The sequence below is a fragment of the Typopeltis vanoorti genome, chromosome 11 (assembly GCF_054136105.1).
Source record: "Typopeltis vanoorti isolate ZY-2024b chromosome 11, IOZ_Tvanoo_1.0, whole genome shotgun sequence".
Taxonomy (NCBI): Eukaryota; Metazoa; Arthropoda; class Arachnida; order Uropygi; family Thelyphonidae; genus Typopeltis; species Typopeltis vanoorti.
In genome coordinates, this window is record NC_143559.1 from 76,853,730 (window position 1) to 77,136,273 (window position 282,544).

General features: G+C 35.2%; 1 protein-coding gene across 1 annotated transcript; it reads left to right on the forward strand.

The window, feature by feature from the left end:
• The first annotated feature begins 83,110 nt into the window (after positions 1-83,110).
• LOC150101763 (uncharacterized) lies at positions 83,111-242,828 on the forward strand. The gene is made up of 8 exons (XM_090400450.1): positions 83,111-83,236; positions 109,568-109,730; positions 140,300-140,457; positions 160,523-160,708; positions 177,719-177,835; positions 192,300-192,386; positions 214,047-214,182; positions 239,143-242,828. Exons 1-8 carry the CDS (start codon positions 83,111-83,113, stop codon positions 239,175-239,177), a joined length of 1,008 nt encoding a protein of 335 aa, XP_090256576.1. The 3' UTR covers positions 239,178-242,828.
• Positions 242,829-282,544: the final 39,716 nt, after the last annotated feature.

A 282,544-nucleotide genomic window follows, 5' to 3' on the forward strand; every position in this document is an offset into this window, starting at 1 on the left:
CAGCAGAATGTACAAAGCAGACAAGACTGCCATGCCATTAGTCCTAGTTGAGATTCATAAAATATACAAGGATATCTACAACTTAAAAACAGTTTGTGGTCTCATCGTCACACCAGAACCACTCCGGAAAAGATCATCTTCTGGGCAGTGCCACAGGTGCCAGAATATATATGTTTGAAATGTGGGGGCAGCCACCCAACCAGTACCTGCACAAAGCCGAGGATCACCTCGGCCAAATGTGCCAACTGCGGTGGCCCACATCCTGCGAACTACAAAGGATGTACTCAGCACCCAAAGAACAGACGGATGGAGGCAGTCAATCAGCCCTCCTCCTACAGTATCGGCACAACAGAGGCCCAGGCATCAAAACTGGAGACTCAGCGACCACAGTCGGAGACTTCCAAAAATAGAGACACCTAAAAGCAAACACTACTGAAACCTCCACTAAAAGATTTCTTCGTGAAACGCAGGTCATCTTCACAGCTCTCGTAAATGAATAGTAACAAACTCATTCCCGCATCTCTTCAGATAGTTGCTTGGAACGCAAATGGCCTCAAAAACAAAATTCTGGAACTCCGAGATTTCACATATAGGTATCAACCAGATGTTATTTTAATTAGTGAAACTCATTTAAGATCCTCAGACAATCCTACAATAAGGGGCTATCACCTATACAGAAATGACAGACTACTCTACAGAGGCGGCGGCACTGCCATCTTTATTAAAAACTACATTAAGCACCACTCTGTGAGCAATCCTTCAACCACTAACCTTGAGATCACACGCGTGGAAGTAGTCACCAGCTCCACTGGTAAATTGAAAATCTACTCATTTTACAACCCTCCCCAAAAATCTCTACTTCACTCTGACCTAAATGCCATCTTATGCATCAGAGAGCCCACCATTATTGCCGGGGATATGAATTCCAAGCATCCTGCATGGAATTGTACAACCACAAACAAGAATGGTTGCATCCTTTCCAATTACTTAGGATCAAGCAACACTCTTGTGGCAGGCCCCACCGAACCAACTCATCTCAGTACGTTCGGCACTGCTGACATCCTGGACATGGCTAGCCTGCAGGATATTAAACTTCAATACAGCATCATATCTATGGATGAACTGTCATCCGATCACAATCCAATTCTTCTACAGCTGGGAAATCAAGAATACCTGTATCCTCCTTCTCACTCCTACATTGCATGGGAAAGACTGTCAGCACCACTCAAGGATTATATTGGACCTGTTCCTCACATAAGCACAAAAGAAGAAGTAGAAACTGCAGTTACAAATCTCACACAACAAATTAATTCTGCTATAAAGTTAGCTACCTCCTACAAATCTTCCCACAACCCAGATCGTTTGCCTGAAGACATGATGAACTTGATCAGAGACAAAAACAGAGCTAGGAAAAGATTCCGTAACACCCGTGCACCACAAGATAAAACAGCTCTAAACAGGATAAATGTGGCAGTTAGAGATGCACTCAAAGCTCATAGAAACCAAGTTTGTGATAAAAAGTTATCCTCTATCTCTCCAATTGATCACTCTATCTGGGGGTTACTGAGAAACATCAGAAATAAAAACAGTTCCCAACCCCCAGAATATCAAACCAGGGCTTAGTTCACACAGATGTAGATAAGGCAGTAGCCATACTAAAGTCTCTTGAAGAGCAATGCAAACCCTCTTATAACAACTTAGATTTCAATCACTTGCACAAAATCCACAGACAGGTCAGACACGCATTAAATCTCTCAGATACCTGCGCTGAACATATTGCACCCACATCACCTGTTGAATTATATGATATTATTAAAAAACTTAAAAACAATAAACCTCCTGGACCAGATGGCCTCTCAAACAGGGTGATCAAGCTGCTGCCTCAGAAAGCTGTAGTGCACCTGACCAGTATAATAAATGCAATCTTAAGATTTCACTATTTTCCTTCCACCTGGAAACTGGATGATGTAATTGCTATTCATAAGCCAGGCAAAGACTCACACCTACTGCAAAATTATCGTCCAATCAGTCTTATCTCTAATCTGGGTAAGGTTGCAGAGAAGGAGGTCATCCTCTCACGACTCCAAAACCTCAGTAAATGACCTAAACATCCTCCCTAAAGAACAGTTTGGTTTTCGGCAACACCATAGTACTACTCAGCAAATCCACAGAATTGTCGAATACATCAACACCAGCTACAAATGGCGCCAGTGTACAGGAGCTGTTTTCCTAGACCTATCCAAAACATTTGAAAAAATCTGGCATTTTGGTCTCCTGCACAAACTTATCTCAGCCGGTACATCACTAAAAATGGTTCATCTAATCCATTCATATCTTCAGAATTGATCAATGCAAGTGAAAATCAACGGTTCTACATCGTCCCAGCGCCATACCTTTGCTGGAGTGCCGCAGGGATCTCTACTGGCTCCATTGCTGTTTTCTGTATACATGTTAGACATCCCGCACAATCCAATGACTTCCATTTTGGCCCTGTATGCGGACGATACGGCAAAATACTAACCAGATCTCTCAGACCACATTTCATTAACAGAAAGCTTCAAGAAAACCTTCTTAAGCTGGAGGGCTGGTTCTCCAAGTGAAGACTGGAAGTCAACCCACCCCCCCTGAAAAGCAAAAGGCCAATGTCTCCTGCAGAAGATGTGTTACTATTCAATACTAAAATTCCCTGGCAGACAGAAACAAATTACCTGGGTGTAATTGTCGACAAAAAGCTATCCTTCAACCAACACATCAAGTCTGCGTGCGCAAAGGCATGTAAAGCCATAGCTCAGATCTATCCGCTAATTAATAGAAATAGCAAGCTCAGCAACAGAATCAAATTGCAACTATACCAGATGACGATTCGTCCTATAATCACCTATGCCTCTCCGGCCTGGAGCCACACCTCTAATGCTAACATTATCAAAATACAGCGAGTGCAGAACAAGTGCTTGAGAATGATTCTGAACGCCCCGTGCTATGTTAGAAACAATCAACTCCACAGAGACACAAATATTCCCTATATTTTCTCTTTTCTACAATCCTTAGCATCAAAGTTTTTCATCAATACGTCCACACATCCCAACGATTTGGTTCAGCAAGCTGCAGCATACGATCCAACGGACATATTCAAATATAGAAGACCAAAAGCTATATTAACCTCCTATGAGCGATGCATAAACTCCATGCCCATTCAGGGCGAGCAAATTGCTCATAAATTTTACCCTCACTGTAACCACAACAGATAGTGGGGAATATGAAAAGCATCTTGCTTCACCCCTAAAGACATATATGTCAATTGTCAATATTAGGGAATAAAAGACGTTAGGTGATTTTTTTTTTTTTTTTTTTTTTGAGAACTTCTGACAACTGGCGACAGCATAAACTAGAGGTATTATTGAAAAACGAAACAGCAATAATTCTCTTGGACTTAGGAATATAAACTGATAGGCCTTTAGAACACAAATAGACCTGACATCACAATTATTGAACATCGAGAAGTTTGAATTATTGGCACTGCAGTGCCCAATAATAATATTAACAACAAAGAACTGGAAAAAATGATTAAATATCGAGATCTGGCAATTCAAGTTGAGAAATGTTCATGAGTTTTTTTCATTTGAACGTGAGTTAACGGAGTGAGCAGGGGTTTTTTCCTCCCAGAAACAGCTTTTTTTCATCCAGGATACAGTAAAATCGGCCATCAGAATACACTGTGTTTATAGACAAAACATACTCTTGGCGGTGGTGATTGGCGGTTGATGATAGTTGTGTGTAATAGGGGATAGGGTGAGATGTGTATAGCAGAGTGAAATAGAATGTACTCCCGGAATGAGTCCTTGGACTCCTCATGTCCATTATTAATAATAATAATTAATAATAAAACAATAATAATAATAATTATTATTATTATTATTATTATTATTATTATTATTATTATTATTATTATTATTATTATTATTATTATTATTATTATTATTATTATTATTATTATTATTATTATTATTATTATTATTGTGCATAGAGAGTTATTTTAGGGAGTTATAATTATAGTTATTAAAGAGAGAGTTATTATAATGGCGTACAGAGTCTGTGTAGCTCAGTGGAAGTGGCGCTTGCACTTCTTGGCGCTTCATCACCGAGGTTCAACTCTAGTCGCCTACTAAATGATCAATTTCTAAGCGTTTCTTCGACCGATTCCCGAGTTAGTTGATATCTGGCACGGGAAAGCGAGTTATTTCTCCTGGAATCTCAGGTTTATCGTCCACAAAACTCAATGAAATCGATGGAACACACTATCTCAGATAATAAATATATAGTGTTAGGATTATGCACCACGAAATAGGAGGCATTTGCCAGCCACTTCTCTTTACCGGATACTGTTACTGATAGTATTGGGCTAGCTATGTCTAACTTGCCTCCAAAGGAGATTGAACTGCCCCTCAGTCAACCGCTCCAAGTAATTTTCTAATTTATTTTAGTTCTTAACCTTATAATTACAGATCAGACCCTTCCTTACTAACGATGTCACATGCTAAGCCACCTCCCAGGTCAAAACAGAATGATTTCACTCTATCGATGGATCGCAATAGATCCATCTTAGATATACACAAATCCTGAGTTGTAATCAATAGATCAAACCCTCTCGATCTCCTTGTTCCTTCTATTACATGCTGCCTTTGTTAATTATCCATAAGAAGCGGAATAAATTCCATTCCCTTTGACCCATATGATGTGTTTTCCTTCCGATCTATATTCCCATAAATTAAAGTCAGTCATAATAATTACTCGCCCTGAATTTATTGAATTTATTTGCCGATACATATCACCCACATTAACCTTTGCATTTCCTGGCCTATAGCAACAGCAACCAACGAAATATTTGTCGCGTTAAACAGCTTCGAAAGCACCGTTTTCCATTTTACTGATTTCTTATTGGACTAACACTCTATTGGTCTGCAACTGATCTGATGACATCAGTAATACTCCCTCTTCCCCCATTCTATTTGCTCTATCCCCCCTAAAAATGCAATCCGCAATCCTATTATTTACTACCTCAAAAACTGAAGACATTTTATTTTCAATCACACATCCATTTTCTTAATTTATGCCAGCATGCGCCCTCACCTGCTTCCTCTCTAGCCTCTCGTTTTTGCATATCTAAACCTACTTCAATCAACAAGACGTTTTCCAAACATTTAATACCAAATCCGTTTAAGTGCAAACTATCTTCTTTATATAAATCTTTTCGGCCATCAAACTCACTCAAAACACTAGAAACTACACTCCATTTCTCCTACACAACCAGCGTATTTGGTCATTTGCAATTGTTGATCTTCTTTGCAACTCAGCTATATCATACCATGGCAACAGTCTTACTACCTTCACACTCTCCTTCTTCTTTTTTGCTAATGTCAGTACTTCTTTCATACCCTCCCTCTTGCTGTGCTTTTCTCCCTTTAGATCATTTGTACCTGCCAAAACAACCAACTCTTTCGCTTTACCTTTCTGCTTGCTGATAGCATCGCTAAGATCATTAATCTTTCAAGCTAGGGAACATGATTTTCCTCACAGAGAACTAGTCTTATAATAGAATCTCCATGCAAATTTCTCTTTCTACTCTCACTAGCATTCTTTGCCGAGCATTCCTTTCTCTTGGTTTGTACCTCTTTTTTCTTTCTTTTCTTAGCCTGTCAAACATACGCTCGTTCTGAGAAAGACAACACTTAAGCACGCTATATCTTTCATTACATCTAATATTTTCGTCGCCTGAGTTTCTTGAAGATGTGGACGAGGTGGAACAGATTCAGGTGCGACTAACTATTATGGTGGCAGGAATGTATGATGCTCCTTTTGAGGAGAGATTAAAGATTTGCGGGTTATATACCTAGACATATAAGTTACTTAGGGGGATTTAAGGGATTGATGTAGACGAAATATTTCAGTACACGGATAATGTGATAGAGCTTGTGTAGCTCAGTGGAAGTGGAGTTTCAGTGGCTCAGTGGAAGTGGACGATCAAGCGCCGTGGAGTTTGCACTCCACGGCACTTGATCGTCCAAAAAAAGACATAGGTTCAAATCTAGTCGCTCACTAGAGTATCATTTCCTAAGCCTTTCATCGCCCAGTTGCCGAGTTAGTCGATCTCTGGCACGGGTCAGCTGGTTTCTTTATCCTGGAATCTCGGGTTTATAGGCCCAAAAACTCAAAAAATCGACCGTAGAACCGCACACCATCTCATAAATTAAATATGTGGTATTAAGATTATTGACGACGAGATGGCAGCACTTGTCAGCCGTATCTCTTCACTAGATGCCGGATATTGTTAGTCTTGGGCTAGCTATCTGCAATTGGCCCTTGGTGGAGATTGATCTGCTCCCTCTCTCTCCAAAAGTTAGACAGGGATAAAACAGTCTCGCCTGTTCGCTATAAAGGAATCAAATGAGTTAGCGAAAACGAAAAAATATGAGGAAAACTAGAGGTCATCAATGTAAATTGTGTAAGAGTGTGGTCAACAAGTGAGTGAAGACCAGATTTCTTGCTTGGAGAATGGTGAATAAGTAGAATAGATCGCTAGTCTGTTTTCTGTGCTTTGTTGGCGAAAGATTTCAAGGCAAAACTGATAAATATTATAGAGGTATTGACAACTGTTGATTAATATTATTAAAGTGGACCTACTAGTGTGTGTGTGTGTGTGTGTGTGTGTCTTTCAATTTATAAGAGAATTGTGCTAAAAACGTGTAATTGTTATTTACCCTAAATCATATTGAACAACACTAATTATTCATTTTAACACTTGTGTGGAAATTTTCTAATGACTATATAAAAGACAGAGATCATGTTTTTACTTTTTATCTTATTATTTTCAGATGTATAACAACTTGAAACTTCCTATATAGGTGCCATGAAATTTAATAATTTGGATCAGTCTAAAACTTATCAAGCCCTTGTAATTTGTGGTAAAGAACGATTTGAATTCAGTGAATGTTTTAGTAAGAAAGCATTCGATTGATTCAAAAGAATACAAAGACATAAGCTATATATTATGAAATTACACTTAACAATAAATTATATTCGTTTTATATATCACTCACAAACGAGGAGCTACAAGTTCTATGATTAAGGCTTCGGGTTGGAATCCCGCCATGGGCATGGATATTTGTTTGTGAAAATACTAGTGGTGGTGGTCGGCGGTGATGAAGGTTGTTGCAGCTGGTGCAGTGGTGGAGGTGGAGAGTTGTAGAGTATATGCCCTACCTCGATGAGCCTTTGGACTCCCTGGAGGTGTTATATAATAATAATAATAATAATTTTTTTTAAACATTTTATTGTCTCAGATAAATTACATACATAGATACAACAATAGTTTTATATACACGTATATATATATATACATAATATTTATAATACATTACAATTGTGAATAACAAATACTGGCGAGTTACTAATATTTTAAATTATAATAATTTTTTTTAAAATAAATAATATTTTTGTTCACTGCTAAAATATTTACACATACATATATACAATAGTTATCTTGAGTATAATAGTAATAATTTATTTATTTATTTATTTATTTATTTTTTTTATTTAAAAAAAAAAAAAAATTTATGATGTCTCAGTATAAGTTACATACAATAATAATATTTACAGTAATTACTATAAGGATTATACAGAATTTTTGATTTTAGAATATACATAATAATAATAATAATAATAATAATAATAATAATAATAATAATAATAATAATAATAATAATAATAATAATTTATTTATTTTATTCATTTATTTATTATTATCATTTTTTTTTATGTCTCAGATGAATTGCATACATAGTTGCTGTAGTAATTATATATATATAATATTTATATATATAATATTTATGACGCATTACAAGTGTGTATAACAGATTCTTGCAAGTTAGTAATTTTCTTCCTCGAAGCTTAGCAGAGCTTATCTGAGGAAGATAATAGATGACAGAGGGTGGTGGTTTCATGGTTGTGTTCCTATACTGGTCACAAGCCAGGTGTTGATTTTACTGTTTGTTGGTACTGTTAAATTGTGAATGAAGCTATGTTATGTAATTTATTATTTTTCATTCACATTTAACATGGCTTATTAAATATTAATCATGGTTTATATAAAATTGTTTATTATTCCTTAATTAAGAATTACTAATTAAATATTTACTCAAAATCTGACCTGCTATTAACTTATAAAATAATAATATGTTTAGAATTTTGTATAACTAAATATATGTGGTGTAACGTAAAGTGTCAATTTATATTTAACTGTATACGTAATCAAAAAGTTAAAGAAGTAGCTTAAATATTCTGTTGTTTTTATTTGTGAAATATTTAATGTTATGTAATCACTCATGAATAATATTAGACCATACATTAGATTAGCGAAATGTTTACGTGTAGTCTGTTCTCATGGAGACGCACGCGTAAACAACCACGAGTGGAGTAGAGCGTGGCGTTCGAACGTAAGGTGGGAGTGAAGGTCAGATAGAGAGATAGAGAGAGAAGAGTGAAGGTCATAGAGATAGATAGATATATAGAGAAGAGGGAAGGTCATAGAGAAAAGTATAGAGAAGAATTATTATTAAGAGTGAGGAGAGAGTTTTGCGGAATCAAGATTATATAATCCTCAGGGCATAGATTTATGAGTATAGTGTTCGGAAGTGAACCTATAAGTAGTGAAACATAAAGTTTAATGTTATAAGCGAAAACTGCTGTTGTTATGAAGAAAGGTTGATGCCGTAATCAGATAAAAGGAAACTGGACAGTCAATGCGAAAATTCTGATTAGTTCTAGTTAATCTGGATTACGATTAAATTCTATGTTACCCTAGGAAAAGGTTATATTGGTTACTTGGAGAAGAGTGAACAGAAAAAGATATTAGTACCCAATTACTGTTGTTTGGAATAGTGAAGTGCGACTTACAGTAATACAGTTTAAACTATGGAGAATATTTGTTATGTGTGTTCCGCTAATGTTAATTAAGTTAATTCATAAGTGCTCTCTCAATAATTTGATGTATTGAAGAATTTGTCTGGTAAGAGTAGTTGTATAAGTTTCTCTATTCTAGCATTAACTGTAATATACCTCCGATGCTCAAGGTCCGGGAATATATTTGCTTGGAATATAGCTTATGTAGTTTATTGCCTGCTATGAATATAAACATTGAGCTGATAGATTTGTGAAGACTGAATAAGATGTGAAATTGTTATATTAACTTGAGATAAGAAGATTTGTGTTTTTGAGACTGTGAATAGTATATGAAAGTTAGAACATTGAATTAGCATCAGTGACCTAAGAAGAAGTGTTAAGTTAATTGTATAGTTCCATTTTAAAATAGAGTTCTTGTATTTGTTAACCATATCATATATTAAATGTTTTATTTTGTTGATTTAAATATTGTGTTTCCCTGAATTCCTTATTATTGCACCGTTCATAAATGTTCGAATCTTGCGGGAAACCCAAGTAAAAATGATAATAGATGATTCGGCCTAATGAGATGACTGTTAACTTAATTTAGAACTGATCCTACTATTTATATAGACTAATCTAAGAATAGGGTGGCGCAGTATAAATATAAATTTCCCTACTTTTGGATCGGTGATCATTTCGTAATTAGTTGTATTATTCATAAAGGTGACTTGAAACTAGATAGATTTAGAACACGACAGAAAAGAGCCGTCGCGACAGTACGTGCTTGAAAGACTTCGACTGCTATTACAGTTTAACTTTTTTTTTTCTTTTTTTTTTGTGCAAATAGGGTTGGATTTAGACGTCGTGTGTTTGTTTCTTTGTGTTCTTGTAGTGATAGTTTTTGAGAGGGGGGTTGTCATAGGTGTGTGTGTGTGTGTCTGTGTGCATGTGTGGTGGGGGAGAGAGAGACAGGAATTGCTCTAATTTTCATTCTCGCTATAATATTTATATAGTGCCTGTTTCAGCTCTCTGTATGTTCCTAGGTTTCTGTTGTCGAACGGCAGTTTGTTTATCATGTCAGGTACGTAGAAGTTTCGGGTGGCTTTGCCGTATTGATTGTTGTACCTATATGTTATGTAGTTTGTTGACTGTGGTCTTGTTATTTGATATGTTGTTCTGGTTACTCTATATGTTGGGCTGTAGAAGTGTTTTAACATGACTGTGTAGTGGCATAAGTGTTTCGCCTTAAATATTTTGTGTTTTGTCCGTGCTTCCTGCATAAGAGTGGGTTGTTCGCAGAATATCAGTTTTATCATTTTATCTTGCAACCATTGTAGCCTGTTAAGTCTGTGTCTGCGCAGAATGCGTATGATGTGATTGCATATCTTAAAATGTTTTCACATAATGCTTTATAGATTAGTATTTTTATGTGGGTTGGGGCAATGTTTTTTAATCTGTATAGTTTGCTTGCTATTATCCTAAGCTTGGTATGTAGGTAGTTTGTATGGCTATTCCAACTTTGATCAGCATCGAAGTGAAGTCCAAGATAGCGTGTTGTTTTCACCTGTGTGATGGTTGTGATTTTAGGTTCTGCACTTTGTGTATAGGAGGATGAATGTTTGATAGTGAGATATTTAGTTTCTATGGGCAGGGTTTGGGGGTTTTTGAATATCATTAGCTTTGTTTTTCCAGGGTTTATATATATGCCGTTTTCGGTTAACCAGTTAGTGATTTGATTGATGTCGTGTTGCATATTTGTGTAAGCGATATTTGCATTGTTGTGAATGGATACTATGGCCGGGTCGTCTGCATACTGGAAGATTTTACTTTTTAGAGGGAGTTGGCTTATGTCGTGTGTGTATATGTTAAATAGAATGGGAGATAGGGAGATAGGACAGCTCCTTGCGATACTCCACTGGTTACATGTACCTCTTTGCTGTATGCTGATCCTATACGTGTGATGTGATTTCTGTTTTTAATGTGTATGCTTTAAACCACTGGAGTAGACGACCTCCAATTCCGATATGGATAAGTTTCGTTAACAAGGTTTTATGTGTTAGTGTGTCAAATGCTTTTGTTAGGTCAATGAAGACCACTAATGTTATTCCATTTTTATCCAATGCAGCGTTTATTAGATCTGTGAAATCTTCCAGGAGTGTTGCTGTTCCTTTATTTTTTTGAAAGCCATATTGTGTTTTGGGTATGATTTGAAATTTTTCAACGTATGTGGAGAGTTTCTGATGTACAATGCGCTCCATGATTTGGTTGATTACAGGCAGCGTGGCGATAGGTCTGTAATTACTTATTATATTTCTTTTTCCCTGTTTGTGTATGGGTGTGATTAATGCAGTCTTCAGTGTTTCAGGTATGTGTCCCGTTTCGAAGATTTTATTTAAAAGTTTTTGTATAACTGGAAGTAGGTCGGTTGAGTGTTTCTTGATGTCTTTTGGTGTGATTCCGTCTATCCCTGGTCCTTTGTTAGGATTAATTTGTTGAATTGCCCGTGATAGTTCTTCTTTTGTTACTGTGGAGAACCACATCGACTGGGTTGCTCGTGGACCTAGTGGAGAATGTTCGTTTGTGTGAGGAAAGGTTGTTTCCTGTAGCTTTTATACAGAGTTCACGAAGTGCTGATTAAAGTTGTTTGCCAACTTTTTGAGGGATTTGGGGTCGCAGGTAAAGCTGTGTTTTATTGTTTCTGGGGCAGTGGTTCTGTGTATATTGTCCAGCATTTCATTAATCAGGTGCCAGGTTTCCTTTATGTCATTCTGAGCTGTTGTTAATTTGTTGCTGTAATAGTTTCTTTTTGCCGTTCTAATCTGGGTTGTTAGGAGATTCCGTTTTCTTTTGTATTCAGCTTTTAAAGCGATATTGTTTGGCGACTTCTTAAGTTGTTTACATAGGGCATCTTTTCTTTGTATGTCTGTTAGTATGTTGTCTGTTATCCATGGATTTTGTTTCGTTTGGGTGCGTATTTTTATTTTTGTTAAAATTTGGTGACTGAAAGCCATCTGTTTAGTTCTTCTAGGAATTTTGTGGTGCTTAAGTTGGGTGGTCTGTATATTGCGTTTAATATCAGGGAATTTTCTTGTTTGATGTTTTTAATTTCGATGCATATGTTTTCTGCGTATTCTAATTTATAGTTTATTTCTGTTACTTCTAGTTTATGTTTGGTAAATATTATTATACCACCGCCTCGTTTTGTTTGTCTGCAGTGTTTGTGTTGTTGGAAGTGTGGCATTTGGTAGGAGGTTGCCTCTTCGTTTGTCGTAGTTACTTCAGTCAGTATTAAAATGTCTATTTCGTCTATATCTTCCTTCAGATAAGCTTGCAGGGTCAGCCAGTATTTTTGAATGCTTCTGATGTTGATATGTAGAATAGATAGTCATTTTTTGGGGATTGTCAGTTGTTTCCATTCTGATATTGATTTCAGAATGTGGCAATTATCATGTTCCGGGGTGATTAGGTCTGCTTGATGGTGTGCATTCATGTTGGTTGGTGTGCTGTTCCTTCTTTACGAGTTGTCAATATTCCTTTCAATGTGACAGCCTGTTGAGGTCATCTACGGATTTTATTTCGATTGGGTTTGCGTCTTGTGTCTTTCTAAGGAATATTTTGCTGTCTCTTATCCATATAAACTGGTAATTGTTTTCTGTTTTTACTTTCCTTGCTTGGTAGAATATTTTCTGATAGTGTGGAGTAAGGTATTCAGACAAGTATATTGGGGTGTTGTCGTGGTCTCCTTTCAGATCCTTTACTACTGGATTTTTAATCCTGCTAGCTTTTATAAGTGTAGTTTTTGTTAGGCTGTTGGTGAGTCGCAGTACGACGGGAGAAGGACGGGTATTATTTTCTCTTTTCCTTTTTTGTGGTAACCGATGCACTGACTGGATGTCTCTTGATTCAATGGGATAGCCGATTTTTTGGCTTAGTTGTATTACAGTGTCTTTTAGATGTTCCGTAGCTATTTCTGGGAGACCATTTATGAGGAGGTCATTTTTGTGCTGCTGTTGGTTTGAGAGCTCGTACTGTTGCTTTAGAGAGTTTAGTTCTTGCCGTAGGTCCGTTGTCTCTTTAATTAAATTATGCTGTCTTTCAGTTAGCTCTTTGACGCAGTTTTTAATTTCTCTAACGGTCTGTAACATACCTTCTATCGAGTTATTATTAAATTTAATAAATTCTTCATATTGGTTGAATTTTTCTGTAATTTGTGCGGTATGTTTTTTAAATAGTTCTCCAACAAAATCGATTAAACAGTCTTATAGGTTTTGCAATCTATTTTCAAGTAATGCATTTAAAGATTGCTCACCTGGGTTTCCGTTGTTGTTTTCTTTGTTTTTAATTCCCTCTGTTGTTGATAGCTGTTTACTGCCTGCGGTTGTTTTCTGCATTGGCTGTTTTCCGCCTGCGGTCGAAGGCGACGTTCCTTTGTTGTCTCTGCAATGGGGACACTTCCACTCGTCACGATTCTTGTTTGATTTTCGCTGCCAAGTAGTCTCAGACAATCCTGAACATAAAAAATGCATGTTTCTTTGGCAGTTCCTACATGTTACGTAGTTTTCTTCCCCCGTTAGGTCTTCTTGGCATTTGTAGCACTTCATATTTCTTGTTTGACGATCTTGCTGTATTTTCTAATATGGCGTCTTCCTTTGTTCTCTTCTCGCGTAGTTGACCAACGTATACTTCGAACTTTGAATACTTATATTTTACTTATTACTTAACAGATGCTTACAGTTTTTACATCTATATGTTCGTCTTGAAGAACGGAGTTCACTGATGTACTTTAAATTTTAATTCATAAGAAAAGATCTACTTTGCAACTTAACATATGCGAGCATCGAAATAGCGTACTTACGACTGCTTGCTGCTAAAGCGCCCTCTTTATATATAATAATAATAATAATAATAATAATAATAATAATAATAATAATAATAATAATAATAATAATAATAATAATAATAATAATAATAATAATAATAAATGTTGTGTGCAAGCAGGAATCAAACTAATCTATCGATTAATATTCTTTTTTGAGGAGGCCATAGTCATTGGGGGATGCTTCATGGAAGAAACTGACTCAAAGAAACGAAGTAGATGGGATGAAAAATGATGAAAGATGAATGGAAGTAGTAGGCTTGGTGAATATGCAGCCAACTATGAAAGGATGTTGGACAGATGTAGTTCATGTTATTATATTTCCGCAGAAATTGATAATATGGTGGATGGCACCATATATGGAGGAAAACACATCATATGGGTCAAAGGGAATGGAATTTATTCAGCTTCTTAAGGATAATTAACAAAGGCAGCATGTAATGGAAGGAACAAGGAGATCGAGAGGGTTTGATCTGTACATACGGCATCCTCCATATTCCCATGAAACATTGCCCACGAAAATATCTACAGAAAGCTTGTAAACGCTTTCGATCGTCTGTGATAGAGTGGCAGAAGAATGCTTCTAAGAGCATCGAGGTACTATAAAGTTTGGAATTAGAGTAGAATATCAAGGTGACAAAGAAAAAAAAATGTCTTCAGCAAGAAAGGATACCAAGACTTTTTTAAAGCTGAAAATGCTATCGAAATTATGTGTTTTTATCAGGAACGTCTACAAGGAAGAAGTTGAAGAAGAGAGATTAGGGTTTGAGTTAAGTTAGGCATCATCAAAGATGAGGGGTGAAAAATGAAGAATTTTTTTCAAGAAAATGCAAAGCTGTTATTGAAGTATTGAACGAGAGTAGGTGGTTTTTGCCCTATTGAGAAATGCTTGGAGATCATCGTTTATTGTAGATTATCTTGAATCTTGAGCACAGGAAGGTTGATCATGTGAGTGGGATGAGTGAAATGGTTTTGGTGATGAGTGCAATAAACAGCATAATTGTGGATAATGTCTTATGTCATTGAGAGCGCGTTCATGCACATGAAGCAGATTGCATGTAAAACAACACAACCGTAGAAATACCTGCTTAGTAGGAAAATCTCAAGACAGAACACTTTCCACCATTACACATTGCATGAAGCACGATCCAAGAACACATTTAATCCATTTGTAAAGGGAAATAGACTATAAGATGGCAATTTTCTGAGTAAGTACCCCTAATGTCAAACCCTATCAAATGCTTTGGAAATATTGAATGCATAAGCTTAGATTTCATCAGACGTTTCCATAATGGCACATATTGGCATTAGGTCATCAAAAGAATGATCTTCATAAGTTCGTAAAGTACGAAGAAAGAGAATCGTAAGTTCAATACTGGTCGCCGACTATCCCGAGTCCTGGCACTGAGGACAAGCGAGTTTTTTCTCTCAGAAACTCAGGTTATTATTTCCGTAAATTCAAGAAAATCGACCATATAATCTACATTACTTTCAGACAGTAAACATAGTGTTAGGATAAGGAACCCCGAGATGGCAGCACTTATCAGCCGCTTCTCTTCACCGAATGCTGTGTATAATTAGTGATGGTGTTGGACCAGTTATCTATTATTGGCTAGAGGTGGAGATTGAACTATCCCCTCCGTCTCCAAAATAAATAAATAAATAAATGTGGATAAACCTTGCCTACTCCCTGTAGCGGAATAAAAGGCATTAGCTCATTGTGTGTGTGTGTGTGTGTGTGTGTGTGTGTGTGTGTGTGTGTGTGTGTGTGTGTGTGTGTGTGTGTGTGTGTGTGTGTGTGTGTGTGTGTCGGAAGCAAATCTACTTGCTTTGCCAAAAATAGAACAAAAAGTCTTGTGGCAAAGAATTATGCAATCAGAAAAGTAAAGAAAGCTCTTTTATCCTTAACTACTTTATAGAAATCGTGGGATATCTGTCTCGACAACCTTAGCCATGGCCGACAGCCAGACTCTGACCATATGATATCTGTGATTTCAGAAGCATCAGAAAAAGAAAGAAAGAGAGAGTGAGGGAGAGAGAGAGAATTATGACAGACAACTGTAGTCATATCGTCGTCCTAAATCCTAATTCTGGGACTGCTATCTGAAACAATATTAGTTCTACATTCCGTTTTTCCGAAATGCCTAGTTAAAACCAGTTTCCGGAAAACAGCTGTCAGGCAAGGGATAAGGAATACAATGGGCTCTGGGCATTTAACTTCGATTCTGAAAATTCCCCCCCTTGGCGCCTACGGCGCCAACCCCCCCACCCCACCCACCCCCCCGAGTTCCGGGCTGGTAGCCCGGTTCTTTATAGATCTCACTTTAATTATTCAAAATCACGAAATGAAAATAAAATAATTACTATATAATCAGTCATGACATGCACGTTATGCTAATTTCAGTAATGAATAGTAACACATACTGTTGGATTGTTGTAATCCTGAAACGATAAAATTGTTGTCTCACAAAGGCAAACACAGTATTGGACGTTTCAAAACAATGAAGATGTGACATAGAAACATTACAAATTTTGGCTTCTCTTTAAGCCTTCGGCTTAATAAATTGTGACATAAAAACGTTTCAAATTTCGGCTTATCTTTATATATATATATATATATATATATATATATATATATATATATATATATATATATATATATATATATATATATATATATATATATATATACTAGGGGGATACTCTCCACTGGCGCCTACAGCACCCAACCCTCTTGTTCCGGATTGGTAGGCTGGTGCTCCTTGAATTCTGATGACTCGAATTTTGAAAAATCGACACTCAGGGCAGCAGCTGAGTTTCAAAACGTTTCAAAAAACATGACATAAAAACGTTTCAAATTTCGGCTTATCTTTTTATATATAGAGTATGATATAGAGTATGATATATGTTTTTGTGTTATGATCCATCGAGTCGTTTCCGACTCCTAGCGACTCCATGAACATACACTCTCCAAAGAAGAAAGTGCTAATTAGGTCTTAAACGTAACCTAAAAAAGGTAAAAAGTCCCTGACCATGTCTTTCAGAACCTCCAAGTGCACTCCAGTTGTTTCTGTAAATCCATCCACCCATCATTCTGGGTCTTCCTCTCTTCCTGCTTCCAACAACTCTAGCAAGCATCATCATCATCTTCTCCAGACTCATTTGCTCGCATAATATGTCCGAAGTATGACAATTTTTTGCTTGATGATCATAGCTTCAATGGAGCAATCTGGCTTTATTCTGTCTATCACGGATTTATTGGTTTGCTTTGAAGTCCATGGTATTCTTAGTAAGCGTCTCCAAACCCATAATTCAAATGCATCTATCTTTCTTCTTTCACTTTTTCTTAGGGTCCAACTTTCACATCCATACAGCACCACAGGGAATACTTGCCTTCACGATTCTGATTTTGGTTGTGAGGCTAATATCTTTATCTTTAAAGGTCTTGCTTAAATTTGTCATGTCTTTTTTTGTAATAATCTTCTTCTAACTTCTTCGGTACAATAACGATCTTCATCAATTCGAGATCCTAGGAACACAAAATTGTTAACTGCTTCCATTTTCTCCCCATCTACTTCAAAATCATTAAGTTCAAATGTTGCCATAATTTTTACCTTTTTTAGGTTACGTTTAAGACCTAATTAGCACTTTCTTCTTTAACTTTCATAATATGTTCCTTCAAATCTTCTTTGCATTCTGCTAGCAAGTTAGTATCATCTGCATACCTCAAATTATTAATATTTTTTTCCACCAATTTCAATTCCAACTAAAGACTCCTCCAGCCCTGCCATTCTTAAAATGTATTCGCTATACAAGTTAAACAGGTATGGAGATAAAATATATCCTTGTCGCACCCCTTTACCTATCGTGAAATACTCAGTTTCTCCAAGATCTGTTCAGACAATAGCTTCTTGTTCATAATAAAGATTCCTCAGAGGATAATGAAATGCTCTGGGACTCCCATTGTTCTTAACACATTCCACAGTTTCACATGATCTACAGAGTCAAAAGCCTTGCTATAGTCAAGAAAACAAAGGTAGACATTCTTGTGATAGTCCTGTGCTCTTTCTATTATCCATCTCACATTGGCAATTTGATCTCTTGTTCCTCTGCCTTTTCGAAATCCTGCCTGTTCATCTGGCATTTCTCTCTTCATGAATGGTTCCAGACTTTTCTGAATGATCTTAAGTAAGACTTTACTTGCATGAGAAATGAATGCTTTGTTCTGTTAATTTTCGCACTCTCTTGTGTCGCCTTTCTTCAATAAAGGTATATAAACTGATTTTTTCCATTCTGTAGGCCATGTAGTTGTGATCCAAATTTGCTGACATAGAGCTATTAAAATTTTAACTGCCTCTTCTCCCAGGGCTTTGAGCAGATCAATGGGTATTCCATCTCATCTCCTCCTGGTGTTTTCTTACTGGATATCTATTGCAGTGCCACCTCACTTCACTCTCCACTGGTACTGGTTCCTGTGTATAATCCTGCTCTTCAAATTTCTCAGTAATTTTGGAGTCCTTTCCGTAAAGGTATTCTGTGTACTCTTTCCATCATCCTTTGATGTCTGCAGCTTCTGAAATATATCCTTTGTGCTTACTTATTGTCGCCTTGGCACTAAACTTTCCTGTTAGTTCTCTGATCTTTTTGAAAAGATCTCTTGTTTTTTTCCTTTCTTGTTTTGGTCTTCTATTTGTTAGCATTTCTGGTTAAGGTATTTTTCCTTGTTTCTTCTGTCGTTGAAACTATGCATTCAAATGTCGTACTTCCTGCAAATTTCCTGTGGCCTTCATTTTCCTCCTTTCCTGAGCAGTTTTGATGGCATCTTCTGACAGCCATTTGGACTTCTTCTTACAAACTGTTGAGATATTCTTCTTTGCTTCTGTTTTAATTATATCTCTAATCTCTTCCCATAGTTCATCTGGTTCTCTTTCACACAAATTGAGTCTGTTGAATCTGTTCTGTATGCTAATATTGTATTCAGCTGGTATGATTCCAAGATCATATCTGATAGACATTTGTGATGTTTTCAGTTTCCGTAGTTTCCCTTGTATCGTAGCCACTAATAACTCATGGTCTGTTTAACAGTCTGCACCTGGAAAAGTCTTGACAGACTGAATTGCACTTCTCCATCTTCTTTGTCCAAACATACTCAATTTGATTTCTGTGTTGTCATCAGGTGATACCCATGTGTACAATCCTCTTTTGTGCTTATTAAAGCAGGTGTTAGCAACAAACAAAGAATTCTCTGCACAAACTCAACTAGTCTCTTCTCTGCAGTGTTTCGAATACCTAAACCAAAACGACCTGTTATTCCTTGTTCCTCCGTCTCTCCCACTTTTGCATTCCAATCTCCAATAAGTAGCCATAAATCTCGCTTTAGTGCTGCATCTATCACTTCTTGTAACTTGCCATAAAAGTTTCCAATGTCTTCTTCTGATGCCTCTGTAGTAGGTGCATAAACCTGAATGATGATCATATTCATTGGATGTCCACTCACTCTAAGAGAAATGATTCTGTTACTCACTGAATTATAACCCAATACATACGTAGTCATCTTTTTCCTGAGTAAGAAAGACACCCGATTTTTTTGACTTGTCGCATCTCCTGAGTAATACACCATATAGTCCCCTGACTGAAAATGGCCCATTCCTCTCCATCTAAGTTCACTTATTCCCAATATATCCAGCTTCTTGTGCTCCATTTCCATCTTTATTATTTCCAGCTTACCTTGGTTCATACTTCTAGCATTCCATGTTCCAATCCTGTGGTTTTTTGTAAAACAGGGAGCCTCCTTTTTCCAACCAGCAACATCCGTGACCAAGCTTCCTTCCGGGTTTGACCTGGACACATAATAAAAACTAGTTCTATGTGTGGAAACTCTTTGTTCTTCCCCAGTTGCATGTTGGATGCCTTCAGGCCCGGGGGTCTTACCATCCAGCACCATATCGTACTTTCTCATTTTTGGCATATTCATGGAATGTTCTTGGCAAGGTACAGAGGTGGTTTGCCATTGCCTTCCTCGGGGATATTTTTCGACTTTCCAATCTAGATCCGCACTGTTCTGTGAAAACGGGGGCACCTCTGGAAGGATGTGACTCTTTGTCATGCAGTGCGGTCTTGGTAAAGAAGAGGCTAGGTCTCTATAATAGAGATGTATTGCGCATATCTTTACCCTGGAATAATTCCCTGCAAAGAAAATTATTCCCTATCCCCCCCTCCCTTAGGTATGAATTATCCCTTAGGTATGATATATATACCTACTCTATAATATAAAATGATAAGCCTTTTTATGAAACGTTTTTATGCAACGTTTTTGTGTCACGTTTTTTTTGTCAAGTTATTTGGAACGTTTTGAAACTCAGGGGCTACACTGAAATTCGAGTCATCAGAATTCAAGCCTACCAGTCCGGAACTGGGGGGGGGGGTGATTGGGCAGCGTAGGCGATCCCCCTAGTGTATATATATACACACACCTTTCATTCATTATCATAGGTGGCGTGGAGCAAATTGAACATCGTGTTTGCCGTTTAGATTATTTATGCCTGTGTAACATGTCATTTATATTAGAACACTACCTTTGTTTATAGTCGTTAGTTTCCGTTGGTTGTTTGAGATATTTTTGCATATTTCATTGTGCTTAATCATGACTCACTTACTGTCGCGTTCTAAATATCAAGAGATTAGGTATATTATGCTTAAATATTTATCTAGTCAAACTAGATCCTACTCCGCTCAGAAAGACACTCGTCATTTTGATGAACAGCTGCTTGGAATTATTGTATGTCCCGTCAGTAAAAAGCCTTTAAGGTATGACAAGGAAAAACAAATGCTAATAAGCGACGAAATTAATGTAGGTTATAGAATTGTAAACGGAATCCCTAATCTTGTACCTGAAAGCGCAATTATACTTGAAGATACGAAGAAAACATGACATTTATCCTGCTTTTGTTTCGTAGAATATATATATATATAAATAAATGCTCACCAGTGTTTACAATAGTCATAAATAAAGTTATAAAAACTTCCCATCAAGAAATGAAATAGTGACGAGATAAGGATGCCGCACTGGTTTTTGAGTTATTTTTTGCTAGCTCTTCCATTTTTAGGCATTAGTAATCCCAGTAACTGTTGTAATAAAAACTAGGTTGAATGCATTTTATCCTGAGGCGTGAATGTATTTCATTTGTAGTCCTTAGTTATTTTTTAATATGCTAATATTTGGAAAGTGCAGATTATACCTAGTTATGAAAGTTTGAAGTAATGAAAGTAACATGTTTAGGTCATGTACATCTTATGTGAATAGAAAAGACCCTCGTTGAAGATTTCAGCTGCTAGTAGAGGAGCTGTTTTAGATATACTGCTTTATGGCTTACACTGCTCATTTTCAGTGTTGACAGTGTAGCTTTGTCATGTACACAACTCAAGATGGATGAACTAAGTTTGATGACGCTGAAATATTTAAGAGTTTGAGAAAATTTAGCTCTTATTAATTTTGACTGAAATCAACATCCCATTATATATAAAACCAGAATATATTTTTAATGTTCCAGTGATGAAAGTAACTTAATACAGGAAGTAGCCACACAGTGGAATTGTACTTTTAATTCTTTAACCAAAATGATTTTAATCTTAGATACGGTTTTCTTCATCAGAACTATGGACCCAGCATTTATTTTTGACAAAAATTTAAGAAGGCTATCCAGTGACTCGACAATTAACAAAAACATTTGGAGATAAGAAAACAATATCAGGCTTTAAAAGTGAATACAGTTGACCCTTGAACAATGCAGGGTTAGGGGCACTGATCCCCTTGCCTAGTTGAAAACCCATATATAACTTTTGACTCCCCCAAAAAAACTTAACTACTAGTAGCCTACTGTTGACTGGAGGATTTACCTATAACATAAACAGTTGATTAACATATTTTGGATGTTTATATATATTATATACTGTATTCTTATAATAAAGAAGCTAGAGAAAAGAAAATCACGAGGAAGAGAAAATACGCTTACAGTATTGTACTGTATTTATTGATACTGTAAGTTTACGTTGTCTGTATACAGGATGAATCATCTATCTGTCAGTACCTATATCAATATTTTCTTATATGATACAAAACCCTGTAGATATTATACGCATTACTAACACTAGACATCAAAAATGAAAAGATAATGTGAAAAAGAAGTCCATATATATTTACAGGTATAACGATTCATGCATTGCTTTATAGTAGCCTAGCCTACACACTAATGAATGAATCCTTATAAAATTTTATTTTATTTAAATTAATTAAATTTAATTAATTAATAACAGGTAATTTTATGCAGTTATGATTTAATACTGCATCTTTACTTTTGTTTACATTTCTCTCGATTGCAAATGGTGTGATGTATACAGTCTCTAAGTGTTTGTGTGCATAAGTTTTGATAAATTTTAACTTTTTATAAGAGATTTGTCTATATTTTATGGTAGTAAATTATAAAATGGACTAGTATCTACATATGTTTTATGCATTCATGACATACCTAACTATTTCTTAATTTTTTCGATATTTCTAAGCTACGTGCTTTGTCTGCGAGTTTTTTTTAATTGGTGTAAATCTCCGAAAAATTTTCCAATGTATTTATTAAAACAAATTGTGTATAATTGGACCCACACAGCTCATACCCGTGTTGTTCAAGGATCAACTGTAAATAATAATAATAATATATATATATATACACACACATACATACAGGGGTTGAAAAAATAATAGAAACACATGTTATACATATTTCTTTATTAATATGGTGTTAGATGAACTTTTGCACCTTCAGTACAGTCTGAATTCTTCTAGGAATGGACTCAAATAAGTGTTAAATAGTTTCTAATGGAATTTTATGCTATCCCTCTTAAAGAACATCTTTAAGTTGTTTTAAAGATGTTGGAGGTGGGAGTCTCTTTCTTATTATAGTCTCCCAAACTGACCATAGTGGTTCAGTAATGTTCAAATCTGGTGATTGTGCTGGTTAGGAAAAATGTTGAAGTTCACCTTCATGCTCTTCGGACCATGACTGCACAGTCCAAGCTGTGTGAATAGGTGTATTGTTGTCTTGGAATACTGGATTGTTGTTTGGATCATATTTGGATGCACTTGATTACCCAAAATGTCCAGATCACTTGCAGTAATTCTGCCATAAAGTGTAATAATGGGACCAACAGAATACCACTATATTGCTGCCCAGCCCATCACAGAACTGCCCCTATGCTTTAACCACACATCTGGATTATAGGCTTCCTTGGGTTTTCTCGAAATATAAACTCATCCTGATGGAGGAAACAGTGTGAAGGTTGACTCATCTGACCATATTACACGTTTCCAGATTTCTAATGTCCAGGCCTGATTGTTACAATACCATTGTTTATGCATCTGAGCATTCTTTTCAGTAATCAGAAGTTTAACAATTGCAGCTCTACCATGAATATCAGATTTATAAAATGCTGGACAGTTTTTTTTTTTTTTTTGAGACAGGTTCTTCAAGATGAATATTCATTTCTGCTGTTACCGGTGGTGCAGTAGTTCTGTGAGTTTTTGTAGCAATCCTTTTCAATGTCCAGCAATCTTTTTCTGTTGTGTCTGATTTTTGCCCACTGTTTTGCTCTGATGTTGTCTTGCCATGATCTGCATATGCTGACATTACCTTAGAAACTGTCAATCTCAATACACCTAATAATGTGGCAATTTTTGTCATTGATGCTCCAGCTAAATGCAAACTAGCAGTTTGTGCTCTTTACAAGTCAGACAAGTCTCCCATTTTCTGATTTTTTTTTTTTTTTTACACAAATTATCACTCAGTACAATCACTGATGCACTTGCATGAGAACTACAGAGTATACACAAACAAAAGAGAACATTCATTGCTACAACCAAAAGAGAACATTCATTGCTACAACCAAAAGTTTTTTTGATGTAGCCAACACAAATTCTATTCCTAATTATCTTAGTGTTTCCATTATTTTGTCCAACTCCCTTGTATATATATACACACACACATGACAAAAAAATACTTCACAGCATATGACACAAAACACATTAATAACAGTATGACAAAATGGACAACAATAATAAACACAATATGATATATACAAAGCAAACATGTAGTAGCAGATAATTTAAAGATGCCAAGAAATTATATTCTTCGTTTAATACTTTATCCAAGTGTAAGCAAACAAAGTTTGCACATTATTATCGGATACTAAGGCAAGTGATGTGAAGTCATTGTAGCGAGTGATGTGAAATCACTATATATGAGTTGCCTGGTCGTGAAATTACTTTGCACGCAAACTTTGTTTGCTTACACTTGGAAAGGATTAATCCAAGAATATAATTTCTTGGCATCTTTAATTTATAGTATAACCAAGTGGAAATAGAGATTAAAGATTTAACATCTTTCTCTAATCCAGAGTATTTTAGTAATAAAATGTGACACCTTTTTGCTACTTGTATATAGAAATATGATTTCTGCCTTACTTCAACCTTGGTATCGCTTCTGAGTCTGGCTCCCATTGATGGGACTTCAATAAAGGTTGAAACAAGTCTGAATAATGGCCCTTCCCATAATGCATAGTAGATATGTGCTTTGTATTATCAGATACTAAGGCAAGTGATGTGATGTGAAGTCATTAGCGACTATATACAAGTTGCCCAGTCATGAAATAACTTCACTTGCAAACTTTGTTTACTTACACTTGGATAAAGGATTAAACTAAGAATATAATTTCTTGGCATCTTCAATTTATAATATAACCAAGTGGAAAAACTTTCAACATGTAGTAACAAATCTCATCCGCTCAGAGGATAACTAAACCCAACAAATGCTTTTAGTAAAACAGCAAGAGAATACAAAGTGGAAACAGACAAAGAAAAGATAAACATCCAAATAAAGCAGTACAAGCAATACCAAGACAGAAACAAGCATATAAAAAAATTATTACCGATTCCATCAATAATAGTATCAATACTGAAAGATGCAAGAATGAAAAGAATTTTCAGAATGCAACACACTGATATTGGATTATGCAGATATCAAAAAATGATAGGTAAGCTTTCTGAACTATTATTTGCACATAATTTATTAGAGGAAGTTACAACAGAAAAATAAAATTGCAAACTTCAATTAAAGTAACATATTAAACACATCCAAATAACACAGAAGCATAGATTTAAAAAATATGAACACAAACATTTGCTAAGAATCAAATATAAACTATGACTTCTGCATTACTTCAACCTTGGTATCACTTCTGGGTCTGGCTCCCACTGATGAGACTTCAATAAAGGCTGAAACCGGTCTGAGTAGTGGCCCTTCCCACTACTCAGTAATGCATAGCAGATATGTGCTTTGCATTACCAGATACTAAGGCAAGTCATTAACTTTGCCAATGATAGCACTCTCCACTCCTTTGACAAACCATGTAGTTCCCAGACATCCCTTACATCAAGACCATCTGCAACCAGTGCCTTGAACACTGATCTCCATACCATCCTTCAGTGGGACAAGGATAACCTAGTCACCTTCAGTGCTGCCAAAATCTCAGCTCACTTTCCCTCATCCTCAGCAATACATTACCAGACATGAACTCTCTCCTTGGACTGACATTTATCTTACTTCCACCCTCTCTTAGCACAAACATATCGCATTGGTGACTTTCTCAGCTTCTAAAAAAAAGCTAGGTATTTTTTTTTCACTCAAGAAGCTATTTTACACCCACCCAGCCATTAACCTTATATAAATCCCAAATCTGCCCATCCTTAGAATACTGTATACACATTTGGGGTGGTGTACTTAAAACCTTAAAAATTCTTGATACTGTCCAGAGGAGAGCAATTTGGCTCATAGATGACCCTTCCCTCGCAAACGCAATGTTTTAGCCGTCTCTTCTAGAAGTTCCTCCATGGTTACTGCTCCAGTGAATTGGCAAACATCATTCCTCACTTGCTGTTAGGCCATTAAAACAAGAGCAGATGCTGTCGAGCATCCCTTTACAACTGCAAACTCATCAAACCTGCTTCTCCTTTTCCTCTGGAACAGCCTTCCTCATGATGTGTTTCCCAACAATTTCAACCTACAGCTCTTTAAGAAGAATGTCAATAGGTTTCTTCCTTCTCAACCTTCATCTGCACCTCATACAGGGCACTGATATGCTATAGGTTCTTGTATTTCTTGTGTGTAGGATAAATATTTAAAAAAATTAATTTAATAAACCTATCTTCCAGTATTTAAAAATATTAGGTTTTTCTTAAAAGCTACCTAAACTTACTGTTTCTCTAGCAAATTGCTTGAAATCCATTTTCAGTTTTAATGAGAGCATTATTTTCTTATATTTATTTGTAATAGGTAGTTTTTGTCGTTTTCCACAACTACGTAAGATATTTGCCCATACAAGATATGCATTGTACAGATAAAAATAAAAACAATAAATACCATTAGTAGTGGTGGTGGGTGGTAGATGCCGTTGATTGTAGTAGTAGTGTCGTTGTGTACACTTGGGGGAATTAAGTAGTAGGTGAGAGATTGCAGCAGAGCAGAGTAGAATGCCGTCCTGTCGTGACTCCTTTGAGGGATCATGTAATAATAATATTGTATATAGCTGTTTGATGTGAATTGCAGTAAGGCAGCTGTTAAGATGAAATGAATTTGTATCACTTAAAACAACCATTAACATTTAATAAATTGTTTATTTTTGACTTCATATAGTTTTACTTTTTTTTTCCCCATTTATTCTTCCTTCGAATATCTGATGGGTAATGACCCATCAGATATTCGAAGTACGGATCCTTTTTGATTTTCAAATAATTATTCTGGAATGGAATGAAATAGTTTTTTTTTTTTTTTTTTTTTTTGTAAATATATTTGTGTTCTACTGAAACAGTTGGTGTTTTTGTTCCAGGATATCTGTTTTTGAGGATTTAATCCTGAAGAACGAAAAGCTTTTCTCTCTCTCTCTCTCTCACCCCTTCCCCCTCCCTTGGGTAAATCCTTCAGATTTGGAGCAAAAAAAAATTTCACTTAGAAAAAATGCCCCTTTAAAAAAAAAAAAGTCATATACAAGTAGTTTTTATTCATTTATTTTTTATAATTGTGCTGATTTGCTTTAATAATCGTCGGCATTTTCTGTTTGCTGTTCCAAGATGTTTTCATACACCTATGTAAAGCCTTGTGAACCAGGGCATCATATAAACGTCATGAATATTGTGCTTTTAAATAGTATCATATAAATATATGTCACAGCCTTTCTGACTATTCATTTGTAGCATATTACAATGACAGAAGCGTGTCTAAGCAACTAACTCGGCTTCCTTTTTTTTTTTTTTTTTTTTTTGTCTCGATCCATAAATTCTCGTGTTAGTGGTCACACCTACCTAACGGCCCATTTACCTCGAATTTAACTTATCATGTAAAAGCAAATGAATAAATGAAATGGGTACCGTGTGGAAACGAGTTAACCAACTCTATTAACAACATGGTAAGGAGATTCACAGATGAGCATCAATTCTCATAATAAAGATTGTAGACGGCATGCTCTTCGATATTGTTTTACGACTGTCCATTATCTGATGCCATTAACACACCTTTCTTATGAAGATGTAAAGGGAACCGATAAGCTTGATCTTATTTTTGTTGCCTAGCAAATCGTGCAAGAAACATTCTCTCTCTCTCTCTTTACAATAATGCAGGTAGGAAATTTAGGGATATACTAAATATGTGGATGTTTCTCCGGAAAATGCAAGGGCGTAATGTTAAATTGATTTCTCTTTTCCTTGCGAACATGAAAGAGAAGTCTCCTCTCCTTTGGTTGGGAAACATCGGGCTTCAAATTCTGTCTACAAACATGCTAAATGAAAGTGAATTAGCAGGTCTTAAGCAGAGGCAGCAATTGCACTCATAGTTAATGGATATAATATACTTATTTCATAAGTTTAGTCAATAATGCGACACTTTTTCACTGGAAAGATAAGGGTTCGAATCCCATCCCATCTAAGCCACGAAGAACCTTTGTAAGGGTTTTCAACTATTTGGCAAGGTTTCGCATTCTGCCAAATCCAGTCAAAGTGGTCAGAGGAAACGTGCGATGAAGAGACCATATGAGCCTCACAACCTTAGTTGCTTTGGCCATAATTCAAAACATCAGCAATAACAACAACTGGCTTCAAGAGCCTTTGTTGCTCTGTCTGTTATTCCAAGTGTCCCAAGCTAATAGCATGTGAGAATTTTCTGCAAGGATGCACAGTCTTGTGTTACTCACTTCTTACTCATCAGATGAGCTGGAAAGTGAATAAATTATCTGGTTCAAACATAATGAATATATTTATTTCCATTATGATATCAAATTTTCGAAGTGAGCAGACATTCCCCTCTTGATAAATCAGTGCAATACGTGTCCCAGTGTTAAGTTCTGGATTCAACATTCCGCTCCTATAAACTAGCTCCGGTAGGTTTCTATTAGCTTCTCCTTATACAAATGCCCACGGTCAGATAGTCACCTAAATTTTAATTTCATTTTCATGCATTTCATAACCTCAAAGTGTTTTTTTTTTTCTTAAATCATACATAGATCAACTGAAAAATAAGTTTTCCTTATTCAGTTTGTGATATTCACGATATGATGCTTGCTGTTGTATTCTTGATGAAGTGAGCAGTTTGTGGGAAATAAAAGTAAATAAATAAAAATACATGAAAAAACTTACATTAAAGTTTAGTCAATTAGCATAAATCATATTAGAATAATTCCTTTCAGCAGTCACATATTTCAGTGTCTGTCACGTTCAACTTCATCCATTTCTTCATGAAAATCTTGAAGTGAAACTTCAGTTTGCAGCAGTGGAAGCAATGTGCGAAAAAAAAAAATAAAACAAAAAAACCGAATACGAAGGATGTTGCATACATTTTAATTCCAGTGGACATCTAATTTTCCACACTATGGTTGGGATTTGCATATATTTTGAAAATTATATATGTATGTATGTATATTAAAGATACCAAGCAATTTTATAAGTTAGGTTTTAATCCTTTTTCCCAAGTAAGCAAACAGACAAGTAAGTCAAGTTTGTGCCTGCATGTAGTGCAAGTCTGAGGCAACTCGTGGTAAAGGTGGAGTAAGCTCTGATCACTTTCCTTAGTATTTTCCCCTAATGCAAAGCACATCCCCTTGCGGAGATGTGTGATGCTATGCATTAAAGGCTAGTTTTGACTGGTTTTGACCTTTATTGAGGTCTCATCAGTGGGAGCCAGACCTAAAAATGACAAGGTTGAAGTTATGCAGAGCTTATAAATTTTACCTAAACAAGGTGCTTTGACTTTATTAAATAAAAATCTCAGGATGAGAGTAAGATGTAGAAAGTTTTTTACCATGGGTATATACTATGTTAAAGATACCAAGCAATTTTATAAGCTAAGTTTTAATCCTTTTTTCCCTACATCTTACATACAATTTTCTACATCTTACTCTCATCCTGAGATTTTTATTTAATAAGGTCAAAGCACCTTGTGGCAACTTGTTTAGGTAAAATTTATAAGCTATGCATTACTTCAATTTTGGCATTTTTAGGTCTGGCTCCCACTGATGAGAACTCAATAAAGGTCGAAACCAGTCTGGGTAGTGACACTTGTCTTTAATACATAGCATCGTACATTTCCGCAAGGGGATGTGCTTTGCATTAGGGGAAAATACTGAAGAAACTGATCGGAGCTTACTCCACCTTTACCACGAGTTGCCTCAGACTTGCACTACGTGCAGGTGCAAACTTGACTTGCTTGTCTGTTTGTTTACTTGGGAAAAAGGATTAAAACCTAGCTTATAAAATTGCTTGGTATCTTTAACATTGTATATACCCAAGGTAAAAAACTTTCTGCACACACACACATATATATATAATTATTATACGGAGGATATAATAATTTTAATTATTGCTATGCATAAATAAATAAACAAATCCTCTGATACCTAATATTCTCAAAGGAGCAAGCAGAGTTTCTTTAGTGCCAACTAAAGTTATTGAAGATGGAAAAGCAGTCCTCCATACTTCAGCCATCACCGATACTGTAGTAGAGACTATCAATGAATGGCGTTCAGAGGTGAGATTATGGCAAACAAGTGCCACTATTTCGTGGCTGGCCCTAAACTCTAACAGGTGCAATTATGTATGTAACAGTGTTAGTGCAACAGTAACTGAAAAATAAATAACATTCAAAATTGATTACATATATAATTACATAGGTGTTTCCGTAGCATAGTTGGAAAATAAAGAGAAATATACCTTTCGATTACCAACTGTATTACAAAGCTGTAGTACAGTTGGTAAGGGCAGGACAGTTATTTAATTATATTTATTTTCCATTTTCCTTACGAGAAGAGGAATCTTTATATGATTTTTTTTTTTTTCAACTGGAGGTAAATTAACCTCCTTCAGAGAATGCACTCGTGATTAATAGAAATATGTAGGCAATGGTGTATGCAAGTGAAAGTTTCTGGAATGTGAAATATATTGCTGTGGATTGTGTAGTGAAAACAGACTCGTCACCTAAGGCGGTGACAAGTCCAGTATATTTATTATTATTATTACAATAAGAAGAAGAATAAAGTATACTGTTCACAGTATTTCAGTCATCATAGCCACTTATTCTTATCATAGATAAGGGCCAAATATTTGCACACACCCCACACACAGTTTATTTTTATATACATTAATAAAATTTTCAGGATATATTAACAGTTCGGTCAATTTCTATGGTTTCTGAGTTTGTATGACCTGAGCACAGCTCAAAATCTGGAGAGGAACAGTAAAACGTAAACTCATCAGTGACACTTCCAGGTAAGTATAAGGATGTTGTGAGGGTTTCATTAACTTCTATAGTTTATTATTGTGTTAGCTATGATCAGTTGGGAGTAGAATAGCCTTTGGTCTTTTGTATTTGCAGTAGTCTGTTTCCACGCCCGTTTCTACATTTGGGGGGGGCCCTGTGCGAAATGGAAAAGCAGGGCCCCTGAAAGTTAGTAACATTTATGGAAATTTTAAATGGAAGGATATCTTAATGAAGGGGATACAAATCCTTTGATGTTTATCTGCCAGTAAGCGAAACTCTAAGAACTAGGACTAAGATCTATGAGTTTCATACCGAAAAACTATCGGCAAATCCAAGTGTAAGTAACCACTTGGTAGTATAACACCAAGGCAACTCGTATCAAAGGTGGAGCAAGCTCCCTTTTTGGCTTTTGGCTTTCAATCAATGTTATAATATACAGGCACACATTTATGGGCATTCGTATAGTGAAGGTATGTAAGTTCTTTTCACTTAAACCTTGTTATCTTCCAGGTCTACCTACTCACTGATGAGACCTCAAAAAAAGTTGAAACCGGTCTGGGTAGTGACCTCTCCTCATAATGTAATTACAGTATTACATCCCCTAGGGGCTGTGTTTTTACATTATGAGAAAATATCAAGGACAGTGAGGGAGCTTGCTCCACCTTTGATATGAGTTGCCTTGGTGTTGTACTACCAAGTGGTTACTTACACTTGGATTTGCCGATAGTTTTTCGGTATGAAACTCAGATCTTAGTCCTAGTTCTTAGAGTTTCGCTTACTGGCAGATAAACATCAAAGGATTTGTATCCCCTTCATTATTATTATTAAGGTTGCCAGAAAAATAGCCTTTTGGCTTTCATTCTGTGTTATAATAAGGAAGGATATCTTGTTAATTAATTAATTAAATCAAATATGAAAAATATTTATGCACATAAATAAACAAGTATGCTCTTTAGCATCAATTTAAGTAAAGGGAAAAAATTAATGTCTTTATATGTACATGATATATTATTGTCTTTATATGTACATGAAAAATTAATTAAAAAATAAATGTCTTTGTATGTACATGATATATTATTTTATTATGTAAGTACACATTATCTTATAAATAAGCCAGAACAATGATTTATTTAATAATATACATAATAATATAAAAATATAAAAAAATATCCATTTTACTATAAAGAATGAAATATATGCATAACAACGTATAAGATTTAAAAGAAATCTTAATATATTAAATGTTATTTAACCTAATGCGCTTATCAATAAAATCATTTATAACGCTATCAAAATTCAAATTTTTTGCAATTCCATGCTCTATAGATATTATTGCCAGGGACGACAAACGTATTTGAGACATAGAAGATCGCAAATAGGTTTTTATTAATTTTAATTTGTAAAATGACTTTTCTGCTAATGACTGGACTGTAACTGGACTGGTCAATAATATTTTAAATGTCGTAGTAATATTTGGATAAATATCCGACAAATTATTTGCAATTATGAATTTTAAAATATTAATGGGTGTATCTTCTGGAACAATATTTCTAAAATAATTAATTCATTGTAAAATTCAGATTCATCAATATCTGTATTTAATTTTTGATATAGCTGTTGCAGCAAAATTTTAATTACTTTTCTCTCATTTGTCTTATTAATTTCATACCATAAAGAAATCCAAATGATTTTTCGTGAATTTCATACAATGCAAATATTTTTTTGACAGATTGTACAGCAGTATCTAAAATTACAAAAAATAAATTTATCCTAAAATTATCCTTCTTATCACCTATGTGTGATTCATCAGGCATTTCATAATCAAAAAATACTTTTCTACGACGTACTGGGCTTTCTTTAAATTTAATTTCTATTTGTAATAGATTTGACAGTTCTTTAGCAATCTCAAAACAGCTATCAAATCCTGATATCCTCTGCTCTTCAAAGTACTGCACTAATTCTTTATTATGCTTAGTTGCTACATCTATGGGAATTTTTGCATTTTGTAATACTTTACTTACTAAATTAACTTTTGACAAAAGCTCATACCAAATTACATGGCTTAGTATAAACTCAAATGAATCTATTTGTTCACATATTGAAACCACTTCTACTTTGATAGTATTATCTGATGCAGTTTTAGATAATTCTTTTAGTGCATTTAAAAATTCTGGAATTTGAAAACGTACAGCTCTAACTGATTCTATTCTACATTCCCATATTGTATAACATAATGGTTTTGGAGTTAATTATTTAACAAATTTCTTTAATATGTCCCAACGTGAAGTTGAGGCAGCAAATAATGTATATATTTTTTGTATAACATTAAAAAAATTTATAGCTATAACTGATGATTTTGCGACATCCCCTAAAATCAAATTTAAATAATGACAGGCGCAAGGAGTATAAAATGCCTTTTCGTTTTCATTTAAAATAGTAACTAGTAACTAGTAACATTACTGGCTTAACGGGTGAAGCAAAAGCATTTCATATTCCCGGCTATCTTAACAGAGACTGTGAGTGGAAAGAGTTTATGAGCTATATTGCTCGCCCTGATTGGGCTAGGAGATTAATCCTCAGTGAGGGGATTTAGGATGGCTTTAGGTCTTTTGTGCTTAGAATAGTCCGTTGCATCATAGTCAGCGGCCAGTTGGATCAGTCTGTTAGGATGCACACTTGCCTTTGAAAAGAATTTGGTTGCTATAGTCTGCATGAAGGTGTAAATATAGGGGACCTCCGTGTCGCGGTGCAGTTGGACAGTTCGGATGAACCATGGAGCGGCCAGGATCATTCTAAGACATTTGTTCTGAATGCGTTGTAATTTAATGATATTTGAGTTTGAAGTATGGCTCCAGGCCGGTGAGGCATAAGTGAGTATTGGACGAACCATCAGTTTGTATATGAGAAGTTTGATTCTGGTGCTCAGTTTGCTGTTTCTGTTTATTAGCGGATAGAGCTGGGCTATGGTTTTGGATGTGTTTGCACAGAGAGTCTTGATATGGGAGTTGAAAGTCAGTTTACTGTCCATTACTACACCAAGGTACTTGATCTCTGTTTTCCACTGAATTTTTGTGTTAAAGAGGAGAATATCTTCTTTGGGAAGCACTGATCTTCTAGAGAATAAGACGGCTACGCTCTTCTGAGGATTCACCTGGAGACGCCATTTGGCAAAATATTGCTCTATTTGCAGTAGGTTTTCTTGCAGTTTCTTGATGGCTAAGTGAGGCTTTAATGATCTGGCCAATATCGCTGAGTCATCAGCGTAAAGAGCTTTAATTGAAGATAATGGGTTGTGTGGTATATCATGCAGGTATAAGGAGAATAGGATTGGTGCTAGTAAGGACCCTTGTGGAACTCCAGCCAAGATGTGTTTCTGTGAGGACATCACTCCACTTAGTCTCACTTGCATGCGCCTATCGCAGAGGTACGTCTTTAAGAGTTGAATGATTCCGATTGGGATACCGGATGATATAAGCTTGTATAGTAAACCATAATGCCAAACCTTGTCAAATGCACTGGCTAAGTCTAGGAAAACAGCCCCAGTGCATTGGCGCCAGTTAAAACCTGTGATGATATGTTCCACCAATCTGTGTATTTGTTGTGTGGTACTATGCAACTGTCTGAAACCAAACTGCTCCTCAGGCAGGATGTTTAACAGGAGTACAGAATCTTGAAGCCTAGTAAGAATTACCTTTTCAGCTATTTTTCCGAGATTAGAAATGAGACTGATTGGTCTGTAATTCTGTGGCAGAGTGGGATCCTTTCCAGGTTTATGAATTGGAACAATGTACGCCAATTTACAGTAGGAAGGGAAATACTTGTAGTGAAGTATGGAGTTGATTATGTTTGCCAAATGAACAATAGCTTTGCGAGGTAGAGGTTTTATAACTTTGTTGGAGATGCCGTCGGGTCCAGGAGCCTTTTTATTTTTGAATTTCTGAATAATAGCATATATTTCAGCAGGTGAGGTGGGTGTGATTTGAGTAGAATGTGTGGGAGCAGACTTGAGTGAATATCTGACATTACGGTGTATCTTGTAGATATGACTAATGTCAAGGTGACCGTATGCGGGTTTGCATTGATTTTCAAGATGATTCGCTATTGCCTCAGCTTTATCAGCATCGGTGTGGATGAGACCTGAATCTGTTTGCAGAGGGGGAAGAGGTTTATTTTTGTTCTTGATCTTTCGGATAAGATTCCATACAGAGTGGCTGTCAGCGGAGATGGAGGTCAGTTTTTCTTCCCAGAGTTGAGTTCTATGAGCTGCGAGTGCATCTCTCACTGCAGAATTTAACCTATTTAAGATCCGTTTATCTTGTGGTGCCCTAGTGTTATGGTATCTTTTTCTAGCCTTATTTTTTTCCCTAATCAGATTCATAGTATCTTCAGGCAGGTGGTTGGACTTGTGGGTGGTTGCAGGGGTAGTAACTGCTGTACAGGCTTGTGTAATCTGTTCTGTTAGATTTTTGACAGCTATGTCAATCTCCTCTTTTGATTTAATGATGGGAACAGGTCCAATATATTTCGGGAGCATCTTGGAGAGCCTTTCCCAAGGAATAAATGAGTGAGGGGGTGGGGATGATTTTTCAAGATTTCCTAATTTTAACCTTATTGGATTATGATCTGATGATAAATCATTGATTGTTATTAGATTGTATTGGAGTCTGATGTGCTGCAGTATGGCTATGTCCAATACATCGGCCCTACCATAGGTGTTGTGATGGGTGGGATCAGCAGGGCCTATTACGTGAAGGTTGTTGAAATCAGCATAGTTCTGTAGTATCTGTCCATTTTTGTTAGTGGAGTGGCTATTCCAGGTAGAATGCTTGGCATTTAAATCACCTGCCACAATGGTAGGCTCTCCAGTGTCAAATATGGCGTTCAGATTAAAAGGTAGTAGTGCTTTTTGTGGTGGATGGTATGCTGCAAAAATTTTTAATTTTCCTACTGAGCTCGTGAGAATCTCGATGCCAGTGATCTCAAGATTGGAGGTAGTAGGAATGTTTATGGAGTGATGAGAGATAAAATTTTTGATGAAAATTGCAGTGCCTCCACCTCTGTGGGTTGATCTGTCAGTTCTATACGACTGATATCCATAGATTTTGGGATTGTCTGCTGGTCTTAGATGCGTTTCATTTATTAGTAGAAGATCTGGCCGATGTCTGTGGGCAAAATTTTGGAGTTCTAGGATCTTATTTCTTAAGCCGTTTGCATTCCAGGCTATTATCTCTAGGGCTTCTGGTTTTAATTTTTTACCGTTCATTAGTGAGCGCTGAAATGATGACTTGAGTATCTTTTAGAAATCTGTTAGTAGAACTTTGTGAAGGATTAGATCTGCTGAGATCTAATAGCATATTTGCCAGGGACGCGGTAATGATAGCTGTCATATTTGGGCATGATGTTGACTGTTCTAGGGATGTCTGTTTAGGGCGGGTTACATCCGCATATGTCCTGGGCTGCCAGCTTAGAGTCATTTTTTGAGGGACCTCAGTTTTCAACAGATGGGCTTCTGAGTTTTTATTCTGTACTTTAGGAGGCTGTGATGTAGCCGCAGATATAGGGGAGCTGATGGAAGGAGAGAATGGTCCCTCTTCAGATTTCCTGTTATGTGGATTGTACAAACATCCTCTGTAATTGGATGTGTGAGGACCACCACAATTGGCACATTTAGCCGGGGTAGATTTTGATTTAGAACAGGTGTTGGTTGGGTGACCAACCCCACACTTCAAACATTTAAATTCGGCCCTACACATTTTCTGGGCATGCCCAAACTTTCGACATCTATGGCATTGCCCAGTAGAAGCTCTCTTCCTTAACGGTTCTACCGAGATTTTTAATCCACAGATGGTTGTCAAGTCATATATGTGTTTATAGGTTTGACTGATCTCAATCAGTACTAATGGCATTGGAGTCTTGTCCCTCCTGGTCATCCTGCTGACTTTGATTGGTGGTAAATCACTTGAGTGCAGGTCTGTGATGATTTCATCGGTGGAGACATCCTCAGGCACGCCTCTAATCACAACCTTGAGATTTTTTTCCGAACCGAGTGAGTAAGTATGGTACTGAATTCCTCTGGAATTTAGTTCTGCTGTTAACCTACGATAGTCTGTGACAGTTTTAGGGTGAATTTTTACACCATCTGTGATATTCTTTGCATTGTTAAATGAGATCTTTAGGTTGTTCATTATGCTCTTTAGAGTCATTCATTTGTTCTTCTCACGCAGGATAATCGGGGGGATCTTTTCCCTTGCGGAGGTAGGTGAGTCTGGGGCAGAGCCATCTTCTTCCATGACATCTATAATCGGTGTTTCGGAGGTCACAGTTTTGCGCTTTTTGCTTGCGCGAACCTCCTGGAAATCAGTGTGGTCAGTACGGGAATGATCTTCAGCCATTGTGGTTTTTTCAGTAGCGTTGTCTTGGAGTAGTTCAAGAAGTTGAACGTCGTCCGTATCAACTTCTTGGATTTCATGAACTACTACCTTACCTGGCCATTTTGTGTGTAGCAGATTTCCAATATGCTTGAAAATAGCCAGGGGCTGTTTGAAGGTGAGTTCCTCGTACGGCAGGTCTGTGGTTGGACCCACGTTTTGTTCTGGAGAACAGGACATGCTTTCCATTTCTATCTACCGTATTGTGATAATAGGTAGTTTCTAAAATAATAACTGATGCAATGAAACAATGGCGATGCTGATGGCAGTAGGCCTAGCGTATCGCCGTTGCTTCGGAAAAAAGGTTAACTTACCTACTGAATTAGTTTTTATGAGCCTATACAAGAACCAAACCGGTTGACTATACCAGTAGGACTATTCACTGTCAGTAAAAATATTTGTTGAGTTCATTAAATCACATTTTATATCAAATATCAGAATCGCGAATCAAATGTATGAGCACTAGGCAAAACGCCATTTTTTCCTCATTTCATTTAAAATGTAAGCACGGACTCCCTTATATATTCCTTTCATATTCGCTCCGTTATCACACCCTTGCCCTCTACAATCTGACAATTTAAGATTTAATTTATTCAAAAGTGATTTTATATTGTCATATATACCTTTACATTAGTTGTTAAAAACGTCAAAAAGTGTTCACGAATTTCAATATCTGCTTTAAATATATGTAAAAATCTAAATATTAATGAAATTATTGAATAGCACTTTGCCTGTAGTATCATATTTACAATATTTTGTTGAATTTTGGTTCCCATATCAACAATTAATTCATTTTGTACAATGGGTGATAGATACGAATTGTTTCTTACCTATAATTTTTTCCCCCCCGAACGTCGCATTAAATGTTCTTTTAAAAGTGGATCAACTTGTGCAATTAATTCTATGATTCCTAAAAAATTACCATTATGGGCTGTGTACAAAGTATCAATTACCTCTAAAAGCTAAATTATGTTCGGATAAATAAAGAATTGCTGCTACTATTCATCTTAAAACATTTCTTAACCGTTCTGCTTCAAATTTTATGACATTTTGATTTACCTGATCAATTGTATTGTGATTTTTTAAATTACATTTGCGTCCATGAATCATAAAATCATAAACTAAAATAAAAAAAACTCCTTAAAATTATTAAAAACACCTGTTTTAAAATGCACTTTTCCCTATTTAACACTATGTTGTACGATATTGTTGTATATCTTTATATAGTAGTTTCAAATACTACCGCTGTAGCGCCGATCTTAAAATTTATTCCCTATACCAATTACTGTTTATCCTAATGTTATTTCATCGAATAATAGAGCCAGACCGCCGGTTTGGCTCCGGCCATGAGATACTGAGCGAGCAGTAATGCGGTGCAGTGCTAACGAAAGAACGACGCGCCGTTTTCAGTATAATTTTAATGTATTTTCATGAAAAATTCGGTGTTTATTTTACCAAGAAAATACATAAAAACTGTGCGGTGGCGCGCGGCCCTATGCCACTGCACAGTTCGCACACCCATGAATACGGCGCTGTCTGTTTCATTGTAATTGACAGCTTGTACGATCAGCGGGTTTGAATGTAAACTTGACTTCACGAAGAATTTTTCTGCGAGATCATGAAGAAGGGAGGAGATGTATGGAATGAGGTTTCTCGATGAATCTGTGAATTTCTGATAAACCATCGGGCATCTAGGATCATCCTTATGCACTTATTTTGGATTCTTTGTAGTTTTGAAATGTTTGATCGTGAAGTGTGACTCCATGCTGGTGAGGCGTAGGTAATAACTGGACGTATGACCATCCTGTAAAGTAGCAATTTATTTAGTAAGTTCAATTTCCTCTTGCGGTTGATCATTGGGTAGAGATGTGCTATTACTTTGGAAGACTTGGAACCAATGAGATTGATGTGCTTATTAAAAAAGAAGTTTCTTATCAGTAATACCCCAAGATATTTGATCTGTGATTGCCATGGGACTTTTGACCAGAGAGCAAGATGTCTTGTTTAATGCAAATCTTTTTTCTAGAGAACAGCATAGCTGAGCTTTTGAGGGGTTTTAGTTGAATCCTCCAGTTGTTGAACCAGTTTTCTAGCGCATTGATACTTCCTTGGAGTCTAGTGATTGCTAGGCGAGGACTGAGAGACCTTGCTAGAAAAGCGATGTCGTCCGCATAAAGGGCCGTAACGGTTGTTCTTGAATTAAGAGGGATGTCTGATACCTAAGTTGTGAAAAGTATTGGGGGGCCACAAGAGAACCTTGAGATACTCCAGCTAGAATTTTGCGCCTTGATGAAACAATTCTGTTAATCTTTACTTGCGTGTATCTTTTTTAAGATATGAGTATATAAGTTTCACTAGTTTCATTAGGATGTTGTTTTCGATAAGTTTGAAGATAATGCCTTGAAGCCAGACCTTATCAAATGCCTTGGCAACATCCAAGAACACGGCACCAGTGTGAAGGTGCCAGTTAAAATCATGGGTGAGATGTTCAGTTAATCGGTGAATTTGATGTACTCTGTTGTGAGCTTTGCGAAAACCAAATTGCTCATTTGGAATTATTTTGTTTTTGTCCACTGCTAATTGTAGCCTTGTTAGGATGACTTTTCTGTTACCTTGCCGAGGCAGGAAAGAAGTTTAATGTGCCTGTAGCTTTGGGGGGAGTTGTGGGTTATTACCAGGCTTTTTCAGAGGGATGATGTTCAGCAGTTTTCCAATCTGTGGGAAAGTACTGGAATCTTAATATGGCATTGGTTACATTGACTGGATGAATTATGGACTTCCTTCGGAGTAATTTTATTATTCTATTGGTGATGCCGTCGGGGCCAGAATTATGGCTTCTTTATTCTTCAATTGGGATATAATATTGATTATTTCTGTTGGAGTAGTTTTATTTATTTATTTATTTATTCGTATGGAATTTCCTCCCATTTTGTCCCCCATCTCTATTGGGGCGAGTTGAACCCCCTCATGGGGGATTAAGTATTTATGGCTGTAGATCCGTGTGTGTTCACGGAGTCGGTTTGCCTGCTTGCGGGATAAAAAACGCCAGATAAACTGGCGGGGAAAACCCTACTGCCCGCGCCCAAGACCGGCTAACTTGGCTATGGCTGAGGTAGATCCTCAAATTCCTCACGTCTTCGACAGGAATCGAACTTGGGATACTCCTTCCCCAGTCATATGGTTGCGAGGCGCTCAGCCATTAGGCTAACTGTGCGGACGTTGGAGTAGTGTGTGTGTGGGGGGGGGGGGGTGATGATTTCTGAATCATCCTTAGGCTGTTTTAAGACTTTTCTGACTTGACGATGGACGTTATAAATGAGATTAATATTAAAGTTTTCGTACGATGGGCTGCATTGATTTTCCAGATTGTCAATTAGGGCTTCTACTTTTTCTTCATCTGAGTGCGCAAATCCAAGTTTGGTCTTCATAGGGGGAAGGGGTTGTCTTTTGGTACGAAGAGATTTAAAAAATTTCCATATGGAGTTAACTCTGGGTTGATTTCCGTAAGTTTAGATTCCCATTTGGAATTCCTGTGATTCTGGACAGCTTCTAACATAACATAGTGTCGTGGTATCGCTTTCTGGCTTTGTTTTTGGCCCTAATCAGATCCATTTTCTCTTCGGAAATCCGACTGGACGCTTAAAAGACAGTAGTTTGTGTGACTGATGATATTGCTGTGCTGATATGTCTAGTTAGGTTGTTTACAGGTAAGTCTATGTCTTCTTTTTGGGCCGATGTGGTCTGGGAGAACTTTAGAGAGCTTTCCTCATGCTATAAAAGAATGTTGAGGAGAGAGAGAGAGCTGATCTTGTGTACCTAGCTTGAGCTGGATGGGATTATGATCTGAATTAAGCTGTACTAATGTCTCCAGCTGATACTGATATCTGATGTTCCTAAGGATAACTATGTCTAGTATATCAGAACTTCCTGATGGGCTATAGTGGGTGGGCTCAATAGGTCTAGCTACTATTGATGAGTTGAGTGACGTGTAGTTAAATACACGTCAAGTTGATTGACGAACTGAACCAAGCTGTATGTTTGAAGTTGAGGTCTCCTGCTATGATTATAAAATCCGTGGAGCCAAGGATGGAGTCTAAATCTGATGTCAATAGTGGAATGCTGGGAGGATTGTATGCTGCATAGATTTTAAGTTTACCTGCGTTGTTTGTGTGCATATCCCTGCCTTTCACTTCAAGGTTTAAAGTTTGAGGGTTGGTTAAAACATTGTGGCTTAAATATAATTAAATAAATTATATTTAATACTTAAATAAATAAATTAATAAAAATGAATGTGCCACCACCTCTGAAGTTAAGTCTGTCTGTCCTATATAGAATATGTCCTCTGAGTCTTGGGTTGCTTGATGGTCTGCGGTGGGATGCGCTGATGAAGATTATATTGTATCTGTTTGCGAATTCTTGCAGTTCAAGAATTTTATTTGTCAAGTCATTAGCATTCCATGCTATAATCATGAGGGAGTTTGGTTTGAATTTTTTATACACTATAGAGAGCTGTCAATATGAATTGGGTTTGGGTTTCTAGATAAAATCTCTTTCTGGAAGATGGTGAGGTGCTTGCTTTGCTGAATTCATGCAGCATTGTGGCAAGAGAAGCGGTTAGAGCTGATGTTAGTTTGGAGCTTGTTTGCTCTTGAGATGAAGGAATCTGAGTTCGTGCTGCCTCTGCATAAGATTTGGACATGGGTGAAAGTTGAGCGCCTTCTTGTACTGCTGAATGTGAGGTATTTCGATCTGGAGGGCGACCTGCTTGCATGTTTATGGCGTCATTGCATGGGGGGGGGAGCAAGGTTTACTCTTGCTGACCCACGATTTTTTTGGTGGAAGAGGTACCCCTTGTAATTAGCGGGATGTGGTCCTCTACAGTTAGCACAACAGGCAGCTGTGGATCTTGGCTTCGTACAGGTGCTGGTCTGGTGAAGCGGTTAGAACTACACATGGGAGGATTCCCTCATCTTCCCATGTGTGTAGTTCTTAAACATTGGAAAGCTCTCGGACAGCCTGGAACAACGCCCTCTTTCTTTATTTGCAGGGGAAAGAAAGCTTTGAATGGCACATTAATTCATCAAGTTATTCTAAACTTCCACAACAGAGTTATTTTGCTTTTGAATAGGTTGATTAGAAAGTTGGAACTCAAAAGTGAATGTATTTAACAGACCTGATCGAATTGAAAGAGTTTTCGAACATGAGTTCGCAATCTATTTTAATGAAAATAGGTGGTTTTTCCAGAGACAGAAAACACAAGTTCGGAACTGGCAGCATGTTTATCAATCTTTTGATGCCTGGAAATAACATCTCCGTCTTGTTTCGCTATGAAAAAGCACCAACATATATTCGAATCTCAAAAATAAAATCGCCGTATTCTTTGAGTTGTTCAGTAAGGAAAATGTAGATATGAAAGCATCGATATATTTTAAAAAATGAAGTTCTTAAGGTTAGTTCCAATGTTTCTGTCGCGCTATGTTATTCACAATACTGTATATGCTGAGTAACTCGCATCGAATAAGTAATATTTTTAACAAGATTTTTATTTGGCAAAAACATTAATTCCTTCTGCATTTCGTGGGAATTCTCCGAACATTGCGTTACACAATCGCCCTCATAAATGCAATACACTTCTGATGAAATAGTTCCTTTTTTTTTCTTTTCATTTTTTTCTTCAGGCGTTTCTTTTATATCCCGCAATGAGTCTTCGGACTCCTTGGAGGTGTCAGGAATAATAATACGAAGAAAAGGTGAAAGGTTTCGGCCCTAATCGTCAGACGTGTACTTCGATTAATTTCACTGCAAACCACCGTTCTTCCAGTACGAGTATATTATTAGACTTATTCTTATCGCATGATTGCTTCCGTGTGTAGCAGCTTCACACCAGAAAATATCATTTTCTTCTTATGTTTTTAAAACATCTTTAACAGGAGTGCAGTTTCAGCACCCCTGTCCGACACTAGTCTAGCTACGGAAACTTGATCTTCTTATTTGCTATCCACTTTTACAATTTTTTTTTTTTTCTTTAGAGTTTTCCCGCGAAATGCTTTCCTGAAATTCTAAGTATCGACATGAGCTTTGAAATCAGCAACACCTTTATTTGTCGTAGATACGAACTACGAACTTATCAGAAACACACAGTGAATACAATTGACCCTTGAACGACACGGGTCTACTTATACGTGGATTTTTTCAATAAATATATTGGAAAATTTTTTTGGAGATTTGCGATAATTTGAAAAAAATCGCAGACGAACCGCGTAGCTTAGAAATATCGAAAAAATTAAGAAAAAGTCAGGTATGTCATGAATGCATAAAATATATGTAGATACTAGTCTATTTTATTTTATTATATTTTACTACCATAAAATATACACAAATCTATTATAAAAAGTTAAAATTTATCAAATCGCACACAAACACTTACAGGCCGTACGCATGGCCCTTTGCAGTCGAGATACATGTAAACAAACATAAAGATGCAATATGAAATCATAAACTGCATAAAAGTAACTGTTATTTATTAATTAATCAGTTAAAATTAATTAGTTAAAATTAATTAATCAATTAATTAGCATAAAATTAAACTTTTATAACGATTCATTCGTTAGTGCAGCGTTTCCCAAACTTTTCCTACGACGGAACACTTCACAAATCCTGAAATTGTCACGGAACACCTTGGTCATTTTGTAATGTATTAATTAATAATTAATTGTTAACTTAGCTGATTTTTTAATATTAATTAATAATTGATCATTAATTATTAATTAATTAAACATCTATTAAACATCTATTAAACATCAATTCATTAAATTAATTTGTAATTTTCATTGACATATTCCATTCTGATTACATAAATTTATAATATTATTATAAGTACCTACGAGTGAATACAGACTTTTTCTCCTATGTGCTGGTAGTTTTTCTCCTCCTTTTGTACATCCTGGAGATCGCTTTATAGGCTGGAGGTGGATGAATCACTATCTATTGCGTCACGAACACCTTCAATAAGAGATTTCTTAACACCAAAATTAAACAAAGTCTCTTGTCTTTTTTTCATATAAAAAAAAAATTAAATCTGTAGGCCTATTACTTTTGAAAAATCACGGCACTACGGTTTCGAAATAAGCACTTTCACCCTACAATATGAACTTGGGAAGAAAGTATTCAGTATTACTTAATCTGAGAACCGGATACAGACTTCCTTGATCTTCAATTTCAGTGGAAAAATTTTCTTTATACTTCCTTGTTGATTGGTCACTAAGTGCAACACAGATGTGATTTCGTTCAGTTTTGAGAACAGAGGACACGCCGCCCATTGTTGTAATCGGCTTGCAGGCAATTTTTATGACAGAACATAAACAGCGGTATTCCCTTTCCCGAATGTTTTAGGTTTCGATGTGTGAAAATTAACGATAATTCATGAATACTTCCACGTTTAAAAATACACGCTTGGTCACTGACATTTGCTATGCAGATGTCATTTCCTTCAGTTTTGAGAACAGAGGATACGCAACCATTGTTGTAATCGGCTTGCAGGCAATTTTTATGACCGGTCATAAACAGCAGTATTCCCTTTCCCAAATGTTGAATGGTGTGAAAATTAACGGTGCACAGATGTTATTAGGCGTTCTGGGTCTGAGCTTTTCGACATATTCACGAATATTATTCTCCTCAGAATATTTCCACTATAAAATATTTATTCATGAAAAATGCTTAGAGACTAAAATGACAAATTCCAGGAGAATTTTTCGGAACACTTATTCACTTTCCGCGGAACACTAGTGTTCCGTGGAACACAATTTGTGAACCCTCGCGGTTAGTGTATAGGCTAGACCAGTGCTTCCCAAACCGTGGGGCTGTGGCCCCCTTGGGAGCCGTTGTTTTTGTTGTGGGGGCCGTGAAATAATGAAAACAAATTTAAAATGTTTTAAGACTAAGTGTTCCATGTTAAATGTGTATGTAAGATGCTAAAATGTAATATTTGCAGTTGATTTTTGCAATATTCGCTGTGTGTATGTTTTTTTTTATTGAATATAAACACAATAAATATTATAATAATATATGTCTGTATTACGATTTTTCGTTTTCCGATGGGGCCGTGAAATATTTTAATTTTTCCAAAGGGGCCTTGACATCCATAACTTTGGGAAGCACTGGGCTAGACTACCATAAAGCAATCACATTGTTGCTTCTTCGTTATCAATACATGAATTGTTATACCTGCAAATAAATATGAATTTCTTTTTCGCATTATCTTTTCATTTTTGATGTCTAGTATTAGTAATACGTATAACATCTACAGTGTTTTGTATCATATAAGACAATATTGATATAGATACTGACAGATAGACGACTCATCTTGTAAACAGACGACGTAAACTTACGGTATATATATACAGTACAGTACAGTACAGTACTCCTGTCCTTTGTATTTTCTCTTTTATAAGTAAATGTATTTTCTCTACCTTTTTATTAATAATACATGACACCTCCAAGGAGTCCAAAGACTCATCGAGGGAAGGCACCTAGTCTACAACTCTCTGTCACAATCACTAGTATTCAGTGGTGTAGCTAGAGCTTTTGCCACCCGGAGCTATCTCTGATGTTTGCCTCCCCTCTCAATACACACCAAAAATGCTACAAAAAGTCAAAACGATGTATAGGGTAAGGTTCAAAGTACCCCCCCACACACACCAGCTACGCCACTGCTAGTGTTTTCACAAACATTCATGCCCACGGCAGGATTTGAACCCGCAGCCTTTCGACAGGGGAGTGGATACGTTAACCACTCGGCCAAGCAGACCGGCAACCTTTGGCACTCCCTTCACGAACAACTAATAAGTTAAAATTATATTAAAATTTCTTATGAATTTCTTAATAACATTTTGTTTTCTGTAGCATACTTTATTGTAAGAATATAGTACAGTATATAATGCATATAACATACAAAATATGTATCAATCGACTGTTTATATTGTCGGTAAGGCTTCTGATCAATAGTAGGGTAGTACAGTAGTTGTGTTTAGGAAGTCAAAAGTTATACGCGGATTTTCGACTGCGTTGGGGATCAGAGTCCCTGAACCCCCCCCCCCCCGCATTGTTCAAGGGTCAGTTGTACTTGGGTTTTTTCCAAGTTATCGAAGTAACTAGGAAGTTGCTAATTAGTTCTTCGTAGAATTTCTACTTTCGTTTTTGGTATTGTTTATTTATGAGAATAGTAATTTAGCAATGACCTTGAAAAAAAGGAACTCATACGCGTACCACGGAACGCTAACGTGTGCGAGTGTATTACTGAAATTACTCAGGAAATCGTCCACGTGCATCATGTTTCTCTTACCTAAGAGTATAATTCCCGAAGTTGACAAACCAGGGCACATTTGCAATAAAACGGAAAGTCAAAAATCCCGGTATTTTATATATAAAAGACGTGTCCTGTTTTAATGTCTTAAAAGTGGACTTGGTAATAACAGTTTAAGGATCCTGTGAACGTCGGGTAATATAATTTTGCTAGCAGTTAAGTACAGAGCAGGAAATGTCTTTCTGGACATGGAACTATTCTCAAACTATGAAATTCCCTTTACTTGCAGGAGATTATTATTATTATTATTATTATTATTATTATTATTATTATTATTATTATTATTATTATTATTATTATTATTACATTAACTTTCCTGAAGTAAAGACTCATCGAGGGAGAGAGAGAGGTTTATATCATAGCAATTACGTATGTTGTATAACGTATGTTGTAATCGAAGCTTAAACTCATTTACACTCTTTGCATTCCTAACATACGCAGGCAACGCATTCGAATCACCCATTCTCCACATAACAAAATTAATAATAATACTTGTCACCCTCTTGTTCACCACTCCCTTGTGCAATTTCCGGGAGTAGCTACTAGTTCTTTTACCTTCCTTATTTTCCACTATATCAAAAATCACGTAGCCATCTTGTAAATACTGCATCTCTCAATAGCTTAAACATCTCAATCATATTACCCCTTTGCCTTCTATTAGCCAAACTTTACAGATTACATGGTTAACATTCCACAGTCCTAAAATTATTTTTGTCAACCGCTTCTACACCCTCTTCAAAGTATATTCATCACCTCTAAACCGTGGTGATCAGATTTGAGCACAGGTCCAGATGTGGCCTAATCTGGGCATAATATATTGGAATCACTACCATTTTGTTCATCTTAATATTGCGGCAAGTATATCTTCTGAGTTGTCTTTATTACCTTTGCAACATGCCCCTTAAATTTCAAATTTTGATCCACCATAGCCTCGCGATACCATGCTTCCTCAACTTCCTCCATTACACTTCCACACATATAGAGTATACAGTATCCTAAAGTTCAAAAACGTTACATGTAGCAACATTAAACCGGTTTTCCAATTCATCTGCCCACATTTCCAGCTTATTCAGATCCTCCTGAACAGCCACTACATCAGCGCTACTCTTGAGCCTCTGTAGCTTAGTCGGTATAGACGAAGCCGGTCGGAAAGTCCTGGATTCGATTCCCTTCCATGACGTGAGGAACTTTTATTTGGTCTTTTTTGACTAAAGGTGAGTTAGTCGGTCTCATACGGAGATAGAGGGTTTATTCACCCGAAAACTCTGGTTTTTTTGTCCCTCAAAACAGTCAAACCCGCCTTGAACACACATGGATTTACAGTCATAAATACCTAATCCCTCACTAGGAGAGTTCAACTAGTCCTAAGGGACAGTTTAGGAATGGGGGGCACCCCATACGAATAAAATAAAATAAAGCGCTACTCTCAATAACCGTCCCCAGCTTCACGTCATCTGCAAACATCCTGAATATCTCCTTGAATTCCGATGACAGTATCATTGATATAAAGATTAAAAAAGTAGTGCTCCCAGCATAGAGCCCTGCGGAACTCCACTGGTAACTTTTCTTTTTCCCTGATGTTGTCCCGCCATACACAACCCTTTGATATCTATCAGACAATCAATTGTTAATCCACTTTAATATCCAAACCATACTTTTCAGCTTAAAGATCAGTTTATCATGTGGCAACTCTAAAAAATTACAGTGTATGCTTTTCCCTCATCAATCACTCTAGTTCCTTTATCATAAAAAATAAACGAGATTACTGAAACAAGAACGCCTCTTAACAAATCTGTGCTGACCTTCACAGATAATATTACAAAATATTATTTTCATCTGCCCATTTTTTGTATGCGAGCCTCTTAACAATTTTTGCAATACCTTAACAATCATAAAAGTAATTCAAACTAGTCTATAATTTGATGCCCCCCATTCTCCCACCAACCTTATGCAGTGGCGCTATCTTACCCTCATACCGCTCCCTCAGAGGTTGACTGACAATTAGGAAAAAAACTATTTTGAATTGGTTAAAACAGTGCAGTGACATTTATGTAGATTATATTTTTTTTCAGAGGAAATGATTTACATTTCCGCTAAATATTACAGCGTACAATAAAAACAAATTGCGTAAGACTCTGTATCACTGCTAATAAATTCTCTGAAATGTGTGCTGTTCCTCTTTCACATACAGATTATTACAATCTCTCAACAGGTGGTCTCTTATGGTGTACGATTATGGCTGACGTATTGCGAATACGTTGCAACACGCACAATATGTTCATCTATCCCCCACCTGTTTTTTTTTTTTTTTTTTTTTAATCTTATTTCAAACAATGCTGAATAAATGCTTTTATGTTTAAGGTGTATCAAAGTGCGAATCCAGATTTCAGTCATTTTGTTATTATCATTATTATTGTGTTGTAGTTGTGGGGAGAAGGGAGATAATTGAAAAACATTTTTTTTAACCATTTATTTTATTGATATACTTTACTAAAATTTCTCGCTAATAACATTTATTTGAAATTTTCAATTTCTATTATTCTCTCGCCCTACTCCCTATAAGGGAATAAAAGGCATTCGCTGATTTATTTATTTATTTTACTAACGAACTATTTTGTTTTGAAAATTCGGAATTTTTTTTATTTTTATTTATTTATTTATTTTTTTCATTATGACTGAATTTCATTTCAGTTCATTTTCCCTCTTTGAAAAAAGAAGTAGGATTAATAAAAGAAAAGTGGAACTAATAAAAGAAAAGAAAAGAAAAAAATACGATGAATCATCACATTGCACGCTTTTACAAGTTTAACTAAGCGAATCGACTTCACTTGTGATATAACAGCATAAAAGATCTAATCATTATTATTATTGCGTGACTCTTCCAAGGAGTCCAAGGACATATCGCGGGAGGGCACTCCACTCTACTCCGTTATCGTAAATATCTCTCCGTCTTCCATACAACTTAGTTTACACCTACACACAACGACATCAACGCCATTGAGAGCCGCAAGAGATTGTATGCGGGATGGAAAACAAACAAACAAACCAAGTTTCTGGGGAGAAAAAAAACCCTGCTATCTTCGTATGAGATCGGTTAACTCACCTTCAATTGAAAAAGCACATATAAAGGAATTATTTCTGGGAAAATTCCCATGTTACTCATCTAAAATAAACTATTATTTTAATGGCTAATATAGCCTACTTTCGTTTAGGAGTGCCCTCTCCCTTTTTTTTAAGCAAAGGAGCACTCCTAAATGAAAGTTTTGGAGCACCCATATAAAGATTCCTGTCGTCAGGGCGATAATTGTGGGCCTCACTGTTCCGTTGTTCTTCCAATTGATAATGTCAAGTAATCTTAAAGATGAAATCAAATCCGGTGTTTTTGTTTTTATTTTTTTCTAAATGAAAGAAAAACTTTATAAAAATGGCACTGTTCGTTCGAAAAATTTCAGAAAAGCACTAAACTTCTATCAAAAGTCATTTTTAGCATCCTGTATTCTATCAAAAAGTTGTAATGCTAAATTTAATTATAAAAATTATTTTAAATTGAAATTTCGTTTACTAATTAAAACATCAATTTTAATTATAAGGTAGCTGCGTAGCCTCATGTAGCTAGATCTGGTTTGTAGATGAGATTTTGGTTAATGCCTGGAGAAAGTTTCATGTCATTTCTTTTCTTTCTTTTTTTTTTTTTCTTTTCAGATGATTCCAGAATTATTTAGCCAGCCTTTGGCGTAGGTACCCCCCCCCCTCCCGAAGATGGAGAAGATGAAAATCGCACTGATTTTTCCAGCACCGACAGTTTTCCCTTTTTTATATGAGAAAAAAAAAAGTGGAAACCATCTTCCAGCCTATTAAAAAAATTGGACTAAAGGAATCCTTTTTTTATCGTTTGGGAAATAAATTTAAATTTATAAATTTCATGATACATTTTTAATTAGCACATTTTTATCCAAGCACATGTCATTATGACAACACATTGAAAAGTTGTGTGAAGTGGGAAGACATTTAAATATGCTCTTGAAACATGTAATAAGAGATAAAAAGAGACGCTCAGCTAACAGAATAAGATAAGGATATGATAAAAAGTAACTTCACCATAAATGTGGATTTAAATACTGTTAGAATCAACATCTGAAATGAAATAATGAACGTATTAGACGGAAAGGTATGCAGCAATAATAGTATAGCAAAAGAAATGCTATGAAGACTCAATAAAATGCAAGAGATCTTTAATAAAGTTCCAGAGAGTGAAAAGATACCAAAGCACTGATAACCATAATTCTAAAGAAGGATGATCTCACTAAATATAAAAATTTCAGGTGAACTAACCTACTGTAAATAACTGAAAAACTGTTTTGTAAAATTTTATTTCGTATGGTGATTCAACGGCCGTGCCCCTATTACGGGGAGGTACGGCACTACCTCAATCCCCCTCCTTATTTTTATCCGGGCTGACAATACAGACCTATGACTGAAGGGATTGTCTTACGTATTCCTGCTGTATCCGTGTGTGTTCACGGGGCCGGTTTGCGGGGTGAAAAACTCAGCTAAACTGGGGAGAAAAACTCTGCTGCCAATGCCCAGCTAACTTGGCTATGGCTGAGGAAGATCCTTAAGCTCCTACCGTCACCAACGGGAATCGAACCTAGGACACTCCTTCCCCAGGCATATGGTTGCAAAGCGCAAAGCCATTAGGCTAACCGCGCAGACGTAAAATTTTATTAAATGAAATTAAAAATGAAAAAAAAAAATCAGGTTTTTTCGTCCTGTAAACTCAAAAAAATCGACTGTAGAACCCATACTATTTCAGACTTTAAAAATATTGTGTTAGGGTTAGGGATCACGACATGGCGACACTTGTTGAGCCGTCTTTCCACTGCAGGATGCTTAAATTAGGAATAGCCTTGGGCCAGCTATCTCTGAATGGCTACCAGTGGAGATTGAACCTCCCACTCAGTCTCCAAAAGTTAGATAGGGCTAAAACGGCCTCGCCTACTCCTTATACAGGAATAAAAGGTGTTAGGTGATTTTTTTTTTTTTTTTTGATAAAAGAAGATATTAAGATATAAGCAACATTGGTTATAAAGCACCTTAAAGTTATACAGCACTATAAAGTTATTAACCTTAAAGTTAAAGAAAATGAACAAAGTATAGAACTTAGAACCTCATTATAACTAAATTTTATATACTTTAACAGTACTGGATAGATATTATGAATAGTTATTAGTAGTTTGAGAATTCCTGATAAGCATATGAGAATAGTTGGCCGAGTGATTCGCGTATCCGCTCTCCATTTATAACCTGCGGGTTCGAATCCAGCTATGGACATGGATGTTTGCGATTGTGTTGCACTAATTCCAGCACATGAATGCTCTCCTAAGATGGACCAGGTTATTATATTAACTCTCATCGCAGGAGACTAAAACTTACATCATACACACAAATCCTATCATATGAATTGAATCCATTCACCGTCAGGGTACTCACAACCAGTGCTTTTTTTCTGGAAAAAAAGGTGCCGGTACTCACCATGAAGACGTTATTACAACAACTTTAATAACATTTTAAATTCCACACTTTTAACATATCCTCCGATATACCCTCGTCGTCTCACTTTGTTGGCATGCTTTGTGCGATGCACTCTCATTATGATCGTAAATCTTTTTTTCTTAATGAATTCACTGTTGTTTGCGAGATTCTCCAAAATGACTGATTTCACCATTTAACCACTCCGCTGAAATTTTTGTTCCCATGTGCTTATCGACGACAAGACTTCCGACATCACAACTCGCTTTGTAGCCCAACATTTTATTGTTGACATACAGCCACTCATTTTTCTGCAAAAATGTCCAGCATTCGGACCAATCATTATCAGAAGCTGCTTCCTTTTGACCACGTGAATCTTCGTCTTGGTTTCGTGATCCTCTTCACCAAGTGTATTTTCGGTGCTAGTTTTCTGTTTTACAGGATCACAAGTAGATTAAACAATTTCTGCTTCTTCAGCCTTACTTTTTTTTCTCATTGGCATAAAGAAACTACTTATTTTACTCATTTTGAACAATAATTGCACTGATTTAACTTAGATTAATTCAAAACTCACGTGAACACCTGCCTGTTGCAGAGTGAATATAGAATTGATAAACCGATATTGGAAGCAATCGAAAGTGAACACAACTTCCTGTTTCCCGTTACGTACCACCCTATGAAACAGGAAAGCGGGGTATCAACTTATGAGTAATCAAGACTGAAAATTCAATTCGTGAACACAGTACCACCTACCGAATAATTGTAATACATTTTGCTGTCAATAAATCTCAAATTTTTAAAAACTTAAGAAAAAAGGTGCCGGTACTGCGTACCTTTGCGTATTGCCAGAAAAAAAGCACTGCTCACAACCAATTCTGGCAATCCATTCCACTCACTCTCCACACAAAAAAATCTGCTCCGTACACTGCTACTGACTACACTCTTACACAACTTCTACAGATGGTCCCGTAGTTCTCTGACTATTTGTCATATATTAAAATTTTTCGCTTGCATCGATATCTGAAAAGTTTATTTCATCTCCCCTCTTTTCCGCCTATCAACTAAACTTTGTAACCCACAAACCTTCAACCTAACCTCGTAGGGAATATTCCACAGCCTACCACCATCTTGGTCACTAGTCTCTGAATCCTCTCTACCCCCCCCCCCTCCCTGATTTCCAAGAAACCTAAGTGACCAAATTAGTGCACAGTATCAACATGTGGCCAAATCACAGCCTTATAAAGAGGGATAATAATTTCCCTATCTTTACTTGTTAGTAAGGTTTTCAACATCCATGTAAATCCTTTGAGCTGTTACCAACTTTTACAACATGCCCTCTGAACTTCAACTCTTTGTCCACCATTATCCACAAATCACTAGCTTCATCAATTTCCTGCAATCCAATAGCATCAATATGATACATCATTTGCAACATTAAATTGACAATCATTATCCTTTACCCACAATGCCAATTTATTTAAATCATCCTTCAGGATATCTACATCACCTTTATCAACTATTGCTCTCTCCTTTTGCATCATCGGCAAACAACTGAATATACACTCATAACTTTCCCTATGCCACTGATATACAAATTAAATAGTGAACCTAGTACAAAACCCTGAGGTACTCCGGAAGTCACATTCATTCTCCTAGATTCCACTTCACCATATGCTACTCTCTGGTGTCTGTCCCGTCAGCCATCCCCTTATCCATGCTACTAGCCTCATATCCATTCTCATTTGCTCCAGTATTTGTAATAGTATTCCATGTGGTATGCTGTCAAATGCCTTGACAAAGTCGAGCAGTATGATGGTTTAGCCATTATCTTTATCCAATTCACTTTATTATGAAATGGAAAGAAGTTACTAACAGGACCTACCCTTTACAAAGCCATGTTACCCAAACCCACTATAGAACATCGCATCCCCAACCATCCACTGTTGTATTTTATCTTTCACCAACTTTTCCAATACTTTAACAACCACTCCCGATATATTAATTGGTCTGTAGTTTGCTACCTTTGTTTTGGAGCCGCCTTTATGCAATGGTACTATCTTACTTTCTTTCCAATCCCTTGGAACCCTGTCAGAGCTGAGAACAACTTTGTCAGGGACAATGCCAATTCTCTTGCACTTTCGTGTAGTACACTGGCTGATATGCAACCCAGTCTCATTGCGGTGTTCACGTTCACATTTTTTATTATGCTGAACACCTGTTGTCATCTACCTCGAAGGTGATATGCATCTCTGTAACTTCAACAACTGCAAAATCACCACCTGGATGAATTTTGTGTACATCTTTGAGTTGCATAATAATTTCTGAATTATAACATAACCATTGATTGTATTATTAAACTTGGTACAGGTATAAGGAGAGGAATAAAACAGGAATCTCACACCAAAGGTGGAAGATGTAAATTATGTATAGGACATCGTTTTGATATAATCAAAACGCAAGACAATTGAAAAAGCTCGACTTAAAATAAATATGAATAAAACAAAAGCTCCTAAACTGAACAATGATGTCAGAAAGAAATTAAAATTGATATAGGTGCAGTAGAATAAGTTAAGAACCTGCGAGATAATTGAAAATGAGAAAGAAATATAACACAAAGATTACCAAAAGCGAATACTGCTGCGAAAATATCAAATAATACATGGAAATCATTCAGATATAATAAAAGAGAAAAACTTCAGTAACAATATGAAGACGTTCTTGATACAGAAACTTGGAAATTGATAAAGAAACAATATTAAATACTATAGTCTCAAGGTATCTGCGTAAATTATTAAATATATTTTGGCCGCAACATATAACAGCTGATGAGTTATGTAAACAAAAAAAGGAAAAAATCATCACTAGTAAAATAAAAAGTCCAAATAAAAGTGGAAGTATCATGTTATTAATTTGTGGTTATTTTAAATATAAACCTAATAACAGATTAAATATATTTGGATGAATTCGAAAGCTGCGGTGGAAAGGGGGTAGGGGGGGAGGTGAAGCAGGAAATTAACCGAACGAGGAAGTGAAGCTTAGTTTCATTTTACAACATGCTCGTCTTAAAATAAATCGGAAACAGGTGCAGCTGATAACTTATATGTGCCTTGTACATATACGAAGATGTTGTACGAAACGAAACAAAAAATATTCATGCTTATTTCTTTCACAAGCAAGAAACGGAAGTTGGATATTGTTTCAAAATATTGTTTTTCAGTTCCACAGAAAATGAAAACAAAAACTGTAAATTTGTTTATCCGCAATATAGTTTAATTTAAGTGGAAAGAGAGTAGAATACAGTTTCAAAAAAAAAAAAAAAATCTGACGTTTTGAGAAAAGTACGCACTATTAAAATTTAAAACATGCGGTATACTATATTAACACAATTGTATTTTTGTGTTTATTGGTTTATAATTTCATCCTGTTTATCTTATTATTTTATTTGTTTTATTTTTTAATCTAATTATCGCCCACGAAAGGTTATAAACCTATAGACCATAGTACCATGAGTGGACTTAAGATATTTTACTTTTAGTTTTCCTTTATATTTTACAGAACACTGCTGTAAAGGCCAAACTTGGAACTTTTACAATCCACTTGAAGCCTCCAATAAGAGGAACGATGTAATCCGTGAAACATCCAAGTCCATGATTACTTATTAATTACTCTTTTTATAGGATTATTTTGGGTCTAAATTAATAGATGTAACGCAGTTTCGAGACAAATCGAGGGAAAATTATATTAAGGTAGATATTAAAAATATTAATAGTCAACATTAAATCGAACAACTTCGACGGATTCTTTTGTTCTAGTTTTTTATTTATTTATTTTTTTTTTTTTTTTAATTTTAGCAGCAATAACTTAATCTTTTTCTTTTTTATTACTAAGTGTAATATATCCAGTGTAATGTGTAACACGACGTTTCATCCCAATTGCACAGAATTTCTTGAGGTGTAAATATACAAACTAGTAAACAAAACAGTAAGGACTAACAAAGGTGACAACTGTTATACAGAAGACACTAAGACAACGATGCTATTTTTTAAATTATTTATAATTGTTCCGAACGTTCTGCGTATTTACGCATTCACGTGAACGTGTTTGATTAAGGAAGGCTAGGACGTGGCTCTACAGAAGTTAAAACCATTGTGGGAAGATAACAGAATAGCAATCACAACCAGACTAAGACTAATTGACACCTTGGTGAATTCTGTCCTTTTGTATGGTTGTGAGGCCTGGACTTTATTGAAGGAAGATGAAAGGAGACTCCTGTCTTTCGAAAAGAAAAATTACAGAAGACTTTTGAGAATTCCCTATACCGCTCACGAAACCAATGAAAATGTCCGAAAACTGATTGACTCAATAGATGGGAGAAAAGGGGAAAATATTCTGACAGTCATCAGAAGAAGACAGATGAAATGATTCGGACATGTGGAGAGGGCTAATGGCATTCCAAAGCAAACCCTAGAAGGAATCGTTCCGGAATCAAGGGTTAGGGGCCGACCTCGATTAAAATGGACTGATAACATCAAAAAATGGACAAATTCCTCCCTTTCTCAACGGATATCAAGAACAAGAGACCGAGACGACTGGAGGAGGCTAGCAAAGAGTATCACCTACCAGCCATGAATCACCCAACGGTTCATTTAGGACTATGGGAGAAGAAGAAGAATGTATTTAGACAAATTAATACTTTGGTTAATATTTAAATGTTTAGGATCTAATGTTATTTCCAAAGATTCCCATATTTTTCTTTCTGTTGTATCATAGCAACGGTGAAATAGTTCTGATTTTCCCAAAATTTAATGTCTCGTGTGAAGCGTCTTGAGGCACAGCTAAGAAGAGCACGTGTGATGACAAAGCTGAGGCTTCATTTCTATGATATTCAATATCTCGATTGTGATCTTCAGTGCGTTATTCAATTGATTTCCTCCAGTGACCGGCCAGTGAACACACGCTTCTACAGACAGGACACCTCCAGGAATAAGGAGTAACCAACCTGTTCCGTAGAATTTCGATTCCGAATGCCTACACGATAAAAAGTGTAGGTCTATGCGTAAGCCGTGAACGTAAATTAGGATAAGATGGGATAGGCAAGACCTCCTTATCCACAGGCTAAATGGGCTATAGTCCAGGGGCGTCATTGATCCAAGGGCACTTAAGAACGGAGTATGTTGAATTAAATAAAAATCTGCAGTGTCGATATATATATATATATATTGCAATGAAAGTTATTTAATTAATTATATTTATTATTGAATTATTGCTCAATCCAATGTGATTAAGGCGCCAAATTTTTTTTAGCCCAGGGCGCTCAAACTTGTTAAGACAGCCCTGAGGATATATATAGTGACTGTTTTTATTATTTTATTTTATTTTTTTTTTATTTTATTTAAGTCATATGACAATCAGTGTTATAATATATCAGTTGTTTTAACTCAGAGTTTTTCTTCAAGTATCTTTTCTAACACAACAGACATCAAGTGCAGAATTCTGTGAGAATAGGTTAACAATAGGTGATGTTACAGTTACATCCTTTATAGGTATGCACAGCTTCTTTGCGATATTTTACTTTTATATTCCTTCACAAATAAATGCCTGATATCCGAGATCTGATCATTTGAGTTGATTTCAAATGCGACTATTTGAAATGCTGAATTAGCTATCATTTCAGAAATAGGATCGAAAATAGTACTGAGACTGTTAAATAATTTGCATAATGAAAACCTAAGAATATTAGAATAACATGATTGTTTACGTCCGTTACATAAAGCTATGAGGAAGAGAATGTCAAATTGCTAGGACTATTAAAGAAAGTACATCTGCATGTTCTCTCTAAGTGTTTCGTTACATTTTCACATTCAATTTGTTGAGAAAGTAGCAACACGTGTGTCCATTTGACCTTTCTTATTAAGTGTCTGGTAACTCAGACAACGAACTTAACTCCTCTCTTCGATCTCTATTCGCGTCAGTCATTGCGCCCTCTCCCGGCATATTTTTGAAAATAATGAAACTTTTGTAATATAATGTATCCTGTGGCAGACGAAACACGAGAAATTTGTTTGTGGCGAAATGGGAATTTTGAAATAGGAAATTCTGCATTCTTTCCCCCCCCCCTCTCCAAAGGTGGCATAGTATTGTGTATTATTTTTAGATTGTTTATCTCTAGTAAATTACTTTAATTATGGATTTGAGCTCATCACATTCACTCTAATAATATTAGTGTATAATTCTAGCTTTCTTGATTTGACTGTGATGAGAGAGAGAGAGAGGTGCGAGCGAAGAAGAGAAATTGGAAATGCTTTAAAGTAAGTTTTCAAATATATTTTTATTACCCACAAAAATCATCAGCATACTCTACCATAGTATGGACCTTCAGGTATTGTACTCATGTAAGCTGAGGAGTTTAATAGCATTTCTTCTTGCAGACAAGATGCATAACCAAAAATGTATTTAGCCATTTGTAAACATGATAATAAAAACACCAGTTGAGTAATTAAAAACACAACTTTGATATGCGCAGTGCTCAATGAATCTTTATTCTGATAAATTAATATTGAAATCACAGATGAACATAAACAGAAAATGTAGTTTATGAAATTATAATGATTTTTTCATTCTATCCCTCCCTTCTACTATTTGCACTCGAAATCCATAACTAAGGAAATTTTTACGAGGGTGCCCAGTGTACTCTGCTTGTTAAACCAAACATTGATTTAACAAAATATATATACAAGCCTCGTTTAGAGACCATTTGATAAGTTGATTCCTTCAGAAGAAATCTCGTCATTGGTAGTGAAGCATTTCTCACGGTACGATCCTCTCTTAATCTCACTGCAAAAAACATTTCTTTGTGACTTGGGTGAATTAATTAAGAATTTTACGAATGGTACAAATTTTGTGATTTTATAAGGTACATAATGTCATTCATGATGTGATTGTATTTATAAAATTATGTATTGCTTATGTATATATGATCCAAAATTATTTTGTTATACATATAATTATATACTTTACATTTCATATGTGATTTCCTTGGTTTGTTTTGTGTAATGAAAATGTTTCCTTTTTTTTTTGCTTCATTGACTTTCAAGGGGGACGACTTTTTAAAGTTGCACAAGGGCGACTCATATGCACTCGGCAGCCCTGCCAAGGAGACAGGTCAATCTCTACCGGTAGCCAATCCGAGATGTCTAGTTCAAAGCTATCACTAATTATCAATGGCATCCAGTAAAGTGAGGCAAACAAGCGTTTTACAGTTGATTTTTTTGAGTTTACAGGACAAAAAAAAAAAAAAAAACTCCAGCGTTTCTGAAAGAAAAAAAATTGCTGCCAGAGACAAAAATCAATTAACTCGAGAGCCGGACAAAGAGAGACAGAAAAAATTTGAGGATTAGAATCGAAAACTTAGAACAGTCTTTCTTCGTAATGCATAGCTCTATAAATGCAAAGGTCATTTCCATAATAGAATATGAAATCGCAAATGATTAATTACGATGATAATATATTATCGATGAATTTGCTGAAATAAAACCAAGGAAAGTGCAGTTAACATAATTATTTAAGTGTAGCATAGTGAAAGTGGCATTATATATCCTCTGCACCAGGCCGAAAAACTTATGTTCTAGTCTAGTCGCCAAGTGGTACTTTTTCTAAGCCTTTTTCGACTGGTTTCCGAGTTACTCGATCTCTAGCACAAACAAGCGAATTTTTTCTCCCAGAAACTCGAGATTGTCGACTTGGAAACTCAAGAAAATCGGGCATAAGGACCACACCATTTCAGGCAACATATTATGTTAGGATTAGTGACCAAGAGAGATGGTGACATTTATCAGTCGCCGCTTTATTGGATGCTGCTTATAATTAGTGAGAGTTTTTGGGCAGTCATCTCTGATTGGTTATCAGTGGAGACTGAACTGGTCACTCAGTCTCCAAAAGCTAGATAGGACTAAAAACATATTCACCTACTCCCTATAAGGTAACAAAACGCGTTAGCTGATTTTATTTATATTACGTATATCTGCAATATTATCAAATATATAAAAGTATTCAGAAAATATTAGAAAAAATATATATAATGCATTAAAAATCTTTATTGGTATTCAAGAATACTTACAAATACTATCAATAAACCTGTGTAACTCAGTAGAAGTATCGCTTGCATTCTCTGCTCTTGGCTGCACGAAGTTCGAGTCTAGTCGCCGACTGGAGGAACTTTTTCTAACCCGTTTTTCGACCAGGTCCCGAGTTAGTCGATGTCTGGCACGGGCAAGCGAGTTTTTTCACCCCCAAAAACTCGGGTTTTTCATCATTTAAACTCAAGAAAATCGACTGTAGAACTCACATGATTTCAAACAGTAACATATCCTTTTAGGGTTAGGTACCTATAAACAGAAGCACTTGTTTGCTCATCTCTTCATTGGTGAGCCTATAATTAGTGATAGACAGCTATTTCTGGTTGGCTACTGGTGGAGATTGAACTGTTCACTCAATCTCCGAAAGCTAGATAAGGTTTAAAGCCTTGCCTCCTCCCTATAAGGAATAAAAAGCATTAGCTTATTGTTATTATTATTTTTCTTCTATCAATAACATAAAAAATTAAGTAATGCCATTTATTTCCATATGGTATAGGTGAGGCTGTTTAGTTTTATATAAAATCGGCCTGTGTAGCTCAACTGTTTGCACTCTACAGCGCTTGACCGCAGGACGAAAGGCATTCGAATCTAGTCGCAGACTAGAGGAACTTTTTCTAAGCCTTTTTTCGACCGGTTCCAGAGTTAGTCGATCTCTGGCACGGGCTAGCGGGTTTTTCCTCCTGGAAACTCTGGTTTTTCGTCCCGTAAACTCAAGAAAATCGGCCGTCGAAGCCACACTATTTTCAGACATTAAATATATTGTGTTAGGGTTAGGGACCACGAGAGGACGGCACTTACTAGCCGCCTTCTTCACTGCGTGCCGATTAATTAGTGATATCCTTGGGCCAGCTATCTCTGATTGGGTACCAGTGGAGATTGAACTGCCCACTCAGTCTCCAAAAGTTAAATAGGTCTTAAAAACGGCCTCACCTACTCCCTATATGGGAACAAAAAGGCATTAGCTGATTTTTTTAAACTTTTGGAAACTCAGGGGGGAAGTTCAATCTCCACTGGTTACCAATCAGAGATAACTGGCTCAAGGTTATCATTAATTATAATATGGCATCTGGAGAGGAGAGGTGGCCAACAAGTGCAGCCTTCTCGTAGTCCCTAATCCTAACACTATGTTTATTGTCTGAAAATAGTGTGGGTTCTAGAGTAGATTTTCTTGAGTTTATGGGAAGAAATCCCGAGTTTACGGGGGAAAAAACAGCTTGCCCGTGCCAGAAAGCTCGACTAACTCGAGAACCAATCGAAAAAAAGCCTAGTAAAAGTTTCTCTAGCCAATGACTCGAATTGAAGAAAGGGCTCTTAATTTGGGTGATCTAGCGCTGTGGACGGCTCATGTCACTTCTACTGAGTTACACGGCATTTTCCAATAACAATATAAAAGCATCAAGAATAACAAGAATATTATTTTATAAATGCACATATTAAGAAACGTGTAGTGAAGATATTAACATGAGTAGCAGGGCACCATCTTATGATTTACAATAACATTGGTGTTGATGTAGTTGCATTTTAGCATATATATTGCAAATAATACAAGTAATATTTACATGTATTACCACGCTACTGGCCAAGACGTCTATAGACGTCAAGGTTATTTTGGATATGAAGTGCATATTAAAACTGTCATCCCATTGCTATTACATTGAAATATATGATGGATACGAAGAGTATGAGGATGCGTATTTTATCCATAATGGCCTGTAAGATGGTTATAAGGCACTGACTGATTTTTTTGTAAAAAAAAAAAAATCAGCTAACGCCTTTTTATTCCCATATACGGGAGTACGCGAAGCCATTTAGCCCTATCTAACTCTTGGAGACTGAGTGGGCAGTTCAATCTCCACTGGTACCAATCAGAGATAGATGGCCCAAGGCTATCACTAATTAAGCGGTACGCAGTGAAGAAAGACGGCTCAAATGTGCCGCCATCTCGTGGTCCCTAACTCTAACACAATATATTTAATGTCTGAAATAACGTGGGTTCTACGGTCGATTTTCTTGAGTTTACAGGACGAAAAACCCGAGTTTCCGGGAGGAAAAACCTGCTTGCCCGTGCCAGAGATCGACTAACTCGGGAACCGGTCGAAAAAAGGCTTAGAAAAATTTCCTCTAGTCACCGACTAGACTCAAAACGAAGTCTTCATTCGTGCGGCCAAGCGCCATGGTATGCAAACGCCACATCCATTGAGCTACACAGGCTAGTGATTTTTTTTGTATTAAAAGTAAAATTGCTATTGGGAATCATAACACGATGGACTGAATTAAATATCCATTTTGATGTTTTGAGAGAAGTGAACAATTTTATACTTCAGAAATTTTAGATGTAATGTACAATGATGAGAAAAACCTATCCTTCTTCCCCTTTTTTGCAAAACATTGAGGAAGTTCAGACGGTCAATAAAATTTTTGTATTAATTATTGTCTTTCAAGTGAGACTTCTAGATGCTCTCACTCTTCTTATAAAATCAGTTGATGGTAAACTGATACTTCCAATTAACAAAATCGATCCTCTTACTTCTGATATTATTATTATTATTATTATTATTATTATTATTATTATTATTATTATTATTATTATTATTATTTTATTCACATAATTGATACACAGTCAAAACAAGATATCATATAAATAAAAATTTGACTAGTGATTCAGAACAGTTCAGATTCTACCCAAGAATCTAAGAATAGTCCGTCAGGTAGCCGGTAAAATATGCACTGTTCCAAGTAATGCTGTTTTTTGTAGGTCATATAGGGTCACTTAATAGATTTTTAATTGCTGTAAATTAAGGCTCTAAATAGAAGGTACGCTTCCTTGCCCCATTTTGGATCTAGGGTCGCCCACAGTCGCATTCGTTCGAGCCCTTGATTTTTTCGACTTTAGCGAAATGGGAGGTTGTTCTGCTCCAAATTGTATGTATGTATATATTATTATTATTATTATTATTATTATTATGTGTATATATATGTATCTATATATATAAACTTAAATAAGTTATAAATTATCATTGACCTGCTTGCTTTTTTAAAAGTTCATATTGAAATATAAGAAAAATCTTATGAACTTGCATACACAATACATATATTGGAAATACTGTTATTCTCTTACAGATTCTTACCCCCCGTACTTGCCGCCATTTTGGAGCTATCTTGGCGGTTAGAGCAGGTATCATTTATCAGCAAATAGAAGTCGCTGGATAACGTTCATAAGCATTCATTTTTCGTGAATTCGTAAAGAAAAGACTTCCCATGTCCTTTATTATGAATTAGCGATTTTGATAAAATAGTGTTATTAATTTTAGAAATTCTGCATTGTTTAAATCCGTACTTTAAAATACGTAACTGAAAGTCCTGGGATTCAATGGAGATGTAATATTAATAATATTAATAATAAAATAAAACAAAACTAGACATATGACTCGTAATTATCTTTGAAACAATGATAATTTATAAGGAATAAAAAGCGTTAGTTGATTTTTTATATATATATATATATCCAAAATGGCGGCAAGTAAGCGTACCTTCTATTTAGAGCCTTACTGTAAATAGTTGGATAGTTTCTTTGAAGTTGCACCAAGTGCACCGATAACTATTGGGATGACTTTGGTGTGTTTAAGCCACAGTCGGCTAACTTCGATTGTCAGATCTCGATAATTAGTAATTTTTTCCACTTTGTTGTTAATGTTGTTATCAATGGGTACTGCAATATCGATAATCTAAACCTGTCGATGGTCGATAATTGTGATGTCAGGTCTATTGTGTTCCAAATGCCGATCAGTTTCTATTCTAAAGTCCCAGAGAATTTTTGCTGTTTCGTTTTCCAATACAGTCTCTATTTTATGCTGCCACAAGTTATCAGAAATAGGAAAGCCATATTTTTTGCATACATGCCAATGAACTATTTTGGCCACTTGATCATGGAGGTATTTATAGTCAGTTTGAGCTATTTTGCTGCAGGCGCTGATTAGATGTTTTGTGGAAAGAATATTTGTGTGAATATTTGTGGAAAGAATATTTCCACAAATATTCTTTCCACATTATCTTCTTCTTGTGGATCTCTTGCTTAATAAGGTTGCACATCCATTTCACTCCCAACCTATTTATTCTTCGAACACTAGGGATACATGCCACACGGCTCATTTAAGCACATTTTTAAAGATTCCTAAGTAACTGATACCATTGGACCAAAGATAGTATTCTCCTAAGTTTATCATAATTTCCAGCTTTGTAGTTCAGCATGTAACCTGTTCTAATCGGAGCATTATTACAATACAAGATACTTCCCAAGAAAGCATAGCATGATCACTCTTACCAACTGGTGGTAAAATAGCTATATTCTTAACAGAGACCCCTTCTAACACTATGAGCAAATCCAACACTCTTTGACTTCGTGTTCTTTGTTTCTTTTGGGAATATTCAGGAATTTAGATCCACAGTCTTATATGGGATTTGAAAGAAAAATTGAAAAATTAAGAAGGCTTGACAGAATTAGAAAGAATGAAAAAAGATCTTTAAGGTAAATTGTCAAAATGCGCTTTTGGCTTTATTTAAGCAACTGACGCAAAGACTTCCAGAAAACTTGGTATTCTCAAAATTATTCAGTTTTTATCTGTTGAAAAAAATCTAACCAATTAAAATATCAATCATTTGTTTGATGGAACATTTGGGAGATAAAACATCAGAAAAAGTTACATCTGCTTCTGAATATCAGTACAGAAAATTCATTTAAGTGACTGGCAATGTAATAACAATACTGAGCTGCTCTGTAGTGAGGTCCTGTAGTATATAGATGCATCACGATGTAACACATTAAAAGGAATTTCATAATCTGCAATTTCGATAACAATTTTACCATATTCAAGTTAAATTTAAGCGAATATTCAGTAGAATTAACAACATAAAAATAAACTAAGAAATAGCGCTTCCATAACACAATTGAAAGAACGACAGTACGTTTCGCCCTTCGATTGCAAAAGGCATAAGTTCGAGTCTCATCGTGACGAGAGAGACCTTTATATGCTTTTTTTTCCTCCTTCAATTGAATATGAGTTAGCCAATCTCATACGGAGGTAGTAGGGTTTTTTTCTCCCAGAAACTCGGGTTTTTCATCCCGCACACAGAAAAATCGGCCTTAAGAAAACACGCAATTCACAGACAAATATATCAGTGGTGGGCAGTAGATAACATTGTTATAGGAAATTATGCAAGCGGCTGTAGTTGGTGGATTAAGTGGTGGAGACGTAGAGTTGTAGAGTAAGTTCTCTCCCTCAATGAGTCTTTGGACTATTTGGAGGTATCACGTAATAATAAATAGAATGAAGGTAAGAGCAGAAATGTTACCTGTTTTATCTGTAAAATTTGGCTTCATACGGCATAATAAATGCTGTAGTACTTATTGACTAGCAGAAAAAACGACTTTTAAATCTCATAGCTTTAAATAGTCAGCAGTAGTTGTCGGTCATACTCTCTCTCTCTCTCTCTCTCTTCCCCTCCTGATAAGCTTTCATTTTTTGATATTTTGGATGGACTGCTAGTAAACGCTTGAGGGATGGAGCCTGGCTAGTCTTGAAAAGTTAGAGCTAAAGGTGCTCTGCTTACTTGCTTTGGTTTGGGAATTAAGGAACTTTAGGAAATTAATTTATTTATTTTATCAATCCAAGACGTGAAAGTTGAAAAATCTATCCCCCATCAATCTTATGCATGTGTAACAAGAAAGGAGAAAGGAATGTCAAAATGGTAGTCATTAACATTATCATTAGAATAGCGTCTTTGAGAAAGCGAGTGGAGTGAATATGTGAGGACGGATCATCAGTTAACTTGATTGCCATCTTCTAAATAGTATCAAGCAGATCTGTTATTTATATATCGTTAGCCATTGTCCAAGTTAAATATAGCGTCTAAAAATATAGATTAAATATAGGGTAGAAAGCGATACTTTTTTTGGGGGATGCTAAAGAGACTGTGTGGGTTAGGGAATGCCAGAGATATATGACAGTCTTAGAAAAGAAATCTGACCTTGTTTGGAGATTTGGGTATAAGATAAGTGAAAATGAATTAAGAAAATGATATACGTATATTAGACCTACTGGTCCGTTACGTTCGTAATTAGGCATAGCCTATTATTATTTGAAACCGCGACCGCTTCGAGGATAAGGTGGTTAGCCCTATAATTCCAAGTGTGGGTGTGTGTCCTATGCTTGTAGATGCGTGTGTTTCCGGGTGGAAAAACCCACCTACTTCCCTATGATACCGGCTAACTCACCTTTCGTTAAAAGAGACCAGATAAATGTTCCTCACGTCTTGGAAGGGAATCAAACCCAGGTCTTTCCCACCAAAGGGCTTCGACTGAAGCTATGAAGGCTCTGCAAAAAGACATAGAAAATGTATTTTTCTGCAGTCAGTGACTAACACATACTTTTTTTGCATTCTATTCAGTGACTAGCGTCAAACCTATCTAGTGTTTTTTCTGCCAATTCAGGTTCCTGAAAATTACCACTATCTACGTAAGCGCCATGATAATATTTATTTACTTACTTACTTTGGAAATAATGTTAATCTATTTCTGGATCCTATACTAGGCATTTCTTTCATACATGGTATATTGTGGCAGGTGATTATAGTTTTGGGTCATAATTTAATTTTTGTAACTATCATTATTATCATTGTTTGCTCCATGGAGTCCTTAGGCTCATCAAGAGAGGCCCTAAACCCAACATTTATGCGGTATCTATTACAGCTCATTCAAAGTCATGGCACCCACAGCAGTCTCTGACAAACTGTTTCATTCATTTTCCATTCTCCAAGCAAAAATCCTAGTTCTGACATCCCTTCTAACTACACTCTTGTCAGTTTCCAAGTATGGCCCCTAGTTCTCTCATCATCCAACGTGTGCTGAAAAATTTCCTCTCCATTAATCTTATAAAATCCTTCAGTTATTTGTATATATCAATAATATCATCCCTTTTCGGCCTGTAAACAAATTTGAGTAATCCAAAAATCATCTTATTTTCATAAGGTTCATTTCGTAGACCTGTCACCTCTTTTCCATGCCAGAGATAGATCCAGTTGGTACTCTTTACACCCCAAAATGCATAATCTTTCACTTTGCAGCACTGAAATCTATTTCAGTTTAACGAAATCTATTCTGCTTTTCTGTGCCCGTCTCTCCAAATCATCCTGCAAAATGTATTATCATCTTTATTAACTTTGCTCTACCCAATTTTGTGTCATCAGAAACAACTGAATAGTTCCTCTCACATCCTTTCTTATATCGTTGATGTACAAATTAATGAATTATTCCCTTCTTTCCTCCCCTCTTGGGACTTAGAGCCGAGACTTATGAGTAAATTAAACAACGTTGTCAAAGACACTGCAGTTCCCTAGAATCTTCACGTAAAACTCGATCTCGTATATTATCTAATCCCATAGCTGTATTCATATCAATGTTCTGTAATATGTTATGCACCTTCAGTTCATTTACCTTAGTTTCCATATAAGCTTCTCTTATTATTGCAATATCACTAGATGATATACACTTACAAAATGTTCACTAAGTAATTCTACTATTTCGCCTGATTTAGTTACCTCCCTACCATCAGCATTCATTAAAATCGTTCTGCCATGAACATTCTCCATTTTACTTGCAATATACTGAAATAACTCATTGGGATTATCTCAGTCATGTACTATTAATTTCTTTTCGTATTCCGCTTTTGCTTTTCTTACCACACTGGTTACCCTTATGACTTGTGCTTTGTACTGCTCATGTGCCTGCTGGTCCCCTTTCTCCTTGAATTATCCCCACAAACGTTTCTTTTTTTCTATCTTCAGCTTAATGACGGTATTCATCCATTTAACCCCCATTTGATTTATTCTCCAGACTCTAGGTGTGCAGTTTGCTACTACTTCCCTCAAACACTTCTTTGCCACCTTCCATACACTATCAACATCCAGTCCTTGAAGTTTCACATGCAATGGCACTGATCCAAGCAATCTCCTAAATTTGTCAGACTTAGCAGTTCAGTAATTCCACATATACCACCTCTCAACTAAAAATGCCACAAATTTAACCACCTCTAGGTCAAGACCACATGATCAATCTCATCATTTGGTGGCAATGTGATAGAGTAAGGTTGCTCAAGTCGTACCCATAAGAAAAATCAAGTATAAATTGTAGGATTAATTAATTAAACAAGAAGTATTTGTTTTGTTCAAAACTTTTGTGAACTTTGTTGTTATTTATTATGATAATGTTCGAAATATATGTATGCTTTTAGATGAAATTAACTAAATTTTGTAATAAAAAATCGCTAAGTTGTACCACCTACAGCTTAAGTCGCACCTAAGAATAAAATCAAACAAAACATAGGCTAACTAAATGCTATATTTCTTAAGCAAAATATTTAAATAAAAATATTTTTATCCGGTCATCGTCGCATAATCAATTATTACAAATATCACAAACATATTTCTTTATTTTTTGTCAACTCCAGAAAATAGATCATGTACCCATGTTTTACATTTTAAGCACTGAATCATGTTTTCTTGACGGTCTTCTGTACAAAGATTACAAAACCAATCGCCATTACTTTTATTGACTTTTTTCTTTTTAACTTCCATTGTTTGTATCTTTCTTTTAACTGCTTCTTTCCTTTTATTTTCTGTAATCGTAATTGCTGAAGTAAGATTGTCTTGAGTAAGGGTGTCAATTGGAGGAGTTTCAGTTCCTAAAGTCTGTGCATAATGAGTTTTCAGCGACTAGAATCGAAGTAAAATAATCTTCATCTCTAAATAAATATCTGTTGCATGGCCATAAACTGGTAGTTTGAAAACCGTTTAATGCGATATCCATACGGACAGATTTGAAGTATGCAATGCCCAATAGTTCCGAAACAGTAGTCTGTTTAATTTTGTTGCCAGGATTTGTTCTTAACCAAACAGATGACTCTTCGTTATAATAGGTTTTCAATGATTTGAAAAAAGACCTATCTAAAGGCTGAAGACGGTGGGTTGTGTGAGCAGGAAAAGATAGCATTATTATGCCATACTCTCGTGCTAGGTGTATAACGCCAATATTTTTTGTGTGGATAGTATGACCATCCAAAAGAATTAGTACTTGCTTCTTTTAACTCTTCTCCAATCTGGTGCATCGGATAAAATGTTCCAACCACTGAACAAAAAGTTCTGATGTTATCCATCCATTTTTTGAGTATCCAAATACGGTGAGTGTAGCTCAGTGGATGTGGCGTTTGCACACCACCGCGTTTGGCCGCACGAAGGAAGTCTTGGTTTCGAGTCTAGTCGGCGACTAGAGGAAATTTTTCTAAGCCTTTTTTCGACCGGTTCCCGAGTTAGTCGATCTCTGGTTTTTCAGCAGGTTTTTCCTCCCGGAAACTCGGGTTTTTCGTCCTGTAAACTCAAGAAAATCGACCGTAGAACCCACATTATTTCAGACATTAAATATATATATTGTGTTAGGGTTAGGGACCACGAGATGGCGGCACATTTGAGCCGTCTCTCTTCACTGCGTACCGCTTAATTAGTGATAGCCTTGGGCCATCTCCCTCTGATTGGGTACCAGTGGAGATTGAACCGCCCACTCAGTCTCCAAAAGTTAGATAGGGCTAAATGGCCTCGCCTACTCCCGTATACGGGAATAAAAAGGCGTTAGCTGATTTTTTTTTTTTTTTTTTTAAATACGGTCCGTGGTGGTGCTCCTTTCTTTAAACTGTCGTTCAAACGGGAATCATTCAATATTAACATTGGAGGTATAAATTCACCAGCAGTATTCATACAATATACATATGTAGTTGTCAAACCTTTTCTACACTAGTAACTGCACCTACTTGATGTTTTCTTTTTTGAGCAATGATTTTAAATGGTTTGTGAACTGTTGCAGACCAGTTTCATCCAAGTTATAGATTTGATTGGCGCTGAAATTATAATCATCTAATATATTTTCGTATTTATCAAAAAATTCATAAATACGTTCTTTATTGAACCCCTTAGCTCTCGCCATTGAAGTTGCCTGTGGACTGTGTAAAGCCAAGGAGCGATTGTCCTTCATGAATTTATAGTACCGTTTCTTCCCTGCCATTTTTTTCCTTTATTAAAATGATGTGGTAATTCATATTTTTCCGCCAATTGGAACGCCAGTTTTCTTAGATCAGTTATAATAACCCCAGAGAAACAGGATTCTAAAGTAAGAACATGTTTAACTAACTCCTTCTCCATTTTTTCAGTCAGATCTTTAGGTCTTCCGAATTTGATTGGCTTATTTAACCCTCGAAGATGACGTCGCAGAGTTGATTTAGAGATTTTATATTGTCTGTGTGCTTCTTTAAATCCAATATCACCACTGCGTAATCTGCTTAACGCCTCATACATATCTTCTTGTTTCCAACTATTATAGATTCGTTTTGACATGTTATGAGGTCTATAATAAAAAAATAAAACAAACAGAATTAGGAAGAAGTTTTGAACATATGCAAATTAATGTCTTCTTTTAATATTGGCTTCAAAATGTACCACTTTCAAATAATTTCTAAATGACAATCAAAGCAGTATCTATTTCATTTTCTACTGTCTTACCTGCACCGGCACTCGGCAGTTACAATTTAATAACAGAGAGAGGAATTCCTCAAATCGTACCAGTACGACCTGAGAATCTTATGTGGATACGACTTAAGACACGGCAAGTGGTACATTTCAAATAAACATATGAAAACACTCAATAAAGCCACTGCGATTTCATTTCTAATAAACAACTACAGTGGTATCTCGCTAATCCGAACCTCTTTAGTCCGAACTCTCCAGTAATCCGAACTGCTGTTTGAAAGAAAAAAAAGTTTTATTTATTACGTATTATTATTTCGTGTACTATTATTTTTATTTAATAATTATTATTTTAACTATTATTACAGTACAGTATTTTTTTTTCATACTGTCGATTGTATGGTTATACTGGAGGCCTATTTTGATGAATTGTGTGTTCACGTTTTCCTTTTTTATAGTCTCGACTACTGTGCACAGATTTGGTCACCTCGGTTCCTTCTTGATGGGGGAGGAGGTGGAGAGGATCCAGAGGCGAGTGACTAAGATGATAGCGGGTCTATGGAATGAACCATATGAGAACAGGTTGAAGATTTGTGGGTTGCAGAAACTGGTTGATAGGCGGAAAAGGGGAGATATGATTGAGACATTCAAATTGCTAAAAGGATTCTATAAGATAAATTCAGAGGATATTTTTGAGATCAGGACTGGTGGTGGGAGAAGTAGGGGACACCTATGGAAGCTGGGCAAGAGTGTGGTTAGCAGTGGTGTTAGAGCTGGGTTCTTTACTTTTAGAGTGGTAAATGAGTGGAATAAGCAGCCAGAGTCTGTCGTGGGTGCTATGACAGTGAGCGAGTTCAAGGCAAGGTATGATAGATACTGTGAGAATGTCGTATAGTTGTGTGGACATGATGTTTAGGGCCTCCCTCGATGAGTCTAAGGACTCCCTGGAGTAGCCCGAAAATAATAATAATAATAATAATAATAATAATAATAATAATAATAATAATAATAATAATAATAATACTGTACAGTACGCACTGTATATTATCGGTATGAATTACAAATATACCCAAAAAAGAGGAAATTCAAAACATGCATAATTTGGTCATCATCATCATCATCACCATCAAATTCCTGCCATGTACCCTCAAGGGGTATACAGGATATGACAGTACTGCATGAAAAAATTACATCATTACTAACTTCCTATCTACAATTTTCCTCCAAATCAATCTGTTACTTGTCAAGACTCCAACATTATCAGATCTTATATTTCTATCGTCTAAGGCACTTTGTACCGTATCAATCCACTTATATCTTGGTCTTCCTCTGGGTCGTTTTCCTGCCAAACTGGCAGAGAACACTTGTTTTGCTAATCTTTCCTCCCCCATTCTATTTAAGTGACCATACCACCTGAGATTAGCTCTGCTAACGTATTCCTGGATGCTGACAAGGTCAAGTTCTTTCCTAATATCCTCATTTTCAATATGATATTGCCATTGATGCCATCTGTTCACGCCTCTAATCTTTTTCAGGATTCTCATATCTGCGGTCAAGTGTCTTTGGTCAAGTGTTTTACTTCTGACCCAGCTCTCAGATCCATAAGCTAAAACTGGTTTGAACACTGTCTTGTATACAGCTAATTTAGTATTCCGACTAATTTCTCTCTTATTCCATATGAATTTATTCAATTGACTTCCCACCATACCAGTGTTGCTGATTCTGTTGTCTATTTCTATATTTAATTTACCATCTTCAGTAAAATTCGTGCCTAAGTAGCTGAAATGTTTTACTTGTTCCACAGGTTTTCCATTCACAACACAGTTGACATTTTCAATGATTCTGCCTATTTTCATTGTCTTTGTCTTTTTATTGCTGACCTTCATACCATATCTATTACAACAGCAATTGAATTTAGTCAGAGAATCTTGCAGACTTGTAGCGGATTTATTTAGAAGTATAACATCATCCGCATAAAGCAAAGAGCTGACATTAACATCTCCAATTTTGATATCATGTTTAATACCACTTTCCTTCATAATGTGATCCATATAGATAATGAATAACAGAGGGAATAATGTACATCCTTGTCTCACACCAGATTTAACATTAAACCATTTTCCTGTACTTCCTTCAATTCTAACTGCTGACTTACAACTCAAATAAAGACTAAGTATTGCTTGATATAATGCCCCATTGACACCATATAACTGCAGCGTATTGAATAGCTTCTCTCTTGGCACCTTGTCATATGCCTTTTCCAGATCGACAAAACTTAAATACAGATCTTTGTTATATTCCCATGCTTTCTCGACTATTTGTCGTAAAGTGAAGATCTGATCCTGACAGCCTCTATTTGGCCTGAATCCAGCTTGTTCTTCACCAAGCTTTTCTTCCACAATTCTTCTCAACCGTTTCTCAAGTATACTTGCATAGATCTTGCCAGGAACACTCAGTAGGGAAATACCTCTGTAATTCTCACATGCAGTATTATTTCCCTTTTTATATATGGGTACTATGAGAGCTCTACTCCAATCATCGGGAATTCGGCCCTCTGTCCAGGCTTCCTGAACTATGCAGTGCAGCCACTGTAAGACTGTTATACCACCATACGTCAGCATTTCTGGTCGAATATCATCTACTCCTGCTGCCTTTCCACATTTCAAGCCTTTGATGGCTTTTTCTACTTCAAGTATGGAAATGTAGTCCTGTCTGCATGCCTGGTCAGTGTTTTTTATCACTGAGCTGTCATTACTGCTTGTTTCATTTAGCAGTTTTTCAGATTAATTACTCCATACTTCAAGGATATCTTTTTCTCCTGTTTTCATGTCACCTTTATCATCTCTAACTCCTTTCACAGCACTCTTTCCTCCATTCCTAAGCTTCTTCAACAACCTCCAGAATATTTTGCCACCTTCTTGATATTTATTTTCTATATTCTTGCCAAAGTCTTCCCATGACTTTTGTTTAGCTAGTTTTACACACTGTTTAGCTTTCTTACATTTGTCTCTGTATTCTGTAAGAGTAAAAGCTGACTTATTTGCCAGGAACTTTTGATAAGCTTTCTTCTTTTCCTTCACTGCCTCTTTAACTTCCTGTGTCCACCATGGAGTTCTGATTTTTTTATCCTTGCACACAACCTCACCACATGCCTCTCTGGCAGAATCAATCAATGTTTTCTTCAGAGTTTGCCACTGAATCTCCAAGGTTTGATTCCTGTTCTCAAACTCTTTCATTTTCTTTTCAATAATCTTTCTGTATTTTAGTCTACAGTTCACATCTTTCAGAGCTGCTCAACTTTTATTCGCTTTAAAACTTTCTTATATGTTATTCTTTTCAATATGAAATTCAATTTTATCCTGCTCAAGACTAAATAGTGATCACTTCCAATTTCAAATCCTCTGTATACTCTGGTGTCCTGCACCAGGGAGAAAACATCACTATCAACAATAACATAGTCAATGAGACTTTTTTTATTCCTAGCCTCTTCTCTCCATGTGAATTTGTGCACATTTTTATGTTGGAACATGGTGTTAGTAATAACCAGTCCATGTCCTGGGAAGAAATCCAACAGATATTTGCCATTATTATTAGCTTTGCTCTTTTCTCCAAAATTTCCCAAAATATTTTTGTGTCTCACAATCATTTCCTACTCTGCTATTTAGATCCCCAACAAGGACCAACTTTTCTTTTTTCATTGTGTCAGTTGCTTTTTCTAAAGCGTCAAAAAACTCCTCCACTTCTACCTTAGTAGAACCTTCTGTGGGACCATAGGCACAAATAAGTCTCATTGTCCAGTTCCCCATTCTCATATTTGCCCACATTACTCTACTTGAGATTGACTGCCATTCAAGAAGATTAGCCTCGTATTTTGTGTTGAATACTATGGCTACTCCTTCTTTTCCTTGATTGTCATTGCCTGAATATAACATTTTGCATTTATTGCTCAGAAAGATCTCAACAGTTTTGGTCTTTTTTGTTTCAGTCACCCCTATTATGTCGATCTGGTACTTATCTAATTCCTCAGCTAGCTCCATTTCTTTGCCATTCAGGCTTCTTACGTTGATAGTACCGATCTTTAACTCTGGTGATGTTGAGTTGGGGTTTGTTTTCAGATTTGTTCCAGTAGCTGACTTTTTGCTGTTCGCCCTGGTTCCCTGGCGAACACAACGGGGCCTTGTTTAACCTGGCGACGCCCCAGCCGGCATGAAATTTTGTCATGTTGTACCATCATTTGGTTAAAATTTGGTTAAAAATATAAATCCAAATGTTGAAATTTCACAAACAGATGTTATGAAATGGATTACAGGTAGAACGGAAAGTGAATTCGAAATCATATCAGATACTGAAATTATAAATATGATTTATAATTTCTACAAAATGAATTAGACGACGATAAAGAACTCGAAGGAAAAAAAGTGAAACATGAAGAGGCAGTTGACAGTTTTAATGTGTATAGCAGTGGTTCTCAAAGGGTGCGCCCTAGAAGATTTCCGGGTGCGCCTTGTGGTATTCCAGAGAAATATGCGTCCAGATATAAAAATAAATATAGTTACTCTATTATACCTTTTCATTACGGATATACCGCTCTTTTTGTCAACACATCATTATTATGTTAATTAACAGCGGTTTTTCTTGCAAAGAGAACAAGAATATGGTTTATTCTTGTTGTGTATATTACTTATTTTAAAAGTGTTGGAAGTGGATGTTATGTGCATATTACTTATTTTCAGATAAATACACCCAAATAAAATGGATAGATTTCTCAAAAAGAAGCGTGATATTGAAGAATCAGATTCTGGAAGGGAGCAAAAGTTAAGTGCAAGTAAGAAAGCAAAATCGCGGCGTACTCGCAAATATAATGAAAGTTATTTAAGCTTTGGTTTCACTTGGACCGGAATTGAAGATCATCCTTTGCCGTTATGTTTAGTATGTGGATGTAAAATGGCAAATGAATCATTGCTTCCTAGTAAACTGAGTAAAAATTTTAAAACTATACACTCTAATTTACAAGATAAATCTGTAAGTTTTTTCAAGATATTGTCTGAACAGCAAACAAAAGCGGCAAATTCTTTTAAAAGTATAATGACTGTTTCTGATAAAGCTCAAATCGCTTCTAATCAAGTCTCAGAACTGATAGCAAAAAATATGAAAGATCATACTTTAGGTGAGTCACTTATTTTGCCTGCATGCAAAAAAAAATGGTCATGACAATGCTAGGAAATGAAGCAGCAATGAAAATAAGCAAGATTCTTCTGTCCAACGATACAGTTCACAGGCGTATTATAGAAATGTCTTCTGATATCGATTCAGTAATAAACGTTTCTGATAGCGTTTATTGCTGCATACATTACTACAAATCTATGCAGCAATAAACTTCAGTATTCAAATTTTGCATTTCAAGTTGATGAGTCAACAGACATTACCAAAAAGGCGCAACTCTTAGCATTCATCCGTTTTATTAATGAAGATCAAATAGTAAATCAGTTTCTTTTTTGCAAAGAATTAGGTATGTCTACAAAAGGTGAGGACGTTTTTAACATTTTGAATAGTTATCTTGATAAATGGCAGTTAACATGGAAGTCGTGTGTAGGCATTTGTACAGATGGAGCCCCTTCCATGGTAGGCTGTGTTAAAGGCCTTACATCTTTTGTAAAAAAACAAAATGAGAATGTTATCGTAACTCACTGCTTTCTTCATAAGGACGCCTTGATGGCAAAAACATTGGGAGAAAAATTAAGAGAAGTTTTAGATCAAATTGTTCAGATGGTATACTTTATTAAAACAAGACCTGTCAAATCGCGTTTATTCGAAAAGCTTTGTATCGATATGGATTCACAACACAGACGGCTGCTTTTACACGCTGAGTTGAGGTGGCTGTCAAGGGGGAAAGTACTTACCCATGTACACGAGCTACGACAAGACCTTCTTGCGTTTTTTGAAGAGAAGAAACAATTACATTTTTGTAACCTCCTTCGGTGCGAATTTTGGATTGCCAGGTTACAGTATTTGGCCGATATATTTCAGCAGCTCAATATTTTGAATACTAGCATGCAAGGGAAAGAAGAAAATATTCTCACATCCACTGACAAAATGAAAGCGTTTCAGAGAAAACCACAGATTTGGAAAAGAAAAGCTGTTGAAGGTAATTTGGAAATGTTTCCATTGGTAAGTAACACTTGCATAAATGAAACACTTCCAATAACAGATTGGAAGTGTTTTTAGCAAGTTTAGAAGAAAAATTGAGTTCTTACTTTCCATTACTTAACACTGTACAATACGATTGGATTAAAAACCCATTTATGGAAACGTCAAGTGATTTTGGTTTAACATTAACAGAAGAAGAAGAAGAACTGGCAGCTATATCCACTGATCGTGGATTGATGATTAAACAAAAGGAATTGTCTCTTGAAGCCTTTTGGATTTTTATAAAAGAAGAATATGAGTCAATATCTAAAAAAGCTTTGAACATTTTACTACAATTTTCAACATCATATTTATGTGAATTAGGATTTTCTACCCTCACCACAATTAAGTGTAAAAAGAGAGGAACTCTTCAATGTATTGATGAGGAAATGAGAGTTTGCCTTTCAAATATATGCTCAAACATTGAAGCAATCGCTAGGACACATCAGGCCCATGTTTCTCATAAACACAAGAATGAATAAACTTAAGGTATGTTTCAAAAAAAAAAAAAAAAATCAGCTAACGCCTTTTTTTTATGTTATTTATTTTATCGCATTATTTTTTTCTGTAATATTTGACTTAATTATTATAACATATTTCTCAGAAATTTGTATAGTGCACCTACAATTATTTGTAGGATTTTAAATGCGCCCCAACTTCAAAAAGTTTGAGAACCACTGGTGTATAGAATGAGCTAAGCAGAATGATACTCCAATCCACAAAATTTTATTTCTAATGCAGCTCCGAGAAGAAGCATTCGAAAAAAGGTTTAGCTTCCAAGAAGCAAAAGAAAATCAGTGACTTTTTTTACAGAGAAATAAAAAACTTTTTTTTGTTACTTAAATATAAGGAGTTAATAATCTTCATTTCGGCAATGAAAACATTACTTAAATTAAGGGGATATTAAATCCCACATAGTTTTAAAACCGAATAAGAAACTCAAAGATTGGAATCAGAGAGTTTCTTGCCGAATATAGTAAACTATAAAGTATCGGCGACACTAGCGTTAGCAAATGCAAGTGATCCTAGTACGTAGTACAATACTGGGCAGCTCGTTGCAAAGGTGGAGAAGTTCAGATCGCTATTCTTAGGTATTTTCCATAATGTAAAAACACATTTCTTAGGAAATGTATGCTGTTATTACATTATGGAGGAAGGTCACTACCCAGACCGGTTTCAGCCTTTTTTGAGGCTTCATCAGTGAGTAGCTAGACCTAATAATACCAAAGTGTATAGCGAAAAGAACTTATATACTCTGCGAACGAGTTATCCAAACAGGTGCAACCATTAAGTTACTTAAATATAAAGAGCTAATAAGCTTCATTTCGGCAATGAAAACATTACTTAAATTAAGCTACTCACTGATGAAGCCTCAAAAAAGGCTGAAACCGGTCTGGGTAGTGACCTCCCTCCATAATGTAATAACAGCATACATTTCCTAAGAAATGTGTTTTTACATTATGGAAAATACCTAAGAATAGCGATCTGAACTTCTCCACCTTTGCAACGAGCTACCCAGTATTGTACTACGTACTAGGATCACTTGCATTTGCTAATGCTAGTGTCGCCGATACTTTATAGTTTACTATATTCGGCAAGAAGCTCTCTGATTCCAATCTTTGAGTTTCTTATTCGGTTTTAAAACTATGTGGGATTTAATATCCCCTTAATTTAAGTAACTTTTTTTTTGTGTTATTTTGTGAAACTTTTTTTTGTGTTGTGTACAAGAAAATGATTTGTTTTAGATAAATTAAGTTATGTATTGATCTCTGCAATTTTATTAAATCAGAATCCTCAACAATACAGTACATACAAATTAAATTTTTTACTAAAATGAACTTGTGTACTTTATTATTTTTTGTTTTACATTACAGTACAGTAGCTTTTTTTCTGTCAGTTACTTCATTTATTTACAGAATTAAATTGATGTACCATTAGAATCAGATTATTTTTGTCTTAAGCGCTAGTTATTGTTGTCTCTTGGGGGGGGGGGGATTCGCTAATCCGAACGAGCACGGTTTTTATTAGTTCAGATTAGCGAGATGCCACTGTATTTAAATATATACCTGAACAGGAAAATGAATTTATCAATAATTTGCTTGCTACAAAAACTACCAAATATATACAGAAAATTATAACAAAACAACAATAAACTTACTTATTGAAAGGATTTGTTAGTACGCTGTAGGGGAACGACATTCACTATTCGAACCAATATAGTTGACTGAGGTGTACATCTTCTTGCCACTAGAAGTGCTGTTGTCGAGGTATTAAATTCAAAATTTAAGAGGTACGATTTGGGCGGTGGTACGACTTGAGCAACCTTACCCTATATTGGTTATCGAAAATTCTCTGATGCAGTTACTAGATTCAGCACTCTCAAATCTCTAATATATTCTATCATATGCTGCCTCGGGTAATTATTCATTAGTAACTACACGAATTCTATTTTCTTCTTCCCATGTGTCATTTCTTCCTTCCTATCCATGTTCTCATAGTTGAAGTCCCGCCATAATGATTACCTACCCTCCACTCATTGAGATTATTTGCCGATACCTACTATCCCCATCATTCTTTATATCTTCTGGTCTAAGCAACCAACTGTATATTTTGTTCTGCTGGCCAGTATCTCACACCAATGAAAAATATACTATTTTCACTGGCCGTCAGTTGAACTCCTGCTCTCATTGGTTACAGTTCGTCAGCTATTCAATAATACTTCTCCCCTCATAATCAAAACATAACCATAATGACTTTTTACTGGTGTAATTTTTTTTTCTGTTAAAATTTGCAGTTTGTGTGAGATTAATTTAGAAATGTTTCGGTAACAGTTGAGATTTCCATGCCTGTGAAATTCTGCATGCCAACCCTAAGTTAAATAACAACAGCCCAAATACGTTGATTGTCTGAAAAGTTCTCGGCTTAACAGTGAAAAAACGAATTTATAATTTCAAAATTATTTTTATTTTTCAGCATAATCTCTCAAGACTACCACATGATCCAGCGCCATTATCCCGTCCCTATAGTGGTTCTTAGTAAGATCTGCAAAATATACCCCTCTACAGCTGCAATCACCTCTTGAAAGAAACACTGAACAGCGAGGAAAAGTTTTAGTTTGGGGAAGAGATAGAAGTCAGAAGGAGCCCAATCTGGGGGAATAGGGTGGATGTTCCAACAATTCATAGTGCAGATCCTTTAATTTTCCCATTGCCAAAACACCTTGGTGGGCAGGTGCATTGTTCCGATGAAAGATGATTTTTTTCTTCTGCAAACCGGATCTTTTCTCACGAATTTTTTCGTCTAGTTTGGTTAAAAGATCGGAACAATATTCCCCGGTTATTGTTTTACCCTTTTTAAGATAATAAACAAAGTGCCTTTAGCAGCCCAAAACACCGATGTCATGACCTTTCCTGCTAATGGAACCGACTTTGTCTTCTTTGGCGCTGAACAGCCGACTTCTGTCTACTTGTTTGACTGATATTTGGATTCTAGTACATAATAGTGAATCCAAGACTCATCAATAGTAATAAATCGACGCACAAAATCAGTTTTATTCTTGTTAAAACGCTCCAAACACTGTTCAGAGATTTTCATGAGAGTCCATTTTTGATCTACTGTGAGCAAGCACGGCACTCATCTTGTGCAAAGCTTTTTCATTTGCAATTCTTCATGCAAAACATATCCTACACGTTCTTTTGAAAAGCCTATAGTCTCAGCAATTTCACGTACTTTGACTCGTCGGTCATCCAATACCACATCGTGCACTTGATCAATGATTTCTGGTGTTGTTACACTTTTTTGGACGTTCTTCACGTGGAGCATCTTCAAAGCTGGTGCCGCCACGTTTTAACTCTGCAGCCCATTTCTTATTTGTCGAAAACGAAGGGAAAGAGTGCCCATAAACGTTCATGAACTTCGAATGAATTTGTTTTGACGTTAAAACTTCTTTTGCAAAGAATTTTATAACCGCACGATTCTTAATTTTATCCATTTCAAGGGATACAGACAACACTTTTGCTTCAGACAGTTGTGGGTATATATATATATATATATATATATACATATATATACATATATACATATATATATATATATATATATATATATATATATATATATATATATATATATATATATATATATATATATATATATATATATATATATATATATATACATACATACATACATATATATATATATACATACATACATACATATATATACATACATACATACATATATATATATATATATATATAACTACTTGATAGAATGACTTGCCATTTCACATGGATGCTTATGACAGATGTACCAACTTAGAAAACAATCTTGCCGATAGTGCCATCTATGGTCGAGGCCGAGAAGTTTTCAGATCATCCTCGTATAGTATCCTGTGGATATCATCCTCCTTCTCTTAAACCTAGCACCTCTCTACATTAATCTCTGATATTCGTCTTCAGCTGCTCTCCTATTCATGTAGCAAGCGTTTACATAATCATCATATATATATATATATATATATATATATATATATATCCTCTCATATATATATATATGAGATATATATATATATATATATATGAGATGTTCATATATATATATATATATATATGAGCATATATATATATATATATATATATATATATATATATATATATATATATATGCTCCTATTCATGTAGCAAGCGTTTACATAATCATCATATATATATATATATATATATATATATATATATATATATATATGATGATTATGTAAACGCTTGCTACATGAATAGGAGCAAGCGTTTACATAATCATCATATATATATATATATATATATATACAGGGTGTTCAGGATAAATTTGACATATTTGTAATTAATTATATTTTTCCGTAAGTTACATGTATTAACACACACTTCTCTTCATTTAAAAGTTTGTACCCTTCTTCATTCATATACAAGATGTCAGAAAGGCTGGATAGCTGGAACCCACCTGAATCATGGAAGAGAATAACTTGTATCATGATGATTCGTGCCCGCCATCAAAATAAGGATATTACGACTGCTGCCCAATGCTCCCTGAATACAGTAAAAACAATCAGGCATGAACTAGAGACTTGCAATGGTGACTACGAGGATGTAGCAAGAAGAAAGATCCCTAGCAGACGATCTGATTGCGTTCGTACAGCAGAATTCCTCGCAAATCTGCAGGAACAGGTGTTGAAGAACCCTGGCATTGGAATTCGGGCTTTGTTCGTGGAGTTGCTAACTGTAGTCAAGCCCTGGATAACAAGGGTAGCCAATGGTAGGCCGTATGTATGGCAGCAGGATTCGGCCCCTTGCCACACCTCTGGGAAAAGTCAAAAATGGTTGTCTGAAAATTTCTACGACTTCACCAGTCCAAATGTTTGGCCTCCAAACTCCCCAGACCTTAACCCCATGGATTATTTTGTATGGGGCGCAGTTGAAAAAGACACCAATCGCACTTCCAGTAATACAAAAGCCCAGTTAATGGATAAAATTAAAACAGTTTTTGCGGCCCTTCCCAGGGAGACTGTAGCATCAGCTTGTTCGAGGTTCCGAAGCAGAATTGAAGCTGTGATCGATGCTAATGGTGGTTATTTTGAGTAAATCTTGTTGATAGTATTGTAATTAACTCTGCCTGTAATGTTTTTTTGTCAATTCATTAAATTTAATAGATACAAAGAAGATTTTCTTTTTCCTTACGAAACTGTCAAATTTATCCCGAACACCCTGTATATATATATATAAGTTGTATAACAAACACTAATATAATTGTTTGATATATTTAGCAAAGGTTGGTCGATTGGAAGAGCCTCTGCTACTAATTGCAAGTTTGAGCGCGGTTAGTAGTTGGAAGGGGTTCAATCGTTCGATGCTGTTAGCACACTCGCCGTCGATGAGTCTTTGGACTCCCTGGAGATGTCACATAATATTAATAATAATATTAATAATAATAATAAATTATTATTATTATTATTATTATTATTATCATCATTATTAACATTTTATGCATCCTTTTTGTTGTATATATACAAAACGCGTTAAGTTCTGCGAGGGAAAATGTTTTATTTATGAAAGAATTATCCCCCCCCCCCCCATTATTCTTGCTTCAACATCATTCGTTGTTTTAAACCAATAGTGACGGCGCACCAAAGGCATATGAAATGTTAGGTGTGTTTGTCACATGGCTTGGTTTCACATAACATAACTGTTGTAAGTTTGTGTTAGATCAGTGAAAAAATGGATGAGTTACTCGGTGCTTCTTCCTCTAATGTAAAAATAAGTAATGGTGAAGAGAGTCCTCCTACCCTCGAGAAATTAGGCATTCATAGAAAACCTAAAACACAACAAACATCAATCGGCATGGTTAGTATGTACTTATCGATAATACATGTGTTAATGCAAAAACATCATGATGATGATTTCTTCTACCGGTGTAATGCATTTTTTTCTGTTAAACTGTGCAGTTGGTGTGAGGTTAATATAGAAATGTTTCGGTAACAGTTGAGATTATAACAATATGCTTTATTTATACTTTTATTAACTTAAGAATAGCGGGTTACTAATCGGCACGTAAATATGCCGAGTGCTTTAATTTCTATAACAGTAGTAAATAGGGCTAATGACATTTGACAACGTTGTGTAATTCGGAATAAAAAAAATAAAAAAAAATAAAAAATCGGATAACGCCTGTGTTGTCACCCTATGCAGGGAGTAGGCAGGGCCGTTTACCCTATCTAACTTTACCCTATCTAAATTCAGAATAACCAACTTATTTCTAATCCAATTTTTTTTTTTTTTTTGGACGTTTTATTGCTATTAGTTTGAACACGGTCAGGTATACTGCTAGTTCAGTATTTTGCCTAATTTCTTTTATTTCACATAATATATATATTCAGAGGCGGGTTACAAAGATTGTTGCAGATCTGTGGGATGTTCCCTATGAGGATAGATTGATGATCTGTGGGCTCCAAAAACTAGCTGATAGACGGAGGAGAGGAGATATAGAGATATTTAAATTGTTAAAGGGATTTTACAGGATTGATACTGATGATATTCTTAAGACCAGTGCAGGATGTGAGAGAACGAGGAGTCATCCCTGGAGATTGTGTAAGAGTGTGGTTAACAAGGGTGTTAGGACTAGATTTTTTACTTGGAGGGTTGTGAATATGTGGAATGCTTTGCCAGAGGTGGTTGTGAATGCTTCAACTGTGAATGAATTTAAGGAGAGGTATGACAGGTATTGTGTAAATAATTGTTAATGTGTCAATGTCGGGTCTCCCGCGATGAGTCTTTTGACTCCATGGACACACCGTTAAAATAATAATAATATATATTCATTCATTTGGCTCTCCACTATACCATTTGTCTAATTCCATATTTATTTTCCCATTCTCTCTCACCCACCCACACACAAAGTGCTTAATTAGCTGAAATACCATATTTACTTCTCAGTGAGAATGCAGCTTGATATTTTCCATGTTACCGCTTACCTTCATAATTTTGTCTTGTCATTGCTGATTTTCATATCAAATTTCTTACAGTATTTAAATAATCATGAAGACTTGTCATCCTCCTAAATAAATCCAATACATCTGCATAAAGTAAAGAGTTGAATACTTCTGATTTTGATAATCAGGTTTAAAGATACTTGTTAATGAACTTTCCTTCATTAATATGATTGATATAGATGATTTTAACATTTATCTCCTTTAGTTCTAATTTCTGACTTGCAACTTCAATACAATTACACTATATAATTACATTTATGCTGTATATAATTGTAATGTTTTGAAAAGTTTTCTCTTGGCACCGTATATCCCTCATGAGTCTTTGGCCTCCCAGGAGGTGTTACATAATAATAATAATATGCTTTTTTCAGATCTACAAATTCTTTTGTTATGTTCCAATGATTTCTCAACTGTTTTTGTGTGCTTTGTTAATGAATGAGTTAAGGTAAAGTGTGATAGCCACTTTGTGAATAATGGTTAGTATTGTTATCTCACAAAAAATCGTTGGACTTCTTGAAGATGACAGTAATAATAATAATCCCTCAATTTTAAGTTATTCGTTGCTGGTGCATTTAGCAACTTTCTATTCCCCCACCACTCTCCATGCCAAAAATCTGTTGCTTTCTCCACTGCCCTGTGAAATATTTCTTTAGATCTATTTGATATACTTCTTTCACAAACATCTCTTAGTTATATCATCCTTTATATTCATCATCACTCTGTCCCAATTGGAAGAATGATGGTATGTTGCACCCTTTGATTGGAAAAGGCCTGAGTTTGATTCTCGTTGTGATGGGAGGAATCTTTACATTTTTTTTTTCAATTGAAGGTGAGTTAGCCGATCTCATTCAGAGGTAGCAGGATTTTTTCTCCCAGAAACTAGAGTTTTTCATCCTGCATACAGAAAAATCAGCCTTCAGGACACATACAATTTACAGACAAAAAAATACTAGTGGTGGTGAGCAATAGATGACATTGTTGTAGATGATGGAGACGTATGGAAGTGGTGGAGATGGAAAGTTGTAGAGTTGGTGCCCTCCCTCGATGAGTCTTTGGACTCTTTGGAGGTGTCACAAAATAATAATAATAATAATTTCTGCATCCTTCTTTAGCATACAAATTAGATGTCACAAAAACCTATACCACAATTATTTTAAAATTCAAAACACTTAAATTGTCATCTTATTAAAAGAATTGAAAATAAAAGATGGAAGTCATGTTGAAAAACTTGATTATTAGTGTTAAAATGCTTGCCTAGGTGTCAAAAGCATCTTCGATACTGAAATAGTACAGCAAAATATATTAAGATTCTAATAAGCACCCCTAGATATAGTAAGGTAACAAAATGATCAATAGATTCATATATATATAACAAACAATTAATACTTTTTCAGTTCTATTTCCCCATAAAGGAGATAAATATCGACCATCAGATCTATTTAAGTTTGGACACTGAGGTAGCATCTCAAGTTTCCTTATAAAGATGTTCCAAAGAAATCTGCTTTTAGAATAGTATCTTTTGATGTTACAGTGATCAGCATTCATTCATTTTTGTAAAATTATGGATCCTACTACTGTGTTATTATTTTAATTTCTTAACATTGTGATCTTCATATTAATGTTATCATCTGGAGTAGACACACACGGATAAATAAGTTATATTACAATTCAAACAGTATGCCAAAGTATCTCTAATTTAATTAATCTTTACTCAACTGGTATGATCTCTGGTGAGGAAAAACCATTGCATTAAAGCTACAGTTCTGTTTACAATGGACAAAGATCATAGTCTTATTAGCAGTTAAGGATATAGCAATAGTGATAGCATAATCAGTATTTAAAATAAGGACTGAGATTTGTTATTAAAATCGTGGAGTACTACAGTCCTTATTAGAACTGTAGTATTCCATGATTTTTCTCTGTGACTTAGAACAAAAAGTTATTCCAAGAATATGGATGGCACACATTCAACCCACATAATATTTGTTTTAACAGTTCAGTAATTAGAAATATAGCACTCCAAGATTTTAATAACAAACCTGAGCTCTTATTTTAAATACTGATTAAGCTACAACTATTGCTGTATCATCAAAGGTTCCTTATAAAACAAGACTGTAGCTTTGTAGTGCATTTTTCATCACAGGTCAGTAGGGCAGTGGCATAGTGTGTGTGTGTGGGGGGGGGATCCGCCTCGGGGCCGGCACTTTTTTTTGGGTTTCACGTGCGACAATTTTATTTGTCGACGATTCTTTTATTTATGTTAAATTAGTAATTTTTATTACTTAATTAATAATTAGTTTTTAACAACTATACTTACAACTAAAATAAACAAAATATAAATATAACAAAACCATTACATTTCCCTATCATACTGTAATTCACATTCTTAAAAATAAAACAATAAAATGCACGATAAAGCGATTGCTTTATTGGTTATTGCTTATAGCTGCAGCAGGCACCGCACAGTCAGTACACATTTGTGAAAACGTATTTTTTTTTCCTTCTAATTTTGCGTATAACTACGACCATCGGCAGGGTTTTAGGCTCCTGGTAATAATATTTCTGCTGTTCCCTATTATATTAGTTTTTTTACTTAACACTTTTAATGCATGTATAAAAAAATAACAAGCATGATTCCAAAATGCTAAAATGCCTGATTCATCATTAGTTTTTTTTTTTTTTTTTTTACACATTTATATCATTTGGGTCATTATCAAATCCATTGAAAACATTTATTGTATTCTTTATCTATGGTTAGTCTAGTGCAGCAGTGGGCAAACCTTGGCATGCGTGGCACGCCAACGACTTTTTTCAAGCACGCAACCTAGGGCTCACCTTAATAAATAAATACATTTCAAACATCTTTGCTGATTTGTATAATTTAACTTAATATAATACAATTTTATTAATTACAGCTATACCAAATAAAAATGCAATAAAGAAGAAAACCCTACCAACTGTTTTAGTAATAAGAAAATTAGAAACAAAGATCCTATTTACAAGTCATCTATATCTCTGTGATATACTGATGTACAAGTTTCGTCCAGTTCAGTTGTTGCATCATTCGCCAGGCAGCCAGACGTGGCATGACTCCTTTACCATCATTTGATATATCTTTTCGTGTTTTGTAAAGAACGTATCCATTTTCTAAAGTGTGTATATATGGGAATTTGGATTTTATTAAATCGTAAGTCATTAAAATATGGATTGGAAGTATTTATTGTCAATTAATATGTTTAACTTATTAGATATAAAAGCAAATTTCCTTTACATTGCCATAAACATACCGTATTTACTCGAATATAACTCTCACTTTTTTCCCCAAAATTAAAGCTAAAAATAGTGGTGCGAGATATATGTGGGGATTTTCGGAAACTAAAGTTTTCAGGGTTTTTTTTTGTAAAATCCCGACATATATCTTGCACCACAATTGCTATTGCTATTTCCTGCCTATAGAGCAGTTTCCTTGTGTGCATCCTACCCAAATAGCACCATCGTCTTTCCCATTATTTCAAGCAAAATTTACCAGTAATTTACAAGACTTGAGATACTTAATGAAAAATCCTTCAAGAATGACTAATGAACAGACGCTACGGTACTAGGCCGGTAAAGATAGAGCAGCTATGTACGTATAATTGGTGCGGTATTAACAAAAGCTCTCGCGAGTCAAACAAAAGCAAGCCGACAATTTTTGAATTGAAATGCTAATTCCCTTCAACCAAATTCAATATCTGAAACTGCCATAAAAATATTCACTATATATTTTTTAGTTTTAACACGTTTACGAATTTTAACACTTTCCATTTATTTTTATTACTGCCTTGGTTTGAGCTCGGGGGACAGATTCCCACACATCTAGTTTTTAGTTAGAAATGTGTTTGCCGGTGCAACATATGCTTTTGCTTGAGTCTAAATAGCATAGTTTCTGTGGTGGGAAGGGAACATATGATTCATTAGTTAGTGTCATTTTTATCCCAGCTGTCTCTGATTGCACTATTTGTTGAGAAATATATTACACAGACTGCAAATGTTTCTGTCTGCAGTCACTATTGGCAACTGAGGAGGTCGTGTGGTTTTATCATGAGGAAGTGAGTTACCATCACCCTGAAATGTGTTTAAACTTTTTTTTTCTGTGCGAGGTCTATGTGAAACTTTTCAATTTATTTTTTCGTAAAGTAAAATCAGGAATGCGATGCGAGGGCGAGTTATGTTAGAGTAAATACGTCAAGTTATTTTTAAAGCTATGTGAAATGTATTATCGATATTCAGGATTATGAAGGTTATCTGCACGTAATTAGATTGCATGTGTACCCTTCTCTTTCATTTGCATAGGTCGGCTTATAATTGTACTAATTTTTGGTTTGCTTAAACTTGGTTGGTATATGCAGACAGTGATTATGATGAGATTTTCTGAATCCAAATTATAATTTTTGTCAGTGTCTATATGTCTCTGTCCTCATTTTTACACCCCCCCCCCATAATCTAATTTTCATTAAAGTTAAAAGCTGTATGAAGAAAACAATTATTTAATAATTATTCAATTATTAAATTATATATATTTATTTGCTACCTGCTCTTTACAGATTGAGCAGAATGTCACAACCACCAGCAAAGAAACAGACATTTAGATGAAAATGATATTAGACAACTTAAAGAATACTGAACTGAAAAATTTTGCATGATTAAGAAAGATAGTAAAGCATTATGCATTTTATGTTCTGAATCAGCTGTTTGTAAGACATCTTCTGTAAAGAGACATTTTGAAACTGTTCATAAGAAATTAAGTAATAAAAGTGAGCAAGAACAGAGAGAACTAATTTCTGGCGAACTGAGCAAGACAAATAAACAGTCCGATACGTCGATGAAATTTATTTCAGGTAGACCTAGTTCCAACTTAGTTGCTGCTAGTTTTGAGGTTTCAAAAGTTGTTGCCGAACATGGAAAACCACTCAGTGATGGGGAGTATATTAAAGAAGCATGGCTAGAATGTGCTCTTTTCCTTTTTGACAATATTTCAGAAAAGGTAAAAATTATTCAGTGCATTAAAGAATTGTCTGTGAGTAGAAAAACAATTAAGGATAGGATACTCAAGTTGGAAAGGAATACAGCAGAACAATTAACAAACGTTTGGTTTCATGTAAGTCCTTTTCTATTTGTATTGATGAGAGCACAGACATTACATCAGTTAGGCTGGCAATTTTTGTTCGATTTTGTAGAGGTGACGAAGTATGCAAAGAGAGGATTAATCTTGTAACACTACCCGAGTATCATTGGAGTTGAAATATATAAAGCAGTTATGAACGAATTATCTATTTGGCAAATTGATATTTCAAAAGTGGTATCTGTCACAACAGATGGTGCACCCAGCATGATTTGGTAAGAAAGCAGGATTTGTAAATCTATTTGCAAAATATGGTGGTCATCCACTGATAGGTTTTCGTTGCATCCTACATGAGAATTTATGTGCAAACTCTGGCCTAAAGGAACTTCAAGAAGTGAACATGCAAACAGTAACCAAGGATGTCAATTACATTTCTGCACCTGCTTTGAGTAAAAGACAATATCGGAATATATTGAATGAGGTGGATTCGGTGTACAAAGGACTAATAATGTACAACAATGTTCGTTGGCTTAGTCGAGGTCTTGTTCAGAAACGATTTGTTGAATGCCTGGATGAGATAAATCTCTTTGACTAATCAACAAATGTATTATAAAGAAATGTATGACATTGTGTGGATTTGTAAACTGATGTTTTTTGTAGATTTTTGCGAATATTTAAATAACTTGAACCTCAAACTACAGAACATGAAAATATCTTCAAATAAACTTGCAGATGTTTTCTTAGATAAATATGGATGATTTTGAAATGCAGTTGATTGAATTCTGTTAGGGGAGTAACAAGTGCAGAAAAAGAGGTATTAAGAACTTGGAATGCTATTCCCAAAACTTTTGTATGTTTAAAAACCCTTGCAACAGCATTATTATCCATTTTTGCATCTACATATTCTTGTGAATCATTGTTCTCAGTGATGAACTTAAGTCTCGTAACAGGAGTAGCCTTACAGATGAAATTAGTAGCACATGCACATCTCTACAGGTTATAAAATATAAACCTGATATAAATTATCTTTCATTAGTGATGTAGTAACAGCAGAAGTCTCATTGATGCTAAATAAATAAAATGTCCACTATTTTCTTTCACTAGTTTTGATTTGATGTTTTCTGCTAAAAATGGTAAAGATTAATTTCTTTTAATATATTATGTAGGTGAAATAATTTTTCTGTAATTTTTATGTATTACTCATAAAGGATTAAGAAGTAATAAAATTATATCTTTAATTTATTTTCTTTTATTGTGCTTTAGTCAAGTAAAACGATTATGAGATTGTGCACTGCAATATATTGGAAAAACTTGAAGAAACTTGTAGTGTCTAAAAAAAAAAATAAAAAAATCAAAAAAAAAATCAGAATTATTGTTTACTCTTGCTGATGTTAAAATTTTAACATCAGCAAGTCTTTAAATTGTGCGGCTTTATATGGTAGCTAGAATTGCACTTAAATGCAAATAAAAAAATATTCACGCTATCAACAGGGTAAAATGACTTAAGTAAAAATTCCATGACTAATTTCTACGTTCATTCAATCTTACATGACTTACAATAATCACTCTTACAATATTCTTTGATTTTACCATTCTAGTGTGATTATTTGAAAAGGTCTTTCCAATACTTAAAAGACACCAAATAATAATATGTTCCCCAAAATTTCAGTTAGCACTTGAGAAAATTTTGCAACAAAGATTTGCTGATTTTGGCATGCCCATTAAAATAAGTTGCTCACCCCTGGTCTAGAGTCCAGATTTAAACAAATCTCTCATACTGCTACGTGTTTGGGAGTTTACGGCGATCAAGGAGCTGCAGCGAAAACGCCCACCAGTCTGACCAGTGGTGACGGTGACTAAGATTGCCAGAAATGCTATATGTCTTTTTGACTTTTTTGTAGTATTTTTGGTGTGTATTGAGAAGGGTGGCAAACTCAGGGACCGCCCTAGGCAGCAAAAGCTCTAGCTACACCACTGCAGTAGAGTAAGAGTTTACCAAATTAGTTTAGCATTTTAAATTGTTATACAACTCATTTCTATATGTATACACACTGCTTAGAAAGAAGTCAACTGACAACACCATAGTGTGAGGAGCACTCAGCCATGGTGCCCACCCTAATAAGATGTAGGACCTCATTTCACTGCAATTACTGCAGCAATCCTACAGAGCAATGAATGGGAATTTTGGACCATTCTTTCTGTAGAGCATGTAATGAGGTCCTGGATTTTTTTTTTTTCCCAGTGAGGAAAGAATGTCCCTTTTTACCTCACCTGATGCTCCAGTTCATTCCACAGATGTTCAGTAGGGTTGAGATCAGGGCTCTGTGAAGGCCAGTCAAGTGTAGTGGCACTCATATCGACAGAACACACAGTTACAGAAGCAGCCTTATGAGCATTGTCTTGTTGAAAGAGACGATAGTCGTTTCTGTAGAAATGCCACAAAGTAGGAATCATTGTATTGTCCAGAATGTTCAGATACCTCTTGGAGTTCAGTAGCACCACAAACAGAGGTCAGAGGCCAAACCGGGAAAAACATGACCATACCATCGCACTGCCACATTTGAATTTCATAGTTGGGGTTACTCACTCTAGTAAGATATGTTCACCAGCATCCACCACACCCATCCATTTGCTTGATAGAGGGTGTGGTGTGATTTTCCATTCCATAACACAGCTTTCCAAGCTTCTACATCTCACCGTACATACTCTTTGTACCACTGATGATGCTGAATGTTGTTTCAAGTAATGTGGGGATTATTGCATATTGCTGTCCTGCCATGGAAACCCATGTTGTAAGGCTTTTTTCTAAATGTTTTTGTGCAGATTCATGTTCTAGTCAAAGTCTAGAACCCTGTATTCAACTTGTTGGTCAACAAGTGGTGGTTTTTACATATTATCCTTCATAGCACCCTTTGGTAATGTTCGGTAAGTGTGGTGGTTCGTTTACTACAGGTAGCACTTGCAGTTGACTTCCATCTCAGTGTGTTATAACTGACTTTTGCTACGGGTTGGCCCAATTTGCTGAACAGATGGGTCCGCAACGTAGCATCCTAGCAGTTGCACTGACTTGTGAATGCATTTCTCTAATTTATACCAGCTACAAACACATGACTTGTTACATGGCATGGCGGTGTCCATTGATTTCTTTCCAAGCAGTGTATATGTACATTCCAGATGAACTAAATATGAAGGTTAAAACATTGAGAAATTAAAATTACTACTCTTAACATGGTAATCTCTGTAATTTTACCAAAATAAAAGGATCTTTTTATTAGGATTGTAGTTTTGTTCCAGAGGACTCTGTACTTAGTAGAGATGGCATGTTCGGCAAGGCCAGATTATTGAGCTGATGATATTTGATGACTTAAGTTCTTCATGCTTGATAAAAACAGATCTTCCACATTGTCCCACAAAATTGTTGAGACTATTTAAAATTTTTTTGACTTGTTCTGATATTCCATTCACATAAGGCAGTAATATGAGTAATCTCTTCTTGAACAGAACAGCCAAGAATTCTATAGCTGTTGAAGATTTTAAAAGATTTTACTGAAACCATTTAGGAAGTTGACTTAACATGATGTATTCATATTTTCGAATTTAGGGACACGAAATACACGTGTTGAAATGATTATTTTACTTATTATTAATAAAATAACACTTGACATTTTGACCCTTGTATTAGAAGGGTCAACATTAGAAGGATACATGTGTATAGGAAACCAAGCTACATGCTCTTGCACTCTGTAAAGGTAAATTAAATCTATGCTGTTAATTAATCTTTTTCTTAGCCTGAGCTCTAGTGATAAAAAAACAATTAAAATAAAAACACTTGTCTAGACACACATGTCTTCACTCAGGCTGTCTCTCCTTCTCAGTTTACTGTAAACCTACACACACAGGCCAGTACATACACAAAAACTCCTATCACCACCAACACGAAAACTAGGAGTCATATCAGAACACATGCAATTTACAGACATAGAATACCAGTTGTGGTGGTGGCGGAAATGGGTGGTTGATGGAGACGATTTGTAGTAGAGGTTCGGTGTGTGGTTGAGACAGTTGTAGGTGTCCTCCCACGATGAGTCTTTGGACTCCTTGGAGGTGTCAGGAATAATAATAATAAGCACAGAGCTGAAACGATTTGTTCAAATGAACAGCTCTAAACCAAGAATACGAGATCATCAACCATACATTTATGAAAAATGGATACAGTAAAAAACTTTTCACATGATCCTCCACAGAAATACCACTAAAAACAAAAAAGATTTCGAGAATGCTATTGCCATACCCTATGTTAGTCATTTCCAAAAAAATAGAACACTACACAGATATAACATCAAAACCACCTTTAAACCCCCGACAAAATTAAGACACCTACTCAGTTCTTCCAAAGATCCTCTTCCACACCTAGCCTACCCAGGGGTTTACAAAATACAATGCACATGTAACCTACCATACATAAGAGAAGCAGGGCAAACCATCCCAATTAGGAAGGACGAACACAAATTACACATTAAATACCTCCATTTTGGAAAAACTGACCTTTCTGACCATGCACTCCAATATACCACAGAATTGATTGGAAAGGTACCAAGTCCCTACACCACACCAGAACTTGGTTCGAGAGGAAATTTAAAGAAGCATGTGAAATGCTCAAATATAATCCAAATCTGAATAGAAATTATGGTCTAACCATTCCAAGGATGTGGAGGACCCATTTGTAACCTTTTGTAGCAACCAGAACAAGCCAAAGAAAAATCGCAATACAAGAAGACTTGAAGTGTTTTTTTTTTCTCCTAACATTCAATAGCAACTTGAATTGTACAAGTCGAGAAGAAAATTGTAGTATAATAATCTGAACTGTACAAATCTAGAAGAATCTTAGTACAGGAGGACTTTAGTAGAGTTTATTGTAGTTTTTTAATTTATTTATTAATTATTTATTTATTAAAAAAATTTTTATTTAATTTTATTTAATTTTAATTTTTTTTTATCATTAGAGGTCAGGCTAAGAAAAATTAATTAACAGCATAGATTTAATTTACCTTTACAGAGTACAGGAGCATGTAGCTTGTTTCCTATACACATTTATCCCTCTGATGATGACCTCAGTACAGGTGTCGAAACATCAAGTGTTGTTTTATTAATAATAAGTAAAATAATCATTTCAACATGTGTTTTCTGTCTCTAAATTCGGAAATATGAATGCTGATCACAGTGTAACCTTAAAAGAAAGCGTTAACATGATGTAATTCTTTATGTAGTAGATCATCTGTAGAACATAAAGAATGGGCATGATCTATTAAGGCACATATGGGCAACCTGCGGGCTGGATCCAGCCCTAATCTATTTCAGAAGTTTGTCTGATTCATGGTGGGAGAAAACATGTGTTCTACTAACTCGCATTAAGCTGACATCATATGACTTGCGCAAAACACTGTTTTCTCCAACAAAGGTCTCTTTTTCACTTTGACTAGCGGCGTGTGCGAACGTGTTACAACGTGTCAGTTCGGTACTTGCGTTGGTGTTGTTGTGTTCTGTTCAGTGCCTGCATTGATTGTTGTGTTCTGTGTTCAGTGCCTGCAGTGTAGAAGACAGTTTTGTTTGACAGTTCTGAATATCACTTATAAATTTGAGACAATGTCAGGGGTTATTGCAAAAAAAAAAAAGTAGATGCAGAGAATCGTCAATTTCAAGACAACTGGATGGAGGATCATTATTTTATTCTGAATAAAGGTTTGTCTATATGTTTGCTGTACAACGAATCCGTATCCGTCAACAAAGAATACAACTTGAAGAGACACTTTACTTCGAGACATGCTGATCATCCAAAAATTGATGAAGGAGAATTTATCAAAGAATGTCTGCTATAATATGTATAATATTATAGCAGAGTTGTATAATATGTCCTGAAAAGAAAAAAGACTTCGAGAATATTTGTTTGTTGAGATGTACTGTTGTCTGACAGATAGAAATTATGGCTGATGATATCAAAAAAAAGTTTAAAAGAGAAGATTGCTTGATTGGAAGCATTTCAATTGCTTTGGATGACAGCACTGATGTCTCCGATACAGCACAACTAGCAATATTTATTCGAGAAGTTGATGTGGATTTCAACATCACAGAAGAATTATTCGCGCTTCGGCCATTAAAAGGAACAACTACTGGTGAAGATATATTTGAAATAGTCAACACAGTCTTCGAGAGATTTGGGCTTAAATGGAGTTTACTATCTGACATATGCACTGATGGAGCCCCTGCAATGGTTGGTGTACAGAAGGGATTTATTGGAATAGTTTATGAAAGAGCAATAGAACTACAGATCCATCCAGAAAATTTAACAAATTTTCACTGCATTATCCACCAACAAAATCTGTGTGCAAAATCGATTAAATTTTATCACAAATTTATGGAAGTTGTAGTAGCAGCCAGTATTAACTTTATTAAGTCATGTACACTTAGTCACCGCCAATTTAAGGAATATTTGGCAGACCTCTTTTTGGATTATGAAGATGTCTTATTATTGTGAAGTGAGGTGGTTGGGTAAAGGTAAAATGTTAAAATGATTTTATGATCTGAGACAAGACATTGCAGATTTTATGGACATAAAAGGAAACACAATTAACCAAGTAAAAGATGATGAGTGGGTGTGTGATTTAGCATTCCTTGTAGATGTCACCGGATACCTAAACGAACTGAATCTTAAATTGCAAAAACAAGGACAATTGGTTCATGAACTGTATGGACATGTCCAAGCTTTTTGTAATAAACTAAGATTGTTGGAAAGTCAGATAAGAGCTAAAAATTGTTATCATTTTCCTACTCTAGCAACTCATAAAAATATCCCTTATAATTGTTATGGAGATGAACTGAAGGCACTAATAGAGCAATTTGATACAAGGTTTGCCGACTTCAAAAACAAAGACTCCACATTCGCTATATTTACTTCCAATAGATGCTGATGTAAATAATGTGCCAGAAAACTTACAGGTGGAACTTATTGAGCTTCAGGTGGATTTAGTGCTAAAATCACAATTTAACAACATTGCTTTGATGGAATTTTATAAATTTTATTTGATGAAAGAAAAATATACAAATTTATGCGCCTTTTCAAGAAAAATCATTTATCTTTTCGGCAGCACATATGTCAACAGTTTTTTTTTTGAGGATGAAATACAATAAATCAAAAATTCGGACGAGAATAACGGACGAAAACCTCAAATTCTATGCGATTATCCTCAAGTAATAACGTTAATATTGATAGTCTTGTAGTCGAAGTACAAGGCCAATCTTCACATTAAATTGTTATGTCTTTCATTATATTATAAAATTTATGTAGAGTTTTATACCAAAGCATTATGTTATAAATAAATGAAATATGAAGTAGCAACTTGTTTTAATTCATTTAATATTAATTTATTTTATTTAATAATTTGGTCCGGCCTTTGACTCGGAGACAGAATGATAATTTGGCCCCCGAACTAGGAAAGGTTGCCCATGCCTGTATTAAGGTCTTAATAGTCCCAATTTTTTTTTACCAGGATGAATACTCACACAAGCCATTATAATCATGCAATTCTGCATGATTATAGTGGCTTGTGTGAGTATTAATCTGAAATACTGAGAATTATAGACCCATCAGGTTTTCAAAGAATTAGCAGATCCAGAAAGGCTATTTGGTTGTTTTTTCTTAAATGGATCTGATGATCTTGATCTCTTTCATTCTGCTAACCTTTTCTAATTATTTATGTATTTTTTTAAAATTAAATATTTATGTATGTGTTATATATTTAATTATTTATGTATGTGTTATACATTTAATTTGAAATTTGACTATTTTGTTACCTTACTGTAGTTATGGTGATGCTTTTTAGAATCATTCTGTAATTTTTATATCATGCTGTTCCATTTCAATACTGAAGATGCTTTTTAGACTTAGGCAAAAATTTTTTCATTGTGAATCTTCCATCTTTTCTTTTTAATAATAATAATAATACTATAGTAGTGCTATGTATAGGCAAGTAATTAGAGAGAAAGAAGGCATCTGTTGGTGAGTTGAAGAATCAGAGGTTGTATTCATTGGGGAAAACATTATAGGGAAGGCTGTTCCAGGAACATAAGTACATGGTATGAAAGAAGAGAATGAGAAGTGTGATGAGTTTGGTGATAAGCTGTGTACAAATGTTGACAAGCAACTTCTCATATTCTTATATCATATGATTATAGGAAAGTGGAGTGGCGGTGGCCAATTCAAATTCAGTGGAGAAGCTCTCATGAAAATATATATATAAAAAAAAAAGCTGTTCAGAAAGAGAGCATCTATGGAAAAGCATTTGAAGAAAATTTGTGAGGGGTAGGGTTATCTGTTATGCAAATTCTTCTCTTCTGGATAGTATTGAGCATCTTCACAATTTATTGTGCACTACCCAAAATTCAAGAACGATATTCTAAGGTCAGACATTTGGAATTTAAAGTGTTAAGAGTTATACAGGCCAGAAGTAGTGCTTTGAATGTAAGAAGCATTTATTCAGGGGGTGAGAAGGCTATGGCAGTTTGGTATCACAGTGCTGTCTCTACATCATTTTAGAAAGGCTAGCTGATTAATTAAGATGGAAACACATTTTTTATCTTACCGTAGTGGCTGCATTGCCTGTAGGTCAACTCTCCATGGATAATGACAGTTCTTTCTTTTAAAGTTACATAGTGGTCATCATTCATTGTGAAGAATTTATGGAGACAAAAACACATTGGAGTAATTACTTTACTTATAATTAGGAAAATAACACTCAACATTTCGACCTCTGTATTGAGGTCATTATCAGGAAAACATACATATGCACAGGACACAAGCTACATGACACTACACAAAAGTAAGCTAAATCTAAATGCTTTGTTAATCGTTTACCCCAGTCTGACATCTGTGAAAAAATATATATATATATAATAAATAAAAAAGTATATGCAAATATAAATTAACAAAATAAAATACTTGATGGAAGTTTTTTCACTTGGCTATGCTACCAATTACATATTTTGTTTAATCCTTTATCCAAGTGTAAGCAAACAAAGTTTGCACCTGAAATATTTTCAGGACTGGAGCAACTCGTGGTAAAGGTGGTATAAGTTCTGATCACTTGCCTTAGTATCCCATAATGCAAAACACGTATCCTTATGGGTATATAAAATGCTATGCATTATGGAAAGGATCATTATTAGCTGGATATAAGATGAATGAACAGGAGTTAGAAAAAGTTAATGAATACAGAGATGTGCTCTGTATTCATTAACTTTAATAAAATCATATATTACTAGAGTCCTAGAAAAGTGCTAGTTTTTTCTTAATATGACTGTCTCCCAGATCGTTGGCAAGTTAATACAGCCATATGTGTTGAGATTTGGAGTGTGTTTTAGGGCTTCTGTCGCCTCTAAGAACAATCTCTCTGATTTATACGGGTTTCTGTGTAGTACTTTTGTGTTTTTCCAGTTGATCCTGTGTGCAGGGGTATCCAGAGCATGGTCTGCTAGGTCCGACTTCCCATAATGATAATTCCGGACGTATCTTTTATGTTCGCTGATGCGGATGTTCACAGTTCTTCCTGTTTGACTGTAGTAGGCTTGATTGCAAATTTGCTACATGGTCTGAATGTAGTGCGTAGTTTATATTTATTGAGAATTCTTGAGATCTTTTCAGATGTGCCTTTAATGTAAGGGATGGTGACTGTTTTGTTGTAGTTCTCTGTGGTGGATGGTGGGAGGGGTTTCTTAGGAGTGTTTAGTATTTTGTTTATTTTATGTGGATTGTAGCTGTTGGCCAAGAAGGTAAGTGAGTCAGTTCAGTAGTAAGAGCCTTGTCATTGGAACAGATTGCTCTCGCTCTATGGGTTAGCGTTTTTAATATACCATATTGTTGAGAAGGATGATGGTGTGATTGCTTGTGTAAGTATCTACCTGTATGTGTGGGTTTTCTAAAAACTGAAAATGATAAGGAACCATCTGGGAGATGTGTGATGAGTGTATCCAGGAAGGGCAGACAGTTGTTGGCTTCCAGTTCCATAGTAAAGTGGATTTTTGGATGTTGGCTATTTAAATGTGCTAAGAATGTTTTCAATGTCTCAGGGCCATGTGGCCAAATAGCAAGCACATCATCAACATAGCGTAGCCAAAGTGTTGGTTTGAGAGTGGCTGTATTGATTACTTGTTTTTCCAGGTGTTCTATGTAAAAGTTGGCTAGGGGGGGGGAAGGGGGGAGCCCATGTCTGTCCCATCAATTTGTTTGTATATTTTCCCTTTCCATGTGAAATATCCTGCATGTATTGTGAATTTGAATAGTTCAAATATATCAGGGGGGAAGTGTGACTTCAGTAGATTGAGGGTTTCTATTAGTGGTACATTTGTGAATAGTGAAGTGATGTCAAAGCTTACTGTTAAGTCTGAGCTTTTTAGGGTAAGGTGTTGTAAGATGCTTTTTAGGTGTGCTGAATTTTTGACAAAGGAGGGAGAATTGTCTGTCCACACGCCAAATAGAGGCTGTCAGGATCAGATCTTCACTTTACAACAAATAGTTGAGAAAGCATGGGAATATAACAAAGATCTGTATTTAAGTTTTGTCGATTTGGAAAATGCATATGACAAGGTGCCAAGAGAGAAGCTATTCAATACGCTGCAGTTATATGGTGTCAATGGGGCATTATATCAAACAATACTTAGTCTTTATTTGAGTTGTAAGTCAGCAGTTAGAATTGAAGGAAGTACAGGAAGATGGTTTAATGTTAAATCTGGTGTGAGACAAGGATGTAAGTTATCCCCTCTGTTATTCATTATCTATATGGATCACATTATGAAGGAAAGCATATCTGATATCAAAATTGGAGATGTTAAAATCAGCTCTTTGCTTTATGTGGATGATGTTATACTTCTAAATAAATCCACTAAAAGTCTGCAAGATTCCATGACAAAAGTGAATAACTGTTGTAATAGATATTGTATGAAGGTCGGCAATAACATGACAAAGATAATGAAAATAGGCAGAAATATTGAAAATATCAAATGTATTGTGAATGGAGAACCTATTGAACAAGTAAAACATTTCAGCTACTTAGGCATGATTTTTAGTGAAGATGGTAAATTAAATATGGAAATAGACAGCAGATCAACAAAGGCAGCATGGTAGGAAGTCAACTGAATAAATTTATATGGAATAAGAGAGAAATTAGTCAAAACACTAAATTAGCTGTATACAAGACAGTGTTCAAGTCAATTTTAACTTATAAATCTGAGAGCTGGGTTAGAAATAAAACACTTGACCAAAGCCTAGAGACTGCAGATATGAGTCCTGAGAAAGATTAATAGTGTGAACAGATGGCATCAGTGAAAATATCATATTAAAAATGAGGCTATTAGGAACGAACTTGACATTGTTAGCATCCAGTAATGTGTTAGCAGAGTTAATCTCAGGTGGTATGGTCACTTAAACAGAATGGGAGTGGAAAGATTAGCAAAACAAGTGTTCTTTGCCAGGTTGGCAGAGGAAAGACCCAGAAGAAGACCAAGATATAGATGGATCTTAAAAGAAACGTATTTAATTTTTATTATTTCTTTTTTGTTATTTTTTATATTTTAATGGAAGAAAAATCGCACATTGGTGCGGGTTTACAAATTTTGCTTCCTGCATATTTCGGCGCTTAACGAATATTAGTAAATATATGCTTATCTATATAAGTTTCATTTCAAAGCAGAAATCTAAGAATTGCAGTTTCAAATATCATCATCAATTTCCTGACAAGTACCCTCAAGGGGTGTACAGGATATGACAGTACTACATGAAAAATTTATGTCATTACTAACTTCCTATCTACAATTTTACTCCAAATCAGTCTGTTACTTGTCAAGACTCCAACATTATCAGATCCTATATTTCTATCGTCTAAGGCACTTTGTACCGTATCAATCCACCTATATCTAGGTCTTCCTCTGGGTCATTTTGCTAATCTTTCCTCGCCCATTCTGTTCAAGTGACCATACCACCTGAGATTAGCTCTGCTAATGCATTCCTGGATGTGACAATGTCAAGTTCTTTCCTAATATCCTGATTTTTAATATGATATTACCATTGATGCCATCTGTTGACGCCTCTAATCTTTCTCAGGACTCTCATATCTGCGGTTTCTAGTCTTTGGTCAAGTGTTTTACTTCTGACCCAGCTCTCAGATCCATAAGTTAAAACTGGTTTGAACACTGTCTTGTATATAGCTAATTTAGTGTTCCGACTAATTTCTCTCTTATTCCATATGAATTTATTCAATTGACTTCCCACCATACCAGCTTTGTTGATTCTGTTGTCTATTTCCATATTTAATTTACCATCTTCACTAAAAATTGTGCCTAAGTAGCTGAAATGTTTTACTTGTTCCACAGGTTCCCCGTTCACAACGCAGTCGACTTTTCAACAATTCTGCATATTTTCATTGTCTGTCTTTTTAATGCTGACCTTCATACCATATCTATTACAACAGTTATTCAATTTAGTCAGGGAATCTTGCAGACTTGTAGCGGATTTATTTAGAAGTATAACATCGTCCGCATAAAGCAAAGAGCTTACATTAACATCTCCAATTTTGATATCAGGTTTAATACCACTTTCCTTCATATTGTGATCCATATAGATAATGAATAACAGAGGGGATAATGTACATCCTTATCTCACACCAGATTTAACATTAAACCATCTTCCTGTACTTCCTTCAATTCTAACTGCTGACTTACAACTCAAATAAAGACTAAGTATTGCTTGATATAATGCCCCATTGACACCATATAACTGCAGCGTATTGAATAGCTTCTCTCTTGGCACCTTGTCATATGCCTTTTCCAGATCGACAAAACTTAAATACAGATCTTTGTTATATTCCCATGCTTTCTCGACTATTTGTCGTAAAGTGAAGATCTGATCCTGACAGCCTCTATTTGGCCTGAATCCAGCTTGTTCTTCACCAAGCTTTTCTTCCACAATTCTTATCAACTGTTTCTCAAGTATACTTGCATAGATCTTGCCAGGAACACTCAGTAGGGAAATACCTCTGTATTTCTCAGATTCAGTTTTATTTCCCTTTTCATAGATGGGTACTATGAGAGCTCTACTCCAATCATCGGGAATTCATCCCTCTAATTGAACTATGTAGTGCAGCCACTGGAAGACTTTTATACCACCATACTTCAGCATTTCTGGTTGAATATCATCTACTCCTGCTACCTTTCCACATTTCAAGCCTTTGCTGGCTTTTTTTTTTTTACTTCTTGAAATATGGATATGTATTCCTGACTGTATGCCTGTTGAGTGTTTTTTCCACTGTGCTATCACTGCTTGTTTCATTTAGCAAATTTTCAAAGTAATTACTCCATACTTCAAGGATATCTTTTTCTCCTGTTTTCATATCACCTTTATCATCTCTAACTGCTTTTACAGCACTCTTTCTTCCATTCCTAAGCTTCTTCATCCACCTCCAGAGTATTTTGCCACCTTCTTGATATTTATTTTCTATGTTCTTGCCAAAGTCCTCCCATGAGTTTTGTTCAGCTAGTTTTACACACTGTTTAGCTTTCTTACATTTGTCTCTATTCTCTAAGAGCAAAAGCTGACTTATTTGCCAGGAACTTTTTATATGCTTTCTTCTTTTCCTTCACTGCCTCTTTACCTTCCTGTGTCCACCATGAAGTTCTGATTTTTCTATCCTTGCAGACAACTTCACCACATTCCTCTCTAGTGGAATCAATCAGGGTTGTCTTCATGGCTTGCCACTGAATCTCCAAAGTTTGGTTCCTGTTCTCAAACCCTTTCATTTTTTCTTCAATAATCTTTGTGTATTTTGGTCTACAGTTCACATCTGAGAGCTACTCAACTTTTATTCGCTTTAAAACTTTCTTACATGTTATTCTTTTCAATATGAAATTCAATTTTATCCTGCTCAAGACAAAATAGTGATCACTTCCAATTTCAAATCCTCTGTACACTCTGGTATCCTGCACCAGGGAGAAAACATCACTATCAACAGTAACAAACACATCTATCACATTAAATTGTTATTGAACTTCTTTTATGTTTTTAATTCTTTCTTTATTACTAATCGTTTTACGTTTCATGTGCTTGTACTGCAAATGTACAATAAATCTATCTACATAAAATATGAGATAATGTGCCATATCAAATGTGTATGTGAGATGCTAAAAATATAATATTTGCATTTGATTTTTGCGATATTTGCTGTGTATGTTTTGTATTAAATATAAATAAAAGAAATATTATAATAATATATGTCGATATTACGATTTTTTTTTGTGGGGGGGGGGCGTGAAGTATTTTAATTTTTTCAAAGGCTGTCCTGACATCCAGAAGTTTGGGAAGCACTCCCTTAGAAGATAGAAATATAAGATCTGACAATATTGGAGTTTACAGGTAATAGATTGATTTGGAGGAAAGTTGTAGATAGGAAGTTACTACATGAAAAATTTACATCATTACCACTATCATCCTGTGCACCAGTGCTCCCCAAACTTCTGGATATCAGGGTCCCCTTTGGAAAAATTAAAATATTTCACGCCCCCCCTCAAAAAAATCTTAATATATAGACATATATAATATTTATTGTATTTATATATTGAATACAAAACATACACAGCAAATATTGCAAAAATCAAATGCAAATATTACATTTTTAGTATCTTACATACACACTTGACATGGCACATTATCTCATATTTTGATATAGATAGATATTGTTATTGTACATTTGCAGGACAAGCACATGAAACGTAAAACGATTAGTAATTAAAAACATAAGAGAAGTTTAATAACAATTTAATGCGATGGATGTGTTTCAATACTGCTACACCAATATCAGGTGAAATATTTAAAACTGTAATTCTTAGATTTCTGCTTTGAAATGAAACTTATATGAACAAGCATACATTTACTAATATTCATTAAATGCTGAAATATGCAGAAAGCAAAATTTGTGAACCCGCACCAATGTGTGATTTTTTTTCATTAAAATATAAAAAATAAGAAAAAAGAAATAATAAAAGTTAAATACGTTTCTTTTAAGATAAAAAAATCTACTTAGTCTTAAAAGATTTTAAATTTGTTTTCATTATTTCAAGGCCCCCCCCCCTCAACAAAACCTACGGCCCCCAAGGAGGCTGCGGCCCACAGTTTGGGAAGCGCTGCTGTACACCTCTTGAGGGTAAATGTCAGGAATTTGATGATGATGTGTCTGGTTGTTCTAGTTCTTACCACTATTTTACCTTTCTTAACTGCATTACACACAATTCACTTCAAACCTTCAAAACCTTCAAACTAAAACCTTCTAATTACTACACATTTGGCTCAGTATCACTAATTAAATAAAATTTTGATGAAATTATTATTATTGCACCTTCCATGTAATCAGCAGACTTATTGTGGGAGGTTCATTTAACTGATGACATACTTTTCATACCGAAATCCTTAACTCCTTGCATTAATGACACATTCTGGTAATGTATTCCATTCGCTGGCAATTCTGCATGTAAAAAATTTACCTCTCGCATTCTTTTTCACCACATTCTTACACAACTCCCAGGGATGGCCTTCCTCTCTCACCTTCTACCCTTTTATAATCTCATCTGGATTAATTTTATAAAATCCTCTCACTAACTTAAATGTCTCTATCGCATCACCTCTTTTCCTCCTATCCACCAAACTCTGCAGTCCACATTTCTTCAACCTCTCACCATAGCCAGCATTCCAATGTTCTGATATTCTCTTAGTCACTCATGAATGTATAAAAATGCATAGAATTCTTCAAAAATATTTCAAAAAATAAAACTTATCTTTGCTGTGGCAATTCTACCAACTATCATTATACACACTTATGAATATTGATGTTACCAAGCTAGATGATCTCACTGTTTGAGTAATTGGAAAGGAAAGATTTCCTTACCTCGGAAATCTTTCCGAGGTAAGGAAATCACATCAAGGAGATTTGAGGTTAATAATCTCTGGCATGGAATGTCAAATCTGAAAAATACACCTTTCATCCTTCTCATGGAAAGAATCTTGCAGAATATAGTTCGGATAGTTAAAGGGAACTGTAGTTGTAAATGATACCAATTAAGCTTCAGTATGGAATAAGAGATCAGTACAAATTGCATATGTCATGTTTATAGTGAGGATACAATGGCAACCTTTACAATTGTTGCTGTGTATCTTCTAAATTTTATCGTTATATCCTCCACCTCATTCTTGACACTATAGTAAGTATATTCCTTTCTGGCCAGAGTGCAAAACTTTCCCTGTAGTATTTGAAGGATGATGCTATAGATAGCTTTCAAATACTCCTCACATCAGAATTCTGTCATCTTCTTCATTTTGTATCATCAGATGTATTTGCAACTCTGATTATGAAAGTAATATGCATTGCATAGCCCCATTATAGTATATTTGAATGCTGAACACAGTCTGCACTCGCATTCCACCATCAGCAAGATATTTTCGTTGTTATCACATAGTCTCTTTATAATATCCTGTTTTTATTCCTAATTTTTTATACTCTTGTGACTTTGTGTAGAAAAACTTAGGTGTTGATTATTTATAATAGCTCTTCACAGTATAAACGAGAGGAAAAATACATTTATTGAAGTTACTAATATTTTACTGCTTTTCTACTCAGCATCTTCAGAGCACAAATTCATAAAGCAGTTCAAACTGTTTATGGAACAGAACTAATCTGCTTGCATGGTGCCCCCTATGGGTCAAATAACCATGAAGTTAATTTGGAGAAGTCAGGCTATTAGGTCACAACATGACTGTCTCCTAGATCTCTGGCAAATTAATGCAACCATACTTGTTGAGGCTGGAAGAGTTTTGGCTAATGCAGATTGTAAAAATAATCTCTCTGACCTATAATGACTTCTGTGCAATGTCGATATCTTCCTTGTAATCCTATGCAAAGGAGTATCCAGAATATAATTCACCAATCTCAACATATCGTATAGATGTTAACTGATGTACCAGTCTGTCCAAATAGGCTAAACTGCAGGCACAAAGAACTTTATACACACTCAAGTATGTTCAAGAGGATGGAGTTGATCTAGAAGAACAGATAGAGGGAGCTAGCTCAATGAGAGGTTTAAAAGTGGCTTGGAGATCAAATTTGCAGAGAACTTTGGCTATTTTCTGACTTACCCTTAATATACAAGATGGAGATAGTTTTGCTGTGATCTTATGTGTTTGTTGCAGGAGGGATTGGGGTTGCATGCAGCATTTTATCTATTTTATGGAGATTGTAGCCATTGACTAATGAGGTGTTGCAAAGGTACTTGAGCTCAGTGACGTGTCACTGTTTTAGATTTGATATATTTCTACTGAAATATATCAGATAATATTCTGAATATATTTAAGTGCAAATATTGATGCTGGTGATATATCAAACTGCTAAGATAAAGAGAAACAGAAATTGGTGAGTACCACTTCTCTGCATTCTTTATTAAAGTTCTGATTATTATTTAATAAATAATAATAACATAATCCAAAATGTCATTTACTGCTGAGTCACTTGAACAACAATTCTAAGATTCCAGCACTTCTCTGGATCTTTTAGTTTTATTTTTGTTATTATGAGTTGTGTTACAGTGGAGCTTTACATTCCACATCTTACCAATGAACTCCTAATCCACTATACTCTATTAATTATTTTTTAATCTTATCATCATACCTTCAAAGAATTGCAAGAATCACTCTGAAGGCATAATAATTAATCAACAGCATCTTTCGCACCATGTCTCAAACTAATTCAGTGTTCCTCAAGCAAAAACCCATCCCACTATTCTCTTGCTCACACAAATCCTAAGTTGATTTTATGACTAAGATATAAGCATGTTATGTTTATGTATACAATTTACACTTACAAGTTCATACACCTCAAGGATTAGGTATTTGCATGTTCTAGCTTCACTGGTCTTTCCATCCTGCAGCTAGTCTCTCTCTCTCTCCCCTTTCCTTTGATCTATATTTATCCACTTTGTTCAGTAACGAATATCTTTCCATCCTAAATAAATGCTTTTTCATTTTTCTCTGTTACTTTCATTTACATTGTAAATATCTTCTGATGTCTTATTTTTTTGTATGGCCCAATTTTCTGCACCCTCTAATTGCTCTTAAAATCTCATTTCTGCAACTTGTATTTTACTTTTATCTTACTTTTTAAACAGTCCATATTTCTGAACCATATAATAGAGTGGGAATTTTGCCATTACCAGTTACATGTTACAAGTTATATATGTATTATAAATGTAGTTATATTAAGAATTCTGACTTGTAGAATTTTGTTGTCAGTTCAAAAAAACTTATTTTTCTATTTCTTCAAACTTAGAATTAACTAACTGGAAAATTTCACATATTTTCTTGATTAGCTCTGTGAATGCACTGTGCATTATGGGTATTATGTACCCAGCACCCAAGAAAAAATACACTTTGATAACAACTTGTTATCTTAAAGTAGTTGCTATTTCACTAGATTTCCAACCAGGACATTCATTAGAACAAACAACTTTTCATATTAGACAGTCACTGACAATCAGATAGTGTCAGAAGCATTTCTGATTGACAAAGAAATTTATGTGCTGTTACTGCTTCTGACTCCAAATAGTCTGTCCAACTTGTAACGACTTCTAGGTAGCACTGTAGCTTTTGTGATCTTATGTGATGGGAGTGTCCATCATGTAGGTTGTTAGTCTTGATTCGTTTGGTGAAGGGATAAGAAGTTATTAGTTTGAGTGGTTTAAATATAATGTATAGATAAGTGTTATTGTAGTTGAGTTCCTAGTTCCTTTCAGCTGTGTTCTTGAAACAAATAGTGTTTTGAAAATAACACTGTCAGATTGGATGATGGAATAATTATTTATATAACTTATACCTTTTTGTATAACTTTTTAAGGAAATTTTCTTTCTGTAGAATATTGCGCTTTGGTGGTATGAATTTCATGAGGATGTTTGCTCCATATGTACCATCACATTATACATTTAAGTTCTCATTAATATGTTTTAAAATTACTCAAAAATAATTCTCTTAGCCCAAAGAAATCATTAACAAATTTAACCCCCCACCTCCCCCCTTACTTGAAAGCATAGAAAGGCTACTTACAGACTTTCCAAGCAATTTGCAAACCCATTTTTCTCCTTCCCCACTAATTTCCTTTTCTGTATAAAAAAATATTTATTTCAAATTGTATTGAATGTGCCTGTTGGAGTTAAATAAAAAAAATAAATAAAAAAAAAGGAATTTTATTTAATTGCAATCACAATCTACATTGTCATAGTTTTGTCATTTCTTATCCTTGATTTGGTCAAACACCACTTTTCTCCAGACTTGGTTTTTTTGAATTATTCAGATTTACAGTATAAGTAGGTTATTTTACATGGAAAGTAAAAATATACAAAAAAGATGTAACTGTAATGGACATCTTTCCTCCTGACCAAATTTCGACATAGGACTCTTAGAGAATAAAAGTTGTCACTACAGCTGCACTGAAGCCTTTACTCTGACTGTTACTGGTAGTCTTAGATAATATGGTTGCAATTTTATTCCTATTGACCAAATACATTCATTTTTAGTGCATTTAAACAGCCAACACCCTAAAGCATAGTTCATAATAGAGAATAGATAACCGTTTGCCTTTTGTAGACAATCCCATGTTTTTTTACACTGGAAGATGCTTATCAGACCTCCATAGAGTCGAGAGACACATAAACAATCACCCCCCATCATCCACCTAACAATATGATATTCTCAAAACATTGACTCATAGAAACAGGCTGTTTGTTTCAGTGATGACACAGAACTTGACCACCTTCACTACACATTTTTCACCAATTACTATAATCCTTATAAAATAAATACTGCATGTCTTCCTGCCTATTTTCCTCTTTCCAAAAATCACATATTGAGTTTGTAGAATAAAATGCTTTTTTTGTTGAATTAAAAATAAATTGTTTCTATTTTTTTTTAACATCTTGTAAAATATCCAAAGGAGTGTTTTTATAAATTACAGATTCGTACATTTCAAAGCCTCTCGCCATGGGAGTGGGCTTACTTAATATTTTCCATCATTAGCCTTCTGGCAGCTATTGGATTAACAATTTGGAGATTATCAAACTCAGGAGATCTTGAAAAGAGCGATTTTACATTTGGATTATTACTTTTGCTCACCACAGGTAAGTGCCAATAATAGTTTTGATCATACAGAAACTAGAACATTTAAGCACCTGTCTGTTTTTAACATCTGACCTGATTATTTTCACTCTTGAAGAGCCTGTTATTGCTTGATCTATAAAAATGTTGTCTCCTAAATAGATCACTTGTTTAAATCTAGTTTATAATTGATAGAATTTCTTGCAGTGTTTTTCACATGTTGCTAATATGCTGTGCAAAAATTTTTCATCCTAATTCCCCTTCTCCCTTGAAAGGGACTGTTTATTCTGATTAAGCAGTGAAGATTTAGTGTGCTGCTATCACTGCTACTGCTACGATAGCAGCTTTCCTTTGTGCTTTAACGATGGTATTTATTTATTTATTAAGTACAAATAAATAAATAAAAAAAAAAGAAGTGCTGTACATGCTCATTACCAATCACTCAACTCTCCTGTCAATCTAATATTTGGTTCACACACAGTTCATACATAATTCATACATTTGGTCTTCCAGCTACTTGTCTAGAATTTTTTTTAATGCTTTGTATTTGGTTTGAGCTGTTGAATGTTTTACTTCACACAAACAGAAGCTTACATTTGCATGCCTTTTTGGCATTTCAATTTCATTATTCTCAGAACATTAGAAAGTTCTGTAGATTCACATTATAGCTAATACCACTATAATAAAATGATGTGCTATAACAAAGTATGGAAAAGATCAAGCCTAAGTTCCTGCAAGTGTTAAAATAGAACCAGTGCTATTTCAACACTTGCAGAATTGCATGTAAAAAAAAAAAAAAACACAACTTTCACGATGGCAAACTAGATTTTAAAAATGGTATCGCAATGCATGTCACAAAATATAGCTGTTGGGAGTAATGCTGTGGGAAGTACTTTATGAAATTATTCATATTTTGTATTAAAACTAGAAAATAAAAGAAAGGATGAAAGTAGATTTTTTGTTTTTACCTTAATGGAGAAATTGCATATCATTTCAATAAAAAAAAAAAATAATAAAAAAACTTTGTTTTGGCCATTTGCATTACAGAAACTAAATAAAACTTATATTGTAAATCCTGTTAAAGACATGCTTGAAAATGACAAAATTTTGTTAGCAATAGCAAAACAAAGGGGGAGGGACAAGGAACATAAATCAAGGTAAACCAACTTTCAATAGCATGAAGAATTTATTATTAAAACATTATGGAAACAACTACTGTGTTTATAGTAAAACTTTAGTTTAATATAAACCAAAATAATCACCTGACATTTCGACCGTCATATCCTCTGGTGTAAAAAAATAAAAATAACTTGCATCAAAGCTAGAATCTGGTTATTTGTTTGTTACAAATCATTAAGAGATATTAAACTAGAAAGCAACATTCTCTCACATAATTACTCACAGACAGATTAGAACAAAAACAGTATAGATAGTGGCTGAAATTATTGCTTAGAGTCCTAAAGTAAGGGTTTGCAAGAGAACTTGTAAGAACTTGTGTGCCATTCAAATTCTTGGGAATTTTATACCATCATTATTGTTTAGATTAGGATGGTTGATCAAAATTTCTCAGGCAGCTTTGAATTTGCATTCATATCAAGTTTTTTAATACTGTAAGGAACAGGTACCTTTCCAATCAGTTTGGTGTAGGATATTAAGAGTGTGATCCAAGAGGCATGCTTTATCATCATCAAATTCCTGCCATGTACCCTCAAGGGGTGTACAGGATATGACAGTACTATATGAAAAAAAATTACATCATTACTAACTTCCTATCTACAATTTTCCTCTAAATCAGTCTGTTACTTGTCAAGACTCCAACATTATCAGATCTTATATTTCTATCGTCTAAGGCACTTTGTACCGCATCAATCCACCTATATCTTGGTCTTCCTCTGGGTCGTTTTGCTGCCAACCTGGCAGAGAACACTTGTTTTGCTAATCTTTCTTCGCCCATTCTGTTTAAGTGACCATACCACCTGAGATTAGCTCTGCTAACGCATTTCTGGATGCTGACAATGTCAAGTTCTTTCCTAATATCCTCGTTTTTAATATGATATTGCCATTGATGCCATCTGTTCATGCCTATAATCTTTCTCAGGACTCTCATATTTGTGGTCTCTAGTCTTTGGTCAAGTGTTTTACTTCTGACCCAGCTCTCAGATCCATAAGTTAAAACTAGTTTGAACACTGTCTTGTATACAGCTAATTTAGTGTTCCGACTAATTTCTCTCTTATTCCATATGAATTTATTCAATTGACTTCCCACCATACCAGCTTTGCTGATTCTGTTGTCTATTTCTATATTTAATTTACCATCTTCAGTAAAAATTGTGCCTAAATAGCTGAAATGTTTTACTTGTTCCACAGGTTCTCCATTCACAACACAGTTGACATTTTCAATGATTCTGCCTATTTTCATTGTCTTTGTCTTTTTATTGCTGACCTTCATACCATATCTATTACAACAGCTATTCAATTTAGTCAGAGAATCTTGCAGACTTGTAGCAGATTTATTTAGAAGTATAACATCATCTGCATAAAGCAAAGAGCTGACATTAGCATCTCCAATTTTGATATCATGTTTAATACCACTTTCCTTCATAATGTGATCCATATAGATAATGAATAACAGAGGGGATAATGTACATCCTTGTCTCACACCAGATTTAACATTAAACCATCTTCCTGTACTTCCTTCAATTCTAACTGCTGACTTACAACTCAAATAAAGACTAAGTATTGCTTGATATAATGCCCCATTGACACCATATAACTGCAGCGTATTGAATAGCTTCTCTCTTGGCACCTTGTCATATGCCTTTTCCAGATCGACAAAACTTAAATACAGATCTTTGTTATATTCCCATGCTTTCTCGACTATTTGTCGTAAAGTGAAGATCTGATCCTGACAGCCTCTATTTGGCCTGAATCCAGCTTGTTCTTCACCAAGCTTTTCTTCCACAATTCTTCTCAACCGTTTCTCAAGTATACTTGCATAGATCTTGCCAGGAACACTCAGTAGGGAAATACCTCTGTAATTCTCACATGCAGTATTATTTCCCTTTTTATATATGGGTACTATGAGAGCTCTACTCCAATCATAGGGAATTCGTCCCTCTGTTCAGGCTTTCTGAACTATGCAGTGCAGCCACTGTAAGACTTTTATACCACCATACTTCAGCATTTCTGGTAGAATATCATCTACTCCTGCTGCCTTTCCACATTTCAAGCCTTTGATGGCTTTTTCTACTTCAAGTATGGATATGTATTCCTGACTGCATGCCTGGTCAGTGTTTTTTACCACTGTGTTGTCATCACTGCTTGTTTCATTTAGCAGTTTTTCAAAGTAATTACTCCATACTTCAAGGATATCTTTTTCTCCAGTTTTCATGTCACCTTTATCATCTCTAATTCCTTATATGCTTTATCAAAATTATTAAATTAATTTTTTTTTTTTGCTGGCCTTCTAGTTCCACATATTCTTTCCTTTACAGAATATGGTTGTCACCACCCAGGTGATAACTCCATGGTCATTATTCAGAAGAAAATTGGATATCTCTCCATTAATAATAATCTTTAATAAGATATTATAAAATTAATATCACTTTCCATTAACAGACAAAGCACTCGCAATCGATTCTGACAACCTATTCCACTCATTCCTAACTCTCCAAGCAAAAAATCTAGTTAACACACCCTCACTAACCACACATTTATTCAACTTCCAGGAATGACCTCTTGTTCTGGCCCCTCTAGCCAAGTGCAGAAACATTGTCACTGCATCAGTCTTAAGAAACCTTTTTAAACAGCTTCATCATCAAATTCCTGATATATACTCTCAAGAGGTGTACCGGATATGATAATATTACATGAAAAATTTACATCATTACTAACTTCCTATCTACAATTTTCCTCCAAATCAGTCTGTTACCTGTCAAAACTCCATTACCAGATCTTATATTTCTATCTTCTAAGGCACTTTTTACTGTATCAATCAGCCTATATCTTGGTCTTCCTCTGGGTCTTTCTCCTGGCAGACAACACTTGTAATTCTAATCTTTCCTCTCCCATTCTGTTGAAGTGACCATACCACCTGAGATTAGCTCTGCTAGCACATTCCTGTATGCTGACAATGTCAAGTTCTTTCCTAATATCCTCGTTTTTAATGATATTCCCACTGATGTCATCTGTTCATGCCCTAATCTTTCTCAGGACTTTCATTATCTGTGGTCTCTAGTTTTTGCTCAAGTGTTTTACTTCTGATCCACTCTCAGATCCATAAGTTAAAATTGGCTTGAATACTGTGTTGTATACAGCTAATTTAGTGTTCCGACTAATTTCTCTCTTATTCCATATGAATTTATTCAATTGACTTCCCACCATACCAGCTTTGTTGATTCTGTTGTCTATTTCTATATTTAATTTACCATCTTCACTAAAAATCGTGCCTAAGTAGCTGAAATGTTTCACTTGTTCTACAGGTTCTCCATTCACAACACATTTGACATTTTCAATGATTCTGCCTATTTTCATTCTTTATCTTTTTATTGCTGACCGTCATACCATATCGATTACAACAGTTATTCACTTTAGTCAGGGAATCTTGCAGACTTGTAGCAGATTTATTTAGAAGTATAACATTATTCGCATAAAGCAAACAGCTGAGATTAACATCTCCAATTTTGATATCATGTTTAATACCACTTTCCTTCATAATATGATCAATATAGATAATGAATAACAGAGGGGATAATGTACATCCTTGCCTGATATCAGATTTAACATTAAACTACCTTCTTGTACTTCTTTCAATTCTAACTGCTGACTTACAATCAAATAAAGACTAAATATATATAAGGCTACATTGACACCATATAACTGTAGCGTTTTGAATAGTTTCTCTCTTGGAACCTTGTCATATGCTTTTTCCAGATCCACAAAACTTTAATACAGATCTTTGTTATAATTCCATGATTTCTCAACTATTAGTTGAGAAATCTGATCCTGACAGCCTCTATTTGGCCTGAATTCAGCTTGTTCTTCACCAAGCTTCTCTTCAACAATCCTTCTCAACTATTTCTGAAGTATACTTGCATATATCGTACCAGGAGCACTCAGTAGGGAAAATACCTCAAAATCTCTCATTCAGTTTTATTTCCCTTTTCGTACATGGGTACTATGAGAGCTCTACTCCAAACATCTGGAATTTGTCCATCTATCCAGGCCTTCTGAACTATGCAGTGCAGCCACTGTAAGACTTTTATACCATCATACTTGAGCATTTCTGGTTGAATATCATCTACTCCTGCTGCCTTTCCATATTTCAGATTTTTGATGGCTTTTTCTAATTCAAGTATGGATATGTATTCCTGACTGCATGCCTGGTCAGTGTTTTTTTACCTATGTGCTATCATCACTGCTTGTTTCATTTAGCAATTTTTCAAAGTAATTACTGTATACATCAAGGATATCTTTTTCACTAATTTTCATGTCACCTTTCATCTCTAATTCCTTTTACAGCACTCTTTCCTCCATTTCTGAACTTTTTCAACAGACTCCAGAATATTTTGCCACCTTCTTGATATTTATTTCTATGTTCTTACCAGAGTCTTCCGATGACTTTTGTTTAGCTAGTTTTACACAGTGTTTAGCTTTCTTACATTTGTCGCTGTATTCTCTTAGAGCATAAGCTGACTTATTTGCCAGGAACTTTTGATATGCTTTCTTCTTTTCCTTCACTGCCCCTTTAACTTCCTGTGTCCACCATGGGGTTCTGATTTTTCTATTCTTACAGACAACCTCACCGCATACCTGTCTGGCTGAATCAGTCAGTGTTTTCTTCAGGGCTTGCCACTGAATCTCCAAGGTTTGGTTCCTGTTCTCATACTCTTTCATTTTTTCTTCAATCATGTTTGTGTATTTTAGTCTACTGTTCAACTGAGAGCTACTCAACTGTTATTTTCTTTTAAAACTTTCTTAAATGTTCTTCTTTTCAATATGAAATTCAATTTTATACTACTCAAGACTAAATGGTGATCACTTCCAATTTCAAATCCTCTGTACACTCTGGTGCCCAGCACCAGGGAGTGTGAGAATACATTTTTATGTTGAAACATTGTGTTAGTAATAACCAGTTCATGTCTTGTGCAGAAATCCAATAGGTATTTGTCATTATTATTAGCTTTGCTCTTTTCTCCAAATTTTTCCAATATATTTTTGTATGTCTGACTATCATTTCCTCCTCTAGTATTTAGATCCCCAACAAAGACCAACTTTTCCTTTTTCATTGTGTCAGTTGCTTTCTCTAAAGCCTCAAAAAAATTCCTCCACTTCTACCCTTAGTAGAACCGTCTGTGGGACCATAGGCCCAGATACGTCTCATTGTCCAGTTCCCCATTCTGATATTTGCCCACATCACTACTTGAGACTGCCTGCCATTCAAGAAGATTAGCCTCATATTTTGTGTTGAAAGCTATGGCTACTCCTTCTTTTTCCTTGATTGTCATTGCCTGAATATAACATTTTGTATTTATTGCTCCGAAAGATCTCACCAGTTTTTGCCTTTTTTGTTCAGTCACCCCTATTATGTCGATCTAGTACTTATTTAATTTCTCAGCTAACTGCATTCCTTTGCCATTCAGGCTTCTTATGTTGATAGTACCAATCTTGAACTCTGGTGATGTTGAGTTGGGGTGGATTTTTAAACAACTTAGATGTTTATGTCATATCAGCTCTTTTTCTCCTACTTCTGTAATCCACACACCCTCAATCTATCCTCACTGGAAACATTCTACAGACTGTCACCATCATAGTTACTCACCTCTGAATCTTCTCCACCGCTTCCTCATCCCCAGGAAAACTGACCTTAGCACAGTAATCCTGATGTGGACATATCAAGGCCTTATAAAGAAAAAAAAACAACTTCCTTAGCTCTATTTGTGAATGTGTTCTTCAATAGCCAAAGTATTCTTATGGGCTACCTTTAGTAATCTTATATCCTCTAAACTTTAACTCTGTCTACCACCACCCTAAATCTCTAGCTTCATTTATTTCCTGAAGTACAGTTCCATCAGTGTGGTACACAGCTTGTAATCTATTTTTCCCAAAATGTATAACTTTACTTTTCTCCACATTAAAGTGACACCCATTATATTTTGCCTAAAATAACAGCCTATTTAAATCCTCCTGCAAGCTGCTCTTCACATTGCCTTGATTAACTATTACTATACCTAGTTTTGCATCATTAGCAAACAAGTGAATATTTCCTTTCAGATTATTTCCTATATTATTTATGTACAAATTAAAATGCTGTTGTACTAGCACTGAACCTTGCAGTACACCACTACCTGTTTTCGCCTTGATTCTGCCCCTCCTTTGATATCTGTCCAGCAGCCGCTCTCTTATCCACATAAACAGTGTTATATCTATCACCACTGGTTCTAATTTGTGTAACAGAATTCCATGTGACATTCTGTCAAATGCCTTGCAAAATCCAACAGAATCATTATGTTGCCATTTCCTTTATCCAACTTAGCTGTTCCTCTATTATAAAAAGTTAGTAAATTACTAAAACATGGCCCACCCTTCACATAGCCATGTTGCCTCTCATACAGTATCATATTTTTATCCACATATTCTTGAATTCTATTTCTGACCAATGTTTCCAGTACGTTTTTTACCACCATGCCTAAGAGACTGATTGGTCTATAATTTGCTACTGCAGTCTTCGAATCTCCCTTATGAATTATTTTGCCCTCTTTCCAGTCATTTCCACTCCCTTGGTACTCTACCAGATGATCAAATCCAAAAACACTTGATCCATCCTAACATGTCCTCTATTACATACTAGGGTTTTTGAACCTTTTTTATCCCTTTGGAACCCAGGAAACCAAAATCTGCACACAGTAGTCAAAATGTGTGGTTGTATCAAGGCCTTGTAAAGAGGCAAAATGACTTCTCATCCTTACCTGTAAATGTTTGTTTCAATATTGCAATTTTACTGAGTTATATTTGCAATTTTTGTTGTGTGACCTTTGAACTTCAACTTTCTATCCACCTGCCTATTCTCCAGGATCTCTAGCTTCATCAGCTACTCCAAGCATAATCCCAACAATATAATATACTGTTGGTTAATGCATTACATAAAGGTGCACAACTTTACACTTATTAACATTGAATTGATAGCTATCATTGGTTGCCCATTCCAGCCTGTTCAAATTACTCTGTAAATGCTGTATATCAGTAGCATCTCTGATTGCCCTGCCTATCTGCATTACCAGTAAACAAAAGATCTCTTGTCTTTAATTTTTCCTGAGGAAAAGTTAAAGGCAGTGGAATAGATTGTGATGTCTTTAATATTTACAGAGGAAAAAGGTTTTAAAATAAGAGCCAAACTATCTAGACTTATTGTCAAACTTGGAAAAAAACATTGATTAATTCAGATTAAGTTGTTTGCATGCATAGAAAAAATTCAAATCTCATGGTAGTTTTGAAGTTAAAAAGTTCCCATAAAAGAAGAAAGCATGTTGGGTGTTCCTAGCCAGTAGTTATCTAACATCAAGAGATTAAAAATAACAATGTAAAAAAGCAAATCTGTATCAAAGTAGCTAAACAAAAGTCATGGGAAGACCTGGATAAGAATATAGAAGATAAATATCATAAAGATGACAGAATGTTTTTCAATCTTATCAAAAAGTTTAGAAATAGTGAAAAGAAAGGATTTAGAATAAAGGTGATTTAAAAAAAAAAAAAAAAAAAAAAAACTGAAGATAAGCTGGATAGCTAACCTAAATGCTTTGAAAGAATGTTAAATGAGAGTAACGATAGTTGAAGAACAGTATAATGTGGAACAGGACTATGAGACTTATTTGTGCCTATGTCCCACTAAGGAGTGGAAGAATTTTTTTAGGCTTTAGAGAAAGCAGCTGACAAGATGAAAAAGGAAAAGTTGATCCTTGTTAGGGATCTAAACAGCAGAGTAGAAAATGATTCTCAGACATACAAATATATTTCAAAAAAATGTGGAGAAAAGAGCAAAGCTAATAATAAGGCAAATATTTGTTGGATTTCAGCTCAGGACATGGCCTGGTTATTACTGACACAATCTTCCAACATAAAAATGTTCATAAATTCAGATGGAGAGAAGAGGCAATGAATAAGAAAAGTCTAATCGACTACATTATTGTTGATAGTATTGTTTTCTCACTGGTCAGGACACCAGAGTGTACAGAGAATTTGAAATTGGAAATGATCACCATTGAGCAGGATAAAATTGAATTTCATACTGAAAAGAAGAACATGTAAGAAAGTATTTAAGTTAAGTGATGTTACATCCTATATTGTTTCATAGCCGAATAAGAAACTCAGAGTTTCATGCCAAATATAGAAACTATATAAAGTTTGGCGAGTCCAAGCGTAAGCAAATACCTGGATAGTCCATAAGGTAGTGCAACATGGGACAACTCATAGTAAGGGTGGAGCAAGCTCCAATCACTGTTCTTGGTATTTACTCATAATGTGAAACCCAGCTCCTAGGAGCTGTATTACTGTTCTACATTATGAGAGAAGGTCACTACCCAGACCGTTGCACTACCATATGGACTATCCAGGTATTTGCTTGGACTCGCCAAACTTTATATAGTTTCTATATTTGGCATGAAACTCTGAGTTTCTTATTCGGCTATGAAACAATATAGGATGTAATATCCCTTAACTTAAATAATTTCACGTCGCCGAATTGAAGCGTTTGGCTCTTCATATAATTAGTAATTTATTAGGACACCTTCTTGGCAATTCTTATAGTGGGTATGTAAGTTCTCTTTGCTACAACTTGGTATTATCTAGGTCTACCTACTCACTGATGAGACCTCAAAGGTTAAAACTGGTCTGGGTAGTGACCTTCTCTCATAATGTAGAACAGTAATACAGCTCCTAGGAGCTGGGTTTCACATTATGAGTAAATACCAAGAACAGTGATCGGAGCTTGCTCCACCCTTACCATGAGTTGTCCCATGTTGCACTACCATATGGACTATCCAGGTATTTGCTTACGCTTGGACTCACCAAACTTTATATAGTTTCTATATTCGGCATGAAACTCTTTGAGTTTCTTATTCGGCTATGAAACAATATAGGATGTAATATCCCTTAACTTAAATAATTTCACGTCGCCAAATTGAAGCCTTTTGGCTCTTCATATAATTAGTAGCATGTAAGAAAGTTTTAAAGCAAATAAAATTGAGCAGCTCTCAGATATGAACTGTAGACTAAAATACACAAACATGATTGAAGAAAAAATGAAAGAGTTTGAGAACATGAACCAAACCCTGAAGAAAAAAACTTGATTGATTCAGAAAGGCATATGGTAAGGTTGTCTGCAAGAGGAAAAAAATCAGAACTCCATGGTGGACACAGGAAGTTAAAGAGGCAGTGAAGGAAAAGAAGAAAGCATATCAAAAAGTTCCTGGCAAATAAGTCAGTTTGTGATCTTAGAGAATACAGAGACAAATGTAAGAAAGCTAAAAGCACTGTAAAACTATGTAAACAAAGTCATGGGAAGACTTTGGCACATAGAAAAATAAATATCAAGAAGGTGGCAAGATATTCTGAAGATTGTTGAAAAAGCTCAGAAATGGAGGAAAGAGTGCTGAATAAGGAATTAGAGATGATAAAGGTGACATGAAATCTGGAGAAAAAGATATCCTTGAAGTATGGAGTAATTTCTCTGAAAAATTTCTAAATGAAACAGTCAGTGACAGCACAGTGGTAAATCACACTCAACAGGCATGCAATCAGGAATTCATATCCATACTTGAAGTAGAAAAAGCCATTAAAAGCCTGAAATGTGGCAAGGCAGCTGGTGTAAATGATATTCAACCAGAAATGCTTAAGTATGGAGGTATAAAAGTCTTGCAGTGGCTGCACTGTGCATAGTTCAGAAGGCCGAGATGGAGGGACGAATTTCAGATAATTGGAGTAGAACTCTCATAGTACCCATATATAAAAAGAGAAATAAAACTGAATGTGAGAATTAGCAAAATTTCCCTAATGAATGTTCCTGGTAAGATTTATGCAAATATACTTGAGAAACAGTTGAGAAGTATTGTGGAAAGGAAGATTGGTGAAGAATAAGCTACATTCATAGGCCAAATAGAAGCTGTCAGGATCAGATTTTCACTTTACAACAAATAATTAAGAAATCATGGGAATGTAACAAAGATCTGTATTTAAGTCTTGTAGGTGGGAAAAGGAAAAAAATGACAAGGTTCCAAGAGAAAAGCTGTTCAAAACACTACAGTTGGAAGGTGTCAATGGGGCATTATGTCAAGCAATACTCAGTCTTTGAGTTGTAAGTCAGCAGTTAGAATTGAAGGAAGTACAGGAAGATGGTTTAATGTTAAATTTGGTGTTAGATAAGGATGTACATTATCCCCTGTGGTATTCATTATCTATATGAATCACGTTATTCATATAGATAATGAATTATCTATTCATTATCTATATGAATCGCACTCGATCCGGGGACTTCGTGCATGCGAGGCCAACACGATACCGACTGTACTAGATAGGATTCTAAGTGTGTGTATTATTACCATCACCAAGTAAGTTGTGTGACATCAATCACGGAGCTAACATAAATATTTTATGTGTTTAATATTGATCTGATTAGAAGTAAGAAATAAAGTAAAAAAAAAAAATGATAACACTAGTGACTGATTGCCTTTAATTAAATTTTTTAACTTTGCAAATAACTCTAAACATACATAATAAAATATTCCCATTACTAATTCTCATCTTGTTTAGTTCTAGCTTCTATCTCTTTATTTTTTCTGTCTTTGGCATTCACCCACTCCTATACACACTATCTAAATTAATCGAATTTCCATATAATTGGTAACTTTTCACTCTCATTAGCATATCCAAATGATATTCTCCTAAACGGTTTCTGAGTTGGTTTTTTATTTGATTCATTAGACTAAAACCTCGCTTACAGTCTGTACTAGATGCAAGGAAGGTTCTGAAGGTTCTGTAAAATTCTCAAGTTTTCTTTATTTGATATATTGTTAAATTCCTATTACTGCGCCATTTCTTTTACAGCGTTTTTGTTATATTTACTAATGTTTCTTTAATTTGTCTATCGATGATATAATATATATCTATTTTTTTTTTTTACTTGTCTTCTATATTATCATTCGTTATCTTTATTATACTTTATCCTTATCTGTTACCTTTCTATATAGTCAGTCAATCTTAATTCCTTTTCTCTACTTTCAGTATATTATACTTATACTTGAGATTTCTAGAAATTTATTTGATTATTCCAGACTGTGCCACTAAAAATCTCTAATTGGCATAAGAAATTAATTATACCTCCAGTAAAGCACCTCTATACAGTTAATTACAGTCGTGGCTAACTCCTAACTTAAAATTCATACCAAGGCTTAATTTCTTTCCTGCTTACAGGATCGGATTTTATTTGAGAACAGTGCATTTGCTAAAAAGATCAGACGACACTTATAAACAAAACAAACATATTTATTCACACTAAGACAATAATACAATGTATACACTTAAATGATGTTACTATCATTTCCTGTCAAAGTTAAGCATCAAAATTTAAAACATCACATAGGACAAATCTTAGACATGTTATGAACATCAAAGACGTAAATCATCAAACAAATTAATTCTATATATCAAATAACTATCAGCCCATTTACAATCTATGAATTATCATGCTTTGACTAATAAAATCTCCAATTCTAACTTTCACAAAAAAAGTAATACTCACTTAGCAACTAACTTCTCACACCATTATAATTCTAAATTTTATAATTTTCTTATCAATTCTTTAAAATCATTTCAACACAATACAACGTAAGCTTAAACTTTCGTTTATATCCTTCAGATTATTCAAAAAAATTCAGATTCACTCCATGCTAATAAGTTTTCAATCTATTACATCCTTCAGTTCTAAGAATTCAGTATCCAAAACAGTCCTTTACATCATATATAAGAGAAAGTTTTTCAACAAAAAATTCAACTTACATTAATTCTTTCATAGGCACAATTGCACTTTAGTCGTATCCTCTCTTCGGGCTTATTCTGGATCTCCATCTATTGTTACGGCTTGCTCTATCTCTTCAGACACGTCATGGAATCAGTGTTCTCCTCTGGAATTTTTCGCAGGGCTGGAGCTCGATCTTTCGACATCGTAGACACTAGGATGTACAGTCTGACGGTCAAAGCCTTGTCATCCGAGTCCTGAGTCGCTACTAGCTCTATAAGGTTTCGCCTCTGGTTACCCTCCACGAATTACGCCACGATTCCATGGATTGACCTCCCCCTCTTCTCCTTGCGTCAAATCTCCATGCACACTAGTTGATTCCTGACTTTTTATCTCGCCTCTCACATGACCCTGTGCGAAGTTTTTCGACCCCAGATATTTCCACGCAAACTTTGAATTAAGGTCTGAGATCCCCGTACCTATCATGGGCTAACTCCTTTCCTTCTAGAAAGTTCCGACTTCTATCTCCCTGAAGTGTAGTTTAATCCCTTTTTCAGCATAGCATAACAGCGTCTGATGTATACTGCCCCCTTCTGCTATCAACCTTGACGGCGGTGTCGGACTGCTTTGGTTACAATGGGTTTCCATTTTACCCTATACCAAGTGATACATCAAATATATTTCTGAACTCTAAGGTAATTGCCCCTAGCATATCCAAATGACATTCTCCTAGACGGTTTCTAAATTGGTTTTTTATTTGATTCATTAGACTAAAACCTCGCTCACAGTCCGCACTAGATGCAAGGAAGGTTCCTCCAATATCCATCAACTTTGCCAAATCACAAAACTGCTCATTTTCAAGAGCAAATACAACCATTTGTGTAAAATTTGAAATCATTAAACTGACTAATTATTTCTGTAGTATCATCCAGAAAATCATGATATTTAAGAAAAAGGGCATTAACATGTTCACTACCAAATGAGAAATCACAATGTGAAATAGAGGAGATATCAAACACTGACCATTTTTGTTTCTCATTCTCAGGGAATCTGTCCTCTAAATGTGCACATAAACAGTTTATAAAATTTAACAGTGGCCTAGTATCTACTGGTTCAGTCTCTTCTTGTTTAAGTAAAGCATTTACTCTGTCACTCCAGCAAGCATCACCTTCTAAATACTGATTCCTGATTTTGTTAATCTTCCCTCTGGCAAAATGATGACTGTCTACTGGTGTTAGGTTACTCCTTTGTAAGATTTTGCACAGGGAAGCCATTTCTTCAAAAACATCAATTAAAACATTAACAGCTACTTTGAATGCCACGTTAATTTATTGTGACAATAATTAACCACGGGATCATTTGATTTGTCTTTTTCAAAATATGTGATCAATCCCTCATAGTTTCTTATTATTGCCTGTAATGCAAAATGTCTGGATAGCCACCATACTTCATTGAGCGGTGTGAAGGCAATAGCTTCATTTTCAGATGCCTCGACAATTTCTTTAAATTCATGTCTTTTCACTGTGTGAACAAGAAAAGAATGTGTACACTGTTCTCATTAATGTATCAATATCTCTGATTAGTTTAATTTCCTTCCACCTATCACAGATCCACACGGTGAGCTACACAGTGTTGCTGGACAAAATGTGAAACTTCTAATTAAGTTTTGCAGCGACATCATTAACTTTGCCCAGCATCACTGTGGCTCCATCAGAGGTAAACATCACCATTTTTTGGAGATCAAGTTTCTTTTCTTGATAAAACTGTTTAATAGCTAACACAATGGAGGAGGCATCACATGCCTGCAACTGAATTATTCCACCAAAATTTGTTTTATATTCATTATAAAATCTTTAGGTCTAAACTTAAAATAGAGAATGAGACATTTGTTAACAGTTATATCAGTGCTTTCATCAATGGTTAAGGTGTGGAAATTTGCAGATGCAATTTGCTGAAACATGTCATTTTTCAACAATTAAATTGATTGTTTCCAGAAATTCAAACGCATAATTTTTGCTTCGCCAGCTGTCTGGGAGTTGAACATACTTTTCCATATGTTCATTAATATGGTGAACTGAAAGTAAAGAGTTATTCATATTAACAACTAATAAGACACTGTCAATAAGAACTTTAATCTGCTCTGGATTTGATCGTTTTCTCTCTCGGTCATCCGAACTTTCACGTAGCATACTCAGTACTCCTTTTAGCTGGCAATGAACAAATTTGTTGCCTAAGTTTGTGTACACCATCCAGATGTATTTTACTTGTCAAATAGCGTTTCAAAAAGTCCAACTTCCAAGTGACATCAAACTTCCCATTAGCAAAATCCCCAGCAACCTTTGCATCACGACAGTAAATACAAACAACACCAATTGTAGCATCGTACATAAATATTTCACGCAGCTGAATGTTTATCAACTCACGAGCTTTTGGCGTAGCAGTTTTCACTATTTCATCCAGCCATTCACTTTTAAAGCAGCTACCAGTTCGTTTTCGCTTCACACCTTTTGCTTCCTTTGAATTTGACATGGTGCATCAGTTTTTTGCAATTTTGTTATTTGAAGAATGTTTTTATAAATTTACAAATGTACACTATTCACTGAATAACTTGGCAAGGCAAAAGCTGAACCAACACTAAACATTGCCGAGGGCAACACAAGAGCTAAAAGATATGCCTAGAGGCTAGATTTAATTAACTTGGTTGTATCTCAATGCGTGTACACGAATGTTATTTAGTCTACTATTTTAAAATTCTTTTAAAAATTAGTGAAGTTTGAAACGCTGCAATATTTTTAATTGTACTCTAATTTAACTTTTTAAAAGTATTTCATTATTTTTATTAAAATTATGAAACCATTGTTTTAATTCGTCAAAATCTTGAACTAATTTGATCAGCCAATCACGTTTGGAAATTTTCCATGAGTCAGGCCTGAGATGTAAACAAACCGCACGACATTCTATATGCTACTTAAAAATTACACATTTAAGCCACACCCCTTTCACTTTGGCATCAAATCGCTACTTCAAATAGGGTTACTGTTAATAATTTATAAGTTTTGTGCAACTTCGAGAATGTAATAAAAAATGCTTTTCCAACTAAAATCAACAGCTACATTGTATTATCTTTCCCACAGAGGTAGAGAAAGACAGAAAATAGCTGGACCTCCTTCTCTTCCCCCTCTCTTTCTTGTGACTGACTACCCTTGTTTATTGCAAACCTTCTTTCACTGACTATTATATGTATCAAGATTTCGCACATCTATCAAGTACCGAATCTTCAAAAGTGAAGATTCAGTACACTTTTGACTTACAAGCCTGCTCCCAGAAATCTGTATAAAGAGTTCCAATTCCTTATGTTGCTGGAATCTCCAAACTAAATTTTAAGACCCTCAAGCAATATGTAATACTATTTCCACATTTTTTGTCAACAAACTCGTCTTCATTGCCTTCCAACAAGAATAAACAATCTTCTCTGTCCCTTATAAGTGTCTATCAAGTTCATTGGTATAATGAGTGAGAAATGTGTGGTTTAGCACACTGTGGAACTGACACTGACTACAGAATCTTGTCTAAAACTTGTCCACGTTACCATTGGCACTTCAAATTTGAACTGCAGTTACTATTTTCCTTTACCTAAAATTTGAGAAAGTCTTATTCTCATTAGTTAGTTTTTAAAAGTAGGTTTTTAATCACATCACACTAGTGCATGGCTCATATAATTTAAAAATCCATTGTTATTGTTCTACCTTTGGAATTGTCATTTTATCACTGAAGATGATCTGTTAGATTCAGATTGAAATATCTGATTTAAAAATTTTTTATTTATTTTTTGTGTGCAAGTTTCAGTAATTTATTCAAGACAACAGAATAAGCAAAGCCAGTTTAACAAATTTATGTGGAATAAGAGAGAAATTAGCTAAACCACTAAATTATGGTATATACAAGACAGTATTGAAACCAGTTTTAGTTTATGGATGCGAGAGCTAGAAAATGAGAATATTGAATAGATAACATCAGTAGCAAAATCATATTGAAAAATTCAGATATTAAGGAAAGACCTTGACATTGTTAGCATTCAGGAATATGCAGTGGTGTGTTGGGACCGGCTCGTGCGAGCCGGTTGTTAAAATTTTTCAAATTTAGCGAGCTGTTTGTTAATGTTTTTAAGTCGGGTGAGTGTTCATAAAATTCTTTATGAAAGGATAGATGATGAATGGCGGTATATACTTTTTCTCGTAAATATTTTGAAATTGTATAATAAACACTTACATTTATTATCATCAAAAATAAATGCATAAAGGAGAATTCACAAAACACAAACTCAATTTACGAACAGGAATTTGGAAATGATTTTATTTACTAAACAATGTCTGTATTCATTAAAACACAAACACGTTATCAAAACTCCCGAACTGGGTATTTGAATGAAAAATAATGCCTTATTTTTTGGCAAATTTCCAACAACTTGCAACATTAAGTTCTTGGAAATGCAACATTGTTGCACTATCAATAAATACAAAAATTCGTCGCGACGGCTACAGTCGCTGGTCATTTGATCGACTACGAGTGGTAATATTAGTGTTACATTTTTTTTTGTTCAGGATTTCATTTGATAATAGGTAAGTTGTAGGTAATATAGGAAAATTTTCTTTAATATATGTTTTTATTTCGTTTTTTTTTTTTTTTTTTTTTTTTAATAATTAAAATTTTAATCAGGGTTAGAATTTTGCGGTCGAAAAAGTAGATAGCTGTTAGTTGAAAAAATGAAATAGAATGAAACTTCTTAAACATTAAAAGGACAAAATTTGAAGAAGCAGAAACAAAGTCATCTGAAGTTACAATAGAACTTTGTGAAGAATCAAATTTTTCATAAAGCGAGCTAGTTGTTAAAAATTTACCAACATACCACTGGGAATATGTGAGAAGAGCTAATCTAGTATAGTTTCTTAAACAAGGTAGAGGAGGAAAATTGGGGATTTGATGCTGTTTAAAGCGTGTTAAAAGACCAAAGATATAATATCTGACAGTATTGGAGTCCTGACAAGTCTAATTTGGGAAAGAATTGTGATGAGAATTTAGCATTAATATAAATAATCATGTCGTACTATCATAGCATATCCTTTACACTGTTTGAGAACACCATAGTAGAGTATTGAAAGTTTATTTTTCACTTGGTTAGAGTATAATAAATTTAGTTTAATCCTTTATCCAAGTGTGAGCAAACAAAGTTTGCGCCTGAAAGTATCTTCAGGACTGGGGTAAGGTGGTACAACACCAGGGCAACTTATTGCAAAGGTGGAGCAAGATACCAACACTCCTGTCTCAGTATCTCCTATAATGCAAAACACATCTCCTTGCGGATATGTCTAATGTTATGCATAATGTTATGCACTGTTACCTCAATAAAGGTCGAAACTAGTCTGGGCACTACCCAGACTAGTTTCGACCTTTATTGAGGTCTCTTCAGTGGGAGCCAGGCCCAAGCTGTCAGGCGCAAACTTTGTTTGCTCACACTTGGATAAAGGATTAAACTAAATTTATCATAGTAGAGTATATGTGAATATCATTATCAAAGGTCGAAACTAGTCTGGGTAGTGGCCCTTCCCTTAATGCATAACATTAGACATATCCGCAAGGAGATGTGTTTTGCATTAAGGGAGATACTGAGACAGGAGTGTTGGTAGCTTGCTACACCTTTGCAACGAGTTGACCTGGTGTTGTATCACCTTGCCCTAGTCCTGAAGATACTTTCAGGCGCAAACTTTGTTTGCTCACACTTGGATAAATGGATTAAACTAAATTTATTATACTCTAACCAAGTGAAAAATAAACTTTCAACATCTTTCTCTAAATCCAGAGTAATTTATTAAAAAAAGGGTGGCACACCATTTGGCAACTCCTATAGGTAGAGATGACCTACGAATGCTTCTGCCTAGTATCTCAGCTTGGGCCTGGCTCCCACTGAAGAGACCTCAATAAAGGTCGAAACTAGTCTGGGTAGTGGCCCTTCCCTTAATGCATAACATTAGACATATCCGCAAGGAGATGTGTTTTGCATTAAGGGAGATACTGAGACAGGAGTGTTGGTAGCTTGCTACACCTTTGCAACGAGTTGACCTGGTGTTGTATCACCTTGCCCTAGTCCTGAAGATACTTTCAGGCGCAAACTTTGTTTGCTCACACTTGGATAAATGGATTAAACTAAATTTATTATTATCATCATCATCATAGGCATTTGACTATTAATGGGAGGAACAGTTCTCTGAAATTAAAGGGAGTTAGCTAGTTTCAATGTAAATAACAGTTTTCTTTTCTGGATAACTTGTTTTTAATCCCACAAATCTCTCTCTCGCTCTCACTCTCTTTCTTATTCAAACATGAATTTACTCTAAGCTTCCTACTTCTGTTCTTTTCTTTTACTTTATAGGTTCGCCCAATATGCTCATGTCTTAAAACTCTATATATCTACATTCATGACATAAATTTTTTTTTTTTTTTCATCTATTTTGCCATGATAGGGAATATGCTGGATTCCTCAAATCCTAACATGCTGTGAAATTCTGAAGTATGACTATTTTAAGATAGTGGCTGTGGAGTTGAAGACTGAGATATGAAACAGATATTCAGCCTGCAATATTAATTTTTGGTATCACTAATATCAGATTATTATAACTGAAAATTGCATTACAAAATAATTACATGAGAGAAAATCTAATTCAGAAATACATCAATAGATAAATATGATAATCACACAAAAATATTGAACCAAATCTATTTTAGAACTTACTTGTAATGTAAAGATGAGATGGTATAATCTAAGCTTAAAATTTTTCCAGTTAGTATGGATTGCTAATGGCAAAAGCAGCTTAGTCTATAATCAGATTATAATGACTAATATGAACTAAGGTTCAGAATCAAATTCTCCTTTTTTGCTTCCTGGCAAAGCCATTTTTAACTTATTTCAGTTATAGTTTGAAACCAAGAATTATCTTTATTAATGAAGTTATCCCTAAACATTAATATCAGTGATAAAATTTTTGAAATAAGATTTTATCTTAGATGTATATTATACTTGACAAGAAATTATATTGTTTTAATCCTAAGCAAAGTTTGTGTGTAAAGTATCTTCATGACTTCTGCATCTATATAATATAGAGGCTGTTGAGTTCACATCAGTTGCATCAGTATTCCATTATGGGATACTGAGCCAACTGATGAGCATTATGGGAAGAGCCACTACTTTTTTTATTGAGATCTCATTAGTGGGAGCTAGATCCAGGAAGATACCAAATTTAAATCAATATATCAGTCATATTTTCTATATACAAATAATAAAATGATGTATCACCACATTATTAAATATTCTTGATTAGAGATAGTTGTAGAAAGTTTATCTCAGATGGCCAGCTTCATTCACCACCTTTAAACTGTTGATATATTTTAACATGTTCAGTTTTCTTTTTTTGCATTGCTGTTGTTGATGTAATTTTGAACACCAGATAACTTTCATGTTGTAAAGAGCATTGTCTGTGTTGTAAGAATTCTTTTTCTTGAATAATAAGTTTAATTTTCTTTTGTTAGTAATGTGAATAAAAGAAGATGGCTAGAATAGTATATAACAAAGTAGAATCCAAGAAAAGGCATGTGACCAGCTTAGTGCTGTAGGACCTGTATCTTGTACTGTTATTTAATTTGTATATTGATGATATAGGGACTGATTTAGGAGAAATATCTAATTGTTTGCTGATAATGCAAAACGGTGGAGAACAGTAGTTAATAACAGCAATGTAGAGATCATGCATCATTACTTAAATAGACCTAACATGTGGCCAGAGGATGATTTTTCAAGCTTTATTACAGTGATGGATCTAGAGTGCAAGAAATTGATTAGGCCAGGGATTTGGGAGTGATGATATTCAGAAAATTGAATTTCAAAGTACGTATTACAAAAGTGACCCATTTAAATTCAAAAGATTAGTTGGATGTTTAAGAACATACACACACTGACAATAAGATTATTATACTGCTAATATAGATTGTGCAGCACAGATTGCATTACCTGGATGGTTTCTTGGGGCTGGAGTAGAACCAAGCTCATCAGAGGTTTCTGGAATTCTCCTTTTGAGGATAGATATTTAGAAAAATATTTTTCTGAACTAGACTTTAAAACATTTTTAAAAGATTATTATATTATATAGTTACTTTTTTAAATGATTGTGATTATATCGTTGATTTTTTAATGATTATGGTTGTTATATGGTTACTTTTTTTAATGATTATGAGGAAGTCAGTTACTTAAGAAGATGATACTTACGTTTATTAATTATTTTGGGTTATTTTAAATTTTGGCAAGGCTTGTGTATTTCCTCTTTTTATATATCAAAAATTTCAGCAGATCATGTTTCAAATGATATTGCTCTTTTGCCTTTTATATAGTTTAGTTTTCCTTTTCCAACTTTTATCCTAAAATTCACCCATGCTGTGTGGGATGCTGGATTTTCGTTTCTGTATTGGTTGAACTCTTTTGGATAGATGGGTTTACTATGGAACTCAGTATAATGTATAGAATTTTTCCAGTCACACAGAATTTCACAAATGTATTGCATAGTTAAAAGTAATTAAGATACAGAATTACTTTTATTTCACTTATGTTAGAAATAAATTTTAGGCATTTTTTTTCAAGACTGTTTTCAGTGCATTACAGTTAAGGAGAGAAGAAAAAAAAATTAACAATTGAAAATCATGAAGCATGTCATAATACATGTTAAATGCAGAAGGAGAGCTGATCTGTAATTATTAAAATTGAAGGAAATTACAATGAAATTATTTGGCTCAATTATAAAGGACATTGAGTAGGATAACTTTCCTGTGTGTGTGTGTGTGTGTATACACACACACACACACACACACACACACACACACACACACACACACACAGTAAAACCCCGAAGTTGCACAGTAGGTGGGACCAACAAAAAGCGCGCAAGTCGAATTCGCATGACTCGGGATATAAGTTTGCATGTAATTTATATATACAAACATAAATTGGGACCAAAGGTTTACAAAAACTCCTATATTTTTTAAGAAATATAATCATAATTGTAGTTTTTCGTACATAAAAAAAAGAAAGTTATTTTGATGTCGATGGTTTCATAAAATCTAATAGATTCATCTGATGGCATAATATCTTTTTCTTGTCACGCAAAATTTCTTCATAGCAAGCTAATGATTTTTTTTATTCTTTGCCTTGTGGCTACAATTCGTTCCTCATTAGAATCTATGTCCTCCAAAATCTGTAAACCTTTCTTTTATGATTGTTCTTACTGTGGATTCCTGTAGATCGGACTTCTTTGCTAGCTCACAAATTTTCATTCCGCCTTCAAAATCCTTAATAATGATGAGTTTTGTTTCCAAAGTCAATGTTTTTCTTTTCTTGCTAGCTGTAGAAGAATCGGACTTGCTTCCTTTGGATGACATTGTTTTTTATGTGATAAAATTTTTATCAAGAACATAACATTAAACAATCGCAAAGTTTGTAGACTATAAAAATTGTGTATGAATGGAGACCGCGTGAAACATGTCAGTGCTTGTTCACAGCATGTGCAACACTGACGAATGCGGCCGGCGCCTGAAAGATAAGACTAGTGGTGAGACGTGAAGCAGGACAGGAATATGTACATATAAGAAACTGCGTAACTCCAGATTCGCGTAAGTCGGGTATGACTGTGTGTGTGTATATATATATATATATATATATATATATATATATATATATATTGGGTGGTTGCAAATGAAATTGCTCATTTTAAGGCTGATTGAAAAAGAAGACAATAAAAAGAAGAAGAATACCTGTTCAATCAAAGTAATCTCCAGCAGCATCAATGCATTGTTGCCAACGTGTGACAAGGTCATTTATACCACATTTGTAAAAATCAGTGTCTCTGGAAATGACAAAGTCCTCCACTAATAAATTGATGCGTCGTTGGCAAAGCATTTCTTGGACAAAAAATGGCTCAAGTGCTGGAAAAAAATAGTAATCTGTTGGGGAAATGTCAGGAGAGTATGGAAGATGAAGCACAATTTTGTATCCCAAATTGTTGATTTGCTGTATGGTTGACACTGCCGTATGTGGTCGGGTGTTATCCTGAAGCAATAGGACTCCATGTTTATTCACAAGTGCTGGTTGCTTAAGGCACAATTTGTCATGCATTTTCTGCATATCTATACAATATCGAGCTACATTTATCGTTTCACTTCGTGGAAGGAATGAGTAGTGAATAACATCAGCAGAAGACCACCATACAGTTGGATGCAGAGATGCCTTTGGAGTCCTTCCTGGAGTATCTTTCACTCTCAACCACTGCGACGAACGTGTACGATTGTCGTAGAATATCCACTTCTCATCCACAGTCACAATTCATTGCAGGAACCTTTCTTTACTTCTTAAGAGAGAAGAGCACACTTCCAAACACTGTGCTTTGTTTTCATCAGTGAGTTCGTGAGGCACCCACTTGTTGAGCTTCCTTACTTTTCCCATTATTGCCAAGTGCTGTGAAACAGTTGAGAAGGGTACATTTAGTGTGTGGGTGATCTCTCGTACAGTTTGTCTGGATCTGATTCCATTAAATCCTTTAATTCATTCGAATCAATGGGGGAAGGACACTGGCCATGTGGTTCGTTTTGTAGCCTCAAATCTCCTGAGTGAAATTTTGCAAACCAACGGCGAGTGGATCTCTCATTAGTCATTCCTCCACCGAATGCTTTACTCATGTTTTTTACTGCAGCCGCTGCAGAATTTCCCAATTTGAACTCGTAAGGGTATAGCAGCCTTCATTGACTGGGTTCCATGATTGACTTGATGTTGGTAGTATTCAATGTTTAATGCTCATTGAACAAAACAAATACTACAATTGCATCACCCACGTGTGATGCTGTCACATGACATAAAAAATTTGCATATACCTCAGCACTTGCTTTCTTCAGCAACCAGTAGAAACCTGATAGTCATTCGACGGACATTTCATTTGCAACAACCCAATATATATATATTGATCAGTGTATTACTACTGTTTCCATTAGGCCCTTGTTTTGTTGAAGCTTTTAACATCTCTAGTTTATATTATAATATTCAAGAAATAATCTACAGAGCTTACTCTGAATATGTACAAAGGATTTTATGTTGCTCCCCCATGAAAGGTTATTTATAAACCTATAGTACATTTTGTTACTGCAGGCGGGCTAGGGATATTTTTTCTATTTTTATCTATTTTACATCTTTAATTTTTTTTTTTTATTTTGTACATAGCCTGGAAAACCCAGCTGCAGAGACCAAACATAGAACTATTTTCAAGTTCCATGTGTGGTCTCTAGAGCAGGGTTTCCAAGTCAGTACTCCAATGAGCAGGGCAGTGGTCTTGCACTGAGTGATGATATTCATCTCCCACCTAAAGAAAACTGCAAACATCCATGTCCACAGTGGGATTTGAACCCACAGTGGTTGGAGCAGATATGCTAACCAGTCAACTAACCAGACTGGCAGTTCATTTCATATTCAGATTGATTCATATTCATAAAATTTCAATTGCTGACCAACAAAAAAGATCATTCCCCTGGCTCTCATCTTCAGACTGGTCATTAATAGATGATGAAATTTCAGTATTGTCCAAAGGTTTAGATTGTGATGTATCTGTGAAGATATTTCCCATTATGGATTTTTTGTTTAATAATTGACAAAGGTCTTCATAATGTCCATTTATCCTGTTGCAAGTAGTCCATTGTGAAGCTATATTTGTTTCATTTAAATCTGTACCTCCTTGGGCCAGTTAAGTAAAAATGAAATTCAGTTGCTCTGTCATCTCTTAAGTATAACAACAATATAGTTATAATGAGAATAATAAAGGATGCCATATTTATCCAGGATAAAAACAGTTATTTCAGGAACAGTCTACCGTGTGATCATTCTTTATATTGATGTATCTCCAGAGACTATGCACTGTCACAAATAAACTAAAACTTTTAGACAAACAATCAACACTGTTAAAGTTCACTATGCTGGAACTCCCAGTCTATATAGATCTGAAAATCCATAAAGAAAATATTCCTTTAAGACTTATTGTGAATTCTGTTGGCTTTCAAAACTTTTATCAAAATTTCTCTCAAAATAAATTATGCAGACAGATTAAAGGAACTGCAGTGGTTTGCCTGTCTTTCACATCTTAGGCCTACTATGCAAAAGAACATTTAGAACAGCATATAATTACCACCTTTTCTGCCAATCCTCAGTATGGCTTTGATATGTCAGCATCATTTTCATAGTCTGGAACTCTTCTTTATCTGAGCTCTGAATTTTTCGTCATAAAAATCAGTTTAGTCTATCCAGAATTAAATTTACTCTTGAAATAGAGAAGGCATTAAGTACCTTCCATTCCTGTATGTTCTCATCTAAACACAACTTAATGCTGGTCTTCAGTTTTCATTGTACAGAAAGAGAGTATAGGGAGATACACACTGATGCTGTCTCTCATCATCATTCATCTCAGAAATCAGGCATTGTCTCAAGTTTATTACATCATGTATACACTTTATGCTCCATTGATTCTCTCTTCTAAAAACAGACCCATGTTTTATTAGAGCTGCTTTCATCACTTATGGCTACAACCCAGCATCTTCTTCAAAATAATAGATAACTGTGGCTTTCATCCTACTTCTTCTTCAGAGGAAGTTTCTAGTCTCCATCACCAAGAAGTTTCCATTTTTTTTTTTATTGTTTCTGGTCTCATGTCAAAGGCTTGTCTGAGAAGCTTTTACCACACTTTTATGCCAGATTAACCTTTGAGTCTCTTTCTGTCTAGATGAGCAGATAGGTTGGTCTGCTCAAGTATGTTTAGAAAAGCTTCAAGAATACTTTCAGTTCTGTGATTCTAGTGGATTGGGTCTTGCTGATTCTATATCTATGGACACAAGAATTCATTAGGATGAGATTAAAAATGTCACACCAAAGCAATTTTCTATTAAAAAAAATTGTTTAAAGAAAGCTATAAAGCTCATATTCATCAACTGAATCTATACAGAAATTGCTTAACTTTCCTAATTTTGGGAAGTTATTCTACTTGAAATCCCCATGACCGTGCTAAATAATTATTTGATAATGCTGATGATTCCCTTGAATTTTAATAGTTGCAAATTGAGCTCCACTGTAATTTTCAATTGTTATTCTATTTTATTTATTTTTAACTTTCAAGACCATTTTCAATATGCATTGAAAATGGTCTTGAAACAAGACTGAAAATATTGTATGCATTTATTTCCAACACAAGAGAATTTCTTATCTTAATTATTTATAGTTATGTCTACTACTTATAGATATTTCATAATATATGTGACAGTTTTTCATAACAATCTGCAAGACTTGAGGATTTAGAGGCTGTATATAAGAGCATAAAGAAAACGAAACAAACAAACAAAGTTTGAATACACATTGGGAAATAGTAAGATACAATTTCAGATCTCACTATAGTAAACACTGTTATAACAAACTTGCTTATGGTAACAAAGTACTGAAAATCTCTAATTAAAGCTCCATAGGTCGTGCCCATGATAAAACAGAATTCAAGACTGTCTGGTATGATCAACTACTCTCGGGGTCCTTATTTTTTTTTATTTATATTTATTTTATTTTGTGTGTTTTAGTGAGTCAGCTATACACACTGAGATTTAGTAACATAACAAATGAAATGTGGATTAATGTCCTATTTCTCTGGCCTTTAAATATTCAGATCTTGCTAATCATTTTATCATCATCATCATCAAATTCCTGCCATGTACCCTCAAGGGGTGTACAGGATATGACAGTACTACATGAAAAAATTACATCATTACTAACTTCCTATCTACAATTTTCCTCCAAATCAGTCTGTTACTTGTCAAGACTCCAACATTATCAGATCTTATATTTCTATCGTCTAAGGCACTTTGTACCGTATCAATCCACCTATATCTTGGTCTTCCTCTGGGTCGTTTTCCTGCCAACCTGGCAGAGAACACTTGTTTTGCTAATCTTTCCTCTCCCATTCTATTTAAGTGACCATACCATCTGAGATTAGCTCTGCTAACACATTCCTGGATGCTGACAATGTCAAGTTCTTTCCTAATATCCTCATTTTTAATATGATATTGCCATTGATGCCATCTGTTCACGCCTCTAATCTTTCTCAGGACTCTCATATCTGCGGTCTCTAGTCTTTGGTCAAGTGTTTTACTTCTGACCCAGCTCTCAGATCCATAAGTTAAAATTGGTTTGAACACAGTCTTGTATACAGCTAATTTAGTGTTCCGACTAATTTCTTTCTTATTCCATATGAATTTATTCAATTGACTTCCCACGATACCAGCTTTGCTGATTCTGTTGTCTATTTCTATATTTAGTTTACCATCTTCAGTAAAAATTGTGCCTAAGTAGCTGAAATGTTTTACTTGTTCCACAGGTTCTCCATTCACAACACAGTTGACATTTTCAATGATTCTGCCTATTTTCATTGTCTTTGTGTTTTTATTGCTGACCTTCATACCATATCTATTACAACAGCTATTCAATTTAGTCAGAGAATCTTGCAGACTTGTAGCGGATTTATTTAGAAGTATAACATCATCCGCATAAAGCAAAGAGCTGACATTAACATCTCCAATTTTGATATCAGGTTTAATACCACATTCCTTCATAATGTGATCCATATAGATAATGAATAACAGAGGGGATAATGTACATCCTTGTCTCACACCAGATTTAACATTAAACCATCTTCCTGTACTTCCTTCAATTCTAACTGCTGACTCACAACTCAAATAAAGACTAAGTATTGCTTGATATAATGCCCCATTGACACCATATAACTGCAGCGTATTGAATAGATTCTCTCTTAGCACCTTGTCATATGCCTTTTCCAAATCGACAAAACTTAAATACAGATCTTTGTTATATTCCCATGCTTTCTCGACTATTTGTCGTAAAGTGAAGATCTGATCCTGACAGCCTCTATTTGGCCTGAATCCAGCTTGTTCTTCACCAAGCTTTTCTTCCACAATTCTTCTCAACCGTTTCTCAAGTATACTTGCATAGATCTTGCCAGGAACACTCAGTAGGGAAATACCTCTGTAATTCTCACATTCAGTTTTATTTCCCTTTTTATATATGGGTACTATGAGAGCTCTACTCCAATCATCGGGAATTCGTCCCTCTGTCCAGGCTTTCTGAACTATGCAGTGCAACCACTGTAAGACTCTTATACCACCATACTTCAGCATTTCTGGTCGAATATCATCTACTCCTGCTGCCTTTCCACATTTCAAGCCTTTGATGGCTTTTTCTACTTCAAGTATAGATATGTATTCCTGACTGCATGCCTGGTCAGTGTTTTTTATCACTGTGCTGTCATCACTGCTTGTTTCATTTAGCAGTTTTTCAAAGTAATTACTCCATACTTCAAGGATATCTTTTTCTCCTGTTTTCATTTCACCTTTATCATCTCTAATTCCTTTTACAGCACTCTTTCCTCCATTCCTAAGCTTCTTCAACAACCTCCAGAATATTTTGCCACCTTCTTGATATTTATTTTCTATATTCTTGCCAAAGTCCTCCCATGACTTTTGTTTAGCTAGTTTTACACACTGTTTAGCTTTCTTACATTTGTCTCTGTATTCTGTAAGAGTAAAAGCTGACTTATTTGCCAGGAACTTTTGATATGCTTTCTTCTTTTCCTTCACTGCCTCTTTAACTTCCTGTGTCCACCAGGGAGTTCTGATTTTTTTATCTTTGCACACAACCTCACCACATGCCTCTCTGGCAGAATCAATCAATGTTTCCTTCAGAGTTTGCCACTGAATCTCCAAGGTTTGATTCCTGTTCTCAAACTCTTTCATTTTCTTTTCAATAATATTTCTGTATTTTAGTCTACAGTTTACATCTGAGAGCTGCTCAACTTTTATTCGCTTTAAAACTTTCTTACATGTTATTCTTTTCAATATGAAATTCAATTTTATTCTGCTCAAGACTAAATAGTGATCACTTCCAATTTCAAATCCTCTGTACACTCTGGTGTCCTGCACCAGGGGGAAAACATCACTATCAACAATAACATAGTCAATGAGACTTTTCTTATTCCTAGCCTCTTCTCTCCATGTGAATTTGTGCACATTTTTATGTTGGAACATGGTGTTAGTAATAACCAGTCCATGTCCTGAGCAGAAATCCAACAGATATTTGCCATTATTATTAGCTTTGCTCTTTTCTCCAAATTTTCCCAAAATATTTTTGTATGTCTCACAATCATTTCCTACTCTACTATTTAGATCCCCAACAAGGACCAACTTTTCCTTTTTCATTGTGTCAGTTGCTTTTTCTAAAGCCTCAAAAAATTCCTCCACTTCTACCTTAGTAGAACCTTCTGTGGGACCATAGGCACAAATAAGTCTCATTGTCCAGTTCCCCATTCTCATATTTGCCCACATTACTCTACTTGAGACTGACTGCCATTCAAGAAGATTTGCCTCGTATTTTGTGTTGAATACTATGGCTACTCCTTCTTTTCCTTGATTGTTATTGCCTGAATATAACATTTTGTATTTATTGCTCAGAAAGATCTCACCAGTTTTGGTCTTTTTTGTTTCAGTCACCCCTATTATGTCGATCTGGTACTTATCTAATTCCTCAGCTAGCTTCATTTCTTTGCCATTCAGGCTTCTTACGTTGATAGTACCGATCTTTAACTCTGGTGATGTTGAGTTGGGGTTTGTTTTCAGATTTGTTCCAGTAGCTGACTTTTCGCTGTTCGCCCTGGTTCCCTGGCGAAAACAACGGGGGCCTTGTTTAACCGGGCGACGCCCCAGCCGGCATGAAATTTTGTCATGTTGTACCATCATTTTTTATTTTGGTTTAACCAATAAGAATACAATTTGGTCGGCTAAATCCCAAATTGCCAGCCCATCCTCGTTCGTTCAGTATCAAAGTAGATACCCAACAGGGTGCACCACGAGAAGGTGAGGATTGGACATTAGGTCAGAAGCCCTGGTCGGTTCTCCCCATTCCTTTAAAGGCTATGTGGAGGTCTCCTCTCAGTTATACAGCTTTGACCCTTAAGCACCCCATAATCATTTTATATATATATATATGTGTGTGTGTGTGTGTGTGTGTGTGTGTGTGTGTGTGTGTGTGTGTGTGTGTGTGTGTGTGTGTGTTATGGACTGAATTATTTCTGTGTGATTATAATGATTCTTTACATTTTAATTTTGGCAGCTGAACCATTTCTTCAAAAAAATCCGCCCTATACAAAAATAGACCCAGTGTCCCATATAACACAAATTATTGATGTAAGTTGGAATACAAAAATTTGAACCCTGTCCCAGGTAAAGAAACTATAAATAACTTCCTTTTTAAATACTTAATTTTGAAGCATCATCTGCTGAGACATTGGTTATAAAATGTGGGGGGGAAGAGATACAAATATATCACAGGCCCTGCATTAAATGCATTTGACAACATGAACCATAAGTACAGAAATAATATTAATCTATTATTAATTCTGCATTTTTCAGTATTTTGTATTTTCTACATTGTGCATGGAATCTTCACAGAACGCTCTGATGAAATCCTTGTTTTTATCTTCAGTACTGGAATTGTACTAGTGTACTGCATTGCAAACTATTTTACCAGTAAAGAATCTAAATCAGGTCATAATCACGTTATAAAATTGGTAAGTTCACTTATATGCAATAAATATAAACAAATGAGCAAAATAATATTTTACGTATGACTGTTTTTGATTAAGATCATCAGAATCCTGATATGTTGCCTCAAGATGTTGTCAGGATACTATGATAGTACTGTATTACATTTAGTTTATATCATTACAAACTTCATAAAATTCCTGTCATGTACCGTCAAGGGGTATATAGGATATGATAGTACTACATGAAAAATTTACATCATTACTAGCTTCCTATCTACAATTTTCCTCCAAATCAGTCTGTTACTTGTCAAGACTCCAACATTATCAGATCTTACATTTCTATTGTCTAAGGCACTTTTTACTGTATCAATCCACCTATATCTTGATCTTCCTCTGAGTCATTTTCCTGCCAATCTGGCGGAGAACAATTCTTTTGCTAATCTTTCCTCGCCCATTCTTCTGTTTAAATGGCCATACCACCTGAGATTACCCCTGCTAATGCATTCCTGACAATGTCAAGTTCTTTCCTAATATCCTCATTTTTAATATGATATTGCCACTGATGCCATCTGTTCATGCCCCTAGTCTTTCTCAGGACTCTCATATCTGCAGTCTCTGTTCATTGATCAAGTGTTTTACTTCTGACCCAGCTCTCAGCTCCATAAGTTAAAACTGGTTTGAACCTGTCTTGTATACAGCTAATTTAGTGTTCCGACTAATTTCTCTCTTATTCCATATGAATTTATTCAATTGACTTCCTACCATACCAGCTTTGTTGATTCTGTTGTCTATTTCCAAATTTAATTTACCATCTTCACTAAAAATCTTGCCTAAGTAGCTGAAATGGTTTACTTGTTCTATAGGTTCACAATGCAGTTGACATTTTCAGTGATTCTGCCTATTTTCATTGTCTTGTTATTGCTGACCTTCATACCATATCTATTACGGTTATTCGATGTAGTCAGTGAATCTTGCAAACTTGTAGCGGATTTATTCAGAAGTATAACATCATCTGCATAAAGCAAAGAGCTGACGTTAACATCTCCAATTTTGATATCAGGTTTAATACTACTTTCCTTCATAATGTGATCCATATAAATGATGAATAACAGAAGGGATAATGTATATCCTTGTCTGATACCAGATTTAAAATTAAACCATCTTGCTGTACTTTCTTCAATTCAGTTCTAACTGCTGACTTACAACTCAAATAAAGACTAAGTATTGTTTGCATAATGCCCCATTGACACCTTACAACTGTAGCATTTTGAATAGTTTCTCTCTTGGCACCTTGTCTTTTCCTATGCCTTTTCCAGATCTACAAAACTTAAATACAGATCTTTGTTACATTCCCATGATTTCTTAACTATTTGTCGTAAAGTGAAAATCTGATTCTGACAGCTTCTATTTGGCCTGAATGTAGCTTATTCTTCACCAATCTTCCTTCCTTAGTACTTCTCAACTGTTTCTCAAGCATACTTGCATATATCTTACTAGGGACACTCAGTAGGGAAATATTGCTAATTCTCACATTCAGTTTTATTTCTCTTTTTATATATGGGTACTATGAGTACTATACTCCAATCATCTGGAATTTGTCCATCTGTCTGGGCCTTCTGAACTATGCAGTGCAGCCACTGCAAGACTTCATCATCATCAAATTCCTGCCATGTACCCTCAAGGGGTGTACAGGATATGATAGTACTACATAAAAAAATTACATCATTATTAATTTCCTATCTATAATTTTCCTCCAAATCAGTCTGTTACTTGTCAAGACTCCAACATTATCAGATCTTATATTTCTATCGTCTAAAGCACTTTGTACAGTATCAATCCACCTATATCTTGACTGGTAATTAGTTTACGGAATTAACAACGCATATAAAGTATATTAATTAAAGGTAACTTTAATGAATAACTTCTATATTTCGGCAATGTCACATTGCCATCTTCAGGAACATAAAGATATGGTATGTGCACTCAGGAACTAACACAAAGCAAATGAGGAAGAAAGCAAGAAACTAATATTGTTCCTAAAATCCTAATGGTGCCCTCTTGTGGGCTAATTTGGTAGTCTTGGCAGTTGGGTTGAAGTTCTCATAATGAAAGTCTCCCAAATTTGGGGCAGTTTCATGCACCCAAATTTGTTGAGGTTAGGAACGTTTTTTAGAGCTGCTGAAGATTCTTTGAATAATCTTTCATATTTAAACTTGCTGCAATGAATTATTTTTGTTTTCTTCCAAAGAATTTTATGGTGGGTATCCAAGGCATGGTCTGCCAGCCCAGAGCGGCTGTACTGGTGAAACCGGATGTAGTCTTGCTGTTCTGAAATCCTGATATTTGTTGTTCTGCCTGTTTGACCAAAGTAGGACAATTTGCAGCTGCAAGGGACCTGGTATACACCAGGTAGGTCTAGGGGAAGTGGTTGGTCTTTGGTAGAGCGGTTAAGGGATGCCAACTTTTTATATGGTCTGTAACAGGAAGTAAGGTCATAGTTTTTGAGGATATTGGTTATTTTCTCAGAGGTGCCCTGGATGTAGGGGATGGTGATAGACTTGGTGTAATCTTTATTGTGGAGGGGGGTTGTGGTTTACAGGTTTTAGTATTTTTTGGGGTTATAGCCATTGGCTAAGAAAGTGTTGAGGATGTGGTTTAGTTCAATAGTCAGTGCCTTGTCATCTGAGCAGATTAATTTTGCCCTGTTATATAGTGTTTTTATCACCCCATATTGTTGTGAGGGGGGGTTGGTGGGATAGCTGGTGAATGTATCTGCCAGTATGAATGGGTTTTCTGTAAACGGAGAAAACCAAAGATTCATCAAGCTGGCGGGTGATTAAAGTGTCTAGGAAGGGGAGGGTGTTGTTTTCCTCTTTTTCTAAGGTGAACTGGACTCTGGGGTGTTGGTTGTTTAAGTGTGCTAGGAAGGAGTGGAGCGTGTCTGAGCCATGTGGCCAAATAGCAAACACATCATCCACATAACGAAGCCAAATAGTGGGTTTTTGTTGGGCGGAGTTTAAGGCTTTCTCTTCAAATTTCTCTATAAAGAAATTGGCCAAGGGTGGGGAAAGTGGTGAACCCATGGCTGTCTCCTCTATCTGTTTGTAGAACTTTCCTTGCCAAACGAAATAGCCTGAGTTCATTGTGAACTGAAATAGGGCTGAGATATCGGGAGGAAACTTGGCTTGGATGAGCTCAAGGGTTTCTTTGAGTGGGACATTAGTGAATAGGGAGGAGACGTAAAAACTGACCATTATGTCAGTGTGTTGGAGTGTGAGGTTTTCTATACTGGCTTTAAAGTGGGCTGAGTTTTTTTTTTTTTATGTGTGATGGTGTGTTGCCAGTGTAGTGTGTGAGCGTTTTGGCTAAATGTTTGGCTAATTTATATGTGGGGGAATCAATGCCATCCACTATGGGATGTAATGGCACATTTTGTTTATGTATTTTTGGGAGTCCATATAATCGGGGGGGGGTCTAGAGTTATAAGCTTTAAGTTTGTTGGTGACTTCCACAGGCCAAGAAGTGACTTTCTTAAGGAGTCTGTGGATAGTTCTAATCTGAGAGCTGGTCGGATTATATTCAATGGGGAGGTAAGTAGTACGGTCTAGTACTAAAGAATTTAGCTTACCTTTTGTAGTCTTTTTGATCGAGTACCACAGTGGCGCTTCCCTTATCAGCTTTGGTGATTACTATTTTTTTGTTGTTTTTCAATTCTTGTAGGGCTGTATATTCGTTTTTGGATAAGTTGGATTTTGGAGGTTTGGCTTTGGTGAGAACACCGACTACATCCAGTCTCACGTTGTTGGCGATATGGTTAGGCAGGTTGCGAATTCCACGCTCTATTTGGATCATGATTTCTTCAGCAGGTATCCTTTTAGGAGCTAGGGCGAAATTGTGACCACGTGAAAGTGCTGTGAATGCTTCAGGCTTTAAAACTGCCGACGAGAGGTTGACTACAGTGTTGAGTGGTGGCTGAGGTATGGAAGTAGAAGTCTTTGTCAGATTTTCGTATTTTTTCACGTGCCGACTACGTATTTTTTCGAATTCCTTTCTTGCCGATGCGTTTTAGGAACGTCAGACGATTTATCGTCTGACGTTCCTAAAACGCTGCCGGGATAACAAAGTGATCCCTAATTGTGTCAAATTGAAGCACCGTTTCACTTCCGAGAAAGCTTTACGCATTTATAACCGCACTAGCTTCGCCCTGTTAAGAGAACAAATTACCGCGATGCGCGTTTTCCTTGCTGATGAAAACAAAACCTTACGGGTGCTAGAGGAAGAACTGTCGAATACACTCGGCCTTGATCTATGGTCTATACTTCATGACATCTCATGCGCATCGGCAAGAAAGGAATTCGAAAAAATACGTAGTCGGCACCTGAAAAAATACGAAAATCTGACAAAGACTTCTACTTCCATACCTCAGCCACCACTCAACACTGTAGTCAACCTCTCGTCGGCAGTTTTAAAGCCTGAAGCACTAACAGCACTTTCATGTGGTCACAATTTTGCCCTAGCTCCTAAAAGGATACCTGCTGAAGAAATCATGATCCAAATAGAGCGTGGAATTCGCAACCTGCCTAACCATATCGCCAACAACGTGAGACTGGTTGTAGTCGGTGTTCTCACCAAAGCCAAACCTCCAAAATCCAACTTATCCAAAAACGAATATACAGCCTTACAAGAATTGAAAAACAACAAAAAAATAGTAATCGCCAAAGCTGATAAGGGAAGCGCTACTGTGGTACTCGATCAAAAAGACTACAAAGGTAAGCTAAATTCTTTAGTACTAGACCGTACTACTTACCTCCCCATTGAATATAATCCGACCAGCTCTCAGATTAGAACTATCCACAGACTCCTTAAGAAAGTCACTTCTTGGCCTGTGGAAGTCACCAACAAACTTAAACCTTATAACTCTAGACCCCCTCCCCCCCGATTATATGGACTCCCAAAAATACATAAACAAAATGTGCCATTATGTCCCATAGTGGATGGCATTGATTCCCCCACATATAAATTAGCCAAACATTTAGCCAAAATGCTCACACACTACACTGGCAACACACCATCACACATAAAAAAAAAAAAAAAAAAAAAAAAAAACTCAGCCCACTTTAAAGCCAGTATAGAAAACCTCACATTCCAACACACTGACATAATGGTCAGTTTTTACGTCTCCTCCCTATTCACTAATGTCCCACTCAAAGAAACCCTTGAGGTCATCCAAGCCAAGTTTCCTCCCGATATCTCAGCCCTATTTCAGTTCACAATGAACTCGGGCTATTTCGTTTGGCAAGGAAAGTTCTACAAACAGATAGAGGGGACAGCCATGGGTTCACTACTTTTTCCCACCCTTGGCCAATTTCGTTATGGAGACATTTGAAGAGAAAGCCTTAAACTCCGCCCCACAAAAACCCACTATTTGGCTTCGTTATGTGGATGATGTGTTTGCTATTTGGCCACATGGCTCAGACACACTCCACTCCTTCCTAACACACTTAAACAACCAACATCCCAGAATCCAGTTCACCTTAGAAAAAGAGGAAAACAACACCCTCCTCTTCCTAGACACTTTAATCACCCACCAGCTTGATGGATCTTTGGTTTTCTCTGTTTACAGAAAACCCACCCATACTGGCAGATACATTCACCAGCAATTCCCACCCTCCTCACAACAATATGGGGTTATAAAAACACTATATAACAGGGCAAAATTAATCTGCTCAGATGACAAGGCCCTGACTATTGAACTAAACCACATCCTCGACACTTTCTTAGCCAATGGCTATAACCCCAAAAAATACTAAAACCTGTAAACCACAACCCCCCCCCCCCTCCACAATAAAGATTACACCAAGTCTATCACCATCCCCTACATCCAGGGCACCTCTGAGAAAATAACCAATATCCTCAAAAAATATGACGTTACTTCCTGTTACAGACCATATAAAAAGTTGGCATCCCTTATCCGCTCTACCAAAGACCAACCACTTCCCCTAGACCTACCTGGTGTATACCAGGTCCCTTGCAGCTGCAAATTGTCCTACTTTGGTCAAACAGGCAGAACAACAAATATCAGGATTTCAGAACAGCAAGACTACATCCGGTTTCACCAGTACAGCCGCTCTGGGCTGGCAGACCATGCCTTGGATACCCACCATAAAATTCGTTGGAAGAAAACAAAAATAATTCATCGCAGCAAGTTTAAATACGAAAGATTATTCAAAGAATCTTCAGCAGCTCTAAAAAAACGTTCCTAACCTCAACAAATTTGGGTGCATGAAACTGCCCCAAATTTGGGAGACTTTCATTATGAGAACTTCAGCGCAACTGCCAAGACTACCAAATTAGCCCACAAGAGCGCACCATTAGGACTTTAGGAACAATATTAGTTTCTTGCTTTCTTCTTCATTTGCTTTGTGTTAGTTCCTGAGTGCACATACCATATCTTTATGTTCCTGAAGATGGCAATGTGACATTGCCGAAATATAGAAGTTATTCATTAAAGTTACCTTTAATTAATATACTTTATATGCGTTGTTAATTCCGTAAACTAATTACCAGTTATGTCTAACCAACATATAAGTCTTACTACCAGAATCACCAATATCTTGGTCTTCCTCTAGGTCGTTTTGCTGCCACCCTGGCAGAGAACACTTGTTTAGCTAATCTTTCCTCGCCCATTCTGTTCAAGTGACCATACCACCTGAGATTAGCTCTACTAACACATTCCTGGATGCTGCCAATGTCAACTTCTTACCTAATATCCTCGTTTTTAATATGATATTGCCATTGATGCCATCTGTTCACGCCTATAATCTTTCTCAGGACTCTCATATCTGTGGTCTCTAGTCTTTGGTCAAGTGTTTTACTTCTGACCCAGCTCTCAGATCCATAAGTTAAAACTGGTTTGAACACTGTCTTGTACACAGCTAATTTAGTGTTCTGACTAATTTCTCTCTTATTCCATATGAATTTATTGAATTGACTTCCCACCATACCAGCTTTGCTGATTCTGTTGTCTATTTCTATTTTTAATTTACCATCTTCAGTAAAAATCGTAACTAAATAGCTGAAATGTTTTACTTGTTCCACAGGTTTTCCATTCACAACACAGTTGACATTTTCAATGATTCTGCCTATTTTCATTGTCTTTGTCTTTTTATTGCTGACCTTCATACCATATCTATTACAGCAGCTAATCAATTTAGTCAGATAATCTTGCAGACTTGTAGCAGATTTATTTAGAAGTATAACATCATCTGCATAAAGCAAAGAGCTGACATTAACATTTTGATATCTTTCCTTCATAATGTGATCCATATAGATAATGAATAACAGAGGGGATAATGTACATCCTTGTCTCACACCAGATTTAACATTAAACAATCTTCCTGTACTTCCTTCGATTCTAACTGCTGACTTACAACTCAAATAAAGACTAAGTATTGCTTGATATAATGCCCCATTGACACCATATAACTGCAGCATATTGAATAGCTTCTCTCTTGGCACCTTGTCATTGCCTTTTCCAGATCGACAAAGCTTAAATACATATCTTTGTTATATTCCCATGCTTTCTCGACTATTTGTCGTAAAGTAAAGATCTTATCCTGACAGCCTCTATTTGGCCTGATTCCAGCTTGTTCTTCACCAAGCTTTTCTTCCACAATTCTTCTCAACCGTTTCTCAAGTATACTTGCATAGATCTTGCCAGGAACACTCAGTAGGGAAATACCTCTGTAATTTTCACATTCAGTTTTATTTCCCTTTTTATATATGGGTACTATGAGAGCTCTACTCCAATCATCGGTAATTCGTCCCTCTGTCCAAGCTTTCTGAACTATGCAGTGCAGCCACTGTAAGACTCTTATACCACCATACTTCAGCATTTCTGGTCGAATATCATCTATTCCAGCTGCCTTTACACATTTCAAGCCTTTGATGGCTTTTTCTACTTCAAGTATGGATATGGATTCCTGACTGCATGCCTGGTCAGTGTTTTTTACCACTGTGCTGTCATCACTGCTTGTTTCATTTAGCAGTTTTTCAAAGTAATTACTCCATACTTCAAGGATATCTTTTTTTCTCCAGTTTTCATATCACCTTTATCATTTCTAACTCCTTTTACAGCACTCTTTCGTCCATTCCTAAGCTTCTTCAACAACCTCCAGAATATTTTGCCACCTTCTTGATATTTATTTTCTATATTTTTGCCAAAGTACTCCCATGACTTTTGTTTAGCTAGTTTTACACAGTGTTTAGCATTCTTGCATTTGTCTCTGTATTCTCTAAGAGCACAAGCTGTCTTATTTGCCAGGAACTTTTTATATGCTTTCTTCTTTTCCTTCACTGCCTCTTTAACTTCCTGTGTCCACCAGGGAGTTCTGATTTTTTTTATCCTTGCAGACAACCTCACCACATGCATCTCTGGCAGAATCAATCAATGTTTTCTTCAGAGTTTGCCACTGAATCTCCAAGGTTTGATTCCTGTTCTCAAACTCTTTCATTTTTTCTTCAATAATCTTTGTGTATTTTAGTCTACAGTTCACATCTGAGAGCTGCTCAAGTTTTATTCGCTTTAAAACTTTCTTACATGTTATTCTTTTCAATATGAAATTTAATTTTATCCTGCTCAAGACTAAATAGTGATCACTTCCAATTTCAAATCCTCTGTACACTCTGGTGTCCTGCGCCAGGGAGAAAATATCACTATCAACAATAACAGTCAGTGAGACTTTTCTTATTCCTTTAAAACTTTTTTTTTTGCATGGCCCATTCTCTGATTATAAACAAGTGTATCATCATTTGATCTAGTCTTCATAAAACTCTGAAAAGCTTTTTTTTTTTTTTTAATTTGACTGCTTCTTTGACTCTTTCATTTCACCAGCATGTTTCTTTTCCTTTTCTTCTGTAGTGAGTTTAGTTAAAAAGAAAAACTATATTTTGTAGGAATGAAGTGTAGCTGTTAAAGGAAATGGTAGGAAACAATAGAAGAAATGACAAATTGTACATTGACAACAGAACAATAATTATGTATTAGCAGGAACTCATAAGCATGTGGTGCATTGCTAAATGAATTTTAAGTTCAATAAAACTAATATTTTTTTATTTTATTTAATTCAAGAATAATACATGTAATCATTATAAAAGTCAAGCACTAAATGTGTATGTTATGAGCTAGTTGAATATATCATAATTCTCACAGAATTAAATATGGTTGCAATGTGTTAAAATGAATTAGGAATATTTCTTAAATAATATCACTTTTCATTGGTTTTAGGTTTTCCTCCCTATCAGAGTCTCCTTTCCTCCTCCATGTCATGTCACAAATTTTTTAAAATAACAACAAAAACACCTCAATTTTTTTTTCTTTTAATTTCCACATACCATATTTATTCAAATATAACTTGCCCTCGCGTATATCTTGCATCCAGATTTTACTTTATGAAAAAAGAAATTAAAAAGTTTTGCATATAGTTTGCACACGAAAAAAGTTTAAAACTTTAAGAAATAGATAGTGAATGTTGTTATGGCACTTTCAGATATTTTGGAATTCATTTGAAGAGAATCAGCATTTCAACTTAATAATCATCGGCTTGCCTTTTGTCGTTGAGCTGCATGATCTTTTGTTAATACCCACACCAATCATATGCATTGAGATGGAAGCAACCAGTAGAGGAAAGGTGGGAGCGAGAGCATTGACTTCTACTCTATCTTAATTGCACTGGGTGAATTAAGAGATCATCATTAGAACTGCTGTGCAACTGGATTTTGGGAGCTTGGGACATGATTTTGCCAGAAATCATGTCCCAAGTGTGCAATATATTTGATCACTTCATCACGCAATTCAAATATGTTGCGTGATGAAGGTGAGCAGATGATCACGTAATGTTGATAATTCAAATTTAAATACATTCATTTTATAAATGTAAGCATTTATAAATTATAATGGATATTGATGATTTAATTATAAACATCAATTTAGATGTTTTCTGAAAATTCCCGCATATATCTTGCACCACGTTTTTTAAACTTTAATTCTGGAGAAAAGATGAGAGTTAATACTAGTAAATACGGTATGTAAATTTATAATTTAGATTCTTGTTTATTCCTTTATATAAGTGATAAGAAAACAAAGTTTACATAATATGTAAATTTAGTTGCTCCATTTTTGTAGCTTTAGTGATTGTGATTATTGAACTTAACTATGTTCTTTTTCACATTCAACCATTTTAATATCTTGTTTTAGATAATCATTAGGTTCATTTAAAAAATCAACCAGGTTTTTTAATCTTAAAAGTTTAAATTTCTAAGAAAATGCTTCAACTTTGTGGCATGATTTTATTCTATTTTATTCTTGATTTTATTTTGATTATTTCCTGAAGAATGTAACATTTTTTAACATAATTCCTTATGCACACATGAACATCTCTTTAGCTTTAAACTCAATAGATTTATGTAACTAGAATCAGTATGTTCAACAGTAGCTATCTCACAGGCAAAACAATTAGGACACACAAAAAAAAAAAAAATAGCCTTTTTTTTTTTTTTTTTTTTTTAAGTTAATGCTATTTTTCAGATGATTCACAAAGAGTTTATCTGCATAAGCACTTCAGTTTTAAATACTGTGTTTAGTTAGTTTTTGCTAGAAGCAACTCATCATTTAGCAGTTTGCTTTCGCTTACTTGAAGCATTCGTCAAATGCAAATATCTTAAGTACTACATCATTAAGTATGCATTGTCACTAGCTTTTTGAGTAAAACATTTCTTCTAAATTAATGTGTTATTTGTCTGGACTTTACTATTGTCAGGACTTTCGTATCTTGTATTCCTATCTTCTAGGGCAGAGGTCGGCAACACAGTGCCCGTGGGCGTCATGGTGCCCGCAGTGAATTTTTAGTGCGCCCAGAGAAATTATTGTAAGCTGCTTTGGAGCTCGCAGTAGATCACGGTAATTTTGCAGTGTAGATCGCAGTATATCTGAGAGATGCATTCATTACTAGTATGTGCTAAAATGCAAGAAAACGTAAAGAAAAAAACACTGCAAATATAATACATTATGGTACAAATTAAGTGAATATTGTATCCCACATTATTTCATAGCCGAATATAGAAACTACAAGAGTTTTGTGCTGAATATATAGAAACTAATAGTTTCGAGATGCAAGCATAAGTAGTGCCTTATGGGCAACTCTTAGTAAAAGTGGAGCAAGCTCCAGACGTCTTTCCTTAATATTTTCCATAAATGTAAAGCATATCTTGTAGAGGTCAGCAAATACTCAAACTGCTTATGATCAGAGGATCTCTAATCTTTTTCCTGAACTCGCATCTGAACTGACAGATACATGCTAATTGTTAACATCAATATTCTTTAACCGTTAAAGAATATTCATGTTAACAATTAGCATGTATCTTTCAGATCAGATGCGAGCACCTTGCTTTATCAATCATAATGACAAATGTATTTGTTTATTATGCAATAACAGTGTGGCTATTTCTAAAAAAAAAGTAATATGGAAAGACATTTCAAGACCATTCATGCCAATTGTAATTTTAAGTTTAATTATTTAAATCAGGAGGAGTTGGCAACGCAGCACCTGCGAGTGTTATGGTGCCCACAGTATTGCACCCTTCATATTAAAAGATTGCCGGCCACTGTTCTAGGGCATTGTTAATGCATACTTCCATTGGGTCTTTTTCCTGACATCAAAAACCTGTTTGTTAACCTTCTCTATCTTTCTCTCTCTACCCTATTCTATTTAATTCACCATGCCAATGTAGATTAGCTCTGCTCATATATTTTTGAATGTTAAATGTCAAGTTTCTTTCTGATATTTTCCATTTTAATGATTTTGTGACTGATGCCTTCTTTCACTCTCTTAATTTTTCTCAGAAGGTCTTTGATCAACTTATTTCAAATAAACAGCTGGTAAAATGGTTTGAAAAAGACTGTCTTGTAGATACTACTAGTTTAGTGTTTTGGTTATTCTCTCATTCTATAGAAATTTATTCATTTAGCTTCCCACCATACCAGCTTTGCTTATTCAGTTGGATATTTCTGTATTTAATATGCCATCTGCACTAAAAATCGTGCATAACAGCCCAGTTATTTTATTTCTTTTCTAGGTTCTCCATTGAGATTGCAGTTGAGTTGAATGTTTACAATTTTGATATAAGGTTTAATGCTACTTTCCTTCCTAATGTAGTCTATATAGATGTAGAGATAATTTTACTCCCTGGTCTTATATCTGATTTTACATCAAACCATTTTCTTGTACTACCTTCAATATCCCACTTACATTGTACAATTGTAGTGTTTTAAACATCTTTTTTCTCAGCACTTTGTCATATGCCTTCTCCAGATCTAGAACACTTAGAGATCCTTCTATTATTCCTACAATCTTAACTCTTTGTCTTAAAAATCAACTCTTACTTGGCCTAAATCCAGCTTGAAGTTCAAAGCAAGATAACTGGAGGAGTGTAGCTGCATGAAATTCTGAGAATTGATCAAAGTTTGTAACCCAGTTTGCAATCCTCACCTTCCTTATTGTGTGTCCCATTTATTAGGTATCCATCTGGATAGTGAAAAAACAAGAATGGCTGACAGTTTGGGATTTAGCATCGAGAAATTCCAAACATAAAATGTTTGGAATTTCTCGGTGAAAGTTCAATGTTTCTCGAATTTCTTTTATGTGGAAAGAAATTAATAAATACTGGTTTTATTTCTTTCTCTCTCTCTCTCTCTCTTTCTACCCTATTCTGTTTAATTGACCATACCATTATAGATTAGCTATGCTCGTATATTCTTGAATGTTAAGTGTCAAGTTTCTTTCTGTGCAGCAAAAAACTCACTGAAACTATATCAAAGTAATTCTGAGGTTTGAATGAATGAAAATGTTCTGTAGTGGCTTCCAAGGAATTGGATTGGTAAATATCAAATGATCTGAAATGTTATGAGCAATATGACAGAATATACAGTATTAGAGTCCAGAAAACAATAAAATTCTTCTTGAGCAAAGTTAATTGCCATTTTAGAATATCAAAACCTAAGTATTTTGTATAATACAATTTTTCAGTTCAAATATTTTAACAAAATTATTTAAAAATTTTCTCTTATCTTCAGTAACATCCAAATTTCTCAGCACACATAGCCATTTTTTTTTTCTTTTTCCAGAACAATTGATATGTATTGATCACATTGTGATGTGTGTTAAACTTGATATCAAAATTGGAGATATTAAGATCAGTTCTTTATTTTATGTAAATGTTATATCCCTAAATAAATCCAATGTAAGTTTCTGTCAACTCTTTAAATTGAATAAGAAATGTGAATTTGACTGTTAATTGCTCTTCATTCTCAAGGTATTTTACAAAATAATTTTTTCCAAGTTCTAAAATTCAGTTATTACAAAGAATTAGGAACAATGATTTTTTTTTAAAAAAAAATATTTAAAACAAGATGAAGTAAGAATGGTGTTAAAAAAAAAAGTTAGAAAGCATGCAAATTCTTCTCTCTGAAGTGAAGAATGCTAACATCATATGCCTCATTTTGAACAATTTTTTTTTCATTGGATGCCTTTGGGTGGTAGTGTTTTCCTTCCTTTAGGCAGCATTGCATAGCATAGTTGAAGTTTACTGTTTGGCTTCAAGAGTGTGAAGTGTGCAGTTATTTATTTATTTTTTAATTTTTTTTTTTTTATAAGGAGATATTGATAGACATGTAGAGGGAAATGTAACTATAAAGCATGCAAAATTAGTAAAAATTGCAGTTATTTTAGAAATTTGGGGTATAATTTTTTTTTAACAAAGGAATGTGGATAGGCATTTAGAAAAAAATGCAGTTAGAAAATATATGGAAAGTAATTTCATGCTTTCTCTAAATAAACGTTTAAATTCAGAGATAGTATGAAAATATTTTCCATATACAGGAAAACCCTGAAGTTACGTGGTAGGTGGGACCAACAAAAAGCACGTAAGTCGAATTCACGTAACTCTGGATATAATTTTGCATGCAATTTATATATGCAAACATACAAAATATTAGTTCATTGGGACCAAAGATTTACAAAAACACCTATATTTTTTAAGAAATATAATCATAATTGTAGTTTTTCGTACATAAAAAAATAAAGTAAAATAAAGTCCATGTCGATGGTTTCATAAAATCTAATAGATTCGTCTGATGGCATAATGTCTCTTTCTTGTCATGCAAAATTTCTTCATAGCAAGCCAGTGATTTTTTTATTCCTTGCCTTATGGCTACAATTCATTCTTTGTTAGAATCTATGTCCTCCAAAATCTGTAAACCTTTCTTAATTAAGCTGAGACCTTCTGTTAATTTTGCAATTGTCATGTGCTTTTCTGGTAGAACTGGATCTGAGGTTTCGGTCTCTTCAGTAGCGCTTTGCTCACGCATCTTTATGAGCTTGTCGATTGTAAGTTCCTTGTTATGTGAGTCTAACAGCTCCCTGACATCTTCACTGTCAACTTCTAAATCTAATTTCCTGGCAATGTTGATAACTTCTTCTATTGCCTCAGCAACTTGATCAGTTTCTGCCAACATTTCTGTTTCACATTTAAAAAAGGATGGACAAAGTTTTTTTCAGACACCATTCAAGGTTTTTGGGGAAATTTCACCCCAATAATCTCTGATAATCCTTACAGCATCTAAAACATTAATCTGTTTCCAAAACTCTTTAATAGACAGTTGCTCATTTTGCCTCATAGCTACATTCAGACTTGCAAATGAACGCAGTGTGTAGTACGCTTTGAATGTTTTGATAACTCCTTGGTCCATCAGTCGAAGTAAGCTGGCTGTATTTGGAGGCAAAAACACTTTTACACGTGGATCAAAATCAATTAAAGTTGCAGGAAGATGACTAGGTGCATTATCAATAATGAGCATAACTTGAAACGGAATTTTTTTTTAAACTGGCAATAACGTTCAACTTCAGGTATGAAGTGGTGACCAAACCAGTCTTCAAAAATAGAAGCTGTCAACCAAGCTTTAGAATTTGACTTCCAAATCATTGGCAAGCCAGCTTTAGATTTTTTTTTTTAGAGCTCTTGATTTTTGGAGCGATAAATTAAGAGAGGTTTTAACTTGCAATAGGCCACGGCATTTCCACCAAGCATTACTGTCAACTGGTTTTTGGAAGCCTTAAAGCCAGGAAACGTTTTTTCTTCATGTGCAATAAAAGTTCTCTTAGGCATCTTTTTCCAGATGCCTAAGAGAACTCAGGAAAAGAAGACATAGCCTCTTTATCAGTGCTTGCTGCCTCTCCACTCTCTGCAATGCTGTGCAAGTTACAGTGATTTTTAAATCGGTTGAACCAACCATTACTGGCCACGAAATTTTCTTCTTTGGCCGTTTCTCCAGCTTCTACTTTTAGCCTCTCAAAAATCAGCTTGGCTATATATTGTCGTTTGATCCACTGGACAATTTTTTTTTACTCTCACTTGATTGTTACACCATCATTTAAGCATCGTTTCCATCTCACCAATAATCCCATGACGTTTACGAATTATCCTTGAATTCAATGATTGGGCATTTTTCACAGCAGCGAGAATTCTATCTTTATCTTTTATGATTGTTCTTACTGTGGATTCCTGTAGATCGAACTTCTTTGCTAGCTCACAAATTTTCATTCCACCTTCAAAATCCTTAATAATGTTGAGTTTTGTTTCCAAAGTCAATGTTTTTCTTTTCTTGCCAGCTGTAGAAGAATTGGACTTGCTTCTTTTGGATGACATTATTTTTTTTTATGTGATAAAATTTTTATCAAGAACATAATATTAAACAATTGCAAGGTTTGTAGACTAGACTCCATTCATGTATGAATGGAGACCGCGTGAAATACGTCAGTGCTTGTTCACACCATGTGTGCCACTGGCGAATGCGGCTGGCGCCAGAAAGATATGACCAGTGGTGAAGTGGGATGGTAATATGTACATATAAGAAACTGCGTAACTCCGGATTCACGTAAGGCAGGGTATTACTGTATTTTCAAGTTGTATTTTGCTCTAAATGCCCATTCATATCCCCTTTTAAGAATAAAAAAAACCAATTTCATGCTTTCTAGTAGCTTATTTTAGTAACTTGCATGCTTTCTGTTCGTATCCTTCCAAATTCCTATTCATGTCATTTGTAAAAAAAAAAAAAAAAAAAAAAAAAAATTGAACTAATTGTGCTCTTCACACTTTACATGTAACTGTATGGCAAACATCTACGTCCCCACTGCATACCACCACTGTCCTAGGATTCCATGGTTGACCTAAAAGAGTGCAGTTTTTAAAGATCAGTATCTTTACCAAAAAAATAATCAGCAGCTAAAAAAAGTTGGCTGTTTATCATTTGTTTAATACATATTTTCTCGTTGTTTGTTAAAAAAACAAACAGACAAGTGATGCAATTACATTGAAAAGCATTATAGAGACTTCCAAGAATGCTCCAAGTATTTCAGAAGATTTTCCTTCTAAAAAAGAAACTTAAACATTGTGATACTTAAACAAGTTAATGTCATTGCAAGAAAAATATGAATGCTATTTATGATGCCAGCATTGTGCAGAAGGGATCAAGTTGTCTTTGAAATTACATAAATATAGAAATATTTATATTATTTATAAATATAACATGAGAATAGACACTCAATCATTGCTATGAATATATTGGTTCTAATTATCATTAAAAGAAAAACCTTATTTCCTCTTTTACACACTTTTCCTTAATATCAGATCCACCATATCCTCCGGCTAGCAGTTTCAGGAAAAAGAGGATATTGTGGATCTGATATCATAAGAATAATAAGGATAGGACTCTGGAGTGCTATGAAAAGTGGGCTAAGAGAGTGATCATAATGTGATGGTGAAATCAAATTACGAAAAGAAGTTAGCTAAAGAGGCCAGAGGAAATCTGAAAGAAAGAGCCATGGATGGATAACCTTTGTGAATGGTAGAAATGTGTCAGATACACAAGAATTAGTTGTTTAAGGGATCACTTCAGTAAGGTATTATATTCCAGGCAGACTCATTAGCTCTGTGGTATGTTGGGGCGGGGGGGGGGGGGTTTGGACAAAAAAATAGAGGTTAATATAAATAGTATTGAAGCTGTTACAAGAGCTTGGCTCAAATTCAGCTGTTGCACCACATAGATTACTGGCATGAGTTCTGCTGTGCTAAACAGCCAACAGTGGCACTGGCCTTGTTCAGCTGGAGTTCTAATACATTCAGGATCACTAATGAGTAGGAGGAAAACAATATAATTCTGCTATACAAGAGTGGAGATAAGGCTGATGCAGCAGCTAATTATAAGTATCTAGGTAGGCAACATTAGGATCCTCTATATAGGACAGCATGCTTTTGGAAAAGGTAGGCCTTTTATGTTCTGGTTATGTTCTATAATAGTGACAGCCTAGTTGGGTCAGGGGATTGAATACATCATGACAGTTCTGGATTTTACAAAGGCATTTGACAGGATTCCACACTAAGATTATTATACAGACTCATAGGTATGGATTTGCAATATGAACTTAATCTATAGATTGGAGCTTAACTGACCAACAGATATCAGAAAGGTTCAGATTCTATAAGGAGGAGAGTGACCATTGGTGTATGCCACAGAGTTCTGTACTTGAGTTGTTTAACAGCATATTAATCTCTCTCACAGAACTCTCTTCAGTTGGTCAGTTTCTACATGATTTCTTGTATAGATATTTTCGTGGTGCTGTTAAGCAGAACTAGTCTATTTCTGATAAACTACAAAATAAGTAGCAGCTACCCAACATCCTTTTACAGTTAAACTGCTGGCTCATCAAACCTGATACTACCAGTTATCTTTCATTCTATCTATCTCAGTTCTGTGGAACAGCCTTCACCATGAAATATTTCCCAAGGACCTACGATCTCCAGCTCTTTAAGAGGAACATCTAATAGATTTGCTTTGTTCTTGATTCCCTCCCTCCCCAACACATGCATGGCATTTATTTCCTGTGTGCCTTGCAGCACCTGTCTTCATGTGGGTGTGACACTCACACACAGAGAGAGAGGGAGATTATGAATAAGAGTTGAGATAGCATGAATACTTGTCTTCTTGCACCTGGTTTTATATCAAACCACCTTTTGTGCTTCTGACTTACAATTGAAGTATGATCTCTCTCTCTCTCTCTCTCTCTCTCTCTCTCTCTCTCTCTCTATATATATATATATATATATATATATATATATATATATATATATATATATATATAGCTCTGTATAATGTTCCATTTGCATCATATAATTGTAATGTTTTGAAAAGCTTTTATATTGAACCTTATATGCCTTTTTTATCCTATCCTTCTCATTCTGTCCCAGGATGGGTTGAGTGCCTCCCCTCCCCGAATGAGAGGCTTATGGCAAATCAATGCAGCCAGTTTGTCACTCCTCTGCTGTATCCCTCTCCCCAAGGGCAATATTCATGACTGTAATCTGTGTGTATTCACAGGGCTGGTTTGCTTGTTTTGGGAGATGAAAAACCTGTGTTTCTGGGTGAAAAACCCCCTACCTCCATATGAGGAGGTAGGTTTTTTTTTGCCAGATAACTCACCTTTCATCAAAAGAGACCAGATAAAGGTTCCTCTCATCACTGACAGGAATCGAACCCAGGTCTTTCCGACCAAAGGGCTTTGTCTATATCAACTGAGCTACAGAGGCTCATGCCTTTTCTAAATCTACAAAACTTAAACACAGATTCTTAGTATATTTTCATGCTTTCTCAACTTTATCTGAAAGTGAAAATATGATCCTGACAATGCTTTATTTGGATTGAAACCATCTTTTTCTTCTCTAAGTTTCTCTTTACAATTTTTCCTTTCCTTTTTTCAAGTTTGCTTGCATAAATGTTATCATAGATGGGTGCTATGAGAATTCTGTTCCAACCATCCAGTGTTTAACCTTCTGAATTATGCAGTCAATTAAAAGTGTGCATTATTCTGAATTACAAGCGCCTCTGTAGTGCAATTGGAAGAATGACGGCACATTGCGCCCTTCGATTGGAATAGGCCTAAGTTCGATTCTCGTCGCGATGGGAGGAATCTTTATCTGGACGATTCAATCAAAGGTGAGTTAGCCGATCTCATACAGAGGTAGCAGGGTTTTTCATCCTGCATACAGACAAATCGGCCATTCAGAACACATGCAATTTACAGAGACAAAAAATACTAGTTGTGGTTGGAGGTGGGCGGTAGATGGCGTTGATGGAGATGATTCGTAGTAGTGGTTGAGACAGTTGTAGGTGTCCTCCCACGATGAGTCTTCGGACTCCTTGGAGGTATCAGGAATAATAATAATATAGTGCAGCCACTGTAAAACTTTTATACCTCTATATTTGAGCACTTCTGGTCAAACATCATTTACTCCAGTTGCCCAACCTTTTTGTGATTTCCCTCCCCTTTAAACCTCAAGATATGTACTCTTGATTGTATTATTCTTAAATATTTTCTCTAATTATCTCTTTGAATAATCTTTCAAACTGATTATTCTACACATCCAGAATATTCACCTTCGATTTTTATGCCACCTTTATCATATTTGATTCCTTTTACAGTACTTTGCCCTCCATTTTTATATTTTTTTAATAGTCCTAAGAGCATTTTGCCACTTTCATTATGCTTATCTCCTAACGCTTCCCAAGGCTTTTCTTTAGCTATTTTTATACACAGCCTAGATCCCCCCCCCCCAGTCAGTTTGCATTTGTCTATTTGGAAATATAGAACAGAGATTCACTAATTTTTTGAAAGTATCCAAGTTCATATCATTGTTTGGATATAATTTTGAATCGTGCCTAATCACAATAAAATTATGATGAACTTTTTAATCAGTTATTGTGGGATTTTGTCATTGATTACATACTTTTTTCAATATTGTTACTGAGATTTTAGATAATATGCTTTCATGTATGTCATGAGATCATTACAGTTTTTGTATATAAAACTGTAAAAACAAACTTTGTTCCTATCTTTCTTTCAGAATGTGGAAGTCTGTCAGGATATTTTATGTTCTTGGTTTTCTGCTGCACAAAATTTTACAAAAATTCTTTTCATTTCAGGCAAGGCTCATTGTGGTTGCTGTAATTGCACCTATTCTTATTATTGTTGGAGCAAGATATGCAGTTGTTTATTTCAAGTCAAAGAATTTGATTATCCGTACTGTAGGTGGTCATCCCGATATGATGCATATGGCTAATGTAATGTTCATTTGTTTTGGGTTACTGTTATTTAATCTTCAGTTACAGGTAAGTTTTTAATTTTCATATATCTCGGTCTTTTATAATCAATCAAATAATACAATAAAATTATATTTTAAAAAAAGTGCTTATCTCGCTGTCACATAGTGTTTCTGCCCTCTGCCTTTTCTGTAGTTATTTTTGTAAGGAAAATTCATCTGAATTGATCTTTAATCTCTTCACTTTTTTATAAACCTATAAAAAATGCTTGTGTTCATCTTTATAAAAGCATGTGTGTAGCATCCAGTTGCCATTCTATATATATATATACAGTTCATCTTCAAACCTAATGAACTAACATTATTTTTTCTTTTGTTCCCATTTTATGTTTTTTTGCACTACCTTACCTCTTCTGTTGTTCTCTAAAATGTATAACTGCAGTTCAAAATTAATGTCAGCAAGTTCTTTCTAGTTTTATTAATCCTTGAATCACATGTGACACTTAGTTGCATAAGCAGTGCAGCTTATCTTCTATGGAAGTAATATATACAAACAGCAGTTGTTTCTATGAATTATATTTTGCTTTTGGGATGATTTTTAGCAGGTTTAAATTGTATTTACCTTGGCAAAAGTGGTTTCTCTTTACTTAGCTTATATGGAATTGAGGATTAATTAATCATGAGCATCATATAAAATGAAATAATATCAAATAAAAGATCAGATAATGCATAAATGAGTGCCCATATAATGTTTTCCTTGTTCCCGTAAACCTATTACACTGCATCTTGATAGCTTAAGTTACTATCAAGTTGCCATGCTGTGGTGATATCATGAAATATAGGTAAGTTAATTCCTCTAGAATATGAACTGTTTATTTTAATAGAAATAAAACAGATATATATCTTTACTGCATGTTTTTAAGCCACAAAATGTTAACATACAAATCTGTGACTGCCAAACTAAAGCAAAGCATTATGTTAAATGTCTTGTATACTCATTTCAAACATATATTGACTACTAGATATTTGATTTGAACTTATTTTTGAAACCATGTTTAAAAAACACAAATTCTATGCACAACTTTTCTGCAGTCTGCAATTTATTTAGATTAATTTTAATTTAATAAGAGTTTGCCGAATATAGTTTTTTTAAGCCTTAGTTGTTGCAGTGGTGTAGCCTAGAGCTTTTGCTGCCCGGGGCGGTCCCTGAGTTTGCCGCCCCTCTCAATACATATCAAAAATACTACAAAAAGTCAAAACGACATATAGGGAAATAAATTAAAACACTGTTTATTTTTGAGATAAAACTTTAATTTCAACATTCTAAAATGTTATATTTTTTGCTTTTCTGTTAGCAAAATCATCAAAAAGACATTGGCAAAGTCTATTTCATAGTAATGTAGGTAATTCTTAATCAGTTTTATTTAGAAAAACTCCTCTCACAACTAGCAACACTTACAGCAATTGTGAGGAAAATTCGCAGTAGTATTACAATATTTGGAAAAATGAGTTCTCGAGACTGTATTTTAGAATTAACTGTAAAAGTTCAAAGTGCCGCCCCCTCTAGCTACGCCACTGCTTAGTTGGCTCTATTGTGACTGTTGTGCTTTTCCTCTCTGCCATCTCTTTGGTGGAGACATTGCAGTGGAAATCAAATACTAACACACAGAATTGTATTTTAGCATTTGGTTTCCGTTTTTTGTTATTTTATCATTTTTTGCATTCTTTTAACATGGTTTTGCTATTTTTGTTTCTGTTGCTCATCCATTTACAGCGACCTCAAGTTTCTGACCTTCAAATGAACAAACCTTCAATTAACCAAAGCTTGAACAGATTAGTGCCCCAACTGACTTGGGTAGAGCACCATGCATTTGTACCTTCAGTTATGTAACCCATCAATTATCTGACTGGCAAATTACTTATATGCTGTGACAGGTAATTGGAGGATTACTATATTTAATTCTTGTAGGGTTACGCCTCTCTTCATTTCTGATCTTATCCATTTTTGATTTTCCCCACAATTTTCATGAGTGTTTATATTTCTGCAGTAGCTTGCTCCTAACCATTTCAGCTTATTTCAAGTTAAACTGTTCCTGTTAAACAGTTTAATCTTGTTTTTGTGTTTGGATGAGGGTCATTTCAGAAGTTCTACACACTATGTGCATGGCCAATTCGTTTTTTCATTGTTAGGTCGAGAACTTTTCAGACCACCCTCGTAGTTGGCTTTTGAATAGTGAATGTAATTTTTCAAATGCTTTCCACCTAAGCATCTTTTAACTTTCTCCATGATATTTTGTTCCATTGATATATTGTCCTAAGCATATGTAATGATCTACTTGTTTAATTTCATCATTATTGATTTCTATTATTTCTTGCTGGACATAGCTATTGAACATAACTTGGGTCTTTTTTAGGTTTATCTTTAGGCTAGCTGTTTTGCTAGCAATTTGGAGTTCATGGATACGAGTCTGCAATTCCTGTGCAGTTGAAGTAAAGATAACTGTCATCTGCAAAGCACAAATGGCTTAAATTGCTTCCATTTATCTTCAGACTCCTTCCCAATCAAGAAGTTCGAATATTTCTTCTAGGCATGCTGTGAATAATTTTGGCGATATCATGTCAAAAATAGTAAAGGGGAAAAAAAATCCTTAGCCCATCAATGTACAAGAAATGTACTATGGGCTTACAAATAACCTTTTTTGTGTGAGAGCAACATAAAAAAAAAATAATTTTCTATTATATCTGGATTTTTATTGTATAGGAAAAATAACTGTCCATTCTCAGAATTACTCAATATGAGCTGAGAGAAAATTGTCTCACTTGCTGACTTGTAGTTAAATTCAAATCTGAGGGATATCATCAAATATTATACAAAACAAACTGCACATAGTGTTCAGTTGAAAGTTATATAGTTTCAGTTGTCCATATGGGAACTTTATCTTTCTTTTCTTTTTCTTTTCCACATTCATTCATTCTCTCTTATCTTTTAAATTCTTTAGAGAGATAAGAGAGAATGAATGAATGAATGAGAAAGAAAAATGTTAAAGATCTCACTTAACAGTTCCTCATTGGAGTGTAGATTGTCTGTTGCTTGCTTTCTAGCTGGCATTTTTTTTACCTGGTGACAGCTGTTCTAAAACTTGCAACTATTGTGCATGCCCATTACCAAGATTCAAAGTGAAACTCTAGTAACAAACAGTAGTAACATATCTCATAGGAACACTTACAAATAGACAAAAGAATATATATATATATATATATATATATATATATATATATATATATACACACACACACACATAATATACACACACACACACACAACATTACTTCTATGTAATTCCTTAAGGATTATGCATCAAGGTAAGCTGCTTAAATATATTTAAGTTCCATTTGTTTTGCCACCCTTAACCACATGGAGGTTAGGATAATACTAACTAAGGTGTACAGTTGTATCAATAAATGCCAACAAATACATATACAGTATATGTTAGCTTGTAAGACGATATTTGAAGTTAAGAAAAAAATTGCTGAAAATAGGGTCATCTTATACTTTGGGTATAAAATTTGAACCTTTGAATTTGGCAATGGAAAACATTGTCGAATGATTGTCTCGCTTCTACAGTAATGTATACTGTGTAGCAGTGCTATGTTACACACACATGCATTGGGTTCTGATAAACTTTCATTTTTATATTATGCAAATTTTCACTCAATATATGTATAGTACGCCCACAGATTCGAGACCCCTTGACACTTCTGAGGATGTCAACAGAAGGAGAATCCATTCCGATAATAGGGTAATCAATCCGTATTGTGGGATGAGTTGTTTATTATTACACATCGGAAAATTAACTTCTCGTTTATGATCATTGTAGTTTTTAAAGTGTTAACTATGTTGCTTGTATAACAGTTGGAAAATTTTACCTATAAAGCACGTGATTTCATGTGTTGGCGACCAATTCATACATCCTTCATTTCTTTCTCCTCTTCAACACGAACAGACTATTCTTGGCAATTCTCCAAACGAAGCTCTCTAAAGTGTCGACATACTATAATACTGTTAAAAATTAACATAAGTAAAACAGCTGAGATTTTTGCGCTACCATCTTATACTCATCCTCCTACCCTTTTTAATTGGGTCACCAGTTTCCACGTGGTTTTTAATTGTCATGTTGGATTGTTTCCTTGTCAGTGTCAAGGTATTTGCTCTCATCCACACTCTTTCTCCTATACATTAATGACTTCCTATAATTAACTTGCAATCCACTACATAGTTTTGCCAATGAGCGGTTACTCTATTCCTCTTCAAACCTTGTATCCAAATGAATCTAGATCTTCCATAACCAGTGTATTAAGCACTGATCTACTCTCACTATTCCTAACACATTCCTGGATGCTAACAATGTCAAGTTCGTTCCTAATATCCACATTTTTAATATGATATTTTCATTGATGCCATCTGTTCACACCCCCTAATCTTACTCAGGACTCTTATATCTCCAGTCTCTAGTCTTTGGTCAAGTGTTTTATTTCTAATCCAGCTCTCAGATTTATAAGTTAAAATTGGCTTGAACACCATTTTGTATACAACTAATTTAGTGTTTTGACTAATTTCTCTCTTATTCCATATAAATTTATTCATTTGACTTCTGACCACATCAGCTTTGTTGATTCTGTTGTCTATTTCCATATTTAATTTACCATCTTCACTAAAAATTGTGTTTAAGTAGCTGAAATGTTTTATTTATTTTATAGGTTCTCTATTAACAATTCAGTTGACATTTTCGATGCTTCTGCCTATTTTCATTCTCTTTGACTTGGTATTGCTGACCTTCATACCAATTCTATTACAACAGTTATTCAATTTAGTCAGGGAATCTTTCAGACTTGTACTGGGTTTATTTAAAAGTATAACATCATCTGCATAAAGTAAAGAGCTGAGATTAACATCTCCCATTTTGATGTCGGGTTTAATATCACTTCTTTTCAACCTTGTCTGTCACCAGATTTAAAATTAAACTGTCTTCCTTTACTTCCTTCAGTTCTGACTGCTGACTTACAACTCAATGACTAAGCATTGCTTGACATAATGCCCCATTGACACATACTGTAGCGTTTTGAATTGCTTTTCTCTTGGCACCTTGTCGTATGCCTTTTCCAGATCTGTAAAACATAAATACTGATTTTTGTTATATTCCCATGATTTCTCAACTATTTGTCTTAAAGTGAAAATTTGATCCTGACAGCCTCTATTTGGCCTGAATCCAGCTTGTTATTCACCAAGCTTCCTTTCCACAATCCATCTCAATTGTTTCTCAAGTATACTTGCATAAATCCAGGAACACTCAGTAGGGAAAATACCTCAAAATCTCTCATTCAGTTTTATTTCCCTTTTCGTACATGTGTACTATTGAGAGCTATACTCCAATCATCTGGAATTCGTCCCTCTGTCCTTACCTTCTGAACTATGCAGTGCAGCCACTGTAAGACTTTTATACCTCCATACTTGAGCATTTCTAGTCAAATATCATCTACTCCTGCTGTCTTTCCATATTTCAGATTTTTGTTGGCTTTTTCTAATTCAAGTATGGATATGTATTCCTGATTGCATGCCTGGTCAGTGTTTTTTTACCTATGTGCTATCATCACTGCTTGTTTCATTTAGCAATTTTTCAAAGTAATTACTGTATACATCAAGGATATCTTTTTCACTAATTTTCATGTCACCTGTCATCTCTAATTCCTTTTATAGCACTCTTTCCTCCATTTCTGAACTTTTTCAACAGACACCAGAATATTTTGCCACCTTCTTGATATTTATTTTCTATGTTCTTACCAAAGTTTTCCCTATGATTTTTGTTTAGCTAGTTTTACAGTCTTTAGTTTCTTACATTTGTCTCTGTATTCTTCTACACCAGCTGCCTTTTTACATTTCAGGCTTTGGACGGTTTTTTCTACTTCAAGTATGGATATGTGTTCCTGACTGCATGCCTGGTCAGTGTTTTTTATCACTGTGCTGTCATCACTGCTTGTTTCATTTAGCAAATTTTCAGAGTAATTACTCCATACTTCAAGTATATCTTTTTCTCCAGATTTCATGTCACCTTTATCATCTCTAATTCCTTATTCAGCTCTTTCCTCCATTTCTGAGCTTTTTCAACAATCTCCAGAATATCTTGTCACCTTCTTGATATTTATTTTCTATGTTCTTACCAAAGTCTTCCCTTGACCTTTGTTTAGCTTTCTTACATTTGTCTCTGTATTCTCTAATATCACAAACTGACTTATTTGCCAGGAGCTTTTGATATGCTTTCCCCCCCCCCCCCCCCTTCATTGCCTTTTTAACTTCCTGTGTCCACCATGGAGTTCTGATTTTTTTTTCCTTGCAGACAACCCTTACCACTTGCCTCTTTGGCTGAATCAGTCAATGTTTTCTTCAGGGCTTGCCACTGAATCTCCAAGGTTTGGTTCCTGTTCTCAAATTCTTTCATTTTTTCTTGAATAATGTTTGTGTATTTATTTTTTAGTCTACAGTTCACATCTGAGAACTGCTCAACTTTTATTCACTTTAAAACTTTCTTACATGCTCCTTCTTTTCAAGAGTAAATGGTGATCACTTCCAATTTCAAATCCTGTGTACACTCTAGTGTGCTACACCAGTTAGAAAACATCACTGTCAACAATAACATAGTCAATAAGACTTTTCTTATTCCATGCCTCTTCTCTCCATGTGAATTTGTGCACATTTTTATGTTGGAACATGGTGTTAGTAATAACCAGTCCATGTCCTGAGCAGAAATCCAACAGATATTTGCCATTATAATTAGCTTTGCTCTTTGATTCAAATTTTCCCAAAATATTTTTGTATGTCTGACATTCATTTCCTACTCTGTTATTTAAATCCCCAACAAGGGCCATCTTTTGCTTTTTTCATTGTCAGTTGCTTTCTCTAAAGCCTCAAAAAATTTCTCTACTTCTACCTTAGTAGAACTTTGTGATACAATAGGCAGAAATAAGTTTCATTGTCCAGTTCCCCATTCTGATATTTGTCCACATCACTCTACTTGATATTGCCTGCCATTCGAGAAGATTAGCTTTGTATTTAGTGTTCAATACTATTGCAACTCCTTCTTTTCCTTGATAGTCATTGCCTTAATATAACATTTTGTATTTATTGCTCAGAAAGATCTGACCAGTTTTTGTATTTTTTTGTTTCAGTCACCATTATTAAGTCAATCTGGTACTTATTCAATTCCTGAACTAGCTCCATTTCTTTGCCATTCAGGCTTCTTATGTTGATGAGTACCAATCTTGAACTAATGTTGATATGGGGTTGAGGGGTTCCGATTTGTTCCAGTAGCTGACTTTTTGCTGTTCTCCCTGATTCCCTGGAATAAACAATGGGGGAGGCTTGTGTAACTGGGCATGCCCCAACTAGCATGAAATTCTGTCATTGTGTACCATTATTTTATATTGTAGTTTAAGTCAATAGAAATACAATTTGTTCAGCTAAATCCCAAAATATCCAAGCCCATCCTAATTCTTTCAGTATCCAGGTAGATACCTCACAGGGTTCACCACTAGAAGGCGAGGATTGGACATTGGGTCAAAAGCTCTGGTCCACTGTTTGCATTCTTTTAAGGGCTATGTGGAGGTCTCCTCTCAGTTATACAGCTTTGACCCTCAAGCACCCCCAAATCCCAAATTTGCCAGACCTTAAAATATTGTTTTCAAATTTAGGGTGATGCACCAGAAACATTAAGAATTTTCATGTCCATCTAGAAGAGGACAATCTTCTTAAGAGATGACTCCATCACAAATTCCATTCATTTGCTCTCATAGATGCTCTTTCTACGTTGTCTTTTTTTATAAGCATTTCTTGAGTGCTGCTCCATTGAACTGTTCACCTCAATTCCCCTAATCATTTTTCTTTAATCACATAAGAAGATGAGCCGCTCTCAACTTATTAAGTTCTCATCCTCTTTTATTCATCTATCACCATTGTTTGTAATGGACTTTCTCTATGCCAGATTCTTTCTTTCACCCTTATAAAATCGCATATAGAAGGATTTTTATACAAAAATACCTTATATACCGATTTTACTGGAAAGCGAAAATCCATACAAACATCATCATCATCAAATTCCTGCCATGTACCCTCAAGGGGTGTACAGGATATGATAGTACTACATGAAAAAAATTACATCATTATTAATTTCCTATCTACAATTTTCCTCCAAATCAGTCTGTTACTTGTCAAGACTCCAACATTATCAGATCTTATATTTCTATCGTCTAAAGCACTTTGTACTGTATCAATCCACCTATATCTTGGTCTTCCTCTGGGTCGTTTTGCTGCCAACCTGGCAGAGAACACTTGTTTTGCTAATCTTTCCTCGCCCATTCTGTTTAAGTGACCATACCACCTGAGATTAGCTCTGCTAACGCATTCCTGGATGCTGATAATGTCAAGTTCTTTCCTAATATCCTCGTTTTTAATATGATATTGGCATTGATGCCATCTGTTCATGCCTCTAATCTTTCTCAGGACTCTCATATATACGGTCTCTAGTCTTTGATCAGGTGTTTTACTTCTGACCCAGCTCTCAGATCCATAAGTTAAAACTGGTTTAAACACTGTCTTGTATACAGCTAATTTAGTGTTCCGACTAATTTCTCTCTTATTCCATATGAATTTATTCAATTGACTTCCCACCATACCAGCTTTGCTGATTCTGTTGTCTATTTCTATATTTAATTTACCATCTTCAGTAAAAATCGTGCCTAAATAGCTGAAATGTTTTACTTGTTCCACAGGTTTTCCATTCACAACACAGTTGACATTTTCAATGATTCTGCCTATTTTCATTGTCTTTGTCTTTTTATTGCTGACCTTCATACCATATCTATTACAACAGCTATTCAATTTAGTCAGAGAATCTTGCAGACTTGTAGCAGATTTATTTAGAAGTATAACATCGTCTGCATAAAGCAAGGAGCTGACATTAACATCTCCAATTTTGATATCATGTTTAATACCACTTTCCTTCATAATGTGATCCATATAGAAAATGAATAACAGAGAGGATAATGTACATCCTTGTCTCACACCAGATTTAACATTAAACCATCTTCCTGTACTTCCTTCAATTCTAACTGCTGACTTACAACTCAAATAAAGACTAAGTATTGCTTGATATAATGCCCCAATGACACCATATAACTGTAGGTATTGAATAGCTTTTCTCTCTCTTGGTACCTTGTCATATGCCTTTTCAAAATCAACAAAACTTAAATACAGATCTCTGTTATATTCCCATGCTTTCTCGACTATTTGTCATAAAGTGAAGATCTGATCCTGACAGCCTCTATTTGGCCTGAATCCAGCTTGTTCTTCACCAAGCTTTTCTTCCACAATTCTTCTCAACCGTTTCTCAAGTATACTTGCCTAGATCTTGCCAGGAACACTCAGTAGGGAAATACCTCTATAATTCTCACATGCAGTTTTCTTTCCCTTTTTATATATGGGTACTATGAGAGCTCTACTCCAATCATCGGGAATTCGTCCCCTCTGTCCAGGCTTTCTGAACTATGCAGTGCAGCCACTGTAAGACTGTTATACCACCATACTTCAGCATTTCTGGTCGAATATCATCTACTCCTGCTGCCTTTCCACATTTCAAGCCTTTGATGGCTTTTTCTACTTCAAGTATGGATATGTATTCCTGACTGCATGCCTGGTCAGTGTTTTTTACCACTGTGCTGTCATCACTGCTTGTTTCATTTAGCAGTTTTTCAAAGTAATTACTCCATACTTCAAGGATATCTTTTTCTCCCGTTTTCATGTTGCCTTTATCATCTCTAATTCCTTTTACAGCACTCTTTCCTACATTCTTAAGCTTCTTCAACAACCTCCAGAATATTTTGCCACCTTCTTGATATTTATTTTCTATATTCTTGCCAAAGTCCTCCCAAGACTTTTGTTTAACTAGTTTTACAGTGTTTAGCATTCTTACATTTGTCTCTATACTCTAAGAGCACAAGCTGACTTATTTGACAGGAATTTTTGATATGCTTTCTTCTTTTCCTTTACTGCCGCTTTAACTTCCTGTGTCCACCAGGGAGTTCTGATTTTTTTTATCCTTACAGACAACCTCACAACATGCCTGTCTGGCAAAATCAATCAATGTTTTCTTCAGAGTTTGCCACTGAATCTCCAAGGTTTGATTCCTGCTCTCAAACTCTTTTATTTTTTCTTCAATAATCTTTGTGTATTTTAGTCTACAGTTCACATCTGAGAGCTGCTCAACTTTTATTCGCTTTAAAACTTTCTTACATGTTATTCTTTTCAATATTAAATTCAATTTTATCCTGCTCAAGACTAAATAGTGATCACTTCCAATTTCAAATCCTCTATACACTGGTGTCCTGCACCAGGGAGAAAACATCACTATCAACAATAACATAGTCAATGAGACTCTTCTTATTCCTAGCCTCTTCTCTCCATGTGAATTTTTGCACATTTTTATGTTGGAACATGGTGTTAGTAATAACCAGTCCATGTCCTGAGCAGAAATCTAACAGATATTTGCCATTATTATTAGCTTTGCTCTTTTCTCCAAATTTTCCCAAAATATTTTTGTATGTTTCACAATCATTTCCTACTCTTCTATTTAGATCCCCAACAAGGACCAACTTTTCATTTTTCATTGTGTCAGTTGCTTTTTCTAAAGCCTCAAAAAATTCCTCCACTTCTACCTTTGTAGAACCTTCTGTGGTACCATAGGCATAAATATGTCTGATTGTCCAGTTCTCCATTTTCATATTTGCCCACATTACTCTACTTGAGACTGACTGCCATTCAAGAAGATTAGCCTCGGAGTTTGTGTTGAATACTATGGCTACTCCTTCTTTTCCTTGATTGTCATTGCCTGAATATAACATTTTGTATTTATTGTTCAGAAAGATCTCGCCAGTTTTGGTCTTTTTTGTTTCAGTCACCCCTATTCTGTCGATCTGGTACTTATCTAATTCCTCAGCTAGCTCCATTTCTTTGTCATTCAGGCTTCTTGCGTTGATAGTACCGATCTTTAACTCTGGTGATGTTGAGTTGGGGTTTGCTTTCAGATTTGTTCCAGTAGGTGACTTTTCGCTGTTTGCCCTGGTTCCCTGCCGAAAACAACGGGGGCCTTGTTTAACCGGGCGACTCCCCAGCCGGCATGAAATTCTGTCATGTTGTACCATCATTTTTTTTATTTTGGTTTAACCAATAAGAATACAATTTGGTTGGCTAAATCCCAAATTGCCAGCCCATCCTCGTTCGTTCAGTATCCAAGTAGATACCCAACAGGGTGCACCATGAGAAGGTGAGGATTGGACATTAGGTCAGAAGCCCTGGTCGGTTCTCCGCATTCCTTTAAAGGCTATGTGGAGGTCTCCTCTCAGTTATACAACTTTGACCCTTAAGCACCCCTCCATACAAACATACATGTGGTTAATCAGCATTTTTTTTATACTTATGTAATATTTAATTAATTTAAAGTGAATTGTTAAATAATATAACTGCCAAATTAATGTAAACATCAAAGAAAGTTAAGTGTGAATTAATTTGTAACAAAAGAAAGTTCCAGACGGATTAATTTGTGACCTGAGGCAATTACTATCGCGAAGGTCAAAGTGTGTACGGGGAGTTTTCCCACATTATCTCAATGACAAAAAAGGTGGCGGGTGCAGACCTGGGAAATACCCAAGGGAATGGAAACATAGTAGAACCCAAGGTCGTAGGAAGAGAATAAAAGGGGGAAGGATAAAGAGTTCAAGGCTCTTTTCCCACAGGTAGTAAGGCTCTTTCTCGTTGGTGGCTTGTGGTGCTTAGGCGTGCACTTTTGATTTTGTTGTCGCCTTTACCCAGACGCTTTTCCGGCTCTCGATTCCAATCCTAGATACAAGGAATTCCAGTGTGTCTTACCAACTCAAGGTTGTGGATCCACATCCTGCCAACAGACGTCCAGAGGTGATAGAAGGCTCGATTATTCAGTGACAACGGTCCTTTCTGAAATTCCAGCCGCCAAGTTTTCAGAAGGTTTCCGTTGATGAAATAACTTTGATATTGTAATAGGTGCCTGGTAGTGAGCTATAATGGAAGGTAAAAGAAGGATCTACAATTGCAGACTATACGACCAAGTAAGGCCTTTTATTAGAACTTTCTAAAAGTGAAACATGTGGAAGAGATTGCTATTGTATTGAAAATTTTGTTAGAGTTAAGATCTCTTAATAAGGACTCTAGGTCGTGAGTTTAAATATTTGTGAAATAGCCTGCTGAGTTATGTGTGTTAAGTTAGAGTTAGCATATGTGAAGATTTAGGGTGCATGATATGATTTAATGTCCGAGTTAAAATATGATACAGTATGCACAAGTCTGTTTTAGTATATGAATAATTTATAGGAATAATTAGTGCATTAGTCAATTTGTTTAAAGAAGAATTGTGAAGCTAGGTTGATAAATTCGAATCCAAGCTAATATTGGTGAAAAGTATAGAGCCTGAGAGAGATTTTGAATTTAGTATCGACCCTTTTGTATTTTCAATTAGAATGAATAAATTGTTTTCTTTATCAAATAATTTGCCTGATTCCTGCATACCAATGCACCGTTCATCAAAATCGAACCTGTATAATCTAAGGGGATAGTTTACCATGACTGTAGAATTGAGTTTTATGTTTCTTGATAGAAGGCTCTTTATCACTTTGCTTAGCACGAAGTATTTTCATGCTAAGCGAAGTGTTTTTATCTTTAGGAAGGATATTTAAATCTTATCTAAGACTCCTGATGGTGCAGTTGAAATAATAAAATAAATTTTCAGAAGTCAAAATTGTAGAAATACGCTTGCTGTTATAACAATAGAATTTGGCTCTAACCCGAGGCAAGTTCTCAAGTTATAAAATTATGAGCATGTGAATAGCTTAGATACAACTTGAGAAAGGGGAAGGGTCAAAAGGTTATGTGTAAGGATTAAGAATAAGTAACTAGATCAAGCAACGGATTATATACATGCCGTTATGACAAGAATTTAATGAGTATATTTGAACAAGTGACAGATAAATATTGAATAGACTTTCAGAATCAAGTATAAATAAAATTTGAAGTAAAACAACAATAAAAAACTTTATTTTTACAACTCTACACTTATCCACACATGCGTACTTGTGTTACAGGTTTTGTAACTTCCCATAAACGTTTGGAGGGTTTGACACTAAAGAATGAAAAAAAAAAAATGCCATTTCAACATTCTCATGTATAAAGGTAAGGTTGTGCATTTTGCTTTTAAGAAATCTCAAAGAACATTATATATAATGGGATAAAGCTGAAGAAACTAATAAGGCTTAGAGATCTTGGAGGGATGTGAGATACAGAATTGAATTTCAGAGGCTGCATTGCAAGGGTAGTTAACATGATGCAGAGGATATGACTTCTACTAATACATCAGCAAACTGTATCTCCAGGATTTCAAGGGGATTTTCAACATTAAGTATTTGATATGGAAAAAATCCATCAAAATATTGACATGTACCATATGTACTCCTAATCAAGAGAAGTACATAGTCAAGAGGAATGTAATCAATTGTACTATGCGCTCCTGATTGCATTCTTGTTAACTTTTTTCCTTTTTTTTTTTTTTTTTTTTTGCCACGGTTTCTGTCACTTTTTGTTTGATTCAGTAATCTTTCAAAGTAATTACTTTAGACATCTACAGTATTCTTATCTGCAGCTTTCATGTTACCTTTATCATCTGATTCCTTTTATAGTACTCTTTCCTGCATTTCTGAGCTTTTTTCGTATTCAGCTACCAGAACATTTTGCGACTTTCCTGATATTTATCTTCTATATTCTCACCCAAATCTTCCCATGATTTTTTATTTAGCTACTTTTACACAATACTTTGCTTTCTTATATTTTTTCCTATGTTCTCTCAGAAGTCACATGTCAGTTTACTTGCTAGAAACTTTTGATATGCTTTCCAGGACTGCTCTTCTTAAACTTATGTCCACCACAGAGTTCTGATTTTTATATCCTTGCTGACAACTTCACCACTTGCCTGAGTTAGTCTTTCTTCAGTCTTCCACTGTCTCGAAGGTTTGATTCTTGTCTTCAGAGGTTTCATTTTTTTTCTTGAATAATGTATATTTAAGTCTACAGGTTGCCTCTGAAAGCTGCTTAAGTATGATTCTTTTTAAAACTTTCTTTCACTCTTTCTTACTTTACTTTTCAATATGATATTAGATTTCATCCTGTTTGCAACTAAATGAGCACTAGCTATTTAAAATCCCTTGTGTATTCTTGTGTCCTGAAGATATCCCTATCAACAATCATATAGTCAATGAGACTTATTTTTTCTTGTGTCCTCTCCATTTGAATTTGTGCATATCATTATGTTGGAACATGGTGTTGGTATTTACTAGTCCTGAACAGAAATCCAGCAGTTACTTATTATTAGCTCTGGTCTTCTCTCAAAATTTTCTCAAAACATTTCTGTATGTTGTATTCATTCTACGCTGCTGTTTAGATCCCTAATAAATAGAAACTTTTCCTTTTTCTTTGTCATCGGCCTTCTTTAAAGATTACCAAAATCCCTCCACTTCTTCTTTAGTATACCTTTCTGTGGCATCATAAGCAGGGATCAGTGAATATGCTTACTTACTCTCCCTTGGCAAATAGATTTTGCCAGCTGGCAAGTAGCTGCAGACTGGGAAAAAATATAATTTTTTTTAAATTAATAAAAAATAAATTTTAAAGTCTTTTTTACTTGAAAAAAATACAGAGAATATGTATAATATAAAGGGCCATTTTAGTAATAAAAATAAGTGTAACAAATTATATTTTCCAAAAAAGCAATTTTGGAGAAATGTCTTTTCTACTCCTCCTTCTTAGCTAAATGTCTTGTTATATATCCAACATGATTTTAAGCAGTGAGCCTTCATCCCTGCAGATAGTCTCTCTCTCTCATTACAGCTATCTTCATTCTTTCTTTCCTTGTCTCAGAATACTGATGCCAACTCTGGCCTCTCTTTATGGCATCACTGAACTCCAGAAGGCCTTTGGCAATATCTCCCTTCAAGCTATTTTTCAAGCACTGTTGCAGGTTGTCCAGAAGCTTTCTTTTCTGTTACTTAAATTAAGTGGATATTAAATCCAATATTATTTCAAAGCCGAATACAGAAACTATAAAAGTTTGTGCCGAATATAGTTAGAAACTCTAAAAGCTTCGGCGAAGTTTGACCAGAAAGCTTACGGGAATATACTTGCTGCCGTACTACTTTTGGGTGAGGCAACTCGTAGTATGGTGACGAGTATATTCCAGTAAGCTCTCTGGTCAAACTTTGCCGAAACTTTTATAGTTTCTATATTCGGCTTTGAAATAATGTTGGGTTTAATATCCATTTAATTAATATAATTTTGCATCATCGAAGTAAACCCTTTTGGCCCTTTATTTTAGTAAATACTTTAGTGAATAGGTTACGCACCAACTGAGAGTTTTCTTATAGAAAATACATCTCTCCCACGCTTTGAGTTCCTTAGTACTGGGAGTTTTTGCTCTGTTAGGTTTCTGCCTAGTCTGACGAAAACCAATAAGTTTGAAACAGCTGTCAGTCTAGCAAAACCTTATCCAACAAGCAATAGGAGGCAAATATATGGATGCTTACTAGTGATCATGCTTCCTATCGTTTGGCTGGGACAACTTGTAGTATGGTAGCGAGTATATTCCCATAAGCTCTCTGGTCAAACTTCGCCGAAACTTTTATAGTTTCTAACTATATTCGGCATGAAACTTTTATAGTTTCTGTATTCGTTTAAATAATGTTGAATTTATATCCACTTAATTTATATAATTTTGCATTGCCAAAGTGAAGCCTTTTGGCTCTATTTTAGTAAATTTCTTTTCTGTGTTTCAGATATTTACTCTTCAAAATCTTGCTTGCATGTAGTTGTCCATCACAGGACAAAGCACGACATTGAAAGACTGCAGAAACAGCAAGAAATTAGTACAACTGAGAAAAGAAAAAAAGCATGAGGTCACAAGCCAAAAAGAAAATTGTAAGAATAAGTGACAGAAAGAGAGCTTAAGCAGATAAGTTTTTTACAGTGATTCTATAATAAGGAGAGCACCTCATGATAATGCTACAAAATCTTGTTTCCCTGGCATGAGGGAGAAAAAGTGAAAGAGTTATTGAAGAAACGAACTTACAAACTTCACCTTCTTGCTCATCTACTGCTATGCTAATGAATCAATGTGCAGGTTGCGCAGAAGGAATGATGTGGAGTTTAAGGACCTATGGCTTGAGTTTGGTGGATGAAAAGATTTGTACAATGAAAGACTGCAGTTATATGGATTCAGAGTTAGGTGTCTGGAGAGCTTTGTTAACTGAGAGTGTGGAGGTGCAAAGTCAGGAAAACCAAAGAAATTAGGGCAATTCAATTCCGTGTCGCGAGTTTTATATGCTCCCTAAGAGTGCCACCTTTCCAAGTTTGAATTTCTCTTATCGTCCTGCCTATTGGTCTCCGACTGGGTGACTTCACCGATCAACATACGGGACTTTCTATTTTCGAGAACGTATGCATCACGAATTTTCTCAGATGTGATGCCCGCGGGTGCTTACGCTGCTCTTGTAGCGTTAGGGCGATCTTTGCCCTATGTTGCTGAATAATTTGCATTCCTTCTCTTGTAGAAAATCACTAATAATTTCTCTTATAACTGCCCCTTTTTGCTGACTTACATTTATACTTGACACACAGCTACATTAATTTTAATTCACATAATTCAAAGTTTAATATACAAGATGTTGTTTACAAAAAAAAAAAACAGTTATACTGTGCTAAAAGATAAGTATGCTTATTTATTTTATGTTCTGTTAGATTCTGGAATGGTGACGTCATGTAAAATGAGGTCGCGTATTTTAGATCTAACAAATCCTAAGCATATTTGGTTCAACTGAATGATTGGTTAGATCATATGAGTTACAGTATTAATAAAATCTTGCTAAATAAACCTGCATTTTTAATTATCTGATCTGTTTATAATAGCTGAGTATGCTGATTCTGATAATGACTGATGGACCCAACTTGGAGTTATATGAAATTATTTTATTACCATTGGGACTTGTTGTCATTCTTACCTGGATTGTAATTGGATTTTTTGCTGTAAGTACAAGTCCTAGATATTTATTAATGTAAAATAGAAGTCATAATGTTGAATTTTGGATGGATTAAATTCATGTCCTAATTCTGTTTTCGGAATTTCTTGGTCATAAGAAATTTGGTCAACTGAATGAGAGCATGAATTTGGAAAATTTTAAACTCATGACATTTTTCAAGTATTTATTAACACCAGATCTCCATGGAGTCAAAAGACCTGGTTTTTAAAGTTTATTTATAATTATATTAAGTTTATTATTATCTCAAATAAAAGCTTGTTGGTTTTGAGATCACTATAAAAATTTTTGAATTTTTATCGAAATTGTTTTCAATCTTTTAACACTATTGTGTGTGTATTGTGGTTCGTGGTTGCAGAGATATACAATTTTCAAATCGGGACATTCTTTTTGAAAGATCCTGTATATATGTGATTTTTATCCAGTTTGATTTTTATTTGATATGATATCACATATTTATTTTTTTTATTTATATATACAGGTAGTCCTCGACTTACAACGGGGTTCCGTTCCAACGTCTCCGTCGTAAGTCGAGGGCTTTTTTTAATTCTTGATTTGTTTGATTTCTGTTATAATATTTTCATAAATTTGGTTTCTATTTAACTTAAACCATTAAAAATGTATAAACTTACATAAACATTTATAAATTATTTATTACCACATATACATATAAATACAAAATTAAGAAAGAAAAATTTAAGGAAAAAATACATAAACACATTAAAAATATGTGCAGGTACTTTAATTTGAAATTTCTTAAAATATTAGTTAACATAAACAAAATCCTTATTAATGATGTCTTTAATTAAACAGGTGAGTAACTGTCACTCATTTGGATGATATGGTTATTTCTCGCGATCGGGAGTAGCTTTTTTAATCAAAAAATTGGTTAATGTTGTCTTTTTTTTTTTCTTTATATATTTCGCGATAACATCTGACTGCTTCTCGAATTTGCTTTTCGAATTTAGCGAAGCGATCAGTGTCTTGATCCATATTTTCGAGTAGCAGAAGTCCTTGATTTAGCTTAGAAAATACTTCAGCTAATCTTTTTACAGTAAATGTTTTTAACAATTTCTCTTCATCTTCCTCGTTATTCCTTTCTTCTTCTTCTACAACTCTTTCGTTTTGGAAAATCAAGTCTTGATCAGTCAGTTCGCCTTCTTCATGATCTGCTAATTCTTTCATATCAGTAATATTGATTTCTAAATCCAGTTTTCTTGCAATTTCAACGATTTCTTCTCCAATTTATCCTAACATACTATGCTCACTGTACTCTTCGAGTGTCTCCTGCGGCAGTAACTTCTTCCAAATTCTTCGCATACGTTGTTCCAATACTTCCTTCCATGAAGTTCCAATGTTCTGGATACATTGGTTAATATTGTAATTTTTCCAAAATTCGCTTAATGTTATAGAATCGTTGTCCATTGCTGTTATTGCTTGAGAAAATGTAGTTTTCAGATAATATGTATTGAATGTAGCAATCGATCCTTGATCCATAGGTTGAATCACAGCTGTTGTATTGGGCAGTGGATACATCACATTTGTTTTCATTGAAATCGCCGATATGAAGAGGATGATCTGGAGCATTGTCAAGGAGCAATAGAATTCTGCAATGTGATATATGTATGTATATGCAGACAGCAAAGTTAAATTAGAGAATTTTTAATAATTTTTGGCCGTCGTAAGTCGAGGACTACCTGTGTGTGTGTGTGTGTGTGTGTGTGTCAGGGGCATATATTCAGGATATGTCTTGCACATCCACAAAAGGGCAATATCACTGATATTATATTTTTGCATTTATTCCTGTTAAAGACTCCCCTAATTGTTTCCTATCTTAAAACAAACACATTGTCTCCCACTCTACTGTACTCTACACAGATTTGGCAATTAATTGCATTGGACCAATTAAGATGAGCATTGATACATTATGCACTCTTAAAACTTTCATACATCGATAAAAAAAAAATACAACCTATGGTCAAATTGACGTGAATTTTGTATCATGGGTTGCATTAGCCACACAGCAGACACCCAACTGAAATGGGCACTCAACACCACTGATATTATTGGGTAAAATCACACACACACACACATATATATATGTTAAAAGTATTAAATGGCTAAAGACTGAGATTAATATAAAAAGTTTTTTAATTGCACAACTGATTTCGTCTAACATAGACTTCTTCAGGTGCTTAGAAAACATAAGAATCCCAGTAAGGAATTAGTGGAACTGGATCTGAACAGTATTAAAAAATGCAGCAAAAACACTGTAGAGGCTAAAGCCTAGATGAGTTTAAAAAGAACAATCTCCAATTGTAATATTAGGCACATACGTGCGTCCACAATCTCGCGCATGCCAATATTGAATTTGGCTCTGCCATTCAATATTGAATGGCAGAGCTGTGGCAGTCTGATAAGTTGTAGCTTAAATTACTGTTGATATGAACAGGATTTAGGATTATTTCTTTCTATCTCATCATAACAATGGTGAAGATTGTTAGACTTTTCCCAGAGTACTAGATGTGGGAGGTCCTCCTTGTTCGAATTTGCTGAAAACAGGACATGACTAGATAATGCGCTGCTCGAGTTCTTTTGTAGTTGATGTTTCTTTGGTGTTCTTCGATACAGAGTTAGATTGATTTTTCCATCTGTCCAAAGTAAGGTTTGCCACAATTGCAGAAAATTTGATAAATGTCAGGATATTTGAGACCATTATGATTAGTCTTTGGTTGACTGAGAAGGGAATGTAGCTTAGGCTGTGTTGTGAAGGTCTGAATGTTAAATTTTCTTAAGATTTTTGCTAATTTTGGAGAGAGACAGCTGATGCAAGAAATGGAAATACTGCCCTTAGAAACTGTAATATCTTCATTACGGTGTTGGGGAGGATTGAAAAGGAGTTTGTTGATAATTTTCTTTGAATAGCCATTTAACTAAAATGTGCTTTGAAGATGATTAAGTTCGTTGCTAAAGATCATGTTCATCAAAAAGTAGTGAGTGAGCCCGGTGTCCAAGAGTAGATATGATGCCGAATTTCTGCGGAGGGTAACATGGTGAGAATCAGCATGGAAATATGTCTGTATGGGTCGGTTTCCTAAAAATAATGATTTTGAATATATACAGGGTGTTCGGGATAAATTTGACAGTTTCATAAGGAAAAAGAAAATCTTCTTTGTATCTATTAAATTTAATGAATTGACAAAAAAACATTACAGGCAGAGTTAATTACAATACTATCAACAAGATTTACTCAAAATAACCACCATTAGCATCGATCACAGCTTCAATTCTGCTTCGGAACCTCGAACAAGCTGATGCTACAGTCTCCCTGGGAAGGGCCGCAAAAACTGTTTTAATTTTATCCATTAACTGGGCTTTTGTATTACTGGAAGTGCGATTGGTGTCTTTTTCAACTGCGCCCCATACAAAATAATCCATGGGGTTAAGGTCTGGGGAGTTTGGAGGCCAAACATTTGGACTGGTGAAGTCGTAGAAATTTTCAGACAACCATTTTTGACTTTTCCCAGAGGTGTGGCAAGGGGCCGAATCCTGCTGCCATACATACGGCCTACCATTGGCTACCCTTGTTATCCAGGGCTTGACTACAGTTAGCAACTCCACGAACAAAGCCCGAATTCCAATGCCAGGGTTCTTCAACACCTGTTCCTGCAGATTTGCGAGGAATTCTGCTGTACGAACGCAATCAGATCGTCTGCTAGGGATCTTTCTTCTTGCTACATCCTCGTAGTCACCATTGCAAGTCTCTAGTTCATGCCTGATTGTTTTTACTGTATTCAGGGAGCATTGGGCAGCAGTCGTAATATCCTTATTTTGATGGCGGGCACGAATCATCATGATACAAGTTATTCTCTTCCATGATTCAGGTGGGTTCCAGCTATCCATCCTTTCTGACATCTTGTATATGAATGAAGAAGGGTCCAAACTTTTAAATGAAGAGAAGTGTGTGTTAATACATGTAACTTACGGAAAAATATAATTAATTATAAATATGTCAAATTTATCCCGAACACCCTGTATATGAAAAAAATGCTTAAAATGTCATAAAATCCTAAAGAGCATTAAAAAAAAAAAAAAAAAGGTTTATGGATAAATTCTTTATCCATAATTCATCTTAAGAAAATTCTTCATAGGAAAATTTCATGAGAAAATTGAAATAATATTTAATCATATGAAAAACATGCAAAACAAGAACTACTTTAGAAAATAGTTTCTTTCTGTATTATTCTGTATTTATTTCTAATTTATTCTGTATAGAAGTGAAATTAATATTTTGCATTTTACTGATTGGTGAGTTCTCTAATTTCTGTTTTAGTAGATGGGATATTAATTTTTTACAAAAACTGATGGTGTGTTAAGGTTAAGGGCACCAAATTTAAGAATGTTTATTTTTATAACCGTTCACTATTTTTCTGAGCACTTAACATTCATCCAGATGTGATGTAATGATTTTGTACTGAACTAATTCAGAATATGAGGCAGTTTGATTTATAGAATACCCATGTATTTTTGAACTGACGCCACCTTTCTTGCATAGTAAAGAGATTTTTGAATCTATTATTGTTTTACAGGGCTAGTTTAAGACTAAATGTGCACCTCTGAGCAATTAAAGAATGACATTAAAGTTACATAAATCCTTTCTTGGTGTAAATTACCTCAAGGCAAAATTTTCATCTAAGACTGAAATACTAGTCTTCACCTTATTTCCCAATACTATACTACTATTTTATGAGATGAAATTTTAAAATTGATATTTGATAATGTTTTCTTGACTGGAAAAAAAGGAGCAAAAAATGCATGATGCATGCTCCCAAAGTGAAATATATGGTTAATTTTTGGCTTGATTTAAAAAAAAAAATTTTAAAAAATGTATATTATGAAATGAAAATATCCAGTTGGTATTTTGTATGGACAATATTTCGATGTAATGTGCATTGGGAACAAAACCACATACTATTAAATGGATCCAGTAATTCACAATAAAGTGTACAGAATTAGGCTGTTTAAGCTTGCACTGGCAGAGTTTGTTCTATTGGAAGTGAAAGAGTATAAAACAGTTCCTCTATACAAAGGAGGCTCTAAAGACAGGTTAGAATTATAGAGTAGTCAGTATCTCAGGAGTGATAGTTAAGGTATTGAAGAATTCAGGAATGGGTGGATAGGAATGTCTGTTCTATGGAATATCTGAACAGCATGTCTTCTTGCCTTAGTAGTGTATTCACTTTTTGTACTAAAGCACAGTGGTGAGTTGGATAAAGGAATTGACTGCACTGTAATGCTAGATTTTGCAAAGGCATTTGATAGAATATTATGCGAAAGTCTTATGTAAATTGAAGAAAATAGAGATGAATATTTAAAGCTTGTGATAGTTTAAAATTCACCTTGATATTCCTAACTCTTTAATGCCTGATAGCTATTGGAAGTAGTATATGGTGGAGCATAATCAAGGATAAGGCAAATAACCAATAGTATTGGAATTGCTTAAGCTAGATAACTGGGAGAAGATTCCATTTATCCTCTACATTGCCTTTTAAAGAGTGTAGATAACTGATAGGGTTTGTGACTTATTGTCTTGTTCTCACCTTCCTGTGGTTTATCTGCTGTATATATCAATCTAGTCACTAAACAAATGAGGATGGGCTGACAGTTTGAGATTTAGCAGACTAAATTGCATTCTAGTAAATTGTAATTTGTGTTACTGTGATGAATTCTGTGTAAGCACCAAGATAGTCTAATTGAATGACAGGTATTTAAGTAATGTGGCCAATTTCAAAATAAGAAATTAAATGATGAGACTTGATTGTTTATGTGGTCTCTCAGAAGGTTCTACTAAAGAAAAGAAAAAGTGGAAAAGTTTTTTGAGTCAGAGAAGGAAAGCTGACATTAAGGAAAAGCTGGTCCTTGTTAGAGATCTAAATAGCAAAGACGTGAATACAGATATAATAGAAATGTTTTTGAAAAATTTGGAGAATTGAGCAGAGTTAATAATAATGGTAAGTTCATGCTGGATTTCTCTGTACATGGATTAATCAATACTAATACCATATTCCAACATAATGTGCACAAATTCACATGGGAGAAGATGCAAAAAATCTCATCTTCTATTTTATTGTTGATGGTGATATCCTCATGCCACTAGGATATTAAAATATATGATGGACTTGAAATAGGAAGTGATCATTCAGTTTTAAGCTGGATAAAAATGAATATCATACTGAAAAGGAAAATATGTAAAAAAAGTTTTGAAAAAATTGGTCAAGAATCTTTCAGCAGTAAACTGTACACTTTTCTTTTATGTTGTTTGTTCCTCCCCATTTCCTTAGATTATTATATAGCCACACAATTTTCCTTATTAAAAATTGAAATCAAGTCATTCTTATTTAAATTCAATCTACAGTAATTAAAATTATCTAATAACTTAATTTTTGAACATAACAATTTTTTCATGATTATTTTTATACATACTGCATTATTAAAACATCTATTAAATTTAAATAATTAATATAACATAATGGGGTGCTTAAGGGTCAAAGCTGTATAACCGAGAGGAGACCTCCACATAACCTTTAAAGGAATCCGGAGAACCGACCAGGGCTTCTGACCTAATGTCCAATCCTCACCTTCTCATGGTGCACCCTGTTGGGTATCTGCCTGGATAGTGAATGAAAGAGGATAGGCTGACAATTTGGAATTTAGCTGACCATATTGTATTCTTATTGGCTTAAACCAGTATACAAAGTGATGGTACAACATGACAAAATTTCATGCCTGTTAAACAAGGTCCCCGTTGTTTTCACCAGGGAACCAGGGCGAACAGCGAAAAGTCAGCTACTGGAACAAATCTGAAAAAACACCCCAACTCAACATCACCAGAGTTAAAGATCGGTACTATCAACATATTGAAAGTTTATTTTTCACTTGGTTAGAGTATAATAAATTTAGTTTAATCCTTTATCCAAGTGTGAGCAAACAAAGTTTGCGCCTGAAAGTATCTTCAGGACTGGGGTAAGGTGGTACAACACCAGGGCAACTCATTGCAAAGGTGGAGCAAGTTACCAACACTCCTGTCTCAGCATCTCCTATAATGCAAAACACATCTCCTTGCGGATATGTCTAATGTTATGCAGGGAAGATGCATAACATTAGACATCCGCAAGGAGATGTGTTTTGCATTATAGGAGATGCTGAGGCAGGAGTGTTGGCAGCTTGCTCCACCTTTGCAACGAGTTGTCCTGGTGTTGTACCACCTTACCCCAGTCCTGAAGATACTTTCAGGTGCAAACTTTGTTTGCTCACACTTGGATAAAGGATTAAACTAAATTTATTATACTGTCAACATAAAAAGCCTGAATGGCAAAGAAATGGAGCTAGCTGAGGAATTAGATAAGTACCAGATTGACATAATAGAGGTGACTGAAACAAAAAAGACAAAAACTGGTGAAATCTTTCTGAGTAATAAATATAAAATATTATATTCTGGAAATGACAATCAAGGAAAAGAAGGCATAGCCATAGTATTCAACATAAAATACGAGGCTAATCTTCTTGAATGGCACTCAGTCTCAAGTAGAGTGATATGGACTAATATCAGAATGGGGAATTGGACAATGAGATTTATTTGTGCCTATGGTCCCACAGAAGGTTCTACTAAGGCAGAAGTGGAGGAATTTTTTGATGCTTTAGAAAAAGCAACTGACACAATGAAAAAGGAAAAGTTGGTCCTTGTTGGGGATCTAAACAGCAGAGTGGGAAATGATTGTAAGACATACAAAAATATTTTGGGAAAATTTGGAGAAAAGAGCAAAGCTAATAATAATGGCAAATACATGTTGGATTTCTGCTCAGGACATGGACTGGTTATTACTAACATCATGTTCCAACATCAAAATGTGCACAAATTCACATGGAGGGAAGAAGCAAGGAATAAGAAACGTCTCATTGACTATGTTATTGTTGATAGTGATGTTCTCTCTCTCTCTCTCTCTCTCTCTCTCTCTCTCTCTCTGGTGCAGGACACTAGAGTGTACAGAGGATTTGAAATTGGAAGTGATCATTATTTAGTCTTGAGCAGGATAAAATTGAATTTCATATTGAAAAGAATAACATATAAGAAAATAAGTTGAGTAGCTCTCAGATGTGAACTGTAGACTAAAATACACAAAGATTATTGAAGAAAAAATGAAAGAGTTTGAAAACATGAACCAAACCTTGGAGATTCAGTGGCAAGCCTTGAAGAAAACCCTGATTGATTCAGCCAGAGAGGCATGTGGTAAGGTAGTCTGCAAGGATAGAAAAATCAAAACTCCATGGTGGACACAGGAAGTTAAAGAGGCAGTGAATGAAAAGAAAAAGCATATCAAAAGTTCCTGGCAAATAAGTCAGCTTTTGCTCTTAGAGAATACAGAGACAAATGTAAGAAAGCAAAACACTGTGTAAAACTAGCTAAACCAAAGTCATGGGAGGAATTTGGCAAGAACAAAGAAAATAAATATCAAGAAGGTTGTAAGATATTCTGGAGGTTGTTGAAAAACTTAGAAATGGAGGAAAGAGTGCTGTAAAAGGAGTTAGAGATTATAGAGGTGACATGAAAATGGGAGAAAAAGATATCCTTGAAGTATGGAGTAATTACTTCGAAAAATTGCTAAATGAAACAATCAGTGATAGCACAGTGGTAAAAAACACTCAGCAGACATACAGTCAGGAATACATATCCATACTTGAAGTAGAAAAAGCCATCAAAGGCTTGAAATGTGGAAAGGCAGCAGGAGTAGATGATATTCGACCAGAAATGCTGAAGTATGGTGGTATAAAAGTCTTACAGTGGCTGCACTGCACAGTTAAGAAAGCCTGGACAGAGGGACGAATTCCAGATGATTGGAGTAGAGCTCTAAAATAAAACTGAATGTGAGAATTACAGAGGTATTTCCACTACTGAGTGTTCCTGGCAAGATCTATGCAAGTATTCTTGAGAAACGGTTGAGAAGAATTGTGGAAGAAAAGCTTGCTGAAGAACAAGCTGGATTCAGGCGAAATAGAGGCTGTCAGGATCAGATCTTCATTTTGACAAATAATTGAGAAAGCATGGGAATATAACAAAGATCTGTATTTAAGTTTTGTCGATCTGGAAAAGGCATATGACAAGGTGCCAAGAGAGAGAAGCTGTTCAATATGCCACAGTTATATGGTGTCAATGGGGCATTATATCAAGCAATACTTAGTCTTTATTTGAGTTGTAAGTCAGCAGTTAGAATTGAAGGAAGTACGGGAAGATGATTTAATATTAAATCTCGTGTAAGACAGGGATGTACATTATCCCCCTCTGTTATTCATTATCTATATGAATCACATTATGAAGGAAAGTGGTATTAAACATGATATCAGAATTGGAGATGTTAATGTCAGCTCTTTGTTTTATGCAGAGGATGTTATACTTCTAAATAAATCCGCTACAAGTGTGCAAGATTCCCTGACTAAATTGAATAACTGTTGTAATAGATAATGTATGAAGGTCAGCATTAAAAAGACAATGAAAATAGGTAGAATTGTTGAAAATGTCAACTGTATTGTGAAAATGGGAAACCTGTGGAACAAGTAAAACATTTCAGCTACTTAGGCATGATTTTTAGTGAAGATGGTAAATTAAATATGGAAATAGACTCCAGAATCAACAAAGCTGGTATGGTGGGAAGTCAAATGAATAAATTCATATGGAATAAGAGAGAAATTAGTTGGAACACTAAATTAGCTGTATACAAGACAGTGTTCAAACTAGTTTTAACTTATGGATCTGAGAGCTGGGTCAGAAGTAAAACACTTGACCAAAGACTAGAGACCATAGATATGAGTCCTGAGAAAGATTATAGGTGTGAACAGATGGTATCAATGGCAATATCATATTAAAAACAAGGATATTAGGAAAGAACTTGACATTGTCAGCATCCAGGAATGTGTTAGCAGAGCTAATCTCAGGTGGTATGGTCAGTTAAACAGAATGGGCGAGGAAAGATTAGCAAAACAAGTGTTCTCTGCCAGTTTGGCAGGAAAATTACCCAGAGGAAGACTAAGATATAGGTGGATTGATATGGTACAAAGTGCCTTAGATGATAGAAATATAACATCTGGTAATGTTGGAGTCTTAACAAGTAACAAACTGATGTGGAGGAAAATTGTAGATAGGAAGTTTGTAATGATGTAAATTTTTCATGTAGTACTGTGATATGCTGTACATCCCCTTGAGGTACATGTCAGAAATTTGATGATGATGATAAATTGGCAATAGGTGATAAAGGTGAACCCATTTTCAGACAATATATTTGATAGTAAAATTTTTCTTTTCTATGTAAAGAATGAAAATTTGAGGCAAATAGTTCCTCAAGAATATTTATTGATTCTTCCACAGAGATATTTGTAAACAACAAAACTGTATCTAAACTAGCTAATATGTCTGATGGGAAAATTTGTATTTGAAAGTTTATCTATAAAATGCATTGAGTTTTTCTGTTCAGAAGGAGTTTTTCAGTAGGAGTTTGTGTGTTCAATGTGAGACTTGAGGAGGTTTGATAGGTATTTAGAAAGAAAATATCTAGAATAGCTTCTGCCATCAATTATCAAACAGAGATGGGGGGGGGGAAGCAGAAATGTCTGTTTTTTGTACTTGAGGCACTCCATATAATCTGGGCATGATCAGGCATCTTGATTTCAGTTGTTTAAGATCGTCTGTAAATTCAAAAATATTAGAGATCATATCATATAGTTTTTATATGTGACGATTAAGTGGGATCTGGTCCATTTCTTGAATATGTGAAAAAATCCATTAATATGGAGGAAAGAAATCCACACAGGCATAAATTTATAGGCAAGCTCATTCCATCACCTTGAATGAAAAAGACATCAAAACCTTAAAAAAAAATAGAGCTTTAAAATATTCAAAAAAGTCTCATGGTTAGCTGAGTGGCTATGTGCTTTGCAACCATATGCCTGGGTTCGATTCCCGTCGCTGACATGAGGAGCTTAATTTTCTCAGACATAGCAAAGTTAGCCGGTCTTGGGTGGACTGCAGGGTTTTTCTCCCCAGTTTATCTGGAATTTTTCATCCCACAAGCAGGCAAACCAGTCTTGAGAACTCAAAGCTTCTACAGATGTAGGATACACCAGAAGGCATAGGACTAACTACCTTATCATTGTGTATAGTTGTATATTAAATGAATAGAAAACCCTCAACACTGCAAGGTAAAAGAGGGACAAAGGAAGAAGCAATATTCAAAAATGATGAAATTAGAAGATAACAACTCAAATCCTATTTAATCAGTTTCTCCAAAATGGCTACTCAAGGGTACTAGAAACTTATTTTCTGATGATCCTATCCCATGATAACCCGAAATTAATTGCAAAGGCATGGTATCATTATCAAGGAAAATAGCCTAAATATTAAAATTGGTCAACATCAGATCATTTAACATCCTACAAACTTTCCTTCTTTCCCCTAAAGACAAAGTTCCTTTTTATAAGTATACTGTAGTATTCAAGATTTCATGTTGTGGAAAAGTGTACGTTGGTCAAACCCGGGGGGGGTGGGGAGTGTGAGCAATGTTAAAAAGGAAAGCGAAGAAAAAAGCAGACTCACAGTGCACATGCTTAAAAGAACTGTAAATTAGGCAAGCATCCTCCATGCCTGCTTCGAAAGAGAATTACTTCAACAGATTGTCCAAGGAGTCTTACCAGTCTCTTTCAGTTTATAGAAATAATGGCTGTTATGTTAAACAACTTCCTGAAGATGCTGTCAGCCATATGGACAGCGAAATGTGTCGAAGAAATACATCTGGTATTAATAATAATAATAATAAAAAAGGGAGTTAAATCCTGTTTATTAAGTAAATATTAAGTTAAAGGAAATATATTATTATTATTACATGCATCTTTAGAGGGTCCTAAGACTCATCGAGGGAAGGCACCTACTCTACATCTCTCCATCTCCGTCACATTTATGCAAGTACCATCTACTGCCTACTAGTGGCGGGCAGTAGATGCCACCACCATCACTAGTATTTTCAGAGACAATCACAAATATCGATGCCCATGATGGGATTTGAACCTTTTGGCTAGAGAGCGGATACACTCACCATTTGTCTAACCAGGCCGGAAAATTGAAAATGTGCTTTTCTTAATTCCTTTTTTTTTTTTTATAAAATTGGTCTGTTTTGCACTGCAAAAAGCAAGAGGAAAATGTGGACCATAAATAGCATAAAACTTTCAAAGGTATTTTTGTATAAACTTTTATAGCAAGTCACTCATGACAGGCTACATTTTAGTAGCCTTTCATGGGACTTTTTGTACTGGCACACTCTCCACTACAATAAACTATTCCTTTGGTTTCAACAAATTTAAAGTGGAAGTCAGCTGTTATTCAGGAATACAGAACTTTTATGAAGAGTGGGATATTTTATCCTGAGCACTTTGAACAGAATGCTCTATTTTGAAATCTTGCATGACTCCAGTAAACGGCAAACCCTTCAAAGTACATACCTCATGATCAATAGTTACTAAGAATTAAAAAAAAAGTGTAGTACATTACATAAACTCATCATCTGCCAACACTTTGGTGGAACATTATATAAATTTTAAATTCAGTACGTAATTAGGCAAACTTAATCTGTTTGCACTTTTTTCTTCTATGGTATGGCTCAAAAAAAAAAAAAAACTGTACTGAACTTCGATATGAACTTCAGTACACGCACTATGAGATATGCTGTTTGACTGCATGCACATTAATAGAAGAGAACATGCAGAGTACGTCGTTACATTTAGCTGCAGCAGTGGTGTTGACGGATGAGATGTTTATTGTTGAGCATTATTTTCATTCATATGGAATTGGTAGAGCAAATGGTTTAAACCTATAGCATGTTTGTGAGCAGTTTGTTTGTTGTTTCCGTAAGCAATAGTGTCATCATTGCCTTAATTGAGAGGTTATGATGTACCAGAAGTGTTCTGCTGCAATGCAGAGGGCATTCAGAGGAAACCGTGAATTGTTAACAGAAATGAGAATTGTGGATGTGTGCTGAAGCAAGTGTTACACAGTATCTGAAATGCAGTCAACAAACAGCAGTAAAACTTGGGATGCTGAGGTAGTCACTACAGAGAATCCTTAACGAGCTGGGTGCCTTTTTGTGTCATTCAGCGGGTTAGTGCTTAACAGCAACTGATTATGCTGCATGGCAGGAATACTGTGTGCACATGCTTGTCAATATCTATGAAGTTCTGTCCTTCCTCCATAATGTCTGGTTCTCGGATGAAGCGCATTTCCATCTAAGACCAGTGCTTCCCAAACTTATGGATGCCAAGGTCCCCTTTGGAAAAATTAAAATATTTCACGGCTCCCATTGGAAAAAAAAATTGTAATATAGACATATATATTATCATTATAATATTTATTATATTTATATTCAGTACAATTTATATTTAAGATTTTGCAGTTGTAATCTTTTTTGTGCTTCTTATCAATACCCTTGAAATGAAACTTATATGATTAAGCATATATTTACTAATATTCATTAAGCGCCAAAATATGCAGGAAGCAAAATTTGTGAATTAACACCAATGTGTGGTTTTTTCCATTAAAATATAAAAAAGAACAAAAAAGAAATAATAAATAATAAAAATTAAATATGTTTCTTTTAACATTAAAAAAACTACATAGTCTTAAAACATCTTAAATTTGTTTTCATTATTTCACGGCCCACCCCCTCAACAAAATGTATGGCCCCAAGGGGGCTGTGGCCCACAGTTTGGGAAGTGCTAATATAAACAGACAAACCTCCAGAATTTGTATAGGATTTGTCATGCAAAAACATTCCAACATGATGGAGCAACCTGTCACACATGATTCTAGAGCCTATTTATCAGAACACTTCCCTGGGAGGCTCATTTCGAGGTGAACAGAATTCACATACCCTTCATGTTCTCTTGATCTTGCATTATTTGATACCTTCATTTGGAGTATGTTGAAGGAATGGAAATTTCACCATGACCTGCCTTCAAACCTTGAAGTAAAGGATAAAATTACATGATATGCCCAGCAGATGTCCCAATGTTTTCTGAGGTGACCATGAATTTTTGTATGCACTACAAAACCTGTCTTGAAAGACAAGATGCCCATTTCGAGCACATAATCTACCCTCATTAATGCTTTATTTGACCAAATTCCACTGATAGTTGTGGATGTATATATCATTATGTGTAAACATATATTTCTTTGTTAATAAACCCATTTACTCCGTAACATATCATTGTAATCATTCAGGACTTTTTGCACCATACCATACATTTTGAATTACCTGATTGCTTATGCTCATATTAACTTATCCTTTTCCACCCTGCTCCAGCTCCTGAAAAAAAATTCAAGATATTATTGTAATTAAAATATTCATATTTTCTTACAGATAAAAAAGGAGAATGAAATTTTGATTGTTATTTTCTACGTTCTAAGCATATTTGAGCCAGTGTATATTGTGTTCAAGTTTTATGATGTAAGTACTGCTTATAAACATTGATGCCATTTTTAAAATTTTGATTATGCTGAAATTAAATTTTAATTCAAATAATAGCATTTGCTTTACACGAATGTCGCATTTATCAATCTTGTTCACTGATATTATTTAACTCTAATTCAGTTATGTAGATTAAACATAAATGTGTTTTACATTTAAAAAGAAGAAATGTTTTATTTTGAACTAGAGTGACGAAAAAAAAAAGCATACAAAGCTCGCAAATGACTTAGCCACTTTATTGTTGTTATCAGATGTATACAACTTAGTACTGCACTATAAATTTACTACTCACCTAGTTGACCCAGTGGATAGCATCTTCAAGTCATGGATCAACAGGTTGTGCAATTGAATGCCTTTATGGATGTTTATGATTGTCTTTAGGTGTAGATGATTTTCATCGCCAGCTTGAGACTATTGTGTAGTTTATTAAGCTTGAATTCTAGAGAGCAGAGTTTTTATACTGTTTAATTCTTATTGCATTTACACAACATGAAGATAAACTTCTTGATTGGAAGGCAGTTACTTGGACAAATAGACTATGAAACTTATTTATGCCTATGATCCCACAGAAGGTTCTTGTAAGAAAGGAGTGAGTCATTAGAACAGGTGGCTGACATAAAGAAAATGAAAAGAGTGATCCTTGTTGGAGATCTGAACAGCAGAGTAGGAAATGAATCTCACCAGGTATGTAGGAATATTTTGGGAAAATTTGGAGAAAAGGGCAAAGCAAATAAGTGTTTACTAGACTTCTGCTCAGGACACAGACTAGACATTACTAACACCATCTTTTGACATAAAAATGTACACAAGTTCACGTGGAGAGAAGATACAAAAAAATAAGTAAAGTGTCATCGACTACATCATTTTTAATAGTGATATCATCATACTTGTTCAGGATACAAGAGTGTACAGAGGATTTGAAATTGGAAGTGACCATTATTTAGTACTAAGCAAGATAAAAATGGATATCACATTTAAAAGAACAGTATGTAAGAAAGTTTTAAAAAAGAATTAAAAGATAAACTGTAGACTCGACTATACAAACATTTATTGAAACAAAAATGAAACATATTGAAGAAAAGAATCAAATCTTGAAGTCTCATTGACAAACTCTGAAGAAGACATTGATTCAGCTAGGGAGGTATGTGGGGAAGTTGTCTGCAAAGATAGAAAAATAAGAACACCATAGTGGAGGACACAAGAAGTTAAAGAAACAGTCCTGGATAAGAAGAAAGCATACCAAAAGTTCCTAGCTAATGAGTTGGGAGATGCCCTAAAAGAATATTGGAAAAAAATGTAAAAGAACTAAGCCATGTGTAAAAGTAGCTAAACAAAAGTCATGGGAAGACTTTGGTAAGAGTATGAAAAATAGATATTAATGAAGGTGGCAAAATGTTTAGGAGGCTATTGAAGAAGCTTTGAAATGGAGGAAAGAGTGCTGTAAAAGGAATCGGAGATAAAATTGACATGAAAACTGAAAATAAGGATATCCTAGATATCTGGAGTAATTACTTTCAAAGACTGTTTGAAGACTGTTTTTCATGTAGTGCTATCATATCCTGTACCCCCCCCCCCCCTTGAGGGTACATGTCAGGAATTTGATGACTGTTTGAACCAAGTAGTAACAAAACTGTACTAGAATATTTTCAAGAGGCGTACATATCAATACTTGAGTTAGAAAAAGGCATCAAAAACTTGAAATGTGGAAAGGCAGCTGGAGTAGATGATATTAGACCATGAATGCTTAAATATAGAGGTATAAAAGTTTTGCAGTTGCCAGGCCCTCTGTATAATTCAGAGGGCCTAGTTGGAGGTCGAATTCCTAATGATGGGAGTAGAGCCCTCATATAGTATCTATTTTTAAAAAAAGGAAATAAAGCTGAATGTTAAGATTTACAGAGGAATTTCTCAACTGATTGTTTCAGATAAGATTGTGGAAGAAAAACTTAGAGAAGAACAAGCTGGGTTCAGGCCAAATAGAGGTTGCCAAGATCATATTTTCACATTAAGACAAATAATTTAGAAATCTTGGGAACATGATAGGGATCTGTACTTAAGATTTTAAATCTGGAAAAGGTATATGAAAAGGTGCTCAGAGAAAAGCTTTTCACAACACTACAATTATATGGGGTGAATGGAACATTATACAGAGCAGTACATAGTCTGTATTTGTCAGTCTTCAGTTAAAATTGAAGGAAATATAGGAAGATGGTTTGATGTAAAATCGGTGGGGGGGGGGTAAGACAAGGATGCACTTTAAGAGTAGAAATGCATCTATGAATAAGGATGCATCTCTACTTTTATTCATCTATATGGAGCATTTTATGAAAGAAAGTGGCATTAGACCTGATATTAGAATTGGATATGTCAAACTTTGCCTTTTCTTTATGCAGATGTACTCTTAAACACATCTGATGCAAGTCTCCAGGATACTCTAATTAAATTGAATAACAGCTGCAACAAACTTGGTATGAAAATCAGCAATAAAAAAACTTTGAAAATCGGCAGAAATATTGAACACATCAACTGCATTTTGAATGGAGAGCCTCTAAAATGAGTAAAATATTTCAGCTATTTAGACACAATTTTAGTGAAGATGTGAAGATAAATCTGGAAATAGACAACAGAATAAACACAACTGGTATGTCGGGTAGCCAGCTAGAGAAATTAGCCAAAACAGCAGACTAGCAGTATACAAGACAGTTTTCAAATCGGTTTGGAGTTAGAAATAAAGCACTTGAACAAAGACTAGAGACCTCAGATCTGAGGGTTCTTAAAAAAAAATTAGTGGAGTTAACCAATGGCATCAGTGACAGTATCATATTAAAAATGAAGATATTAGAAAGGAACTTGACATTGTTAGCATTCAAGAATGTGTCAGCAGAACTAATCTAAGGTGATATGGCCACTTAAATAGAATGGATAAGGAAAGGTTAGCAAAACAGGTGTTGGATGCCAAGATGGCAGTAAAGTGATCTATAGGAAGACCAAGGTCCATGTAGATTAATTCAGTCAGAAGTACCTTAGAATCAAGAAATGCTAGATATGACAATATTGGAACACAAACAAGTAATAGATTGATTTTGAGGGAAATTGTGGATGGGAGGTTAATATTAATGTAAACTTGATCACGTAGTGCTATTAGTAGCCTGAACACCCCTTGAGGGTATATCAGGATGATGATGAAATATAAACCATTTAATAAACATCCTTTTGTAATTTATTATTTTGTTTAGCATTCCTATTCAGGTTGGAATGTTTCAAGTTTTTTATTTTTTGTCAAATCAGAGTTTGAATGGTGGTGCAGCTGTGTTTCTGAACTGTAATTATAAAATCACATATGTTCCACAATTAAAAAAAATATATATATATATTTATTTATTGTATAAATAGTTTTTCATGTTACATGTTGTAAAATGTTATCAGCCTAAGTGAAGAATTTGAAGAAAGAAACAGTACAGTGCCCGTGTTACATTAGAATCCCTCTATACACGCAATCACGTGTTAGGATAAAAATGTTATTGGCTTAAGGGTCAAAGCTGTATAACTGAGAGGAGACCTCCACATAGCCTTTAAAGGAATGAGGAGAACCGACCAGGACTTCTGACCTAATGTCCAATCCTCACCTTCTCGTGGTGCACCCTGTTGGGTATCTACCTGGATACTGAACGAACGAGGATGGGCTGGCAATTTGGGATTTAGCCGACCAATTTGTATTCTTATTGGCTTAAACCAATATACAAAATGACGGTACAACATGATAAAATTTCATGCCGGCTGGGGCTTCGCCCGGTTAAACAAGGCCCCCTGTTGTTTTCTCCAGGGAACCAGGGCGAACAGTGAAAAGTCAGCTACTGAATCAAATCTGAAAAAACATCCTGTACATCCCTTGAGGGTACATGGCAGGAATTTGATGATGAAATTTAAAATACAACCTATTTAATACAATTGAGGATTACAATTTTCTGGACTTTAGGGATGGAAAAGCATCATTACCTTAACGTCATTACATGGACTTTTCACATTAACCTGTGAAAACTCCATGTCTCATTATGCACTGTTCCATTTTAAGTGTTCAAAAGTGTAGCTAACTGTTAAATATCTTAAGTTTCCTTATTCTATTTAATACAACCACAGCAATGAACTAATTACTCACTCCATCCAGGACGAAATAATTCTGCCTTCATACATCATCCTGAAACGACAATCCTTTGTTACATTAAATGTGAACCCTTAGCTTTGTTGTATTGGTTAGTTAATACAATGGAACTCCTCTATAGCAAGCTAGTTATTCACTACAGCAAACTGACTATAATTCTCATATTTACTATAACATTCAGAATGGCATTGTACCTATTAGATTTTGGTCAGAACTTTTTAGTAGTTTGGTATGGTGAATGAATTAGTTATAGTGGTGTTTGCTTCTAGTGAGAGTCAGCTACATTGGTATTTCTCTTATCTTAGTAAATATGTTAGCATTGTTCCTAATGTGTTTATACATACTCCTAGGCCTGAATGCAGAGATTGAAATGTAAATAATAAATTTATTTTCTCTCTCTAAAATAGTACTACCTTAAGTTTTCAAATACAATTTGTAATTGTGTGTTGATTCAACTTCTTAAACAGTAATAAGTTCTCAAGATATAAACTTGAATTTTGTTTTTTTGTTAAGAGAGTGAAGGGCAAAATTGATCAAAAGAGGGAAACCTCTATTTTCATAAAGTAATTGACCCCTTCAATCTACACTACAGAGCAGTAAGAGTGACGCTGTTAATCACTTTTATTACTCTGGTAAATGATATCTAACATTTTTAAGCGTTTTTTGCTTCCCAAACACAAACAGTATTTTATTCTTAAGGAAGTTTGGAATTTATTGGATTGACAAATAAGTTCGTTCGGTTTATGCGTTAGGACAAGTTTACGCTGCTTGGCCTGTTGCTATTGTTGCGCTACTGCACAACGCTATTGAGCAGTTGAAAGATGACATTTCACATAACCTTTCAGTGAATTTTCGTTAGGCCTACTTCAGTTGCGCGCGCGTGTGTGTGTGTGTGACATATTTTTAGAAATAGAAAGATTTTTATTTCAAAAAAGGCAAACGAGCTGCGGAGGCCATAAAAAAAATATGCAGCATATAGTGGTATGGTGCCTTAACAGAACGCATATACCAAAAGTGATTTGCCAAATTCCTTTCTGGAGATTTCGATGTCAGTGATGCACTGGTCGACCGACCTAGGTTGATTCGAGTGTTGTGAAGGATATTGTCGACAAAAATCCGTCACAAACAGTGCGGGAGATTGCTGCAGTACTGAACAAATCCCATACAAGCGTTGAAAACCATTTGCACAAGTGGGATATGTTTCAAAACTCAATGTTTGGGTGCCGCATGAATTGACCGAGGCCAATATGACTGCTCACATATCCATCTGCGATTCGCTGCGATGTCGCCAAGAAAACGACCCATTTTTGAAGCGGATGATTATGGGAGATGAAAAAATGGGTTGTGTACAATAATGTGGTATGCAAAAGATCATGGGGGGCCACAAGAGCGAACCGCCACAAACAGCCTCGAAAGCAGGATTGCACCCAAAAAGGATCATGCTCTCTGTGTGTTTGTGGGATTATAAAGGTGTTGTCCACTATGAGGTGTTACCGTCAGGCAGAACGATTGATTCAACTGTCTATTGCTCACAGTTAATGCGATTCGCCCATGCAGTTAGCACAAAACGTCCTGAATTGGCAAATCAGAAAGGAGTTGTCTTTCACCACAACAACAACGCCAGACCCCACACATCGTTAACAATCTGGAGTAAATTGTTACGTCTTGGCTGGAATGTTTTGCCGCATCCTCCATATTCACCAGACCTGGCACCTTCCGATTACCACTTATTCCAATCGTTGCAGAATTCTCTGAATGGGAAAACCTTCACTAATGAGAAGACTGTCAAAAGACGCCTGGATCAGTTTTTTGCCAGTAAACCTCAGGAGCTTTATGAATGCAGCATAATGAAGTTGGTGGACAGATGGCAAGATGTCATTGATAAAGAGAGTCAATATATAACTGACTAGTATGTATTATATATATTAAATAAAATGTGTTTCATTTCACTCTGAAAAACCAAACAAACTTATTTGCCAACCCAATACAATTGGTGGGTAGATAAAAGTATCATGTATCACTTGAGAGTAGCACTATTATATTTTGTGTATAATAAATAAATGCTATAAATGCAAATTTTATTCTAATAATTATATTCATATTGATAAAAATGTAAATATTGAAATACTTGTTCCAGAATTAGAAACACTTGTTCAAAATTTAAAATTTTTAATATTCAACATACCACTAAATATTGATATGGAAATACAAATCCTAGATACCAAATGGAATTAATGTGAACTTCAGCGAGATGAATTTATTGGAAGTAAAACAGAAACTGGAATGGAATATTTTTAAAATTGATCAAAAAGACAAATATCTGAACTTGAAATTACAGACTTCAAATAACTTTGTTTGGCAATACGTGTATATCTGTCTTAGAATTTGAAGAATATAAGTAGGCATAATACTAGAAACTAAAGAAAGAGAACTAACATTAAATAAAGTTATTTCAATTATAAAATTTTCACCTACATATGTGAGACATCTTAAGTACAACTAAAAATGGAACAACAATATACGGTTAACAGAAAGATTCTAAAAAAGTGCCACATTGCCAAGCACAATAATAAATGGTCATCCACTTCCTAATTTAAGTACTTTTTCATCTTTGCTAACTTTTCCTATCCCTTTTAAGGGAGATAAATGTAGACTTATCAGATCTGTTTGTTTGGATAGCATGTGATGTTTCATGGGTTTCCTTATGAAGAAATTCCATGAGAATCTGCTCTTATGTTTTTATATTTATCCCATACACAAATGACAGAAGAACCTATAGCAAACAGATGCTGAGTGAGGTGAGGGTGAGTGAGGAATACATAATCTTGATGTTTTTTAATTATTGAAGATTATAGTCCTTTGGAAATACTTCATGAGGGAGAATGTTCCACATAATTGAGGTGGATGGAAAAAAGGTGACTGGAAATAGCAGATTTGGTGAATATGCAATTTGACTATAAAAAGATGTTAAGCAGCTGTAGCACGAGTTTGTGGATCTGGCAGAAATAGGAGGCATAATAGATACTAGTTCTACTGAACAATGGCCATGAAAATAAGCATAGGAGAGACACAGTACAGAAACTGATCTTCTATAGGAAAGTGGCTGAAGAGTCCATAATGAAGTGTCATTTATCAACCAGACTTTCCTTTTCTGAATAGCATCAATAATTTCAGGGAGGTCTTAGGTGCACCATCCCATACCTGAGAGCAGTATTCCAAAGTTGATAGATTTGGGATTTATGCAGAGTAAGTAACCATTCGGCAGAGAAGGTGCTGTCTTGACTAGAAAAGGGTGCCAAGTTTTTTTGGAAGCTGCTGGTGCTATAGAAGTGATATGCTTGTGCCAGGAAAGGTTTGGAGTAAGAGTCACTGCAAGAAGAGAGATTTGGTTTTGACTGTTGAGCTGAGCATCATCAAAAGTAAGCAAAGATCTTTCTTATGGGAAAAAAAGCAAAACTGTGTTTTAAAAGCTTTGAAATTAACTAGGTTGCTTTTATTTAAGCACTACAAGTATCCTTGTAGTGCTTAAACATCACAAGGATACTTGTGATGTTTAAGCACTACAAGGCTTGTCATATGAATAAAGTGGAGTGTGCGTTATCAACAAAATTATGATTGCAGTCAATAAGAGCAGGTCATTTATATGAATCAGGAAGAGGGTGGGTGAAATGACAGATTCCTGAGGGGATACTGGCATTAACAGGAAAATTGAGAGAACACCATCCACCATTACATATACAGATCACATATTTCCATATACAAGTAGTCAACAGGTGTCACACCTTATTACTGAAATACTCTGGATTAGAGATGTTGAAAGTTTTTTCATGGAAATATGATTTTGGCATTACTTCAACCTTGGTATCACTTTTGTATCTTATTCCCACCAATGAGACTTCAATCAAGGTTGAAACTGGTTTAGGTAGTGGCCCTTCCCGTAATGCATAGCATTATACATGTCCGTAAGGATATGTGCATTGCATTATGGGATACTAAAGCAATTGATGTGAAATCATTATCCTCTATATACAAGTAGACCAGTATGAAGCTACTTCATGTGCAAACTTTGTTTGCTTATTCTTGGATAAAGGGTAATAACCAAGAATATAATTTCTTGGCATCTTTAATTTATAGTATAACCAAGTGAAAAAAACTTTCAACAAAGATTATGGTCTGCATTGCCAACAGGAGCAGTCACCTGAACAGAGTACCTGGAAGGAGAACTACTTAAGAAAAGATCTAGTGTTCGAGGAGTGAAAAGGATTGTCAGGATTTTGGGTAGGGAGATGATCTGTTTTAAGTCATTGCTTCCAAAAAAATCTCTGCCTCTCTTCCAGCTTGGTCTGTAAAATTTGAAAAATGGAGTCAGTTTGATTATGGACATTGAAATCACCAAGAAGGATAACTTCACTGTTCGAAATTTCTGTATGACATACCAGAAGTCAAAAAAGTCAGAATGATTTTAAGAATTGGGAAAATGGTAGAGGCAGCAGATGAATGAAACAAAATGTGACAAAGAAATTTTAAGCCACAGGAGGTCAAAGTGGTCAGATTCTAGGGTAGTCATCCTTTGGCAAGGAATATCAGAACACACAAAAAAGCACAAGTACCACCATAATGGTGGAAGGATGTTAGATGATCTGTGGTTAATTTAGTGGAAATTTGAGATTCAGTCAAACAGAGCATCTGATATTCTTTGGATAACCAAAGATGATCATGCATGTCATTTGAGTTACTATTGATGCCATGGATGTTGGTAGAGTGAACGTGAAAGATTTTTGTGTGTGTGATTTTGGAGTTTAAATTTTTGGAATTTTAAAGGGAAGTTTTTTTTGTTGTTGTTGAACTATAGTCACTATATCTATTTAGATTTTGTTTCATGTTTAATGTTGCAAAAATTGAAGAGAAAAAGAGAAGGGAAACATGCAGTGGGAGAAAATACTCTTAAACATCTCACCCATACAGAGAGTATCCTGTTTCCAAACCACAATGTGGCCTTAACAGTGCTTCCCCCATACCATTACACAAACTCCCTCCAGGCATGACCTGGCAATGTAGTTGGCAGCAAGATTGTCATTTGATCAGGAAGCCTCCTAAAAGACACATTACCATCTGGTTTGGTACCATACACTAACTGGCAGCTAGCCTACAGAACTGCTGTGTACTCTTGTAGGTAGAGGAGGTGCTGGATCCCTACAGTATGCTTGGTATGCCTTTAAAGAAGTATCACTTGCACTGCATGTCAAAGGGGTGGGGACAAAACCCTTGCTCTGGGAACCAAAGTAACCACTTCAGGTCCCTCAGTAACCAAGGTGGTGGTGGTATTTTACTGAGCAATGAAAATTATTTACCACCTAGAACTAGTTAGCATTTACTCCAGCTGGGAAGGTATCCATTTACGTCAAGAATAGAACACTCACTGTTGCCAGAGCCCCTTTAGTAGAAACAGGCTACACCACGAGAAGCAGGGTTGACTTGACTGGGAGAGGTTATGTATAATGGCCCAGTGTTTAATTTTTGTTTCATACCACGGGAACCTTTGCTTAATACCAATAACATTGTCAGCAATGCCAGATTGTTTGTGTTAAAGATACTTGATATAAGATTTATATTCTGATGAACAAAAGTGGATTTTCCTGATGATGAAATGCCACATAAATGTTGACACTTGAAACTTTCTGCAATACATTCAGATATTCCTTAACATAGAAAAATGAAATATGAGTAATTTCTTTCTGAGCGGAAAGGTAGGAATTGAATAGCTGTTGAAAGCATTTTAATAAATGCTTCACCTATATACCATTTTTCCAAAGGGAGTCGATGTAATAATTACTGAAAAAGAGAGCCAAAAGCCTTCACTTCAGCGATGCAAAATTATTCAAATTAAGTGGATATTGAATCCAACATTATTTCTAAGCTGAATAGAGAAACTACAAGAGTTTCATGCTGAATATAGAGACTAAAAGTTTCGGCAGATACAAGCATACGTTAACTTTCGTGTCAGGGCAACTCGTAGTAAAGGTGGAGTAAGCTCCGATCACTGTCCTTAGTATTTTCCCATAATGTAAAACATCTCCTAGGAGATGTATGATGTTATACATTACGGGGGGGGGGGGGGGGGGGGTTCACTATCCAGACCAGTTTGGGAGCCAGACCAAGAATACTCAGGATGAAGTGATGCAGAACTTATACTTCCCGAGTTGCTAAAAAAAGGTGTCGCACCACAAAAGGCACCAAGAATTACTTAAAAAGAGAGCCAAAAGGCTTCACTTTGGCGATGCAAAATTATTTAAATTAAGTGGATATTGAATCCAACATTATTTCTAAGTCGAATATAGAAACTACAAGAGTTTCATGCCGAATATGGTCTGTATATTCGGCATGAAACTCTTGTAGTTTCTCTATTTGGCTTAGAAATAATGTTGGATTCAATATCCACTTAATTTGAATAATTTTGCATCGCTGAAGTGAAGCCTTTTGGCTCTCTTTTTCAGTAATTCTTGGTGCCTTTTGTGGTGTGACACCTTTTTTAGCAACTCGTATGACAAAGTATAAGTTCTGCATCACTTCATCCTGAGTATTCTTGGTCTGGCTCCCATTGATGAGACCTCAAAAAAAGTCGAAACCAGTCTGGGTAGGTGACCCCCCCCCATAATGTATAACATACATCTCCTAGGAGATGTGTTTTACATTATGGGAAAATACTAAGGACAGTGATTGGAGCTTACTCCACCTTTACTATGAGTTGCCCTGTCATGAAAGGTTAGTGTACTTGTATTTGGCATGAAACTCTTGTAGTTTCTCTCTTCGGCTTAGAAATAATGTTGGATTAAATATCCACTTAATTTGAATGATGGAATAATTGTTTGTAGTAATTTGAATTACCTGCAACCCTAACGGGACTCCTAGGGTCACTGGCAGCTTTGATAAGTTATTAATGCATCTGGCCAAACTAACTTGGGAGGAAATTTTAGTATTACCTAAAGGGCATGATTGTGCTGGTGTTTTTTTTTTTTTTTTTTTTTTTTTTTTTTTTTTGTCACTAATGGACTTTATTCATTCCATAGCCTACATTTGGTTCATTCAAGACTGATGATAAAATTTGCTTTGAGACTGACTGCCTTTTGTTTCCAGAATGATAGGTCTAAAATCCTTAATTATCATTACCAGAGCAGACAAAGGCAAGACTATGGTTGTACAGAATAAAGGAGAATATTACAGAAAGATTTCTTTGTTTTGTGATTATTCAGCTCATCAGCCCTTCTCTTCTTATCTCACTATTAGCCAGATTAATAATTTCATTGACATTATATCTGGTTGGGATGATGATAATTTAAAGGAGAGGGGCGGGGAGAACCTTTCATGCATATCACTCAAGGAGAGTAATGGTCTTCCCAAGATTCACAAATCTGGTATTCCTTTAAGATCTGTTGTTGGTTCTACATATAAACTGTATTTGTCAAATTTAATTTCTACTTTGTTCTCATTAATGAGAGCACTGGACTTCAGAAACAAAATTTGCAATATGCATTTCAGCTCTACTGATATTAGGATTAGCTTAGATATAGGCCATTATTCATTCTGGATATTTTACCAGAATGAATAATGAAATCAAAAAAAGCATTCTAATATTTTACTACTGCATCCCCCCCCCCCCCCCCCCGAATTTACATATCAGGAATATGGTGATATTTTACCACTTGAATAAACTGTGCCAACAATTGAAGGTACAGAAATGGGAAGCCCTCTTTCATGCTTGCTAGCTACTTTATGGAATGCTTTGAACAGCGGGTCCTCGGCAATGTTTTTTACAAACTTAGCTTTGATACAAGTATATAAACAACATCCCTATATTTTCATATAGTTCTGACCTGTAAAATTTTGTATCCACGATAAAGAATACAGATTACTTTAGGAAAGAAGGAAATAAATTAGAAATAGCATTTTTGGATCTTCTGATTTTTCATTAACCAGAGGCAGTCTTCACTTCTCAGTATTTTGAAAGAAGACTTATGGCCATTATATCTATGCAAAGATGCACTATCATATTAAACTTTCAACAGCAATTCCATTCCTGCTTCTTCTGCCCAAGAAGAAATGACTCATATTTCACTTTCATATGTTAATGAAATATCTGCAAAAATTTAAAAGCTACTCAACACGTGTGCCATTTTTTCCTGTCAGGAAATTCGCCACCTTTCTCTCTTCCCCAAAAGATGAGCTTCCTCCACTTATTTCAGGCATTTATCCCGTTACACTAGACTTGCATTTTCATCGCTAGCTATGAATTATTGTTTATAGATATTATCGCTTATAATGCAATCCACGTATAATGCAAACTGGAAATTTTGTTTGAAAACTTGCCCTAAAATGCCATGTCCACGTATAATGCGATCTGTTAATCTTATTCCATAAAATTATAAATAATACAATATGAATTAACGAAAGAAATATTTATTTTAAAACAATGTCAAAATCCTTTAAATTCTTCATCTTTTGAGTCATCAAACATTTCATTTATAAATTCATCTGTAGGGATTGTGTCATCATCTTCATGCTCTCCATTTTGTTGTGCATCATCCTCGCTTTTGTATATGATCTTTGGATCCATCCATTGAATTACTTATTCCACATTTAAGAAATGAGCGTTGAATCATTTCAGATGATGTCGAATCCCATGCTTCTTTAACCCAGCTGGTAACTAGGGTGATTTCAGGCTTCTGAAAAATTCCCACTCTTTGTCATCTTCACCAAACCAGATGACATCCATTCTCTCCATTTTTCACGTAAGTGATCTTTAAATGGCTTATTCAAGCTGATATCAAGCGGCTGCAAAACGGAAGTTAGATCACTCGGTATGACTGCTAGGTCTGTACATAGCTCACATGCTTTCTCTTTGCTTGCCTCTGTTAAATGCGCCCGGAACATATCCCAGACTAGCATGCTTTGTTGACATAACAAGCTACCTGGACGTATGTTCCATACTTGATCCAGCCACAATTGTACACCTTCTTCATCCATCCAACCTATCTGATTGGTGCGAACAATTACACCTGGTGGAAATTTCATATGCTTCGGAATTTTCTTCCTTCTAAATATCACTGTCGGCTTTAATTTGGTTCCGTCTGCCATGCATGCTAGAACAACGGTAAAATGCATTTTTTCGTGTCCCGTTGTTTTTATGAAGACACCCTTTTCACCAACTGAGTTTACTGTTCGATTCACAGCCATATCAAAGTACGTGGGCATCTCATCCATATTGCCAATTTAGGAAAGTTTATATCTATGACACTTCCGTAATTTTATGATAAATTTAAGGAAGGACTGAACTTTTTCTTCAAGCTGCTTTGGTAACTTCTGCACAATTTTTGTTCGGTGTCGTAATGTTAATCCTTTGCATTCCATAAATCTGTTGCACCACCCTAGCGAAGCAAGAAAAGATGAAATACCTGGTGTCCTTGAATTTACCATTCTTGAGTTGTAGAGCTCGAAAACGAATTGTATTTCTTGTTACTATAATGCCATCTTCTTGTTGCATCAAAATCTATTCATTTAGCTTTTCTTTGAGTTCTGGAAAGGATGCTACATCTCCACGATGGGCACGTTTTGTTTTGGGGATTTTTTTCAAGACTGTCTTTTTGCTTACGCCAAAGTCTAATATTACTCTCTGCTTCACCAAATTCTCTCATAGCAACACTGTTATTATGTTCTTCTACAAACTGTATGACACGCAATTTAAATCCTGCTTCAAAAGATGAACGTTTGTTTCTATTGGGTCATTTTTCAGGCTAGGTTTGTTTAACGAATAATATTTAAAATGAACCCTGGTTAAACCGATATACCTAACTGTGCTCCATCATTCGGCAACTGAGCACAGATACGATGCGCACTCGGTCGCCGAATGCAAATTGGTCAAGTAGATTTGGTTGCATAGGCATTAAGTAGTATATATTGTGTGTGCAAGTCTAATAAGATGTTATATTTTTTAGGATCCGCATATAATGCGAACCCCTAACTTTAAATAGTATTTTTTACCATAAATTTTTCGCATTATACGTAATAATATACGGTACATTACATAATGTAATGTGGCTCCTCATTTGAAGCAGTCTGCTTTGAGATCAAGGCAAGTAAGACAAAATATACTGTTGGTTGTTGCTATAGGACAAGAGGTTCCACAGATGATCTAGAAGACATGCATCAGAAAATTAGTATGATGTGTGCAGGTCAAGTGATTATTATGGAAGACTTCAATTATGAAGATATGGACTGGAAGGAAGAAAGATCAAATTGCAGGAGGGAAATACAATTTATACACCTACTAAGAGATAACTAGTTCAGGCAGCATGTGATAGAGGGGACTAGAGGTGTGAGAATATTTACCTGGTCATAGGATCTGAAAAGCTATCCATAACCAAGGTGGCCACATTGCTTCCAATTGGTGAAAATGACCATGCAGTCTTCTTGACTTGGGAGATTGTAAAGCATGATAAATATTCTCTCAAGGAGGAGGTATATGTGAACTACAAGGCAGGCAATTATGACAAGCTTAGGAGGAAGCTTAAACCTGTACCATGGCATACAACACTGCAAATGAAGGAAGTTAGTATTGCATGCAAGATGATTAACTGGCATCTAGAGGAAGCAATATTAAATTGTATACCTATGGTAAGGAGGGTTAGTCATGTAGGAGTTGCCTGGAAGAGTAATATCATTAAGCATGAGCTGCAGAAGAAGAAAATGCTGTAGAGGGGATATAAGGAGAAAGGTGACCAGCACACTCATGAACCAGTACAAGACTTAGGCAAAGAAGGCAATATCATTTATGAGAAGAAACTAGCTGAAGGAAATCCTAAAGAGTTCTTTTATTATGTGGAGAGTAAGAGGTAGAATTGCTATAGAAGATTGAAGATTCACCTTTGAGTGCTGATGATGACAAGGTGACAGAAGCAGATAAAATAGTTGTTACTTGAATGACCCTTTGCAAGGATATATCATCCAAGTGAAGGTTACTGCTGTAACATTTGTGATAGATACTGATATGGAAACAGAGCTGGACGAATTGGTCATTCTTAGGATATTGCAGAATCTCAGTGTAAAGGCAACTGTGAGGTTAGATGAAATCTAATCTCACAGCTGCCTTTACACTGCGAGAATGTGAAAGAAAACTGGCAGTGCCTCTTTACAGCTCTATAGAGTTCCAAGGGAGTGGAAAGGGGGGGAAATAATTCCTTTGCATAAGTGAGGTTCTAAAACTGCAGTATACTGTCAGGTAGATTGATATAGACCAATCAATATATCAGGTGTTGTAAAAGTACTGGAAAAAGGGGTCAAATAGGTGAATTGGTCAGAAAAAGAATTCAAGAATGGATGGATAAAAATATGATACTGTATGACAGGCAACATGGCTTGGTTGAAGGGTTGGTCGTACCTTAATAATTTACTAACTTTTTATAATAGAGTAAAAGCTGAATTCAATAAAGGAAATAGTTACAAGATGATTTTGCAAAAGCATTTGACAGAATACCACATGGAATTCTGTTACACAAATTCGAACAAATGAGGATGGATGGATATGACACTGGACAGATATCAAAAAGTGGTATATGGAGGGGCAGAATCAAGGCAAAAAACAGGTGACTAATAGTATACTGCAAGGTTCAGTGCTGGGACTACTACTATTTAATTTGTACATAAATGAAATAACCTGAAAGGAAATATTCAGTTGTTTGCTGATGCAAAATTAAGTAAAGTAATCATTAATCAAGGCAATGTGGAGAGCTTGCAGGAAGATTTAAATAGGCTGTCAGTATGGGCAAAAGATAATCCAGGAATTCCATTTCCTGTAACTGTACTCCAGGAAATGGATGAAGCTAGAGATTTAAGACAGAGTTAAAGGACATATTGCTAAGGTAGTCCATTAAGTTATTTGGCTATTGAAGAACACACACTAACAAGTAGAGATAAGGAAGCTGTTATTCCTCTTTATAAGGCTTTGATACACCCACATCTGGATTATTGTGCTCGGAACTGATCTCCTGGTTTTCTTGAGGATGAGGAAGCAGTGGAGAAGATTCAGAGGTGAGAGACTGACATGGCGAGTGATCTGTGGAATATTCCCTATAAGGATAGATTGAGGGTGTGTGGATTACAGAAATTAGTTGATAGGAGAAAAAGAGGAGATACGATAGAAACATTTAAGTTGCTCAAAGGGTTTTGTAGGATTGATGGAAGGGGAAATGTTTCAGCAACCTGAAAGTTGAATAAAGGTGTAGTTTGTAGGAGCTTGAGGACTAGATTTTTTGCTTGGAGAGTTGTGAATGAGTGGAATGGGTTACCAGGGTCAGTCATGAGTGCTTTGTTTGTTAATGGGTTCAAGGAGAGGTATGATAGATTGTGTGGATGGTTTGGATCTCCTGCAGTGAGTCTTCAGACTCCGTGGAGGTGCCTATACAATAATAATAATTCATTCATCATTATCTATATGCATCACATTATGAAGGAAAGTGGTATTAAACCTAATATATGAAAATTGGATATGTTAATCTGAGCTCTTTATTGATGCAAATGATCTTATACTTTTAAATAAATCCAGTACAAGTCTGCAAGATTCCTTAACTAAATTGAATCACTGTTGTAATAAATTTGGTAAAAAATCAGCGACAGACAATGAAAATAGACAGAAACATTGAAAATATCAACTGCATAGTGAATGGAGAATCTATAGAACAAGTTAAAACATTTCAGCTACTTTGGCACAATTTTTAGTGAAGACAGTAAATTAAATATGAAATACACGACAGAATCAACAAAGCCGGTATGGTATGGTAGGAAGTCAGATGAATAAATTTATATGGAATAAGAGAGAATTAGCCAAAACACTAAATTAGCTGTATACAAGATGGTGTTCAAACCAATTTTAACTTTTGGATCTGAGAGCTGGGTTAGAAATAAAACACTTGGCCCAAGTCTAGAGACCACAGATATGAGAATCCTGAGAAAGATTAGGTATGAACAGATGGCATCAATGGCAATATCATATTAAAAATGAGGATATTAGGAAAGAACTTGACATTGTTAGCATCCAGGAATGTGTTAGCAGAGCTAATCTTAGGTGGTAGGGTCACTTAAATAGAATGGCAGAGGAAAGATTAGCAAAACAAGTGTTCTCTGTCAGAGGTAGACTAAGATATAGGTGGATTGATACAGTAAAAAGTACCTTAGAAGATAGAAATATAAGATCTGATAATGTTGAAATCTTGACAGATAACAGATTGATTTGGAGGAAAATTATTGATAGAAAGTTAGTAATGATGTCAGTTTTTCATGTAGTACTATCTTATTATCCTGTGCACCTCTTGAGGGTACATTGGAAATTTTGATGATAATAAATTTTTGTTTTATAGTCATTTGATGCATAAATGCTGGATAGCCAATCTAGAGTGTAAGAGAAATAAATTTATAGATGTTAAGCAACATCCAGAAATAAATCTGATTTCTGTGAAAATATTCTTTCTTTTATTTATTTTTTATGTTGCTCCCACCCATGAAAGGTTATTTGCAAGTACACCTAAACCTCTTTTTATGCGAATTTTTTTTTACACGAATTCGGAGTTACGCGAATTGGGATACCAAAAATGATTTTTTTTTTTTTTTGCACGATTTTTATTCACTTTTATGCGACCAACCTAAAGTCTAAGTTAGGAAAAAATCCGTAATTCAAGAAAATTTGAGAATTTTGTAGAATTGCATTCTCGTTTCAATTAAGAAATTTCTAAATTCTTACGAATTTCATTTATTGGGAATTCCCCGAATTACATAACTGACTGCGTATAAAAAAAAAGCAGTTCTTAGCAGTTTGAATTTGTTTGAGTAGACAACACAGTTACCACATTTTTGCATTTGCATTTTTTTAAATGAAGTCAAAATAAAAATCACGTTATAAAATTAATAATTTTGCCAAGAAATAATAAATGATAAGCTATATGTAATTTTCAAACTTTCATTTCATTAACCGAAGATTTTAATCCAGTCCTCACATGATGTTGCCGATAACAAAAAAAAATAAAAAATAAAAAAATAAAAATAAAAATTTTAGATCATCTTCAAACTGGGGAAGGTGGGATGGCTGTGGGTAAGTATTTTGGAGTCCGTGAATCAACTGTCAGATCTATAAAGAAAAATGAAGAGGCTATTAGAAAAGCGGTATGTTCTGGTACAAAATAGAGTGCGAAATTATCATCATACACAAGAAATTTTGTTCTAGAAAAGGCTGAAAAAGCTTTAGTGATGTGGATAGAAGATAATGTAGGAAAAAGAATGCCAGTTGACGGAAATTCAATCAAGCAATCAGCATTGAGATTTTATGAATAGATTAAAAAACTGCAGACAGATACTTCATCTCAATCGAGAAAAAAAATATGAATTTCATGCAAGCAGTGGTTGGCTGGCTAAATTTATTAAAAGACATGTCTTCATAATATAAAAATTAAAGGTGAAACTGCTTCTGCTGATCAAACAGCTGATAAAGCATTTCCACAAGAACTTGCTAAAATAATTGAAGATGGAAGTTACACTCGTGAACAAATTTGGAATATGGATGAAACCGGCCTTTTCTGGAAAAGAATGCCAAACAGAACTTGCGTATCAAAAATGCAAAAAAACGGTTGGTGGGTTCAAAGCAGCAAAGGATCGCATAACACTCCTATTTTGTTCAAACGCTTTAGGAGATTGGATGTTAAAAGCACTGCTCATAAATCGATCAATAAGACCACGGCCAATGAAAGGCGTAGATTTTCAAAAATTGCCAGTTCATTGGATGGCCAACAAAAAAGAAGCTTGGGTGACCATTGATATTTTCACTGAATGGTTCCACAAACATTTTGTGCCAGAAGTTAGGCACAAAATGCACCCGGTCATCTTGCCATAGAACATCCAAATGTGCATTTTTTTTTTCTTCCGCCCAATACCACATCATTGCTACAACCTCTAGATCAGGGTATAATTGCGACTTTTAAAACATTATGTCAGACGAACATTTCAGTACGTTTTGAACAAGCTAAATGATGATGAAACACTGTCAGTTATGGATGTGTGGAAAAAAAATTTCAATTATGGATTGTATTGATCAGGTTCGATTATCGTTATCTGAATTGAGACCAGAAACTATGAATGCATGCTGGAAAGCTATTTGGCCCGCATGTTTTAAAGAGAATGCTCCTCTTCCCCTCAATCATACTGCAGAATTCCCCAATATAATAAGTTTGGCATGTGAAATTGACGGAGAAGGATTCGATGATCTTACGTCGGCAGATATCGAAGAATTGTTAATTGATAAACCTCTCAGCGAAGACGAAATAGTGAAGATTGTTTCTAAGACTCCTGAAAGAGAAGCTAATAATAATGATCAAGATAATCCTACTTTTACTGCTGATATAATTAAAAAAGGTCTTAAACTGGCCAGTAATTTAGGCAATTATTTTGCCCGACATGATCCAAATGAAGAACGTGCTGGGAAGTTTTCACATGAGCTTAAGGTGTTAATGTCTTCATAGAGAGAATTATATCGAGACTTATATAAAGTATCAACACAGCGATTAATAACTGAGTTCATGCCTAAAACTACTGAAACAACCAGTGATACTTTTGTTCAAGACATGACAAGAATAATTCCACAAGTTGAGGTGGAGGTCGATGACGATAATACCATTACTATTACAGTCTCACGAAAACGAAAGCTTTCATGTTTATTGTCAGAAACTGATAGCGAATAACATAATTTTTTTATAGAATCCTTGGCAAACAACTGAAATGAATATGTTTTTTTTAAAGTTATTAAAATTCATTATATGTATGTGTGTTCTCCATGAAATGTAAATAAAAATCTTATGATCCTAACGACTTTAATGTTTGTTTTTTTCATTATATTTTGCTTATATTTCAAGTTTGGAACCAATCTTCACTTTTTCTATGGAGTCAGTAGTTCTTTTTACGCGAATTCTATTTACGGCTAATTTTTAGGAATGTATCTATCACGTAAAAAGAGGTTTAGGTGTATAGTACATTTAGTGCTGTGGGTGGGCTAAGGATTTTTTTATTAATTTTATATATTTTTTTGTATTTTTAATTTATTTTTTATCTAGTTCAGGAACCTTGAACTTTTTCAAGCCACTTCAGGCTTCCAACAAGCAAGACAGTGGTTTCACATCAGGCGATGCAACTCATCTCCCACCTGAAGATAATCGCAAACATCCATGCCCATACGCAAACATTCGAACCTGCAGCCTGTTGGTCGGTTATTAGATTTGAAACTGCTAAATTCTTCTGATTTTAGAATAACCAAAATACTTGCTTTAATGCTGTAACTCACTCAGTATTGAAGATGCTCTCTGCTTATAAAGACCTCTGTTTGAATCCAGTCTAGGACTAATTTTTGTGAGAACTTTTCAACTGAAGGCAAAGTTTTCCCTCCTGGAAACTTTGTTTTATCATACAAAACAAGTAAACTGGCTGGAAGAACACCTAATGACTAGACATAAGGTGTCTATAGCCTTTAGTTCCTTCAGCTAACCAACCTTACTCTAGTTGCAGAAAATTGAGGTCCAAAATAGCTAAAAATGCAGAATAATCGTTTTACGTTTTTTTTTTTTTTTGATATATATATATATGTTACTGCTAAAGTGCAGAAATCAGTTACTCTGCAGATTATCTAGGTATTGTGCAGATTAACTACAGTGATCCATTAATGTGTGGAAAATTGTTTCATTTCTCAAATTACCTAGGTAATCTGCACATTACCTACTAGGCACTCGTTAAAGTGAAAATAAGATCTTTGCTGGAACAACAGCAACGTTTCTGTATGTTTAAATTAAGATAATGTTATTTATTTATTTTTCGATATCTACAGAATCAAGTTAATACAATCAACAAATTAGTTGATAGAATCAATCATCAATCAATTAATATAATACAAGGAATCAAACGGTTTAAAATATTATTACAATTAAGAAAAAAAAACATATGATAAAATTATGTTTACTTATTAAAAAACCAAACTAAAAGTGGAGGGAGAGGGGGAAGGAGTAGGGAAAGGAAATGAGAGAAACAAACTTTTGAACTTTAACGATACGGAAGCCGTTAATGTGCACATTACCTAGGTAAAATGCGGAAAACTCTTGATTCCGCATGTTAACGGAGCAAATCAGTTAATCTGCAGATTAGCTAGGTAATGTGCACTTTAGCGGTAACATATATATATATATATATATATTTTTTTTTTTTTTTTGAAAATAGTTTTAATCTTTAAAGAATTATTATATAATGATTGTTAAAAAAAATTATCAGTCTATTTACAAGTTGTAAAGCAAATAATTTCATATTATTTACCATTATCCAATTAACCTTGCATTTGTGTGAACAGACTAAGAAAAGTTGCTTTTTAATGTTTTTTAAATGTAATAGAAATGATAGTTATTTTTCAGGCTGCAAAAACTCCTCTGAATTCTATTTTTGTAAGTACTTTCGTGTGTGGTGTAATAGCTGCTCTTATGTGGATTGCTCTTCAAGTTGCTATGTGGTATGCTCGGAAGAATTTTGGTAAAGGACTTAAAACAAAAAGTGAGTTAACTTTTGCAGTAAACTAAATATACATTAAGCAAGAATCATTTTAACTAGAACTTAACCAAGTTAAGTGTTAACTAGAAGGAATAAAGACTGCAATTTAGGAAGATACTGCTTGATGACTAATCTATTTAATTGATATAGTTAATGATTCTAGAGTTTAGTCAGTTTTTAATGCAGGTTTTTCTCCTAGAGATTTCAGAAAAATCATGTGTAGAATTCATACTTTCAGACATTAGTACTGGTGTTTAGAGTTATGAACACAAAAGTGGTTGAAGTTATCTACTGTGCTCTCATTACCTGTAAGTCTAAAAATCATCAGTATTACTTGATTAGAACATCACCAAATGATCTGTAGATTAAGTTCTGCAGATCATTTGGCTGGTTACTTATTCAAGATCTACACAGAGTCAACTTTGCATTAGGATCCCCCCCCCCCGTTTACGTATTTGGCACAATAACAAAGTACCACATTGTATGCGGCTAGTATAAATGGGCCCACTTGTCCTCTGTACACATAGTCAGTAAACGTTTACCAGTAATGGAGAAATGTGAAGAGCCAATTTGCCTTCAGAAAAGTTGCTCCCATAGGCAATGTGATGAGTTTGGTTATGGACAGATCCTATGACCAGATCCAGCAACTCTCGACAAGTTTCCTCCATCACATGCTATTTCAAGTAGTTATCTGTTAAGAGACAGTTACTCGAAACAGCATGTATCAAGTAATTATCACTTAACAAATGAAGAAATTCCATTTCCTTCCTGCCATGTAATCTTTCCTTCTAATCTGTACTGTGGACTTTGCCAATGGGAAATTACTTAGCATGATAAGTGCAGGCCAATTTAAAAATACGTGTCATCCACATCTTCCTTGCATCCTATGGCATATAGAAGCAACCACTCATATATTTTGTCCTCTTGACTTCATCTTGCATTAGATTTTCTGAAACGCTGTGTTTCACATCTGTCTTGATGGCAACTTCCTACTCATTTTGGCTACAATTCATCCGCTACAATCAGTACTTCCCCCTGCATCCTGTCTTCTATAAGATCTTAGACTCATAACTGTATAAGTCCAGTAATCAAAAAATATATCCCCATAGAACTGGCTTGGTTTTAGACAATTGCATAGCTGTGTAGATTAAGTGCTTGCTCGTACAACACATATAGAAGCAGGCTTTCAAAAATGCTTGAAAACATTTATAGCATTTGACTTCACAGTTGCATATGACACTGTATGGAGCTTGCTTCTTGAATTACTTTGTATAATACCATGCCAAAAGTTGTACTCTTCTTAACAACTGCCTCACCACTTGCACCTTCCAGGGTTTCAAAAAGGATTCAGTAAGCTTGCCCTAAAGATTGAATAATGGTCTACCCCAAGGCTCTGTTCTGGCTGTGCTACTCTTCAATGTGTACAGAAGTGATTTGCTGTCTCCAGGAAATTTTCCTGTGTTGTGATGACTTGGCAATAGCAACTCAAGATCAACGACTAAAAGTGACAGAGGATATATTAATGAGATCTAGTTATGCTAAGTAACTATTCTAAGAACTGGAGATTATGGCCAAACCTAAATAAAACAGAGGTTTTCACCTCTGTTTTATTTTTTTAGCGTTTTTATTTTTCACCTCTGTTGTAAACAGACCCATGAGAAACTCAAAATTGAGATGATAAAATACAATCCAAACCTTAATATCTGGGGATCATACAGGACAGGACCCTGACATGCCATCACCTCGCAACATTTGCTGCCAAACCGACAACAACATCGTTCAGAAGCTTGCCAGCACATCATGGGAAGCCCCAGTGGAGGTGCTCTGGACTGCAAATATCAGCTGCTGAATGTGTGGCTGAATAGCACACACATCTCAAAAATCTATACCCAACTGAACACCAGTATGAGAGTTGTGGCAGGAACAATCAGACCTACCCCACTATGCTGGCTCCCAGTTTCAAGCAATATTGAACCACCACACCTATGCAGGAGGTGCTTCCTTCAAAGATTATATATAGTCATGAACAATTCCCAACTCCCAGTCCACACTGATCTGGAAGCAACAGGATGTCGATCAACTGATCGAGTGATTTAATATTTTCAGTGAGTGGAACAATATCTCAACACTGTTTGACAAAGAAATTATAAATGATCCAATTAGTCGACCATCTGACTTTGATCTCCCTCGTTGTGCCTGGCAAACACTTACCACCCTCAAACTTGACAAGGCAGGAGTACAGCATCAATTCAACTCTGGCTTATGAGCCTTCCCTGGCAGCCCATTGGACCTACTTAGCTTGTCAGCAAAGGCAGCTAAGTGACTGATGAATTTGGACATAAGTTTATGATACAATTGATGACTTATTTTGTGCAATTATACTCCTATATTTTATATATTTTGTTCTGCTCTCTAACATTGTTTTTAATTTTAATTAAACCTGCTCTGTAGTCATACAATAAATAAATCCTGTTTTCCTTCCTGAAAACACTATACTAGACACATTTGATCCCTGTAACTACATCATCTGCCATCAAGTAAGTTTTGCTAATTCTTACTTTTTGATGAGGTTACACCAACTAATGCCAAAAATTTCCTCCCCTTATTCCTGATACTTTTGGCATTGGTATTGTACATAAACTATAACTACCTGGTAATGATTACTCAATTTAATTTTGTCACTTGAGACAGTCGTTTTGGTTATTCCCACGCTCACTTGTGTTTAAAAAAAATAAGACAAAAAATTGTAATGCAAAAAAAAAAGTTTAATAAAAAAAATACAAATATAATTATTTACATTAAATTTATTTAAAAGGATTTCATAAGATATTCATTCACTTACACAAATTTAAAGTTAATTTCAGAATTTAAAAATATATTAAGATTTTCTAAACTAATCTTTTCTAAAGCTTTTCATTATATTCAATGCGATAATTTCCAAAATGAGAACCATCTTATTTTGATTCAAACTTAACATTCTTCCCAAATAATTCTTTCCTTAACACTACAACTATGAGTTATCTCATACAAGTATTTGTTGTACTGAACATTGTTATGGACTGGCAGTAACACATTGCAGATATTTCAAATGAGCAAAGTTATTTCAAATAACTTTAATGAAAGAACTTGATACTTTTTTTTTTTAATGGAAACAAATGAGAGAAGTAACACAACAGATTTATAAAATAAATACAAAAATTGTAACACCAGAGTTCTGCCAACATTATTTCAGAGTTTGCATGTTTATAAATTATTTGTTCAAAATTTGTAGACCTGTGGGGGAAGTGGGCAGCACCAAAATTGAACTAACATCAACAGGCAGTTAACATAAGTTGCTGATTTTATTATCACCACCATTATGGATATAAACTAATTTTTCTTTAGGAGCCAATATACAAGAACTTGTTGCATGATATTTAGTAGATGGTATATATAAAAGGCTGAATGGAGACAGGTACTAAAAATATCATGCAACAAGTTCTTGTATATTGGCTCCTAATTATGCTGGCATAACATCTTCTTGAAAGAGAAGATATTATGCCATATGAAGAAGATAACATCTTCTTGAAAGAGAAGGCTCAGAACAGGAGAGAGAGAGAGAGAGAGGAACAAAAGTTTCTAGTACTAAAAGAAGAACCTGCTCAATTGCAGAATACCCAAGAAGAAGAAGATGTATAAAAGGTATTTATCCGTACACAAACTACAAGATACTTTGCTTCGATTATTGTTTCTTTACTAAAAAAAAAAAGAAGTTTGTAGATAGTAGTGACAAAGTTAGAGAGAGAGAGAGGGGGGGGGAACAGGAATTATATCTTTTCGAAGAGAACATACTAAGAACATTTTGGTAGCAGCAGTTGATATCTGGCTTATGGTAATTGCATGGAGATATATTAGTGCAACATTGGTGCCATCTGCTTCTAATAAGCTGGCTGCTCCCTTCCTGCACAGTACTAGGAACTTGCAACCAGTAAATATACCCACACAAGCTCCATAAACTTCTGCTGAAGAAAGATTTATTGTTGCGTTGACAAAGTAAAACATGTATCGGCAATTACATATTTTTGAAGAGAAAATGCTTTAACTTATTGGCGGCACCAGTGGCAATTAGGCCAATGTTAAGCTGAAAGAAAAATATGTTGTCCTACCTTTAGTAGACAGTGTAAACATATTATCAGAAAAATTGCCCTGCTTCAGAAAATTTTTCTGAGGAGAAAACACTTAAAACAAGCTCTGTTGTCCCTACAGTCTTGTAAACAATGCTTTCATACTATTATCAGTTCCCTTTTCTATCCAAATACAATTTCCCTGCCTCCAGAGTTCTGTAATGCACACTGTTAGAATACTACTTAGAAGAAAACACAACTTTCTGTTGACTGGAACAAATGCAAGATGAAGAAAACAGACAGACTAAATTACTAACAGAATTAACTTTTTATTAACTCTTTTTAACAACAAAAAAAAATAACAACTGCATTCTCATTCCAGTCACTATGACAATGAAACAAAAGACAATTTCACATTTGTTGCTACTAGTTGCACTGAATATCTGCATGTGCATGAACTAACTTAAAACTATTAGTTAAAATCAGTGTTGCTCTCCTTATAGTGGTAAGATGAAACATAAAATAAATTTTCATGTAAGAAAAACATTACTATACAGTTTTGGTCTGTATAAGTAAAAAAATGATAATTTCTGAAATATGTTGGCTGAAATTAAGTGCAGTTCTTGTACTTGAAAATAAGTTTGTACATTGCTTTCATGGCCATTACAAAACATTGCTGAAGTTTAGTCCATGAACCCAAACCGTGAACTGTTTGAACAACTTCAAAATTTTATAAAATTTATTAACTTGATTTTTATTATCTTTATAGAGATGAAGACAAAGTGAATTTAATTAACTGTAAATTAAAAATTATATTTCTTGACAGAGTATTAAAAGACACTGTATTACATTATGGTGATTGCTTAAGGGTTATATCCAGTAACTGGAAGGAGACCTCCACGTGGCCTCTAAGAAGTGCAGAGAACCAACTGGGATTTCTGACTTACCATCCAGTTTTCACCTTCATGTAGTGCACCTTGTTAGTAGGTATCCACTGGGTACCTATTAACAAGGTGAACCACCTTTCAGCCAACATATATCAAGAAATTATAATTTTTTTTACTTATACAGACCAAAACTGTGTAGTAACATTTTTCTTACATGAAAATTTATTTTATGTTTCATCTTACAACTATAAGGAGAGCAACACTGATTTTAACTAACAAACAAGAATGGGTTTACAATATGGAACTTAGCCGATCAAATTGTGCTCCCTGTTAGCTTAAACCAGGAATATGCACAATGATGATGTATTAGATCACTGTAAACAGGGAAGGAGCAGAAATTAATGTTTAATTATATGTCAATATCTTTCCAAACTTGCACTACATTTTATGCTTTGATGAATTAGTTATCTGAATAAAAGTCATCAGATACTCCATACTTGTCTCATGGGTACCTGCACATTCACCTGCATTTTCTCCTCTTCCCTACAATCAATGATTGTGATTGAATCAGTGCATAGGTTGTGCTCATCTTGCAATACTCCTCAACTTGCTTCTCTCATATTGTGGAGCTGTCTGTCAGTCTTTACTCTCTCTCTTTTTTCACTCCTTCCAATAACTTTCATACAGTAATATTCGCTTTTCAAATCAAATGGTATTTATTTGGCCAGTCAAGCCAACATTCTATTCCATTTTATCATTTAATATACCACTTACAAATAAGGGCTGTGTTATTATTATTATTTTTTATGTGCTCAGTCTGTTCTTTTCTCAAATCCTGGTAGTGCATTCTCCAGAATTAATTGAATGTGTGATGCACAAAGATTCATATCACTTTTTGGTCTTTGAATATTTAACTTGCAAAGAGTTTTCTCAGAAACGATCAATAGAAAGGAGATTCTGTTGGGCAATTTTTTTACTTCAGATATCAGAGTAAATATATGCACGCATACTTGCTTCTGAGATAGTGTCACTGTGTATAATGGAGAAAAGTGGGATGAGTGCATAAAAACTGATAGTTTTTGTTTGGGGCATTAAGTGTGAAAAATAGTTATTATAACATATTAAATAAAAACCTCTAGATGAGAGAATGAAAAAAAGCGGAAACATTTTTCATTTATCTCTTAACTGATATGTTCCCTATTTCCAGTTTTCCAGACATCCCATACTGAACCTCTTAAGTATACTTCTTATGTAAGGTATACCTGTCCAGATTTAGATCTTGCCACAGCTGACTCCTGCTCCTCGTAAGTGAATTTGGGAACATTCCCATAAAAGAAAATGCTACTTGAACTTAGTAGTGGTGGTGGTGAATTTATGCACATATTTTTGTTTCTTTTCATTTTTGTAAGATGATAAAAGTTCATCTTAAGTATCTACCTTTTTTCACCCCAATAAGCTGTGCACATATTTTACATCTTTCCCTGTGCATTTTTCCTGTTTGTTATGAATTGAAATGAAGTTTGGTGCTCATAAGTTTTTCTTATAAATTAAGGAATAAACTCTTATGTGGATTTAAATGTTCAAAAATTCTGTAGGCTAAATTGCCTAAGAATTTATTTTTATGGTGAAATGATTCTGTTTCCATGATGCCAAAAAAAAAAAAAAAAAAAAAAAATGTTTAAAGATGAGTTGATTACTATACAAATTTTTTACATATTTTTGTGGTTTAGTAGAAGTGATAAAACAGACTATATATTCCAATAGGAAAATAATTTAATTTTGATGTTTTCTAATGGTTACCAGGGATGCCAAGCATGAACACTAATCAATAAATATCCTACAGCAGGGGTCAGCAACATTTAAATGTTCAAAAATTCTGTAGGCTAAATTGCCTAAGAATTTATTTTCATGGTGAAATGATTCTGTTTCCATGATGCCAAAAAAAAAAAAAAAAAAAAAAAAAAAAATGTTTAAACATGAGTTGATTACTATACAAATTTTTTACATATTTTTGTGGTTTAGTAGAAGTGATAAAACAGACTATATATTCCAATAGGAAAATAATTCAGATTTGCTGGCCACATTCAACTTTTATTTTGAATAATTGGGCCACAAGCATTTACTCAAGAGAAAATAGTGAGTGAAAAAAATACTTAAGTTATCAATTTTTATTATATCAGTCTTAAAAAAACACAAAAATATTTTAAAGTACAACATTCTCGTAATGACGTTTGATATTATATTCTTTCATAACAGCAACACTTTTATGACAAATAGCACTAAGGGGCTTACCCCCATTTTCAATAAAGAAGTACTTGAAGTACTGTTCCATTCATCATTAAACCTTCTTCCTTCATCTGCAGCTTTATGTTTTCTTGAACTCTTTTTTGAAATTATTTTTAACAAATATATATCGTCTGAAAATGATAATTGATGTTATTGAATTATATTAAAATTAAAAGATGGACTAAGGAACGCGATTGCAAAAGTGAGCCAAGTTGCATGGCAATATCACAAAGTACAGTAATCCCTCGATTAGTGTGTCATTTTTTTTTTTTATACCCAAATTCGATTAGTGCGCGCGCCTATATACATCTTAAAAATAAATGTTACAGATTTTAAAAATTTTCTATCTAAACATTTTTATATATAGATACCACTATTTTAAAAATTCACACAACAGAATGAAATAATTTACCGATTTAAAACATTTTACAAAGTTATTTTTAATGGCATACTACACTAACTACTTCCATGTACACTATGTATACTGTGTTCCAAATTTTTTCTGCCAAAATTTGTCATCTGCTATAGTACACCCACAGATTCAAGCCCCTTTCACACTTCTGCGCATCTCGCAAAAAAGAGATTCAATTCCAATAATAGAGTAATCAATCTGACTTCTGAGATGAGTTGTTTATTATTACATGTTGGAAAATTAACTTCTCTTTTATGATCATTGTAGTTTTTAAAGTGGTAACTATTTTGCTTGTATAACAGTTGGGAAATTTTAAACCACGTGATTTCGCGTGTTGGTACGTCCTTCATTTCTTTCTCCCCTTCAGCATGAATCGACTATTCTTGGCACCAAGCCAAGTGAAGCTCTACAAAGTGTGGAACGAATTATACTTTTTCCCATAGGTTTATTATATTCAATTAGTGCGTTTTCGATTAAGGCACCTGTTTTAAAGAACACATTAATCAAGGGATTGCTGTATAGGTATAAAATTATTTTTAATTTATTATTCATATTATAAAATGTATTATTTAAATAATCTAACATACGGGCTACATGCCATGGAACTATGGTCAACCTTTTATGGGCCACCAAAAATGCATGTTTGGGTCACATGTGGGCCGCTGGTTGCCGACCCCTGTCCTACAGCATAAGCAAACAAAGTTTGCATGTGAAGTATCTTCATGGCTAGTATCTTTTCATTCATTTAGCCTTGGTATTTCTTCTGTGTCTGTTTGGCTTCCATTGATGAGACTTCAATAAAGATAGAAACTGGACTGGGTTGTGGTCCTTCTCATAATGCATAGCATACACCTGAAAGAAAGTGTTTTGCATTATGGGATACTAAATTATTTATATGAAATTACTAGCTTCTGCAGGGTGATTTAGAACTCTTAGGCCAAACTTTAAGGGGTGATAGAACACACCTAAACAAGCACTTTTTGTCATACAATGCATGGTTCGAACTCAAGCAGTGAAGCGCTAGAGGGCGCTTTCCAGTGAACACTTATAAGTGCTGGTTTTTGCAGCCGTCATTCTTTCTACTGTGGAGTGCAAAAAGGATAGATTCTTTCACAAATCAGGAGATGGCTGATATGCATTTCATTTACGGAGCTACGGACGGGAATGCGAGGGAAGCCCAAAGACTGTACCGAGAGTGCTTCCTGACCAGACACGTGCCTGATCGTAAAACCTTTCGGCGATTGCACCGGTATCTGTGCAAAATGGGCTCCTTTGTCAGCGGCATGCAGGATACAGGGTGTGCAAGGAGTGTGAGGATGCCATGTGTTACAGAGGAAATTCTATGTAGGGTTGCAGATCGTCCCAAATGTAGCAATTTCCCATGCCGTACGTGTGCCCCAATCGACGGTGTGGAAAGTTCTACAAAATGAACGATTACACCCCTACCATGCACAGAGGGTGCATGCCTTGACACCTGCAGATTACTGGCTTCGTGTGGATTTTGCACAGTGGTTCCTGCAGCAGACTGCAGTGCAGCCAGACTTTGATGCACATGTCTTATTCACTGACGAATGCACCTTTACACATCTTGGCATTTTTAATACCCACGATTATCATGTATGGGCGAGCAGAAATCCGCACACCACACGACCACATTCATACCAGTGGCGTTTTTCCATAAATGTTTGGACTGGAATCCTACATGATCATTTGATTGACCCATACCTTCTGCCAGCACGACTGAATGGGAGAACGTACCTCGTATTTTTACAAGAGGTCTTGCCAGTATTACTGAACAATGTTCCAGCAAACATTCACACATGTATGTGGTTCCAACATGACGGAGCGCCACCCGATTTCAGCGTGGATGTGCGGAACGCCTTCGATGCAACATTTCCAGGACGATGGATTGGTCGGGGTGGTCCCATCGCTTGGCCACCATGATTGCCCAATCTCTTGGGTCTGGACTTTTTCCTGTGGGGGCGATATGAAAAGCCTGACCCGCGATAGCCCCATTGATTCCGATGAGGACCTTATTGCCGCTGCATGAGAAATGCCTGGTGTTTTCACCAATGTATGCCAATCATTACATTTTGGTGTGATTCGCTCTTTTGAGCAGTTTCTGTAATTTGTTCAATAAAATTCTTTAATTTATGTTCTGTAATTTCTGCAATTGTTTCAAATCTCCTCTGTCATTCTTGTGTTTCTTCATTTCCTGACACAGTCGGGAAATAACCCCTAACGCTTCACAGCTTGAGTTCAGACCATGCATTGTATGACGAAAAAGTGCTTGTTTAGGTATGTGTTCTATCACCCCTTAAAGTTTGGCCCAAGAGTTCTGAATCACCCTGTATATACAAGTAACTTAGTCATGAAGCTACTTCACATGCAAACTTTTTGTTTACACTTTGATAAAGGATTAAACAAAAATATAATTTCTTGGCATGTTTTAATTTATAACCAAGTGAAAAAACTTTCTACAACTAGCTCTAATCCAGAGTATTTTAATAAGGTGTTACAACTTTTCACTACTTATATGTGGGAAATATGACTTTGGCATTATTTCAAGCTTATCTCTTCTGGGTCTGGCTCCCTGCAGAGTTGGGCAGTTCTGTTGGGTGTCAGGCTTTTGACAGTCACTGATTGGAGCCACTTCTGAGTTTCCTGTCCTGGAGGTCAGGAATAATAAGTTTACTAGTGATTGTTTTGAGTTACTCAGAAAGATTTAAAGCAATCTTGTAGATCACTCAGTTTTTGGAGAGGGGTACCCCTGCACCTTAACAGTACCTCAATAAAGGTCAAAACTATTTTAGGTAGTGTCCCTTCCCATAATGCATAGCATTATGTGCACCCAAAAAGATGTGTACTTTGCATTGTGGGATACCAAAGCAGTTAATGTAAAGTCATTTGCCTTTATATTTCTTACACTTGAATAAAGGATTAAACAGGAATATAATTTCTTGGCATTCTTAATTTCTCTTAAAGCTGTATACTTAAACAAAATGTTTGAGCTCTGCTAATATTTAGTAATCTAGAATCTATCCTTGCAACATGTAACTCTGAGCAAATTATGCGGTAGAGAAAATGTGAAGAAAATGAAACCAGAATTTTGATTTGCTGTTTATACACAGTTATATTTCTTTAGTTTCTGGTAAACAAAATTATGCTACTTGACCAGGAGGTGAACTTTATCTGTCTAGTACTGCAGAGGATGAGAATACCACACCTCCATCCATTGTGCAGCGATTCACTCATGGGTAAACTACATACGAGTTGAATAATCATTGACTGGAAGATATACTTATGTGCACTAATAAGTATTCAACTATTATGTAGTTTACCCATGAGTGAATCAATGCACAATGGGTGGAGGTGTGGTATTCTCACCCTCTGCAGTACTAGACAGATATATATTGAACTCTACTAATATTTAATAACCTAGAATCTGTCCTTCAGGTATTTGCTACTATAAGCCTATTATACAACTGACATACATTCAAGCAGAGAATTTGGTTGACCCAACTTCTAAATTCGGTGTACAATAAGCTTATGGTAGCAAAACATCTCTTTGTAAAAGGAAAGGTTTTGCCCATTTAGTGGGAAGCTGATTTGTGGTAGTGGTAATCTCACTGAGGTGAAATTCAGTTACCACCTGAAGACATTCACGAACATCTGTGTCTGTGCTGGAATTCTAGCTCATTACGTATTGTTTGGAGAGTGGAGAAGGTGCTATCTGCAGTGAGTAAGTGTAATTATTTTTAGATTAATGGAGTGCTACAAATGATTACACAAGTACTTTATTCATTGAGAATAAAGGGCAAAATCAGGAGGAAGCATGTGTTTGTGTGGGCACCCTTCAGGTTTTAAATTCAAATAGGAGACATTAAATAATAAATGCAAGGGTGATTTGAGGCCAAGGAGACTGCACAGCATGTATACTAATGCTAAAGCAAAGGTGTGGAATTTTTGAAATTGGTTTGAAATTCTTGACTTGACCAAAAAAAGACTTGGTTGATTGGAGAGGATATTATTACATAATGTATATTGTATTTTCACTGAAGATAGAACAGGATTAGGGAAAGGTATTGCCAATGAAAGTGGGAGAATTGTAACTAGCAGGAATAGATGTTCGGCTTTCAGGTAGGTTTGGGAGAAACATTATATTCGAATCTCTCTGGTATGATATTAAAGCCAGCAAGACAATATATATATATATATATATATATATATAGCTGGTTGCTGCTATAGGCCAGATAGTGAAAAAAAGAAACGTAGATGAACTGAGACAGGGTGAACTTTATATGTGGGGAGAAGGAAATAGAATTTATGCAGTTGCTGAGCTGCATAAAATTACCTAAACCGAACTCATCGTGTCTTGGATGAATGTATTGGTCACATCATAAAATTTGCCTATAACCACTTTGCCCTTCAGTTAAAGAGAATGATCATGCCATCTTGACCAGTAAGGTGACTAAGCATGTGGAATTTTCATTTAAGGAGATATATGGGAACTACAAAGCTGGTTATGACAAAATCAGGCAATAACCTAAAGCAGTGCTATGGCTGAAAAGGGAAAGAGATGTTAACAGTACATGGGAAATGGTCAAGAGTATTTAAGGAAAAAGGTAACAGATTGGATGCCAAGCATAAAGAGTATAAATCAGTTGAGCGTTAAATGGATGAATAACATTATTAAACAGGAGCTGCACAAAAGGAAAATGATGTTGAAGGTATATAATTATGAAGAGCATAGGCAAGAAGTGTGACCATGTTGAGAAAGTCAAAATTAGATTGAAAATAAATTATATAAGTACGCTAAAGGTTCTAAATAGCCGAAATGGTTCTTTTGTTATGTGATGAGTAAATTAAGAATGCTTACAGAAGGAAGGGGGGGTGTGGAGGGAGACCTGTTTCACTTAGTAAATAACTTCAATGAAATTAACACAAATATTTCATGCAGAAACTAGTAGTGCATCAACTCAAAGAATTGATGTTTGGTTTCGATACCAAACACAGTAACTTTGGAACAAGGCTTACCTTCTTCATAGAAGCAGTTTTAAATATAAATGTCTCCCCAAAGAAGGAGACATTTATATGTAACACAGCTTCTAAAAAAGAAGCCATGTTACACCAGTATAATTTGAATGAGAATAGCTGCTTCTCTCTCTCTCTCCCTCCCCAAAAGGAAAAGTTTGAGACATTCTCATCCTATGTAAATATCAGAAATGATTTATTATATATTTCATACAATCTTTCAAGTACATAGCACTTGTTATTATTGGTTAACAGATTATTGCTTTGTATTCATTTTCTTTGAAGGTGCAGGACACCAGAGTGTACAGAGGATTTGAAATTGGAAGTGATCACTATTTAGTCTTGAGCAGGATAAAATTGAATTTCATATTGAAAAGAATGACATGTAAGAAAGTTTTAAAGCGAATAAAAGTTGAGCAACTCTCAGATGTGAACTGTAGACTAAAATACACAAAGATTATTGAAGAAAAAATGAAAGAGTTTGAGAACAGGAACCAAACCTTGGAGGTTCAGTGGCAAACCTTGAAGAAAACCCTGATCGATTCCACTAGAGAGGCATGTGGTGAAGTTGCCTGCAAGGATAGAAAAATTAGAACTCCATAGTGGACACAGGAAGTTAAAGAGGTAGTGAAGGAAAAGAAGAAAGCATATAAAAAGTTCCTGGCAAATAAGTCAGCTTGTGCTCTTAGAGAATACAGAGACAAATGTAAAAAAGGTAAACAGTATGTAAAACTAGCTAAACAAAAGTCATGGGAGGACTTTGGCAAGAACATAGAAAATAAATATCAAGAAGGTGGCAAAATATGCTGGAAGTTGTTGAAAAAGCTTAGGAATGGAGGAAAGAGTGCTGTAAAAGGAGTTAGAGATGATAAAGGTGACTTGAAAACGATAGAAAAAGATATTCTTGAAGTATGGAGTAATTACTTTGAAAATTTGCTAAATGAAACAAGCAGTGATGACAGCACAGTGGTTAAAAAAAAAAAAAAAAAAAAACACTGACCAGGCATGCAGTCAGGAATACATATCCATGCTTGAAGTAGAAAAAGTCAAAGGCTTGAAATGTGGAAAGGCAGCAGGAGTGCTTGGACAGAGGGACGAATTCCTGATGATTGGAGTAGAGCTGTTATAGTACCCATATATAAAAAAATAATGCATAAAGCAAAGAGCTGACATTAACATCTCCAATTTTGATATCATGTTTAATACCACTTTCCTTCATAATGTGATCCATATAGATAATGAATAACAGAGGGGATAATGTACATCCTTATCTCACACCAGATTTAACATTAAACCATCTTCCTGTACTTCCTTCAATTCTAACTGCTTACTTACAACTCAAATAAAGACTAAGTATTGCTTGATATAATGCACCATTGTCACCATATAACTGTAGCGTATTGAATAGCACCTTGTCATAATGCCTTTTCCAAATCGACAAAACTTAAATACAGATCTTTGTTATATTTCCATGATTTCTCCACTCTTTGTCGTAAAGTGAAGATCTGATCCTGACAGCCTCTATTTGGTCTGAATCCAGCTTGTTCTTCACCAAGCTTTTCTTCCACAATTCTTCTCAACCGTTTCTCAAGTATACTTGTATAAATCTTGCCAGGAACACTCAGTAAGGAAATACTTCTGTAATTCTCACATTCAGTTTTATTTCCCTTTTTATATATGGGTGCTATAAGAGCTCTACTCCAATCTTCGGGAATTCTTCCCTCTGTCCAGGCTTTCTGAACTATGCAGTGCAGCCACTGTAAGACTTTTATATCACCATACTTCAACATTTCTTGTCGAATATCATCTACTCCTTTGACTTTTTCTACTTCAAGTACGGATATGTATTCCTGACTATGCCTGTTGAGTGTTTTTTACCACTGTGCTATCACTGCTTATTTCATTTAGCAGTTTTTCGAAGTAATTACTCCATATTTCAAGGATATCTTTTTCTGCTGTTTTTATGTCACCTTTATCATCTCTAACTCCTTTTACAGCACTCTTTCCTCCATTTCTAAGTTTCTTCAGCAATCTCCAGAATATCTTACTACCTTGTTGATATTTATTTTCTATGTTCTTGCCAAAATTCTCCCATGACTTTTGTTTAGCTAGTTTTGCACAGTGTTTAGCTTTCTTACATTTGTCTCTATATTCTCTCAGAGCACAAGCTGACTTATTTGCCAGGAACTTTTGATATGCGGTGTGCTTAAGGGTCAAAGCTATATAACTGAGAAACCTCCACATAGCCATTAAAGGAATGCGGAGAACCGACCAGGGCTTCTGACCTAATGTCCAATCCTCACCTTCTCGTAGTGCACCATGTTGGGTATCTACCTGGATACTGAACGAACGAGGATGGGCTGGCAATTTAGAAATTAGCCGACCAAATTGTATTCTTATTAACTTAAACCAAATTATAAAATGATGGTACAACATGACAAAATTTCATGCCGGCTGGAGCATTGCCTGGTTAAACAAGCCCCTCCCCCGTTGTTTTCACCTGGGCAAACAGTGAAAAGTCAGCTACTGGAACAAATCTGAAAAAACACCCCCAACTCAACATTTCCAGAGTTAAAGATTGGTACTATTAACAAAAGAAGCCTGAATGGCAAAGAAAACGAACTAGCTGAGGAATTAGATAAGTTCCAGATTGATATAATAGGGGTGACTGAAACAAAAAAAAGACCAAAACTGGTGGGATCTTTCTGAGCAGTAAATGCAAAATGTTATATTCAGGCAATGACAAATAAGGAAAAGAAGTAGCCATAGTATTCAACACTAAATACAAGGCTAATCTTCTTGAATGGCAGGCAGTGTCAAGTAGAGTGATGTGGGCAAATATAAGAATGGGGAACTGGACAATGAGACTTATTTGTGCATATGGTCCCACAGAAGGTTCTACTAAGGTAGAAGTGGAGGAATTTTTTGAGGCTTTAGAAAAAGCAGCTGACACAGTGAAAAAGGAAAAGTTGCTCATTGTTGGGGATCTAAATAGCAGAGTAGGAAATGATTGTCAGACATACAAAAATATTTTGGAAAATTTGGAGAAAAGAGCAAAGCAAATAATAATGGCAAATACCTGTTGGATTTCTGCTCAGGACATGGACCGGTTATTACTAACACCATGTTCCAACATAAAAATGTGCACAAATTCATATGGAGAGAAGAGGCAAAGAATAAGAAAAGTCTCGTTGACCATGTTATTGTTGATAATGATGTTTTCTCCCTGGTGCAGGACACCAGAGTGTACAAAGGATTTGAAATTGGAAGTGATCACTATTTAGTCTTGAGCAGGATAAAATTGAATTTCATATTGAAAAGAATAACATGTAATAAAGTTTTAAACAGAATAAAAGTTCAGCAGCTCTCAAATGTGAACAGTAGACTAAAATACACATAGATTATTGAAGAAAAAATGAAAGAGTTTGAGAACAGCATCCAAACCTTGGAGATTCAGTGGCTAGCCTTGAAGAAAACACTCGTTGATTCAGCCAGAGGCATGCTGTGAGGTTGTATGCAAGGATAGAAAAATCGTAACTCCATGGGGGACACGGGAAGTTAGAGAGGCATTGAAGGAAAAGGAGAAAGCATTATCAAAAGTTCCTTTCAAATAAGTCAGCTTGTGCTCTGAGAGAATGCAGAGACAAATGTAAGAAAGCTAAACACTGTGTAAAACTAGCTAAACAAAAGTCATGGGAGGACTTTGGCAAGAACATGGAAAATAAATATCAAGAAGGTGGTAAGATATTCTGGAGGTTTTTGAAGAAACTTAGAAATGGAGGAAAGAGTGCTGTAAATGGAGTGAGATGATAAAGGTGACACGAAAATGGGAAAACAAGATATCCTTGAAGTATGGAGTAATTACTTCGAAAAATTGCTAAATGAAATAAGCAATGATAGCACAGTGGTAAAAAAACACTCAACAGGCATAGTCAGGAATACATATCCATGCTTGAAGTAGAAAAAGTCACAGGCTTGAAATGTGGAAAGGCAGCAGGAGTAATGATATTCGACCAGAAATGCTGAAGTATGGTGGTATAAAAGTCTTACAGTGGCTGCACTACATAGTTCAGTTAGAGGGACGAATTCCCGATGATTGGAGTAGAGCTCTCATAGTACCCATATATGAAAAGGGAAATAAAACTGAATCTGAGAATTACAGAGGTACTTCCCTACTGAGTGTTCCTGGCAAGCTTTATACAAGTACTTGAGAAACGGTTGAGAAGAATTGTGGAAGAAAAGCTTGGTGAAGAACAAGCTGGATTTAGGCCAAGTAGAGGCTGTCAGGATCAGATCCTCACTTTACGACAAATAGTTGAGAAAGCATGGGAATATAACAAAGATCTATATTTTAAATTTTGTCAATCTTGAAAAGGCATATGATAAGGTGCCGAGACAGAAGCTATTCAATACACTACAGTTATATGATGTCAATGAGGTATAATATCAAAAATACTTGTTCTTTTTTTGAGTTGTAAGTCAGCAGTTAGAATTGAAGTACAGGAAGATGGTTTAATGTTAAATCTGGTGTCAGACAAGGATGTACATTATCTGCTCTGTTATTCATTATTTATATGGATCACATTATGAAGGAAAGTGGTATTAAATATGATATCAAAATTGGAGATATTAATGTCGAGCTCTTTGATTTATGTTAACGATGTTATACTTCTAAATAAATCCACTACAAGTCGGCAAGATTCCTTGACTAAATTGAATAACTGTTGTAATAGATATGGTATGAAGGTCAGCAATAAAAACACAAAGACAATGAAAATAGCAGAATCATTGAAAATGTCAATTATGTTGTGAACGGAGAACCTGTGGAACAAGTAAAACATTTCAGCTACTTTGGCATGATTTTTAGTGAAGATGGTAAATTAAATATAGAAATAGACAATAGAATCAACAAAGCTGGTATGGTAGGAAGTCAATTGAATAAATTTATATGGAATAAGAGAGAAATTAGTCGGAACACTAAATTAGCTGTATACAAGACAGTGTTCAAACCAATTTTACCTTTTGGATCTGAGAGCTGGGTCATAAGTAAAACACTTGACCAAAGACTAGAGACTGCAGGTATGAGAGTCCTCGGAAAGATTATAGGCGTGAACAGATGGCATCAATGGCAATATCATATTAAAAATGAGGATATTAGGAAAGAACTTGACATTGTCAACATCTAGGAATTTGTTAGCAAAGCTAATCTAAGCTGGTATGGTCACTTAAACAGAATGGGCGAGGAAAGATTAGCAAAACAAGTGATCTCTGCCAGGTTGGCAGGAAAACGACCCAGAGGAAGACCGAGATATAGGTGGATTGATACTGTACAAAGTGCCTTAGACGATAGAAATATAACATCTGATAATGTTGGAGTCTTGAAAAGTAACAGACTGATTTGGAGGAAAATTGTAGATAGGAAGTTATTAATGATGTAAATTTTTCATTTGGTACTATCATATCCTGTACACCCCTTGAGGGTACATGGCAGGAATTTGATGATGATGACTTTTGATATGCTTTCTTCTTTTCCTTCAATGCCTCTCTAACTTCCTGTGTCCACCATGGAATTTCGATTTTTCTATCCTTGCAGACAATCTCACCACATGCCTCTCTGGCTGATTCAATCAGTGTTTTCTTCAAGGCCTGCCACTGAATCTCCAAGGTTTGGTTCCTGTTTTGAAACTCTTTCATTTTTTCTTCAATAATCTTTGTGTATTTTAGTCTACAGTTCACATCCAAGAGCTGCTCAACTTTTATTCGTCTTAAAACTTTCTTACATGTTCTTCTTTTCAATATGAAATTCAATTTTATCACTGCTCAAGACTAAATTATGATCACTTCCAATTTCAAATCCTCTGTACATTCTAGTGTCCTGCACCAGAGAGAAGACATCACTATCAAGAATAATATAGTCACTGAGACTTTTCTTATTCCTTGCCTTTTCTCTCCATGGGAATTTGTGCACATTTTTATGTTGGAACATGGTGTTAGTAATAACCAGTCCATGTCCTGAGCAGAAATCCAACAGGTATTTGCCAATATTATTTGCTTTGCTCTTTTCTTCAAATTTCCCAAAATATTTTTGTATGTCTGACAATCATTTCCTACTCTGCTATTTAGATCCCCAACAAGGACCAACTTTTCGTTTTTCATTGTGTCAGTTGCTTTTTTCTGAAACCTCAAAAAATTCCTCCACTTCTATCTTAGTAGAACCTTCTTTGGGACCATAGGCACAAATAAGTCTCATTGTTCAGTTCCCCATTCTTATATTTGCCCACATCACTCTACTTGACACTTCCTGTCATTCAAGAAGGTTAGCTTCGTATTTAGTGTTGAATGCTATGGCTTTTCCTTCTTTTCCTTGATTGTCATTGCCTGAATATAACATTTTGTATTTATTGCTCAGAAAGATCCCACCAGTTTTGGTCCTTTTTTATTTCAGTCACTCATATTATTTCATCTGGTACTTATCTAATTCCTCAAGTAGATCCATTTCTTTGCCATTCAGGCTTCTTTTGTTGATAGTGCTGAGTTTGTTCCAGTAGCTGACTTTTTGCTATTCACTCTGGTTCACTGGTGAAAACAACAGGGGCCTTGTGTAACTGGGTGACGTCTCAGCCAGCATTTAATTTTGTCATGTTATACCATCATTTTGTATATTGGTTTAAGCCAATAAGAATACAATATGGTCGGCTAATTCCAAAATTGCCAACCCATCTTCGTTCGTTCAGTATCCGGGTAGATACCCAACAAGGTGCACCACGAGAAGGTGAGGATTGAACATTAAGTCAGAAGCCCTGCTCGGTTCTCCATATTCCTTTAATTGCTATGTATAGGTCTCCTCTCAGTTGTATAGCTCTGACTCTTAAGCACCCCTGGATAATAACAGGGTGTTTGAAATGCACTATAGAAATTAATGAAAATTATTTGGTAACTATGAAAACATAAGGATCAAATGTCTGCAATGAAAATGAGTGCGAGCCATTAATTTATTTAAACATCAGTGTTAGAAATAAATATTTTATAATTATTCATATTTGGATGAAATATAAATTTTCTCACATTGCTTTTGCTTGAGAGGTGTGCTGGTATTAATTAAATTTTAAATAGGATATGTAGGTTCTGAAAATTTGAGAAACATTGCTGTATTTTGTAATCATATGTCTTGCACTATTTAATATTCACATTCTTTTCATCCATCCACGCAGTCTATATCACAGAAATCATTCACATTTTCTGTTACAAAAAAAAAAAAAAAAATTCATGGTGCATCCACTAAAAAAAACTAACACAAAATTGCTAGTTTTTTGGTTTGAGTTGGGTTTTGCTATATAAAAACAACCAACAAAGCAGAGACACATAAATACTACAAAAGAAACCACCCATGTGTACATTCTAAAAATTAAAAAAAAAAAAAGTATCTAAACAATATTTTCTCAGCACAGTTAAAACTACCACAAGGTTCAAATGCTAGCGACATGTATATTACTTTATAATTGTAGTTTATAAAGTATACATTCTAAAATATAATTAAATTATATAATTTTTATATAATAGCAGCAGATAACTGTCATCAATGAAACACCACTGCCCTGCTTATTGAAGGCATGATGTCGCTACTGCCATGTTTCATCTCCAGAGTGGGGTCCATTTTATGAACATCTGTTCATAAAATTTTTATGAACATCTGTTCATAAAATGACTTTTCTTTTCGCACACACGTTGCAGGTGGCCTTGCTAGACTTCACTCTGTTATTAATGGGTTAAGAGACAGCCAGCAAGTAAAGCAATTTCCACAGACCAATCACTCTTGATATATGCTGTGGAGACAAAATATGGCAGTAGCCAGATCATGCATCCAGTAAGAACATGCAGAGCAGTGGTGTTCCAATGAGCACTAGAAAGTCATCTATCACCTAAAATATCAATTATATATTATAATGTACATACTTTTTTAAAATTAGAATTATTAAGTAGTAGTAGTATTATGATTATTATTGTACACGCAGCTCAATGGAGTCCTAAGACTGATTGTGGGAGAAGATCCAAACTACTAACACAATATCTATCGCACCTCTCCTTGAAACCGTTGACAGACAAAGCACTTGCAACTAACTCAGGCAATCCATTCCATTCATTCACCATCCTCCAAGCAAAAAAAAAAAAAAATCTAGTCTTCATACCTTTTGTTAACCACATTCTTACCCAACTTACAGGGATAACCTTGTTCTGCTCCCTCTAGCTAGGTGCTAAAACATTTTCCCCTGCATATAATGACTTCACATCAATTGCTTTAGTATTCCATAATGCAACACACATATCCTTACAGACACATATAATGGTATGTATTATGGGAAGGTCCACTACCCAAACCAGTTTCAACCTTTGAGGTCTCTTCAGTGAGAGTCAGACCCAGAAGTGATACCAAGGTCGAAGTAATGCAGAAGTCATATTTCCATATACAATTAGTCAAAAGATGTCACGGCTTATTACCAAAATACCCTGGATTAGAGATAGATGTTGAAAGTTTTTTTCACTTGATTATACTATAAATTAAAGATGCCAAAAAATTATATTCTTGGTTTCATCCTTTATCCAAGTGTAAGCAAACAAAGTTTGCATGAAAAATCACAACTGGGCTACTTGTATATAGAGGCTAATTATTATTACGTGACACTTCCAGAGAGTCCAACTCTCCGTCTCCACCACTCAATCCACCAACTACAACAAACCGCATCTACCTTCATCTACACCATCTACTGCCAACCACTGCTACTAGTATTTTCACAGACAATCACAAACATCCATGGCAGGATTTGAATCCACAGCCTTTTGGCTGGAGAGCAGATACACTAACCACTCTGCCAACCATGAGGCAATGAAAAAAATAATAATGCTAAAAATAAGAGGATGAGAATTTGTCATTAGTATAATCTCATAAAAAATTGCATTATGGGATATTAAGGTGAATGATGTGAAGTCATTATCCTTTATATACAAGTAGCTCAGTTGTGAAGTGACTTCATGTGCAAACTGTGTTTGTTTACACTTGGTTAAAGGATGAAACCAAGAATATAATTTCTTGGCATCTTAAATTTCTAGCGTTAGTATTTAGAAACTGTAGCATCCCTTTTGGCTCTCCCAACCACCTCTACGTCCCGAATTAACTACCCCATATGATGTTGTCACTTGAGAGAGAGACTAGATTTTGCTTTTTTGTTCATTCACATACTCATTTGCTTCATAAGAGACTTTGCACACACACACACACTTGTCTGTATCCATCCTTATTTCTTTAGTTTCACTGAATTTCTGTTTTCACACTCTCATTGAAGAAGGCCTTTTCTAGACACCAACCCCAAGTCTGTTTAAGTGCAGCCCATTAGCACTGTACAAATCTTTCCATCCATCCAACTCAGCCATAGATCCACAAACTCGACATTATTCCTTCTCCTTCTATACAACCTGTGTATTAAGTCATTAGCTATCGTCACCTTCCTTCTCAGGTCATCTCTATCATAGCGTTGCAGCAGACTCACTTTTTTCACTCTTCTTTTTTGCTACTTCCAGTAACTATTTCACACCTCCCCTTATACAATTCTTCTCGGGTCATTGGCTCCAGCCAAAACAATGAATTCTTTCACCTAACCTTTCTGCATTTTAACACATTTTTAAAATTATTTTTCCATGGAAACATAATTTTGTAGTGCTAATACCATAAACTGCTTGTAACATGTCTCCTCTCATCTTTTCCCAGGATCAGAAAAATTCTTAGTAGTCTTGATGCTAATAAATTTCATAATCTAGATGGTATTCCTCTGGTTATGCTAAAAACTTTTGTTCCAGAATTAACACCCATCATGTTATCATACTTATCTGGCATCTATCTGAATGGCATAGAAGCATGCTGTCCATCCATTATGTATCTTAAATGTGAGATAAAAGTTAACCACCAAAGTATTGTCCCATTGTTCTCACCTCAATATTCTGAATAGAATAAGATTAAGATCACCTAGCTCCTTCCTTACTCAGAGACCCATCAGTGATCATCAATATGGATTCTCCCCACATTCTACAGCAGACTTCTTTGCTGACCTGGTCCAATTTTTGATACAGTCAAGAAATATTTGGAGAAATGAAACTTGTGTAGGCATTATATTTTCAAGGTATCTGATTATGTCTGGCATCAAGGCCTTCTCAATTAATCTACCATCTTATGGTCACCCTCCTGTCCTTTGTAATTGAATTGTGTTTCTGGTTGTTCATTGTCATGAGATGACTCTTCCTCCCATTGGATTTCTTTATCATTGTTAGAGCACCCTGGGGTTGTCTACTCTTATCCACACTCTAGGGTGCTCTAACAATGATTACAACACTGATCTCCTCACCATTCTTAAATGTGATGAAGATAATCTACTGAATTTCAGTGTTATCAAAACATAGTCCTTTCTTTGTTAAAAAAGAAAGATGATTACTTCACTTCTTGTGCTAACTTTCATATCCTGTTTATTCTAGTATTTACATTACATCCATAGCCTCCTCATTCTCCAGAAAACTAGGTAATTTTTTTTTTTTTTATTCAAAACATTACTTCTCTCCTGCTCAGTATCTAACACTTTATAAATTTCAAATCTGAGTAACCTTAGAATATTGTTCTCACATTTGGGGTGATGCATACAAAACCTGTCTAAGAATTCTTGATTGTGTAATATATATATATATATATATATATCACTTCAGTAATTTGTATTTTTCTATCATATCACTCCTTTTCCGCCTATCAACCAGTTCCTGTAACCCACAAATCTTCAACCTGTTCTCGCAAAGTTCATTCCATAGACCTGATATCATCTTGGTCATTCGCCTCTGGATCCACTTCACCTCCTCATCACCAAGAAACTCTGCTGTCCTGATCTGCACACAGTAGTTAAGATGAGGTCTTATCAAGGCTTGATAAAGAGAAACAATAACCTGTTTGTCTCTGCTTGTCAAAGTATTCTTCAATAACAAAGTAATCTGATGAGCCACTTTTGCTATATGCTCCCCCCCCCCAAACTTTAACCCCCTATTCACTAACCCTCCTAAAAATCTGAATTCTTCAATTTTCTGAAGTAGTACAGTTTCACCATGTGGTATACAGCTGGTAATATTTTCACCCCAAAATATATAACCTTACACTTTGCCACATTAAACTGATGTCTATTCTCCTTTGCCCCAATCTGCCAATCTATCCAAATCATCCTGCAAAATTTTAATATCTGTATTAACTGTTGCTCTATCCAACTTTGCATAATCGACAAATAACTGAACAGTTCCTCTCAGATCCTTTCCCATCTCGTTAATGTACAAATTTAACAGTAGTGGGTCTAGAACAGAACTCGGTGGCATGCCACTAGTCACAGTCATATAGAAGAGGACAATCTCTGTAATAGATGACCCTCTCACAGACCCCCCCCCCTCCCCCAGTCACTTTCTTGTTCTTGGGCTCTCTGTTTTTCCATTATGCTTTTTTTTAATTGATACTTTCACTGCCACTTCTTACCATTCTTCTGCTTTCTTCTAATTATGTAAGAGCATGAGCAGCTACTAGTTGATATCCATATACAGTTCAGTTCCAAAATCATTGCAGTTTCTCATCTTTCTTTTTCATTCCATTTATCTCTATTCTTTGGAGCAGCCTTTTCCATACTGTTTTTTCCAATTTTTTTTTAGATGAATTCCTTTTAACTTTAGCCACTTGCATACATAACACCGTTGTGTTATATTTTATGTTTTTAATTAAAAAAAAAAAATTAGTTATATTATGATAAATCTAAAGGTATGTGGATTTTTTTTCCCTCCAGTTTTTGACTCGTGCTACTCTACAGGAGCCTTTAAAATTTCTCAAGTTTTTTTTTAATTGGCTGTATTATTTATATATAAAATAAAATATGATGGTAATGATATTCAAACTGAGAAGATACTGATGGGCAAAATATATATTAGGTAATGTAACATGTTTAATTTTTAGGTGATTATCACTTCAAAATTAATCTTGTAGCCATCTAAAAATTAGATCATATCCACCATTAATTGTATAAAATGCCAATTAACATCATGGTGTCAAGCATTGTATTATATTTGAAAGTTTTTTGATGAACTTTATATGTTGGGGGAAAAATGGTGAATAAGATATGCATCTTTACCTGCATACATTAAAGATGTCTAATAATAATAATTTGTTTCAAATTTCTTTTAGTGTTCGGTGATATTTTAGTTCCTGCAACAGCTTGATATAAGAGTAAAATTTCCTTTAAGTTTTGGAACTGCAGCAACAAAAACAACTGTTAAAGTTTCCAGATATGAGGCTTTTTATCTGTGATCTAAGGAAAAAACATTGTTATAGTAAATGAGTAAGGTGGTATTTTTGACTAATATATATAATATCTGTATTTTGTGCCTTTGTTTATCATCTTATTGGTGATATTTTGATAAACAGTTGTTTGCATGCTAATAGTCTAGATGATTCTAGAATTACAATGCTCTTATGCAGAAATGCACAAATAAAATGGTGTATTTTTTGTACTGATCACTAAATGATGGTGGTGATATTCAAACTGAGAAGAAACCAATGGGCAGAATATATATATTAGGTAATGTAACCTGTTTAATTTTTAGGTGATTATCACTTAAAAATTAATATTGTAGCCATGTAAAAATTAAATTTCTTACATGGTTAAAAGTGGTGATATTATTTTGCATATCAGCACTTTAAAAGCCAGCAAGGAAGACAGAGAAGCAAACTAGTCACATTAATAGAGGAGAAAATATAACAGAATTGGATATTTTTGATAGAAGAGTTGATCAAAAAGTTTGATTCAAAATATAGAAGAAAAATTATGTTTTGTAGTCCAGTGCATTGAGGTTATGAATATTTTGATTATATGAGTGAATAATTCATAAACTGTTATATGAAGTTTGTTATTAAATGTTCTGCAGTTGTGTTAAATACATTTATATAAATAATGATTTCAATATTAAAGAACTTTCTGTAAGCTTGTCCAAGAGCTGCATTCTCCCTTCCAACTCTGATTTTTCTGGAAATTATGGTGTGCTGACTAAACTGGTACTAAGAAATTATCAATTTCATATAGATAAGACTTTTCTTAAACTTGTATTTCTTTCTCTCCTTCCAAAGCACTTATTACATTTACATGTACAGCCCTTGATTAATGTGCCTAATGCATTCTTTAAAATGGTGCATTAATTGAAAATGCACTAATCAGATATAATAACCTATGGGAAAAAGTGTAATTCATTCCTCAAATTTCTTTTTTGACCCTTAATTTTTTTTTATAAAAGAATTAGGGTATGTCTCACAGCCTAGTTAAAGGAAAACCATGAAGCTGAAAGACAATAAAACATATTCAAAATATAAATTTATTATTCATTTCTTAACAAAGAATTGAGCTAACATAGTTTGGCAGGCATTCTGCTTTTTTTCATACAACTGATGGTATGGCCCTATTGCCTCGTCTACTCTTCTGCAAATTTCATTGCTTCTCTCTTCATCAGGGTGAGCCTCTAAGCATTGCTGCTTAAAAACTTTGATTGCACAAAAAAATAGTTTCAAAATGTCTGTGAAATCTCTTTTGGGTGACTGTCAGTGGTTAAATTTTCTTGATATTCCTGAAGAATATCATGAAATCACTCAGTTCCTCAGAATGAGATTTAATTAATTCCTGGATGTTATCATTGTCATTCTTATCAAAAGCCAGCTCACTCCCGATGTTGGCAATTTCCTCAACAACATTACCCATTTCATTTGAAAAACCTCTAAAATCATTTGCACAATGTGGAAGAATGTTCTTCCAGATGGCTCGCATATTGCTAGCAGTAATTTCATTCCAAGATTGATGAATATTTTCAATAGCAGATTTAACATTAAATTTCTTCCAGAATTCTTCTAATATCATAGAATTATCTCCAGATGTTACTTCTATTGCCTGTTTAAATGTTCTTCTCAGGTAGCATGCCTTGAAGGTTGCGATAGTCCATAGGTTGTATGAGAGAAGCTGTATTTGACGATAAAAATATCACTTTAATGTTCTCACACAATGAATCAAGAGAAGTAGGGTGACCAGGTGCATTGTCTAAAATAAGCAAAGCTTTAAAATCAAGATTATTTCATTTGCAAAAATTCTCAACTATTAGATGAAAATAACTTGAGAACCATCTTTTGAATAAAGCTTTAGCAATTCATACTTTCTTGTTAGACTTGCAAATAATGGGGAATGAAGCTTGATTGCCTTTGAGGGCCCTAGGATTTTGTGCCCTATAAACCACCATGGGTAGTTGAACTTTAGATCACCTTCAGCATTGCCACCTAATAGAAGAGTTATTCTGTCTTTTGCAACTTTATAACCAGGCTGAGATTTCTCTGATTTGACCAGAAAAGTCTTGAAAGGCATTCTCTTCCACTAGCGTGGAATTCATCTTTTCCATCATTGATAGCCCTTTCTTTCAAGGTTACAAAGAGACTATCCTTTTGATTTAATAAGGTCAGTGCTTAGTGAGATCTGTTTTCAGTTACAATCTTCGCTTCATGTAGAAAGAAGTTTCTCTAATTCAATTATTATATTGCTTTGATTTCAAGTGGTCTGCATGCTTGATGAACTTGAAGCAGCCTTACCTTTCTCTTTGTATTCAGCAGCTTTGCTTACAATTGCTCTTATAGTTGATTCACCCATTTTGTGTTATTATCCTATCTTTGCTCTGGGCTCGCCGTGTTAATTTTTCTTCATTATTTCAAGTTTTTACTTTTCAAATCTTTTTCACACTTCTGCTTTTCTGCTCACTAATTCTTTTACTCATGATTAAAGGTTGGCAAAATACTTTAAAATAAAAAAAGTAAGGAAAACATAGAATAAAAGCCAAAAGGCTATTTTTATGGCAACCTTAATAATAATGGAGGAGATACAAATCCTTTGATGTTTATCTGCCAGTAAGTGAAACTCTAAGAACTAGGACTAAGATCTATGAGTTTCATACTGAAAAACTATCGGCAAATCCAAGTGTTAAGTAACCACTTGGTAGTACAACACCAAGGCAACTCGTATCAAAGGTGGAGCAAACTCCCTCACTATCCTTGATATTTTCTCGTAATGTAAAAACACAGCCCCTAGGGGATGTAATACTGTAATTACATTATGAGGAGAGGTCACTACCCAGACCGGTTTCAACCTTTTTTGAGGTCTCATCAGTGAGTAGGTAGACCTGGAAGATAACAAGGTTTAAGTGAAAAGAACTTGCATACCTTCACTATACGAATGCCATAAAGGTGTGCCTGTATATTATTACATAGAATAAAAGCCAAAAGGCTATTTTTCTGGCAACCTTAACAATAATGAAGGGGATACGAGTTACCTTGGTGTTGTACTAAAGTGGTTACTTACTTTGGATTTGCCGATAGTTTTTCAGTATGAAACTCATAGATCTTAGTCCTAGTTCTTAGTTTCGCTTACTGGCAGATAAACATCAAAGGATTTGTATCCCCTTCATTAGTAAGGAAAACAATTGCAAAGGAGGCATGTGATATGATGCGAAATGCTATGTAATTAACAGACAACATAAATTTTGGTGGTAATTTTGGAACATAGTGTACAGTACATGGAAATAATGTAGTACTGTATGTCATTAAAAAATAACTTTGTAAAATGTTTTAAATCAGTAACTAAATTATTTCATTCTAGCAACTGATTTTTTAAAATAGTTAGCCATAAGAATGTATAGAAGGAATTTTTTTTTAAATCTGTGGCATTTATTTTTAAGAGGTATATAAGCACACTAATTGAATTTTAGAGGCCCATGAATTGCATTTGGGTATAGAAAAAAAAAAAATGATGCACTAATTGGAGACTCATTAATCGAGGAATTGCTGTATTTCAGAATGAACCAATATTGCTCCACAGGTAATAGCATAGATATACTTGATTCAGACCATACGTATTTGAATCACGTATATCTATGCTATTACCTGTGGAGCAATATTGGTTCATTCTGAAAATATTAACATTTCTGAAATACATGTAAATATAGTAAGTTGCAGCTACTCAACTCAGAGCTAGTTGTTTTTCTCTTCATTGAAGCCAGAAGGATACTTCTTGTCATCATAAACAAAGAATCTTTTCCTTCATTGTTATATAATGTTCATTGTGGTGGGGGGGGGGGGATGGAGAATATTCCTGTGTTGGAGTGATAACTCTAATTTTAGAATAAAATAAACTTAATTGTTTTACTCTTCACATTATCTAGAGGCCATCTAGAGTACTTATATGAATATATACAAAAGGACACAAGAATAACATCTCATCGGGGCATACTGCAGCATTGTTAATTTGGCAGGGGGGGGTAAAATTAATTAACAATATGATAAAATAAAAATTATATCACTGTTTATTTGACTGTGATCTAAAGCGTCTTGTTATTTTTAGGTGGCAGGAGAATATTCTGAATGGAAGAATTAGATATGCCAGTTCACATGTTAAAATACTTTTTAATGATGGTAGAATTCCTTACTTTTATATCTGTACCTGTCATTTGGGTGTGAAACTACTATGATTCTCTTCAGTATAGTACAGTTTATGGATCTTTATTTTTCTCTTGGGAGAAATGGCATTACATATTAAGTTGATTTCTCTGGAGGAGGAGGGGAGGGTTATGAGTTCATTGTAAGCCATTCTTTTTCTGAAGATCTTTAGGTATTCAATTCTGTGGAGGTTGAGGTGACTGATTAGCATCCCACAGGCTTCCTTAATTTGTATTCATATCAAGTTTTGGTAAGAATCAAGTACCTTTCCAGTTAATTCTGCAGAAATTATCAGGTGTGATTGGAAAAGCCTAATTTCTCATTATATACAAGAAACTTGGATTCTGTTCACTTAGCATGGTACTTCTCAAACCCACATGTGGTTGGATAACAATAGGGCTGTAGGTCATCATAAAAGGAGTTCTGCTCTCACTGAGTCAGTATCTTTCAAAATCAGAACTGTAAATAATAAAGTTCTCCTAGTCATGTTCTCCAGCCACTAAAAAAAAACAGAACTTGAAGTAATTAATTATAGTGGCTATTGAGGTCATTTTTATTTTATTTACTATTTATTTTTATTATTTTTTGCCAGAGGCCTGACCTCTGAACCAATGGTCAGCAATTGACCCAATTAGTACTGCTGTCAGTATGTTATGGTGAGATGTTAAACTTGAGCTCCTTTGTATATACAGTGATCTCTTAATCATCCAACCTGTAACAGAAACCATTTGTTATTGTGTAACAGTTTTTTGTGACAAGTCGCATACAGACATTGCATTACTCGTAAATAATACTTTCTGTTCATTGTAGTGCCTTCAGGAACAAATTCACAGTGGATAATTCCAGCAGCGTCAGAAAAAACAATGTCCTCTTGACATATGATTTTTGCAACCTGATTTTCTTCTGCCAGGGAGAAGACATTCCATGCTCTGGTGTTTCATTTCCAGATAAAACTGAAAACACCAACTTTCATCACCAGTGACAATTCTTTGCAACACATCACGATCATGATCAACTGCATGGATGAAATTTTGACAACATGCAACCCAGTTGTCAACATATGCGGCACAAACCTCAAACAAATCTTCCTTTTGTGCAATTCTCTTTTTAAGCTTACACTGACTGTTTCCTTACTGACACCAATCTGTACAGCAAGTAGACTAATGGTTATTTGCCTGTCATGGGCAACAATTACCTTAGCTCTCACCACATTTTCATTTGTCTGTACAGAAACTGGCAATCTGCAGCATGGTTTATTATTATTATTATTCAGGCCTCCATGGAGTCAAAAGACTCATCATGGGAGGTCCTTTCTAAGGAACACAAGTCTATCACAACTCCTCGAGGGAGGTCCCTCCTAGGAAACACAAAGTCTATCATACCGCTCCTTAAACGCATTAACCGTTCTCGCTCTCACCACTCTATCAGGCAATGCATTCCATGGTTCAACCACCCTCCATGCAAAGAAACCACTCCTCACCCGCTTTCTCACAGTTTCCTTTCGTAACTTCCAGGGATGGCCCCTTGTCATCACTCCTTCCCACTGTTCAACCAAGTGAAAGAACTCCCCAGTGTCAACCCTGTAACCACCTCTCAACAGTTTAAGTCTCAATCATATCACCTCTCCTTCTATCCACCAAACTCTGCAGTCCACATTCCCTCAGCCGATCCTCATAACTAACATTGTACAGTCCTGAAACTGTCTTTGTTATCTGCCTCTGTACCCTTTTCGCAGTTAATTTATCCCCTTCAAATCCTGGAGACCAGATCGGAGAACAATAGTCTAAGTGTTGTCTGATCAGAGTCTTATACAACAGAATGATAACCATTTTTATCTCTGCAGGTCAGTGTCCTTCTCATTATTTCAGCAATCTCTTTGTTATCTTCACTACCTTTGCAATATGTTCCCTAAATTTCAGGTTTCTATCGATCATCAACCCCAGATCTCTTGACTCCCCTACTTCCTCTGGTATAACTCCTCCCATAGAGTATGCAGTGTCCCATCGATGTTTCCCAAACCTCAAGACCTTACATCTTGCTGCATTAAACCAACACCCCCATTCATTTGTCCATCTATCTAGCTTATTCAAATCCTCTTGCAGGGCTACCACATCTGCACTACTAATAACCCTTCCCAGCTTTGCATCATCCGTGAACAACTGAACATCCCCTTGCAATCCACGGACAATGTCATTGATATAAATGTTAAACAATATAGGTCCCAGTACTGAGCCCTGTGGAACCCCACTTGTAACCTTCTGCCTCTTTGATATTGCTCCACCATACACAACTCTCTGATACCTATCAGACAGCCAATCCTGAATCCAGTTGACCAATCTGACATCCAGACCCATGTGCTGTAACTTGAATATCAGCTTATCATGTGGTACCCTGTCAAATGCCTTTGCTAAGTCTAGGAAAATGGCAGTATATGCCTTTTTCATCTAATGCCCTTGTAACTTTATCATAAAAGGCTAGCATATCGCTAAAACAAGAGCACCCCTTTCACAAATCCATGTTGACTCTCACAGATAACATTACCCTCATCTGCCCAATGCTGTATACGGTCCCTCACTACTTTCTCCAAGATCTTACTAACTACTGATGACATGCAAACTGGCCTATAATTAGACACTTTGAGTCTGTTACCGCCCTTATGCAATGGCACTATCTTACCTTCCTTCCATTCCATGGGTGCCTTTCCTGTAGCCAGACTTTCATTGAAAAGCCAGGTCAAATGCATTATCAGTTCCTTGGCACATTCTCTCAAAATTTGTGGTGAAATACCATCCAGTCCCACAGCTTTATTAACATCCAGAGTACTCAGTATGTGGAACACGCTCTCCTCCTGCATCTCTAAAACCTCGAACCTGCCCTATCCCTCTAGTATTCAAATTGACTCCTCCAGGATGAAATACTCTAATAAAGTGTCCATTGAACAATTCCACTATGTCCTCTGTATCAGTCATTCTATTCCCTAGGATTTTCCTTGGATCTAAGGGCCAATCTTTTCTCATATTTCAGTTTTGCCTTCCCTACCATACTAGTCACTCTCCTGGCCTGTGTTTTATATTCCTCATGCATCTTCTCTTCACCTGTCTCCTTATATCTCTTCCATAGCCTCTTTTTCACATGCAGTTCTTGTTTAATATTGTTTGTCATCCACTTTACTCCAAATTGTGTCCTCTTCTTCATTTGTGGAACACAGCTTACCATTGCTGCTAACAAATATTCCTTCACAATTTCCCAAGCACTAATGATATCCTCCAGGGACTCCCTCCCCACTTTAAATGTTGAAAACTAACAGAACACCTATGCATGGTTCAGACAGTCATCGCTGTAAACTTTTTTTTAGTTCTTGGTACACTTCTATAGCAGTTTTTCCTAATTTACAGTAAAATTTTATCACAGCTCTTTGCTCCATGACAACTTCTGACACACTCCACTCACACACACTCTTACTTACCAGTCGCCACATGAAAACTGCTGCATCACCTGACTCAAAAGGCACACCTGCGATTACAACACACTCTAGTGAGCAAAACTATAAACATGGTTGTTACTTTTATTCAAAGGGCTGTCCTGTAAAAAAAAAAATCAGTCTTATTACTTAACGGGCACACCATACATGTAAATGTGCCTTCAGTTAACCATCATTTTCAATTATTTGATCAGTAAATTGATTGCAGATAATTGAGGGATTATTGTGTGTGCATGCATTCTTAAAGTTCAAAACATTGAGTAATTAAGTTTATTTTATATTAAAATGATCATAGCATGATAGCAGTCTTCATAGTGTTTCCATAACGAATAAATTGAAAGTGCATAACTGTTCTACACATCAACCCACTGTATTCATTTTTTTTCCCATAAGCCACATGATCTTTAATGTAATTGGCAAAAGCATTGTTAGGACAGTTTGAGTGTATACTCAAATTGTCCATCAATGCTATTATATGCTAATTATACAATAGTTGAAAGCTTTGAATACTAAATCATAAAGAAACAATATTGCAAATCTGTAATCATAATCAGTCTTTACAACTAAGTAGTTAGGAAATATAATCATTCTGAAGATCTTTTGGGTTTTTTTTGTTTGAAATGTCTATTTTGTGCTGATTGTCTCTTTAAATCACCAAGATGAATTAAGTTTGTGACTTAATTTAGTTTGTCATTGTAATTTCATGAATTTATTTCTTAGAGCAAAAAGTGGGTAATACACACACATTATTTTAAATATGTGTGATAGATGTTACTGGTTGAAAACATTCCACACTGGTATGGTCAGAGAAAAATTACATAAAGAATTTTTTTTCTTTGTTTTTGTTCTCAAAAACCAGGTAGAAAATTATGTTAATAGAGAAAAGTTTACAATATACTATGAAAATAAAATGAACTTAATAAGTGTTTAAAACACATTGTGAATGTATAATACAAAATACAATATGTAATGTTCTTGTTTATATATATAAAACATTTCTTTTTAAATATGAAAGAAATGAGATAGCTGTAAATAGCTTTAAATTAGTGCAATTTTATGTGTATACGGTGCTAATAATTATGATTTTATATCAGATTTTAATTTCCTTCTTTATAAATAAAAATGTTGCATTTCTTGAGTATTTTTATAATATAGAAGACAAGAATATATTTTAGTGAACTTCACATTTTCTGTACCATGTTTTTATGTGAATTCTACCCATATATTGTAAATATAAGTAATATTTTATTTCATATAAAATATGAATTACATAAAATTGGAATTCAGCTAACATTTTATACATGATATCAAGATATTTAGAAATACTTAAAAATTACTTATTTAAAAATATTTCCACACATGAAGTTAGAATATATATAGTGAGTTGAAGGTTGGTAAATAAATGCAGAATGAAAATGTAGTGAACATAAAATGTGATGCACCTTTACTTTCTCATCTCTTTTTCATCAGTAAAAGTACTTTGAGAATAATAAGTTTCTGAGTTGGGATTCTCTTTGTAACTTCTCTAGTCCAGTATCAACTTGAAAGTTTTAAGATAGACAATATTAAGACCTTAAGATGTAATATTTCTTATAATCATCCCTCAAAAAAAAAAAGTGTATTTCATAGAATTGGAACTCTATTTGTTATAAATCTGGTTAATAAAAAAAAAAAAATCATTCTTTCTAAAAATTGTATATATAAATAACTAAACAACCATGTTTTACTTTGGTAAAATATAAATCAATGGTTTCCACTAGTGGAATTCTGTAAGTGAACTAAACTTGGTCAATCATGAATTCAGTATGGTTTTTTATGGTCTGAAAAATTGATATGCTTTGTTGTTTGTCAGGAAAGATAAGATATAGAAATTATTTTTTTGTGTGTATTTATTGGCTAAACAATTCCCTTAATACCCTTATTATACAGTAACCCAGCTTAAAATATTATTGTTGAAAATTGCAAGTAATTTCTCATTGCGTGAGTCAGCTATATTTCATGAGTGACTATTTTTTGCTAGTTTAATTTATTAGATTTACATTTAATGTAAATATATAGATGTAAGTAATCTGATATTTTATATATTTGTATGTATGGTGAATAAAAAACAATCTCTCTAGTTTCATATTAAAATGTTTACAATATTTTCAGTTAAGTACTATAAATAATATATAAATCTAGTAAAGTTGGCAATGTTATTCTTCCCTCTTTACTTCCAATATAAGTCTGCAAGATTCCCTGTTGTAATATATATAGTATGAAAATCAACAATAACAAGACAGGCAATGAAAATAGGCAGATCCATTGAAAACATCAGCTGTATCCTGTGAGTTAGAACAAGTAAAACATTTCAACTATTTAAGCACAAGTTTTAGTGAAGATGGTAAGTTAAATATGGAAATAGACGATAGAATTAATAAAGCTGATATGGTAGGAAGTCAGCTGAATAAATTTAGGAACTTATTCCATAATATACAAGACAGTGTTCAAACCAGTTTTAATTTATGGATCCAAGAGCTGGGCTAGAAATAAAACACTTGATCAAAGACTGGAGACTTCTAATAATGTTTTCATTGTTTCATTGCCATTGTTAGCATTCAGGAATATGTTACTAGAGCTAATCTCAGGTGGTTATGGTCACTTGAACAGAAGGGGAGAGGAAATAGCAAAACAAGTGTTCTTTGCTAGGTTGGCAGTAAGAAACCAAGAGGAAGACAAAAATGCAGATAGATTGATACATTAAAAAAAGTGCCTTAAAAGACAGAAATATAAGATCTGATAATGTTTGGATCTTAACAGATTAATTTGGAAGAAAAATGTTGATCAGAAGTTAGTAATGGTATCACTTTGTCATGCAGTATTATCATAATTATCTTGTACACCCTCCCTGATTGATGAAATTAATATGAATATTGAAGCAAAAAACCATTCATGTTATGATTTTGTAATAATTAAAAAACAAACAAAAAAGGTTAGTTTTATAACAGCTTGTCTTGCATTTAATCTTCATTCACTGCAATATACCACCCTTCCTGGTTGAGGATTTATGTACATTGAACTGTTTTTGCAATCTAGCAGTTTTGCTCTTCATATGTTACATTTTTTAAAATATTAAGAAACTTTTCTTCATTCATAAGATATCTGATCTTGTCTGGAGATCTGGGCATTATTACTGGTAAATAGAGATGAAGTCTTTCTTGTAAGAAAGAAGACATTTATGTTTTGGTATCATTGAAGTTGATGAGATTGTCTTTGCCCCATCAGTGTGTTTAGAACTGAGAATTGTACAGATTACATCAGTTTACATGTTTAGGACTTGAAGAACTGGCCACAAGAACACACAAATTAATAGACATAATGGCCTCATAGCTTTGCCCTTAAATCTGAAACAAGCAATTCGGCCATTTGGTATTGATACACAAGGGTGGGAATGATTGTTGGAGACATGAGTTGTAAAGGAAATAGTAACTGATTTTGACCTGCTTATGGGAGGGGGAGAGATTACTGCGGCATAGTTGAGAATGTTATAAGTAAGAAAAGGTCATGGATGGGTGTTGAGTAATCAGGAAGTCTAATTGCTGCTTATGACATTGCTGAGAGCAAATTTTTCAGCATCTCTTTCTCATCTGGATATGTGAAATGGAGTAGCCAGTCAACACTGTGCTAAAGTTTCCAAGGAGATATAGATTAAAGGAAAGATGATCAAAAAGTTTATATTGGTTCGTTGAGTAAAGGGAGTGATAAATTCCAGGTAATGAGAAGGATGTTTTTCATCCAGAGCAGATCAAAAAGATGAAACTCCATAGTAGTTAACCTCTGACTTATAATATCAGAGCAGTGAGGGTAAAAACATTGTATATGGAAACATCGACTTTTTTGGATGTTCTTTGCAAAGCAGAAGGAATTCCATGTTTAGTAGTGCTCTTTTCCATTCAGGGAAAACACCTGGCAGAGTGAGCAGATTGACAGGAAGATTATTAGTGTGGATGACCCATTATACTTTCCAGTGTGTTAGACCATTAGATGTGCTATAGTACATTAGGCTGCTGGCCTACAGAACTGCTTTTGTAATATACCTTCGTGTGGGGGGGGGGAACTCTTCTCCCAGATTATTCATCACATCTTTTGGATTGCATTTTTCATTCTCCATGATAAGAGGAGAAAGAAGAGAGGGTAAAAAATGGGATCCCTGCTGAAGTTCAAACATTGTTTTACCTAATTTGCCAGTAAGCAGAGTAGTGATATTAGTCAAATTATCATTTTATATGTCATCTTACTTTACATAAAATGAATCCTCTAACACCTTTTTATATTTCAATGGAAGTGGGCAGAACTGTTTAGCCCTAATTTTTTGGACATTACTTAATAGTCAGTCTTCACCCTTAATAATCACCAGTAATTGAGCTCATGGGCTATTGATTATTTTGAACACTTTCGATGTGAGACAAGAGAACACAAGACAAGACACAAGAGAACTATCATCACCTTGTCTGAAATAGTGAAAGTTTTACAATTGATTTTTCTGAATTCTGGAGCTAAAAATCAATTTTATGGGGGGGGGTGGGGGGGAGCGACTGTACTTGCCTTCTCTAAAGACCAATTATGTTAGGAACTGATGAAAAGCCCTAGAAAAAGTTCCTCTAGTGAGCAACAAAGAATTGTGTGTATAATAGTCTTTCATCTTGAAGTCTAGCATTATTGCATGCAGAAGCATGAAATGATAGTATAATAAACTGTTTTACCAGTCAGTAAATTTAATTAACCTCATATTAATAAGCATGAATAATAATGTGATGAAGCAAGTAGTTCTAGCATTTCAAAAAAATATAACCCGAGAAAAAATAAGAGCAAAATGTTATCAGTCTCTCTGTTAATCATCATGCTCCATAAAATAAAGATAGTGTTTAGTCCACCTATCTAGAATAATTTAATGAATGACATTTACAGAACTCTCACTTTCAAGTTCAGTGTTTTAATAACCATTTTACTTTTCTTGAATTACTTGTTTTAGTATTCTTTATAAATTATCAGAAACCCGTATAATTTGTGGTAAGCTTTAATTCTCTAGACGAAATGTATTCGTTCATTGTAATAATTTTATTGATGCTATTGAAACTTTGCATTGATTTTTCAATGCAAAGTTTCAATAGCATCAATAAAGATGCTATTGAAACCCTACTCAACTTCTCCAAGCATCAACTTGGAGAAGTTGAGTAGGGTTTTTAATACTATAGGTGGTTTAAAAGTAGCATAAAATAAGATAAAATAAATAGAATCCCACACCATTAAGATTAATGGTGCGGGATTCTATTTATTTTATCTGATAACCCTTTAATGTATGGAATAGCTATGGTTTTGCTCTAATCTGTATTTGCATTTTTTGGTGAAGTTTTATGAAGAATTTTATACTATAACACGGTTGTTTTTTCTATAATTTTTTAATAATGAATGTTGATCACTGTGTAACTATGAAAGAAAGGATTCTCGTAATCTATGGAGATCTAGCTTATAAGTGGTGCAATTATTACAGTAAGCTAAATGTTTCACTTTTGATCAGTCAGCTGGCTTTTTTTAAAGTGGTGTAGAGATTGCAATGTTATTCCTAATTACATGAAGCTGAAAAAGAAATTTACTTTGACCAAAGCATTTCGAATCTATTCATGTACAGAGAATGCAATACTTAGGGAGCAAACAGCCTATAAAAACCTAGCAGTGGCCCAAAATCAAGTTATAAATCTGAAATTTGAACTCTCCATTTATATGAATTCTGATATTTGGAATGTACTTGAAAGGATCACATAATTCAGCTAAATATATTCTGTAAAGTAATAAACAAAAACTTATGACCAAATCTCGTATATTAAAACAATGGCAAAATTTGAATGCCAATCATACAAATTTAACCAATCAGGATATCTCTCTTCTGACATGTCACTCTAGCAGCAGTCAACCACAAAGGATGTTAGGAGCAACTAATGGCCATGATCAACCTATCTAGCTACACCCTAAACTATGACCTGTCACTGCTTAATGATGGCATAAAGTTTGCAGTAGCACCTAGAACTGTTAATAAACTAGATGTTGTATACCACACTGAATGAGGCATCACATTTTTTCCAAGCAGTATAGTTGATAAAATTCATTTAGAAACCTGTAATGTTTTGAACAATATGAACACCATATGTAGCAATCTTATCAAAACAGAACTAGCAATCAAGTCATTAAAAGTTAATAAGGATATAATTATAACAAAGTCTGACAAACCTAATGCTACAGTCGTCCTGAACAGAACTTCATCAAATCAATCAGTTAGTCTCTGATAATGGCACTAATCAACTTATGAACTATAATCTAACCAAGAAGAAAACCGTCAAATTATTTAAGTCTGTCACTTCTTGGCCATTGGACACTATTAAAAAACTGTTACCACATTATGCTTTCTCTTCCAGAATTTATGGGATTCCCAAAGTTCACAAACATGTTCTACTTCAGCTGATAGTTGAAGGTATAGATAGCCCTTATTACCTAGCCAACAAATTAGCATCAACATCCAAGAGTTGGTAGGTCATTCCCTCCTCTTATATAAAGAACATGCAACACTCCATAAACAAAATTAAAAAGATAACACTCAGCAAAGATAATTTAGTAGTCAGTTCTGGTGTTTCTGCCCTTTTACAGAACAAATTTCTGCCTGATATTAACAGCTCTTTGCCTGCATAGTATGTTCTGGTTACTTAATGTGGCAAAATGATTTTTATTTTCAAAAAGAAAGTACAGCCATGGGCTCACTGCTGTCCCCCCCCCCCCGTAAGCTTTTATATGGAAGCTTTTGAGCAACCTACTCTAGATTCCTTTACTTTAAAACTTAGTTTGGATTAGATACATCGATGTCTTCTTCATCATCTGACCACATGGCCACCAAATTTGAAACACTTTCCTCAACTACCTGAACAAACAATATGAACGCATAAATTTTACCATTGAAATTAAAAATCGGCTCGCTTCCTTTCCTGGATACACCGGCTGCCATCCAATGCTGATTCTTACCACCACCACCACCACCACCCTTCACAAAAACTTGGAATCATTAACACCCTCAAAAAGAGAGCTATTACAATTTGCTCTTAATGAACAAGCTCTTAAACAAGAATTACAAATTATTAGTGACACATTTACAAACAATGGCTATAGCAAGAATATCAGTAAAATTCTTCATAAAACCTCACCAAAAAAATGCAAATAATATAGATTACAGCAAAACCATAGCTATTCCATACATTAAAAGGTTATTAGATAAAATAAATAGAATCCTGTACCATTACAATCTCAATTGCTACTTTTAAACCATTTATAAAATGAATCAACATATTCGACTCCTCCAAGGGTCCTCTCCTTCCCCTTGGGATACACAGAATGCACCTGCAACTTACATTATATTGGCAAAACTGGACATAAAATTCCAATCAATGCAACAAAAAAAAAAAAAAAACTCTCAATGATGCATTAAATTTAACATTTTTTGGCAAAGTAAGCCTCTCAGAGCATGCTCTTAACATCTTACAGCAAATTGATTGGAAGGATAAGAATGCAAATTCAAGTAAGTCCATGAAATTTTGATCAACCATCCTAATCTAAACAATAATAATGGCATAAAATTTCCAAGAATTTGGATTGTACACATTCAGCACAAATTCTTTCCATTTCTCAAGGAAACCCTTATTTGACAACTTTAAGCAATAATAGCAGCCCTTATTAGCTACCATCTGTACTGTTTGATTCTCTATGTTGTTCTCTAGCTATGATGTTATAATTTTTTTTTTTTTTTCACCAGTGGTCAGGGTAGTAGTTTTATTGAACGGTATTGATTTGTATGTGCAGGCTTACAGTAGTGTTAATTGTTGATCAAATTAGTGTGACTTTATTATAGATTGTAATGTAGCTTGTTTCTTTGTACATGTGTGTATACTCAAGATGATGATAACCTTGATATGGAGGGCGAAATGTCAAGGGATTATTTTGGTTTATATTAAACTGAAATTTTACTATAACATGGTAGTTGTTTCCATAATTTTTTAATAATGAAGTTGCTGTTATTAATTTTCTTTCCAATATAATTTGTACTAGAAATTTTATTACATGGCTCATTAAGCTTATCGGTCTGTAATCTTGGTATTCAATTACCCCGCCTTTTTTTGGGGGGGGATGTTTATAAACATAGAATTCTTGAGTTCATTAGGAACATATTCACTTTCATACATATAGTTAAATAGTTTTCTTAGCTCTTTTTTTCCACTTTCTTCTAGGGCCGTTAGCATTTCTGTTTGAATGCCATCTTGACCTGGTGCTTTTCCTGTCTTCATTTGCTCTGTAGCTCTTAGTATTGGTGGAAGACCATCTTCAAGATTGTTAAACTCTGGTATTATTTCTCTTTCTTCATATCTGAAATGTGTTCAACCCATCTTTTCTTAACTTCTTTTTCAAATAACATTTTGCCATCATTCTCTTGATTGAAAAGTGTTGGGGATCATTCATTTTCTTGGTCTTTGTTCCCCCTAATTCTTATAGAAAGGCTTATATGCTGGTTAAATGTGATAACTAAATACTTAAAGAATTGACAGCGTACACTAGAAATATAAATTAAATAAACTTTAATATATACTTTCTGATATTTCGGCAACATCACGTTGCCACCTTCATGGGAACTTAAGATAAAGACGTGCACGCAAGTGCTACATAACAGCAAATGAGAAACGAAGCAAGGAAGCTACCATTTTCCTAAAGTCCTGATAGTGCCCCCTCGTGGGCTACATTAGGTGTTCTTGGCCTTTGGGCTGAAGTTCTGATATATGTTTCCCAAATTTGGGGCAGTCTCATGCATCCAAATTTGTTGAGGTTTGGCATGTTTTTAAGGACTGAGGCTGATTCCATGAATAGTGTTTCATATTTGAACTTGCTGCGGCTTTCTTCCACCTTATTCTGTGGCGAGTATCCAGAGCATGGTCTGCAAGCCCAGAGTGGCTGTACTGGTGAAATCGGATGTAGTCCTTGTGTTCTGAGATTCTGATATTTGCTGTCCTGCCTGTTTGGCCAAAGTAGGACAATTTACAGCTGCAAGGGACCTGGTATACACCAGGTAGGTCTAGGGGGAAGTGGTTTGTCTTTAGTGGAGCAGATAAGGGATGGCAATTTTCTATATAGTCTGTAACAAGAGGTCAAGTCATGTTTTTTTTAGGATTTTGTTGATTTTTTCGGAGTCGAAAAATACGTAGTTGACATATCAACAAGTTTGATAATTTAAAAAAGAACTCGACGTCCAAACCAACACTGTAGTTAACCTTTCTTCAGTCATCTTGAAGCCTAAAGCACCCAACGCTCTGCCATGTGGTCACAACTTCACCATTGCTCCTAAGAAATTACCAGCCGAGGAATTAATGATCCAGATTGAACGCAGGATTCGCCGCATTCCAAACCACATCGCCAACGATATTAGATTGAATGTAGCTTGTGTTCTCACAAAAACAAAACCACCAAAAACCAACATATCCATTAATGAATATAAGTCTCTACAGGAATTGAAGAAAAACAAAGAAATAGTTATCACCAAAGCAGATAAGGGGAATGCCACTATGGTACTCAATCATAATGACTACACAGGTAAGCTTAAGGCTTTACTATTAGATCAAGCTACTTACCTCCCCATTGAATACAGTTCCACCAACTCACAAATTAGAAAACTCCATAGGCTCCTTAAGAAGGTCACTTCTTGGCCTGTGGAAATTACTAACAGACTAAAACCATATAATTCTAGGACCCCCCCCCCCCCTCCCCGTATATATATGGGCTCCTAAAAATACATAAAGAAAATGTGCCATTACGTCGCATAGTGGATGGCATTGATTCTCCCCCACTTATAAACTAGCTAAATATTTAGCCAAAGCTCTCTTACGCTATACTGGCAACACACCATCACACATAAAAAAAAACTCGGCTCACTTCAAAGCCAGTATAGAAAACTTACACTCCAACATAATGGCATAATGGTCAGTTTTGACGTCTCCTCCTTATTCACAAATGTCCCTCTCAAAAAAACCTTAGAGCTAATTCAAGCTAAATTTCCTCCTGATATCTCAGCCCTATTTCAGTTTACAATGAACTCAAGCCTTTTTCCTTTGGCAGGAAAAACTCTACAAACAGATAGAGGAGACAGCCATGGGTTCACCACTTTCCCCACCCTTGGCCAACTTCTTTATGAAGACTTTTGAAGAGAAAGCCTTAAATTCTGCCCCACAAAAACCTACCATATGGCTTCGCTACGTTGATGATGTTTGCTATTTGGCCACATGGCCTGGATACACTCCTCTCCTTCTTAACACACTTAAACAACCAACACCTTAGAATCAACTTCAACCTGGAAAAAGAGAAAAACAATAGCCTCCCATTCCTAGACACACACTAGTCATCCAACCTGATGGAACCTTGGTTTTCTCAGTTTATAGAAAACCCACCCATACAGGCAGCAACAATCCCCCTCACACACACACACACAACAATATGGAGTTATTAAGACGCTATTCAACAGGGCAAAACTATTCTGTTCATATGACCAAGCCCTAATTACTGAACTAAATCGCATCCTTACCACTTTCTCAGCCAATGGCTATCCCCCCACCCCACCCCAAAAAAAATCCAAAAAATACTAAAACCAGTTATCCACAACCCACTTCCCCTCCTTCACAAAAAAATTACTCTAAATCCATCACCATTCCCTACTTCCGAGGCACCTCAGAAAAAAATCAATAAAATCCTAAAAAAAACATGACTTGACCTCTTGTTATAGACCATATAAAAAATTGGCATCCCTTATCCACTCCACTAAAGACCAACCACTTTCCCTAGACCTACCTGGTGTATATCAGGTCCCTTGAAGCTGTAAATTGTCCTACTTTGGCCAAACAGGCAGGACAGCAAATATCAGAACACAAGGACTACATCTGATTTCACCAGTACAGCCACTCTGGGCTTGCAGACCTCTGGATACTTGACAGAATAAGGTGGAGGAAAGCCACAGTAATACACCACAGCAAGTTCAAATATGAAAGACTATTCATGGAATCAGCCTCAGCCCTTAGGAACATGCCAAACCTCAACAAATTTGGATGCATGAGACTGCCCCAAATTGGGGAAACATATATCAGAAAAACTTCAGCCCAAAGGCCAAGAACACCTAATATAGCCTGCTAAGGGGCACCATCAGGAGTTTAGGAAAACGGTAGCTTCCTCGCTTCATTTCTCATTTGCTGTTATGTAGTACTTACGTGCACGTGTCTGTATCTTAAGTTCTCATGAAGATGGCAATGTGATGTTGCTGAAATATCGGAAAGTATATATTAAAGTTTATTTAATTTATATTTCTAGTGTACCCTGTCAATTCCTTAAGTATTTAGTTATCTTTTTTTCCTCCTAGTGTACCACTAGTTCTGGTCTTCTGTTTCCTTTCACTTACTAAGCCATTTTCCCTTGTCCCTCTGCATGTTTTCTTTATTACATCATCTAAAGATTTATATTCTGGTTATTTTTTGCTTGTCTTCTCTTTTAGATCCTCTTTAGTTAGTTCATAGACAGCATTTTTAAGTCTTTTTTTTTTCCATGAAAAGAAAATTTAATGAAATTTCAGTGGAACTTTTCCATTCATTTTCTGTCTTCAGTTTATCAGTTTTCATTTCATGAAAACTGATAAACTTTCTAATATGTTCAAAATTAATCTTTACTTTTTGTTCAACACTTATTTTTAATTGCATTATTTTTGGTAATTGAAATCCAAATGCCACTCTTTATTTCTAATTTTAATGTTTTTTAGTCTTGCTTTTAATTTTGAAACAGCTGGAATATGGTCTGGGTGTATATCTGCTCCTGATTTGTTTTTTTGCACAGTACCGTTTCAATTTTTTTTCTAATTATATAAATAATTTTTCTGGTTTTACTATCAGGGCTTTTTCAGGTATATGATTTTTGTTGGTTGTTTAAAGAAGATATTTATTATTATCAGATCATTTGACCAACACTGAATTAATCTTATAGCTGTGTCATTCATATCAGCAAGTCCAAAGCTATCAATTACTGGGGACACTCCTCTACCTGTGGATTCATTTGTCTCCCATAAGGAACAGGATTTATATATATAATCTTTTATATCTCCTCATAAAACTCTTTGTCAAATGTCTGTGTTAAGGCTTAAGTGCTGGAAAAAACTCAGAAGCTTAATGGAGTGAAATGTCACTAGTAAATTATTAAAAAATACTATTAATGCTTCCAATATTTCATCTCAGTTACAGAGACATCGTCAGGGAGTACAAAATTACTTATAACACATATGCACACAATAGGAGTACATAACTAACTGAAACATGTGGACAAAAGCCTAGAGTCCTAACTTAGGTGTGGTGCTCTCTATAGGCACCTGTTTGTTTTTTAGGATGTAAACTGGTATCTCTAAGTATTTGTGTTTCCCATGTTTTAGGAAGTTTTATGCAACCATATTTATTTAGAATAGACTGATTTTTAAGAGCAACAGCAGATTCTAAAAACAGCCTTTCTGTTCTAAATTTACTGTGATGGAGCATGATGGGTTTTTTCCAATTGATTCTGTGAGCTGTATCCAAAGCATGGTCTGCAAGGCCAGATTGACCATAGTCATGACTGCAGATGTATTTTTTATGTTCTTCCATTTGGATGGTAGCTGATTTTCCTGTCTGTCCATAGTAGGCCAACTTGTTGGAACAAGGAATTCTATATACACCTGGAATTGAGAGGGGGAGGGAATTTGTCTTTAGTGAAGTGGATGTGATGACTTTGGTCAGTCTGCTCTTGCAGAGTCATGACATCCACTTCACTAAAGACAAATTCCCTCCCCTTTCAGTTTCATCATGCTCCATCATAGTAAATTTAGAAGTGAAAGACTTTTTAGAATCTGCTGCTGCTTTTAAAAAATCTGCCTAATTTAAATAAATATGGTGCATAAAACTTTCCAGAATATGGGCAACACCAATACTTCGAGATCACAGTTTACATCTAGGCTACCGACAGGTGTGTGTCCATGGAGGGCACTCCACCTAATTATGACTAGTCTTTCATCCAAGCGTTTCAATTAGTTTTGTGTGTATGTTACAAGTCTCATTTTGTACTCCCTGATGATGTCTCTGTAACTGAGGCAAAATATTGGAAACATTAAATATTATTTTTAATAATTTCCTAGTGCTTTTTCACTCCATTAAACTTTTATCACCAGTTTGTCCATAGAGGACACCCTACCTAGTCTTTTGTCCACATGTTTTAGTTAGTTTTGTGCTGTGCTGTGTGTGTGTTACAAGTCTCATTTTGTACTTCTGACGATGTTTTTTCTGTAACTAAGATGAAATATTGGAAACATTAAGTGCTATTTTTAATTGTTTCCTGGTGTTATTTCACTCCAGTAATCCTTTATCATAAATTTGTCAAAAGTTTTTGATTAGTATGATTCTTTCACATATAGGCCAATATCCAAGAATACATTTGAAAATTTCTTTTGCATCAGCATCTCTTGTGTGTTGTTTATTTCCTCACTAGATAAAAGTAAAGTTGTCCCTTTCAGTGTTTCTATTTCTTGTCCATTTTGCCTAATTCCAATTATGCGTATATTCATAGTTAGCATCTCTTCCATTAACTTGTCATTTAAATATGAACTGTAAGAGGAACTTCAACAACATGGCTTAAGAAAATGATTTAAAGCCATCAGGATGGTCATTGGATGAAGTTCAAATGAACCCAATTAGGCTTTTACAAATAGCAACTTGGAACAGCAGAACAGTTTACCAATTTGGTGTAATGTTCTGGCCTTCCAGGAAGCTATTCTTAAGCACCTGTTTGGGATTTTCAGATGACTTGATGGCCTTGAGACATCTTCATAAGTCTTGTTGTTGTTGGAGTTCATCCTACACTTCCCATTTTCTGCATCTTTTTTTGCAGTAGCATACAGCAGTCTGTCACAGGGTACTCAAATTCTTCTGTATGATTAAAACTCATCAACCTGTGATTCATAATGTGTAGTAGAAAGATAACATGGTGGAACTCTAATCTTTGTCATCTCACAGTATTACAACCATTATAATCATTCTTATCATACCTGTAAGTTTCTGTAAATAAGCCTTTTCTGACATCATTTATCCTTAGCCTCAAGTCAGTATACTGATAAGATTTGTTTCCCTCTGTCAGAATTTTATCATTTTTCAAGTTAGCCAGACTTTTTGGATAGCTTGAGCAGCTGTGAATTCAGCATTCAGTAGTGTGCTGGTAAATTTTTAATAACTTGCTTGCTAAAAAAGAATGTGTGTACTATTGTATATATTTATTGTTTTTTAATGATTTACAATAATTTGAACATAAAAATTTCAAACAATAATAAAATATTTATTTCTTTATTGTAATACCATATAATATAGCCATTTTAGCTCTTTTATTAGCTAGTCTGAGGTTGATTCAACTGATTTAACAAATGGAGTTGCATCACAATCCACTAACTCCTTTTCCAAGAAATTTATCATAATTAAATCTGATATGTGACCTGTTGTTAAATTGTTTCCCCAATCTTCTTACAAATTAAGATTATTAAACTGACACCTTTCAGCTTCAGTCCTACTCATTGCAATAGTGCTATCTTTAACTTTTTGAATACTTTCAGGGATTGAGATATTTTTTGGTACTACATTACCTACAAAATCATGAAGATCATTCATGTCAATTTCATATTTTAAAATTTCACTTAATTTCTTTTTTGACTAGCTATCTGTTGTGAAATTGCCTTCATAAAGGCAAGTAGGTTGTAAATAATTTGAAATAATTTCAAATATTTTTATCATCTGGTAAAATATGTAAATGCATGTGTTGAATTATATTTTCTGGTAACGTATTCTTAGAAAAAGCATTGAATTTATTATTTTTATTAAATAACTTTAAACTTAACTAATGTGATCAATCTTCTACTTCAGATGTTTTCCAGTACCAACCATTATTTTTTCCAAAGTTCTTATTGTGCATTTGATTAATTTTTTTCACATTCTGAATGTTGGTTGATCTTGACTTAAGTGCAGTTGAAAGTAGTGAACATTTTTCAAGAATGCCTACATTCTATAAAGAGGTTAGCTAACATGAAAGCAGGGTGTCATGTTAGCTAACCTCTTTATAAGATCAATGCTGCTAGCCTTGTAGATTGAAGTGATTCTGCTGTACAATTTATAGCCATTGTTGTTTTAACAACCAGCTCATGTGGGCTGGCTTCAGCACACCCTTTATGGCTACTGTAGCGGCTCTGGAACTTAAAAAAAAAAGTACCCACCATACCTCCTTGTAAGTTCCCATACTTCCCTCCTATGATGAGGACTTGGAATTCAGGAGAGATTCTGCCACTATCCAGCAATATTTAGATAATGCCATAGAGTTACCTCAGGAATGGTGTTGCAGAAATTGAATCTCTGCAGAAACAGTAAACTGAAGTAGTGAGAGTAGAATCCTTAAGTTATCAAATTTTTGCTTATTGAGTAAAATATCACACTTTAAAGAAGAACAGTGAATGAAGCGATCTTCAGTCCTATTATTTCAATAGTGTAATAAGACCAAGGAAGCAGATTTAAAACATCAGTTTCAGGGAAAGAATAATGTTCAGTAGATCTTAATTGATAGTGAATGTTTTGATGTTTCAGTCATCTTTACAAGGTGACTCATAACTATAAAAGGATTAATGTCATATATTAATGTCACCCTGCTCAGTTAACCTACTGTTAAGAAAGTGTTAGGATAAAAAGATTCAAGGAAGGAAAAGTTTATTATTATTATTATTTGACACCTCCAGGGAGTCCAAAGACTCATCGAGGGAGAGTGTGCCAACAGCATCGAACAATTGGTTCCCTTTCCAACTACTAACCACGCTCAAACTTAACTGAGCCATTAGTAGCAGAGGGTCATATATATAGAGAGAAAATTGTTGAAGTCTGAATTTTACAGAATTTCATTTTGAAATGATTGAACAGTGAAAGGAATCAAAAGAACTATAAAAATAAATATGAATAAAATATGTACTTTAATATAAAATGTTAAATTTTAATACAAATTACACTATCCTCGACAACAAAAAGCTGCATTTGGCTCAAAGTCATTTTTTATAACTTATACTAGAAGGCAAGATTTTTTCATTCTACAAAACAGATTGACCAAAGTACATAGACAATTAGCAGACAGCATGTCCATTAATTGTTATAGCATTAGGTGCAACATCCATAATTCCAGCCATAATCTCATTTTCATGAGGTCTGAAATACATGCCAAAAATTTCACTGTGTCTGAGATCTGTTGATAAAGCTGTAAAATCTATGAATGAATTGATTTGAAAAACTGTTCATCAGAATCAGCTGGTATTAACTTTAAACCTGTGCTATTTTTTTTTTTTTAACTTAAATTGGATTGATCCACTGCTTGTAGAAAAAGAAAAGAATTCTTAATACAGTTCAAAACATTCACACTGCATAACACTATCCACCATATATGCTACACATCACAAAATCAAATTTAAGAACTTAAATATTTAATAAATGCATACTTAATAAATATACATATGTCTTTGTTTACATTCCACACTTATATAAACATCAGTTGAATTCTTTGATAAATGTGAAGATGAGTAGGACAGTAGCACTCATGAGAAGAAAGAAATTTACACAGAATTACAAGACTTGATTATAAAAGACTGATTTGAGGTAATACCAGGATGGAAAATTACAAGAGGAAGAGGGATCAGTAGTACATGGAAACTGGTTAAAGAAATATCTGTTAATAACAGTCAGACATCAAGGGAGAAAGATTGATTTGGGAAGAAATGGATGAATGATTAAGGTATTCCACATTAGTTTAAAAAGTAGAAAATCTGAAATGGGAGTTTACTTTCCTAGCTCAAACTAGGAAAGTAAACATTACATTAAGGAAAAAGAATCAAAATATGATATGAAACTGCCACTGAATCCAAGGAAAATCTAAAGGAGTTCTTTCAGTAAGTAGACAGTAGATGGAGACTGCTGAATGGAGCAGATCAGTAAATGATAGAAGCAGATGACATGTAATTTAAGCATTTTATCAGGGTATTTCTTCCTGGTGAAAACAAGTTTTATTCCTAGAAGGACAGAGAGAGAGTATTGAGGGATTGGAAGTGATTGAAGTGGATATTTTAGTTTTGCAACTGGAAAAGTCCCTGTGGAGAGTGGAAGTGGAACCATTGCATAAGGATGATAGTAAAATGGAGGCATCAAACTAAAGACCAGTTTGTGTTTTTTCAGTGGTGGTTGCAGCTTTGGAAAAATTAAGCTGATATATTAGCATACTATTTTTTACACAATTGAACAAAAAAAAAAAAGTAATATTTTTTGTGGTCATCATAGATTTGTTAAAGGTCACTCTTGGTAATTTGTCCATATTGAAATTGCAGTGAATGAGCGAAGCCTCTATAGCTCAATTAGTATCGATAGTGTCCTTTATTTGTAAAGACCTGGGTTTTAGTACCATTTGGGGTGTCAAGAAGCACTTTGAGTTTTGTTTTTAACTGAAGATGAGTAAACCATTATTGTATGGATATAGATTTTTTTTTTTTTAAACTCTCATAATTCAGGATTTTAATCTCTTGTAGCAAACTGGCCAGAACACATGCAATTTACAAACATAAGTATGCTGCCATAGATCCAGAACAATAGAAATTAATGGATTTAGATATCAGGATAGTACATTGAATTGGCAATGCACTATCCTAATGTGTTTATCTTGATATTGCTAAGTGCTGGCATGAGAAGCACTATTAAGAAGGATGATTATGTACAGAGCTGAGTACTGTGACCAGTGGCATTGCATGCCCATTTAAGTTGGTGTGCTGTTGTCTGGCTTATGCAGCCTGTGCTACAAAATTCATGTTAATTTGACCATGTAATTGCATTTTTATGATTTTGATTTTTTATGATTATGATGAAAGTTTTAAGAGTGCATAGAACTTCACTGCTCATCTTAATTGGTCCAATGCAATTAATTATAGGAACTGTGAATACTTTAATTTATCAATTAATATAATTATAAATATGCAAGACCAAATGAACAATAACTATGCTTCAAACTCGCAATTTATGTGAGATGCACAAAAAAGGTTTACAATTTGTGGTGAGATTAGATTACACAGGCCTGTAAAATTCGAGTCATGAAAAGTTGTCTGGAAACTATTAACTGTTTCTGATTTATTTTTGACCACTGATTTCAAATATCTCTTCCATTTTTCTCTATCACATAAGGATTTTTCACAAAATGGATCTCAATATTGCAGTAAAATAGCCTTAAAATGCATTATATTAAGTAAAATAACAGTATTTAAACTTTTCCGTAAACATTTTTGGAATGAAAGTATTGTAAAAAAAAAAAAAAAAAAAAAAAAAAAAATTTAAAGTAATTAAAGATTAATCTTTAGTACCTACTTTATATTTCGTTGTGGTGTCTTTTTCTTTTTCCTTCAAAGCTTCTTTATGAACTTTTTCTGAAATTCTTTTCCTGGGTTGTCTCTGTGCAACATCCAGCAATAGTCCACCATCATGTTGACATTTCCACCTGCTCTGATGCCTTCTTTCCATGTCCTTGATGTCTTAGTGGAATTGCTCTCCTTGATTTTCGCTGACACTTCCCAGATTCTCAGGAAAGTAAACTAAACGAGAGTTGAGAAAGTTCACTTTTAAGCTCATAGAGCATCCCAAATCCTTGAATTTCTGTAGCATGTCTTCCACAATCATTTTATAGTTGGGGTCCTTATGATTTCCTAAAAATTTGGTCACCACCTCTTTCAAAGCTTTCCATGCTTCTTTTTCAACAGTTGCCATGCTTTCTTCAAACAGTTTATCCTTCATAAGTTTCCTGATGTCCAGACTGATAAAAAAAAAAAAAAAAAATACCTTCTTTCAATTTTGCTATAGATAATCTCAGAAATTTTGCACAGATGTATTTAAAACACTCTCCTTCTTTCAACAAAACCTTGACAAATTGCTTCATCAATTCCAGCTTTATGTGAAGTGAGGGTAAAAGGATCTTTTCCCAAACAACCAAAGGTTCATGTAACACATTTTTACTTCCAGGTTTTAATGCGACTCTTTTTGGCCATTCCTTCTTGATCCAATATTGCTCTCGATCTCGGCTGTCCCACTCGCACAAAATTCACAGGTATTTGGTGTATCCTATCCGCTTTGTTGTCCCAAAATCATAGATATGACTTTGGGACAACAATTTTCCTCCAAATCAATCTGTTATCTGAAACATTATCAGATCTTATATTTCTATCTTCTAAGACACTTTTTACTGTATCAATCCACCTATATCTTGGTCTTCCTCTTGATCTTTTTCCTGCAAACCTGACAGAGAACACTTGTTTTGCTAATCTTTCCTCTGCCATTCTGTTTAAGTGACCATACCACCTGAGATTAGCTCTGCTAACACATTCCTGGAGCCTAACAATGTGAAGTTCTTTCCTAATATCCTCATTTTTAATATGATATTGTTATTGATGCCATCTGTTCATGTCCCTAATCTTTCTCAGGACTTGTATCTGTTGTCTCTAATCTTTGGTCAAGTGTTTTATATCTAACCCAGACCTATAAGTTAAAAATTGGTTGAACACATCTTGTATACAGCTAATTTAGTGTTTTGCCTAATTTCTTATTCCATATAAATTTATTCATTTGACTTCTGACCACATTAGCTTTGTTAATTCTGTTGTCTATTTGCATATTTAATTTACCATCTTCACTAAAAATTGTGCCTAAGTAACTGAAATGTTTTATTTGTTCTATAGGGTCTCCATTCACGATGCAGTTGATATTTTCAGTGTGTCTGCCTATTTTCATCTTTGTCTTCTTTTTGGCTGATTTTCATACCAAATTTATTACAACAGTTATTCAGTTTAGTGATTGAATAACTGTTGTAATACTGGATTTGTATAAAAGTATACATCATCTGCATAAAGTAAAGAGCTAAAATCATTATCTCCAATACTGATATCAGGATTAATACTGCTTTACTTCATTATGTGATCCATATAGATAATGAATAGCAGAGGGGATAATGTACATCTTTGTTTGACACCTGATTTAACATTAAACCATCTTCCTGTTCTTCAATTATATTTGTTGACTTACAACTCAAATAAAGACTAATATTGCTTGATATAATGCCCCATTGATACCTTAGAACTATAGCATTTTGAATAGCTTTTCTCTTGGCACCTTGTCGTATGCTTTTAGCAGGTCTACAAAACTTAAATGCAGATGTTTGTTATTTTCCAACAATTTTTCAATTATTTGTCATAAAGTGAAAATCTGATCCTGACAGCCTCTATTTGGCCTGAACTCAGCTTGTTCTTCACCTTGCTTCCCTTCCACAGTCCTTCTCAACTGTTTCTCAAGTATACTTCCATAAATCTTACCAAGAACACTCAGTAGGTAAATACCTCTGTAATTCTCACATTCAGTTTTATTTCCCTTTTTATTTTATATATAGGTACTGTAGAGAGCTCTACTTCAATTATCTGGAATTCGTCCCTCTGTTCAAACTTTCTGAGCTATGCAGTGCAGCCACTGAAGGACTAATACATCCTTACTTGAGCATTTCTGGTTGCATATCATCAAGAATAACATCAATCCTGCTGCCTTTATTTCAATTATTCAATTATTTCAAAAAATTGCTAAATGAAACAAGCAGTAGTAAAAAAACACTCAACTGGCATGCAATCAGGAATACATATCCATACTTGAAGTAGAAAAAAGCCATCAAAAGTATGGATATGTATTCCTGATTGCATGCCAGTTGAGTGTTTTTTACCACTGCTGTCACTGCTTGTTTCATTTAACAATTTTTTGAAATAATTACTCTATACATCAGGATATTTCTTCCATTTCTGAGCTTTCAACAATCTCTAAAATATTTTGCCACCTTCTCTCGTGACTTTTGTTTTGCTAGTTTTACATAGTATTTAGCTTTCTTACATTTGTCTCTGTATTCTCTAAGAATACAAGCTGACTTATTTGCCAGGAACTTTTGATATGCTTCTTTTCCTTCACTGCCTCTTTAACTTCCCATCTCCGCCATGGATTTTTCTATCCTTGCAGAGAACCTCATGCCTCTCTGGCTGAATCAATGTTTTCTTTGCCACTAAATATCCAAGGTTTGGTTCCTGTTCTCAAACTCTTTCATTTTTTCTTGAATAATGGTTGTGTATTTTAGTTTGCAGTTATCATCTGAGAGCTGCTCTACTTTTATTCGCTTTAAAACTTTCTTACTTGTTCATCTTTTCAATGTGAAATTCAATTTTATACTTGCTCAAGACTAAATGGTGATCACTTCCAATTTTAAATTCTCTGTGTACTCTGGTGTCCTGCACCAGGGAGAAAACATCATTATCAACAATAACATGGTCAACGAGACTTTTCTTATTCTTTGCCTCTTCTCTCCATATGAATTTGTGCACATTTTTATGTTGGAACATGGTGTTAGTAATAACCAGTGCATGTCCTGAGCAGAAATCCAATAAGTATTTGCCATTATAATTAGCTTTGTTCTTTTCTCCAAATATTACCAAAATATTTTTGTATGTCTGACAATCATTTCCTACTCTGCTATTTAGATCCCCAACAGGACCAACTTTTCCTTTTTCATTGTTTCAATTACTTTCTCTAAAGTTCAAAAAAATTCCTCCACTTCTGCCATAGTAGAACCTGCTGTGGGGCATAGATGCAAATAAGTCTCATTGTCCAGTTCCCCCATTCTGATAATCGTCCAAATCACTACTTGATATTGCCTGCCATTCAAGATTAGCATTGTATTTAGTGTTGAATACTATAGCTACTCCTACTTTTCCCTGATTGTTATTGCCTGAATATAACATTTTATATTTATTGCTTAGATAGATCTCACCAGTTTTTGTCTTTTTTTTTTGTTTCTGTCACCCTTTGTATGTCGATCTGGTACTTATCCAATTCTTCTGTTGGTTCCATTTCTTTACCATTCGGACTTATGTTGATAGTACTGATCTTGAACACTGATGTTGAGTTTTATACTTGCTCAAGACTAAATGGTGATCACTTCCAATTTTAAATTCTCTGTGTACTCTGGTGTATTTCATGCCAGCTGAGAAGTCGCCTGCTTATTTAAGCAGGCGACTTCTCAGCTGGCATGAAATTCTGTCATGTTGTACCATCATTTTACATTGTGATTTAAGCTAATTAGAATACAATTGAGTCTGTGTAGCTCAGTGGATGTGGCGTTTGCCAACCACGGCGCTTGGCCACACGAAGGAAGACTTGGTTTTGAGTCTAGTCGACGACCAGAGGAAATTTTTCTAAGCCTTTTTTCGACGGTTCCCGAGTTAGTCGATCTCTGGCACGGGCAAGCAGGTTTTTCATCCTGTAAACTCAAGAAAATCGACCGTAGAACCCACATTATTTCAGACATTAAAAATATATTCTGTTAAGGACCACGAGAAGGCGGCACATTTGAGCCGTCTCTCTTCACTGAGAACCGCTTAATTAGTGATAGCCTTGGGCCATCTATCTCTGATTGGTACCAGTTGAGATTGAATTGCCCACTCAGTCTCCAAAAGTTAGATAGGGCTAAATGGCCTTGCCTACTCCCCGTATACGGGAATAAAAAGGCATTAGCTGATTTTTTTTTTTTTACAATTATGATAAATGCATAGTCCCAATATCGGAGATTGCAAAACATAGTAACGCATTGCTAAGTGTTTTTATGGGGAACCATGAGAGTTTGGTCAATCTATAAGTATACTAATACTGTGGATGGGCAAGGAGAAACTTGTTCATGTTTATCTTGAAATGCTGTGAATTGTATTCCCTGGGAAGCACATAAGATGGAAAACTGCTATGGGCAGCAACGGAAGAGAAGAAATATGGTCTATGAATTTGTAGGTACACAGTGAGAGAGTGTTCGTTAGTTACTGCATGCATTTGAACTGATTTGACAGAAAGTGAGGTATTATTGATGCTAAGTCTGATTAACATTGCTGGAGTATTTGTAGAAGATGCAAGTAGCAGAAACTGAGTGTATTTGTGAAAGTGAAGTGTATTAGTTAATGAGGGGTCATTAATCAGACTACCCTTTTCTGTGTAGAGTCCAGTAGTTTAGAAAACCTGTAGGGGCACTACCTTAGAATAGAAGCAATATTCAATGGTCAAATGGATATGTGAAGTGTGAACAAATAGTTAAGAGAATCTTGTTTTTTTGAACAACTGGGTATTGTCCTTAGGCCAAGTGGTGTTAGACTTCAAAGAACAAAAGTAAGTGGAAGAGAGAGGAGTTGGAGGATAGAAGATAAGAAAGCAAAAGGGAATAGATGAGAAGTGAAATGGTCGAGGCATCAGTTGTTCCCAAACTGTGCTGTGGGGCACCGTGAAATATTCCAATATTTTCACTGAAATGACACTTAAGGCCCGCCATGGTTTTAGAATCGGACCATTAATGTATCGTGCGAAAATCAACGTGGAACAAGAAATTAGGGTGGCTGTGTCCAGTTTGATTCCGTGATTTGAGAAAATGTGCAGTGAACAACAGGCTCGCCCCTCCCACTAAATAAAATTTATTTATTCGGTGATTTGATTGTTCAAATTATCTACTTATTTAATACTTTTTACATAAATTGTTTGTGAATTTAAAATACGTGTTTACTTTTTTAACCCAATTTAACCAGACCAACTGTGCACTGCAGCTGTTAGGTAGACCTATGTTATGACTTTGGGCACTGTGCAAAAATCCTGATACACTAAAGATGCCATGAACCATTGGGAACTACTGGTTTAGAGTATTTACTAGGTGGACAATGACGATATTTTTCAAAGGCAGAACAGAAATTCTGCATAGAATGATAAGTGTATGAAATGTATTGCCTGTGAAGGTGGTGAGAGTGCAGACAGTGATTGAGTAGTATAATAGCCTGTGATGCGTAATCAGTTCTTATTATGAATATAACAATCCTATGTTGGTTCTCTAGCAATATCAATAATAAAATTAGATAGAAATATTTTTTTTTAAAGAGAGGACAAATATTCCTCCTATGCTTTCTAATTCAAGATCTTAGTACATCTACTTTCAATCTCTTAGTACATCACTTTTACCCTTTTATATTCGGAATCTAATTTTTGAAAATTCAATGCAATAAAATATGTAAATAAGTTTGACTGAACATGTCACTCACTTCTAGGTAGTACATGTTCATTGCTTGGTGAAACACCACTGTTCTCTCTGTCTCATTTCCTTATGGGAAATGAGAAGTGACTACTGCCGTCTTTTGTCTCTAGAGTAGGGTCTCTGGTTTTTTGTCCCCCACACCTTTCTTCTGATATGCTGTGCAAGTGATAGCCTTGTCAAACATTCTTAACACACAGTTATTAATAAATTAGGAAGCCAGTACCTCCATTTGAAGGTAAAGTAGTTTCTGCAAGACATTACACATGACCAACCCAGTGTTAGTGTTATGACTTGTTTTTACATTACAATGTGTTTTTGTATATTTGCCTTTACCTTCTGTCTTGCTTCTCTTAACCCTATATTATATTTAGATGTGGCACTGCATACAATCCCCTTATTAATAGTTTAAGATATAGAGCTCTATGTGCACTCTTGCTGTTTAAGTAAGCGACTGACTTCTCCTAAAGGGAACTGTATCTGCGAGGAGCCAGTTCCTTTGCTAGAGATGTCTGGAGTTATTTCCTTGTTAAGGTTGAGGGAAAATTTATTTGCCCTCAACCTTAAGACATCTAGAGATCTCCAGACATCTCTAGCAAAGGAACTGGCTCCTCGCAGATACAGTTCCTTTGCTAGAGATGGCTGGAGTTATCTCCTTGTTAAGGTTGAGGGAAAATTTATTTGTTTCACTGCATCACCCTGAACCCCTAGATTGGAAATACCTTTCAGCCAAGGAGTGAACTCTCAGACTGGCACATAGTTACTTTGTCATATTTAAAATACCCCACTTTGGAATGATAATACTTTCTAATTCAATTTTAATGCTAGTCGTGACCTTTTATAAAGTCTACTCCCTATATATTCCGCTTCAGTCCAAATCTTTTGAGCTGTGCATCGGATTCTTAAATTCAGGCAACCAAATGAATAAGAGCAAAAGGTTTATTTAACATATTGATAATTTTACACAACAGAGAATTTTCGATCATTATTATACTACTAGATTACAAAGTTAAAGAAATCAACATATAATGAACAATAATCAGTGCTTTGGAACAATCTTGTGCAAATTCCAGTCTGCCCCCTCCCCCACCACCACCACCACCACCACCAAAAAAAAAAAAAAAAAAAAAAAAAGAAAAGAAAAGAAAAGACAACCAAAATTTCATTCAACAAAAATCACTTTTTCACCATCTGAGACACCGGTGCAAACACTAATGATGCATACATCACTAGTTACAAGCATCAAAACCTGATGTGCTATTTGTAACCAATTGGCATACGCAAACTGCAGTCTCTACCTCAGCTATCCCAGCTACATCTTGTAGGGAGCTTTCTCTAAAAATGTGACGAACATGCACTTGATCAAATCGCACATTTCTTGCTGGGGGTTATTAGCCTGGCATTAGTAAAGTAGGGTGTCACAGACCCCAAAGATATAGAAAGAAATAACTGTGACCCGCCACCTTACTAATGCCGGGTTAAACCTGGAATCCCTGCTATACAATCTGTTCTGGCTCAAGATTTCCTTACTTTGGAAGTTTTTTACTACTTGGTTAGACTATAATAAATTTAGTTTAATCTTTTATCCAAGTGTAAGCAAACAAAGTTTGTGCCTGAAGTATCTTCAGGACTGAAGCAACTCGTGGTAAAGGTGGACCAAGCTCTCATCACTCCTTGTCTTAGTATCTCCCATAATGCAAAGCACATCTCCTTGTGGACATGTATAATACTATACATTAAGGGAAGGGCCACTACCCAAACCGGTTTTGACCTTTATTGAGTCTCGTCAGTGGGAGCCAGACCCAGAGGTGGTGGAAGCAATGGAGAAGTCATCTTTACCTTGAGTTGCCAAAAGGAGTCTCACCAACTTGGTTTGCTTACACTTGGATAAAGGATTAAATTAAATTTATATTTCCTTACTTCACTTTATCGTTTTCAGTATATGCCTTTACCACTCTCCTAATTTAGATGGTGATACTTCCCTTATTGACTGACTAGTTATTTCTAACCGTTGATAACACAAACCCTTTTCTGACTATATATCTCAAGTCAGAAGTTGAATCGGTCATGATTTAACCTATATTGTTAGCCTATCAACCGGAATAGAGAATCTCCCATTACTCTTTGAACACCGAGCTTTTAAAGAACCAACCAACTCTCCCTCCAAATGCACTCTGGAGGTTTGCCCTTCTCTTGACAACTCTAACCATAACCTTATCCATGTCTTTTTTTTTACAGATTGATCACTCACCCTTTTACTATATGGCTACTTTGAAGCTTTAAAAAGTCTTCAGAATGATCTCCAGGATTTCTGCCACTTTTTTAGTGGTTTAATTACTTTTTCCCCCTCTCCCAATCCAAACACCAGCTCTTAACTTATATAATTGAAATAATTCTTATTGGAACAAGGACTTCATTTTTGGTTCCAATGCAAATTTCCAACCGCTCTACAAGCCCTGATTCTTGAATATATATGCCTTTTGCACATATTTTCAAGAATCAAAAGTCCGTGAGGTCAAGAACTAAAGCTTGTTCATCTTCCATTACAGCCTGAAACAAAGTCTAAGAATACAAATCTAAAGCTGACTGTAAATGTCAAAAGGCAATAAGCTTGCATCCTGTTCAGTCGAGCCTTCTGGTCCCTTCTCTTAGGTTGTTAGTTTAACTTCTGTCCTTAATTCTACATTAAACATATCTCGATGGTGGCATTAATTTTGAGCTCACAATTGTATAGATGACAAAACAAAAATCGCCACCTCCATTACAATGAACTACTCAAAGCATGCTTCCTCTGATCTTTTCCCAGGTGGACAAAAGAATTGCCCCTGACAATAATAGTGTAACTGCTGGGAGAAGGGAAAAAAAAAAAAAAAAAAAAAAAAACCTTCCATTTCATGAACATCCATGGCATAGATGCCATCAAAAAATGATGTCCATACATTAGACTTCCTTTATACAGAAACCCAAATTGCAACTTTAACCACAGCTTGCCTACAACGTCCAAACTGTGCTATGATTGCTCTCACCACAAAGGGTGGAACTTTGTGGTGAAAACTGGAGGAATATTGTAGATAAGAAGTTAGTAATGATGTAAATTTTTCATGTAGTACTATTATATCCTGTACACCCCCCCCCAACACATGTTGCATGCCATCTACCAAAATCATATGTTGATAGTATATAATTGTCTATAAAAACTAATGCCATATAATTACAGAAAGCAATTAACTGCTTTAGTTGTAATTGTATATATAAAACTAATGCCATACTGTAGATAATTGCTTTAGCTGTAATTATATATATAATTGCAAATGACTATGCATAGGTTATGCAGGAGGAGTGGTGTGGAGTGAGTTTGACGGGCGAAAGGACTTATGCAAGAAGGATGGTTTGCATCTGAATGGATTTGGTGTTCGGAGACTGGAAAAATTGTTGCTGAATCAAGTGAAAGTGGATGTGCAGAACTAGGGAAACTAGAGCTTTTAGGTAGGGTAGGGATGCTGTTAAGTGGACATTCAGATATCAGTGAGGCAGTTGAGTATAAGAATGTGTATAATATGCCTGAGTTAGGATGAAGGATAACAAACCAAAATGGGATAGCTAGTTTAAGGCGTCAAAATAGGAGTGAGGCTAGGGAGACTTCTGCACTTTATGTACACTAACGCGAGTATTCGGAATGAGGAGGAATTTTTGGCCTTGGTTAGGTCTTCCTGGTCACAGGTTATTGGTATTAGTGAGACATGGCTAACAGAAGATGATATAGTTAGTGGGATAGAATGTGAGGGGTATAGTGTATTCAGGAAAGACAGAAAAGAATGGGGGAGGAGTGTTATCGATGATAGCTGATGAACTGCAACACAAAGAGAATAGAAGTTCAATTTCAGGTCGTGTTCTATGTGCTATAGTGAAAATAGCACATAGAACAAAATTTATAGTTGGGTGCTGCTATAGACCAGGCAATGGAATAGATGATAGAGACAATATGCATAGGCAAATATGCTATGGTAACATTGATTGGAGGGAGGAGAGGACAAATGGGAGGAAGAAATTATACTAAACTGTGTAATTTTATCGATAATAAACAATATTTTTTCATGAAACAAAACAAAAAGAATATATTTTATTTTTAAGTAATTTTGGATTATACCAAACTGTATAATTTTATGCAGCTTCTAAGAGAACTATCTGAGACTGCATGTAATGGAACTAGGGGTTTGAGAGTGCTTGACCTAGTAATTGCATCTGAGAAATTGACTATTATAAATATGACCATATTGCCACCAATTGGTGAGAATTTTCAATAAGACAGGGTACATGTAGAATTACCTGGCTGATAAATATGATGAGTTTAGAAGATTGCTTGGATCAGTGCCATGGCATGTTAAACTGCAAGGGCTGGATGTTGATAGTGCATGGGAAGTGGTTAAGGAGTGTGTGAAGGAGGTAATGGCTGATTGCATACCTAGAGTCCAGAGAGTAAATCAAGTGGGAGTTAAATGGATGTATAACATAATTAAGCTGGAGCTGTAAAAAGAGAAATTGTGGATGAAATTTAAGGAGGAAAGGTGACTTGCAGGCACACGAACAGTACAGAGCACAAGCCAGAAGGGTAACTAGTGTGGTAAGAAAAGCAGATTATGAAAGGAAATTAGCAATGCAAGCTAAAATGAATCCCAAACAGTTCTTTCGATACGCTGAAGTAAAAGAAAAAATGTATATGGCAAAATGATTCTGAGGAATGCCGATGGCAGGGAGGTAACTGAATCAGATGAAATAGTAGAATTACTAAGCGAACACTTTGCAAGAGTATATCAACCAGGCTGTGATATTGCAGGAAGGAGAGAACGAATGGCTGATACAGGAATTGAAGTGAATGAAATGGAGGTGAATAGTATATTACAGTATATTAATGTAAATACATCTGTGGGATTGGATGGTATACCAGCTCGAGTCTTGCATGAAGCAGCAAAGGAATTGTCAGTTACCTTGACCATATTATTTAATTTAAGTCCCAGCTCTGGGTTAGTCCCGAGGGGGTGGAAAGAGGGGGGGGGTAATTCCATTGCATAAAGGAGGTTCCAAGACTGCTGTTGCAAATTACTGACCGATCAGCATATCAGGAATCGTCAAGATTTTGGAGATATTAGTCAAGAGCAAAACGGGAATGGATAGATGAAAATGGGATACTGTATGGAGGACAGCATGGTTTTGTGAAGGTAGATCATGCTTCAGTAACTTGCTTACTGTTTTATAATACAGTGACAGCTGAACTGGATAAGGGTAATGGGTTTATAGTGATACTGCTGGACTTTGCTAAGGCCTTTGGCAGTGTGCCACATGGAAATCTAATCGGTAAACTGCAGCACACTGGGATGGATATTATACTGCTACTAATGGCTCAGTTAAGTAAGTTTGAGCGCGGTTAGTAGTTGGAGGGGGCCAATCGTTCGATGCTGTTGGCACACTCTCCCTCGATGAGTCTTTGGACTCCCTGAAGGTGTCAAATAATAATAATAATAATAATAATAATAATAAAGGGTTGGTGAGATGGATAGGTGGGTCGTTTATTCAGGAGTGGAGTCCAGAAGGCCTGTTACTAGTGGTAGTGGTGTGCAGCAGGATTCTGTTCTTGGACCACTGCTATTTGATTTGTTCATTAATGATATAGGAAAGGATCTGAGAGGAACTGTTCATTTATTTTCTGATGATGCAAAGTTGGGTAGAGCAATAGTGAATGCACATGATGATGTCAAAATTTTGCAGGATGATTTGGATAGATTGGCAGTCTTGGCTAATGAGAATGGATGCCAGTTTAATGTAGCAAAGTGTAAAGTTATGCATTTTGGGGTGAAAAAATTAGTAGCAGTATATCACATTGGTGGAACTGTACTCCAGGAGGTTGACGAAGCCAGAAATTTGGGTGTGTTGGTGGATAGGGAGTTGAAGTTTAGGGGACACATAGCAAAAGTGGCTAAATCAGCTCATTAGATCACTTGGTTACTGAGGAATATTTTGACAAGCAGAGATAAGCAAGTTATTGTTACTCTTTATCATGTGCCTTAATAATACCTCATCTTGACTACTGTGCCCAGATCTGGGGACCCTTGGTTTCTTCTTGATGGGAAGGAGGTAGAGAGGATCCAGAGACGAGTGACCAAGATGATAGCTGTTCTATGGAATGAACCTTATGAGAATAGGTTGAAGATCTGTGGTTACAGAAATTGGTTGATAGGCAGAAAGGGGGTGATATGATTGAGACATTCGAATTACTGAAGGGTTTTTTAAGATTAATTCAGAGAATATTTTTCAGAACAGGTCTGGTGATGGTAGAACTAGGGTCCATCCATGGAAACTGAGCAAGATTGTAGTTAGCAAGGGTGTTAGAACGGTTTTTTTTGCTTGGAGAGTGGTGAATGAGTGGAATAAGCTGCTAGAGTTTGTTGTGGGTGCCATGACTATAAATGAGTTCAAAGCAAAGTATAATAGATACTGTGTGAATGCCGAATAGTTGTTCTTGATATGCTGTTCAGGTCCTCCCTCAATGAGTCTAAGTACTTCTTGGAGTTGCTCGTAATAATAATAGTCTATAAAAATAATGTCATACTATATATATATATATAAAAATCAGCATTTAATCCATCTCTTATAAATTTCTCTGAAGATCTATCCATTTCACAGAAAAATACAATTAACGATTCATTAACATATCCTTTTTAATCACTACACATACATACATGGCTGGCCTGGTTGGTTGAGTAGTTAGTTTATTCAGTAGGTTAGTAATGGCAAAGAGGTTATTAATTAGATTCTGAACCGATCATTTTTGTGGGTTTCTTAATATAATATATGGAATCGTCTTTTTAGTTAGAAGCTGTTTTTTTAAATACAGCACACATTGTTAATTGTTCTGCTGAGCTGAATAAGGCATATCTTTTGTGACCCTTGAAAATCCCAGAGGAGAAATTCAAAGGAAAAGTCACTGCAAGCGATGGAGGGTTATGGGTGTCAAAGACACGACAATAGCGTAAGAGGGGACCAGGGGAAAAGGATTAAATTACAATTTCATTTCACTTGTATATTCTTGGAATTTGATTCAATAGCATGGACTGCCAGAAGAAAAATCGTTATACTTTGATATCAATCGCCGACTTTGAATAAGTCTGTCTAGGTCTTTTTTAAGGTTCCTGAGTTAGTCGATTGTTGGCACAGGCAATTAAGATTTTTTCAGGTTTTACCCAGCAACTCAAAATATCGATCATAGAATTCACTATTTTAGATGATACAAGATAAGGTTTAGGAATACAATTGGTGGACACTTTTTTTTTTTCAAAATTGTCTGCAGACAGGGCTCATCTATTGATAATAGTTTGGGTCAAAAAGTTAGATTTAAAGATCTTCACCTTTTACGGGAAAAAAAAAAAAAAAGCCTTTACACGATTTATTTATATTTATGTGTCAGTTCTGCGATCGATTTTCATGATTTTATGAGACGAAAAATCCGAGTTTCCAGGAGGAAAAAGCCCGCTTTCCCGTGCCAGAAATCGCCATAACTCGGGAGCCTGTGGAAGGAAGGATTATAAAAAGTTCCTCATGTCAGCGACTAGTCCTTAATTTGAAAAGTGCGATGTATCTGATATATAACGGGTTCTAAAAAGAGTGGCGGTATGTTAGTTCAGTCGTGAATTCAAGGAGGAGGAGGATATAGGTCAGTGAGTTGTGCAAAATTGTAAGGTGTTAGTAATTGATAATTTTAAAGTTGGTGATATTGATTGGGTAATGGAAACAAAAATAGAACAGGTAATATTTTTTTGAAGTTATTTCGATGTAGATTTTTGAAGCAACATACGTGAACCTGTTAGGTAGTGGAGCATTAGATGGAATATTAAAAAACGAATATTATATATTAATTCATATTAAAATCAAATCGTAGGCGAGGCGTTTATACCCTCTAGCTTTTGGAGACTGAGTTGGTAGTTCAATCTCCACCGGTACTAAGAGACTGACAAACAAGTGCTGCCATCTCTTGGTACCTATCCCTAACAATATGTTACTGTCCGAAATAATGTGGGTCCTACGGTTGATTTTCTTGAGTTTACGGGATGAAAAACCTGCTTGCCCGTGCCAGAGATCGACTAACTCGGGAATCGGTCGAAGAAAGGCTTAGAAAAAGTTCCTCCAGGCGGCGACTAGACTTGAACTTAAGTCTGACTTCAAGTGCCACTTCTACTGAGCTACACAAGCCTCTGGGGAATTTACAATTGGTAATATCTGTTCGCTACAGTATGATGTTAATCATTCAAGCTTCTCATGAGAATAAAATTAATCGGAGAGGCCACAGAAAGGAAGCAGTAGTGATGGAAATTTAAGAAAGCTGATTTTGAAGAATAAGTGAACTGGGATTGAATTTATTGTAATCAACATTACGGTGATTTCATTAATTTGAAAGATGTTGCCTTTTCAAGTCTATCAGAGTAGACTGGGAACGAAGATAAAATACTGTAAATTGCGATAGCAAATGCAAATAGTTTTAATAAAGGATAAAGAAGCTGCTGAAATTTTAAAATGTTTGGATTCTGTCAAGAATAGTTATATATAAATAAACATATTGCTGTTGGTAAGGAATGAATGAAAGTTGGAGTTAATGCTTATGCCTTATTTTCAAGGAGGCGCTTCATGAATGGGATGCAACTTATGAGATATAGAACAGTTATATCATGGGACTTATAAAATAATGGGAAATTTAATTATGAACAGAATCTAGATAATCTAGAGTTTTCATTGCACTCAAGGAAGAAGTTGCAAAGATAGTAGCAAGGGTTGTGATGCAATTTATTTAGATATCAATAAAACCTTGGATAGCGTTCCACGTGTGAGCCTGTTGATAAAGACGTGTCAATTGCGTATTGATGATTACTTAGTTAAATAGTTTAGTAAACCAATTTAGTTAAGAAATAGTTTAAATGACAAGCAGGCATCAAAAAGTAATGCTTATATATGGGAGAGACTTCCAAATTTTAGGTGGAGGATAGAGCTCCCCTTGGATTCTGTATTGGGGCTGTTGCTATTAAATATATACATCACTGATTTAGGTTAATGTATTAATAAATTTTCTATCTTAGCTGATAATGTGAAATTAGGTATGGTAGTAAATTTTATAGATTAAGTCGCTTCATAATGATCGTAAAAGATTAGAAGAGTGGGGAATAAAATTCAGTTTGAAGAAATGTAAATGCATTCGATTTCAAAATAATGCAGGATCAGATGCATGGGAAACATCTAGAAGGAGTTATTGAATATAATGATTTGGGCATTATGATGATAAAGTTATAAGTTCAGTAATCGTATTGCTACAACTATTAAAGCATCACAGATAATTGAAAGTCTCATTCAATTATCTGTGAGGCCTAATTGAAAATCTCTTTCTGTAGGAGGAAGTTATGATATAAAATATTTCATGTGCAGTGTTGGATTATGGTTCCCAGCCTTGATCACTTAGATCTCTAATCGATGTTAAAAAGCATACACAGCAGATTCACTAAGTACATTGTGGAATTAAAGTAGGTATGCTATGATAACATAGAACGGAAAAAATATACACAACCACTATTGCACTTGCTGACACTGGACCGGCTGGGGAAGGTCCAGTGTCAAAAAAATAAAGAGCTCAAATATTTGTAGTTAGAGTAAAAAAAATTGATAACATAGACATCACGATGATGCAAATAGGGGTAGAGGAACATGCACTTCAGACCGAAAGTGGTGAATTTTATGCTTCTGTGGGTAAATAAAATAAAAATGCAGAGAAAGTTATTTAAAGGATACATAAAAGGAATAATAATCTGCGTTCTTGTTATAGATGTCATCCGTGTTTGATTGAAGGCCTTTATTCCACACTCGTTCAAAATTCACATTCTATATATATATATATATCCAAGGTAAGGTATTTCAGAAAAAATACACAGCTCTGAATGAATGAAAATAGACTGAGAATAAAGTTTTTCACATCCTGTACTTAAGCCTCAACACATTTGTAAAATCCATCGTTAACAGGCTGAGTCAGAATTTGGAAAAGCTAAATGTAGAAAAGTTGCTTCCACTGCCAATGGTGATCGTGCATCTTTAGTCCCGCCCAAAAAATGTTAGGTACAATATTCATTAATCTGTGTTTCCACTTCTTAATCATCCAAATGGGAGTAAGACAATATCACCTAAAAAATAAAACTTCTCTCCCGCCTTCTTTACCTGGATTATTACATCTGAAGCCTGCTGTGGCTTTCTGCTAGAAAGACATCAGAAGAATCTTGAAAAATATGGACACTAAAAACCCTTCTGACCCTCGCGGAATCCTGCCAATTAAGAGATCAAGAGAGATTGTTTCTGAAATAATACATGTTATATATCATCTCCAGTATACACTTTAAATTCAACTAGCTTCCAACAGAGATGCTGGTGAACTTCAGAATATGAACCTAGTGTTCTCACATCAATACTGTCTCGAGTAATGGAAAAATAAAAATATTCAAACCACCCTATGAGAGAAATCTAGCCCTCACCTCCGTAACGGCATTCATTCTTAGCTTCCAAGGATGCCCTCTTGTCCTATCCCCACCCTCCATAATTGAAAATTTCTACCAACTGAAATCCTGTGTGACCATTTCAGAATTTAAGTCTCAATCACATCACCCCTGTTTGCTAGTGCCTGCAGTCTACAAATTCTCACTTTATCTTCATAATTAGTATTCCACAATCCTGAAATCATTTTTAACAATCTCCTTTGTACTCTCTCCAATATATCAAAATCACAACAGAGATCAGATCAGAATAGTCCAAGTGAGGTCTTATCAAGGCCTTGTAAAGAGGCAAAATGACATCCTTATCTTTACATGTGAAGGTTTATTTCAGCATTGCAATTATCTTTTGAGTTGTATTTGCGATCTTTATATTTTATGGGGTCCAGAACTTAATGAACTTCAACTTCCTATCTACTAACACCAAGATCCCTAGCCTCATCAGTTTCTTATAGCATAATCCCACCAATATGATACGATATTGGATATCTAATCATCTGACTGAATGACTTTACATTTACTAACATTGTATTGACACTTATTTTCCCCTGCACATAGTTCCAGCCTATTCAAATCATTCTGCAAAGACTGCATATCAGCAGCATTCCTGATTACTTTACTAATCTTTGCATCATCAGCAAATACTGTATGTGGCATGTGAAATCCTTCCCAATGTCATTAATGTACAGACTGAATAAGAGTGGGCCAAGCACTGATTCTTGTGGTACACCACTAG

Bases quoted from the DNA above. Each gene is read 5' to 3' on its own strand.
- LOC150101763 (XM_090400450.1), top strand. From the start codon at position 83,111: ATGGATGAGTTACTCGGTGCTTCTTCCTCTAATGTAAAAATAAGTAAT. The intron at 83,237-109,567 runs GTTAGTATGTAC...TATAAATTACAG, and splicing joins AACAAACATCAATCGGCATG to ATTCGTACATTTCAAAGCCT. The intron at 177,836-192,299 runs GTAAGTACAAGT...ATTTTCTTACAG, and splicing joins TTGTAATTGGATTTTTTGCT to ATAAAAAAGGAGAATGAAAT.